The sequence below is a fragment of the Balaenoptera ricei genome, chromosome 3 (assembly GCF_028023285.1).
Source record: "Balaenoptera ricei isolate mBalRic1 chromosome 3, mBalRic1.hap2, whole genome shotgun sequence".
In the NCBI taxonomy this organism is placed as follows: domain Eukaryota; kingdom Metazoa; phylum Chordata; class Mammalia; order Artiodactyla; family Balaenopteridae; genus Balaenoptera; species Balaenoptera ricei.
This window is the reverse complement of record NC_082641.1, coordinates 8,284,835-8,547,668: the sequence shown is the minus strand read 5'-3', so window position 1 is coordinate 8,547,668 and position 262,834 is coordinate 8,284,835. Positions and strand designations below refer to the sequence as shown.

The 262,834-nt window shown below is 45.1% G+C and overlaps 5 protein-coding genes and 2 pseudogenes across 15 annotated transcripts; 4 read left to right on the top strand and 3 right to left on the bottom strand.

Annotated features, from left to right (window-relative positions):
- Positions 1-42,039: 42,039 nt before the first annotated feature.
- Positions 42,040-67,084, bottom strand: ROPN1L (rhophilin associated tail protein 1 like). Of its 5 annotated transcripts, none has more exons than XM_059916106.1 (6): positions 66,955-67,084; positions 66,471-66,645; positions 62,666-62,789; positions 61,306-61,467; positions 50,790-50,965; positions 42,040-45,268 (listed from the first exon to the last, which is right to left on the bottom strand). In XM_059916106.1, the coding sequence occupies exons 2-6, from the start codon at positions 66,599-66,601 to the stop codon at positions 45,067-45,069; spliced, it is 795 nt and encodes a 264-aa protein (XP_059772089.1). In that variant the 5' UTR covers positions 66,602-66,645; positions 66,955-67,084; the 3' UTR covers positions 42,040-45,066. The 5 variants fall into 5 exon arrangements, with proteins under 5 accessions (XP_059772089.1, XP_059772091.1, XP_059772090.1 ...); XM_059916108.1 differs by having other exon boundaries at positions 42,040-45,172; XM_059916107.1 differs by having other exon boundaries at positions 66,471-66,625.
- A 4,650-nt stretch (positions 67,085-71,734) lies between these two features.
- On the bottom strand, positions 71,735-149,477 carry MARCHF6 (membrane associated ring-CH-type finger 6). Its single transcript, XM_059916105.1, has 26 exons — positions 149,236-149,477; positions 129,930-130,026; positions 129,057-129,130; positions 125,913-126,056; positions 121,542-121,614; positions 117,397-117,565; positions 115,711-115,900; positions 114,038-114,099; positions 113,388-113,420; positions 110,368-110,419; positions 106,095-106,153; positions 104,733-104,813; positions 104,203-104,271; positions 104,049-104,123; positions 102,591-102,725; positions 100,485-100,604; positions 99,660-99,760; positions 97,081-97,218; positions 95,574-95,778; positions 93,589-93,658; positions 88,375-88,556; positions 86,599-86,733; positions 81,454-81,543; positions 79,435-79,567; positions 78,317-78,452; positions 71,735-75,537 (listed from the first exon to the last, which is right to left on the bottom strand). The coding sequence occupies exons 1-26, from the start codon at positions 149,252-149,254 to the stop codon at positions 75,447-75,449; spliced, it is 2,733 nt and encodes a 910-aa protein (XP_059772088.1). The 5' UTR covers positions 149,255-149,477; the 3' UTR covers positions 71,735-75,446.
- Positions 138,511-138,908, top strand: LOC132363504 (small ribosomal subunit protein uS8-like; annotated as a pseudogene).
- A 120-nt stretch (positions 149,478-149,597) lies between the features above and the next one.
- LOC132362117 (large ribosomal subunit protein uL24-like) lies at positions 149,598-194,537 on the top strand (annotated as a pseudogene).
- Positions 190,448-213,010, top strand: CMBL (carboxymethylenebutenolidase homolog). 2 transcript variants are annotated; one of them, XM_059916101.1, is made up of 7 exons: positions 190,488-190,539; positions 193,291-193,327; positions 202,263-202,496; positions 204,532-204,639; positions 208,254-208,396; positions 211,127-211,218; positions 212,398-213,010. In XM_059916101.1, the coding sequence occupies exons 3-7, from the start codon at positions 202,282-202,284 to the stop codon at positions 212,575-212,577; spliced, it is 738 nt and encodes a 245-aa protein (XP_059772084.1). In that variant the 5' UTR covers positions 190,488-190,539; positions 193,291-193,327; positions 202,263-202,281; the 3' UTR covers positions 212,578-213,010. The 2 variants fall into 2 exon arrangements, with proteins under 2 accessions (XP_059772085.1, XP_059772084.1); XM_059916102.1 differs by lacking the exon at positions 193,291-193,327 and having other exon boundaries at positions 190,448-190,539.
- A 4,525-nt stretch (positions 213,011-217,535) lies between these two features.
- On the bottom strand, positions 217,536-234,561 carry CCT5 (chaperonin containing TCP1 subunit 5). The gene is made up of 11 exons (XM_059916098.1): positions 234,386-234,561; positions 231,619-231,679; positions 230,971-231,135; positions 229,627-229,825; positions 227,676-227,868; positions 227,444-227,593; positions 224,523-224,642; positions 223,723-223,908; positions 222,846-222,983; positions 222,246-222,426; positions 217,536-221,204 (listed from the first exon to the last, which is right to left on the bottom strand). The coding sequence occupies exons 1-11, from the start codon at positions 234,488-234,490 to the stop codon at positions 221,077-221,079; spliced, it is 1,626 nt and encodes a 541-aa protein (XP_059772081.1). The 5' UTR covers positions 234,491-234,561; the 3' UTR covers positions 217,536-221,076.
- An 86-nt stretch (positions 234,562-234,647) lies between these two features.
- ATPSCKMT (ATP synthase c subunit lysine N-methyltransferase) lies at positions 234,648-250,939 on the top strand. Of its 6 annotated transcripts, none has more exons than XR_009502209.1 (7): positions 234,649-234,933; positions 240,455-240,744; positions 242,290-242,427; positions 243,987-244,037; positions 249,104-249,323; positions 250,101-250,264; positions 250,585-250,749. XR_009502209.1 is itself a non-coding variant. In XM_059916100.1 (5 exons), exons 1-5 carry the CDS (start codon positions 234,921-234,923, stop codon positions 250,558-250,560), a joined length of 549 nt encoding a protein of 182 aa, XP_059772083.1. In that variant the 5' UTR covers positions 234,648-234,920; the 3' UTR covers positions 250,561-250,749. The 6 variants fall into 6 exon arrangements, 2 of the variants coding, with proteins under 2 accessions (XP_059772083.1, XP_059772082.1); XR_009502210.1 differs by having other exon boundaries at positions 250,504-250,749; XR_009502211.1 differs by lacking the exon at positions 250,585-250,749 and adding an exon at positions 250,493-250,573.
- The last annotated feature ends 11,895 nt before the right edge of the window (positions 250,940-262,834 follow it).

Sequence of the window (262,834 nt, the reverse complement as noted above, 5' to 3'; positions counted from 1 at the left end):
AATGTATATAAAAAGATGTTCAACCTGACTAGTTATAAGAAAAACGCAAACTAAAAGGAACTGTTTTTCGTAAGTTTGACAAGAATGGCAGTGACCATATCAAGCCTTGGCGGCCAACGGAGGGCTTCACACAGCACGGAACTGCCCCACCAAAGCCACCGCCTCCAGTGTCCCCACAGAACCATCCCCTGGGACAGACCCTGCCTTTCGGGGCCACCAGAGTCTGGGACCCCAAGGCTGATGCTGTGGAAGCCAAGGCCAGAGCCTCAAGGTATCGAAGCTGGGTGATCATCTAGAACAACCCCTGCCCCGGCTCTGTCCGCTGAGGCCACTGCCACCATGAGGGCAGCCCAGGCTCCCACCAAAGCAGAGCGAGGTCCCAGCAGGGCGCCCTCTGCCTCCCAGGAGGGATGTCTTGCTGCCCTGTGCTCTGAAGGCTCGGCCAGTCCCCTGCTCCAGTGACAGAGAAATTAAGGACCAGCCTCTTGTATGAGGCTGTCTTCCCTGGGGCGTGTTCCTTCCCGGGAGCCCCCCAACCACCCTTCCACCCTCCCACAGGGGTGGGTGCCAGGCGAGTCTGACTCCCCTCCCCTGCCCCAGCCCTGGGCACTTTATACTCTTCTGCAAATGGACTTGTCTGCTTTGTAAGAGGAAGAAAAAAGTTTTATTTTAAATGAACAGAAAAGAGATTCTTATTTACCCAAAATATGCACCAGTTTCCTCTTTCTACCCCTACTGTGGACGTAGCCACCGAGTAGAAATACCATCGTTGTCTAACCAGTTCATTCTGTCTTGAATTATTCATCGATTTTAAGATGAGCTAGGGAAGAAAATTAAGATGAGTTTGGGAAATAAAATCTGGACTTCCTTTTCTTCTTCTCTTTCTGTCACCTGGGGTTGCGTCCTGGCTGACTTTCCCTGACGCAGGCCGTGCTGAGCTGGGCAATCTGCTTTCCGCACCTTCGCAGCTGTGCTAACCCCTGCGCCCTGCTTACACCGGCTTTTCCTCTTAATCCCCAAGTTTAGGATGGAAAACACTGGCTCTTCTGATTTCATTAGGCTGTAAAACCAGACAGACTGATTTCACATCATGTCACCTCTGTTTTTGCAAATCACCTAGACAGTCTCTTGAAGGTGCCTGTAAAATGAATGCTGTTCAACATGTTTGTAAGGACCCACAAGGAAGAGCTTGGGATTGGGTCTGGTCCATCAAGTTCCATATATGGGAACAGAAAGACAGGAATGGCCCTGAGGAACACTGTGATGTAGCCAACATAGCCCTTGGAACTCCTCTATTTCATTCACGCAATAATCACGTGAGATGTAGTGTGTGCCTGGCCTTTTGCCACCCGTTGGAGATGCAGAAAGGATGAAATATGGTCTTTATATTAGTGAACGCTTTTGGCTGAATGTAAAAGAAACCTGAGGGAAGGCTTATGTCCTCCAGGGAAGGCATAGGGCCTCCGAGGTGTCTGGGACTAAGCTGACTCTCTCCAGGGTTTATCTCAGCCTCTGACTTCACTTTCTCCTACCCCAAGGCAGGCTCTTCCTCCAGCAAGGATGCTGGGTGCTCACCACCAGAGGGTGACTGCATCTGCTGCTCCCTCCCAAGTTCAGGAATCTCAGGGAAGGGTTCTGATTGGCCCAGCTGGGGTCGGGTGCCCAACTCCAACCAATCAGTGGTGGTCATGTGGGTGGGGTCTGTAAGATCATGGCACCTTGTGGTTTATAGTGGAGAGAAAGCACACATCCCAGGAGAAGGTTAGATCCTACCCTCAGCAGACCAAGAGCAATGCCCACCACAGCCCTGCTCCAGGAACCTCTCAGCCTACCTGGGGAGAGAGTTGGATGCAAAGTGAGGAGTGCCATGACAGCCACGTGCACAAGGCCCTCTGTTAATGGGAAGCATGAGCGCTTCTCTCTCCCAAGTGGCTACCCAGGAGGTTTCATCCAAGATTTGACTGCCCAACTGAGTAGTAAAGAGGGATGAAGAGCTGGTCCTCCAAGAAGAGCCTGGGGAAGTGGGGGTACTAGCTTGTAGGAAGATTTGGTGTGTGTGAGAGGGGCGGGATGGGGGCTACTGAAGACCGTTTTATCCTGGTCAAGCACCCATCCCTTCTCCAGAATATTCAGGACATGAACACCTCCAAGCCTGCGGAGCTAACCCTCTACTATGCAGGGGAAAAACCAGGTGAAATTCAAATAAGTCTATAGCTTAGTTAATAGTCTTGTACCAAGGTTGATCTCCTTGGGGTTGAGCACTGCACCATAGTATGTAAACTAACAACATTACATGAAATAGTGAAGGGTATTATTTTTTGCAAATTTCGCTGTCTAAAATTATTTTGAAATAAAATGTTAAAAATATCCATGGGAATGTAGATTTCTTGGCACAAATAATGAAAGAAATCAGAAAATATGTTACCTGTGTGCATCCAGGTCCTTCACCTCATAGTCCCATGCAGAGGGACCCAACCAATTATTGATACCAACTCAGGTGTCTACAGCATAATTCAGCATTTATTGTGCATCTATTGTATATTGAAGGACTCTGATGGCTTTCTTGAGGAACTGCTAAATAAGCATTATCCTTGCAGACAACCAAAAAATCAGGTACTCTTTCTGAGCCTCAGTTTCCCCTTCTTACAAACGGGAATGAAGCCTTTTTTTTTTTTAATAAATTTATTTATTTTTTATTTATTTGTTTTTGGCTGCATTGGGTCTTCATTTCTGTGCATGGGCGAGCAGGGGCTACTCTTCATTGTGGTGCGTGGGCTTCTCATTTCGGTGGCTTCTCTTGTTGCAGAGCACGGGCTCTAGGCGCGCGAGCTTCAGTAGTTGTGGCACACGGGCTCCAGAGCGCAGACTCAGTAGTTGTGGCGCACGGGCTTAGTTGCTCCACAACATGTGGGATCTTCCCAGACCAGGGCTCGAACCCATGTCCCCTGCATTGGCAGGCGGATTCTTAACCACTGTGCCACCAGGGAAGTCCCTGAAGCTATTTTTTAAACTAATGAACTAAGCTGCCAATGGGAGATCGTTGTTAAGTAGGTCTATTGACTCAAGTGTCAGCTCTGCTACTATTGATGTATGCCATTTTGCCCATGTTTTTCACTTCTGTGACTCTGTTTTCTTATCTGAAAAATGAGGCCGTCACCAATAATCTATATTTCACCAAGAAAGATAAACCTTAGCAGAGTGTTTGATTCTGCCCTGAAATTCAAGTCGGTGAGCCTTTCCTTTGTTTTTAGAGGGGGCATTCTGTACCTCTTTAGGTTTACTTGTCTAACTGTTGCCTCCCCCCTCCCACTCCCCACTGAAATACAAGCTTAATGGAAACAGAGAGTCTGTCTGTCTTGTTTGTTGCTGTAGCACCTGTGCCCACAACAGTGCCTGGCACTCAGTAAGTACATGTTGACTGACTGAATGAGTATCTCTCGGCCATTAAGCCCTTGTATTGGTCTGATTCCTTATAGCTCTGGAGTGTTGTGTCAGAATTTATAAACTCCTGCGTTGGAGGAATGCATTGTGGAGATTTTTTTTTTATTAATATATATATATATATATATTTTTAAACATCTTTATTGAAGTATAATTGCCTTACAATGGTGTGTTAGCTTCTGCTTTATAACAAAGTGAATCAGTTATACATATACAATATGTTCCCATATCTCTTCCCTCTTGCATCTCCCTTATTAATATATTTTTAATACTCAAATCCTATTAGTAGTGCAGTGGCTAAGAGGTAAAAAAAAAAAAAAGTTGCTTTCAGTGTGTGTGTCAAACACAACCAGCTATAAAGCAGGAGCTATAGCTGTCCAAGACCAAACAAGGGTGTGAAAATTGGAAGAAGCGAAAGTATCTTCAGACAGATACCCCATTACAGAGTGAATGACTAAGTAGCCCAATATACTAACAATGGGAGGTTAACTGCTTTTTTTTTTTAACCAATTTACAATTAAAATCCTTTATCCTGGGCAGTTATACACGAATGCCTTGTTAAGCAGTATAAGACCTCAGTAGAAATTGACCAATACACTGCTAGAACAGAATAAAGGGGCTTGAAATAGATCCATGGAGAAAGGATGTATTGTTCAGTGAATGGCATTGGGACAATTAGGTAAGTGTTGGGAAAAGATCCTGATATGACACCATATTATGGTTTGAATTGTGTTTCCTAAAAACATACGTTGAAGTCCTAACCCCTGGAACTTGTGAGTGCGATCTTATTTGGAATAGGGTCTTTGCAGATGGAATCAAGTTAAGATGAGATCACTAGGGTGAGCTCTAATCCAATAGGACCAATGTCCTTGTAAGAAGAGAAGAGACACAGACAGAAACACACAGGAAGATGGAGGCAAAGATTGGAGTGATGCGTCTACAAGCCAAGGGAGGCCAAGGATTGCCCACAACACTGGAAGCTGGGAGAGCGGTGTGGAATAGATTCTCCCCCAGAGCCTTCAGGAAAAGCACAGCCCTGCCGACCGACCCCTTGAGTCACCCTCCTAGCAACCAGAACTGTGAAAGAATAAATTTGTTATTGTTTTGAGCCAACCAGTTTGTGGTAATTTATTACAGCAGCCCTAGGAAATTAACATCATATACAATAAAATATTCCAAAAGGTCAAATAGTTAAGTGTTTAAAAATAAAGCATGAGAAGAAATGATGGAGGGTGAATAGTGCAGGGAGAAGAAAGCCTTTCTCATCCCACCACTAAGGTCTAAAATTATGAAAGAAATGATTGACCAACTGACTACCTAAAAATTATATATTTCCGTGCAGTTCGCCAAAAAAAAGTTAAAAGAAAACTATTTCTTTTCAACATGTGACAGAAAGCTAATATGCACAATGCATCAGGGCTCCTATAAAGAAAAAATATAAATGACCCAACATACACATACATAATTAAATAACTAAGCAAAGTACAGAAGAAATCCAAATGGCAATGAAATGCGTAGAGAGTTGACCTGCTTCACTGATAATCAAACAAATTAAAATTAGGATAAAAACATATAATTTTTCCCAAATCATACTGGCAGAAATGAATCAGATTGATAACCTCTGGCACTGACGGTAGCAGCTCCTAAATCTCCCAGCCAGAGGGATTTAGGGATGCTGGCTGTGCAGTAAAGCAGAGGTCCCCAACATCTTTGGAACCGGGTTCCGGTTTCGTGGAAGATGATCTTTCCACGGACGCGGGGAGGAGAGGGTGTTCAGGTGGTAACGCGAGCCATGAGAGCGATGGGCAGCGGCAGACGGACGCGGGGAGGAGAGGGTGTTCAGGTGGTAGTGCGAGCCATGAGAGCGATGGGCAGCGGCAGACGGACGCGGGGAGGAGAGGGTGTTCAGGTGGTAACGCGAGCCATGAGAGCGATGGGCAGCGGCAGACGGACGCGGGGAGGAGAGGGTGTTCAGGTGGTAACGCGAGCCATGAGAGCGATGGGCAGCGGCAGACGGACGCGGGGAGGAGAGGGTGTTCAGGTGGTAACGCGAGCCATGAGAGCGATGGGCAGCGGCAGATGCAGCTTCACTTGCTCGCCCGCCGCTCACTTCCTGATGTGCAGCCCTGTTCCTAACAGGCTGCGGACTGGTAACGGTCCACGGCCCCGGGGTTGGGGACCCCTGCAGTAAAGGAGTGACTCAGCAGACCCGGCTTGCTCAAACCCCGCACGTGGTTCTTGATCGGCTCCTGGGAGATGACCTCTGAGCCCTTAGAATATCCTTCCCAATAACAGTGCCTTTGTATGTCTGAGGCCCTGGGCCCTGCCAAATGATTTATGCTAACGGCGTGACTTACGGTGAACACCTGTTATTTTATGCCTGGGGCTGCGGGCTATGCTGTATCAGTTCAACCTCTGGTGGGCTGGGGTTTGAGGAGCTGGGTCAGTCATGGAGCACAGCATGCCTACGTGACCGACCCCAATAAAAACCCAAGACCCCAAGGCTCAGGTGAGCTTCTCTGGTTGACAATGCTTGGTGAGTGTTGTCACACTGCATTGCTGGGGGAATTAAGCACTGTGCATGTAACTCCAAGGGAGAGGATGGCTGGAGGCACGTCCCTGCTCTCTCCTGGATTCTGTCCTACGTGCCTTTTCCCTTTGCTGATTTTAATCTGTGTTTTCACTGTAATAAACCACAAGCATAAATATAATAGCTTTTCTTAGTCCTGTGAGCCCTTCTAGTGAATATTGGACCTAAGGGTGGACTTGGGGACTACCCCCAACACAGTGGTCCCTTTGGAAGAAGTGGGAAACAGTCTGCACAGCACTTTACATAGGAATTATCCATATGAAAGAATGGAGGGGGAAGGGCTGAGCGGGGCTTGTTAGCAGCATGCAGGGGTCACAGCCTTCCATCGCACTCCTGTCTAGAGCCCTCCCGGGTGGAAGACAAGCATGGACCATGCCTGGCATGGCAATGAGCCCCTGGGCATCAGGCACGGGACCCACCACCGTGAGCTCTAGCCCCAGCCCAGGGTGAGGCAGGGGCTGATTTGGTAAAGAAAGCAGCAGTGCCAGGAGTGAAGTTTTCTTGGTTACTAAAGGCCTGAACAGGTGAAAGATGTGCTCCTGCCATACCTCCTGATTCAAATGCATGCGCCATGTAGCATGCGATGGCGTTTGGACATTCTACCCAAAACACAGCCCAAAAGCCTTTGGGAGCCACTTGGAAGTTATTTTCCTCTCATTATGGACTGAATTGTGTGCCCCCAAAATTCATGTGTGGAAGCCCTAAAACCAATGGGACTGCATTTGAAGATGGGGCCTTTAAGGAAGTAATTAAGATTAAATGAGGTCATAAAGATGGGGCCCTAATCCAACATGACTGGAATATTTTTAAGAAGAGGAAGAGACACCAGGGATACACATGCACAGAGGAAAGGCCACTTGAGGCCACAGAGAGAAGGTGGCCATCTGCAAGTGAAGGAGAGAGTCCTTTGGAGAAACCAACCCTGCCGACACCTTGACCTTGGACTTCCAACCTCCAGACTGTGCGAAATAAATTCATGTTGTTTAAACTCCCCAGTCCGTGGTATTCTGTTCTGGCAGCCCGAGCAAACTAAAATGCCTCCTGAAATGGATAGAAAGACAGTTCCCAGCTCTCACTTGGCCCCGTAGCCTCGTTCTTTGTTCTTCTCCTGCTCCCTGAGGGTCTAGGGAACTGGCTCTGCAGCAACGCTGCCCATAGGACGTGAGAAGCCAGCTGCATCCAGACATGGGGCCTCCTGTTGCACAGGCTTCTCGACAGGGAGTGAGGTCGTGGGAAGAGCTCTTTGCACGCAGCCTCTGCTCCCATCTGAGGGTAGATGAGGCTGAGGCTGGGGGACAGTCACAGCCAGAACGGGGGTGTCACCCCCAGTGAGCAGTCAGGGAGAGCTGATTCCCCTGCAACCTCAGCCCAGCCTGGGCCCCTCTGACCTGCCCACTCACCTCAGAGACAAGTGTGTCCACTGACGCCCCACATTCTGGGGACTCTGGACCCCAAACCCACCTACGAGCTCTGGAGCTGCGTTTCTGCTGCAGCTGAGTCCAGCTGGGCACTTGGGCTAGGAGCAAACCTGCTCCGGCTGGGGTGGGGAGAAGATGGGGGCCCAGGGTCCAGCACCTTGGAGCATCCCTTTGCTGGGATGCAGGCTCAGGGCGCATGCAGGAGGGTCCTTGATTTCTCCTCCTCTGACCCAGCCTCTGCCCCCACCTGCCCTGAGGACCAGAGTGTAATCTTTGCGGTGACACTCTTTCCAGGTCAACTGGGGAGGCAGCCCTCTCAAGATAGGAGTACCCGCTGGGGTGTTTCCACGGGCACAGCAGGGAGCAGAAGAAGGTTCTCTAACAAGTTAGCTCCGACCTTATGATTTTTATTATTATATAATTGCGTATGTTATTGAAGTTATCTTTTTATCCCACGTTCATTTCATGCCCAGTACGTGTCGGGCACCGTGCAAGGGGTAAATGATTGCGTTTTGTTGATGAAATCAAAACAAGTCATGGGGTCTATTAAAAACAACTATGCTAAAATACGGCATGAAGTACCTTACGTCATTAAGATGATGTAGACAGATTGTTTGGTACAAGCCTGTGTTGGACCAGGGCCAGGAGGGGCCAGTCTGAGTGGAAGCATCTCACTGGGCAAGGCTTCTTCCCGACCGCCACCACTAACCGTGGATGAAGCATTTCCACTCCAACTTAACACACCCTGCTTTTGTGTTCAGAGCAAATGTCCCGGTGCCCCCAGGGCGGTGTGATGTGCAACCCTCTGCTGCTTTCTGTTTACAGATTCTGAGAAACAAAGATGTAATTGCCTCTTGCAGTTTGGTCTAATGACTTGTCTGACTCCCGTGGAGGGACTCAACTCTCCTGTCCCCTGGAAGGGCAGGGGGTGGCCATGTGGGCGGGAGACAGGGCCTTCTGCAGCTGCGTTTGTATCACAAGCTTTTTCTTAGAGGCAGTGTGGATTTCAGGTGATGGGTACGGAGTAGGGCTGGGGGTTCCTGGGTCTCTAATCTTTCAAAGCCTGTAATAACTGTTTATTGGCAACCATGCTCATCATTATCTTTCCTTCTAGGAGTCACTGCTGAGTCTTTCCCTAAGGGGCAGAAGGGAGGCCCCCTCCTCCCAATTCTCCATCCGGTTCCTCTGATGATGAAAAGTCAGGTTTCCCAACAGGGCGACAGGGACCCTCTGTCCTCCTGCCCCAGCAGCTGTAGTTTCAAATGCCTTACGGAGAGGGAGGTCTAACCTCACACCTCCAGGGCCCTCTTAGAGCGGCTTCCTGGCAGTTTCTAGCCAGCATCTCACACTGCCTTCCACCAGCTTGTCCATCTGACTATATTTAAGGATCCCTTAAAGCATTTAGAACAAAGTTAATAGTAAGGAAATTAAAATGTGTTCATTACCATGTGCCAACCACTGTATCAGGCATTTTTATGTACAGCAACTCATTCGGGCAAGGTACTTGGCCTGTCTGTGCCGCAGTTTCCTTGTCTGTACCAATAGACCTCACTGTACTAGTACTTAATCAGAGGACTGTTGTAAAGAAGGGCTGAGGTTACACACGTAAGATGCTCCGAACAAGGCCTGGGACAGGAAGCACTCAATAAACATGAGTAGTTATTTCATTCACCTCCTCCTCCTCATTGAGGTAGTTATTTAGCCCATTTTACAGATGAGAAGATGGAGGCTCAGGGAAATGAAGTAGCCCTCACAAGCAGCTCCTGCGGGTGGAGTGGTCCTGCCACAATTCAAACTAGGCCAGGCTCCTCCTCCACATCACGCCACCCCTCCTGCCGGGCCGCACAAAGCATTTCTAAAGTCTAGAAAATCATTATTACATCCCTGGTGTGTGTTTTCATCATCTACATTCAAATTCTTCTACACAGACCCCGGGCTTTCAAATGGTTTTGATTGCAACACCTGGTAAGAAATGTTTTACATCACGACCTGGAACGGATATGTATAGAAGTTTCCTGAAACGATGCTTTCTTGTACTATGTTCTATGCACCCTAGTGTTTTTCTATTTGGTTCTATTTTGTTCCATTTTTAAGGGCTGGTTTCAACTTGGCCTTGCGTGGCAGTTTGAAGTCCACCAGCAAGGCAAGCGAGAGAGTGAGTTTACTCGGGGCAGCCCTGCCCAGGTGTGGTCCTGAGCACTCTGGGTTACCTGGGCCCCGGGTCCCTCGCACCGGCTTCTCCCTGGAACACCGGAGGCGCAGGGTCCTGGAGCTCCCAGTGGGCACTGGTGGCAGAGTTACTGTGAAGCACATGGAGATCATCTCCGGGCCCACAGGTGCCTGCCGGTCTGGGCTGTCCAGAGTCACTCAGGCCGTGTCCAGCACATGCTTCTTTAGGGTTTGATCCACTCAGAGCCCCCTTTACAAGGGAGATGCTCCTTTGCTCTTTGCATCTTGGTGTCCGAGAGGCTAATATTACACAGTAGGGAGACTCGAACGCTGACTAGAGAGCAGCCGGTGCTTCAAAAAATGGAGAGAAGAACGAGGGGAAGAAGTGGAAGGAAAATTCCATCTGGGAGCACCTGCCCTCAGGAGCCACCCTGAGTTGCCAGTGCGGCTGTGGTCCTCCCCTGCCCTCCCCTCTTCCTCACAGCCCATGGCCACGTGACACTTCCCGGCTTCCTTTGCTCCTCGGTGTGGCCTGTGCCCGCAGGATGGGCAGGGACGTGGTGGGCAACACGCCCAGGCCTGGCCCAGTGTAACAGCCCCCATGTGCCCAGGCCCTTCCCTCCGCGGCTGGAAGCAGGCGAGCGTGGGGAACCTTGGAACCGAAGTGGAAACGGAAGGACCTGGGGTCCCCAAATCCTGCTCAGGCGGACACCACCTGTTCATCAGGGTCATTCATTCTGAACTTCACATAAGTGAGAAATAGACTTACATGACGTAAAGCCACTAGCAGACAGCGGTCACTCTGATATGCAAATGTTCTCTGAATTTCTAAACTATCCAAGTTCAAGGCACTGGAGCAAGAGATTCTTTTTTTTTTTTTTTTAATTTTATTTACTTATTTATTTATGGCTGTGTTGGGTCTTCGTTTCTGTGCGAGGGCTTTCTCTAGTTGCGGCAAGTAGGGGCCACTCTTCATCGCGGTGCACGGGCCACTCACTATCGCGGCCTCTCTTGCTGCGGAGCACAGGCTCCAGACGCGCAGGCTCAGTAACTGTGGCTCACGGGCCCAGTTGCTGCGCGGCATGTGGGATCTTCCCAGACCAGGGCTCGAACCCGTGTCCCCTGCATTGGCAGGCAGATTCTCAACCACTGCGCCACCAGGGAAGCCCAAGAGATTCTTAAATGTAGCAGATATAGGGAATTCCCTTGGGGCTTTCACTGTGGCCCGGGTTCAACCCCTGGTCAGGGAACTGAAAGATTCTGCAAGCCGTGTGGCTTGGCCAAAAAAAAAAAAAAAAAAAAAAAAGCACATTTAATTGAGCAAAAAAGTTACTTCAAAGCAGGGAATATTCTGTGTACAGTGTTGAATGGTGTCTCCCCAAATTCAGGCCTGCTCGGAACCTTGAATGGGACCTTATTTGGAAACAGGGTCTTTGCAGATGGGATCCAGTTAGTTGATGCCATCCTGGGTGAGGGTGCTGTCCTTATGAAAAGAGGGAAAATTTGGACACAGAGACACACACACAGAGGAGAAGGCCTTGTGAAAACAAAAGCCGAGATTGGAGTGACGTGGCTTAAATCAAGGAGCACCGAGGATGGCTGGCTGTCGCCAGGATTCGCAGAGGGAAGGGAGGATCCTTCCCAAGAGACGGCAGAGGGAATGTGTCTCTGTCAGTTTGGGACTTCTCACCTCCAGGACTGTGTAAGAAAAAAAGTCTGCTGTTTTGAGACCCCCAGATTGTGGCACTTTGTTACGGCAGCCACAGGAAACTCACAGACTCTGTAATCACCGCGTTGCGTGACTTTAAGAAATTGCGCTATTTTTAGCCCAGTTCTGGGCCATGCGCTCTGAGGAAGAGAGCATCCCAAGCCTGTGCTTCCAGCTGGAGGCTGTGAGCTCGGACCCCAGGGAAGAGACCCCTCCTCCTCTCAACCTTCCAGAGAAATCCCCCTGGGGTCGGGCTGCTGGGGGACTTCAGGGCAGACAAGTTCTCTGCTAAGGGAAAACACGGCTACCAGCCAAGGCCTAATCGCCCTTGAAGATGGCCATCCTCCGAGGGGTCTGTGCCGAGGGGTGAGAGGGAGAAGGCGGTCTGGTAGATGAGCACCCTGAAAGGCCAGACACTCTCGTCAGCTATTCCTAGAGCCTGACCTGCTGGGTGGGTGCCCATTCATCAGCCCAGGCCACGTGTATCGAGGCTTGCTGACCAGAATCAGCTCGTTTTCCATTATCATCCGAGTCATGTCTTACGTTCACTTCGAGCATTCAGAAATGTAACAAATTACGCATTACATGACTTCCTGAATCAAATTAAAAGGCAAAACATATTGTAAGCACAATAGCTAATCAGGCTACCTCGAGGATGCTCTGACGAGCATTCTTTACCAAACAGGCATCTTCCCAAAAGGGACTGATCACTCCATGTACTAGTTTGCTAGGGCTGCAGTAACGAAGTACTATAGACCGAGTGGCTGAAACAACAGAAATTTAGTGTCTCACAGTTCTTGAGGCTAGAAGGCCAAGATCAAGGTGTCTGCGGTGTTGATTCCTCCTGAGAAGCTGTTCGAGGCCTCTCTTCTGGCTTCGGGGGGTTTACTGGCGATCTTTGGCGTTCCTTGGCTTGTGGATGCATCCCCCCAAACTTCTCATGGCCTGTGTACCTGTGTCCAGGTTTCCACTTTGTATAAGGACACCAGCCGTAGTGCATTAAGGCCCACTCTATCCAGTGTGAACTCAGATTCACTAATTACATCTGCAGTGACCCTATTGATTACTTGACACTCTGAGGTGCTGGGGGTTAGGATTTCAACATAGGAATTCGGCAGCAGGGTGGAGGGAACACAATGCAACCCAAGACACCCCATACGAATTAGTTTTGTTAAAACCTGTACCTTAACATATTGGCTTTGCATCAAGGGGGTGTAATATAGGTAACGGTAAAATGGGGGTTATAAAAGTATACTTGGTACCATTTTGGAAAACTGTTTTGAAAGTTTTTAAAAGGCTAAATACAGACTCACTCTGTGATTCCCAAACCCACTCCAAGATCATGCTGAACAGAAATGCGTGCGTGTGTTCACCAAACACAGGTGCCGGGGTTTAGACAGCAGCACTATCGCTAATTGCCAAGACTTGACAACGTCCCCAGTGCCCACCAGGGGGGGTGGGTGACTAAATGGTGGTGGCCTCAATCCATGGAATTCTCAGCAGTAAAAAGCAATTGCCTCACACAGCAATACAGAGAGACCTGATGAACTTAATGTCAGCAGGAAAACTCAGACACCAAAGAGAACATACAGTTTCATTCCATTTACATACAGTTCAAAGCCAGGCAAAGGTGTCAGGGTCAGGAGAGTGGTTACCCTTGGTGGGAGAACCAGGGGCCCGTGGGATTGGGGGAGCTATTTCTGTTTCTGACGACGTTCTGTTTCTCCGTCTCGGTGCTTGTTGCAAGGGTGTGGTCAGCTTGTGAAATTCATTGAGCTGAATTCACAAGATACGTACTTTTTTAAAGACATACATTTTTTGTAAAAATATTATGCTCCACGGAAAGTTTAATTAAGAAAAATGTACCCCATCTCTATTAACTACTAGCACAATTATTTAGGGACAAACATCTCTGAGCTCTGGTTTCTTTTCACTTGTAAAATGAAATTATCAGAGTTACTCTCACTCTGATAGAATCCATGTGAGAACTAGTGTAAGTATAGTTCCTGGCTCATAGTAATTGCTCAATAAATAACAGCATTTTTTTTTAACCTGGCAAATGAATCTTTGATGATGGACGAATAGCTGTCACCTTTGTGCGGTTATAACCGGGGTGGGGCATGAGGGGGCTCTGGGGGGCAGGTGACGGATGTAGCTGAGCAGTGATTTCACAGGCATGCCCTCACTTTGTAATAATTCTTCCACCTGTGCACTTGTGTGTGTTTTTCGTGCAGATATTATACTTTAATTTTTTTTTAAAGTTTGCCAAAAATGGAAATAAATGTACCCATTTCGTGGATGGTAGGGATTAGATGAGAGAGGACGTATAAAGCATTTAGCACGCTGCTCCCACAATCTGAGCACTCAGAATATATCTGCTGTTTCAGTTGTACAATCCCTTATCTAACAATGTACTTTGGGGTTTTTGGCATTCACTTTGGGGGGCCTCAGGTAGATGGGGCATATCCTGAATCTCATTTATCACCCTCAGCGGTATGGGATCATGCCTGATGATAAACAGGTGGCACTATTCACACCACGGGGGATACAGAAAAGCTAAACGTAACCCCACACTGGTTCAGATCAGTTTTGCCTCCAAATATGGGTTGTGTCTCCAAACTCACCAAAAACGTCTGTTTTAGGGCTTTTTGGATTTCAGAATTGTGGATAAGTGATTAGACACCTGTGTCATCACCATCATGTGTTTTTTTCTGCTGCTGGAAATCAGATCGTTTGTGTTCCAGGCTTGCCCTTTTCAGGATTAAGCCATGTTTCCCACTCGACAGAGACTGGAAAACTGGAAGGGAAATAGGAAGCACCTCCCAGCACTCAACTAAACAGATGCTGTGGTTTCCACCAGACCGCAGGCCACCCCCGCGCCTGCGACTTCAGTGGGCAGACCTGACACAGCTGCTATGCCAGGGCCCCCGGAGCCTGCCCAGGCACCAGCCGCTCATCCAGGCACCATTCTTCCCTCTTCCCTTGTTTGTGTGTCTGGGGCTTGGGCAGCCTGGCGGGGAGGGTTTGTGGGTAAGGCAGGTGGAGGAGATTTAGCAGCTAGAAATACAGGACGCCCTGTTAAATGGGAATTTCAGACCAACAATGAATAACTTTTGTGTGTGCCCCATACAGTATTTGAGATATACTTATACTAAGCATAATATCATTTATCTAGAATTCAAATTTGACTGGATGTCCTGTACTCTATCTAGCAACCTTCCAGTGGGTGTGTCTTCAAGACGGGGGCATCAGTTAAAAAAATCAACCTTCACCGATCTGCTTAGACAAAGAGGGGAGAACGCCGGCCTGGAGAAGGATGCAGGACCGTCTCCTGACCTGCGGGGCTGGACTGACAGGCAGAAGCCGGCATCACGGAGGCATCGTTCTCGTTCTCTCTCCCGCTCTCCCGCTCTCCCTCTCTCTGTCGCACACATACTCTGAGCGCAGATTCACCTCCATTTCCTGTCCACCTGTGACTTGTTTCCAAGCCCCGCCTCCATCTCCGGAGTCACCTGCCATCCCAGTTTCCTGGGCATCCTGGGAAGGACACACTCTGCTGGTCCCCTCCCCCCACTACTGCTTACTCAGCGGGAACCCCGCAGGCCCTGTCCTGCACCTCACTTCCTCCGCCAGCAAGACGTCCTGGAGTTCCTCTGAGCTGGTCCATTTGGAGCAGCCTCCTTCTCTTGAACGCTTAGGGGGAAAGCGTTGGGCAGGAGGGGGTGGAAGAGCCTAGAGCTTGCTCGAACCCTAATCAAGGAAAGTTCTAATATTTTCCTTCTATACCATGACTGTTGCCCAGCCCCTAGGGAGTGTGCACCCTTTCTGAAGGCCACTGCCTGAGAGCACGAGCTGTTGGTCACCCAGGGCATGGCTGGGGCCCTCCCACGTGGTCAGTCGACATCCCCGTGCATCTCTGCTAGGATTTCACGGGCCTGTGGAGTCTCAGAGATCCGTCGTGATTGAATAAATCCTGATTGAATGGCTACAAGAGCAGATGTAAACAAACAAATATAAGCACCTTGCCCTGGGTCTAAAGTAGGGTTCTCAGCACTATGGACCTTTTGGACTGGATAATTCTTCGTGGTGGGGCTGTCCTGTGCCTTATAGCATCCCTGCCTCCACCCACCAGACGCCAGCACAGCCTCTCCTTCCAGTGAGACAACCAAAAATGTCCCCAGACAAACCCAAATCACCCGGGTTGAGTACCACTGCCCTCAAAGTTTCCAGACTCATCTCACTCAGTAGCTCTATAACATAGTAAGGAAAGCATTCACTGTGGACCCGCAAAGGTTTTTCTTGGAAACAGTGGTTATAACACCAGAAATTAAACTCTTAAAAAAAAAAAAAAAAGATGCTATAGGTTGAAGCAGTCTTCTGAATTAAGACACTCCCATCCTCAAAGTTCATTCCCATGATTAATGTGTTTGCTGCTGGGAATCAATCAAGCCCTCGTTTCTCTCTCAGAAAAATGGTTTCAGCAAACCTTGTTTCCTGCCAGGACACCTGTTTCCGGTGCTTTGAAGCCAGAACGAGTCTAAAGCAGTGTCGGGGACCGAACGAAGCAGATATTCGTAAGCACCTGCTATCCGCTCAGTCCCTCCTCCCCAAAGCCACGCGGCTGGCATTATTCATAAGGACACTGACTCTCGCTGGGTCGATGTGACATACTCAGGACCACTCAACTCATCATCATCCGAGCTGAGAATCCCACCGGGATTCCAGAGCCCACGCGCCCCCGTCTGCCCTCCTTCATTCTGCAATTAGGGACAATAAAATGCGGATGCCCCAGAAGAGAGAAAACTATTGACTTACTTTCACTCTGGTGTAAATAAATGATGATGTGAGAGCCTCTCCTTCTGGGGGGTTTCATGAGGTCAGGCTAGAGCACAGGGTAGGGGTTCCTGGACCCCTGAAGGCTGAAGGGAAGCACAGACAGAGGAAACGGGGGAGTTTGAGTGCATGTGTATCTCATTATGCTGCCAAGGGTTGGCCCTTTATCGGCTATTAGCCAGGTCCCGTTTAGAGGGAGCTGGGACAATTCAGGAGCAGCATCCCATAGACACTTCTGCGCTGCTCAGGTGCCTTTCCTGGCCTCATGTGGCTCAGCAGAATCACCTGAATAAAATCGATGGCATCGTGGTTGGAACCTAAGGACTTTCCAATCCAGTGGTTCTCAAGCAACACTGTGCATCAGAGTCACCTGGGAGCTGGGACAGTTCCTGATGACCAGGCCACTCCCACCAATTAAATCAGGACCCCAGGATTTTCAGCAATGCCTTTGTGCAGCCAGCTCCCCCCTCTGTGATGAAGCACAGTGCCCCACGTTCTCATGTGCATTCAGATGGTCCAGGGATCTGGGGAAAATGCAAGTTCTGAGTCAGGAGGTTGGGGTGTGCCTGAGATTCTGCATATTGGGCAAGTTCCAGGGCTTGGAGCAAAGTGTGGTCCTTGGATGGTTATCCCCTGGGAGCCGGTTAGACCTTCAGAATCTCAGGCCCCGCCCAGGACCTACGAATCAGAATCTGCATTTTAACCAGGCCCAGGTGAGTCAAGTACATGTTCAAGTTTGAGACTGTTTGCTCCAACCTAAAGCCTTTATTTGCTGATGGGAAATGAGGTCCAGAGAGGACAGGGGCAGGACACAGGATGCCACAGCTACTTAATACAGAAAGTCCTAGGAACTTGTGCTGGGCTGCCATCCAAATGTCTTCTTTCCATCATTTGATGACCTCAGTAAAGACCATTTATTTTTCTTCATTTATTATGATTTCAGGCAACGTATAAAATGTCCCTCTCCTCTTACATTTAATTCAGGTACAAAACCAAACAAAACCCAACAATGGAGAAAGAAGAGAGCAGAAGTAGGGATTAGTAAAATACAAAAATAGGACAGAAACAAGGTGCATTTTTCACTGGCTCTTTGATGAAAAAGATCTAATAACTGGGCGCCTGCAGGTGTGGCGACTCAAGAAACACAGCGGAGGGGAAGCTCGGTGGGAAATTTTGGATCATTCCTGCTGGAAGAATAACCAGGAATTTAGCCCATGCCCGGGGATAAAACTTCCTTTGCCTCTCTCAGGATGGGCTACTTTCAGCCTCGTGGTGAGACCATAAAATAAGAGAAAGGCATTAACCAAAAGGAAATGCAATTTCCTCTACTTCTAAGCCACAGACTGCTGCAGGACAAAGCTGATAAGTCAGAAGAGGTAGCCCTGAGGTGAGTGGTCAGAGGAATGTGACCTCTGTCTACATGTCTTCTTAAAGGAAAGCCTTCACCTTCCCAGTCTGGAGTTGATTTTTGGAAACAGCCAAAAGTCAATCAGAACCAGGTGATTGAGGTGGTGACCAAACTCAGCTCCATTTTAGGAGGTAAATCCACACTGTGGCCACAACGTGACATTCCTGGCTTCTTCGTGCGCATTGTCACATGGTTCTAAGACAGCACCTTACGACAGTCCCAACACGGGTTTAAGCAAGGACAGCAGCACGGGGGAAAGCTTGGAGCTGCTCAAAAGTGCTTCTGTCAGACCTACTGAATGGGAGAAAATACTTGTGAATGAAATGACCCATAAGTGGTTAAAATCCAAAATATATAAATAGTTCTTACAATTCAACATAAAAAAAAAAACCCAACCTGATTAAAGGATGGGCAGAAGAACTAAATAGATATTCTTCCAAAGAATACATACAGATGGCCAACAGGCACATGAAAAGATGTTCAGCATTGCTAATCATCAGGGGAATGCAAATCAAAACCACAATGGGACATTATCTCACACCTGTCAGAATGGCCATCATCAAAAAGACCATAGATAACAAATGCTGGTGAGGATGTAGAGAAAGGAAACACTCCTACACTGTTGGTGGGAAAGTAACTGGTGCAGCCACTGTGGAAAACAGTATGGAGGGTGCTCAGAAAACTAAAAACAGAACTACCATATGATCCAGCAATTTCACTCCCAGGTATTTATCTGAAGAAAATAAAAACACTAATTTGAAAAGATATATGCACCCCAATAGTCACAGCAGCATTATTTACAATTTCCAAGATATGGAAGCAACCTATGTGTTCATCAATAGATGAATGGATAAAGAAGATGTGGTATATAGATATGCAATGGAATATTACTCCGCCATGAAAAAAGGAAATTTCACCATTTGCAACAACATGGATGGACTTGGGGGGGGTATTATGCTTAGTGACATAAAACAGACAGAGAAAGACAAACACTGTATGATATCACTTACATGTGGAATCTACAAAATACAACAAACTAATGAATATAACAAAAAGAAGCAGACTCACATATATAGAAAACAAACTAGTGGTTACCACTGGGAGAGGGCAAGACAGGGGTAGGGGATTAAGAGGTAAAAACTATTATGTATCAAATAAATAAGCTATAAGGATATATTGTATTATATTGTATGCTGTATATATTGCACAGCACTGGGAATATAGCCAATATTTTATAATAACTATAAATGGAGTATAACTTTTAAAAATTGTGAATCACTATGTTGTACACCTGAAACATATAATATTGTAAATCAACTATACCTCTATAAAATAAAATAATAAAATCAAATAATAAAATCAAAAGCTTCATGCAAAAAAATAGTGGTTCTGTCATAAAGCAGGTTCCTAGTCATCAAGTTCCCTTTGTCTAATACCTGCCTTCACCCCATTTCCAACAGTGGTCACCCATTTTCAGACACAGGACAGGAAGGGTGTTGTGAGTGTCAAGGACGAAAGAGGGTCACCACCTGGGGGCCTGGCCATGGCAGATGGCAGGTGGCAGAGGGCCAGGCCAACAGGAAGCAGGGGGCCACCTGAAGCTGGAGCAGGCAAGGACAGGCTCTCACCCAGAGCCTCTGGAGAGAGATCGGCCCTCGGACACTTTATTTCAGATTTCTGGCCTCCAGAACAGTGAGAGAACATGTATCTGTCGTCATGAGCCACCCAGTTTGTGGTACTTGGTGCAGCAGCCGTGGGAAATGAACACAGCCTCCCTGGGGCTGGTAAAGCCCTCCCTCCTCTCCGCCACCGTCTCTTCCGAGCCAAAGCTCACCTTCATGCTGTTGGGAAGAGGCTCTGGGGTGTCCTGACTTGTGGCTGGACAGGGCTTCCCCCCGAGGCTCTACTCCTCCTTCCCCGCTGGCTCTCCCAAGTTCTCCGTCTGTCCAGGAGCGGGTCTGAGTGGCCCAGGGAGCTCAGACGGGTGCGGGCAGAGAAGGTCAGTCCATCCACATGGCTGCAGCACCTCAGCTCTGCCTGTCGGAGATGAACCACCAGCCGGCCGACTTGGTGGTTTCCATGGCAGCCGGCTCACAGCTTCATCCAATTCTCATCCTGTCCCGAAGAGTCTACGCTCTGGGTCCTCACGGCTCTAAGCGGCGTGTGGGAGCCAGAGGATCACCGTCACCTGGGAGCTCGTTGGAGGAGCAGGATCTCGGGCCCTGCGCCAGGCCTCCTGGATCAGAATCTGCATTCTAACGTGATCCCCAGGGGATTCCCGGGCCCATTACAGTGAGAGAAGCACGGGTCTAAACACCTCTGGGATGGGCCCTTGTCACCAACACAAAAGCTCGCCCCATTCAAGTTGCTGCCTTTTCCTTCCTAGCAGGACAGTGTGGCCACCTGGCTCCCTAGGGAAGGGGAGTGGTTTGGAAGCAAAGCAGCGGGCACTTGGTTTATTTATCTTCCTGAGACTTAATCTATTTTGAATTTCAAATAACATCCTACAGCTTGGCTTGGGTTGTTATTCTTATAGAGAAGTGGGGCAGGTGCTCTTGTGTTTAACCAAGCTGAAAGACGTTTCTCCTGACAGCCCACATCCAGGCTCTCAGAGCAGCAGCCCCATGGCCACCTGCCCGGTAATCCCTAAAACCAATCCGATTCAGGCCCTGCCTGCCGAGAACATCTGTCGTCTGTCCGCCAGCACCTTCTCCCTTTCCTTCAGCAAAGGTCTCCTCCTGTGGGAGAGGGCGGCCAATCATGGCAGGCTCACTTCCCTCCCTTCACGTGTCACATGACCCAAGTTACATGGTAATCACATGACTCACATCTCCCTCCGTAAAGTACTCTGTGCCTCTGGCCACAAGGATTGGTCCAATGTTGGTCATGTGATTGAAACTAGACCAGAGTTCTTCCCAGGGGCTTTTCATACTGAAGCTGGGAAACAGTCTCTCTCTGTTCTTGAGGGATTTCTAAACTGGAATGATGTCACTGAGTATGACTGCACCAGGATACTCCCTTACAGCTGCCTGCCACGTGAAGGTACAGTCATCCCTCAGTATCCGCAGGGGACTGGTTCCAGGACTCACCGCAGATACCGACATCAGGGGATGCTCAAGTCCTTCGTATAAAATGATGTAGTATTTGCATGTAACCTACACACATCCTCCTTTATACTTTAAATCCCCTCTAGATTACTTATAACACTTAATACAATGTACATGCTATGAATTGATAAATAGTTGCCAGTGCACAGCAAATTCGAGTTTTGTTTTTTGGAACTTTCTGGAATTTTTAAAAAATATTTCTGGGGAATTCCCTGGCGGTCCAGTGGTTAGGACTCGGTGCTTTCACTGCCGGGGGCCCGGGTTCAATCCCTGGTCGGAGAACTGAGATCCCGCTAGCTGCACAGCTTTGGCCAAAACCAAATTAATTAATTAATTAAAAAATAATAAAAAAATGATTTTGATCCAAGGCTGGTTGAATCCGTGGACGCAGAACCCACGTATACAGAGGGCTGACTGTACCTGTCGCATGGCACCCAACCACATGGATACACCTGCCTCGTGGTGCCCTGCCCTACAGAGGTTCCCTGCCACATGGAGAATGCCCATCTGCAGCGGAAGGAATTGCGCCAGGCACAGAGAAGCCTAGATCAGAGTCGAACCGAAGAGGGATTCCTGGCTCCACGCCGAAGCCCCCTTCTAGTCCTGAGGACATTAGAGCCACTTCCCCCGAGTCCTTCTACCACGTCCCTTTTCCCACCTAAACTAGTTTGAATGTGGTTTCTGTCCTTTGCAACTGAAAAGTCCTACCTAGCGCCTTCGCATCCTGAAAGCTTTCCGTGGCTGCCACGCCAGGGGACAGGGTCGCACACCTCACGTTGGCATGGAGAGACCCTCCCAGTCTAATCCGGGTCCGTCACTCACTCCCATAGATACTCAGCCCCTGCACTCGGACCTCTTCAAAGGTGTGGGCACCTGCAGGGAAATTCCAGGCCCTTTGCTTCCTCCCAATATTTCCGTGTCTGCGCCTGGACAACAGCAGCATCGCATTGCACTGCAATAATCTGCATCTGCGTTTCCCCTCGTTAGGCTGTGAGCATCCTAGAGGTACACTCGGCCTTGCAGCCCTGGGATAAGTGGATTCCAGAATCATAGAACATGCTTAGCCAATACTGTGGACAGACATCCAAACCCCACTCCACTCCATGTGGCTTTTGAACTCTGTGTCAGTGAATGTTCATAAACTGAGTTAGTTCCCCCTTATCCGAGGTTTCACTTTTCATAGTTTCAGTTACCTGTGGTCAACCACAGCCCAGAAACATTAAATGGAAAATTCCAGAAATAATTCTTAAGTTTTAAACTGTGAGCCAATCTGAGTAGCATGTTGAAATCTCGAGCCATCCCACTCTGTCCTGCCCGGAACATGAAGTGCCCCTTTGTCCACTGTGTCCCGCCTGTCAGTCACTTAGTAGCCGTCTCAGTTATCAGATCAACTGTCGTGGTATCGCAGTGCTTGTGTTCAAAGTAGCCCTTATTTTACTTCATAATGGCCCCAGAGTACAAGGGTAGAGATGCTGCCATTTGGATCTGCCAAAGAGACGCCATAAGCTGCTTCCTTTAAGTGAAAAGGTGAAAGTTCTTGACTTAATTAGGAAAGAAAAAATATCATATGCTGAGGTTGCTGAGATCTATGATAAGAGCCTATCTTCCATCTGTGAAATTGTGAAGGAAAAAAAAAATTCCTGCTAGTTTTGCTGTGGAATCTCAAGCTACAAAAGTTACAGCCACAGTGCATCATAAATGCTTAGTTAATATGGAAAAAGCATTAAATCTGTATGATAAGGTATTTTGAGAGAGAGGGAGAGAAAGAAAAACCATATTCACATAACTTTCACTATAGCATATTATTTTAATTGTTCTATTTTATTATTAGTTGTTATTGTTAATCTCTTATTGTGCCTAATTTACAAATTAAACTCTATCATAGATACATATGTATAGGAAAAAACTTAGTACCTATAGGATTTGGGATTGTCCACAGTTTCAGGCATCCACTGGCGGTCTTGGACCTTACCCCGGTGGATAAGGGGGGACAACCATACAGTCAGAAAGGCCACAAACTCCCTCTGTGCTGCAGACTCCGCACCTGTAAAAAGGGGGAAATCATGGCTCCTACATCATGGGCCTGTCAGGAGCTCCTATATCCTGGTGCCCATGAAGCATTTAGGATGGTGTCTGGCCTCCAGGAAGCATCTCAGAGGATTAAATTGTATTATTTACATCTTCTCCCCATCCACTTCCTCTTCCTTTCTCTCACCTTCTCCTCGTCTTCTCCTGTCATTTCTTCACCCCCTGTTCCCTGTCTCTCAGCAGAGGGGTTACTGGGTACCACTGGCACCCGCCCCTGACATGGGAAATGCTTGGGGCTGGCTGTCCAGCAGCTGAGATCTGCTGAGATGTCCCCTAAATAGAAAAAGGGACCCCTGACTCCATTCTGTTTGCTTCATTCCATCCCCCCTCACCACCCCCAATTTAGAGCCTACTTCCGGCCAGGTGACCCAGGCCGCCGAAGTCCTCATCCTCCAGACATAATCCTCGGTTTATCTCCTGGGCTCAGCAGGCCTAAGACCTGCGGCAGCCACGATGTCCAAAGCCATCGGCGCTGGCTCCAGGATGTTCTCCCGGCCCCAGAGGAAGATCCCTTGAAAAGTGAAAAGATGCATTTTCTTCTGCACAATAACTTTCCTCTCCGATGATTGTATCCCCCAAGCCAGAGTCACTTAGTAAATTTAACATTTGAGTAGTCAGTGCCGACCATCTGGATTTACTCTCTGAGAGGCCAAGGCAGATCATTAAATTGTCATCTGAGTGGACAGCCCTGGACCCCAGAATCAGGGCATCAGGCAAGGAGGGGGCCTTCCCTGGTGGACCCCCGAAGTCAGCAACAGACAGCACATCTAGAATGTTGCTTCTTCACAGCTGGATCATTCAGCTGAATCCCGCCACACTGAGCACTCAAAACCACACTCTGTGCTGTCACTCGTGGATGAAAGAGCTGCCATCAGGAGGGACATAGCAGCAGAGATGCAGAGGACCTCTGGGTCGCATGTTTCTGTTATTTTTGCCTGTCTGTATCCCTGTCTGCAACCCAATTTCCTTGGGGAGGCCCCCTGTCCCTGTGTGGGTCCAAGGGTTGAGTGGGACCCAGGCCTGGGCACTCAGAAGGCCCATCTCCCCGCTGCTGTGATCAGCCTGGATGGGCAGGTCCCCTGAGCTTGCCAAAATCTCCAGCCAAGTCAAGAGATGGAGAAAGGAAGGTTCTAGGTGACTTTTTCTGAATGATCTGATCCAGCCGCTTCTGAAGCTGACACCTGCTGGTTGTTTCAAGTACAGGAACCAATAAATTCTTGTTTTTGCACAACGGGTTAGGCTGGAATTTCCTAACAAGGAGACCCTAACTACATCCCTTCCCCTCTTCATTCCTTCCTATTCCCCCAGGATCCCAGCCTGCCTGCATGTCTGTGTTAGCCTCCTAGGGCTGCTGTAGCAAATTACCACAGACCGGTGGCTTAAAACAGCAGGAATCTATTCTCTCACAGTTCTGGAAGCCAGAAGTGCAAAATCCAAGTGTCGGCAGGGCCACACTCCCTCTGAAGGCTCCAGGGAGAATCCTTCCTGCCTCTTCCTGGTGGCTCCAGGCGTTCCTTGGCTTGTGGCCGCATCACTCCAATCTCTGTGTCTGTCTTCACATCACCTTCTCCCCTGTGTGTGTCTCTGTGTTCTCTCCTCTTCTTATAGGAACATGATTTCAAATCCAGATCCTTCACTAATTATATCTGCAAAGACCCTATTTCCAAATAATGTCACATTCACAGCTTCCAGGTGAGCCTGAATTCTGAGGGGAAACAATTCAAACCACTACAATGCGCCATTCCTTCCTGTGCCCCCAGGAACCTGGTCCCACCGTCCCCAGCCTTTGTCTTCATGCCCCGAGGGCCCCGGCAGTCAAGTCGGTAAGGTCCAGGGTCACTGTGCCTCAAAAATCTGATCTTCTATTCCAAGGGCTCCTATAAACTACTTTAAAATTCCCAGAATTTATGGGAAAGAAGTGTACATAATACACTTTGGATGTGACACCTGCTGCTTTTTTGTTTCCCCTTTGAAGCGGGTCTTTAATACAGCAGAAAGAGTAACTGTTTATAGTAAAGAAAAGAAGCATTTGAAAAGGTCTGCCTTTTAGGGGTTTTGTTTTGTTTTGATTTTTAATTGTGGTAAAATACACATAAATTTTACCATTTTAACCAGTTTAACCAGTTTATGCAGTAGCATTAAGTCTATTCACACTGCTTTACAGCCATCACCACTATCCAAAACCGAAATTTTTTTTCAGCATCCCAAACCGAAATTCTATACCCATTAAACAATAACTTCCCATCCCCCAACCCCACCCAACCCCTGGCAACCACATTCTACCTTCTGTTTCTAAGAACTCCTCTAGGGGGCCTTATGTAAGTGGAACCATATCTCATTTGCCCTTTTGTGACTGGCTTATTTCACTTAGTATAATGTCCTCAAGGTTCATCCATGTTGTACCCTGTGTCAAAATGTCCTTTTTTAAGGCTGACATTCCATCGTATGGCGAGACCACATTTTGTTTAACCATTCATCCACTGATGGACACTTGGGTTGCTTCCACCTGCTGGCTGTTGTGAATAACGCTGCAGAGAACGTGGGTGTATAAAGATCTCTTTGAGATCCTGCTTTCTGTACTTCTGGGTATATACCCAGATGTGGGACTGCTGGATCATACAGTAATTCTATGTTTGCTTTTTTGAGAAACAACAAAACTATTTTCCACAGTGGTTGCACCATTTTACATTCCCACCAATAGTGCCCAAGGGTTCCAATTTCTCTACACCCTCGTCATCACTTATTTTCTGCTTTTTTCACAGTGGCCATCTTCACAGGTGTGAGGGGCACCCACTTCTTCTGTGTGCCTCGAGCTCCGGGGATGCCAGCATGGTGAGTCCTGCACCCCAAGCTCCAGGTCCACATAGGGCAGGCTGGACTGAGAACAAACTGGTCTCTGGGTGCCCTGAGGAGCTGGCAGTGACCTCTCACCAGGATCCAGGGAAGGCGGCATTTCACAGAACCCACAGGGAACTGAGTGTTTGGACATGCGGAGACATGAGAGGATGGTCCCCCTGGGCAGGGGCTTAAGTAACAGACAACCCCAGGAAGTCAGGGCTGCCCAATCGTGGAGCCAGGAGACCAGCGCCTGGGAGGAGGACATGATGATGGGGGCGGGGAACCACAGCCGCTCTTCACTGGCCGCTGCTGGGTGGCAGGTTCTGCGGAGCGCCCTTTATCTAGTCAGTCCTCACAACAACCCTGTAGCAGGTATTCCTATTTCTCTGTTTTGTAGACATAGGAACAGCATTCAGAGAATTAAACCGTGAATTCTCGCCAAGAGCCTGGATTCACATCCAGCTCTAACCTTCTAAAACCTGTGCTCTTGACTACCATGCCAGGCTGACCTCCGTGGGCAGGGAATTCTAGAACTTTTTTTTTAATATCTTACTAAAGGAAAGGTGACGCATCAGTTTCGAATCTTACAAAAGGAAAAAAAAAAAAACCCTACACATAGCAAATGTGCAATTTACAGAATTACTGGCAAAAGCAATCAAGGAGACCTTGAAAGACAAAGCTTCGACTGACTTCAGGGGTAACGGGAAGCTCACTGGAAGAGCTCTTAAGCCTTCTTCGGTGCAGAAGGGCCGACAGTTGTAAGCAGTGCTTGTTTCCACGGGAGGCTGTCGAGCACAGGAGGAGTCCGGATGCCGCGTGGCCCTGGCGGGTCCCCGGCCAGAACCACAGCAGGCTGGACAGTCCAGCCACCCATGCCCCTGCGCTTCCGGTGAAGCCCAGATTTCTGGAGGAAAAGGAGGCCCCATCTCCCCCAGGCAGAGCCCAAGAACTGCTGAATGAGCAGACAGAACATTTTTGGCAACCAAGTCTTTCCGGAACTGTGCAAACGTTGAGCAAAATGTCAGTTTTGTGTCAGTTTACGAGGATGAATAACACAACTTTCATCACTGGCGTTTTGTTCGCCTCCCCCAGCGCCCTCCGACCCGCGCTCCCGGGGGGCCTCGGGGACCCCCCTCCGTGCTCTGACTCTCTGCTTCTGCATCTCTAAAGACCGAGGGGGCGCTGGATTTCACTGAAGCCCACCCAGCTGGCTCTGAGGGGGTGAGGTCTACTCTGAGGGCTCAGAACGGAGGGACGGTTCCTTTCGTCTCGGAAGGAGGGACCAGAAGCGTGATGAAGAGGCGTGGCTCCAAATACACTTCCTCGTCCGCGGAGCAGGGACGCTGCCAGACGGCGCTTTCGGGCCAGGGGCTGCATTTCCCAGCAACCCTTGCGGAGGGGTGGGGCCTGTGGAATGCGAGCGGAAGTGACGTAGTCCCCCCTCAGGGAGGAAGTGGGTATCCCTGCTCTTCCATCCCTACCCTCGCTTCCCTAGAGGACTCTAAGGCCCAGGACAGGGGACAGCAAACTTTTTCTGTAAAGATAGCACATATTTTTGGCTGCCGGAACCATACCATTTCTGTCACAGCCACTGCAGGAAAGCCGCCAGAGGACGATGTGAATGAGTGGCTGTGACTGTGTGTCAATAAAACTTTATTCATAACAGCAGATGGTGGACAGGATTTGGTCCTCCTGCCCCAGAGAGCAGGGGTTGGTACTCGGCCCTCAACTCACCCACGTTCACTGTGTTCACCTGGAGACTCAGAGCGTCTGAATTGCTCACGGGTGAAGGATGTGGGCGTCACAGGGAGGATGAAACATCATTCATTTGTTCCTGTATCAAATCTCAGGGGCTGACTTCCGTGCTGGAGACATCTGACACACCCTCTCAGAGATGGCCAATAAGACAGTACTTGGGAAGTAAACAAAGCAAGCGTGAAGCCTGGCAGCTGATGCACAGGGAACAGGCAGGACAGTGATGCGGACAGTGCCTGGGGGGCGGGGGGGTCCAAGGTAGATGGGGTCGGGGTGGGCCTCTCTGGGAGAGACATTTGAGCTGAAGCCCAAAGGGTCGGAGAGGTCTGGGTGCAGACAGGGAGCATCCCTGGGGGGAGAGTGACGGCAGAGGCTGAGGCATGCTTCCTGGAGAAGGGCCAGCCCAGCAGGAAAGAGGCCTGAAGGGTGGGCAGGAGCCAGAGCGGGTCAGGCCTGACCGCGGGTTTAGGGAGGCCTTTAAACCATCACCAGGCCACTGCGTGGAGAAAGGCTTATACCAGTGGTTCTCAACTTGAGTGCGAATCAGAATCCCTGGAGGGCATGTAAACACAGAGCGCTGGCCTCACCCCCAGAGCCTCTGATTCAGCAGGTCTGGGGCAGCCCAGGAATCTACCTTTTGAGAGTATTTCCAGGTGATGCCGACGCTGCGGGTCCAGGGACCACTCTCTGAGGATCACTGGACTTCAGGAAAGCTCGCGGTCACCAGCGAGGCCTTCCCCACCACCAATCTAGACTGTACCCCCACCACTCCATCACATCACCTGTCACGTTTCATTCACAGCACACATCACTCTCCGAATGCGCTGTGTCTCCGGTTCACTTGTTTCCCTCCTCACCTTCCTTCACTTCCTTCACGTAAACCCCTGAGAGCAGAGAGCTCATCTGTCCTGTTAACAGCAGTGTTTCCAACGGTAAGAAAGTGCACCGCATACCGCAGGCGCTCAGTGGGTATTTCTTGACAAGAAATGAACTGAAGGAGGGTGAGAGCATAAGCTGATTGGTAGGGGGTATTTCTCACGTACCTGCATCCTGTGAGCAGAGGCACGGACTGCTTTTTCGTTGCAGGCCATCTGTCAAGGATGTTTGTACAGCCAACGGCCTTGGAGGAGGGGGAGGGGGAGAGGAGGAGGGGGGAGGGGAGGGGGAGGAGGGGGGGAGGGGGAGGGGAGGAGGGGGAGGGGGGAGGGGGAGGAGGTGTCTCCCTGCAGAGGGAAGGGTGGCTTGGTTATTGTCCAGTAAAATAACGTCACCCCTGGGGCACAGGCTGGGTGTGTTTCTTTACTGCCGATTATAAAACATGCACGTTCCCTGAGCACAGGGCCCCCAGCTGTGGTGCAGACCCACCGCATGGCAGCACCCCCCTGAGCCCTCCGTGTCGCCCCTGTGGGACCCACAAAGAACCAGTGCCAACACTAAGCTTGTACTAACTGTGTCTTATATTTTCAGGATTCTGATGCTTTGACATCTGGGGCCTTGCTGACCCCGGAGGGACTGTGCCCTCCCAGGCAGAACCAGTTCCTACATGTGGTGACTGTCCTGTGAGTGTGGTTTTCAAATACAAACCAAGCAATCCAGAATCCACACCCTGACCGCCTCTTTTATGGGGCCCTCGTGCACCAGGCCACTGTCCCCTGCCCTAATCACCCAGGGCCAGGTACCAGACCACTAGGGTCACCCCTACACCCAGAGCCCATGGAAGTTATTCAACCCAGCGAATCCCAAGCTGCTACCCTGCCTCACTCGTTCCTTCCTGTGGAGCAAAGCCTTCTGCCCATGTTCCCCTCACTCCCTCTGCCCCGATCAACCCTGGTGCCTCCCCATGTGGCCCCCAAGGTGTGGTGTGTGCCCCCTCCTCTTGGGAACTGTGAGTAACAAACTGTCTTTTCAGTGGCCGTGGTTTCCCAATCTGTGGGCCTTGCTCTGTCTCAGATATTCTATTAATACACTATATTTTACAATCTTGTGCTCCTTGCTATGCTATGAGTAATAAAGCCCTCTGTCCCCGACCCAGGAATCTTGTGTCATCTGGCATCTGTCATCTGGCAGCCTCCATGAAACTGACAGGCTGCCTTGTGAGCCTGGAAGTAGGCAAAATCTCAGGCCCTTCACAGTCCTGACAAGACCCAGGCCTGCATTTCGTGCGATGGGTTTCCTAAGAGCTGTGGTGTTGGAAGGAAGAACTAGAAGATCTGGAGGCAAAGGAAACGGCTTCTCCAGCTCCTCCAGAAGGTGGAGGGAGGTTTGAGGCCAGAGGGGATTTGCCAGTCCCAGCTATGAAGTTCCAGAGCAAGTCCTCTGAGGCTCTAATCCCCCAGGGGGCTTGTGACAATGCAGCTCTGGTCCCAGAGGTCTGGGCAAGGGCGTGAGATTCTGCAAGCTCCCAGGGATGCCAATGCTGGGAGCACACTTGGAGGCAGGGCCGTATGGACACACCCAACACGAAGACCGCGTTTACAGGTGCGCCTGGAGGATTCAGCGCGGAGGACTTTCTCAGGCCCACCGCCTGCACCACCGTCCCACGTTGAGTCCTGCTGTCCCCCAGCCCACCCCGGCACACACAGCCTCAATTCCAACGTGTGGATTAATTCAGCAACCACAGTGGGGCGCTGGAGGCTGCGGCTCCCTGAGGATCTTAGGAACTTTCTGGAACAGAAGAGGGGGTTCTCAGCATGGCCCTGACCTCCATCCTCTCCTAACATCCCCAGGAGGATTCGCCTCAGGCAACCTCCAACCTCTCAGAAATCCGGCTGCTGTGTCACCCTGCACATAGATGGGGTCCAAGAAATGTTTTTTGAATTAATGAAAACAAACCTATCAATCTGTGTTTGTGTAGCTCCTGGGAACAATTGAAAGAAAAGAAAACTTCCGGCAGAAATAACCACATTTGTTTATGGCCTATTTATTCATCGATCTGCTCTTCAGGAAGCTAGAAATTTCCTATTTTTAGCACCTCCCAGGCACAAGCGTGGATTTTTCTTTTTCCCTAGAGCTCTCTTAAAAAGTTGACAGCTCTCAGCTTGTCAACTGCAGAGTCATGTCCTGCATTCAACAGGGGGAAACAGTGGGGCAGCAGCTCAGGATGAGGTCCACCCAGCCCCCAGGAAATAGTCACAAGGCATCTGAAAATTGTAAACCACTGTAGAATTTAAAGAAGCTTTCATTCAATAAAAAAAAAAAAATTTTAAACATTCACAAGGCAAGAAAGGCGGACAGAAGTGGCCGGGAAGTGTCACAGGGCTGTCCCCAAAGCAGCCTTCCAGCAAAAAGTGCCAGCTTCTCCGGCCTTTGTGGACTCTCTGCTCTCTGAAGCTTCCAGGGAGTCAAGTATGAAGGGCCCTCCTCTGCCCCGCCCGTTCTCTTTCCACTTCCAGAGAGAAGGTGTTAATTCTGGAGCCTCCTCCCTGCATTTGCATCTCGGCCAAGCACACTGGACCAAATGGCTGTTTATAAGCCACTCACTGAAAAATTTGGGGCGTGTGAGCCGCGATGAACCCTCATTCTTTTTCTAATACTTTTTTAATTCCTTTTTTTTTTAAAAAAAAACTTTTCTCCTGTTTATTTTCTTCTATTCATTTATTTTTTTGGCCACGCCGTGCAGCATGCGGGATCTTAGTTCCCCGACCAATGCCCCCTGCATTGGGAGCGTGGAGTCTTAACCACTGGACCACCAGGGAAGTCCCTGAACCCCCATTCTAAGCCTGTAAAAATATTTGAAAGAGGATAGTCATTGCAACGGGCGTGCTGGGCTCCAGAGTTGTCTAACGCTGACCACGCCAAGGACTTGGGCAAGTCTTTGAACTCTGTGGGTCTCCGTTTCTCTGTGATGACGTGGGAATAACAATTATAGCTCCCTCACCCCCACGCAGTTATACTCCTGGAACTTGGAAGAGCTACTGCACAGTCCAAGTGACTAATGCATAGCTTAATCATTCGTGATATCTTTCTAAAATACCCAAACCGGTTACCATAATTACAGCAGCCGCCTCAAAAATGGGACCAGTGGGATAATCATAATAATAACAGTAATAGTACAGCGCTGGAACATAGGAGATTTCCAAGGCATTAATCTTCTTAATGCCTCTGCGAGGACGGCAGGCGGCTAATATATGAAAACATCGTCATTGTATCATCACACATCTTTCCAATGCACTGCGTATTCTTTCCAAAATTGACAGTCATTTTACCATCTTTCCTCACTCCTGCGAGAAGGGGAAAAACTATTCTTATTTTCTCCAACTAATACTTTTTTTAGACATGAGAATCCAGCAATATTGGGGTAAGGAACTGTAGTGAATTGAATAATGTCCCCTCCCAAAATGCATGTCCAGCCAGAACCTCTGAATGTGACCTTATTTGGAAATAGGGTCTGTGCAGAGATGGTTAGTTAAGATGAGGTCATCCTTGAGTAGAGTGACCAATGACTGCTGTCCTAATGAGAACAGAAGGAGACACACTAATACACACAGAGGAGAAGGCCATGTGCAGAGGGAGGCAGAGGCTGTGATGCAGCCGCAAAGCCAGTGAACCCTAAGGACTGCCCGCAGCCACCAGACCCTGGAAGAGACAAAGAAAGATTCCTCCCTAGAGTCTTGGGAGCACAGCCCTGCAAATACCTTGATTAGAACTTCCTGCCTCCAGAACTGTGAGAAAACACATTTTGTTTGTATTTGTACATTTGCTTGTATTTGTTTTAAGCCCTCCAGACTGTGGTACTGTGTTACGTCAGCCCTAGGAAACTAACAAGGAAGGGGGACCAGGACCTGGGAGCCAGAAAGCCCAGAAGGGAGCTCATGGAGGCTTCGAGAATGCTCTGGGGCTGCCACTCAGGCACCTGGAGGAGGCTCAGGGCCCCTCTGGTCCCCGCTGATCCATCTAGGAAACAAATGCTATGGGGACCAAGAAAATGCAGCCACAAAGCCAGCTTGATGCCAATCCTCTCTGCCGGCCCATCCCGACCGGCCAGCCCTTCCTCTCGCACACACACCTCTGCTTGTACCAGTGGGAGGAGGAGCTTCATCTGACCAATCAGCGAAAGGCCCGTGTGTTCTCCAGCGCTCACTTCGGACCACCGCCTCCTTCAGCTGTGCCTTCTTCCCACAGGAGATGATCGAGACGATTAGGCATGTGTCCCTTCCGCCCATTCTTCTGCATGTATGCTCTCCCTTTCCTCTCATTCCAACAAGACTGATCAAAAGAACTGTTCACCATTGTTTTCAGATCCTGTGAGTGCCTTGATTGCCAGTCCGAGCCCTTCCTGCCGTGCCGTGATCAGGTCTCCACACCGGTCCTCATTGGCTGTACATCCTCCTCCGCCTTATCTAGGGACTCTTCGCTTTCTTCAGCTATAAAGTGTGAAAGACGGTAATGGGTCCTTCCTCACTGCTGCCTTGAAGGCAGCAAGTTCCTGGAACAGGGAACAGGGCACGGAAAGCCCTTTGCACAGTGCCTGGTGCTGCCAGCACTCGGGAAATGCTTCACATCGTTAAGATTCAGTAGGTCAAGATCAATTGCACAGGCCAGTGGGGGGCAAAACAGGGCCTGAGCTAAGAATCGTTGTTACATTTATAAACAGCTGAAAGCAAATTAGAGAAGAAGAATATTTCGTGACATGTGAAAATTACATGAAATTCAACAGTGTCCGTAGGTGAAGTCTTATTGGAACACGGCCATGCTGATTTGTCTCTGCATGTCTGTGGCAGCCTTCACTCGTCAGCAGCAGACTTGAGTAGTTGTGACAGAGACTGCGTGACTGGCAGGGCTTAAAATATTTACTAGCTGATGCTTTACAGAAGAAGTTTGCTGGTCCCTGGCGTGGACTCTGGAGCCAAATTATCTAACTTTAAATCCTAGTTCCACTGTTTCCTAGCTGTGTGATTTGGGGCAAGTTATTTCTCCTCTCTCTGCTCTCATTTCCACATCTCTAAGATGGGCAACAAGTTCTTATTTCAAAATATTATTGTGAGGATTAGATGAATTATCACTCTAAGGTCTTAGAACAGTGCCTGGCACAGAGAGGTGCTATAGAAGGGTTAAGTTACTTTCAGGTCTCCATTTTAATCCTCCCTCTCCCTAAATCCTATACCATCCTACACCAGAGTAAAATGAATAAAAATTCCCAAGCCTTCGTTTTACTTGACACAGGGGGGTTCTTTAAACTCATCGTTTTCTTCCCTTTTCTTCATTTCCTTCACTTTTCATTATTGCTCCATATGCAGACAGATCCAGGAAACCTTAGCTCAGACTTCTCAATACCAGCTGGGTTCTAATTTGTTACATTGGAGGAAAAAAATCAGTATTCCCCAGCAGATGCACAGGAATGTTTTGTTAGGCACACCTGCCACTTCCTTACTCTTCAGTAATAAAGGACATTCTTGCAAGCTCTACAAATCTTGACTTTATTAGCAACACAGAATGATGAGGCATGGATTTCCCGTGTGGACAGGATGTTTTCCCTCTTTCACTGTCAGTGGTTGGGTGACACGTGGAGGAGTCTGGAACAGCTGGAACAGAGGAGGTGGGCATTGATGGTCATCCCCCATCTTCCATGTAATCGGGTTGTGGCTGGACCCACGGCCGCTCCATTGGAAGCTCCATTTCCCAACCTCCTGTGCAGGTCCGCATGGTCATGTGACCAAGTGCGCCCCACTGGGATGCAGATGGAGGTGACAGCACACTTCTGAGTCTGCTCCTCCACGCTCTCCACCATCCCGAGAACTGCACGCACGCAGATGAGGATGGTTCCCTAAGTGATGATGAAGCAACGAGATGGACAGAAGCCAGGTCCCTGAGTGATCACGTGGGGCAGAGCAGCCCTACCACCTTGGACGCCTCATGGAAGGACTTATTTGAGAGAGAATAAATGTCTGTGTTCTTTAAGTCACTTTGTCACAGCAGCTTAGCTTTTACCCTAACACAAAGGCCCTGCAGCCCACTACCTTCAGGCTACAGAGACAGAGGAGGAAACTGAGTGATTGGATGATCCCCCCACCTTCTCCAGCCCCACACTTAGCTGCAGAACCAGGTCTGGAACCAATCTCTTAATCTGCAGCCCTGTGCTCTGTCCACTTAACACGGGCATTATGTTTGCTCTTCGGAGACAGGACCATGTCACCTCAGGCCTCGGAATGAAGCCACCCAGTTGTTGGCACATGGTGCCCACGTGCTGCTGGGGAACGGTGCGTCAGTCTGGGTCCAATCAAGAGAGAGAAACGACAGGGTCAGTCAGTGTAAGAATCTACAAACTACAGGTAAAGTGCAATATAAGAATCAGGCACTATGACAGGGGTGGGTATGAGGAACTGGCTGGAAAGAAGTAAAGAGAACTCTAAAGAATATATGAATAGCAAGTGTAAGGAGCGTTCATGACCCCCAGGACTGGGATGGGGCCCTCAAGGAAAAGCGTTCCCCTTCCCACCGCCAGGGCTGAGATCCAGGTCTCGTCGGCTGTGGCTGATGGAATGGCAGAAAAGTGACTGTGGTTCTGTGCTGGAAGAACCTGCCAGACACAAGCCCTCTGGGGAATCGGGGAAAGCTGTTCATGGGAGACATCTCCCTGCTCTGAAACCACCCGAGGGGCTTTGGGGGAAGCTGCTGGCCACGCAGAGGCTGATGAGAGGCAACTGCCATGGACATTTAGAGCACATTTATGAATAAGCAATGATTATCTGTTGCTCATCTTTTTTCTATTTTCTTTAGAGACTTTTAGTTTAGTTTTGTTTTTTTTTTTTAATTTACCTATCTATCTTTCGCTGCGCTGGGTCCCCATTGCTGCACGCGGGCTCCCTCTAGTGGCGTCGAGCGGGGGCACTCCCCGTTGCGGTGCGCGGGCCCCTCATTGCGGTGCACGGGCCCCTCATTGCGGTGGCCCGCCGCCATGGAGCACACGCTCTACGTGCACAGGCCTCAGTAGTTGTGGCACACGGGCTCAGCAGTTGTGGCTCGTGGGCTCTAGAGTGTAGGCTCATTAGTTGTGGTGCACGGGCCCAGTTGCTCCACGGCACGTGGGATCTTCCCGGACCAGGGTCCGAACCCGTGTCCCCTGCATTGGCAGGCGGACTCCCAACCACTGGGCCACCAGGGAAGCCCTCAATTTTTTTTTTTTAACGAATGTGTGATTCATCTAAAAATACAGCTTAAAAATATACATCCAGTTTTAATATGGGATCATTTTAAAAACCCACAAAATCAAGGCTCAGCAGCGTTCATTCATTTACAATTCGGGAGGAACTTTGGTCAGAAACCGCGTTCGTTTTCTATTGCGCATCACCCATGGTCGCAAAGTTAGTGGCTTCAAACGGTCCACGTTCATTATTGTGCTGGTTTCAAGGGTTGGGAGTCCCAGCACAGGCTGGCTGAGTCTCTGCTCACCTGGCAGAGACACCTCGTCGAGGTGTGGGCTGAGGCCGCTGTCTCGTCTGATGCGCGGGGCTCATTTTGGGGCTCACTTCCAAACCGTCAGGGTCATTGACAGAATTCAGTTCCTTGCGGTCATGGGGCTGAGGTCCCCAGTTCTTTACTGGCTGTCAGCAGGAGGTTGCTCTCAACTCCCAGAGACCACCCTCAGGTCCTGAACACCAGGCCCTCTCGTAATGACAACTAACATCTGAAAGCCAGCAGGGGAATCTCTCTCTAGTCAGCTACCTCTGAGTCTTATATAATGTAACAGAACCAAGGGAATAACTATCCGATTGTATTCACAGGTCTACCCACACTCAAGGACATGAGACTATACAGAGATTATAGATTATACGGCGAGTACATACGGGGGTGGGTGTGGGAATCTTGGAAGCTGTCTCAGAATTCTGCCTGCCATGGAGACTCATAGAAAGTCTGAGAAAATCAGAAAATTATCTAGAGCAAAACTAGCTTCTCTGCATTCTAGAAATCTCTCTGATCTTCTAAATGAGCCAAGATTCTCTCACTACTCTTCAACTTCCCCTATCCTCAACCCCTCCCCACCTCTGGAATCCTTAAAGGGCTTTCTTCAGCAGAAAAAAAGGGATCTACTGACCGCTTTCTTCAGGGGTCAGTAGAAAACCAAATCCAGATCTCGCTTTGGACCATCCCAGAGCTCTGCTCCATTTCTGACACCCCCTCTGGACACAGCTGGCAAGAAAAGAGGTCATGGGGCGTATTAGCTTCCCAAGGCTGTTGTATCAAATAACCATACCCTGGGGGGCTCAAAACAACAATAATTTATTCTCTCACAGTTCTGGAAGCTGGAGGTCTAAAATCAAAGTGCTGGCAGGACCGTGCTCCCACTAAAGCCTCTGGGGGAGTTCCTTCCTCACCTCTCCCAGCTCCTGGTGGCCCCAGGCATTCTTGGCTTGTGGCTGCATCACTCCAGTCTCTGCCTCCACCTTCACAGGTCTTTCCTGTGTCTCAAATCTCCCTCTGTCTTTCTCTTATAAAAACCCCAGTCATTGGATTTAGGGCCCACCCTAAACCAGGGATGATCTCATCTCAAGATTCTTAGCTACATGTGCAAAGGCCCTTTTGCCAAACAAGGCCACATTCACACCTTCCAGGGTTAAGACATGGACATATCTTTTTGGAGGGCCACTATTCAACCAATTGCATGGGGAAACTGATTTAGAAGTCCGGTTATGTCAATTGCAAGTACCAGATATTCCCCCTGGTCTTGCTGGAGCGTGGCAGGTGCCTTGATTGGTGAGTTTAATGGAATTAAGAGCCTAGCCGAGGTGGTGTGCCCCTGGAGAGGCATAGGGCCAGGATCCTAACCGCTTGGGACGCTGCCGCTCTGCCTGTCCTCTGCACCCCAGCCCGCAGTGCAGAGAGGCTCCTCCACACTGGGGCCCCAGCAGAGGGAAGGCAGGAAAGCACCAGCGTCCTCTGCAGCCTCACATGAGATGTCCAGCCTCTCTCCTCCTCAGCCGTCACACCCATAGGATGAGGTTAATAACGGTAACACCCACTTTATGGGCGTGTTGTTATGAAGAGTAAATGAGTCAGTGTAGGTAGAGTAGGCAGAATTCTAATCGGCTCCAAAATTCGCACTATGCTGGTGAACCTGCCCTGCAGAGCCCCCTCTCCTGGAGGGCCCGGCGTGTACCAGGTTAAACTAGCTGAAACTGCCATTCGGGGATGAAAAATGGAGCCTATCATCTGTAACTTGCAGGTTTCAATGCAATATAAGTATCATGTAACTGTTAGCTACTATTACCACCTACAGCTCTAGACCCACCTGCTGATGACTCTGCAACCACAGGAAAGGAAAGGGACCTCTCCTGCCCAGCTCCAGGATGAAAAGCTCATGGGAGGCTCTGATTGGCTGAGCTTGGGTCATGTGCCAACTCCTTCCACGAATCACCGTGGCCTTGGTGGGGTGTTATGATTGGTCTAGCATAGGTCACAGGCATGCCCCTATTGGCTGCATCCCAAGCCCCAAAACATCAATTCTTGTTAATGATTGGTGGATGGATGGATTGAATATATAATAAACACACAGGATAAAAACCAAACAGTAGGTAAAGTTACACCATGGAAAGTAGGCCACTTCTTCTCAGAAGTTTCTACCAATGCCTTTTGTGTGTGTTAACATTCCAAAATTAATTCATGCATATCTATAAGCAAGCATATGAATGCATAGAGATATAGATACAAATCTCTCACATCTGTTTTTCACACGAATGATTGTGTGCTGGATGTTTTCCACTTCTTTGACCTTGAGAATTCCTCTCCTCACTTTGCCCTTTTCCGGAGCCAGAGACACTGATTTCTGTGGCCTGGGGCCTTCCTTGCCCCTGCTTCTGGTTGTGCTTGGCCAACTTAAGGCCCTGGCAGAAGATCAGAGGGTGGGAGGCAAATAGAGAAGGGGATATTTATTCCCCCAGCTGCCACCCTGTGGGGTCCCAAGGCATGGCTACCCCTCTACTAAATCCACAGCTCCTGCCATCTCTCTGTGCCCCAGAGGCAAGCTGCCCCTCTACCACATAAAGCCGCCACCATGGCTGGCCCAGGGCCCTGCACCCTCCCCTGTGGGTTCCCCTAAACCCTCCCCGCACTGGTAAACAGTCTTCTGTGAAGCCTTCCTCTCCAACCCTCTTTGTGTATCCCTATCAGATGGCGTGCTCTACACACTTTTCCAATAGAAAATCAAGAAACGAATTCTCCCCCCCTTACTGTCCCCTCCCCAAGAGCCACATTCCCCTTCACCTTTTGTTTAGAGTAGGGGCTCCCCAGACTCTGAAGTCAGACTGCCAGGGTTTAGTCACAGCTCTGCCACTTTCTACCTGAGTCACTCTGGGCAAGGTACTGTCCTCACCTGTGAAACACGGGCAATGGTAAGTACCCACTTCCTGCAGTTGGTGTGAGAATTCACTGAGCTGTGAAAAAAACCGTTAGCACAGGGTCCAGCACTTATTAGGTGCTGGTTAAATGCTTTCTCATCTAAGCCAGGTTTTACCCCAACCCAAATGTCCCTGAGGCCCCACTGGACAGCCTTTGCCAGGGTTCTTCATGTCCTGTCTGGCCATCCTGGTCACGTTGATTCAAACTCGGGCTGGGTTTGGGATGGTAACTGAGTGGAACGTGTGCCCAGAGGGGAGACATTCTCCATCCCGGGTCAGTGCCTCCATCTCCACGCAGGAAAGTGAGGGACCCCTGCCCCATCTCAATGGGCTTACATACCAGCCGTCCACGAGGCTTCTGGAAGGACCCAGACATGCTGGGGAAAACTTTTCAGTTTACTTTTCCTGTTGAGTCTTCTGACCTCATGGAAAGCCAGCACCAGGGAAATGGGGCAGATATTAGAAATGCTGGTTGATGTGGGAAAAGTCGAGAGAGACAGAAGTGTGAGGTTAGGTGGGTGGGCCTGAGAGAGGGGGGCAGGGGGAGGACCTGGGATGACCCTGGCCTCTTAGTTCTAGGGTTCAGTCCCCTAGAAAAGGGGTTAATTATATTTTTGCAGCCCACCTCATGGGCTTCATAACCAAGGAGAATGAATTCTGCAAAGTGACATAATGGAGTTGGGATTTTCCTTAGGGAGTGTCTGAACAGCTTTCATTCCAGACGCTGAGGCACAGAGCCTCAGGTAACCAGGGTTTCAAGGACCTTTGAAAACGTTTAAGTCTTGAAAAAAGTTAGAGGCTGCAAATTATGGAAATAGAAAAATCAAACTCAACAAATGATTAATTTATATATTCACTCTTCATTAATTGTTAAATTGAGTATACATCAAATTCTCGCTACATTTGAAAACCATTTGTAAAGCTAGATTTTCTCACGTTACAAGAATTCACAAGTATGTCAGTGACTGCCAGGAAATAAACAGCTAATCGTAAGTTAAATGAGTGATTTGTAGTTAAATCTTTTTTTTTGGCCACGCTGCACAGCTTGCAGAATCTCAGTTCTGAGACCAGGGATTGAACCCAGGCCATGGCAGTGAAAGCCCAGAGTCCTAACCACTAGGCCACCAGGGAGCTCCTGAAGCTAAATCATTTTAAGAACAAAATCACTGGTCCTGCCCAACGGCCTGGGAACTCCATCCTGCCAGGTGACCGCCTATTTCCAGAATCTTCTCTACTTCCACCTTTTCTCTTTCTTATACATCATGAATACCACCCGAAAGAAAATCAAACCAAACCAAACCCAGTTTCTTTAAAGGTGAAAAATACAGAAGCCGGCAAATAGGTTGAAAACCAAGTAGTTCGCCAGTTGCACTACAGGGACATGCGTTTCAATGGGACAGACAGTTTGGAAGTCCTAAGGCCAGAGTCACCTTTGGCTGATTTGAATCTGAGGCTTTTCCAATCCTGTTTTCCCCCAAGCCACTCCCTTGAAATCAAGGGAGAGCAGGTTTTTTGCAAACCCACAGCTCACAAATGCCAGGGATTGTTGTTTTTTTCTGAATGCTGCGGCTCCATCATTGTCAAAGTCTCTTTTCTAAGTGACTTTAATTGGAAACATCTTCTCTGTCTCTCGAGGGGCTGAATCCAGACGGGGCCATCTGCCTCCTTATCCCTCAGCCCCTCACAGTCTGTGCCCTCCTGGACCGCAGCCCAGGCTCCTTCTCTGTCTAGAGCTCCTTAGTTCAAAAATTCCAGTGGCTTGAAGAGTTTATTTTATCCAACACGTAACGTTACTTGCAACAAAGCTTGTAGTTATTAATTAAACCATCTGAGTGAGCCCTCCAAAGACAATCTGATTGAAAGCTAAACTTCCTACAGCTATTTTAAAAAAGAAATAACTGCAGGGCATGAAGGAGAACAACGATGATTCAGCTGTGTCATAGTTAAGAGTCCACATCAGCCCGAGGACAGGAAATGAGCTGAGGCGGGCTGTCTGGACGCCAGGAAGCTGGGCGCCGAGGAGCAGACCATCCCGAGTGGAAGCCCAGCAGCACGTGGCTGGATTAGGTGCTGGAACATGATACTTGAGGCTCTCGGCAAAAATGGGACAGAAAAGTGGCTTCCCCTTATGCTTTGTTAATTGCAAAGTTAGTTCACCCTCCACCTTGATGGGGCCCAGCCTTTCTGGGCACTTGGGACCCCAGCGGCAGCAGGCAACCGAGGGGCCCAGCCTCTGAGGGGCTGGAGCCGAGCTGAGAGTGACCCAGAGTAAGACCCTACAGCCTGATGGTGGAGGGACAGGGGCACAGCACCATCGTCCGGTTGTGGGATCGGCTTCAGTATCCTTTGCTGGGACATCCTATGGACCATCATTAGAGGGATATCCACCTTCAACTCTGCTGATCCAGAGTCAACTCTAAAGAACATTCTGGAAACCCAGCTTGGGTCTGGCTATTGAGATGTGCCTTTATCCTCAGAAACAGAACTTGCATTTTGGTCTCAAAACTCCCCTCCCGGCACCCCCTTTCCCCCTCCCCCTGCCCCCAGCAGATGACCTATGTGTTCAGGTGGCGTCAACGAGACAAAGGCAAGTTCATATTTCTGGGTCAAGTTCTTTTTGTTTGAACTTTAGGGCCCTGACAGAGCCTTAACTCTGACCAAAACGATTTCGGGGACTGAAAATTTTTTGAGGGAACGCCATTTCCAGTTCCACGACAAAGTCATTCTTAAGAAAGATCTGCTTTTTAAGACCAGGGACAAACCCCAGAGCCTGTTTGCCAGCAGGATGGTTTACGTGCACCCACGCTGCAGCAGGAGTCAGTACTTCATTCCGTGTGCCCCCTGCACAGATGCACGCAGAGCCTCCTGCACCATCCATATCCCCACCAAGGTCCGTTTGTTCCACTGACACATCCTTATCACCCAGAGGCTATAGCTTACCTTAGAGTCAGTCTTGGTGGTGTACAGTCTATGGGTTTGGACGTGTAGCCATCATTATAGTATCATACAGAGGCTTCTCACTGCCCTAAAAATCCTCTGTGTGCCACCGATTCATCGCCGCCCCCCTCCTCCCCGCCCCGCCGGCAGCCACTGATGTTTTTTTAGTGTCTCCATAGTTTGCCTTTTCCAGAATGTCCCACATACAGCATGTAGCCTTTGCAGATAGGCTTCTTTCACTTAGTGATATGCACTTAATGTTCCTTCATGTCTTTTCATGGCTTAATAGTTCATTTCTTTTTAGAGCTGAATAATATTCCATCGTCTGGATGTACCATAGTTTATTTATCCGTTTACCCACTTCATTCTCTTTCATTACTGACACACATGATTTTTTTTTAACATCTTTATTGGAGTATAATTGCTTTACAGTGTTGTGTTAACACATGATTTTTTGTAAAGTGAAACAGTATCCCCTGATTTATGTTTTTTGAGTTCAGATGTCCCCATTAGCAAGTTTATTTATGGCAATATTCATCTATTCTCAATCTTATAAAATTCCACCCAAATGTATCTTCTTGACCTAAGCCAGTTTGGCTGGTCAGCAATCTGATGAGGCTCTCTTGGTGAAGGGGGGTGGCCTCCAGCGACAAGAGGAGGTGCTGGCTCTATGTCCCCCCGTAGCCCCCCCCCACTAGACAGTTACAGTGCAAGCAAGTCTCACCCCAAATTCTGCCCAATGGACAGACACTTGTTAGCAAACAGGCCCCAAAGTAGTCATGGGCGCTGCCCCTGTAGGCTTGGGAGGGGCCCACTCTCGGTCCTCAGGCCCCTAGAAGGGCACCTTGTTTAAGCAGCTCTGAGGCCAACTTGGTGACATTCTGATGGCTCAGCACCTGCCTTCCCGCTGGGCCAGGCGGCAGGGTCCTCCGGGAAGCAGCAGGCCTGGCTCCTGGGGAGCGACCGCACGGGAGGGGCCCTCTCCTCTCTGACGTGGGGTCTGTTTAGAGACTCACGGTCCACTCCAGAGAGCACATTTTTAGAGGGAAATGGAGAAAATGGTGTAACCATTGGCAAGTGGCAAGGAATCTTCTGTATTGCTGGAGGACAGTCATAGGGATGGATCCCTGAAGAGCAGGGCAAGCGCAAGTTCATTCAACTTGACTTTGGACACGAACCCGAAAGTCCATTACAGCTTGTCGCTAGTACGACACTTTGTCCTGGGCTTCACCTCGAACATTCCCTACCCAAGACCCGGATCAGTTCTGCTTCAAGGAGCCCCAGCTCCTTTCCGTGGATAGAGGGGTTTAAGGACCACAGCTGGCTGTTGGGTGTACTCCCCGATGACTGGATGCATCGCTGCTTCTAGGCCTTTCCAGTGCACAGGGATGATGATTTCATGCAGATGCTCCAGTTCTAACTCAGGACCGCAGGATTTGACTTAACCTTATCTTTCTTTCTTCAGTCCTCCATTCCTGGACAAAAATCCAGGTTCTTACTGACACCGAAATACTCACTTATCCCATTACTACCAACACTGATCACTGAAAACAATTTGGGATTTTTAACTGTTTTGTAACTTTTGTTTGTTACTGTATATTCCACTAGGAATGTTCAAGTGACTTGTTGTAAAGTCACTTGGAATAGTTCCTGTGGTTACACCACCGACTTGATACACAGTCAAGTTCATTGGTTTCATTTTACTTTCAATTTTCAGGGATTTTTTAAAATGTAATTTTGTTTTATAATTATGTAAAGTACTTACAGGAGTCCAAAATCAACAAAAAGGGACTTTCAGAGAAGACCAGCTTCAAGCCTCCTCCATCTGTTCCCTCCCGGCCTCCCTCCTATACGTAAACATTTTTTATTTTTTGGTTCAGCTTTCAGAGATTCTCTCTTTTTACCTACCTACCTGTCTATTTATATTGGTATTTAGGAAGGCTTGTATTTCTGCTGTAATGATTACCGTAGGTATCTCTAGATAATATCCTTAGTCTTTTCTTTTCAGGCTATGTGTGTTGGTTCTCTACAATGATCAGTATTGAAATTGGCTAGAAAACTCTTCTTCCCTCTCCATCCCCCAGATATCTGATATGAATGTTGGTTTACTTCTGGTTAATAATTATATGACAATCAATCAGCTGATTCTTTTCACATAGACCCCCCAGTCTCCGATATTCGATAGATGATGATATGTCCCTATGTTGTCAGCACGCACAGCCATTATACATGATAGCACATCCTTTATCACCATCATTTAGTCTCAGTTCTATGGAGAAATATACATTCCGTATACACTGGTCCTTACGTTGACCTCTCCAATCTCTTTGTCTGAAACTCTCTAGCAGCTTCCTCAGGAAGGGTTCATTGGAACAATATTCCCTGAGGATGCTACTTTGCGGCCTTTATACCTCAACGTTCCTTGTCAGTTCCACGCCCAACTTGGACGGCAGTCTAGCAGTTTGTTCACCCGGGTACCCTGCCGACCTCCAATGGGTCCAGTGACACTCCAGGCAGCTCAGTCCCTGCAAACCCTGCAGGCAGGTCACTCTCCAGAGCTGTCCCCACCCCAGTTTGGCTGGGGAGCCTCTCCCAAGTCCTCCATCCGTTCGTGGTGCCCTCTGAGGAGCGGCTATGAATCCATCGTATTAAGTTGTCCCTTTTCTGTCCCCTGATAGCAGGCCAACATCTCTTCTCTTTGTCACATGCAAATGTCCTGTGCTCTCTTGCCTCACGTGTGCCTCCTGAGGTGGCTGATTGTCTGGCTTAAAAAAACACAGAACCCTCTGCGCCTTTGTCGGGTCTGTGTCAGGTGCACGGGATGTCCAAGCACCGTTTGTGTGTCTTCCTTTGCACACCGCTTCCTTTGCATGCCCCTTCCTGCTGCAGTACTTCCCCTGCACACATCTGGTCACTCCACACGACTTACCACTGCACTCATACAAAACCTAAGGTGTCTTTCCACTTAACCCCGTGCATGGAGGCTTTATGATTAGAAGGAGAAAAATACTTAAATTCTTTGGGGAAATCAAACTTTGAGAAGGTTTAAAGCAACTCAAAAATTGCAAAAGCTCTTAAAATGCCAACTCTGAAAAGTTTCTTGTAATTTTACGAATAGTCTCTCTATATCGTCTGTTCACTGCAAGGGTGACTGTAAGTCCAGGAAAAAGATCATCTCACATACAGTAGCTTAGTGTCCAGATGAAAAATATGCTTCACACCTTTCAGTGCAAAAAATGACACACTTCTTTAGATAACAACTGCATCTCCTAACTTTGGGTTTTCACAAGTCTTTGAACACCGATGAAATTTGCTAGCATGGTAACAAATCTGCAGAGAGCCAACAAGCCAAACCATTCCCAAGTTCTCAGAAAAACAATCTGAGATGTATTCATTGACACTGTCATTTTGAAGACTTTATATCAAGAAAGCAAATAAAGGATCTCAATGCTTCTCTCTGTCCAGTGGACCAAGTGCTGGTCCAAGTTGATGGTCCAGTTTGCTTCCCAGCCATGGATGCTCTTCCAGCCGGTGAGTCCTCCAGGCCCTCCTGTTACAGAGAAGACCCAGCTTCAGCGGAAGACTCTCCTCCCAGGGAGCCTTAGGTGTGGCCGCCAGGGAGCAGAGGGCATCTGCCTTCCGGATGCTGAGGAGTTTTGAAAGAAGAAGAGATACAGCTGATTTTAAACTGCCCATTCCCCTCCCTACTCTGCAGCATCCAAACATTGTTTTCCTCAGATCATTTCACTGCTATGAATGTTGTGCATTTAAGGTTCTTAGGAGAACACGGTGAAGAATCATCATTAAATAGGGCCCCATGATGCACTGGTCACATTCCATTACAAGAAAAACTCACACTAGATATGCATGTGGTTAATGACAAGTTGTATTTGATGCCAAGGTTTTAAAAAGCACTATTTTGACATTAAAATGTGTTCTTCTCTGTATTAATGGCCTATGTCTTCTGAGTTTTCTTTTCGAGGTTTTCTAAATTTTCCTCTTTAGGACGAAGAAAATCTGAAAGTCCTATCATGCCATTCTTTCTAGAGACTCTAAATTGGAAACAGATAAAGACACTTAGTAGTAATTTCTTACTGCACACAATACAATTTTTATGGAATACAGTATAATTTATAAGTTTTACCTTAAAAAATTGATCATTCATGGTCTCAAATCAGTAATTCTTACCTCTAAAAATAAAGCATTCTATTCTCTTTTACAAAAAACGCACATATCTTTCTAGGTGAAAAACTCAGTACTATGTTTGCAGTTTTTTCTTTATTGACAACTCAAATTTTAGTCACTTGTATTACAAAAGTATCTTTCTATTTTAAGCGTTGGTCCAGTAAAACTCAAAGGACTGTCTTAAGTCTATGAAACTTTGGCACTGATAACAGTGTATCTTTTGACTTTTTATCTATAGATAAAAGATGGTGAACATTAGTAAATTTCTACTAGCAACTTAGTAGATGTAAAAACACTGAACTGTAACAATGTTGATTTCCGACCTCAGTGGGAAAATGAGAACTGTCTTGAGAGCTCATATTTTAAAGTAAAAGGAACGCAAGTTAGTGGTTCCAAAACATATTTTACCGTAAAAAGGAACCACCTCTTACGGGCCCAGGGGAACCACACCTGTGGGAGAGCCTCCCACTGTGGCCGCTTGGCGACGGGGAGGATGGGGAGTGGACCATCTCCCTGAGCACCTGCCCTCCTGGGGGCGGGTGCCCCCCCCCATCCCCCCCACCCCCGCTGCCGGGAGCCGAACCTCTGCTCCGCAGCAGGGGAATCCGGTTACTGTCTTTGTATTTCAAACACCAGGTTATAAACCCCGACCTCCCAGCCGGCAGTTAAATGCCCTTCTTTTTACCTTCAGCCCCTCCCTGTGGAGGTCGAGCCTACCTCCCGGTCCCTGGGAGTGTGAGCTGTACCCCGCCCACACTTCAGCTCCTCTGTCCCCATCACTCCTCGGAAATCACCGGTGCCAGGGGCACAGTGACCTCTGTGGCCAGCGTAAGGGACAGCTTTGGGGTCTGCCGCTCTGGACAAGGCCCCTCACTGCCCGACCCCCCCCCCCCCAAGCCTTTCCTGGCATCACTTCCCCCGCTTCACTCTTCCTGCTTCAGGTCCCCCTTACTCACTGCCCCCACCTCCAAAAGGCTGGACTCCCGCTGCCCCACCCTTGGTGCTCTCCTCACACTGGGACGCCCGGCGTCCCCCTGGGAGGACCCCAGCCCGGGTCTGAGCTCCCTGACACGCCCTGCGGCCCCCCGCCCCGACCCCGCCACGGGCCCATCAGCTCACAAGTCCTGCCGCCCCCGGGTCCTTCCTGGGAGAGACACAAGCGTCCACTCGGGCGGGAGCCACTTGGGCAGTCCTGGAAGGCTCTCTCCCCTCACTCCTCACCTCCAGTCAGCCACCAAATCCAAGCAGCACTAAAAAGCCTCTCCCTTCTTTGTCAGCTCTTTTCCGGACCTTCGCAGAAGCCTCCTAGCTAGTCTCCTTACATCTGCTGCTCAAGGGGTCTTCTAACCAAAATTCACCACCACGCTCCCTAAGACCTTCTATGGCTCCCTGGTGCCACCAGACATAACCCGAACTCCTTAGAGCGCCCCGTGTCCCTCCATCACCACCCGTGGGGTGCATCCACCCATGCCCCCCCAGCACCGCTCCGCGTGCAGACGCCACCCGAGGCTGCTGAACCCGCCGCACGGCTGTGCTCCACGCACCGCACGGAAGACGGCTTCACGGAGGGGCCGGCGGCGGAAGGTGCTGCCTTATGGGCAGAGCCCCTCAGCGGAGGCCTCGCCGAGCTGAGGACCCTCGGCAGCCGTGCAGATGGGCGGGGCGTCTGAGACCAGGGCAAAGGCCTGGAGTCGGGCGAGGTTTGTCTTCTCCAGACCCAGGGCGGCGCGTGGCTGAAGTGCCGCGGGCGGGAGCGACGCACAGGCAGCGCTCAGCAGGCAAACGCGGGGCGGGGCGGGCAGGGATCAGCCCCTGCGGGCGGGCGAGAGGCCGGGAAGGCGTGGCGGGGACGTGACTCGAGTCATCATTCCCGAGGACGGTGGCCGCCGTCTGGGGAACGGCCGAGCTGGGGAGGTGCAGGCGGGAGGGCCGGTGGGGCCAGAACCAGGGGCAGCAGCGGGTCCCGGGGGGAGGGGTCGGGGGAAGGGGCTTCCGTCGAGGGTCACCCACGTCTTGTCCTGACCTAGTGTGGGGACGGTGACGCGGTCCACGAGCGGGGGAGCGGAACTGCGGAGGGGAAGGTCCGGGGGGACGTGGAGTTCTCTTGGGACGTGTTAATAAGCCTGACGTGTGCAGCGGACCCGCCTACACGGCCGAGGAGAGGGCGAGCGGGCGCTGTGACATCCGAGTGTGGAGGTCAGAGGCCAGACAGAGGCCGCGTGCCAGGAGGGGCTGGGGTCCCCGCGGGAAGGGGACAGGAGAGGGGAAGGGAGGGCCGGGCTCGGAGGCTGGCCAGAGGGAGGGGGACAGGAGCGCTCTGGTCAGTGTGTGAGTGGGAGCCGCTCTGGGGCCTGATGGGGAAGGAAGCAGGAGCAGGGGACGGTCCCCACCAGGTCAGGCGTCAGGCGGCTTTAGCAGGACGCCAGGCCCCCTCCTCGGGCTTGTCATCGGTGAGCGGGCGGCACGGGGTGGGGGTGCGGGCTCAGGAAAGAGGAGGCTCAGGGAGGGGCGACCGCTGGCGGCGGGCAGAGTCCCCTGGGACGGGCGAGGAGAGGGCCAGGGAGTCGTGGTGTCTCGGGAGACGGGGAGGCCCAGGAGGACGAAGGAACGCGGCCGCCAGATGGAGGTCCGAGAGGCCAGAGTGCGGGGCCGGCCGAGGGTGCGTGGAGAGGAGGAGAGAGACCGAGGCGCCGCAGCTTCGAGGAGGAGGGGAGAGGTTGCCAAGTCGGTGGATGACGGACAAGAGGGAAGAAAAATGGGAGGACGGGGTCTGGAGGCCCAGTCCGGTGGCGGGGTCCTCAAGGGGCTGCGCTTCTGAAGGGGGGAGGGGAGGAAGGGGTTTGGAGGCAGGGACAGGGAGGGCCGAGAGGTCGGCTCCGGGGCGCCCCAGACGTGGGCGGTTGGGGACGGAGGAGGGGACCGAGCCTGGGAGGTGGTGACGGGCCTGCCGGGCGTGGGCTCTCAGGGGCCAGGCGGCGGGGCTGTCACCGTCACCGTCACCAGCTCCCAGGCCTGGCTCTCTCGTGACCTGACCCCCTGACTACATCCCGGCACAGAGGCGGCACCGGAGGCCTGGCAGCCTGGGGGCTGCTCTCATCACGCGCCTCCTCCTCCCGCTCGGCTTGCCCGGAGCAGCACCGTCGCCCCCTCAGAGGGGCGGCCCTCCCCCCGCGTCCCCCCCCTCAGAGGGGCGGCCCTCCCCCCGCGTCCCCCCCCTCAGAGGGGCGGCCCTCCCCCCGCGTCCTCCCCCTCAGAGGGGCGGCCCTCCCCCCGCGTCCCCCCCCTCAGAGGGGCGGCCCTCCCCCCGCGTCCTCCCCCTCAGAGGGGCGGCCCTCCCCCCGCGTCCCCCCCCTCAGAGGGGCGGCCCTCCCCCCGCGTCCTCCCCCTCAGAGGGGCGGCCCTCCCCCCGCGTCCTCCCCCCCCAGAGGGGCGGCCCTCCCCCCGCGTCCCCCCCTCAGAGGGGCGGCCCTCCCCCCGCGTCCCCCCCCTCAGAGGGGCGGCCCTCCCCCCGCGTCCCCCCCCTCAGAGGGGCGGCCCTCCCCCCGCGTCCCCCCCCTCAGAGGGGCGGCCCTCCCCCCGCGTCCCCCCCCTCAGAGGGGCGGCCCTCCCCCCGCGTCCCCCCCCTCAGAGGGGCGGCCCTCCCCCCGCGTCCCCCCCCTCAGAGGGGCGGCCCTCCCCCCGCGTCCTCCCCCTCAGAGGGGCGGCCCTCCCCCCGCGTCCTCCCCCCCCAGAGGGGCGGCCCTCCCCCCGCGTCCCCCCCCCTCAGAGGGGCGGCCCTCCCCCCGCGTCCTCCCCCTCAGAGGGGCGGCCCTCCCCCCGCGTCCCCCCCCTCAGAGGGGCGGCCCTCCCCCCGCGTCCTCCCCCCTCAGAGGGGCGGCCCTCCCCCCGCGTCCTCCCCCCTCAGAGGGGCGGCCCTCCCCCCGCGTCCCCCCCCTCAGAGGGGCGGCCCTCCCCCCGCGTCCTCCCCCCTCAGAGGGGCGGCCCTCCCCCCGCGTCCCCCCCCTCAGAGGGGCGGCCCTCCCCCCGCGTCCCCCCCCTCAGAGGGGCGGCCCTCCCCCCGCGTCCCCCCCCTCAGAGGGGCGGCCCTCCCCCCGCGTCCTCCCCCTCAGAGGGGCGGCCCTCCCCCCGCGTCCTCCCCCCCCAGAGGGGCGGCCCTCCCCCCGCGTCCCCCCCCTCAGAGGGGCGGCCCTCCCCCCGCGTCCTCCCCCTCAGAGGGGCGGCCCTCCCCCCGCGTCCCCCCCCCTCAGAGGGGCGGCCCTCCCCCCGCGTCCTCCCCCTCAGAGGGGCGGCCCTCCCCCCGCGTCCTCCCCCTCAGAGGGGCGGCCCTCCCCCCGCGTCCTCCCCCTCAGAGGGGCGGCCCTCCCCCCGCGTCCCCCCCCCTCAGAGGGGCGGCCCTCCCCCCGCGTCCTCCCCCTCAGAGGGGCGGCCCTCCCCCCGCGTCCCCCCCCTCAGAGGGGCGGCCCTCCCCCCGCGTCCCCCCCCCTCAGAGGGGCGGCCCTCCCCCCGCGTCCCCCCCCCTCAGAGGGGCGGCCCTCCCCCCGCGTCCCCCCCCCACACACACACACAGGCAGCACAGCACGGGGCGGGGGAGGGCACGGGGTCGCTCCTCACTCACGCCCTCCACCTGCAGGGACCCATTCGGTGTTTCACTGTAGAGAAATGAATTCTTACTTTTGAACATGCCCCGGTTTTAAACCATGTGACACCCCGTGTTTAAGAATCAAGATGCGTTTTGGATACGTGTTTCTTAAGGACGGGATAAGCTGTCTCCCTCTGAAGTCTGCAGAGACCGGCACAGGGTCCCGAGGCCCGGGTATCCTCGGCTTCACTAAGTGACACCTCGGGGCACAGCGTGTGCCGCCTTCCCTTCTACAAAAGGCCGGATTCGCGGGTGCCACGTTATATGAGAGCAGAGAAGAATGGGAAGAAGGAAGTCGTCCCGCCACCGAGACACCTGCGTTCCTGGGCCCGCGAGCACTTACACGCTGTCCCTCAGAGAGGAGAGGTAGGACTCCGTGTCCGATGCAGGTATATCCGAGTCGAGTCCCGACAGGTAACGGTAGACGTAGGAGAAAGTCTCAAAGGGGATGCGCGCAGGCCCCCCCTCGGGGTCAGCGGTCAGGATCTCACACAGGTGCTTCATCGCAGTGTTCAATGACTAGAAACAGCACAAACCAGGTGAAGAAACGGTTACTACCGGGATTCACTAAACTGAAAGGAAAGACAGCAGCAGAATAAACACCTGAGTACATTTTACGGACGCTCTCTCAAAAGTACGTTCTTGGTCTGAATTAAGAACTAGGGGAATTTATAATTGCCTTAAGAAAGAAAGAGAAAAGGGTTGATTGGGATATATTGTAATTGGCCTGAAAAAAATTTGATGCCCAGATTTTATTTTATGTATTTATTTTTTAAATAGAGTTATTTATTTTATTTATTTATTTTTGGCTGCATTGGGTCTTCGTTGCTGAGCACAGGCTTTCTCTAGTTGCGGCGAGCGGGGGCTACTCTTCATTGCAGTGCGCGGGCTTCTCATTGCGGTGGCTTCTCTCATTGCAGAGCATGGGCTCTTGGCACGTAGGCTCAGTAGTTGTGGCTCATGGGCTCTAGAGCGCAGGCTCAGTACTTGCAGTGCACGGGCTTAGTTGCTGTGCACGGGCTTAGTTGCTGTGCGGCATGTGGGATCTTCCCAGACCAAGGATTGAACCCATGTCTCCTGCATTGGCAGGCGGATTCTCAACCACTGCGCCACCAGGGAAGCCCCCAGATTTTATTTTATGTTAAATGCGAATGACTCTTACAGCAGAAATTAACACAACACTGTAAATCAACTATACCTTAATAGAAAAAAATCTAATGGGAAAAAAATTAAAAGAATTTTTAAATTTTTTTAAAAAATGCGAATGACTTGGGACGTCCCTGGTGGCGCTAACTTCGAGCGGCTGCCCCTGTCGGGAGGACAGAGCTCAGACAGCAAGCCTAGGAGACAGACTAGCACCCTCCAGAGAAGCTCCCGTGGGAGTGAATCTGGGCTGCACTCACAAGGAGAAAGAGCAAGAAAAAACCAGTGGGATGGCTACAGAGGACAGTCCCCAGGGGAAAGGTGCAGGTTTAGGGAAAGTCGCACGCAGACCTGCTTGACCAGAACAGTGACTGTGGGGGAAGTACACGCAAATGGCTGGAGCCAGCTCTGTGTAAATTTTAAACAACACATTCATTCTCTCTCAGTTGCTGCGGGTCAGGAGCCTTGGCACTGCTTCGCCAGGCCCTCTGTGAGGCTCCAATCAGGTAGCAGCCAGGGTTTGGTTCTCATGCAGAGGTTCGACTGGTGAGGGATCCACTTGCGGCCGCCCTTAGGGAAGGGCAGATCTCACTCTCTGGGGCTGTAGGACTGGAAGGGGGCTGGCCTCTTGCCGTCTGTTGGCCGGAGACCCCCCTGAGCTCTGAAAGGCTGCCTGCAGTTCCCGACACGGGGGTCTCCCTGAGGTCCTCTTACAACACAGCAGCTTGCTTCTTCGAGCGCCAGGAGCTGGACCAGGTTCTCATGGTCAATATCAGAGAAAAATCACGTGTGCTTCCGGCAGCGGGAGGGGAAAGGCAGGGGGACCGAAATGAGGTTCTCGCACAGAAGTTGCGAATGGCTGGCACCCTTCATGTTCCAGGGACCCTCTGAGAGCCTGACTTGGCATCTCATTTACTCGTCACGGTAACCTCGTGAGATGAGGCCAAGGGGGCCCAGAAAGGCTGAGTAACTTGTCCCAGGTAAGCCAGCTGGGACGGGACGCAGGCAGCTGACCTCCTGGGCTCGGCTGTGACCACCACATTCCACCACCGCCAACAGTCACTGGGCTGGCTCTGGGAGCGAGTGACAGGGCTTACACGTGCCTGGATTCCAGGTGTTCAGCTGGACCATAGGAGCACATCTCCCCCATTGCCATCAGCTGGCACTCGGGGCATCTGCAAAGCTACCAGCCATGCCCCACCCTGACCGATGGCCCTGCTGAGACAGAATGCACCGGGGTGGGGGTGGGGCAATGGTGCAGTCCTGACATTAGCCCAGCTCTGCGGGCAGAACGATGCTCTAGTTAGAAAAATGATGGCATTCATTTCTCCAAGGACCACTGCCCACGCCGGGCCCCCAAAAGGCTGTCCCGAGGGAGGACTTGGTGAAAACAAAATTGTGTATTTTACTGGCTCCTTGCTTGAAACGTCTCAGGGACGCGTTGCTACATTAGATGCTGCTGTTTTAGCCCACACGGCGGGGGGGCAGTCGTCACGAGGGTGGGACCGCGGGGCCTGGGGCGGTGGGGGGAGGCAGCTGGCGAGGAGCCTGCACAGGAGCGCTGGGTGACTGACGTTCCAGCGCTTCCGAGGAAGAGCTATTTAAGGAAAAAACACATCAAAGTGTTCTGCCATCACTTCCCTCTGCAAAGGCGAGATGACATTACCAGTGTTGACGTTTCTGACAAAAAGATTTGCAGCAATTTTTACACCCAAAAGGATTCATGAGGCACCTTGCCTGGTTTGGAGACTCTGTTTCCTACAACAGATTTCTCACTTCCAAGGGTGGCGGGTTGTCAGGCTACTTGCTCACCAGCCACAAGGACGGACCCCTCCCTGGCCAGCGCCCCCTTCTCCAACCGCCTGCCCATTATTCTCTGGTTGGAAATTCGTCCAGGAGGAGGTGGCTACAGTGTCCGCAGCCCAGCGTGCACGCCTGAGCTGGATCTCAAATCCAAGTGGAGACGCGTGAGAAACACGGGCGCTGCGGCCTCCTGAACATCTCCAGCACCAGTTCTGTGGGTTTTTCCAGTTTCAGAATTACAGCTGCTCTCGTGACGACACCATGAGCCACCTCACAGCTCCCACCACGTCCCTTTTAGCTGCAGGAAAATTGACAATATCCTGACTGACCCTTTGAATAGAGTCAGGACCGTGGGGGTCTCTCTCCCGCCCTGTGGCCTGAGCTCAGGGTCGCACAGCGGCACTGACTCCAAACCTCAGTTTTTAAAAGCCTGCGACACAGAATTAAAATGAAAAAGAAGTAACAGCTGACACTGCAGAAATACAGAGGATCATGAGAGATTACCACAAGCAACTCTATGCCAATAAAATGGACAACCTGGAAGAAATGGACAAATTCTTAGAAAAGCACAACCTTCCAAGACTGAACCAGGAAGAAATAGAAAATATAAACAGACTAATCACAAGCATTGAAATTGAAACTGTGATTAAAAATCTTCCAACAAACAAAAGCCCAGGGCCAGATGGCCTCACAGGTGAATTCTATCAAACATTTAGAGAAGAGCTAACACCTATCCTTCTCAAAATCTTCCAAAATACAGCAGAGGGAGAGACACTCCCAAACTCATTCTACGAGGCCACCATCACGCTGATACCAAAACCAGACAAAGATGTTACAAAAAATGAAAACTATAGGCCAATATCACTGATGAACACAGATGCAAAAATCCTCAACAAAATACTAGCAAACAGAATCCAGCAGCACATTAAAAGGATCATACACCATGATCAAGTGGCGTTTACCCCAGGAATGCAAGGATTCTTCAGTATATGCAAATCAATCAATGTGATACACCATATTAACAAATTGAAGGATAAAAACCATATGATCATCTCAATAGATGCAGAAAAAGCTTTCAACAAAATTCAACACCCATTTATGATAAAAACTCTCCAGAAAGGAGGCATAGAGGGAACTTACCTCAACATAATAAAGGCCTTTTATAACAAACCCACAGCCAACATCATTCTCAATGGTGAAAAACTGAAACCATTTCCACTAAGATCGGGAACAAGACAAGGTTTCCCACTCTCACCACTATTATTCAACATAGTTTTGGAAGTTTTAGCCACAGCAATCAGAGATGAAAAAGAAATAAAAGGAATCCAAATCAGAAAAGAAGAAGTAAAGCTGTCACTCTTTGCAGATGACTTGATACTATACGTAGAGAACCCTAAAGGTGCCACCAGAAAACTACTAGAGCCAATCAATGAATTTGGTAAAGTAGCAGGATACAAAATTAATGCACAGAAATCTCCTGCATTCCTATATACTAATGATGAAAAATCTGAAAGAGAAATTAAGGAAACACTCCCATTTACCACTGCAACAAAAAGAATAAAATACCTAGGAATAAACCTACCTAGGGAGACAAAAGACCTGTATGCAGAAAACTATAAGACACTGATGAAAGAAATTAAAGACAATACAAACAGATGGAGAGATATACCATATTCTTGGATTGGAAGAATCCACATTGTGAAAATGACTCTACTACCCAAAGCAATCTACAGATTCAGTGCAATCCCTATCAAACTACCAATGGCATTTTTCACAGAACTAGAACAAAAAATTTCACAATTTGTATGGAAACACAAAAGGCCCCAAATAGCCAAAGCAATCTTGAGAATGAGAAACAGAGCTGGAGGAATCAGGCTCCCTGACTTCAGACTATGCTACAAAGCTACAGTAATCAAGACAGTATGGTACTGGCACAAAAACAGAAATATAGATCAATGGAGCAGGATAGAAAGCCCAGAGATAAACCCACACACATATGGTCACCTTACCTTTGATAAAGGAGGCAAGAATATACAATGGAGAAAAGACAGCCTCTTCAATAAGTGGTGCTGGGAAAACTGGACAGCTACATGTAAAAGAATGAAATTAGAACACTCCCTAACACCATACACAAAAATAAACTCAAAATGGATTAAAGACCTAAATGTAAGGCCAGACACTATAAAGCTCTTAGAGGAAAACATAGGCAGAACACTCTATGACATAAATCACAGCAAGATCCTTTTTGACCCACCTCCTAGAGAAATGGAAATAAAAAGAAAAATAAACAAATGGGACCTAAGGAAACTTAAAAGCTTTTGCACAGCAAAGGAAACCATAAACAAGAGGAAAAGACAACCCTCAGAATGGGAGAAAATATTTGCAAATGAAGCAAGTGACAAAGGATTAATCTCTAAAATATACAAGCAGTTCATGAGCTCAATATCAAAAAAACAAACAACCCAATCCAAAAATGGGCAGAAGACCTAAATAGACATTTCTCTAAAGAAGATACACAGATTGCCAACAAACACATGAAAGGACGCTCAACATCACTAATCATTAGAGAAATGCAAATCAAAACTACAATGAGGTATCACCTTACACCGGTCAGAATGGCCACATCATCAAAAAATCTACAAACAATAAATGCTGGAGAGAGTGTGGAGAAAAGGGAACCCTCTTGCACTGTTGGTGGGAATGTAAATTGATACAGCCACTATGGAAAACAGTATGGAGGTTCCTTAAAAAACTAAAAATAGAACTGCCATATGACCCAGCAATCCCACTACTGGGCATATACCCTGAGAAAACCATAATTCAAAAAGAGTCATGTACCAAAATGTTCATTGCAGCCCTATTTACAATAGCCAGGACATGGAAGCAACATGAGTGTCCATCGACAGATGAATGGATAAAGAAGATGTGGCACATATATACAATGGAATATTACTCGGCCACAAAAAGAAACGAAATTGAATTATTTGTAGTGAGGTGGATGGATCAAGAGTCTGTCATACAGAGTGAAGTAAGTCAGAAAGAGAAAAACAAATACCATATGCTAACACATATATATATGGAATCTGAAAAAAAAAAGGTTCTGAAGAACCTAGGGGCAGGACAGGAATAAAGACGCAGACGTAGAGAATGGACTTGAGGACACGGGGAGTGCGAAGGGTAAGCTGGGACGAAATGAGAGAGTGGCATGGACATTTATACACTACCAAATGTAAAATAGATAGCTAGTGGGAAGCAGCTGCATAGCACAGGGAGATCAGCTCGGTGCTTTGAGACCACCTTGAGGGGTGGGATAGGGAGGGTGGGAGGGAGACGCAAGAGGGAGGGGACATGGGGATATATATATATATGTATAGCTGATTCACTTTGTTATACAGCAGAAACTAACACACCATTGTAAAGCAATTATACTCCAATGAAGATGTAAAAAAAACCAAAGAATAAAACGCCTGTGACCCTTTTCGTTTCCTTATCCTCGCAGCTTTCCTAATTCACAACGTGGTCCTGGGGCTTATGGCCGGTGCGGGAGGGAGACACACATTCTCCAGTTGGCCGGACATGGTGCTGGAGTGAAGCCAGTCCATCAGGATGAAGGGACGGAGGGGCTACCAGGCCCAGCATCCGCCGACCCCAACCCCCGTCCCCACAGAGGAGACGCTCAGCCTGGGGGGCAGTGAGCCCGGGGGGCCCACGATCAGCTGCCTCGTCAGCAGAGGCAGTTACTAAACGTGCCTGCGGCTGGACGCCTGCACTCTCGTCAGGGCCACATCTCTGCACTGGCCGCAGGGGTGGGCATCTCAGAATGGGCTCGAGAGGCCCAGCGGGAACCTGAACGGGGGGGCCCCAGGGAGAGCGGCCGGGAGCGAGCCAGGTGCTGCCTGCAGCGCACAGGGCATCTCGACGGGTCACAGACACCAGACCCAACGGGCGGAGTGGACGCCGTGCTGTGGACGGGGCAGCAGGAGTCGGTCCGGCACGTGCAGGCAGAGCGACCGGACTCCAGCTGGGCGCGGGTGCCGGTCTGAGATCCCCAGAGCCGGAGCTGTTGGGAGGCTGACACAAAGATTTTTGGGGTGCGGATCACGTGAGGATATAAAACGGTATCAGTGGGAAGGCCTAGGAGTCGTTACTCTGACGTGGTGTCCCAGCCTGAGGGCGGCGCACTCCCCGGGCGACAGGGGCGTCCTCAGGGGCCCCTCCGTCCCCCGCGGCTACCGGTAGCGGCATCTCCGGAGCCCGTGGTCTGAGTCCGAATCCTGCCCGACCACCTCCACCTGCGGCGCCGAGCCTCTCCCCACAGCTCGCCACCCTGCGATTCGGAGAACAGGACTCTCCTCCAAGGGCCGCTGGGAGGACTAAAGAGAAAACAGACAAAGGGCTCCGCATTCCCGCACGTGGTGAGAACCCTGGCAACGCTGGCCGTTCGTAAGCAGTACGTTCTGATGGGAAATTACACGACACGCGCGTATGTCTGCAGCTGTACACACGGAGGGACGCTCTCGTGAATGATGAAGTGCAAAGGCTTTTCAAACCCGAACCAGAGGCAGGTGGGTAGTCTGTCGTTACGGGCTTTGTCAGTCGTGTGTGGGTGCAAGGGGGACTCGGGCCACAACGTTTTTACATTACAAAACAGATCTCCATACTTAAAAAGCAGACGAAAAATGTTGATCCACCTCTTTACCGCTTAGGATCACTGATGGGGCTGCAGAAACCTAAGGTGAAGGTCACAACACAGACTTGTTTTCGCTTCGCCGGGCAAGCACTAGCACCCTGGGAGAGGCGCCCACAGACACGGCCAGCCCCCGACGCTCCCCCACCCCGTTTGCGGCTTCGATGTGAGACCCAGAGCAGCGCTCGGGGCTTCGAGGATGTACCAGACGTCCCTCCACGGGCAGGGGGTGTCGGGATGCTCAGCGCTCAGGGCGAGGCCCCCACGAAGCCACACCGACAAACGTCCGTGGAAGGAACGAAGGGCGAACGACGCGTGTGGCTCAGACATCTGGGGTTCCAGTCTTTGCAGAGAACTCGGTTCATCTGAGTAGACTGGCTCTGAAGACCAACGGAAGAGCCACAAGCCGTGAGACGCCGTGGAGTGGACGGGGCAGCAGGAGTCGCGACGACACGTCCAGGCACAGCGACCAGAGTCCAATTTCACAGCAATCCTATGTGCGACGAGGTGGACAGCCGTGATCCAGAAGAAACCCCTCCTCCTCATCTCGCTTCACTTCTTCATCTGCTCCTTTTTGAAGGTTTTCTTTTTTAAGCATAAAGATAAATGCTAAGATGCCAAACTACATGAAGAAGCGTCTCCCAGAAGTCACAGCACTGTGCTCCGGGGGCATCTCCAAGCTACCCCGCCAAGGCGGGCACTCGGTGCATCAACAAAGCAAGGGTCGCCTTGGGCCTGGCTCCTCCTGGCCCCCGTGGACCCAGAGCACGGCTGTTAGCCCTGCACTTGGGGTGGGGGGGCGGTGGGCAGGCCAGGGCAGAGCTGGCACCTCAGGCTGTGAACTTTGCCTGGATATGAAAGTATGAAAGGTTCCCCGCTTTCCACAGTGAGAAGGGGGCCACTGGCACCAGGAGAGAGTCAAAGGTCAACAGCAAAGACTCCCGGCAGAGGTGGCTTACTCAGGGGACAGGGCAGGGCCCCACGCTGGCTGACGGGGATAAGTGACACGTCATAGGAAAAATTGAGAAGCGCGAGTGCTGTTTCCCTGTCCCTTCCCCAGTAGTCACTTCAGAAAGGAAGCTCCATCCTTAACAAATGTCTCCATCTAGTGTCACACCCCACACACGGTAAGAGGTCTTATCTTGCAAAACAGGCTTGGTTTGGTTTGAAATCTAGTGGCTGATCCTCCTGATTAGGGAGGTAGAAATTACAAAGATGGATCCCCAAATATGAAATAGTCTAATTTCTCATCATTATAAAAATCTAAATTTCACAACTAAGTTTAGAGGAGCAAACCATAAAATCAAATATTAGTTATTAATTTTATATTATTAAAATCTTGCTTCCAGAGTTCCAGATGAAGCAACATAAAATTTCCTCCAATAGGGCTTCCCTGGTGGCACAGTGGTTGAGAATTCGCCTGTCAGTGCAGGGGACACGGGTTCAAGCCCTGGTCCGGGAAGATCCCACATGCCGCAGAGCAACTAAGCCCGTGCGTCACAACTACTGAGCCCGTGTGCCACAACTACTGAGCCCGTGAGCCATAACTACTGAGTCTGCGTGCCACAACTACTGAAGCCTGTGCACCTAGAGCCCATGCTCCGCAACAAGAGAAGCCACCGCCATGAGAAGCCTGCGCACCACAATGAAGAGTAGCCCCCGATCACTGCAACTAGAGAAAGCCCGCGTGCATCAACGAAGACCCAACAGAGCCAAAAATAAATAAATTTATTTTTAAAAAAATTTCCTCCAATAAAACCCCGCTGGGATTCTCCCCGGTGGCCTCTGAGCCTAGAGGAGGGAACTTGGTCTGAGATGTCCAGCCCAAGGCTGACCGCTCTCTCTATGGCTGACCAGAAACACCGCCTGTGGGCAGGTACACAGCAAAAGGGAGCAACCAGCCTAACACCCGACTTTACTGGGGTTTCAGAGGTTCTCGCTGGGACCATTAACAGAACCAGTAAATTGCACTATATTCACACAAGCAGAGGAGATGAATGAACCACAGCCTCTGTAATGATACAGATGAATAAAGAGAAATCTACTTGGGAATGAAAAAAAAGTTCCAGAAGATTAGTAACAACGTAAAGTTAAAACCAACTAAAATTAAATGATGTATTTCTTGGGGTCCATATGGGATCAATGGGAAGCGTGAGATCAGGGGAGCTGATGCTTCAGGTGTGGGCGGCAGGAGGACGGGTTGGAGGTTAGTTGCAGGTGGTTAGTTGTGTTAGTGGTCATGCGAGGTAGTGTTACACAAAGTAATTCTTAAAAGTTAAAACAGAATTGAGGAGGCTGATGTGTGGACCCGAGATGAGGGCACCCCATGAAGTGAGGACTAAGAGTTAGCCAGTTATGTGCTCTGGGGTCCAAAGACTGAAGGGAGACGGTAGCAAACTTTGCTCGTCTCTGCAGTAAAGGGAGCTAGCTCTCTTTTCTCAACCCCTTTCTTCACAAACTTAGAGTGGTGACTTTCCCTGCACTTGACCCCTGTGTCTCACAGGGTGACTCAAATACTAGGGCTAAAGAGAGATTCTAGACTTCCACTCCCTCCCTACCACACCCGCCTCCCTTAGTTCACAAACTAGAGGAACGTCTGTGTCTTCATTCCTTTTTCTTCTTCGTCTTCTTTTTTTTTTTTTTTTTTTTTTTTTTGCCGAGCCACCTGGCTTGTGGGGATGATCATAGTTCCCCAGCCAGGGATCAAACCCATGCACCCTGCAGTGGAAGTGTGGAGTCTTAACCACCGGACCACCAGGGAATTCCCTGTGTCTTCACTCCTAAGTTGTATGAGTTATACTTTTTAACATCAGCAAGGTATCTACAGTATTAGTTACTAATAACAGATTTTAACTAAAATAGAAAATAATTGTATGCCTCTTTGCACAGATGAGGGAAACAGATATTATCACTTACCAAGTGACATGTAGTTTAGTAAAAGTCACTGATGCATTCTCTTCTAAAAACTAAACACCTTTTAACAGTATCTATATGGTTTGTCTACTGTTAACATCTTTTAAATTGAGGCATTCATAAGTACTTAACTTCTGTAAACTAAAGTAACTATAAGCCTAAAATACAATAAACATCTGAACAAAATTGCCTTTCTAAGACAAGATTACTAAAGTAATGAAAGTGTTCCTTCAGTTACTGAAACACCTAAATTATTTTTAAGCCAGGCCTATGATCACACAGAATTATTAATATGCTATTTATAGGTACGTACCCCACCAAGCATGCTGCATCCAAGCGCTAAAAATTTTATCCCCTCGATTTTGTTTTCGCAAGGATCCAACTGCAAGAGAGCTCTGAATTTTTCTACTGGCAGGCACAGATTTTTCCATTTCTGCTCAAGATCTGCTAATTCCACATATTCCTTGTGGCTACACTGTTTAGAAAACACAGCATGACACAATCTACGTAAGTTTAAAAGCCCCAAGAAGTAATATAACGCTGTTGAAGACTTAAACAGAGCACCCATCCCCTTTCAAAGATGAACTCTGAATTCACTGCACCATTAGCCCTGGGGAGGGGAGGGGGGGATGTGTGTGTCTGGGGACAGGGGGTGCACAGGCAGAGAAGGGGGCTGGGAACTAGAGACTGGCAACAAGTTACTTCTCAAGAGAAAAAAGGACTGGAAAACAAACATGGCATAATGTTATGACTTAATAAAATGGGCACACAGACATGGGGTGCATGATTCTCTACTGTCTGCCTGAAATACTTCACAATACAAATAAAACTTCAATAAATCAAATAAAATCCAACCCTGAAACATGCTAACAGTTAAATGGGGTAAATCTCAACACTGAAAATAAATTTATTCCTTCTACTTTTAGACAACTTTATGAAAATTGGTAACTCCTGTGATCTGCTAGCAATATTCTGCGTGAAAGAGGTTTGAGCAACTTTAGCGTGTCTTTTCCCAAACTACCCCTTGCCGTGGTTATTCGTTTTCCCTTAAACTAGACATGGGAAAATCTAGAAAAACTAAAATGGGAAAATCTCGTCTCCAGAAGTCACCGCACGCCGAACAGGAACACAGGACTTCGAGATGTAATAATGGGGACGAGTCGCTTTAAAACTCAGGGTTATACCACTGATGTTGTTTTTAGCAACACAGCCAATCATTCAGATAAAATACACTTTCTATGAACTTTCCAAGTGAGATGGTGGGTCTCAAGGGCTCTCAGGAGGGCTGGAAGCCAGACGCCCGAGGGCAATCTGTCTTTCAGATGAAGAAGGTGGCGGATTATCACGTTAGCATCGTTTTTATAAACACATATTTCAAGAAGGATCTTGCAACTCCCATGTCTAAAATTTCGTATTTTCAGATCTTTTTTTTTAGTCTAGCAGCCTCTTGCATCTTAATTCGGTATTTAAAAGAAATTATATTTCTATATAATCATGAATAGCTATCTTGGGTTCTTTAAACCAGAGAAAGGCCCTGAATCCAAGATTCCTTCTCGGAATAAACCTTGAAGGTTTACTGCAGGGAGGCAGGGCTTGCATGGACGATGGACGTGGAGCTTTCTGCGGCGCTTTATTTATCTCACGTTCAGCTGACTGATAGCAAACTCTTATACCTGCTTGTGCAAAACTTTAAGGAGTCCTTGAGTCAGGCCTGTGTCTGTCTTCTGAGTGGCCATGGGCATTTCGATTCTGTCTTTTACAGGAAGTGGATCTCCTCTTGACAAAGCTGAAAAATACCTAATAACGACGACAGACATCTCTGAAGGCTCATCAGCACACAACCAGCCCCTGAATTCATGCCCTTCTGTCAATGAACCCAGAGGGCGACAGTGATGAGGGAGGACAGAGCTGGGTCCCCTGGCCCAGCTCGTGTCCCGGCCCCTCCACTCAGCTCTCCGACTTCACCTCCACCCGTGCCTCAGTTTCTCTGTCTGCACAGCGTGGACAATGGCAGCCCCGGTCTCAGGCCCCCCCCCCCAACGGCGCTCCTGGGGCTCCCGTAACAGGTGCTACACTTATTCAGCGAACGCCATCAGAGTCCTGAGACTGCCGGAGGAGGTGGAGGTCAGGGCCCCGCATGACCCGAGTGCAAGGTCATGGTCCGTCATGCCACTTTGACAGTTGGGGGGCTTGGCCCTGCTTTTTGAGGGGCTTGATTTCAAGCATCTCTGCGCCTATTCAGCTCTAAGGCGCCCGGAGCAGGGAAATCACTGTTTGGCTAAGTCAGGTGCCAACCTCCCCCTACCCTTCACTTTTCCTGTCTGTTTTTTTTTTGTTTGTTTTGTTTTTTAGTATTTTCTCCCTTAATTGTTCCTTTCTGGGACACTGCTTAAATTGGGAATAAGCTGGGGCACAGAGACAGTTTGGGGCAACAAGTCGGGAGGGGGTGTACACCTGGGCTCTGGCTGGAGTGGGGCAGGGTGCCAGGCAAGGTCCTTCTGCGAAACTCACTCCCCTTGGGCACGTGTCAGCCGGGGCCGGCGGCTGAAGCCACATCATTTGCTGCCCCCATGACTTTACCTCCATCAAAGAAATGACATATCCAGGAAAACAAAACACTAAATCATCCAAGGCCACAGGTAATAATTTAAAAGATATGAGTAATGATGGTTACCAAAGGGGAAATGGGGGGGGAGATAAACTAGGAGCTTGGGATGAACATACACACTACTCTATGTAAAACAGATAACCAACAAAGACCTACTGTAGAGCACAGGGAACTCTGCTCAATATTCTGTAATAACCTATATGGGTAAAGAATCTGAAAAAGAATGCATACATGTATATGTAGAACTGAATCACTTTGCTGTACAGCAGAAACTAACACAACACTGTAAATCAGTTCTACTCCAATAAAATTTTTTAAAAAGATATGAGTAAATAGAAACATCTCTGATGTAACAAAATGTAGATAAATAGGTATTTGTTAAGCTAACAGAAATTTTATATCTCATCCCCTTCTCTCTCCACACCTCAAATTCGACTTTGTTTTCATGCTTTTAGGACAAGTCCAGTCATATTTCATGAATTTAATAGTCTGAGAGAAAGCTACAAGGCAGGCAGTTAGACAAACGTGGGCCTGAAGACCTAAAGGGCCAGGCGGCGGGGGGTGCTTCACTTTGCCATGTTGTTCCTAATCAGGGTTTTCAACGATTTCGCGGACTTTACTCCTCGTCACCCGTCAAGCCAATCACCAGGCTCGGCCCAGCCTCTAGAGCAGCGCCCCCTCCCCAGGAAGGCACTGGCAGCATCTGGAGGCACTCCTGTTGCCACAAGCTGGGGCGGATGGTGCTTGCGGCACCTGGTGGGTGCGGGCCAGCAGGCCGCTAAGGAGCCTCTAATCCACAGGACAGCCCCACAGCCCCCAAAGAGCTGTCGCTCCAAAGCAGCAATAGAGCCGAGGCGGAGGAAGCCTGCCTGAGTGGCCAGGCCAACTTGTGTCACATGCCCTCGAGTATAAGGCGCACGTGAGCCCAAGCCTTCAGGACTCAATGACATAATCATGTACAGCCAATTAGCCGCCGCGTCGTGGCAGAGGCTGGGGGTGAGGCTCGTCTGAGAAGAACCCTCCACTGAATGCTTGCTGGAACCTTCCACAGCAGTCACTTCCAGATGCACCCTGGCTTTCCGCTGTGCTTTCCGCTGCTTTTCCCTTCCTGTCGTGGCCCTCGTGTTATATGCCGTTTCCTCTTCTGCCTTGTCTTAACACCAATCGCTACGAAATCTTTCAAAGCCCAATTCACCCTCTTCTGAACGACATCTCTCCCTAACAGATTCTGTTCTGAGAGAGTTGGGACACATGGCTAATGCTTGCTTTTTCTCCTAAACTCCGAAACTGCTCTTAAGAGAAATTAGCTGCATGGAACATTCAGAAATTTCTTGATTAAGCCTTTTAAATTAAAGTGAAGCTTAAAATAGTTGTCTCTAAAGTGTTACCAAATATAATGTTCCAAGAAAAAAAAAAAGATTAAATCTTGGAATGTTTGATAGAGAACAAATAAACTCTTATGAATCAGTTATATCTCTTATTTAGGCTTGAATAATGGTTAATAATAGAGGCCACAATTTTGGGCAAGAACCTTGAGAGAGTCTTTCCGAAGCAATAGACAGAAGCATTTGTCAGAAGGCAAAGTGCTGGATTAACCAGTAGCCTCTTGTGGTAGGTGCAATAAGGGCCCCAAAGATATCCTGGTCCTAATCCTGGAAGCTGTGGGTCTTCTTTTACACGGTTAACAGGGAGTTTGCAGATGTGAGTGAGGATTTTGAGATGGGAAAATCATCCTGGATTATCTGGATGGTTCCTAAATGCAATCACAAGTGTCCCTAGAAGAGGGAGGCAGAGGTAGATGTGAGGATGCCACAGTACTGGAGATGGAGGTATGCCATGAGCCAAACAATGCAAGGAATGCAGCTCTAGAAGCTGGAAAAGGCAAGGGGAGGGATCAGACTCTCCCTAGAGCCTCCAGAGAGAGCAAAGTCCCACCAGTATCTTGACTGTAGCCTGGGGAAACTGATTTTGGACTTTTGGCTTCCAGAACTGTAAGAGAATAAACGTTTCTTGTTTTAAGCCAACATGTTTGGTTGTTATCTGTTAACAGCAGTCATAGGAAACGAATTCACTTTGATCATACAGTTTAGGGAAGGTCAGCAAAATTTGACACACTAGTTACTAAAAAAAATTAAGTTAAATTTATACTGATTCTTGGGACCACAAAATTGAGTTTCCGAGTCTGAATCTGTTTACTGAAAAAGGACAAAGAGCTTTCCTATGAAATCAACAGGGTTTATTTTAATGGTTCTAAGGTCTGTTGAGTTGTGACTTTTAAAGTATTAATGTCTGTTCCTGGAAATGGTTAGAATGTTTGCTGCAAGAAACTGCAAAGGCTCATGTGTTGTGAACTAAGCTGGGCAGAGTTTAACCTTATAGCAGCCTTGGGATGGTTACCCCAACATGAACCGGTCCTTCTGGTTCCAATAAACTCAACAGGTACCTAATCCTGGAGGATTCTCTGAAGACAAGGAACATAATCATAAGATTCCTCCTTGTAAAAAATCATTTCACAAATAAAGAAACTGTGATAGTTTGACTTTATAACACAATGCAGAAACTTTTACCCAGGGTAACTGCTTTATAAATTTTAGTCTACCTGCATAAATACCACTCTCCAACAATGGAGCTGTCATTGCTTTGTAGATAAATGAGCATTTTGCCGTAATTTCTGGTCTCGTGGTCAATAAACCATGATGTTTCCTAGATAGATACTTCGGTGTAGATACCACCAATGCTAAAGTGAAAGTCTTGCCGGTACCCTGAGTGTCCCGAGCGTTGGACCACTGGTCCAGGAAGGAGGGTTCACTAGGCACGACTGGGCACGGGGACGGGCCGGCTCTCCCAGGCGCTGGCCCTGGGGCGCTTACCCCGCGGACCACTGCAGCACGTCGGCGGGCTGGGTGCGGATCGCAGCCTTGGTGAACTGCTTCAGGATGTCCGGCAGTTCCGGGGGAATGTGGATCTGCTGCGCGCAGAACATGGTGTCGGGAAGCGGCATCGCTCTCCGCAGACCAGGACCAAGCTGGGAAGAATCAAGGTGTGCTGCGGCGCGAGAAAGGGCGGGTTGGTCAGCCTGGGGCGCGGGGGAGACGCGGCGGCCACGGGGCTCAGGGGCCGGGGTCCCGGGTCCCGAGTTTGGAGCCTGGCCGGGGACAGGGGTCTGGGGCGGGACCGAGGTCCGGGATCCCGAACCAGGTCGGGGTTCCGGGTTTAAACGGGGCCAGGCCGGGCCGCCCGCCTTTCCCCGGGTTTGGGGTGGGGCCGGGGCCAGGGCCCGGCCGGAAGCTTAGGTTTGGGGTTGGCCCGAGAGGCCGGCTTCGTGAGGCGCGGATGGCCGACGAGGGCTCTCACCCGCTCCTCCTCGGGCTCCTCGGAAAATGAGGACCGACCGCCAGTTCTAGCAACGGCCGCGACCCCGGCAACTGGCGCGCAAGCCGCCGCTACTGCTTCGCGGCGGTATCCAGGCAACCAAGACACGCGCGGGCCCCGCCCCTCTGGCGTCGCGCACGCGCACAGGCCCCGAGCCGAAGCCGGCCTCTGGACGGTGCTGGAGGAGGGGGCCGAACGCGCCTGGGCAGTGTGGCTTCGGCGCCCCCTTTGCATTTAACAGATAGCTCACAGCTGCACGAGCGGAACATTTCCGTTAGGAAAGGGCCTTTTGATCGACTGCCAAATGTGAGCGGCGAATTCACAAAGGACCCCCCCCCCTTTCCTTTGCACGGCCTCCGTGAAGCTCTGGAACGAGATGCCTCGTGTCCTCCAAGGTAGGAAGCCGTTAAAGTCCTGGAGGCTGGTCTGCGCGCAGCACGGGCCTCCCTGAAGGCATCTGGGCCCTGCCTTCCCAGACTGCTTCCTTCATCCTGCACACGCCCCTGTCCGTCTGTCCTAGGCGTGTCTGACCTCGACGCCTTCGCACGCGCTGCTCCCGTGGCCCAATCGGCACCACTTAGTGAACTCATTCTTCAGTTGGCAGTTCAAAAGCCACTTAAGAGTTTAGACAGTGGGCAGTTTCCAGCTAAAAGAAGATTCTGTTTAACTTGTTTTCCAAAGTAAGATAGGACGGTTGAGCCAATCTAATTGGGTCTAGGAGAAAATAAGCTACCTTTTCCGATACAATAGTTTTGGGTCCAAGGGTAGGAGAAACTGTTCCATTATGGTGGATGCTGACCAGGGCCGCGTACGTGTGAATCCTACCTGGTTTAGGGGTCTCCTGGCTGGTTGCTGCAGCTGCCCTTCACACCCACACTGAATGAAACAGGCCCTGAGACCCACCTCCCCTTGCTCACCTCTAGACACGAAGGTGAAGTACTAGAATGAGCTGTCTCCAGGAGGGGCCAGTGACAAGCCCTCCTTCCTTCCCCAGAGGTATCAAGCCCCAAACACAACTTCTCTAGTGGGCAACTTGCCTACCAAATGAAGACACACACGTTTCCAAATTAACAGCATTAGCAAAACTGAAAATGGGCACTATTTAATGTTGATGACGATATGGGAAAACGAGGAATCTCATACACTGATGAGAGGAGTGTTAATTATTACATTTGGGGGCAATTTGGCACTTTAAATATGTTTGATGATTTAGCAGTCTTACTTCTAGGAATTTATCCTACAGAAATACTAGTAAAGTAATATGGACAAAAATGTTTACTATAGCATGTAATAAAATGGGTAAACCAATTGCCTTTCAGAAAACTTTCATCATAATCTTATCCACACAATGGAATACAATACAGCTAAAAGTTTTAAATGGGATAGCTACTTATGTACTGACATAAAAAGATGCTCAGAAATATAAAGTCAAAGAAGCCCCCTGCAGAGCAGCCCAGGGCACGTACCACCCGTGTTGATAAGAGCATCAGTGAACGAATGCTTATGCAGAGCACGGTCTGGACGCAAACACCAAGCTGACAGTGCTCACCTCTGGAGGATGGCTTTCAGGTTTTATTTTAACCATATATACATTATTTTGATTCTGATTCATTCATTTACTTACCCAACAATATCTATAGAATGCCCAATATGTCCCAGGACTGTTTTGGAATACAGTAGTAATCCCCAAATCGTTTTTTTTTTTTTTTTTTTCAATCTCTGGAGCTTACATTCAAGTGAAGGAAAAACATGCAAATATAAACAAGATAGGTAAACTGTACAGTACGTTAATATGAAAGAGAAAAATATAGCAGGAGACAGGAATGCCCAAGTAGCTACAATTTCAGATAAGCCTCCCTAAGAAAGACATTTTAGTATAGAAACGAGGAGGTTGGGGAGAGCTTGGAGGAAGAATATTAAGGCATGGCAAACAGCATATGCAAAAGCCCTGAGGTTTGACCTGTTGTGGAAAAGGGGAGGCTGCCTGGAGCACAATAAACACAGGGGGTGATGGGGCAGAGGGTGTGAACTTGTGAAAAGTTCTGTTCTGATTGCTTCTATCTTCTAAGTGAAATAGGAATAAAAATCATCAGCCAAAAGTCAGGAAGGTGGAGAAGGTGGCACTTTGAGGAAGAGAAGGTGTGAAACGGTCAGTTAAAGACAATGTATGAACATATTACTTTTTAAAATTGAGGTGTAATTAACATTCAGTAAATTGCACAAATTTAAACTGTACAGTTTGGTAAACCCTGACACTTCAAACCAGAGCTCCATAAGATAGTGAACACATCCGTCACACACATGCGTCCTCCCCGCCCCGTCTCTTCACATGCCTGTGAAATCCCCCCACGTCCCTCCTTGCCAACCCCTACCCGCACTGATATGCTTTCTAGATTGCTGTAGGTTACTTTGCGTTTTCTAGAATTCTATATAAATGAAAAGCACACAGTACACTTTCAGTTTACTTCCACTCAGCATCACTTTGAGATTTGTCCAAGCTGTATATACGGATAGTGAATTGCTTTCTGTTGCTGAGCAGTATCTCATTATATGGATAATCATTTATCCATTCATCAGTTGACGGGCACGAGGATTGTTTCCAGCTTTGGGTTAGTACAAATAAAGCTACTATGAACAAGCACGTGTTTAAGTCTTCATACGGACTTACACGTTTTCTTTCGGTAAAGAACTAGGAGTGGTAAGTAAACAGATTTTAACCTTTTAAGAACTGCCCAGCTGTTTCCCAAAGTAGTTGTACCATTTTACATTCCCTCCAGCGGGGTATGCGAGTTCCAGTTCCTCCACATCCTCACCACCACGTGCTATGGTATTTTTAGTTTTAGCCATTCTAATGGGTATGAACGGGTATGTCATTGTGGTTTTAATTTGCATTTTACTTATGGCTAATTCTGTTGACCATCTTCTCATGTAATTTGCCATATATATATATATATATATATATATATATATATATATATATCCTCTTCAGTGAAGTATGTTAAATATTTTGCCCATTTTTAAAATGGGCAAATAGGTTTTCTCATTACTGAGTTTAGAGACTTTTTAATTCCGAATGCATTTTCTTTATCAGAAATGTTTTGTAAATATTTTCTGCAACTCCATGGCTTGTCTTTTTTGCTCTCTAAACACTGTATTTCAAAGAGCAGACGGTCTCAATTTTGATAAAGCCCAATTCATCAAAATTTTCTTCTATGGATTGTGCTTTTGGGGTTATAACCCAAGGTTGAGTATTTTCCCCTTTTTCTTCTTCTAGAAGTTACATAGTTTGCGGTTTTAACATTCAGGACTGTAATCCATGAGTTAGTTTTTACAACTGTTGAGATATGGATCAGTTTTTAATCTTGTATCTGGAGGTCCAATTACTCCAGCACTATTTGACTTTTGCACCTTTGTCAAAAAGCAGCCATCTATATATGTGTAGGTCTATTTCTGGACTCTCTATTCTGCTCCATCACACCTTTGGATTTGGGCAGCTAGCAGAAGGGACTGCTCCATTTAAGCAAAGAAAGGAGTGAATGAGTGGGGTTCTCGGGTATGAAGCTTCTCGTCCTAGAGAAAAGTTACTGAACAAACATGGAGGAGCAGAAAGACCCGGCACTGTTATATATGTAAAGGAAGAAATTTCAAAAAGATGATTTGACAACGTAAAGTGGGTTACTGCTGTTGACATACGGACAGCTGTAGTGCCGTGTGGGACTGAGCAGAAGCAGACTGCAAGAGGGTGAAAGAGGAACCGTGGTGTGGGTGTGTGGGAGGGGCGCCTGGATACACAGAACAGGACTTGAGCACCACCAGGTCATCACAGACTCGCCCACAGTGGGTCCTTTCTCTGTGGTCCTTGTGGCATTTTACTCATACCTACAGTGGAAGCTTTTGCTCATTTTTCTGTTCTTTTCCATTCCACCTGGGCTCCCTGAAGGCAAACCCCATACCTCATTCTACTACAGTACCAAGTACAGTGCTGGAAACAAAAGAGACACCAAAAAAAAAATGAGGGTGGGGCTGGGGGGAAATCACCTCCTCAGACCCTCATTTCACTCGTGATGTTGGCTCTGTTCCCAACAAGAGTGGCTGCAAACTGCACGGTGGGAGGAGGGAATTCATGGCCACTTTCTGAGATTCACCGTACAATTTCCTTTGCTATAAAGTTCAACTTCACAGGTTACACATGCCCTATGGATCAAATAGCATTTCACCTACCACCACTGCATTTGAAATAAATAAAAATGCACTTGATTTTTAAAAAATCACAGAAAAAGCTTTGAACCTATAAACAAAAATTAGAAACAAAAGGATCTCTTCACAAAGGGCACTTTAAAAACCTCAAGCAATCCTTTCCTTCTTCTCTGATACATATGATCAGTATGTGAAGTGGACTTTTACTCTATCCAAATCTCCATCTAAAAGACAACCTGGTGAAATTTTATGCTCAGATCTTGCAGTGGAGGCGCAGAGCTGGGTGGCATACTGCCTGTGGCACAAGAAGGGCTTCGCTCTTCCCAGTGAGGATGGGCTGTAACCACAATGGAGGGAGAGAGGGGGAAGGTGCGTCTTCTGCAACTATACTTTCAAGTTCCTACTTAGAATGGAGGGGCTATAATCATATGCAACTTGAGTATTTTCTTCCATAATTATTATACTTTTAACAATCTGGATTATCTGCCTATGCCAACTAATAATGCACATTTCATAATTCTGAAGCAATCTTGCAACAAAGCAAAAATAAACAAACCAAAAAAACTAGGCTACAACTAACGTTTTTATTCAATTTTTCTCTCAACTCAGAAGGCAACAAACAACCACATAAAAAAGGGAGCTCTTTAGAATATATACACATAAAGTTGGTCTGGGGATCTAAGGTGTTTAATAGAAAACTAACATCCCAACTAAGTAAATGTTCTATTTATTGAGCTTCTACAACAGTCATTTCTAGGCCTTATGGTCATTACATTTTCATTTAAGGTACTATATTAATTTCATGACTACAAAATGAAGCACTCATACAAAATAGATGGGAATGAAAACAGATGCATCCTGTCTTATCTTTATGTTGTATTAAATGCCAAAGATATTGCTGGGGATTACCTGAAAGAAGCCCTTACTCGTGATGGCTGTTTTATTGATTTAAAAAATGACACAGGGCAGTAAATGGACTGAAAGGAAAACATCTGATTGAGGGGCACGTTAATTAAGTAGATACAAGGAAGTTAGAGCATCTCCACAAGTGAGGCTTCCAGTAATACCTTTGTGGTAGGACATTTGTTTTCTTCTTGATGGCAACTGATAGGTAACATTCTAAAGGAGTATTTTAAACATAATCATTTAATTTTACAATATAAAAAACTTATCACAGTAAGTAGAGAGCTTAAAATACTCAATCCTGAAAATGAAGAGTAAGCAGCTCACTTGCAACGTTTAAAAAAGTGCCAGTGTTCTTATACTGGTGCAACATTCTTCAGAGTGAGTGAGTGGGTGAGTTGAGTGTGTGTGTGTGTGTGTGTGTGTGTGTGTGTGTGTTTCCAAACGCAATACAATGTAGAAATGTCCAGTGCTTCACTGTTTTGTCTTAAAAGTCATCAATTCAACCTAAATTCAAGAATTACACTTTAATAGTAGCATCTTGCCAATACAGAAAGGACATATCATCTAAGATAAATCATTTGAGAAAAAGTTCTTCTCTATTACTTGAATAAGGGAAAGAAAAAACACAAGACAAGAATCCACAGTAATAACAGTTATATTAAATGTTGAAATAAAAATTACTTTTCATTTACATCTGGAATTGAGATGTCCAATCTCCACTGTTTCTCCAGAGAACTAACAGGAAAAAAAATCACCTAAAAACATGGAGCTTCTTTAAGGCTAGCTATACACAAACTTCACATTGGCATTTTTCTTCAGTTTTCATCTCAACTATTAGTACTTAATAGTTTAAAAATCAAACAGAATTTGCTAATAATGAACAAGTGCATACTTCATACTATGACCATTTGATAACTGGTCATGTAAAACTAACCCCAAATGTTGATTTGTCTTCAATTTATAAATAGTAAAAATAAAGCAAAAAGGTCTTCTTTCCTAATTACCTTCCTTGAAGACAGTCTTAGCCCAATGTAAAATGAAGCAAAACTACACTATTATTTTTTTTTAATTCTACATGAAGAAGGGCAGCAATACTAGCACTTGCTGAACTAGACGTTTTAAATATTTATAAGACTGTTGGTTAATAATAAAATCTTGATGCTACCCAAGTAAATAGTATGCCAGCAAATGCTTTCCTTATGAAAGTATTCACCTTATTGAAAAAAACAGGACAAAGCACAACTGAAAAACCAGGGGAAATCCTTAAGTAAGACAAGATAAAGTTATCTGCCAGTGAAATGGAGGGCAACTTTTTGGCCATTCATATATATATATGTGTGTATATATATATATACACATATATATATACACACACACACACACATATGTATATTATATGTTGTTTTTTGTTTTGTTTTACAAAATATCTGATAAGGTTCACTTAAAATTTTGTAGAGTAACAATTTTTAATCTTTTGTGATATCTGCCTAGATCTCTTTCTGGTGACAGATAAATGTGTTCCAGTAATTTTATATCAAGATCTACAAATCTCTGAAAAATTAAAAAAGAAACTTAAATTAACACGATCAAGTTATATGCCCAATTTCATAATATTTTTCTCCCAAAGAGAACAATTGATATAGACATACACCATGACAGGTGGCATTATGTTTAAAATGCTAATTTTTACAGTAGGACTAAATTTCTAAGTAAAGGTAGGGCTAGCAAAGACCTTATTTCAAATATGAGAAAGGGCTACTACAAAGTGCCAAAAACTGTAACACTGAATCCTATGTCGAGCTTTTTTTTTTTTGATACTGATGTTTTAAAGTACTTACTTACCACTTCAGGAAAAATTGTTGAAATATAAAACAACCAGAACGTGTTGCTTTTGATTTTGGTAACTTATGTTTGGCTGACTCTCATATTTTAAAAATCCTCAGATTTAAGCCTATGGGTTTTAATACTATATGGAAATTCTTTTATGGTTTCTTAAGATCTATGCTGTCCATTTTCTCTGAGAACTAAGTTATCATTCAAAAACAAACACTACCTTTACAATATTCCATCACCATTAAACACTGGGATCACGTGCCCAACCATTCTATTTCTCTAAACTTCTAACTTGAAGCTTTGGTTATAAAAGAAAACCAAGTTTCTAAGTGTTCTGCTTTCTGAGATTTTACAGCATGTTTCCAATGAAATACATTCTGTACTCCTATGTTAAAAGGCCAGCTCAGCCAGCTTCCTTCTGGTGAAATAAAATCAAGTTGGTTTTATTTATAGTTTTATTCTGTAAACAAAAAGCTTTGGAAACTCTGGAGAAATGCACTGCCCCTAATCCTCACCCAATGATGCACTAACCAGCAGGACCAGGGGTTCTAACCCGTCTTCTCTAATGCTGTCAATCTAAGACCACAAACCCCACCTACATTTGACAAACATTTCAGTATGTCCTTATTCCAGGAAGATGCAGTATCACTGGTGATGTTATTCTCTAAGATTTATGATCTTGCATGACTTTTGGCCACTGCTGACGAAAAGACAGCTGTGTGTGGGAAAAGGGGGCTGGAGGAAAAATCTTCTTTTGGACTTTTTCTTTTCTCTAAGTATAGACATGCCCCTAACAAGCACAAAAACCCAACTCCCAATGCTGATCACTAGGAATATTAAATTATCAAAATTAAAAATAATTTCCTCACCTAGCACAAGATACTATACAATATTACAAACACAGACACATGAAAAAAAATCAAGCAGTAGAAAATGTACAACAGCTTTGGTGTTATACAAAATAACTTCCAAAAACGATTGACAGTGAAGCACAAGTTCATGTTTTCTTACAACAGACACTCCACTGTTGATTTCTACTTGTTTCCTTTTACGTTCTTGGTAAGGTCTGAACAGCCAAGACAGAATGTACAGTTCACTTCATAAGAACTGCTAGGAACACCAGGACATTGCATTCCAAAAGACGTCATTAAAAAGTCTTGCCTCTGCACTATGGCTCTGTGGCACATTTCTTGTCAGGATCACAGCAGGTCCAAAATAAAGTGACAACTAGATTTAATAAATTAATATACATTTTGTTTGAAGATGTACAATGCACATTCTGTTTAATCCAAGGTTTCAGGGTATCCAGGAGCTTCTATTTACACATACACAGACCTCAGACAGCAATGGTGTCAGAAGATGCAGGGAGGGCAGCAGAGCCTCGCACTGCTGCTTGCTGAATGCTGAAAACCCAAGTCAAACACCCTTAACTTAAAAACAACGCTGAGAGATCACTGGGGAAAATCTCCAAAGAGAGAAGTCCACAAAAAAAGGACACGTAAAGGCAGGGGAAGGTCAAGGTAGTTGAGACAACCACTTTATTCTTGGGACGACTGTGGAGGCGGTGGCGATGTGCCTTGTTTGCCAGATTTCCGTTCATAGTTCACGAGGCGTTGGCCCACAAGGTACCTAGGTTGTTAAAAACAGGGTGGTTACTCTCTATGTGATCTTACTTACTAAAACATTCTTCCTTAGAGCAGCCAGTGATACATTTTTAAAAATGTAAATCAGATCACTTCACTCCCACTTAAAACCCTTCAATAGTTAGGTAGGTAGAACGGGAGTCTAGAATGAATACCGGCAAACAGCACAAAAGCAGGCATCTCATAGCAAAGGTATGGGTTTATGGGAAGACATGAGAGCAGCACAGGTCAGAAGGCCTCAGATGCTGTGCAGTGGAGTACAGGCTCTGGTCCACAGGTGAGCGGCCCTCATAAACTGACTCTTGGAGGCCAGAGGTAGGTAAGGTAGAGTAAACTTATTCAGGGGATTTATCTGTTATGGATCATATTCTACAAATCAGGTAAGTGGACAGATGTGAAGAAATGGACTGGAAATATGATAAACAGAAAGCTGGGTAGGGAGGAGAGTAAAACCTGAAAAGCTCTAGTTCTAAAGAAAAGGAGAAATCAAAGGACAAAGATTTCAAGGAGGTCAAAGGGAGATGGCACAGAAATGACTGTATGCAAGTGACTGACAGAAGGTAGGAGGTTATGGTCCAAGAAAGAGTATTAAGTGTTCCTAAGCTATGAGAGGTGATGGTAAAGGGAGCAGGACTGCAGAAACGGAGACAGAAGTGCCTGTGGATGGGACGACAGGGCGGGGGGTCCTCCACCAGAACACGGCGCCCCCGTGACGCCAGCAGGAGCTGGGGGAGCAGCAGTGCTGGGCCGCGCTGACCGTGGCGGAAGGGCCCGGAGGCTGACCCGGGGGAACAGTGGGCGACAACGCTGCCGGCAACAAGCTGCGGGGGGCGGGGGCGGTGTGGGTGACGGTCTCACGCGGGCACGGGGACCCACCCACTTGGGGCGGCAGTGCAGACCACGACGTGCCCAGCAGGACCTCACACATCTGGGGGGGGGGGCCAGCATGTGACAGGGCTGCCAGGGAGCTGGGGTCTGAGGCCCAGCCTGCTCTTCAGTAAAACGAGAACAACAGTCCTGTGATTGCTGTAAGAAACAGAAAGCAGGCAAAGCCTCGGTAACAAAGGCCTGGCACGTGTGGAGGGCTCCGGGTGGCGACTTTTATTTTTCACCGTGATTTCCTCCGCCCTAACTTCCATCTCTCACTTTTCTGGCGACATACAGGTCTCATGAGGTACTCTGGCAGTTTACGCCAAGTAGCTTAACATTTCACTTCTTAAAACATTCCACTAACCCTACTGCTTCTTCATCACGAGCTCTCAGTTTCATCCCTTGTCTTTCTGTCTTCCTGATTCTCTTCCTGAAGTTAATCATTCCTTATCCCACTGTCCCCCAACCAACCGGTGTTTTTTCAACTTGTGAGGATTCTGTAAACGCTGTGAACAATGACAACTGAGCAACATCTGACATGATAGTACACATGGCACTACCTGACACACACGTAATCACAAACCACATCAAGATATCAAACACAGAGAGAAAAGCAAGGTAAACTTGCCCCAGACCGAAAAGTAACTCAGGGGCAGAAAAACGAGACTCTGAACCCATAGCCAGTTCTAGTACCCCAGCAGCCTCTCGTGCCCCCAGCGCACACACACACACGCACACTCGGCACCTCCTTGGGATCAAGCCCCATGGCAGATATGCTGTGGACGTATAACGGTGAACAAGACATGCCCTCTGTCGAGCCCGAGTTCAAGGGTTTTCTGCACGAAGCAACAGTGGGGAAAGACAATAGCGTGCACTGGGCTGCAGGCAGCTCCCAAGGGTGTGTGTCTTTTGCGCTGTTGCCGGACTGACTGCGCCGCCAAAACAAGCGAAGTGAGGGAAACTGACTTTCATCGCTGAAAGCCCCTCCCCATTCTTTCGTGGTTGACAGAACTTAATACTCTGCCTGCCTAAGCATTCTAGTGTTTATTACCATCAGTAAGTGCTTTGGAGAAGCCCTGACTGAACACTCTGTAAATTTCATTCTTAGAAATATTACTCTTAAAGAGCCCTCAGAGTAAACGAGGTGACTGTATAATCTGTCGCCCAAAGCCGGCACTCATGAGTAAAAGGGGGCACTGTTAGTAATGACACGCAGGCAGCCTGTGTAAACTGGGACTCTCCCGGGCAAACCAGGATGGGTAGTTACAAACTTACTTCCTCTGTGAGGCGCCATTAAAGCAGAAGAGGACTCAGCCTTCCATTAGGACATGGAGGGTCAAATGGCTGCTACCCCAGAAGGTGTTTTCCTTGGCTGTTCTCAATTTCTCAGAGGTCAGGTCGCAGAGTTTCCTCAAAACAGAGGGCGCCACAACGCTTCTGCAGTAACCTCACAGCTCCTCTCAGCAATGGTCAGAGTAACCCAATGGCCCTTGGCTGCAAGAAGGGCTTAGGCAGGCACTGCTAATTCCTAAAGCAGGCTTCTTATTTTTATCTAAAACTATTTAATATATTGTCAGACCAAAACATTTGAAAACAGACTGAAAATTATGTCAAATGGACATTAAAAACTCTTCCTCCCCAAACCGGTTTCTCCCAGTCTTTTTCATCTCCATAAATGACAACTCCATATTTCCAGTTGCTTGACCCAAGCAAGTCCTGATAACCCCCTTTTTCACATTCTACATCCAATCTGTTAGCAAATCCTGTCAATTCTACCTCAAAATACATCCAGAATCTGAGCACTTTTCCCTCCTGTGATTTATCACATTAGACACAGTAATTAAGAAATGAAACATCTTAACAAAAAGCAGCTAGACAAATGAAGCTAGACTTACTTGTCATTTTTAATATGTTCATAAAGGCGCTTAAACTGGCGGACCTGGAAGGACAAGATTCCCATCAACACCACGACCATCAGTAAAAATGGATAAATCCGCCGGTGGACCAAATTTTGCATTTCCGCAGTAACACCTGGAAAACCAAAAAAGAAAAACTCTAAGTGTATAAAGGATGACAGTGAAGTGAAAGTATGTCCTTTTCCTAAGAAGAGGGGAGGGGCGCTTAACGGAAACTCATCCTGTACGAATGGAGTGAGGCGAGGAGTGCCGTCAAGCTGGAGCCAGTCCCAGCTAGAGGAGGAGCCTTGCGAGCTACCCCAGGAGCTGGACTGTGTTCTCAAGGCACACAGGAACCAACAAAAGGATGTTCACCACAAAGGTGAGAACAGCGAGATTTATTCTTCCGAAAGGTCACTGTGGCCGCAGTGTGGAGAATGAATTAGCGGTGGAGAGTTCAAAACAAGGAAACCAGACAAGAGGCTGCTGAGGTTGAGGTTAAGGTGAGAGCTGAGGTTCATCTCAACGTGAGCTGCGGGCAAGGGCTCCAAAGATGAGAGAATGGGTTCCAGAGGTCAGATAAGAGGGACCTGGAACCCAGCTGAGTATGAAAAGCAGAGAGCCTCAGGTGACACGGATGACCTTCAAGGTTTCTGACTTATACAACTTGTTGGATGATAATGCTAGTAACTGACAGAAGGAATTCAACAGAAGCAAAAGATTTGGAGGGGAAAACTCTGTGCTTATAATTCTGAACATATTGCTGGCTTTAAGGTCGTGTGAGAATTCTTCAGTACACAGCTGATAATGTCTAGATGTTAAAGTGTCACAAATTAGCATCTCCTCTTTGGTTTTTCTTTTACGCTAAAGGACATTTTTTAAATGTCAATACTTTCTCACCTGCCTAGGGAAAAATACTGTACCAAAGCGTTTTATGATCCTCATCTTGCCCTAACTAGTGAAATCTAAGAAAAACAGTCTTTTAAAATCATTGTTTTAGCTGCATTTATATTTACAATAAAGCATTTGGAGCCAGGCAACCTCTGATACCGTAAGTGACAAGAATGTAGTGATGTGAATAAAGGTGCTCTCTCAAGCTCTCAGCCAGCATTACCCACCAAGTAAAGGAACGACGCCGGACGCGATGACATAAGGTACACACAGGGAAAGCAAGAGCACAGAGATCACTGGTGCTGCCAGTTTCCGAATGATATACTGAAGGTCAATGTTCCGGATGCCATTTGCGTAAACCTGAAACATAGGGGTAAAAAATGAGAATAAGGATACAAGACAAATTTCTCCAGGTTAATAGAGCAATCTCTGCTGAATTCAAGCACAGGGAGCTGGATCTACCAGCCCAAAAGGTTCAAACTTGTTATTTTTTCAGAAGTCAAGGCAAATTCTGGAACACAAACATAAGTATGGTGTTCCTTACACTTTGCAGTTAACTCTGCTAAGAGATAAAATAATAAGATGCTAATCTAGAATAATAATTACACTGGCCTTGTGCTATACGATACCAGATGGCATCCAATAATATTAGTTGAAGACTACATAACTTGAAGTAACTTCATACATAAACTGTGTAAGAGTGACCTGTGTTACTACTCAAGATTGCATTCATTTTATCTGAATATAAGAATACATTATAAACAGGAAGCATGTTTCTAAAAAGCCTGTATAAATCAAATTTCAACAAATCGAAAGGTATTTTATGGAACAATTTAGTATGAAAGAATTCTACAGTGAATTTTTTTTTTTTAATTCAAGAATTTCTAAAATATTTCATCTCATCTAGAAAGTTCTACGGGATAGTACTGCAGAGGAAAGAATGGATGGAAGTGGGGAAATCTTGGGAATAATGGAAAATAAAGATGGTATACAGAAGGAGACAAAACAGCAGAGCGTTGTTTGTGTTTTCCCCCCAGCACTTCAACCTCTCCTGGCCCCCAGTCACACAGTGTGGTGCAACTCCAATCCCCGGGTCCCTCGGAAGTGGGCCAGAGCATTTCAATGTGAATGACAAACAGGCTTACTGCTCCACAGGTCCCCTTCTGACCCCCCAAAATCCTTTTAACCCAAATGCATTTAAATTAATGCAGCAAGGCATCCCGGTGTTTCTCAATCATTTTACTTAAACTTAGACAAGTGTATGAGAAAGAATGCATCAGAGAGCAAACTATCATAGAGATCAACAGTGTTTCACAGCCCCCAGCTGTCACTACATGCTGACTCTCCACAAGGGTCGGAGTCTCACCTGGACGCTCCAGGCCGGACTGGTCTGTTCTCCTACCGTGGGTGCACATGCTGCCTCGCAGCCCGCAGTTGAGAGATGCGTGCAAACGCACCCCAATGCCCTGGCTCTCCCCACCCTCACACATCTCCAGGTACAGAAACTTCTGGATGAGCTTCTTGTGCATACTGGGCTGAGAACTACTGTCTTTATTTCCTGTACATCAAAAGGAGGTATACCTTCAGTGCTACAAAACTGTAACACCTTATTAATTTGATGCTGCCCTAAGGACAAGAGGGCTGTCCGTAAGTCCATTCTCTAGGTAACTAAAACTTAAAAGTACCAAAATCTACTATGTTGGTTACTTTGGAAGAAATCTTCCTAAAATGAATTATCCTACTTCCTAGCCTTATTATCAAAGTACAGAAGCACCATCTATCTGTTTCAAGGTTATCACCTCAATGACCAAATTTTGTGATAGCTCCATAACACAAAACTGTCTTAGGTGTACGTAGCTAAAAATATTCCCAAAGAGCTCTGCTTTTTTAAATCTATTTTTTCCTGCCATTTTCTTTATTTATTGCCTTGAACAATAAACTCTTTTCCTTACTACAGGCTTACAAAACCAACTACCAAGCCTTCATCAGAACTCCTCTAAAAAAAAGCACATATGCTAAATTTTGCCTTTACTTTAGTCAGGGTTCTAGGTACTTTAAGCTACTGGTTAACTTTCAGATAAGGGAAGTTTTAAGAGTAGCTGATGAAAATTCATGATGATAAGAGTAAACTGCCTTTCTCCTTAAAAAAAAAAAAAAAAGTTACATATGCTCATTAAAGAAAATGTATAAAACTTAGGAAAGTGGGAAGGTGGAAAATAAGAGTCCCATAAGCCGAACTTGCTTACCTGCTCAATTACAGTTTTCAGCCACCACTGAGGACCCATCAATGTTATAGCTGCAATGATTTTGGCATGCAGGACTCCAAGTGCCCAGTCCTAGGGTAATAAAAATCATTTAACAGATTTTTGTTTGTTTTTAGCAATAAACCCAGCACAGAGGCTATACAATTTTCTTGCATTATTAACTTCAAAACAAAAGTTCTGTTGGATTAGTAACAATTTTACAGAAGAGTAAATACGCTGGAAAATCCAGGGAATTTTTCCCCCAACAGCTCAAGTTCAATGTTTCTATCAAAACTCATTCTTGTGTCTTTCCAAAAAAAAAAAATCTACATTATTTTCCCAAGAGAACTAAGAAAAGTGTTTAATGGAGATCTCAACAAGCAAATAAATAAAATAGTGCCCTGATTTTATTTCATCCAACCGTCCTTGGGCCGTTACTGGTTTGGGCTCCTGAAGGCTCAGAGCGCTTCTAGCCGGGTGCATTCGCAGTTCTGCTGAGCTGTTACTAGGACCTCCCCAGTCACACCAAGCTCCTCACTGTGCCTCTGGCCTGCCCACCCCGCTACCCACCAGGCGGCCGCTACCCACCAGGCGGCCGAAGGGATCACCACTCCCACTGCCCAAGTGATCTCTTAAAGTGCAAGTCAGATCATTTAAGGAGACCTCCCTGCTTACAACCCTGAACACGGCACACAACGTCCTTCATAACCTGTTCTGTTTATCTTAAAAAATATATATACATGTATGTTTTAAAAGTATCAAGGGACATTTAAATCTATTCTTACATTAAACTGAAACCTTTCCAGAGAAGGCCGGAGTCCTCTGTGACCACCAGCCCAAATCCTGATCCCTTCCCAGCAATAACCACTGCTAACATTTGGTATGTACCTTCCACGTTTGTTTCCTTATGCACTGATCTATGTCTATACATGTATGTCCCATAGGAAATATGTAGTATCAGTTTTATATGGATTTTGCTCATACTGTTCTGTTCCGATTTTCTGGTTTGGTTGGTTGGTCTTCCAAAACATCTTCAAATAGGGTGGGAGGTTGATGCATGCACTGAATTCTTGCATAACCTCAAACATCACTCTTCATCCTGACAGACGAATGGCTGAATGACATTTTTTCTAGGTATAAGAAGGTTGGGTTTTGTCCCTTTTATCTCAATGGTCTCTAAATGTCCTTCTACCTTATGGTTTCAGTGCTACAAAGTCCACTGCCAGTATGCTTTTTTTTGAAGCTTGTGATTTAATTCAGAAATTTTACCAAGATGTGCCCAAATATGTGTTTTTCTCATCAGTTTCCTTTTCACCAAACCTGATGAGGTCCTTCAACCTACAGATCAGTTCTTTCTTCAATTCAGTTAAAAACGTCTCCTATTTTTGTTTCAATGTTGTCTCCGACTACTTTTGTTTCAGTGTTGCCTCATGTTTTCCAAGACTCCTCCTTTCCCCTCAATTTCCTATTCTTCAGTTTTGCTCTGTGCATCAGTCTTCCGGGCCTCCAATCTGACTAGCCACATCTTTTAATTCATTTACTGAATTTGTCTGAAATCCACGCTATGTAACATCCCGACGATTTCACTCTGTTTTATGGCTGCGGTTGTGCGTGCATGCCCACATACCCCTGCGTTTTTATTCTTCTATTTGGATGCTCACGGCTCTGCAAGCCGTTCTCCGTCACCGGGCATGTGTTCTGATGGTTCTGCCTGGCCTTCCTTTCTGTGGCTGCTGGGCCCCCTTACATAAAACATGTGTTATTTTTCTCTGTTGGCTCAATGTGGTTTGAGGCTCAGATTGAGAATATCCTAAAGGGCTGCAAAAGGATCTTTTAGCCTGTTAGACCTCTGTTTATAGCAAGCCAACAATTCCCAAATAACATGGAGAAAGCCTCCTTGCTTTTTCTCTATCCTTCCAGGCTCACAAGCAGGGAAGATTCAACCCACCAACTCAGCTTTCTCTTGGCCTTTGGGAGTCCAGAAGGCACCAAGTGAGGTTAATGTTCGCCTGAGGAGGTCCACAGATCACTGAGGTTCCAGCTCGTTCAAGATCCACTGCTTTCCAGTCCTTTCCCACAAAAAAAGACATACCACACTAGCTCCTCTGCTAGAATTAAAGAAGAGCCCAGCCTCCCAGAGGTCTGTAGTCACTTGACGCAGGAAAGGCAAGCAGCTTAGAGTCAGGGATGGACAAAAAGCAAGTTGTTCTCTCAAACTTTGGGATTTTATCCAGAATACTAAGGATACCATGCTGCACACTCTGTTTGCAACTTGTGTTTTTCCCCTACTCAAAAACACGTCTGAGAGCTATCTATATCAAAACATATAGCAAAACAAAAATACAAACAAGCAAAGAAACACACAGCTCTACTTCCTTCTTTTTAATTGCTGCACTGGATTCAAAAGCAAAGATATCACATTTTATTTAGTCATGCTCTATTGATGGACATCTGGGTTGCCTCTAACTTTTCTGACACGGTAAAAAATTATATAATAGCAGAACAACCCTGTTCATGTCTCCTGCACACATGTAAATGTTTCTTTGCAGGATATTCTGAAAAGTGAAAGCTGATGGGTCATAACATATAAGCACTCTTAAAACTGAATAATTTCAAATAATTCTCCAAGGTCACAATGTTGGGCACCGTCAAGACCACCAGGAACACAACACACATCAACACTCAATGCAGTGAGGGAGAACAAACAGCATGGGGAAGTTGGAGCCCTCAGTACAAGTGTTAGAAAAGGCTTATTACAGTTTCCTGGCTTGTGTGAGGTGATTTGGGGAGGATTTAAGGAAGCAGGGCTTTGCTCTATTCCAGATGCTATTTAGAAAGTACAGGTAATCTATATTTGGGTATCTTAATAAATCTTATCCAGAAGAAGGGACAGGCTGAGGCTAATCAAACTGTAGTTGGAAACAAAGGAGCAGCCAATCATGTCAGCCAGGGTACTGGCATGTTTGGGCATTTTTGTGGTTTGGTCAATACTCATGCTTTGCCTGCGTTCAGACATGATTATGGAGGGGTCTTGAGTTTGTCTTGATCCATCATGGTCACAGAGTGGCCTTGTGTGATGCTGATGTTCCGTCAATTGTTCACATTCAGCAGGAGGCCTAGCTCCTGGACCTCAGGGGCTGTTTTGCTCTTTTTCAGTGCCGCGTACTGCACAACCTCAGGAGGCATATACTATCTGTTTGCCACATCTGCAGTGATCACTTGGGTTACGGTAGCATCTGCCTGACCCCTCCCCTATCAAGTTGTGTTTCCCTTTGAGGTAGCAAATAATCTGTAAGGTGACAATTTGTCACCATGCAAACAACCACTTCTGCATTGTAGTGGCATCAAAACATGACTGCAAATCCGTCTCCCATGGAGTGGTAGGGGTCTACATCTCCTTCCCTTAAATCCAGGCCAACCTGTGACTTGCTCATACCCAGCAGAACGTAGTGAAGAGCAACGCTGCAGGACTTCTGAGAAGAGGTCATAAAAAGTGATGCAGCGTCTGCCTTGTTTCTAAGAAGCCCAAGTGCCTTGAGGCTACCAAGCTGTAAAAAAGCTCAAGTACATCCAGGGGCTCCAGCCAATAGCCCAGATAAGGTGCAACCAATAACCAGCACCAACCCTCACACATGACTGATGACGTCTCCAAATGATGCCAGCTAATAAGGCTGTCAAATCACACTCAGCCACTGAGCCTTCCCAGATGAGACCCCAGATAACACGAAACAAACACAAGCCAATATACCCTGTCTTAATGTCTGATCCACAGACTCTGTGGACAAAATAAATGGTGGTTTTATGCCAGTAAGCTGGAGCTGCAAGGTAACTTGCTATCGCAGCACAGTAGCTAAAGACCCATCAACTTTCACCGGATGGGTTCAGAATCCACTGACAATCCTTAGAATCAATTATTTTGTTAATTATTGCAAAACAGTAACTTTCCTAATTAATTCTGTTAATTCTTCTACCTTTATTGCTGGCATTATTCTGTGAAAAATTAGCCTTACTTCAATCACTGATGCTATTAGACTACACTGCAATGCAGCTCCTACAGAAAGGCATCATATATGCTTAACGATTTCCCTTTCTCGCTCCCGTTCACTCTGATTCTAATCTATGAGCACACCGGATGAGAGGAGGTCCCCTATATCGTATGCTCTGTCTCACTTCAAGGTCTGCCCACTCACTCCCTCCTGGAGTACACTTCTTCCTTTCTCACCCACTCCTCTGCACTCTATTATGCTGTCCTAGACATTATCTCCTACAGAAGACCGTACCTGAAGCCCCCTAAGCTGGGTAAATACCTCTCCCACATGATGCTGCACTCCTCGTGCTTGCCCCAATCACAGCACAGTCTACCATCTTTCCCACCAGCCTTTAAGGTCCCCGAGAAGTTCCTGCATTAGCCTCATTTCCATCTCAGTTATACAGTACAGGGTTTGGATGTACATTAAAGCATTCAAGTAAATATTTGCTGTTAGATGAAGTTTATGGCGGTTCTTCATCTGGAAAGTAGAGGATAATTTTCACTTCTGAAAAATTCATCATAATCTACTAAAAGGAGATTTTTAAAACAAGGCTGAAAAGCCTTTGAACGACTGAAGTCAATACCTAGCTCTTTCCCCTAATACCTCTTAAAAACTTGAGGTCTATGACGTTAACTTCAGGATCTAAGTATGACAGAAAAGTTAAATTTCTTTTTCCGTGAGCATTTTAAGGCCTTTGGTGTGACCTGCATAGATTCCCTCAGAATGCTCTTTTTAATAAGCCTGTGACTTTGTAGGAAAAAATGCTGTAATTTTTCAAAAGGGTAAGTTATTGCTTCAAGTCTCAAAGCCAAAAGGAGCAAGATATCTCACCCTAACTAAAAGTGAAAAGTTAAACACGTTAGTTTGTATCTTTAAATACTGGTGAAGCCTACAGTGACATTTTAAACCTATAAAGCAAGGTATTTTAAGGGTGTTGCATGACCTGCATATTTCAGAAGCTAAAATGCATTATCTAATCGATTTTATAAGAGTTCCTACAATAGAAAAAATTAAGGAGTCTTCCTAAACAAACTGCTTAAAATCACTTTAAACAATTAAGAATTTTTCTGATTCCAAATACATAAAGAAATATCATGAGCAAAAGACACACACTCACCTGCCATGGGTAAAAAAGAGGAGTCTGATCCAAAGGAACCCTCAGGGGGGCAACAATAACCAGCTCAAACAGAAGCCCCAGAAGAAGCGGGACGACTCCAGCCAGCAGCACCGCAACTATCACGGTCTTCATTATCTATCAGGGAATGAAAAGCCTTGTCAGTAGAGACTCTATGACTTTTAAGCCAAGCTCTTTACCTCATGTGGAAATTTACTCTTCTTCTTTGACCTGATGCCTAACAGAACGAATACATACCTTAAACAACTTATATCTTATGTTACATGTTTAAATGAAATTTGAATGTGTAACTATAAAAACTCAAGCTATAACAAAAACATGAGATTACTATGCATTGTTGCTACAAAATTATAGAAATTCGTTTTATTACATATATTAATCAGGTGGCTTTGCTGTCTTTCTCAGTCTCAGTCTCAGGAGTAGGCTTTTGTTTGTCCATGAAAAGCTACTGGTTGTCCCAGGCCCCTGACTCGGTGGTGGTCCACCCACGGGCTGACCTGTGACCCCTGAGGTGGACTGGTATAGCTGAAGGGCTCTGCATAACCCCAGTTAAGGTAATTAACCAAGCTGATCAAATTAGCTCCCCTGAGAACAGCTCAGTCCAACAGAACTTACTACGATGACAGAAATGCCCTGTATCTGTGTTGTGCAATATGGTAGCCATTAGCCACAGGGCTACTATATTAACACAGCTCTAGAATTTGGACAAAGTGGCAAAATGAAAATAAAGTAGACACAAAGAGAAGAGATAACATGCAAGAGCCACTACGAAATCCTGACAAAGAAATCAGTTTTTAAAGTGGCCTTGATGTCCCTTTTTCTTAAGGTAGCCTCAGTGAGTACATCCATTTCAACAGCAAGAGATTAAAATGGTGTGCATTAAGACGCAGTACCTACTTCTTTACGTGGCAATATGATATGGAAGAATATCAAATGAAAAGTGGTACTAGTTAGTTTCTGTATTTTAAATATAGGTAAGTGTCTCATCTTATGGATCACACAGCAATCAAATCCCTCCATTCTTAATATACAATGCATCTCCTATGTTTTTCTTTCAACACTAATATTAAACAGCTATTAAACTTTCAGTGAAATCAAGATATAAATTCAGATACAAAACCAGAGTTGACTATACAAATGAAAAGGCATAAAGCAGTGACCTAAACATATTTACCAGTCATAGCCAACATTATGATCAATCAGTAAATTACCACACCTGGACAATCATCTTACAGTGACATTTTTTCCCCACCTTTGTGACAATTAAGTTCTTTATTGAGAGTAATAATTCCCATTACTTACTATACTTTCACACTAGCCAGGACATTCTTGAATAACAATAGACTATAATTAAAGGAATCCCATTTATATGAAAAACACTGACTTAATCCTGAAGTCAAGAGTTTATGTATTAAAAAATTTTTTTTCAATCAGATTTTAGAAAAAATAGCATTATAGGAAATTTCTACTTAAACAAATTGATTCTAAATTCTACAGAATATCTTATTACTCAAGGGTCTTACTGGATCATTTAATAGCATGATTTTCTTTTAACCCTCAAATACATCTGACTATGTTTCTCAGAATGAACCAGAAAACTACTGTCTTAAATGAATGCTCTTTTCTAATTCAAAAAAATCAACTCTCTTGACCCTATCAACACAGTGAAGAAACAAAAGTGAAAAGATTAAAAGAAATTACTGGAAAAATATTCACTACTCCTGTCAGACAAGATCAGTCTTTATTAGAAAAACCTACCATAAGGGACCACTCCTTAACCTTCTGGAAGATCACTCTGCGTCCCTGTGGCATCCATGCCACCAGCACTGTCACCGCCCTGATGGTTAGCCAGCAAACATAGAGACCACAAGCAGCTGTGTAGAGCTCATGGATTTTGGCAGTCCCCGTCCAAAATGACATTAACCAACGGCCAGCAAATACTGAAAATAGAAAAGCTGATATATGAGACATGTAGTCATGTAAAGAGAACTCTAATCTTTTTTTTTTTTAAATTTTATTTATTTATTTATTTTTGGCTGTGTTGGGTCTTCGTTTCTGTGCGAGGGCTTCCTCCAGCTGCGGCGAGCGGGGGCCACTCTTCATCAAGGTGCGCGGGCCTCTCACTATCGCGGCCTCTCTTGTTGCGGAGCACAGGCTCCAGACGCGCAGGCTCAGCAGTTGTGGCTCACAGGCCTAGTTGCTCTGTGGCATGTGGGATCTTCCCAGACCAGGGCTCGAACCCGTGTCCACTGCATTAGCAGGCAGATTCTCAACCACTGCGCCACCAGGGAAGCCCGAGAACTCTAATCTTGATGTCAATGTCATACTACTAGTATTTTCAAAAACTTCAGTCATTTTAAGTGATTATTAAAAAGACATCACATTTTGATATATCAGTGTCTTTGTAAAAAGCAAACAAACAAAATAAAAACAAAACTCCCCAAATTCAAAAGAATGTAATTATTTGACTAAGATACAACCAGACCACAGTAAGTCACTGGGGATGAGCTCTCCTGTGACATGCATTCTGACTTGCCAGGCCAATTACTTGTTCTTTGGGGACTGAAATGACTTGAGGGGGGTGTTATTTTTATTGTCTGTATCATCAAATGAAATCATTATGCACATAACAGGGCAAAAATGGAAAATTTACTTTCTATTATTTGTGCTGTCAATACTTTTAACATTTAGGAACATTACAAATAATTTAGAGTAACTTTCTTTCAATTGGGTCATTCATTAAGATAGAAAACTAAGTTTATTTTAATCAGAAGTGGGCACATTAACAAAGAATACCACACTAATTTTCTTAGGAAAAAAATTAAGATCTAAATATAATAAAACTTAGGAAACATGTGAAAGTTGTCTAAGGGACTGCCTCACACAAAGAGTTATTACAAATAAACTCCACAATGTACCCACAAAAATCTAACTATCAGGCAAGATCATTTATATAGTAACTTTCTTTACATGGTTACTTATCTTAATAAGGCTGGAGAAAAGAGGAAGACCCCATTTCCGGTGTCTTTTTCTCCTTAATACAGTACTTATCTGTTATCTTTGAATGTCTAAAAGGAGCTAGTGGCTGTGCTGAACATGTTCCATACATTTTCTCATTAATCCTCCCAACAACCCTGCAAGCAGCAATGGCCTCCACTCTGAAGACTAAGAAACCGAGGCTCAGCAACAGAACCTTGCCCAACCAAGGTCACACAAGGGTGGAGGCTGAATGTGAACTCATGTCTACATGACAGAGCTCATGCTCTTGACCACTGACCCACACTGCCTCCAGTCAAACTAAACCACCTCAACAGTCACGTTTACAAGCCACAATGCTGATAACATTACAGACTTCTTTGCAATCTCAAACAGCTCGGATATGAAGATAACTCATTTTCTGAAGACAAATACATGTAAGTATTTATCTACATGAAATAAACACACGTGCATGTTAAAGATATCAAAATATCACTGATAATTCGGTAAAAATGTCTAGCATTCTATATATACATATTTCTACTCCAAGGTTTTTTGTTGTTCTTTTTTGGTTGGTTTTTTTTTTTTTTTTTTTTTTTTAGTTAATTTATCTATTTAATTTTGGCTGTGTTGGGTCTTCGTTTCTGTGCGAGAGCTTTCTCTAGCTGCGGCAAGCGGGGGCCACTCTTCATCGCAGTGCGCGGGCCCCTCATTGTCGCAGCCTCTCTTGTTGCGGAGCACAAGCTCCAGACGCGCAGGCTCAGTAGTTGTGGCTCACGGGCCTAGTTGCTCCGCGGCATGTGGGATCTTCGCAGCCCAGGGCTCAAACCCATGTTCCCTGCATTGGCAGGCGGATTCCCAACCACTGCGCCACCAGGGAAGCCCTTTTGGTTGGTTTTAAAAAATTTAGGGCTTCCCTGGTGGTGCAGTGGTTGGGAATCTGCCTGCCAATGCAGGGGACATGGGTTCGAGCCCTGGTCCGGGAAGATCCCACATGCCGTGGAGCAACTAAGCCCGTGCACCACAACTACTGGAGCCCGTGCTCTGCAACAAGAGAGGCCACTGCAATTAGAAGCCTGCGCATCGCAACGAAGAGAAGCTCCCCCTCGCCACAACCAGAGAAAAGCCTGTGCGCAGCAATGAAGACGCAACGCAGCCAAAAATAAAATAGAAAAAAAGAAAATTTAAAGGCTGCTTTTCATTCCATACTTCACATACTTCTAAAGTGTTTTTGAGAGGTCAGGGTTAGTTTCTAGTTTGCAGTAACTTAATGTTAGCTAAAATGCAGCTACAAGAAAGTAACCTATGGGGAAAACAGCATCCTCACCACCTTAAATGTGTACTATGACAAAAGCATTTCTATGATTAAACATAACTGCATTCCTTCCTTCCACTAGATGCTGGGACTGGATTAACAGGGAAATACTTACTTAACGATCTTTAATGAAATTAAAGTACTTGTATTGCCAAATTCAAGCACTAAAACTAAGTTTCCTTCTTTTGTTAACTTTTTAATATTTCTGATAAAAACATGAAAATGGAACATAAAAACCACAAATGTAAAGCTGTCCAAAGTTCAAAAGCTAAGTTTCTCAACAATATGTTTACTACACTGCACCCAATGGTTAACTAGACTTTGTAATTTTAACAGCTGAGGTCTGAGTAGTGAACTTAAGAGCAAAGTTCTAACGGTCAAAAATCATTGTGCATTTATTGTTTCTAGATTTTTTGATGATGGCCATTCTGACCGGTGTGAGATGATATCTCATTGTAGTTTTGATTTGCATTTCTCTAATGATTAATGATGTTGAGCATTCTTTCATGTGTCTGTTGGCCATCTGTATATCTTCTTTGGAGAAATGTCTATTTAGGTCTTCTGCCCATTTTTGGATTGGGTTGTTCGTTTTTTTGTTATTGAGCTGCATGAGCTGCTTGTAAATCTTGGAGATTAATCCTTTGTCAGTTGCTTCATTTGCAAATATTTTCTCCCATTCTGATGGTTGTCTTTTGGTCTTGTTTATGGTTTCCTTTGCTGTGCAAAAGCTTTTAAGTTTCATTAGGTCCCATTTGTTTATTTGTGTTCTTATTTCCATTTCTCTGGGAGCTGGGTCAAAAAGAATCTTGCTGTGATGTATGTCATAGAATGTTCTGCCTATGTTTTCCTCTAAGAGTTTGATAGTGTCTGGTCTTACACTTAGGTCTTTAATCCATTTTGAGTGTGGAGGAAAGGGAACTCTCTTGCACTGTTGGTGGGAATGTAAATTGATACAGCCACTATGGAGAACAGTATGGAGGTTCTTTAAAAAACTACAAATAGAACTACCATACGATCCAGCAATCCCACTACTGGGCATATACCCTGAGAAAACCATAGGTCAAAAAGACTCTTGTACCAAAATGTTCATTGCAGCTCTATTTACAATAGCCAGGACATGGAAGCAACCTAAATGTCCATCGACAGATGAATGGATAAAGAAGATGTGGCACATATATACAATGGAATATTACTCAGCCATAAAAAGAAATGAAATGGAGGTATTTGTAATGAGGTGGATGGAGTTAGAGTCTGTCATACAGAGTGAAGTAAGTCAGAAAGAGAAAAACAAATACAGTATGCTAACACATATATACGGAATCTAAGGGAAAAAAAAGCCATGAAGAACCTCGTGGCAAGACGGGAATAAAGACACAGACCTACTAGAGAATGGACTTGAGGATATGGGGAGGGGGTGGGGTGAGATGTGACAGGGTGAGAGAGTGTCATGGACATATATACACTACCAAATGTAAAATAGGTAGCTAGTGGGAAGCAGCCGCATAGCACAGGGAGATCAGCTCGGTGCTTTGTGACCACCTAGAGGGGTGGGATGGGGAGGGTGGGAGGGAGGGAGATGCAAGAGGGAAGAGATATGGGAACATATTGTATATGTATAACTGATTCACTTTGTTATAAAGCAGAAGCTAACACACCATTGTAAGGCAATTATACTTCAATAAAGATGTTTAAAAAAAAAAAAAAAAAAATCATTGTGCAGAAACAGTGAAAAACAAAACAAAACAACTTTATTTTTACCAGTTTAAGGTGAATCACAACTCTTACAAATTAGAAAATATTCTTTTTTTTTTAAGAAACCTCACTTGAAATTAAATTAACTAGTTGCTCTTCCCCAGCCTTAGCCCTCATGGGAAAACTCAAGTATTTAATACAAATTTGATTTATAAAGTTATACTGAGTTAGTGCTATAATCAAGACACTAACTCAATAACATGTACAGGCTTGATAAGACCTGAAAATTATCTTCCACTTAATGATTATTTAAGTGACTAACGTATCAGTATGATTCAGAATTTTCTGGCTTGCTAGAAACACTAAGGAGGCCGGGGGGCAGCAAGCTGTTTCTGACACTTTGTCACTGGCTTTGGACTCCACCCCCAATTACCCCTGACCTCTGCAGAAGATGACAAACTACTATATTCATCGACAGCTTCTTACTTGTTAGATGAAGAAACTCTGCTTAGCTGAAATTTAGTGATTAGTATTTATGATCACCAGGTGATAAAGGGAAGCAGCCTGGCTTCATAAAGGTCTCTAGCAACAGCATGCAGTGGACTGGAAAGATAATTACACAATGAAGGCAAACATAATTAACATCAAAACACTGGCTTGAAATAAATGACTTAAGCCACACAGATGACTTTTTGAGAACCCATACTGCAATAAGAAAATGTCCATATAAAATGAGTGACCACAAGTACTTTACTTCCAAAAATGAATCATAAATTATATATTGACTCTGTCCCCCTCTGCTCCAATACAAATGAGTCCAATGAAATGTAGAGCCCTATATAGGACAGTATCCCATATTCAATAAAAATGAGGGGATAACTTCTTCAAGTTTATATGTGATGAAAGATCACATGTCAGCAAGACATACCCTTTTAAAACAAAGCATCTTTTCATGATGTCATTAGCGGAGAGCTAGGATAACCTCATACCTGGTAGAGTAAGGCAGATGAGGCTGGCGATCAGTAAGGTTATACACATGAAGACAATCAAAAAAAATATCTGCAAGGCAAAACACAGCAGTGCATAAACAGGATTCATCTGTGCTCAATGCATTTTATGACATCCCTCAAAGAATCAACACAATTCTCCCAGTAAAAACCATCTGCCTATATTTGTTATTTCCAGGATTCCTTCCATTTCACATAAAAAGGAAATTTTCATTTTAGGTAATATTAACTATAATTTTGGCTGAAAGGAAACTGTGCCCACTTTCATATAATCAGATACATCAGCAAGTACCAATATATTTTGAATCAGAGAGCACAAAAATAAAACATGATCAGCTTAAATTTTCCCTCACTATTAATTAAAACTAACAATATTTGCTTATTTTTATCAAATTCTCAAAAACAACTTCTCATGAAAGGAAAGCTTATTTCCTAACAGTGCTATCCAATTAGAACTTTCTGTGATAATGGACATGTCTACTCCTGCACTGCCCGACACAGGAGCCACTGGCACGAGTGGCCACTAAGCACTTGACATGGGGTCACCGTGAATGAGTAAAGGAATTTTAAATTCTATTTACTTTGTGTGTGTCGTCTACAAGAAATGTACCTTCTTTTCTTTTTTCAGTTTCATTGAGGTATAAATGACAAATAAAATTGTAACATATTTAAAGTGTTCAATGTGATTTGATACATGTATACACCCTGAAGGGATTCCCACCATCAAGGTAATTAACACATCCATCACCCCACATATTTACAAACTATTTATTTTTAATTAAGTTTAAAAGGAAACAGCCGTTGTAGCTATAGCTGGTGGCTCCTATACTGAGAAGTGCAGATAAAAAGGAAACACGCTGAGACAAGAGGGAAGCGGCTACCCTGGACAGAAGGACAGAGTGCTGCTTGCCTCGACCTGACTAAGCCCAAAGGGCAGCACTCCAGCAGGAAGACTGGAAAGCACTGACGACAGCACTCCAAGAGGGGGCTGGAGCCTTGGTCAGCTTTCGCCGCCTGAGAAACCCCTTAGTGATTCTCTCTCTAATGTAGGCCAGAAGTACCTTCTGCTTAGAAAATACCTTTTGTCAGTCCGAAAGCCTCAAGTCCCACAGCTCCACCCCCATCTCTGAGAGCTCCCTCCCCAGCTCTTGCAGCTCGCCTGCACCTCCCACCCCCCACTCCACACATTCACCTCCCTGCAGTTCCATACCTACCATGGCTAACCTGCCTCTTGTCCTGACACAGGCCTGGAATGCCCTTGCCACTTCCCATTTTTTAATCTGCCTGACCCCAAACTTTAAAGACTTAAAGCTATCAACTCCTCCACGAAGCTTCCTGAACAACTTTCAAAAAAGTGTTTTGCGGAGCAAGAAGTGAGCAATCATATGACATGCTACTAATATAGCAAGTGAGGTGAGGACTAACACCTGACCATTGAATTTAACCCCATGAAGGTCACTAGTGACCCCTGACAGGAACAGTTTTGTGGAGTTTGGGGGTAAATCTTGCTGAGCCAGGTACTTCCTTAACCAGTCTGGTCTTCAGTTTTATCAGATGTAAACAAGAGATTACTACTCATACCTTGCAGCACTGGGATTAATACTACAAGGATTAGAGAGAGGAAAACACTAAAATGCCCACGAAACTTCCTGACACACAGGTGAAATGAATCAGGAATGGCAACTCCTATTTGATCTAGGGTCTTCTATCTTGTTCCTTTCCAACAGCAGGGACCAAGAGCACATGGACTCCCGACTCCACGGCTTACATCTAAAATTCGATCAGCTTATCCGACATTTACATATATTATGTGTTGCAGAATGAAGGCCTGAAATGTGGGTTCTTGTCAGGAGACTGCAAGATGCATCTACACAGAGGATCATATACTAACAGCGCCGATAACAGCAGCAAAACTCCTCAACAGAAGTTGGAAAGCTCGACCCCTGCTAAGTCGGGGCAGCACCTACCCTGAGCGGGAACTGCGGGGGCCGGCGGTAAGGCTGGAAGCCAACAGGCCCGCCCTGCTGCAGGATGGCTTGGTGGGCCGCATGCAGGCCCTCCCCCACCACGGGGAGGGCGTTGTTATTTCGAGCGTGCTGGTTATTGTTAGCTTGTTGGTTTGCACTGTTCTCATTTTCTTCCTGGTCTCCCAACAAATAGGAATGAAGATCCCTGTGTAAAAATTGCATCAGTGAAAATGCTCACCTCAGATCAGAATAAAACAGCAGACGCGAGACTTACTTTCTTGATAATTATTACTTAGGGGAGAAAATGTACGAGTAGAATCTATGCACAGCACTACTATTATCTCAATCAGCTCTAAATGTTGCTGCGTGCTTTAAATTAGACCTTCCTAAACTTAATTAACATACAGAATACCCATTCAATCTATTTTATGTTTTCTTCAGCCAGTATCTGAGAAGAAATCAGTAACTGAAAAAAAAAAAAGTGTGCAATGTCCAAGATACTCTATGTGAAGAATTTTAGGGAAAAAACTATCAACTTCGTTGCTTCTCTGTAGATGACTACTGTGTCTGCTGTGACATGCAGCTCAACTAAAACATCAAGCCACAAATCAGTTAAGGCACAAATGAGATGGGGGAAGGAGGGGGCTCACGGTAGGGCATTGAGCGGTTAGAGGATAAACGTTCAAATACAACCAAATGCATATAGGCATCCCTTGGAGATACTGTGGGTCTAGTTCCAGACCACTGCAATAAAGCGAGTATTGCAGTAAAGCAATCAAGTTTTGTGGTTTCTGAGTGCATACAAGAGTTATGTTTACACTACACTGTCATCTATTAAGTGTGCAGTGGCATTATGTCTTTAAAAACAATGTATATGCCTTAATTTAAAAATACTTTATTGCTAAAAAATGCTAACAATTATCTGACAATGCAGGGTTGCCACAAACCTTCAATTTGTAAAAAATACAGTATCTGTGAAGCACAATAAAAGAAAGTATGCCTATATTTCACATTAAGGTATCTACAGGATGCCACATATTTTCTGAAAAAATGTTTAAACTACCAAGATTAAACTTCTAAATAAGTATATAGTATATGAAGCTTGAAAAAACATAAATGCATCATGCTGACTAAATGACTGAGAAACCAAATCTGAGAAGAGCTCACTTATCAGGCTAGGACTTCTAAAATAAGGGTAACTTGGTTTGTTTTTAATGCACTGAAAAGTATTTTATTTTTACCTGTGTAATGAAATGAAAGAAGCTGGGCCAGCAGCAACCCTCTGTGAGAGGGTAAAAACATGTACACATTTCTCCATAAAAGGATACACAATGATTAGAAAAATAAGAAAAATTTAAAACTTTAATAAGCTTTAAACAATACACCTGCAGATAACACTAAATTGTCTCTTATTAAAACTAACTTTTCCTGAGTGGGGCATACTTTTTCAGAAAGGTTATTAAACTGACACAAATGACACACGTACGATTCACCTGCCTGTACTTACAGCAAGTATCCAGCAGTAACAGTCCACGCTCGCACCAGTCCCTTCAGCCACTGCCGCGTGTGTCCCTGTTCAAGTAACGCTGGTAAGACAACTTGAAGCAGAAGCAGCTCAAGGGACAGTTCACTCACTGGAGCATCACTGAGAGTTACGAAAAGCCATAATTTACAATGTGAATTCGATTTTCCCTTATAACTGTATCATATTAGACATTTAATGGAATGACAGCAAAACTCCTTGAAGAGTCAAATGAACTCACTGTCTTTATCACCTCATATCCATTCTTCCCTGAAGAACAAGGAACATCCCTCAAACATCACCAAAACTGTTCCCGACAAGGGTTGCCAATGACCTTCATGTTGTTAAAGTGACGGTCAGGTCTTGGTCCTCACCTCATGTGTTGTATTAGTAGCGTATTACACAACTGGTCGCTCATTGCTCCTCAAAACACTTTCTCCATGAACACCTTTCCAACACCTTTCCAAGGTCGCTGAATGTGACCTCCTGTAGCTTCGAATAGCACCTTTCTGTAAATTTCTATATACTGCTCAGACATATTCTCTAATTCCTAACTTATACATCCAAAGTACCAACTCAACGTTTCACAGTACACACATCTTAAATCGATCATGTTCAATATCAAATTCCCACTCTTCCCCTTAAATCCTGCTGTTCCACAATCTTCCTCATCCTAGTAAATGGCAACATCATCCTTCCAGGTGCTCAGGACAGATACTAGATCCTTGACTGCCTTTCTTCACCCCACATTCAAACAAGTCAGAGAATCCTACTGACTGTACCCTAATACCCTGAATCTAACCACTTCTCATGACCTCCACTGCCACTTCCTCCATCTCAGCCACCCTCGCCTCCCACGGGGATCACGGCATTACCCCTAGGTGCCCTCCTGCTCCGGCCCTGGCCATCCCAACCCTGGCTCTTGTCACAGTCTCCAGAGCGATCCCTGTGAAACCTCTGTCAGACCACTCCTCTGCTCAACCTTTCCAAGAACCCCCCAAATCACTCAAGTTAAAGCCAAAGTGCTTACTTACAATGGCTTACAAGGCTCTCTAGGACCTGGCTTTCCATGACCTCTCTGACCTCACAGCCAACTACTTTCCTCCTTCATTTACTGCAGCCAAACTGGTCTCCCTGCCGCTCCTCAATGGACCTCAGGCCACTGCATGTGCCCGCCTCCCCTGCAAGGACACTCTGCCTTCAGGGATTTACACGGCTCACTCCCTCATCCCCTCCTCCTTCAGGGCCTTCCTCACCTGTCACCTCCTCAGGTCCTCACTAGTCACTTCCCTGCTTCGTTTTTTTCCCATAGCACTTATGACTCTTTGACATATTATGTATTTTATCTATTTTATTGGCTGTCTCCCCAACTGAAATATAAGCTCCACAAGGGCACAGATTTTTCTTGATTCTGTTTTGTTCACTGTTAATCCCTTGTACACAGAAAAGAACCTGTTATATAATGGGCCCTCAATTTTGCCAAATGGAAGAACAGACTAAACACTGCTACAAAAACTTAGCTAAAATTCTAGGTATAAAGAACTACCAAAAAATGGGTCTACTCCAACAATATATAAAGCCAGAAACTGTGCTTCCTGGTTCTCACTGTGACAACGCAAATACATAAGGAGGGAGAACCGACTTTCTCTAGGTAGGGAAAAACTCAGAGAATAAAACCTCGATTTGGATTTTGACGAAAGACAGCAGAAGCATGCCAGGCAAACATGGGGAAGAAGGTCATTCCAAACAGAGAGGGAAAGACCAGGAGCAGCTAGGCATTTATGGGGAGACTCAATGGAGGCTGAGCGTGGCTGGAGAGGAGAATTCAAGTCAGATAATGCTGGACAAGATGCTCGAAAGGCAGTGTGAGATGCCGAGCCTTGGATGTCATTGTAAATGACCCAGATATTATCGTGTACATTATGGAGGAAGAGACAGGTGTGTTAAGGATGGATTCTAAATGGGAAAAAAACAGGAAGGCCTAAACTAAGGTATTAAGTGGTAAATCACGTTGAATTAGATAAGAGACTGTACAGAATTAGAACTGACAAGATTTAAAGACTAATTACAAGTAAATTTGAGGAAGAAATCCAATTTGCCTGGCATATTTAGGTGACGGAAGGGATGAGGCAAATCACTGAAAAAGGGATTATAGGAGGAATGGTGGAGACTAGGTTTCCAGGTTACTTAAGTCTTTAAATCAAAAAAAGATTTTCCATTTATAAGCCATATAGCCTATTTTAATCTATAATTAGATGTATATCTATGGCTACATTACTTATGATGTGCTTTTCATACAAAGATGATGCTACTAGGTATCTCTCATTAGGAATGTTAAACATTTCAATGCTAAACAAAGGCACACTTCAGTTGCAGAAAAGTCAGTCCTTCTTTGGAACATGGAACTGCTAAACTAACATTTATGTGATTTAGAACATGGCAAAATTTAGTTATCAGATGATTTCTAATGTCTATAAGAAATGAATGTTTTAAATAAATGTACTCTGAATATCAAATCCCTACCAGAGCTAAATTAGTAAAGCTTCTGAATTGCAACAACTTACCTATACAGCATGACATTGTACGGAAGAAAATTAGGCAGCAGACTCTTAATTATCCGTATAGGCAGCCAAAGCATCAGGAGTACAATGGAGCCGAAGACAATCTGCAGCAAGAAAAAGGGCAGGCGCCACTGCAATCACTGTCAGCCTGAGAGACAGGCAGACTTCTGAACGCGCTCATCCAACACACAATCCAAGGCTACATGAGCCCAGGCCGCTGAGTGCTCTCGTTCAGCACACTATACTTGGCTCACTCTATGCGGAGACTGCATTCCTGGGACAGCGGCTCCTCTCTTTAGGACACGAAGGCTCAGACAGGAGCCACAAAGGATAATCACTGCATGGTATGTGAAAAGAGAGCTAGAAACTCATAACGAAGGATCAAAATTGCCTGCATCTTAATAAACCACCTGGAACAGTAAGACATGACCCATACTAATGGCTACAAAAGTTTCCAAAGGACACACATCATTGCTTTTAGAATTTTATCTTGGAAAAACTTAGACTAGGTAATTTCTTCTTCCAGGCTTCTGTTAAGAGTTTAATTTAGAAGCTATTAACAAGTCTCCACTGCTTCAATGCAAATTAAATGTAATTCAGAGACCCATAATTTGGCAATCAATTATACTACTAAAGAACCAAAAGGCATTTTTGTCTACTAACATTTTATTTTTATCAAAGTAACCAATAAAACAGCTATTTGATAACCAACTTCCACAGGCTTAGATAAACTTAATTCAATCCACTCTACCAGTCCTCCCGACCAAAAAAAAAAAAATCTAAAGGGTAGCCCATTTTACTTCAAAAACAATAAAAAAGTATGCTTACCACTGACAAAATAAATCTTCGGAGATGCCTATAAATAGGCAAGTGAATCATTTCTTGTACTGGATTAAAATCTGGATCATTCAAATTCCTTAAAAACCATAAGACACCAGGTCGAAGTACCTGCAAATATATTTTAAATGCTATAAATACTTACCAATGTCTTCAAGCTCTGTATATGAGCTAAAACATTAATAGAGAAATAAGCTCTTAAAATTATTTTGGCATCTTACAAAATGGGCCCTAGAAAATTCATATAGTTTTCCTGGGAAAAGAAGTTCCTAAATCAGAATCTTTATTAAAACTATCCTGTGTTTGATGTCCTTTGATGCTTTTAATCATTCAGTGGAAAAATTTAAGTACAATTTGTCAAGAAATCTAGATCTCCAAGATGAAAAATAAGTTTTGTTTGTTTGTTTGTTTGGTTTTTTGGCCTCGCCACGTGGCAAGAGGGATCTTAGTTCCCTCATCAGGGATCGAACCTATGCCTCCTGCAGTGGCAGCACAGAGTCTTAACCACTGGACCGCCAGGGAAGTCTCGAAAAATAAGTATTTTTATAAAAATGATCACTATATTGTATAATCTGGAAAGGATTAGGTTACAATTTATAAGTGTACTAAACAGAAGATGTGATTTCAGTCTCACACTTCCCGAAAAGAGTTATATTAATTAAAAAACCTTCAGTTTCTCAGTATCTTCATTTTACCATCTACATCTTTTCCCCTTGCTCAGTAGGAATCATCAATCCTAGAGGCTATGGGTAATGGGCAATGAATGGGTCTGGGGATTAGTTCTGGGTGGCTCACACTCCCTGAGCCACCCTGTATAAAGCATCTCATCTGCCCAAATTCTATTTCTTCACCTTCCAAACAAAGGGGTTCTTATGTGACCTTTAAGGTTCAATCTAACTCTAAAATACTAGGATTCTGTATCAACAAAAAACCACCACACTGATAAAATGAAAACATTCAGTATAAAATACTTAATCACTGAACAATACAATTTAGAGGTCAGGTATAATTACAATTTAAAAAACACATTATTAATGTAGTCTCAATCACTAATTTCAAAACAAGGATATAAGCTTTGTTTGCAAACAGAATTTACTGAACTTATACTATATGATTCAGGAGAATATTTTGGCCCCCAGGCTCACCCCCAACTCCTCAAATCTCTCAAAGAGCAAAGTAACCAAGAACTGCATTAAGCCTTTGTGCTTCTGTATTCCATTCACACTGGATTAGTCGTCAGCCTGCTCCTTTAGGCCCTGCACATCTCCATCACCACTCTCAATGGAGTAAGCCGCCTTGTTCCATGGCTGTATCCCTTCCCAGGATGCAAAAATCAAGGACAGTGGAGATTGTGTCTCTGTTTCTCACTGTCACCCCAGCATACAGCACAGTGTTTGGCATAGAGCGAGCATGCAGTACTATTTGGGGAAAGAATGCACAGAGGAAAGTACACTTATCAGAATTACTCAAGTTTTATACTTCATTTTGCACCAGATGACTAAGCATGAGATGTATACTAGTCAAATACTGACCCTGTTTTCACTGCCCCCAAATCAGTAAGGACTGTATTCTGAAAACAGGATTAGTAAAAGTACCCATCTGGTGAGTGAACCGGAATCATAAAGGACCCTCACTATAATTCTATACTTTAGGTGTCTGCTTCAAGACCATTTTACATATTTGATCCTGCAAAACCATACCCTTTGGGTATTTCCAGCATTAAATGTCCCTGAATGAAGTCCAAGACAGGCTCACATCACATAAAGTTCCAAGAATATGTATTTGAGGATGGTGAAAATATATACCAAGTAAAACAAGTGTTTTTATTTAATTTTTATCCCTCAGTCTATTCATCTTTCAAACTCAAAACTAATTAGACAGAAGTAATAAAACTTGTCAATTTTTGAGACAAATTACTAAAAAACATTTTAAAGCAATTGAGCCGAACTAGGCTATTAGCTGTTCCCTCTTAGAATAAAATGACAGAGAAAATGATTTAGCTAGGAAATCATCATAGCCTTTAAGGCATGACTTGTGCTTAAGGCAAAAGGTCCTTTTCATAAATGTACAGTGTTGCAACTTCCCTGTAGAACTTACCTCTCTCAGTAACAGAATGAAGGAGGCAAAGTAGAACACATATACCATTCCCACCAGCCAATGCAGAAACATGGTAGTACCTGGAGCCGACTGAAAGCTCAGTTCTCGATCTTTCAGAGTAGCATCAAACATTTCCTAAATCAAAACAGTACACGTGAGAGACTGCTTACATCTGCTGAATTAAAATCTTCATATTCTAGGAAGTGAATGAATCACTATGCACGTAGGTTCTGATGTTTCTAGAATTACAGTTCTCTTAAAGCCATTTCATGGTATCACAGAAATACAAATGATATAGGTTGGATACCATTTCAAAGATGTATATGACACTTCAGAAATTTTACAGAGGAAATACTGATAAACCAGTTGGTGAATAAGAACTTTACCAATATTGCTATTGTGAAAGAACCATTTTTGGTTAACATAATACTTTCCTTTCTTGGTTACAGGTCTGAATTCATGACAAGTTTTAATAGAAAGGTATGGGAGAAAATGTTATCTCAGAACCAAAGGCAGCTTTTCTACATTCAAATTTTTTTGAAAAGTAAAAAACTGGACTCCCCTGGTGGCACAGTGGTTAAGAATCCACCTGCCAATGCAGGGGACACAGGTTCGATCCCTGGTCCGGGAAGATCCCACATGCCACGGAGTAACTAAACCCGTGCGCCGCAACTACGGACAGAGCCTGCGCTCTGCAACTACTGAGCCCGCGTGCCACAACTACTGAAGCCCACGGGCCTAGAGCCCGTGCTGCGCAACAAGAGAAGCCACCACAATGAGAAACCCGTGCACCACAACCAAGAGTAGCATCACTCTCTGCAACGAGAGAAAAGCCCACACGCAGCAATGAAGACCCAATGCAGCCAAAAATAAATAAATAAAATAAATAAATTAAAAAAGGAAAGAAAAAACTGATGATCACTGACAGTCATTAAAGATTTTAATCAAGACTGAACACCATAGTTAAAACAAATGGTTAGGTTGAATTAATTACTACAAAGGCAGTCTTCTTTTCAGATTACTCTTTTTCGGTTTTTTTTGCACCGCATGGTGCTGCCTGCGGGAGTTCCCCGACCAAGGACTGAACTCAGGCCACAACAGTGAAAGCACCCAGTCCTAACCAGTAGACCACCAGGACCTCCCTCAAATTACTCTTTTTATACACAACGTCTTGGCATCTTCATAAAACTCAAAAGAGTTAAACGAGGAAGAGAACTCTCCACTGGTTATCAGGAAGGTTCCAGTCAAAATACTCTAACATCAGAAATGTGCACAGAGCCTCACAAAAATCAGGTACTCAGGAAAAATTTGCAACATTAAGACTCTACAATGATACATTCTCAGAAAAAACAAACTATTATCAAATATTGACTTTACATTAAAGGAACCCACCCTAAAGACCACTTTTTGAAAAGCCTTTAAATTATTAGACTGTATGACAATGAATAATAAACTCACCAGGGAACAGATATCCAGCCACCAGCCGCAAATGAGAGGGAACACTCCAATTTCTACCACCACTAACAAAGAGACCTTAAGTAAAAACAAAGGTCATCAATATCACCCAAATGGGGAGAAATCGTTTCCAGTCTTAAGTTATAACAGGAATTACCTTCACAACAATATAGCAGACTCCCAGCAAGCGACGAGACCTATGAAATTTAACAAGAGTTGCCAAGCCCTACAGCATGTAGTCAAGGAAAACCTGAACATTTAAAGAAAGATATAGAAAAACAACAAGGTCCTACTGTATATAGCACAGAGAAACATATTCAATATCCTATGATAAACCATAATGGAAAAGAATATTAAAAAAAAGAATGTATATATATGTATAACTGAATCACTCTGCTGTACAGCAGAAATGAACACAACATTGTAAATCAACTATACTTCAATAAAAAATTTTTTTTAATTAAAAAAAGATACAGTGAAACAGGTAACTATTTAGGTAACAGTTAATATTATTTGACAGACAGAATTTATTTATTCCATATTTTTTCAGCTCTCATCCTCACTACAAATACCTACAACTTCTACTAAAAGGACAAGTGGAGAGAAATAGTTTTGTCATTAATAAGAACAACCTTTGGGTAAGCATAATAACATTACTGAACACTAAGTTGGTTCATTAAAGGATACATGACAAATTATCAGTGTTATTGCTAGAAGTATATACCCAACTATGGTCGTGATTAGGCCTTCAAAATGGGATGCTTGGACCTAGAAATAAGAAAATAAATAAACAAAATGTAATTTCACCACATGGTCTACACCCCAGTTTATTAAACAATCCAAGTAGACTAAATGTGAACTATCTCAGGAATTCGTAACTAAAAAACAACTATAAAATCCCCTCTGGATGACACCTCTGCAAACCAGATTCTCCCATGGACTGCTATTTATTACAAAAAGATGAGGAAAAATTAAAGAATAACACTTTACTCAAGCAGACAAAATAATAAGAGTAGAGTGAATTAAATTTTACAAAAATAAGAAAAAAGTTGTAATCGTCTGCACTCCAGTCCATTCTGAAGTGGACCTGCTAAAGGCTGAGCGCTGAGAACAGCAGCACAGTGTCCAAGCCGTCCTCTGGCCAGGTACATCTTAGCCACCCTATCTCCTAACCACAATGTTTCAGGTTCCCTTGCTCGCCAAATCTGTTTCATTATCAACTTACAAAGAGTTAAGAGTTTGGATAGTGACATATACTGCCCAAGATACCATCACCTTTTGGTTCCTGAATTTCAGGTAGCAAGTGGTGATAGTTTACAAAGTCAAAATTTATCAAAGCATTTATCTGAACTGCCCAAGTTCTTGCATTCAACTAGTGAGAATTTGGAGAGCTGTATTCAATATCAGAACATGTCTCTTTGCCATTTCAGAAACTTCAGAATGTGATCTCTCAGGATTCACATATACAAATTGCCCAGAATATTCCAGCTATGTCAGCTTTTCTTAAAAGACTAAATCTTTCTGGGGACCCCCCAAAATAGTAGTAGTTGTCCATCCAAATATTTATCTAATTTTGAAAAACAGCAATAAAATGTCAAAATTAAAGCAAATTTCTTTAGAAAATACCACAGTCCATCATTCCAACACAGATCAACATTTTAAAAAATTGATTAATATATCATTACCTTTCTGAATTCACTATGGGGCAACTAGGGAAAAGGGAGAGAAAGGAGCACACAGGCTAACGGAGCAGGTCAAAAATCAGCCTGTAAGAAAACTTTCCCACAGTATGTCTCTGGCCTGCCCAACGGGAAGGAAGACAGTGCATCATGGGGCTCAGAGAACATCTTCCACAGCTGGCAACATGTCCTACTACGTCTTAGGCCACTTCTGGCTTAGAAGAGGTGAACGAGATGGTGTTGGAAAACTATTCCTTCGTATAAGGCAGACTGAGAAATGAAGTAACTCTTTACAATATTATTACTTAGTCAACATATATCAAATTTGGGGTAATTAATAAAATTAAGTTTGCAAAAGTATCATACTCACGTGTTCTTCAAATCCCAAACCAACAAGGGAGAAGTGGCCAATGTGGTAAGGGCAAAATGCTAAAAGGGGGGGAAAACTCAATGAAAACTTCAAAATCAAAACAACGAACAGTCCTACTACCAACCCCACTAAAAGGAACAAAGGCTTCTTGGAGAAATGGAAGATCCCAGAACCAAAAATGTACTGTCTGTGACATTCTCTACAACCAGAGAACAAAAAAGTTACCAAGCTCCTAATACACTCATGGTGAAAGGACACAAGAACTATTGTGAAAACAGACTCACAGGCCTGTGAGAAGAGAAGACGATATGAGCATCCAAAAAAAAAACAAAACCAAAACTGATGAAAACACACTGAATACATACAGTGAAGATGATATGAGCATCCAAAAAACAAAAAAAACCAAAACTGATGAAAACACACTGAATACATACAAATTCATGAGTTCATAATACTCAAAAAAGGGAAAGCCAGAAACGAAAACCACAAAAGGAAAAAAGCAACATAATAGAAAACACTTATCGCTAAGGGAAGTATTTATAACATCAACTCCTTATCCTGAAAACTAATAATTAAAGGAAAAGAACTGCACATCTGTCCTGCTTCTTCCAAACAAACAAATTCAGGTTAACTAAATAGTTCTAGCTGATAAGATCAAGCTCTTCTTTACAGAAAAGCCAGCCAATAAATGCATAAAAATGACAGAATTTGAAAATCACCATTCTGTAATGCCTAATAAAAATAAATTAATTCAGGCAAGTATCAATGGATAATAAAAGTATTTGGTAAAATGTTGATGGAACACTAGGTATTTGCATAATACTAAAATACCACCTCCCACAGATTACTTTCTGATGTTTAAAGGAAAAATGAAACCTAACAATAGAGGCTTCAAGATACTATCACCTGAACCACAGACAAAGGTGGATAACCAGACATCATGTACCTCCTGATATGTCATAGTAATAGGCATAGCATGACCAGTGAAAATTTTGTCCCAGAACTACTGAACCTGAATCTAATCAGGCCTCAGATTTAACTTCCAGTTTAAAGGAAATACGGAGACAAAGGAACAAGGTAGCAGAATCAACAGGAAGTCATCGGAAGATAGTAGAAAGTGAGACATGTAGAAGACAGCTGACCTAGTGTCATCAACAAATCAATGGCAAAATAGGGTGGGGGTAGATGAGGGGAGCAAATAAAAAATATTCTAGATCAGAAAAACTTAAGATTTAACAACCAAAAGTAACAGTAAACTACCGGGTGTAAGACAGGCTCACGGATGTACTGTACAACAAGGGGAATACAGTCAATATTTTGTAATAACTGTAAATGGAAAGTAACCTTTAAAAATTGTAAAACAATAAAAAAATTTTTTTAATTACTGTAGGTTTAAAAAAATTTCAATATCTGGGTAAGGTAAACCTCCCTCAATATACTTCTTTCAAAATCTCCTTGACTATTCTCAGCTATGTCTTAAAAATAGATGAACTTTAGCGCAATTTAATGAATTTTTTTTTGTCCAAAACTGAAAAAAAAGGTAACAGATAGACCTTATTTGAATTCTCATTCAAATAAAGCAACTATAAAATGATATTTAAGGAGACAATCTAAAATTTTTAATATGATCTATTATTAGGTAATATTAAATTCTGGTAATTTTGTAAAGTGTGATGATATTCTGGTTAAATAAGAAAATAGCCTTAAGACAGGAATAAAGATGCAGATGTAGAGAATGGACTTGAGGACACGGGGAGGGGGAAGGGTAAGCTGGAACGAAGTGAGAGAGTGGCATGGACATAAATACACTACCAAATGTAAAATAGATAGCTAGTGGGAAGCAGCTGCATAGCACAGGGAGATCAGCTCGGTGCTTTGTGTCCACCTAGAGGGGTGGGATAGGGAGGGTGGGAGGGAGACGCAAGAGGGAGGGGATATGGGGATATATGTATATGTATAGCTGATTCACTTTGTTATACAGCAGAAACTAACACAGCAATGTAAACCAATTATACTCCAATAAAGATGTTTTAAAAAAAAAGAAAATAGCCTTAAAATTTTCATATTAAGAATTTTGATAGTCTCTTTTCCTCAAGTCTTTCTTGCCATGTTAATATAACTGTAATTCATTCTCAGTAATAAAATTTAATTATCTTTTTTTTTTATGGCAAAAATAATTGAACAGTATAGATTATTAGGAAAGGGGAGAGAGAGACTCAATCATAAAGACAAAAGTCAGAGTGAATCTATAGGGATCTGGCTGCCAAACCTTTTTGACCAAGTATTAGTAAGTAGAAATTTTAACAGGTATTCCCAATACACTTAAATTTCTTTATAAATTACACACATATACTATTTTATTAATATATTATGTGTATTATAAAGCACAAGAAAATTTTAAAGCGTGCGAAATAACTATATGCAGAATTTTTCCTATTTTATTCTCACACCCAACTCTGAGGACGACTCAAGCAGGCCCCTGGGAAAGGCAAACCTTCAAATTTCAACTCTATTTATATATATAAATATTAACCTAAAGCACCAATTTTAACAATCAATTTCTACCCCATTACGCAGAAACTACTAGATAGGTACCCTGAAATTAAGATCAGTTTCTTAGGACTGTTCCCTTCTACTGAGACAGCGGCACTGCAAGGTTTTATTTCTGCAAAGTATATAATACATGACCACAAAGGTCCAAAAATGCCAGTAGGAACTGCAGTAAAGCAACCCAAGTCAGAAAGAAACAAGAGTGTTGCTTAATCCCAATGACTATGCTCATCGAAAAGGAAAAGCATATTCCTAAATAGAGGACAACTTCTTGTTTCATTTCAAAAGATCTTAAGTATAATGTGTATACTAAGACAAAAAAATTTTTTTTCACAGTATAAGCTTAGGAAGTTGGATTAGAAAAACATTTACTTAGTTGAGATTTGCTTTATATAAACAAGAGTTCTTATTTCTATAATTCATGCTTTAAAGGTGACTTGTTCCTTTAAACATTAATTTAGCACTAAGCTTTTCTTGCAAGAACAAAGACTAAAGTCTATATAGATTTTTTCCTCTCAAAGAAAATTTGGTCAAGATCAAAAGAGTTTCACACTCTCTATATATCAATTAATTTACATAATGAGAAATAAATGCAGAATAATCTGCAGACACATTTTCACCCCCATATGCAAGGGAAAACAACAAAGAATGGGCTTCCTGTTAATTTGCACGATCTTAAATATCTACTAAAAATTAAGAATGAATGGAACTTTTAAAAGATACTATGTTTCAACAAGATACAGATAAATTTCTTTTGCTCTTTTACAGATAATATTCAGAAAACAATTTTTTTGTCTCATCCTTGATCTACTTATTCAGTGTCTTTTTTGACCATATGGCTTCCTATTGAAGACAACTGTTTCCTGATGAAAACACCGCTTTCTAGTCCCTAACACAGAGCAAATAACTTGGAATTTAGTGGAAGAAACTTGGAAAATATTCCTCCTTCTTAGGAGTAACTCATATGCACTAAGGAAGGAATTTCTCAAAGATATTCCCTATACAGAGATCTGCAGCCTGAGGTCTCCCTATGAGACACCAATAGTACAGTCTAACAATAACCCAATTCTATCAGACTCCACCTTGAGGAACTGAATTCTAAAACCTTGGTTTACTCAACTGTTTCCCTTACCTTTCCCCAAAGCAGAAAAACCTGTCAGCTATATCTCAACCCTGCCTTCCTTACTCTCATGACTCCCAATGGGAGGGACTCTTAGTGCTGTCACAGAATCCGCATAGCTACAGTTGTTAAAAGTGTTTGGAAGTAAACTTTGCTGGAATCTGGTTCTGAAGGGAATTACACTTTCCTCAAGCCTCCTATATCCATCTCTGAGACAGATCCCGAGCCAAGGTCTCTGGTAAGGCCTTGGTCAGGATTTTAACAGATGAAAACAAGATCTTCTGCCATAGGGAAGAACACACAGATAATCAGCACAAAATTAATTCCAGATGTGGAATATTATATATCCTCAAGTCAGTCTAAAACTGGCTTCTACAAAGAGAGACAGAAGTGCCCAACAGAAGCAAAGTTGGTAAATAACTGTAGTCAATGTTGCTTAGGAAAGAAAGTAACTGTATACCTGGGGTCTTCCTATACCAGATGACTGTCTAAAACTGTTTCATATATTCGTAAGTTTAAAAACAAAACAAAACTTGTAACAAGACTCCTAGAAAATTAAACTTCTACCATAATACCATAAATAAAAGCATAAACGCCACTTACCAAAAACAAGAATGAACAGTGTGTTTAAAGACACCACCCAGAAGACATGTTCCTAAAGGAAAAGAGCATTAATAAAACATATTCATATCCTTTTTGATTTATGTTTAATCCATTTATTTAGTTAGAAGACTGAAATTTTTACTATAATTTTGAGATTTTGTTCAGAAATTATGTGTAACTTTTCATTTTTCATTAGATAGCTCATAAAACTAAACCTAATGAAACTTAAAGTTCATAATGTCTACATGAAAAAAAAAATCAAAGAAATCAATCCATAAACATTTCCTCTTCAGAAATTAATAATCTACCACAAACTACACAGATTCTCATAAATAATCGCCAGGTTTCATTTAAGTCATATGACACTAAAAAATTCTAAATAAAGAAAAATTTGAAAACCACATTATTTCTGAACAACGTATCAATGTAAACTGCACAGCACTTCTTTCAGTGTCCAGTGTGTTCTCCTGCCTTCTTTAAGGTCACTTGATCTTCTCTGGTCCCTTCTGTCCCCACGGCTTTCTTTGTTCAAGTCTCAGAATATGCGCTCTCACCTGGCCACTGACACACTCCACGCTTATGTACTACCGCGTCCAAGATGAGGCTCACCCATTCCTCCACGTGTGCTCAGTCACGCACCACGCTGACGATCGGGACACCCAAGCCTGTTTGCCCAGGCCCACTACCTCCCCCCACCATCAAGTTAAATGATCCTTCCAAGGGGGCCATGGAGAGATTTTCACGAATCTTAACATGGTAAGATTTTCTTTTTAGAAAGATGATTCTAATCAGTTCCCAACTTGCCACAAATCCAAGTGGCAAGAAGATGATAAGTTTAAGAGAGGACTACTACTGTACATTCCTACTTAGCATGTGGGCTCATATCACTTAATGTTTCAGCTTCTCTGCCTTCAGGGCTCCCAAACTGTCCTTATCCTCAACATCTTTTGTGCCTCAACCTCTAGTTATCTTCTATAAAAACTCCCTGCTGGGCTTCCCTGGTGGCACAGTGGTTGAGAGTCTGCCTGCTAATGCGGGGGACACGGGTTCGAGCCCTGGTCTGGGAGGATCCCACATGCCGCGGAGCGGCTGGGCCCGTGAGCCACAACAGCTGAGCCTGCGCGTCTGGAGCCTGTGCTCCGCAACGGGAGAGGCTGCGAGAGTGAGAGGCCCGCGCACCGCGACGAAGAGTGGCCCCCGCTTGCCGCAACTAGAGAAGGCCCTCGCACAGAAACGAAGACCCAACACAGCCATAAATAAATAAATAAATAAATAAATAAATAAATAAAAATTTAAAAAAAAAAAAAAAAAAAAAAACTCCCTGCTGACAACTCCCCTCTGCTAAGAAGGCCTGACTAAGCCCTCTTCTATGCCTCTCGTGTCCTATACACACCGTTTGTCAGAGTCTTTACCTAAAGTTCCTTGTTTACATGTTCATTTCTCTCTACTAAACTATAAAGAGTCTTTGAGAACAGGTACCCTATTTCATTCATTTCTGAATCATCCAATAACTATCACAGCTGGCACATGGTACATATTAAATAATTTTCAACAAATGCATGAAGTCGTCCTGTGGTTTTTTTCTAAAAATTAGAATGGACTTGAGTTAACACCACTGCCTCAACGACTTCTATCACTCATCTATGAGGGACTGATAAAGTAAAGGACAGAAATGAGTATATAGCCACATAATACCTTCCATACTGACCATACTCAAGCCTTGAATAGGAGCTCACTAATATCACCTTCTTACTAATCTGTGAATTATCATCAGATACATTCCTCAAAATCCTCACACTGCTAACCTCAACTTCCTATTCTGGCCTTGAAGAGAAAGCCAACACTGTGGACCCCAGAGGAGACAGATGGAAATTATCTGACTCTTCAATGACATTGCTGGGCCCCTGGATCAAGCACACCTGAAGCCCATCCTTCCTCTGGACTTCCTCCTGTGTTACTGGTTTGGTCAGCTGGGGTTTGGCTACCTGTCACCAGTTCAGGCATTAAATACTGCAAGGTGGGACTTTTTTTTTTTTAATCATTTTTTAAAAAATTTTATTATTTATTTTTGGCTGCATTGGGTCTTCGTTGCTGTGCGAGGGCTTTCTCTAGTTGTGGCGAGTGGGGGCTACTCTTCGTTGCGGTGTGTAGGCTTCTCTTGTTGCAGAGCATGGGCTCTAGGCGTGCAGGCTTCAGTAGTTGTGGCACACGGGCTCAGTAGTTGTGGCTCATGGACTCTAGAGTGCAGGCTCAGTAGTTGTGGCACACGGGCTTAGCTGCTCCACGGCATGTGAGATCTTCCCGGACCAGGAATTGAACCTGTGTCCCCTGCAATGGCAGGTGGATTCTTAACCACGGTGCCACCAGGGAAGTCCCACAAGGTGGGACTTCAAAAGAAGGCCAAGTATTCTTAACTACCATCAACTTTGAATTTCATTTTCTAAAAATCAAATATGTTTAATAATTTCCTTTGTAAATAATATTACTTTTATGCTTTGCCAGTTATTTTCAATGCACAAAACAGACTTTCTTCAACATATCAAGTCATCAAAAATCACAGGGCATTTTGACCTTTAATATAAAAAGTCAGAACATATTGTAAATCTGCAATCACTGAATCACTAAGACAAATAATTAAGTCGCAATTCTGTTATTAAAAAACATTAGCTTGGACTTCCCTGGTGGCGCAGTGGTTAAGAATCTGCCTGCCAATGCAGGGGACACAGGTTTGAGCCCTGGTCCGGGAAGATCCCACATGCCGCAGAGCGACTAAGCCCGTGCACCACAACTACTGAGCCTGCGCTCTAGAGCCCGCGTGCCACAACTACTGAAGCCCTCATGCCTACACCCCATGCTCTGCAACCAGAGAAGCCACCGCAGTGAGCAGCCCACACACCGCAACGAAGAGCAGCCCCTGCTCGTTGCAACTAGAGAAAGCCCACGCACAGCAATGAAGATCCAACGCAGCCAAAAATAAATAAATAAATAAATATATTTAAAAAAAAATTAGCTTTACTTACTAGAAAAACGAGTGATCCATCAAGTCCTAGCATCTAAAATAAATAATATGCATTAATTCAAGATGCAACAGGATTTTTTATTCTATTTATGAAAAAAGGTCATTTTCCTTTCAATATTTTTAAACATAATATTTACCCACTACTTTCCAATACAGCCTATCATTTTCAGAGAAGGAAAAACTTCTGTTCATGGGAGTTTTGTATTTTGGATCTTCTTTTAATCCAAATCATATGATTATAAAGTTACAATTTTCCATCTTGGGTTCCAACTCATTAGATATGGAGCCAGTCAAGATTTCATGATACAACAGTATTACTCTGTCAACTGAAGCATCCGAATAATACTTAAATTTAAATTGTTACTTCATTTTCAAAAGTCCACAATTTCAAGTTAAAGATTTTGTAAGTGGAGCAAGGTTTGTATTAAAGGCCAGAAGATAGAAAAAGGTATCAACAGACCTTTATCATAATATTTTTAATATTTTCATCACAAATAATACATTACTTAATTTTCCCTAGAAATTAAAGTTCTGGTAATTGTTTTCACTAAATGTAACTGGAAAATTAGTGTATACATCTAAATATGGCCAACTTTAAGATATGTTAGGATTAAAACACTAGGATACTTGATAGAAAGAAGTCTTACTCACTCTTTCCCATGTAAGCTCTTCTGCAGCTCGGTCCCACTCTAAAGCATTCCAGTTCATGTCATCTGGAAATATAATTGTAGTTTAAAGATTACTGATAGAACTTGAATTATTAATAATAAATATACTCTTTTAATTTGGTGTTTTATAACTGTTGTTGAGAAGGTAAACCACACTTAAAAGTTTTCCAAACTGAGTATCTGATTAGGCAATTTTTTAAAAACATAAATAAATACAACATACAAAATAAGATGATTCTAGATTGTGGTAAGTGCTAGAAAGGAAATAAGCAGGGTTACGTGAAACAGAGGAATTCCACAGCTCTGAATCAAGAATGAATACGGTGGATTTGAGAAAAGTGAAGAAGCCAGGGGACCAGAATTCTCTGGGTGAGGAGGAGGGTGGCAGAAGATGCAGTATGACAGACAGACAGGGGTCAGATCATACAAGAGGAATGTGAAGCCAAATTTTATTTTGTTCTTTAACACAATGGGGAAATCACTGACAGATCTGAAGGGCAGAGAGCTGTACAAACACTAATACAGTGGAGCAAGAATGGAAGAAGGAAGACCAGGCAGGACCTACTGCATTAGACAAACAGAAGGAAACAAGGGCCAGCACTAGGGTACAGGAGCCGCGTTCTCAGAGCCTTTGAACATATACCCACCTCTCCCTGCAAAGGCCCCTTGCTCCCATTACACAACTGGCTTCTCCTCATCCTTCACGTCTCAGCTCGAGTATCACTGAATCTGAGCTACCTGGGGAACCTTATTTAAAGTAGGTCTCTCCTCAGTAGCACCCTCAGAGCAACGTGCACATTTACCACAATGTGTCATAACAAACTTGTTCACTTGGATATTTCCGCTTCGTCACTAGACCAGAAACTCCATGAAGGCAGGGACCTGGTGTTTGAGTGCCTGGCACACAAGAAACACTCAGGTATCAGCAGTGATAAGTGGACCCAGAGACAGCGCAGCGCTTGACAGGAAAACTCTGGGGCCAGAGGAAAGAAAAGAAGGTGGTGACCTACTGACAGCTGACTGGCAGGCTGGTCTCAGAAGTTCTTTACCCCTCTGGAGTTATACCGCCAGAAAATGAGAAACTGGTTTCTTTGGGTGCTATCTGGCCTGCAGAGTACACTTCAACAATTCTTCTTTGATAATAAAAGTTGCACTGACTCAATAAAAATGGCAAAGGAATAAGATAAAACTGTATCAAGTTCCATTTTAAAAAAACAGGATCTATTCTAACTTACAAATAATGTCTTCCTATCCATCCTATAAAAAGTCCTGTGTAAAGCAGAATTTTATTTTACTTTTATCTCATCTAATCTTATTTTATTTTATGGCCACACCGCGTGGCACTGTGGGACCTCAGTTCCCCAAACAGGGATTGAACCCGTGCCCCCTGCAGTGGAAGCTCGGAGTCTTAACCACTGGACAGCCAGGGAAGTCCCTAAAGTACAACTGTAAAACACAAAATGTGCCCTGCTTCATAGAAAAAAAAAGTATGCATATGTATATCCATAAATGCAAGTCTGCCAAAATAAAGTAAAAACAGGTTAGAAATAGAACTTCAAACCCATTAAATTTTGAAAACCCCAGTCCTCCCCAAGGTGAGCTGGGAGTGGACTCATGGTCACGGAGGAAGGGTGAGCACAGGCCGGCGGCCATTACCCTGCGCCCCATTGTTGGCATCAGCTGCATCTTCCCCGCCCGCGTCATCTTCCTCCTCATTCTCCTCCTCCTCCTCTTCCGCCTGGTCATCCTGGGCTGCAGGGTTTTCCCCCACCACTGCGTTCTCAGCTGGTGGGTTAGCAGGCTGGTCGGGGGCAACATTTTCAGCACCATTTCCTCCTGCTGGAGCCTAAAATGACAGAGGAGACCAGAAACTTGGCTAACTTGTCTCAGTTTTGCTCTATTTTCAAATAGCACCCTCCCTTCTAAAATAAACAAAACTAGAAAACAGACACAAACTCCATTAAAATTCCAAAAAAAACCCACCTCTCAAGGGCATTTCTTCTAAATGTATCTGAATTTGGATCAACTTGGTATATAAGAACATAAACTCATTTAACAGTGTATATATTCATTCAATATAATTTAGAGATTAACATTTCACAAAGCATTACAGAAAACAGGTTAACAAATCTGGCTATCTTGAATACATCATTCCATAATCCTTCTTTATAAGGCATCTCTTATCTTTACTGACCACTTCAGGGATGAAAATATATTTATGTATCTGTTTACACACATACTGATATATAACTTAATTCTTAGTTATCAGTTCACACTTGAGGAAAGGTTTCTCATTTCTGCTGAGGAGGGTAAGCCTGTCCTTATGAACTTTATCAGTTTCCACAAGCATGCTTCTCTGGCTCTTCCTGAATTCTGCTACCCACCAAATGCAAAGACCTAGTTGTAGTTAATTAAAACACTGAACTCCTATGGAGTTAATGAAGATTCTAAAAGAACTGTATTAAAATGCTTCAAAATATGAGGTACGATGATGAAAGTATTAACACTAGGTTAAAAACAGCGCCCTTGCTGAATAGTCCCATTTTTCATACGTGTGGTTTTCAAAGGAGAAGTTGTACTCTTAATTCTGTAGAAAAAAGGGTATGGCAGAATTTGATGAAATCAGTCTTCACACTAAAAAAAGCCAAAGGGCCTTAAATGAAAAATTAAGTCGTTAAGTATCGTTAAGTATTACTTTGAGTTAATTTTATAGTCAATTTTTTCATAATAAAATTTTACAAAGGGCAAATTGTTTTTGTATTGTAAGTAGCCAGTTTTTTTTTTTTACATTTTCAGCCCTATAATTTCTCAGTAAACAAGATACTAAAAATCATTTATCATATCTTCCTCTTCTTAATGCCTCTAGCAGACGCTCTTGTATCTAAGCATGTCATCTCATAAATAAAAAGTAAAAGTGTACAAGACTGTTATCAACAGTACTCCAATTTTTCTACTTTTGGTAATGTTTCTACTAAAAGCAACAAAGGTGAGGCATTTTACACATGAAGAAACTAATGAACAAAGAGGGTAAGGGGGCTTCCTTAATGTTATGCAGCACGTCAGAAGCCCATGCGGGAGGTCTGTATATTAACCACCAGGCCGGCGGGAACCTGTTAACCCAGGCCAAGGGAATGAAAGCGCATGAAGTATACCCCCAGTGTTGTTCCCGGGTAACAACAGCACTCTCCTGATTTCTCACATCTCCTTCCATCTTCCCCCAAACGTTGTCACTGTCCTGCTTTGCAACGAGGGACACGGGAGTCAAGGGTTTGGGTCTTAGAGGGTGACAATAATTCTTATGTCCTACCCAAATACAATGAATTTGGGGACAGAGGGCGTTACCTCATTTTGGTGGTGCCCAGCAGCGTTGAAGGGCGGAGCGGCGTGCTCCAGCCAGATCGGGGCGCCCCCGTGGACTATCTGCTCTCGCAGCCACACCAGGCTGATGAACGCACACAAGGTGCACGTCACCACAAAACAACCCTGCAAACAATCCGCCAACAAATTGTCCCTATTAGAAAAAAAAAAAGTACACAGAATTACTCCAAACAACACTTAAAATTAAGAAACCAAAGGTAACGACATTCACTTTACATAGAAATCTCAAAAAGAACAAGAAAAGTCAGTCATAACTTTCTGGTGAAAAATCAGTCTCTCAAAAAAATTATTTCTGAGGATGGTGGCAATTTATCTATCTTACAAGCTGGCCAAATATGTTTATTTATATATTTGTATTACTATGTGTTCATATTTTAGAAAGCAAAGAATAACATCAGAACTACATAAATCGGCTATCCAGCCTCTCTTTGAACATAGCTGAGAAAAAGGAAGGCAGCAAGCAAAAAACCGAAAGTAGCCAAATACTTGACAAAGGTCAAATATTAAATATATGTAATTTCCTAACGATACATGACTCTGTCCAACCCTTACTAAGAATATCCTTATCCTTATTTTATACACAAGTTTAACCAACTTAGCTGATACTTAAAAACCCATGAAAATGAACAGAATCAGCAAATCAGCAAGGCGGAGAAGGGCCTCTAGAAAGGCCTAAAGACAACATAAAGGAAGGCTGAGAGATACACAGTACACAATGCGTGAGGCAAAGAAGCCTGTGGTACACTTTACAAATGCCTCATTTAGAACGCAGATTAAATTTTGACGCCAACTGCAAATATACCAAAAGTATATTAGTTTCTCAACAAATCCAGACAGATCAAGTATGGTTCACGTGAAAATACACAGAGTATAATAATACTGAACACCTCTTTGTTCTTTTCCTCTCTGAAGGAGCATATCCTTCCCTGGTCTATGTCTGAGTTCAGAGTAATTCAAAGGTAACTCAAGAATCTTGGTAGCCTTTGGAAAATTCACTACCATAATGGACGTTTTTCCCTCCATGGAGAACTTAAGGAAGGGTCAATTTGGGAGACCTCGGCCTGGTAGCTCCAAACTGAACTAATGTGGCCCTCAGATGTTATCTGGAATATACCTTAATCAAAAGAGGAATACTGATCACCCCCTTGCTAAGGACCCCTCCAGACCATTAAAATTTTGATAGGTTGGGACTAAAATACCCCCTTTTCTACTCCTTCCTTGTCATCAGCAATAAGAACAGCAACTGCTCATTGCAGATTTTATTGTAGATTTTTAAATGGTGACAAACTCTTTGCAGAACCCTTTTCTTTTCCCTCGCACCTTGAACCTGGGCTGATTTGTGAACTGTCTGAACCGGAAGCCAATGTCCTGAGTTCTGAAGCCTAGAAGAGAGCTTTCGGGCTTCCACTCTCACCCCCTTAGAATGCTGCCCTGAGACCACCGTGTAAAGAAGCCCCACTAGCCTTCTGAAGAGGCCATATGGAAGAACCAAGGTACCCCATCTGAGACCACCCCACCCCAGTGACACACATGCGTAACGGAGGCAAGCCCAACAGATAAACGGGTCAGCTGAGCCCAGCCCAAACTGCTAACCCCCAGAATTATGAGCAAATAAAATGTTTGTTGTTTTAAGCCACTAAGTTTTAGGGACAGCATGTTTTGCAGCAATAGTTAACTGATAGGCTGCGCCTAGAGAAGCTGAGGAACTGAGCTACAGAATATGTAGCAGCTGCTAAGATATTAAGAAATTTTAAGTAAAATTTCAGAAAATGGATTCTACAGAGAAAAATGAAACATTACTCAGAAAAAATAAGTGATTTACTTATAAGTGCTTTCAGAAAAACTGGCTCAATTCTTCAAATTCTAAAAGGCAGCATGAGATTACAAAAGCAAACCACGCTTACAATTTCTTTCCACTATCCCCACCAAGCTTTCAGCATTCTTCCCATGTCAATGAGGAAGCTCATGAAGGCAACTCAGGTGTGGCCCACTAACCAATCAGGTCACAGAGAAAAGGAGAGCCTGCCAACAGAAGGCAAGCAACAGCTCTGAGTTTGGGTGATAATTTTGCTATGTATTAACACAGTGCTCAAAATTCACATACAGTTTTTACATGTGTTTGTGAATTTAATCTTTGAACAGCCCACCCAAATCCCTGAGGCATGATCTTCCTCATTTTACAGATGAGGAAACAGGGGCTCAGAACTGTCCAATGATTTGCCCAAGGTCACCAAAAAGTTGCAGATGCAGCAACGTTTTAATTCCAATGTCAGGGTTCCTTCTGTTACAACCAGCTACCTCTTTGCATCACCTAAGTGATCACACTTGCCAAACAACCAGATGTTTAATGGTTCCGCCAACAAGAAGTAAAGGTGGTAGGCAAGTAAAATACTGCCTTATTTGAGACTAAAATACTAAATTTTCACTGACATGGCTTCCATAAACACCTGTTTTTCACAAAGCCAAAGCCTACCAATTTAAGCTTTGGTAAACATTAACATATTTAGCCACATAAAACAGAAACCATTAAAGAAGTAACACACCCCCACTTTACTGAACAGCACAGATGGGACCTCAAGTCACCTCTTCTAAACAACTGAGATATGACTGGCCGCTACACTGTTCTCTCAAAAATTACAATGATAAATACAACTCTAGCCTCACGCTAAATGGAACAAGACTGCCCTGTTTGAGACGGTTCTTTTATTAGTTCATAGATATTAAAATATAACTTCCATCACGCTTAGCAGTCACCCCTTGCTTTTTTCTGACCTCCCTCGCTACTTCTAATATGGGCCTTTATTTTGTATACGATTCCTAAATGAAAGCCGGAGGTGAGCTACATCATATACGTGGAGACATATGAATGACACTTCAGCCAAGATTGATTTTTCTTGTCTCTATACTAAGACTGTGTTCTGGATGGCTGATATAAAAATCTGATGTCCAGAAATAGTAACGCTGTCCTATTTGTTTCACTGAATCACTTCACAGAAGGTCAATATTTTCATACAAAGGGTTACCTTATTATACTATTTCTAAATTCTCAAGTGCGTCAAATTACTGCTTCTCCTTTTTATGAGGGCCACAGCTATTAGTGCCCTATTTTCAAGATCCTTGTCTACTTATAAACATTACTTCGAAGGCTGTTGTAATGTAAAGAAAGTTCAAGTTCAAAACCTTTTATCTTATCTATTCCCTATACTGCCAAAGAAACACATAAATTAAATAACTTGCCTGTTCTATCCAAAAAAGGTAAAACTAGCAAGTAGGAAAACCAAGTTGCAAACACATCTAATATTTCTAAGTATTTTCAGCCACGATTCAAAACAATGATGCAGACACAAGCAACTTAAAAGACCTCCTCGATTTCTTTTCTATCAGAAATGTAACATGCTCTCCTGCTCTCTTCTATTGCCATTTGGCTTATTTTTATAATATATTCCGCATGCTTCTGTTCTAAAAGACAGTCTTATATTGTTCTTTGCCTTTACTGACATAGGGATCAGAAACCTAAGGTCAACTGGGTACAAAAGAAGATTTTAGCAAACAGAGGTGCAATCTTTTGCAAACTTAATATTCTAATGATCTTGATACAGTTAATGATTTACAGCATTTCTAACATAAATAATTTTGAAAACACATATATGTCTTTCCCAAGAAACTGCAATTACAAAGCTTTATGTCAAATTAAAATACAGTAAAACCACCACAGTGAACAAGTTTTTACAGTCCACCTCCTAACAATCACAAAAAACATTTAAAAAAGAAATTTGACTTCAAATGTCTGTGTTGTTAAAAACACATGTTTAAATGAACCCCCAGCATATCACTATATGGAACAGTACATTTCTTGCACTACACGACAGCTTATTTAACTAGCTGTCCCACCGTTACCAAACAGTCCTTTAAGATGGGTATGTTTTAAAACATTTATATATGTCAGCTATTTCCACTGTAGCTGTAACGTTAGAATAGGTAACATAAGGTATTATTTGTCCTTGGAATAGGAGGACTTTTCAAATTACAACAAACACAAGTATGCAGAAGAAAAAATGAGCACCATTCACAACGTGCAGCCTTCTACCACCACGAGGTTCAATACTTACGTGGACAGCATGTCTAGTGGCAGTGTCAGTAGGGAGCTCACAGAGCCAGTAAACAAGCACTTGTAGATGCGGCCTACCAAGAAAGGGCATGATGGCATATAGTCACAACTCTCATCATAACTCATACAGTCGCTCAACTAAACAGAGGTAACGTGGAACACTGCGAATGCCACTGAAATAAACATTTAGTCTTTGCAAGGTTGAGCCTCATAATACTAAAGTTAAGAAAAAAAATGTCAAGCATTAAAAATAGTGACAGTAAAGAATAAATGTTACACAATAATGTTTAAAGTTTTGATTCTCTCTAGATTTACTTGTTTTTATTAAATGAGCTTAGATGTTTGAAGGCGGGGAGGGAACCAATCTCCAGAAAAGATCTCCAAAATGATAATACAGAGTATTTTCTTGAACCTAGAATTCTAAAATTCATTGAGTCTGCTCATGAAAATAAAGTTTTGGGGGTACACATTTTTGACATTAAGAGGACTTTTCAGTAGAGTACATGCTTCAATGCTATGAATAGCAAACTAACAACCAGTTTTTGACAAACAGATCCAAGGGTCCTCAAAAGGACAAAATCTTAAATCTGGCCATGAAGGGAAAAGATGAAGTAAGGGCAAATACACAGCCATCCCCTTACCCTCTTAGTCAGAAAAGGCAGAAACAGATTTGGAAATGAGGCCCAAAAGCTGAGGTTTCCTTTCAAACCAGTACTTGTGTATTAGTTTAAGCATTTCCTATAGCCTTGTACCAAAAATTTAGTGACTTCAATGGCTGTTTTCAAATGCCAAGTCAAAATGGAAAGACAGGAAAAGATTTTCTGTAACAGAAATTACTTACATATATGTATAAAACATTCAAAGCAAGTATGCTTGTAACAAGTAAAAGTGACAAACAGCCAATTGTCTGTAGATAAGAAAACGGACTCATTAATTAAAGGCCTCCTTACTAGCATGCTTAAAAATAAGGTAGCTCAACACATTCCTACAGGAAAAGACAGCCATGGGTACATTGCTAACTTAAAGGAAGAAGTTACAGAATGTGTAATGGGTGACATAATTTAGATTTTAATTGTGTGTGAGTGTGTGTAAACAAGTCAGAACAGAAATCAAGCTTGTTACCTGTTACTTAAATCCTCAAAGTCCTTACTTAATTTTTGACTACTTGATCTACTGATTTCAGAGAAGTGTTAGTCTTCCACTACAACTATGAATGTTTTACATATTTCTAAGTCCTGTTTGCTGGTGCATAGAAATTCTTAAGTTTTCTTAGTGGACTATGCCTTTTATTAATATGAAATAAAATGCTGTTCCTCATTTAAAGTGTTTCATCTTGAATAATATCTGGCTGGTGAATACTGTTCCTGCGTTTTGTCAGCCTTTGTTAACAAATCCCTCTAGCATTAACCTGGGCTGTTTCGTACTTATCTCTTGTAGTGGAACACTTTCATACATACACAATTATGAGGCTCTATCTAAACCCTATGATCACAGATATTGCAATCTTATCTTTTCTTCTCTTTTACTCCCCTTCCTCAGCCCTCCCTTCTTGTCTTTCCTGTCTTTTGTCAGACTTTACAAATTTTACTGTTTCCTATTCCCGCTCCCTAGGATGAAAACTCATCATCTTATTTCTATTCTCCTAACAGTTACTTAAATTTAAGTTTTGTTACTTTTTTATTAAGATAAAATTTATATAAATATTAAGTGTGTCTGGGTGAGTTTTTATATTAGTATATATCCAAGTAACTGCCACCCAGATAAGATTCTCAACATTTCTAGCTCCCCAGAAGGCTCCTTCAAGCCCCTTTTCAGTCAATATCTCCAGCAAAAGGTAACCACTATTCTGATCTCTATCACCATAGATCAATTTGGCCTATTTTAAAATTTCACCTAAATGCAATCCTACAGTCCATACTCTTTTGTGCCTGGCTTCCTTTTCTCAAAGAAGTGACGTTGATCCATGTTATTCTATGTCGCGCCAGCCAGCTCCTTTTTCACCACTATGTAGTATTCCATTATAGGGATAAGCCACACTGTAACCATTCTACTGTTGATAGTTGTTTGGTTGGTTCCAGTTTTAGACTACTATTATCAAAGCTGCAGTGACGACACTCTTACACACATGTCTTTTAGTGGACACAAGGCTCTTATACCTGTTAGCAACATTCCCAGAGACAGAACCACTGGATCATAAGGTATTTATAATATTTACCACTGACAGATAACATCAAACAGCTTTCCAAAGTGGCTATACTTTATATACTCTTACTATCAATGCATGCGTTTTGCAGATGCTCCACATCCTAAGAAGGATTTGGCACTGTCTTGTCTTTTAATTTCAGCCATTCTTCTGAGTACGTAGCAGCATCTTCTTGTGCATTTCCCTGATGACTAATGATACTGAGCACCTTTTCACATGTTTATTGGCTATTTAATCTTCTTTCCAGAAACACCTGTTCAAATCTGCTGTTCACTTTTTAATTGGCTTGTCTTCCTTTTTCTTACTGATTTATATAGTTCTTTATATATCCTGGATACAAGTCCTTTGCTGGATATGTGTATTACAAATACTGTCTCCCACTCTGTAGCTTGCCTTTCTCTCTCAAAGGTATCTGAGCATGAATTAAAGTTCTTAATTTTAATTAAGTCAAATTTCTCAGTATTTTCTTTTACGGTTGTTCTCCTATACTTTATTTTAGAAGTTTTTTGGTTTTAATGTTCACATTCAGGTTTATGACCGTCTAAAATTAAGTTGTGTCAGGTGGGAGGTAATGGTGTGGGTCATTAGCTCCACATGCCCGTCCAGCTGATGCTGTACCATTTATTGAAAAGACCATCTTTCCTCCCCTGAACAGCAGTGGCACCTTTGCTGTTAATCACCTTTGCTAGTTCTGGACTCTACTTGGTTACTCCTGTATTTTTAATGCATAATTACACTGTATTTTCCTGTTTTATCTAAAGCATCTAAAATTTCACCACAAATAAGACAGCCTAAAAAGCTCTCAATTCTATACTCCCCTCACAATTTCTCTCGTTAAGATCATCTAGAATTTTAGTTTCCAGTTGATACCTAAAAAATTATTAATTATTGTAGACTAACAACAATTATGACTTAGCTGTAAGAAGCACTTGTTTCTTTTTCTCTGGAGCTCACACCTTTCCCTGTCTTTGTTTCCTTGCTCGTTTTAGTAAAATATATTCTCAAACACTTTTTTCATAAATAATTTGAGGTAGTAAGCTTTCCACGTCCTTGCATCTATTGAAATGTCTGTATTTTGTCCTTCTATCTGAGAATAATAAGATTTTGGGTTCAAAAATTTTGCCACATGTTGACTATTCTGCTGTCTTCTAACATTCAATGTTGCTGATTTTAAGTCTGATGCCAGTCTGATTTTCATGATTTTGTAGGATAATCTGAAAGCATAACATCTATACACCACCCTATTCAGCACTGGAAAACTTCAGAATGTGTCTAGGATTGTCTTTTTCCTTTATCACAGTCAGCTCTCTCTCTTTCAATCTCTTACCCTCTGGAACTACTTACTAGACAGATACTGACACAATCGGATGTAGCCTCCATCTCTCAAATTTTTTCCCTCATACTTGCAACTTCTTGTCTCTGAGTTACATCCTGGAGAACTCGTTGCTCAATCTTCTAGCTCACTAATTCACTCTTCAAGTGAACAGTACCTATTCTGCTTTCATAAGATTTTCATTTTTATAACTGATCAAGTTTATTTTACTTTATTTTAAGGAGACATGAGGATATTATTATACTTATTTAAAAATCTCGTTTGCGGTTAACTCTAAAGAATCCTATCTATATACTCTGGCACCATATACTATCGACCCCTCTCCATGTCTTTAAGAACACAAAGAACCTAAAAAGAATCAACTAAGAGTTAGTATACCAATCTCCCAAAGAGCCTCCTATATTTGAAAGATATGCTTCCCAATTATTCAGCACCATTAGATATGTGTTTTTTAAAAGAGGTTTAAAAAAAAAAAATCTCAAAAGAACCCATCTTTTGTCATCCTTGAGAGCTCTAATAAACTTCAAGGAATAAAATATAATTTCCTTCTAATTATGGTTTGATTTTGCTTTTTCAATTCTTTCATGAACTTTCATTATTAGCCTCTGTATGCTGTGTTTTTCTTTCCCATATTCATTCAAGAAACTGACCTGTTAAAAAATGGTTTTTAATTCAGGTGAATAATGTTTCCTAAATGAAGTTTTCCTAATACATGACATTATAATATCAAATAATCAAATATCATTCGAACAAAACTATGATGCCATATTACTTTATAATATTAAATAGTTGTGCAATGTTTCAATAACTCCAGCCACAGAAGAATGAATACTCACATGCTGTAAGAGGAACAACTCCCAACCATGCAAAGGCCACAAGTGTATAATGAAACCAGTATCGTATTGCAGTGCCAATACTTGTAACCAGTCCAGCAAATATGTCTTGGATTGGAAGCCGCGAAGGCATATCTGGGGAATAAACTATAAGGGGGGAAAAGTTCACATAATTTCATGAAGATTCAAATAGGTTATTTTCTAGGCAGGTAGCACTATCTTAACTTTCAACATTTGCAATTGTACTTAAATATTTTTTCCTATAAGAAAAATGAACCAAATAATCACAATAAAATACTACATTTACCCAAAAGTCATTTATGAGAGCAAATCACATAAGAAATGTAGAAGCCAACGAAACAGGCCCCTGAGCAGGAAAAAAGATTCAAGAGAAGTACACATCCCTCACTCATAGCCAGGAACTTTATGTAAGGCTAATTTACACATATTTCAGCATTCAAACACGATAATTATCTGGTTTCTCAAATTATAAAAGATCACATAAAGCAAACAGGAGCAAAAGGTGAAGCTGACAGATGTCATCAAGAAAGAACCCTCCCCCCATGCCAGCCTCAGAAATAGCACTCAAAATGCACAACAATCTGCAGCAGACCCACTTGCTGTAAGAGCAAACAGGCCACTGACGTCTGTTAGCCACTCCCCACCCCATTTTAGCACAATAATCAACATTCCAAATGGTAAATTAAGGTCTTCCCACTTCTCTGCAAAGCGTGGTTCAATACTCAGAAAAAGAGGTTCTGCCACAGGTAATATTGTGATTTATAAAAAATACATATCTGGTCGTTCAGATGACCAAAATATATTTCTCATATACATTTGGTCTTCGTCCACAGTTCCTGGCTCACAGCTCCTGAAACCCTAGGAATTTTCTAAGCAACGTAAGCCATAAAGGTGTCTTTTGTTATGTTAATGAGATGACTTTTGAACCTGTCTGGGGCGGGGGTGGGGAGAAAGAGTATGGCACGGGTTTTCCAAGGGAGCCAACCAAGTAATTAGAGGGTTGGAACTTTCAGCTCCACCCTTCAGACCTCTGGGGAGGAGCGAGGGACTGAAGGTAGAACCAATCGCCAACAATCAATGATTTAATCAATCACGCCTATGTAATGAGGCCTTCATAAAAACCCGAAAGGCCTCAGGTTCGGAGAGCTTCCCAGCTGGTGAAAACAAGTAGATCTGGGGAAAATGGTGCAGTTTCCCTTCCCACATACCCTACTTTATGCATCTCTTCAATCTGGCTGTTCCTGAATTATATCCTTTTACAATAAACTGATGATCTAATAAGTAAAATGTTTCTCTGAGTTCTATGAGCCACTCTAGCAAATTAATCAAATCAAGGAAGGGGTCATTGGGAACCCCTGATTTTAAGTCAGTTGGTCAGAAAGTCAAAAGCAAAACTAACAGCCTGGGTTTGCGACTAGCATATGCAGGGGGTTGAGGGACCCCAGTCCTTTAAGGACTGAGCCCTCAACCTGTGGAATCGAATGTTATCTTGGAGTAGACAGTATCAGAATTGAGTTAAATTGTAGGACACCCAGCTGGTGTCCTGCAGAACTGCTTACTGGTGTAGGGAAAACCACCCCACACACGTGTTGGAATTGGTACCAGAACCTATGTACACACGTTTTAGAAAGATTTCCTTTGTAAATGGTTCCAGTGAAAACCACTGCTCTACCACAGGTTTCTCAGAAAGAACATACAGAAGGAACAAAGGCCTCTTTCTCCAGTAAGGCCAAAACAAAGAGCTATGATAAATAAAGTTTTAAAATCAGTGATCTGAAATTTATGAGAGCACTATTACAAAACTGTTCACAGCTATAGACACAAAGGAGTGAACAAGTAACAAACAGCAACTTTTTACAACACACCTACAAAGACCGGTACTTTAAGAGGATATTTGATACACAGGAGCAAGTCATTAAACCAGTAAACAGAGTTTTTGAAAAAGATAAACAGAGCACATGACCGTCAAATGAAAACTAAAAGGTACAAACACAAGCTTTTATTGGCCTCAGAATAAAGAAGCTCACATGAGTATTTCTTATCAATCAAACTTCATGATGATATTCAATTATTTAGTCTTGCAGTTTGCAATAAACCTTAAGCTGTACAGTTTTTATGCCCTACAGAAAATAAAGACTACAAAATAACAGAATTGACATTTTTTGAGCACAATGAATACAAAGCTTCAAAAGTGAAACTGTAATGATTTTAATTATATACACTCATCACATAAAGACAAAGTAAAACTAACACTAATTTATAGAATTTACACTCAGCAGCTCAAGATGCTTAAAACAAAAACTAAAGCATAAAAAAATCTTTGGGGGAAGGGGAGAGCAATATACTAGGATCCCAGAATGAAAATGTGCTTCAAATTCTTGATAACTTGCCAGTATAAACCTCTACTTATTTAAGATGAACAATATTAAATATCAATCAATAGGTAAAGGAGTTATAATTAGAATTTTAAAGATCTGCAAAATATTTACCATAAGCCTACAAAATACTGAGCTTAAAAAGTCTTATTTTAAAAAAGTGAATTAAGTATTTGTCTTTATTATTATTCCAACCAACATAATTTAAACTCAAAAGATATCCCAAATTTGAACAGGGATGGGATATTCGACAAATTCAAGGCATCAATAATTTTTCTGGGTAAATAATGGTATTATAGCTATATTTTTTTTAAAAAAACATTACTCTTTAGAGATACATGCTAAAATATGTACAGATGAAATCATAAATGATGGGATTTGCTTTAATAAGGATGGAGAGGTGCGAACAAGAGCAAAGGGAATGACATGTAAAGGCTATGAGTTGAAAATGGATGAAACTGAGTGATGGATACATACAGGCTCATTATAACTTTGTACACGTTTGAACTTGTCCAGAAGAAAAAATATCCCACAAATTAAATCACCTGTGTGTGGTGTGTTAAAAGCTGACGTGTGGTGTGTTAAAAGCTGACGTGTAGTTTTTAAAAATATTTTCCAAAATGTTATAGCAATACTTTCTATTACCATAAAAAACAAATTAAGCTGAACACAGTTGCTTTAAAACTGTTGAAACACCTCTATGTGGCCAGTTATAACCTAGAAATGCAGTGAAAACTTCAAAAGAACTTACTTGGTGTGAAAGCAAATCTGTGCTTGCATAATTCACAGTATTCTTTTCGACTGTGTTTCAGCCACTGAACTAAGCTGCAATTACAAATACATTCATAAGTATAGTGTTTATAACAAACAAACTTTTAAGGTTTCATTGAAAACTAATATTGCTTTACTAAAATTTTACAAATCACAGAACTTTTACAATTAACTTTTTATCACTGATGCCCTCTGAGTACAGAATTATAACAGATAAAGATAAAAACGACATGTATTTCCTCTATTAAAAAGCAGTTTCAATTAACTGAACAATTAACTAATCAAAGTAAATTGTAACCTCCTCAAAGAGAACTGAATATAGAAGAATCTCCAAGCATCAACATCAGTTCTAATATTGGTCTAATGATACTGCTACCTGGTGGCTAGATCTATCACTAATTGGCTGGCTGTGTGACCTAGAACAAGTTACTTAACCTTTCAATGCTTCAGTTCCCTCATCTGAATAATCATAAAATCATAATTATACTCCACCTTGCAGTTTTAAGGATTAAATGAGTTAAAATGTATACAAGCAAAGAGTTACTACCTTACACAAAGCATTTCCTAAATGTAAACTGTAATCATGCCAAGCAAAACTAGAACACCGTAACACTTCCCATGAACATTAGCTCTCCATGGTAGAAATAAACAAATGGGTACTCACGTGCATCTGAAAGACAATATACCAAAATGACACGGCATGGTAATAAGAAATATGGGTAATTTCCAAATTTTCACAATAAAAATTTTAAAGAAATAACTAGTTACAGAGAAAGTTCATTGAAACAGTCTCCCTTATTATACAGATGACAGTAAAGCTCAGACATAAAAATTTTCTAAAAGGATGACTCACCATTCTTGATGGATAAATTTAATACTGCCAGTACACACACAAGGATGATAAAGAGGTTTCTCAGGTGTTCCTTCTGACCGACACACTCTACATATATCTATTAATGAAAAAAAAATTGAATTATCTTTGGTTATAACTTTTAAAAAAATAATAGGCCACCAAAAACTAAAATATTGCATGTTAAAGCAAGACTCTATCACTAGGTAAAACATTAATCAACATCATGGAGAACTAAAAAGTGTGATCAGGATGATAATCTAGTATATCTGAAACTTAAAAATTTTCTTTTATGTAAAAAGGTCAATTGTTCCTTTGTATGAGAGCTCTGTAAATAAATCAAAATTGAAAATAACGGAAACCGTGGTTTTCTTTGAAACCGTACTTCCTCATAACCAACAGATTATAGATAGAAATATGCAAAATCACTTCACCATTCCTGTCCTAACAGTTTAAAGTCTAAAGTCCTAAGTCCGGTCCTAAGTTTAAACTTCACAAAAACACATCGAAACAGCAGAGCGGCCCTAGAGGGAGAGACAGACAGGAACAGACACACACACAATAGAGTGTGGAGGGGGCATCCCAAGACCACGAAGGCCAGAGAAAGGCGAGCCAGAGGCCACCTTAAGCAGAAACTACGGAAGCTCAGGGCTACGGGTCGGCCACCAAAGGGCAGCAGCTCTTCCTTCACTCCCTCCACCCCCGCCCCAAGTGATTCTCATGGCACTACTGTCAGTCTTGCCTGGGGTGGCGGGTGACATACAGATGGCCGAAAGCTATCCCTCAAGCTCGCTTGCTCGGTCCTTAACGCGGTCTTTCCGCAGGACCACCTACCGAAACCTGGTTGTGATTTTCATTTAGACCATCTTCTCGGTGATCCACCAAGACCAAATGCCAACCCCAAGTGGGCAATCTGAGGGGCAATGGGCAGTATGAACAACGGGCAAGGACTTAATGCAAGCTTCTGATCTACTCTCTTACAGGGAATTCCTTATTAATGAGGAATAATTGCAACCCAGAGCCCAGCACTAATGGATTTAATAATGAATCCCCAGCACCCGTCAGACTGGGATACGCACATGTTGAGAAGTGTGGCGCAGTTACGGCCCCTTAAGAGCAGCACAGACTTGTGAATGCTCAATCCTGGGTGGCTAAGCAATATTTGTCGAAGTTAGGGATATCAAGCACTGGGGGTAACCTAAGTGGTGAGCACACTAGTCTCCCCGATTATCAATAAGCCAGACAAATCGCTCCAGCAACACAGAAAGGCCGCGCACCACCACCCACGTAAGAGCTATCAAAGTGCCAATCCTGTCTGTGATGGAGTCACGTAGGGTTGTCCAGGTTGAGTCAAATTAAGCGCAGATCACACCACTGTGCCTTCAAGTTTCAGCTCTGGAACCAGACACTCCAGCTACCACCATCCGAAGGACTTCGGTTTCCCATAAGCTGCCAGCAATAAGCTACCGGCACATTACCGGAAATAAGGAGGGCAGTCGGCATTGTTCATGGTCAGAACAACATGGAATCAGAATCTCTTCAAACCTCCCATTTTCACCTTCATCCTTAGGTAATGAAAACATCCACGGCAAAAGCTTTCACTGTGGTCGGTCCTGCATCAATAAGACTGAGCTCTAGCGGTGCAGTACGAGCACCCCAGCCATCCCGTCCAATCGGCCTCCACAATCAACCTCCAACACAAACAAAATAGAACCACGCTCCCATTCCAGGATTTCCAGCAGCAGTGTGCAGGCAGCTCGCGCCTGCTTTGAGTACTTCAATTTCTTCAAGTGCACACTTCAGCCCACAGAAACTCGACTAGGAGCCAGGAGGGCGCCGAGAAGCAGGGGGTAGGGATGGAACGGAGGCTCCCCATCCACAAACCCGCGCGGCAGATCATACAGCATTTTAACTGCACCGAATTCAATACCCTGCCACTGAAGCTGGGGATTACCTCAGCTGCCGGTACCAGATTTGCCACACAATGAATCTGCCTTAAAGGATTTTAAGTGGACTCATTCCAATTACTGGACCTCGAAAGTGTCCAGTGTTGTTTTTCATCACTGCCTCCCCACCCTCGGGTCGTGAGTGGCAAATCTGCTACCTTCCTACGCTGGAGTAGCAGATTACCAGGCTTCTCTATGGAATCGAATCCGGATTTCCCATCACCCGAATTCCCAGTCACGGTGGTTGCCATGGTACGCAAAACGACTCCTTAATAGGGCCACAGAACGTGCAATCCTGGTCATCTAGAATCATCAGAGCAGAGCCGCTGATGCCCATGAGCATGGATTAGTTCTAGAATTACCACAGTTCTGTAGGTAGGAGCCAAACAAGCACTCAAAGTCATTCTCAACATCAGGGTATCGAAGCCAGAAGCGCTTAGACGCCCGTGAATTAACTTTAGTGACAGGCAAGGGCTACTGCAGGATCAACCACTCAGGGTGGGTTTGAGTGCGAGTGTGAGGAGACAGGTGCAGTCATAGGGCAAAGTGGTTCCACCTCATCCTGTCTCCCCGGCCAGCTCTCAGGCAGCTGCGGGAGTAGAAAGTAGGGCGCAGTAGCCACAGCGCGGCAAGGGGTGTCCCATAAGCAAGACACAGTGCAGAGGGAAGCAGCAAGAGACACCGCTGGGCTTACACGAACGAGGGTCACCACGAGGGTCGCCACGTCACCCTCCACCAACATGGTGGCTGGTCAGCCACCAGTTATACGGGGATGGGCTGGGGTGGGGCAGGGACAGCCTTTGTGGGCACACCTCGGCTAGCGGGACGCAGGGACAAACACCGGAAACAGTATCAACACGGGTGTGAACGGCTGATCGCCAGCCGGGCGCCTCCTAGACAGGGACCAGCCCCACAAGGTGACCTGTGTGGCGCAGGGAGCCGCGGCAAGGACGTCACAGCAGGAGACTGAGGGATGTGCCCACCCGCAGGAGGCACCATGTCTCCCCACACTCCCACAGCACGACTGCGAGGGGCGGGTGGGGTTGAGTGGGGTGGGACTGGAGAGACAGCACCTCCACTAGCAGGACAGAGAAACACGTGAATACGACCAGACACCGATCTTCAGTAGACTCCATCCTTCTGAAGGATGAACCAATAAACAGAAAACTAAGCAAACACAACAAATCTAAATCAAGGCCCGGAGCTCTGCTCGACAGTCTAAAGTACAGGACTGGACTCACATTGCCCTGCAAGGTCAAAACTATTTTTGCCGTAACACTAAGAGTGTTTTACTCTCATTGTCTTGCCATTGTACAGTGGAGTTTTCCAGAGGCTACATGAGACACCTGTTTGAATGCAACTGCCTCCCATTAAACCAGACATTTAAAAGGTACGTAAATATAAAACAAATCCACTCTTCTCACCAGTATTTTGGATTTAGAATATATAGTTATTTTCATTAAAAAAATTTTATATTAACACATAATGGGTGTGTTAAACGAATAAATATTTCTAAATTTTTTAATTCTCTTATACGGCAAATAAAAGCTCTTCTGAATCTTTTAGAAGAATTTACAGGGATCCTGAGACCAAAAAAGTTTGAGAACCACTGCTCTATCGTAGTGGTATGTTTAGGTATGCTGATAGATAGATAGACATAGATTTTGCTCATGGAACATGTGAAAAAAATCAGAGAATAACTATGGCTCTCTCAAAATACACATATGCATAAAATTATCATTATTGTATCAGGGACTTCACAAGCTCCACTGATTATATAAGAACAAGGAAAGGGAAGGGAACATTAGACTTCTGAATCACTTTGTTTTAGAACCATAGAAATCTTTTACATAATAATAAAAGTGGAAATCATATAATAATCCAAATGCAAAATAAACCAAAAACAAATCAAACAAATAAACCTGTGTATATCAAGCTTAATCACAGAAAATAATTACTTTAGACTTTAAAACATGATCATATATCCCCAAGTAGGCTATATCCAAAGACAGAAGGAACTATAAAGAAATCCTAAAGAGAATTCAATAATCATCATGTTAATAGTAATAACATTGATAGTTACTTTAAAACTTGGAGGATAAAGACAATAAGTATGATACTGGTACTGCGGTTATTTGTTTTAAAAAAATTATCTCTTAGAATACGTAAGTATTCATGGATGAAAAGATATCGTATCTGGGATTTCCTTTAAAACAATCCAGCAGAAGTGTGGGGAGGCAAGAGGGAAAGGGTTGAGATAAAAGAATTATCAACCATATGCTTGTATCTGTTGAACCTAGATGCTGGTTATACAGAAGTTTATTACATTAATCTATTTGTGAGTTTGAAATTTTGTATAATGAAACTTTAAAAAAAACAATCAAAGGTTAACATGCAATTTGTAAATATAATAGCTGAACTTTACTAACACTACCAAGTCCTATCTGTCTATCTATCTATTTATTTATTTATGACTGCGTTGGGTCTTCGTTGCTGCACGCAGTCTTTCTCTAGCTGCGGCGAGTGGGGGCTACTCTTCGTTGCGGTGCGCGGGCTTCTCACTGCGGTGGCTTCTCTTGCTGTGGAGCATGGGCTCTAGAGCGCAGGCTCAGTAGTTGTGACGCACGGGCTTAGTTGCTCGGCGGCATGTGGGATCTTCCCAGACCAGGGCTCGAACCTGTGTCCCCTGCACTGGCAGGTGGATTCTTAACCACTGCGCCACCAGGGAAGCCCACCAAGTCCAATTTTATCAGTGAAGTTCTTTAGCGGGAGGTCTTTGCATGTGGTTTATTTAACATACACACACAAATGTGAAAACTCATGTTAGCAATTTTCCTATTTCACTGACCATGTTTTTTAAAATGTGTTAAAACTTTCACTGGCTATTATCTTCATCAGGGAAAGAAGGCAAAATAAAATCTAAATAATCTGTCTCAACATTCCTAAAAGCCTAGTACTATGCAACCAACAACCCATTTCTAACTTAAAACCATTTCATCTAAATGACTGTAATACAGAATTTGGTCCAAGAAACAACATCACAAATCTCTTTTGCAGTACTGACTCTTGTTTTTCCCCACATGATGAAGTTGTGACTGAGTTTTGCTCAAGAGTACTTTATGAATAAATATTTCCCTAAATGGAAAGGCAAAGATTGTTGCTATAAATCAACCAGAATGGCGATAAGCCTCAGCTATAAAACTCTTCAAGGCAAACACTTAGCTGTTTAGCAGGCCCCGAGCCACACCTGATTCGCAGTGGCTTACCCACCCCTTATCAGGGAAATGGAGGCCAGGAAAAGCTACCTAAGAGATAGGCTGCAGCTGCCATTGCTCTATATCCTCAACTCAATTTCCTTAGCTAGTCCGTGTGCATGGAGTAGAAGCAATGAAAGGTTCTTCCCTGCCAATCTATATTCCAGGAGAAAAATCTGACACAAGGCACAGGTATATAAAGGTCATAGTTAAACATTCATTCTGGAAGAACACGTAAGAAACTATTAACAGTTGCTACTCTGGGGGGATCAGGGTTGGGGGAAATAAGTTCTTTCCTTATTTTATAAGTGTATGTTGCCTATGGTGCAGGTGTACCTCGGCATCCATGGACTGCTTCCAAGAGCCCCCTGTATCCCAAAACTCCAGGGCACTCAAGTCCCATAGTTGGCCCTCCGCATCTGCAGGTTCTGTCCACATCCACGGATTCAAGCAAATTCAGATGAAAATTCTGATCTGCAGTTGGTTGAATTTACAGATGTGACACCCACGAATGGGGCGGGGGCCAATACCATATAAGTACTGGAAAAAAATCTGCATATAAGTGGACCCAAGTGGCTCAAACCAGTGTTGTTCAAGTATCAACTGTATATATTCGTGTAGTATTTTGCTAATATCTTACTTAAAATTAATAGTTCCCTATATACTTATGTCCAAAAGCATGTACAAGAATGTTCATAGCAGCTCTATTCGTAATAATGCCTCCAAAATGGAAACTACCCAAATTGCCTAAATTTGGCAAATAAATTTGGATAAATTTTGGTATATTCATATAATTTAAGATAATACTTCATGGCAAAAAGAATAAACCAACCAAAACCACAAACCACAATTTGGATTTATCTCACAAAATGATGCTGAGTGATAAAGAACCCCAGACACAAAGAGTACCTACTCCTATACAATTCCACATGTAAAAAAATTCAAAAACATGTAAAACACATATCATCTAGAAAATAAGGATAAAGGTTCGCTCTAGAGAAAGGCAGCAATAAAGACTAGAAAACGAATGAAGATTCTAGATCAAGATGAAATAGTAGTTTTCTGCCTACTCCTCCTGCCAAGGACAGCTAAAAACCCAGGATATCATATACAAAACAAACATAAGAAAACTCGAAAAGGTGAAGAGAAGGCAGATCAGCAAAAGAAGCTGGGACGCCAAGGAACCACAAGGCAGTGAGTTCTCTGGATTTGTGTTCTGCCTCAAGTATCCTGGACTGGAGCCTGAGGTGGAGAAGCTGGCAAGCTAGAAACACCAATGAGAACAGACAAAAAAATTCCCCCCAAAGCTTGCTCTCTCTAGCCAAAGGACCAGGAAAGGGCAACTCAGCAAGACAGAAAACTTTATAGATAGTAACTGCTGCTGTACCCCAGCCAAACAGTACAAGAAAAAAATTCGACCCTACCACCACCTCTGACAGTCAAGAACAAGTGGGGAGTAGATTTAAGATTAGCAAACTCTATTTCTAATCCTAGCCCAACTATATTATCAAGCAAGTTAATGAGGAAATGAGGATTTAAAACCTAACCCGCAATTCCAAAAGACAACTTTTTGACTTTATCATACACACCCTGGTTATGTGATCAAGTTTTCTTGAATGTTTTATTTTTTCATAATTTAATGTCAATATCCTACATATATCTACCGCTCCAAATTTATAATTTTCTTCCTTTTGAACAGTAGATTTGCTCCCTCTAATGAAACACATTACTGAAATATAAGGGTAAAAATAACTAGTACAACAGCTAATTTTAAGAAGTAGTTTTATTACTAGTGAAGCTGGATATTTCCACATTTTGCCACGTTCTCTTTGTGAACTATCTATTCAAATTCTTCGTCCAGCTTACTAATTAGGGTCTTAACAATAAGAAGAGTCCAAAAAAATTCAGCAAAGGATTTGAACAGATACTTCAGCAAAGAAGGTCTACAAGTGAAAACAATGCTGACTCATTAAGGAATGCAAATTAAAAACACAGTTAAGATGCTAATGACTGTACAACAATGTGCTTATATTTAATGCCACTGAATTAGACACTTAAAGATGGTTAGAATAGTAAATTTTGTTATGTATTTTTTACATTAACAACAAAGTTTAAACCACAGTAAGATTACCACTACATACCTATTAAAATAAAAATAAAAACATATATACTCTTACCATACATCCAGCAATCCTATTCCTAGGTATTTAACCTAGTAAAATGAAAACTTGTGTTTGCACAAAAACCTATGTGAATTTCATTCATAATTCTCCCAGACTGGAAACAACCAACCCAAGCATTCCACAACTGGGGAATGGATAACTGTGGCACATCCCTACAACAGAATACTACTCAGCAATAAAAAGGAGCAAACTGCTGATACAGGCAACAATGTGACTACATCTCAAATGCATTATGTTAAGCTGTAAGAAGCCAGACTCAAACAGCTACATACTGTTTAATTCCACTTATGATGTTCTGGAAAAGACAAAACTATACACACAAAAACAGATCAGTGGTTGCCAGGGTCTGGGGGTGGAGCTGACCATAAAAAGACACGCAGTTATTTTGGGGAGTGAAAGAACTATATCTTGATTGTGGTGGCTACATGACTATCTGCATTTGTCAAAAACTCACAGACATTAAGTAACGAAAACTTTAAATACACTTTAATTTTAATAAAATCAAAAAGTTTTCTACAGTACTGGTGTCTAAACAGATGTAGGAAAAAAGAACAAATGAGAAAAGGTAACGACATGAAAAAAAATTAGTTCCCTCTCTAAAATGTGTTCTAATGAAGTTGTAGATTGAAATGTATCCCAATGAGCACATTTATTTCATCCGACCAAGTAGGAATTAATGTTGCTAGGGGCTGTGGAAATCATCAGCATTGGTCATCAAATATTTCTGGCACTCTGCTTTCTGGGTATGTGGCAGTACTGCACTTCCCTGTCACCTCTGAAATTATACCTGAACATGTGACTTGCTTTAGTCAATGAAATGTGAGTTATAGTGATGTGCATCACTTCTGCATAGAAGTCTTTGGGCACCAATGAACACAATCCATCACACTGCATTTTCTTGCCTCAACAACTGTGGAATCACGTGCTAAGCCACGGTCTCCAATCTAGATCTCCAAGTGACCAGCATTATTAGCAGGAGGATCTCTCCCCAGCCACACTGGACGTGATGTCAGTGAGAAACTTAACGCAACCCTCTGTTGCTCAGGTTTGGGGGAAGTTTGTGACTAAGACATAAATCAGTCCATCCTGTTTTATAAAGGATCTTAGCTGCTTCACAAAACTAAAACTAAAACAAGCAACAACCACCACCAACACAGAAAGTCAAAGAAAACTCTTTTCACCATCTTTCCGTGCTACGGCAATGGTGTGCATGAATGACCTGGCTGATGCTCTCAAGAGCATTAACAATGCTGAAAAGAGAGACAAATGCCAGGTTCTTGTCAGGCCATGCTCCAAAATCATCTGGTTTCTAACTGTAATGATGAAGCATGCTTACATTGGCAAATTTCAAATCACAGATGATCACAGAGCTGGGAAAATTATTGTGAACCTCACAGGCAAGTTAAACAAGCATGGAGTGATCAGGCCCAGATTTGAAGTGCAACTCAAAAATCTAGAAAAATGTCAAAATAACCTACTTCCATTCTGCTAGCTTGGTTTCACTGTACTCACAACCTCAGCTGGCATGAGGACCATGAAGAAACAAGACAAAAACACATAGGAGAGAAATCCTGGAATTTTTTTCCTAGGAGTATGTAACAATGTGCAAATAAAATGCCTCAATGGGGAAAAGGGGGGGGGAGGAGTCAAAGAAAAAATTATCTATTTTGTTTACTAGGATCAATCCCACCACCCAAAACCTCAAGAGAATAACAAGGCCAAGGCTACAAAAGGAGAGTGCAGTCTACAAAAGGTGCAGCCTGAGGCCCTTCACTAAAAATGAAATAATGTTCTGTGGTGGAGTAAGGCTCCACCAAGTTAACATGCAGTAAAATTACAAATCTTGCTCAGGCCAAAGTAAAATCAATGCACTCTGCTGGTTATGAATGCAAACTTACCTAGAACAATAAAACAAAGCTCTTCCTGGTTTTAAAGGGCAAATTTCTTCTGTTAAATCCTATGGCAACTTTTGTTGCTTTATTTGAATACTTAATATCTTCACAAAGCATACCTTTTAGAAGTTCCTAGCACAGAACCTAGCTCAGTAAAGTTTTTTTTGAACAAAACCTTCAAGTCCTTAGTGACTGAATATGGAGACAGCCCATGAGATGAAAGGGAGGGGGAACACCCAATAGTGTGCGAGGTTATCAAGTTGGTGCCAGCTGTGGAAGTCAACACCCATTCAAGGCTAGCCCATCCCATTAGTTTTTTTAGCCAACAATCCAAACATATTCTAAGTATCTACTATGAGAAAAAATGCAAAACAACTCTTAAAGTTTTGGGTACATCTTAACTCTTAAGCCATTCTCTACCCTGAAAGTTCTTTCACATAAGATTTCAAAATGTTTCCACTTTCCTTCTGGTGATAAACTAGTGATAATTTAATAAACAAAGGGTTTAATACACTTTTTTAGAACAGATTACATTTACAGAAAATATAAGGAGACAGGACAATGCTCCCCCGTACACAGTACCCAGTATCCCCTCTTATTAGCATCCTACATTAGGATGGTAGTTCTATTACACTTAATGAACCCATATTGACACATTATCATTACCTAACTCAACAGTTTATTCAGATTTCCTTGATCTTTACCTAACGTCATTTTCTATCCCAGAATCCACATTACATTTAATTGTCATGTCTCCTTAGGCGTCTCTTGGCTCTGGCAGTTTCTCACACTTCCCTTGTTTTTGATGACTTCGATTTTTTTTAAACTAATTAATTTATTTTTTGTGTGCATTGCATCTTCGTTGCTGCACGCAGGCTTTCTCTAGTTGCAGTGAGCACGGGTTACTCTTTGTTGCGGTGTGCAGGCTTCTCAGTGTGGTGGTTTATCTTTGTTGCAGAGCACGGGCTCTAGGCGCACAGGCTTCAGTAGTTGTGGCATGTGGGCTCAGTAGTTGTGGCTCACAGGCTCTAGAGCGCAGGCTCAGTAGTTGTGGCGCACAGGCTTAGTTGCTCCGCGGCATGTGGGATCCTTCCAGACCAGGGCTCGAACCCCTGTCCCCTGCATTGGCAGGCAGATTCTTAACAACTGCACCATCAGGGAAGTCCCCAGAATTGGTGTGATGTTTTTGCTCATGATTAGAGTGGGGCTGTGGGTTCTGGGGAGGAAAATCACATAGACAAAGTGCCATCTCATCACAGAATATGAACGGTACATTATCAACATGATTTTTATGACTGTTAATGTTGACCTTGATTCACCTGGTTGTAGTAACAAAGGATTTTTAATAGCTAATTATCAACAAAAATTTTATAATTAGTAGCTACGATTACAGTAAACAAATATTAAAAATACATTAAAAAACAGTATTCAAAATATCTGTGGATAACCTATATAGCTAAAACCAGAAGTGTGACTACATAAATTGTGGTACATTCACTACACGAATGTCTATAGCCCCTTAAAAATAGCAGTTGGGCTTCCCTGGTGGCGCAGTGGTTGAGAATCTGCCTGCAAATGCAGGGGACACGGGTTCGAGCCCTGGTCTGGGAAGATCCCACATGCCGCGGAGCAACTAAGCCCGTGAGCCACGGCTGCTGAGCTTGCGCGTCTGGAGCCTGCGCTCCGCGGCGGGAGAGGCCGCGACGGTGAGAGGCCCGCGCACCATGATGAAGAGTGGCCCCTGCTCTCCGCAACTGGAGAGGGCTCTCGCACGGAAATGAGGACCCAGCACAGCCAAAAATAAAAAAATTAAAAAAAATTAAAAAAAAATAGCAGTTATATGACAATATGGAAGTATGCATAATGTTAAGTAAGCAAAGCAGGAATGAAAAAATGAATACACACTGTTCTTACAACTAGGGAAAAAACCCAAAACAGCCTAAAAGAGAAAATACAAAAAAATGATAGCCATTATATTGGTTAGATGAGAACACGGGTGATTTTCTTCCCATTTTCCCGGTTTCTACTGTTTCATTGCTACTTCTACAATTACAAGAAAAAGAAATTTTTAACTGCTAAAATTCTGTGGAAAAACACTTCCTTTTTGACTGTGAAAGTATACCTATTTTTTTTAAATGTGGATTTGGTAATTAGGCCTTGAAAGCATACATTTAAATTCCAATTCTCCATATATCCCAAAGCTTAGTTATTTCTTATCTCTCCAGATTACTGATCATTACAAAACTAACATTCACCTATACTATTGCTCCTGGGAGCCTGAAAACTACATCTGCCTTGCTGACTAGGCTTGAGTTACATGCTGTCAATGAGAAGCTCTTCTGTGGGATCATAAGATGGAGGGAAGGAGTAAAGCCATTTCCTACTTCTGGCTCTAAAAACAGCAGTGGCAGCTAACTGCAGGTACTGTGGACTCCTGCAGTAGTTACAGAGTTCGTGGTAAGGATTTTGCCAGCAGTGGACAAATGCAAAATCAGCAGCACAGGCAATAACTCCCAAGTTTTAGCAGGAGTGTGCCAAGTATCAATGTATTGAATATTTCCTCTCAGCTCCAAATTTATCCTTCAGTACCACCTGTTCAGTGATAAGAAACTGGACTGTTTTAAACAGTTTTTAAAAATAAATTTGTCGGTAGAGGGTGCTGGAGGAACAACACAGGAGGACTGGAGCACTCCTTGCTCCCGCTGCACTGTCAGGTTTGCTTTAGTAACCAACTTCTCACAGCCCCACTGACATCAGCTCAACACACTCCAGGCCTTGCGCGCACAGTGGTACCCTAACTCTGTCTGCATGCCTCCCCGTCAACCTTGAGTCTCCTGCATGCACCCTGGAGGGTTGTTTCCTGCTCGCCCGGAAACTGTGCACGAGCTCTGGCTTGGACAACTCCATACTCCTCCAATGAGGTCTGAACCACAGCTGTGAGGAGGGGCCCTCACCCCTCCCCAGTCTGTCCCTACTTGGACATTTTCCCTCAGGCCCAGGGTACCTTTTACCGTAGTCCTTACATCTTTATAATTATTCTCTTATCATAGGTTAATAATTCTTTCAACTTTCTCTAGTTAAGTTACTGTGTTTTCTGCCTCCTCACTGGATCCAAAGTGCAAAGGAAAAAGAAGATTTAAAGAAGAACCAAGTGGAAATTTTAGAAGTGAAAAATACAGACAGTGTGGACTCACTCCTGGACTCAGGCTCAACAGCAGTGGTTGTCTCAAGAAAAAGCACTTGTATTATTCTTTGGAGTTACCAGCTGAACTGCTTCCCCACCTCCACCTCCCACGAAACACCATTTTTACTATAAACAAAACAAAACAAAACAACAACAACAAAATGACAATTATTCAGACAGATTTGGGTATTCGGCAGGCATTGTGTCACAAAAGAATGAAGGGAGCCTAAGAACCAAGGAAAACACTGACAATATTTGCTGCCAATGACAAAAATAAAACTTCCAAGCAAATATTAGGATTTTAGAAAACCTATATCCACCACAATAAGAACGACAGCTTCTCCAATACCTAAAGCCCTTCTGAGATAAGTGGTGACGTTAATGAATGTGACTTTTATGTTACAGAGGAAAATGTGTCAAGCTTTGGAAGATTTGCATAACTTGATTCAACAGCTACCAAATGATCAATACATGAGGTTACAAAGCCATGCATGAGTAAAAAACAATGGATTTTTAAAAAGTTTTACTGAGGAATAACGGACAGCCAATAAAATACGCTTACTTAGAGGATATCACTTGATAACGCTTGACACTGGTAAGACTGTCACCACAATCAAGATAATGAACATATCCATCACCACCAAAATTAACTCATGCTCCTTTGTAATCCAGCTTCATCTCATCCTTCTCTCACCCATCTTGTTCCCTCCCAACTAACTGTTCTCCGCAGCACGTATAACCATCTAGTCATGCCATATAATTTATTACATGTTTATTTTCTGTCCTCCCCTGCTCCTCTACCAAGCCAAAAACAAGAACATAGGCTCTATGAAAGAAGGGATTTTGTCTATTTTGTTACCAGCCTAGCCCAAGTACATAAAATAGTGCCTGGCTCGTAACAGGTGCTCAATAAACACTTGTCAAATAAGTGCATGTATGCTTGCCCATAAGCATGCCAAAGCAGTGAAAGTTGATCTGTGGCAAGAAGAATGAAGCAGGCATTACTGGAAGCAGAGGTGAAAGACCATGTGGTTCTAGAAAGACAGTAACTAGCTGTCTGGTTCTGACAACTTCCTATCCTTTTAACCCATTACTTCCAAATCTAAGTCACCTCAAGGTTTTACCATAATAGATACAGAACATGATCAATTATGATAAAGTTCAGCTTCATCCCTTCCCAATGAATATAATTCATAAAGCATAAAAAACAATTGTTTTGGCAGTCCATAAAAATAGGCTGATGAGATTTTATATTACATTCTGCTAGTGTGAGCAGTAATTTAGAAAAATGAAAAAGAAAAACGTCAGCTCTATATATCACTGGGCTGAACTGAGAGCACACTACTATGGCAAAACGTTTAATATCTTAATGAGAGTTTCATACATCAATACTTGCAACATTTATTCCAATGTTGCAGTGCTTTTACTTTTAAAATATGTATATCCTTGAGCAAAGAACAGATTTTTTTTTTTGAAACTGAAAAATATCAGTGCTTTGCAGGATCAGACTCCTAATCGATAAAATGAGGAAGATCTAAGATCTCCTCAAGCTCTGAAGTTCAAATATTTGATGATAGAGAGCAGTTTACCTAACAGAACTTCTTTCAAAATAGGAGTCAATCCTCTTACACCCTGCCCCTGCCCTACCAACTAAGTTTACCTAATATTCTAAATGCTTTGTTGTCATTTCAACAACTTTTCATTTCACCTTCACTAGGAGTAGATTCTGTCTCAAGAAACCACTTTCTTTGCTCAACCATAAAAAGCAACTCCTCATCTGTTAAAATTTTATCATGAGATTACAGAATTCAGTCACATCTTCAGGCTCCACTTCTAATTCTATTTTTCTTGCTATTTGCACCACACCTGCAGTTACTTCCTCCACTGAAGTCCTGAACCCCTCAAAATCATCCATGAGGGTTGGAATCAACTTCTTCCAAACCCCTATTAGTGTTGATATTTTTGCCTCTTCCCATGAATCACAAATGTTTTTTTAAATTTTATTTTTTTTTTATTGAAGTATAATTGATTTACAATGTTGTGTTAGAATCACAAATGTTTTTTTTTTTTAAGAAACTGATATTCTTTTTTAACTTTTTTATTTATTTATTTATTTATTTATTTTTGGCTGCGTTGGGTCTTCGTTTCTGTGTGAGGGCTTTCTCCAGTTGCGGCAAGTGGGGGCCACTCCTCATCGCGGTGTGCGGGCCTCTCACTATCGCGGCCTCTCTTGTTGCGGAGCACAGGCTCCGGACGCGCAGGCTCAGTAATTGTGGCTCACGGGCCTAGTTGATCCGCGGCATGCGGGATCTTCCCAGACCAGGGCTCGAACCCGTGTCCCCTGCATTGGCAGGCAGATTCTCAACCACTACGCCACCAGGGAAGCCCCCACAAATGTTCTTAATGGCATCTAGCATAGTGAATCCTTTCCAGAATGTTTTCAATTTACTTTGTCCAGATCCATCAGAGGAATCATTATCCATGGCAGCTATAGCCTTATGAAATGTATTTCCTAAATAATAAGACTTGAAAGTTGAAATTACTTCCTGATCCATGGGCTACAGAATGGGTGTTGCGTTTGCAGGCATGAAAACAACACTCATATTGTTGTACATCTCCATCAGAGCTCTTGGGTGACCAGGTACATTGTCAATAAGCGATATTTTGAAAGGAACCTTCTTTTTTTCTGAGCAGTAGGTCTCAACAGTGGGTTTAAGATATTCAGTAAACCATGTTGTAAACAGATGTGCTGTCATCTAGCCTTTGTTGTTCCATCTACAGAACAGAGGCAGAGTAGATTAAGCATAATTCTTAAGCGCCCTAGGATTTTTGGAATGGTAAATGAGCAATGGCTTCAGCTTCAAGTCACCAGCTACATTAGCCCCAGCAAGAATCAGCCTGTCCTTTGACGCTCTGAAGCCAGGCATTGACGTCTCCCCTCTAGCTATGAAAGTCCTAGGTGGCATCTGCTTCAAAGATAAGGTTGTTTCATCTACACTGAAAATCTGTTTTTCAGCGTGACCACCTTCAAGAATTATCTCAGCTGGATCTTCTGGATAACCTGCTGCAGCTTCTGTGTCAGTACTTGCTGCTTCACTTTGCACTCTGGTGTTATGGAGACAACTTCTTTCCTTAAACCTCATGAACCAAACTCTGCTAGCTTTAAACTTTTCTTCTGCAGCTTCCTCAACTTTCTCAGCCTTCACAGAATTGAAGAGAGCTAGAGCCTTGCTCTAGATTAGGCTTTGGCTTTAGGGACTGTCATGGCTGGTTTGATCTTCTCTCCAGACAACTAAAGCTTTCTCTACATAAGCAATATGGATGTTTCTTATCATCCATTTGTTCACTGCAGGAACACTTTTAACTTTCTTCAAGAACTCTTCCTTTACATTCACAACTTGGCTAACTGGTACAAGAGGCCTAGCTTTCAGCCTATCTCGGATTTCAACATGCTTTCCTCACTAATCTTAACCTATCTCTAACTTTTGATTTAAAGTGAGAGACATGCGACTCTTCCTTTCACTTGAATACTTAGAGTTCATTACAGAGTTATTAATGGCCTAATTTCAATATTGTTGGGCCTCAGGGAATAGGGAGGCCCCAAGGAGAAAAAAAGAAACGGGAACAGCAGTTGGTGGAGCAGTGAGAATACACACATTTACCTATTAAGTTCACTGTCTTTGTGGGCACAGTTCATGGTGTCCCAAAACAATTACAACAGTAAATCATAGATCACCATAGCAAATATAATAATAATGAAAAAATTTGAAATATTTGAAAGAATTACTAAGATGTGACACAGAGACATGAAGTGGGCAAATGCTTCAGGAAAAATGGCACCTATAGACTTAATGCAGGGTTGCCACAAACTCTCAATTTGTAAAAAAAATTAATATCTGCAAAGCTCAATAAAGTGAACACAATAAAACAAGGCATGGCTGTATTATAAGAATGGATTATAAAACTGTTGATTTTACAAAAATAAAACTTAATACACTGAACACTTTAGAGATCTTTAATACCTAGCAAACACATAATATGAAGGGTCAAAATCCATCTGGCAAACAACCCATTTTCTAATAGAATTCAGTCTTGTTTACTACAAATATGAAACATTCTGAGCATTATAACATCATATATGGTACCATGAGAAGGAAAGCAACATGCAACTTTTAAAAGAGATGGAAGAGCTTAACAATCTCTTTGCAGGTTGGCATTTCAGATTTCTGTTTGCTCAGATTAACATATTAAAAAATAGATAAGTGAAGAACATCAACAGTGTTTTTAACGAGTGATAAAATTTAAAGATTTAAAAAATTTTTATTTTCTTTATGTTTAGCCATATTTTCCAAGTCTCCTACCAAAAAAAAAAAAAAATGTTTCTTTTATAATCAAATAAAAACCCAATTGCATTTTTTTAATTTAAGAAATAACCTGTAATAACTCATTCAGCAAACAGAAGTTGTCTCCAAGCTTTTTGGTGTCTTCACTTTGTCATTTTTATCCTGAAATCTTCTGTAATCCTCCTTTTCCTTCCAGCATTTTTTCAAGTTAAATTTACACTAACTTTGAAAATTTCAGAAGACTTCCAATTTGGAATTATGCAAAATTAGGCATGAGCAGTATTAAGATTCACTTTCATTTCATGACTAACAGTGTCATAAAACACATGCAAGGTAAAGCTTTGTCAAATTATGTAGATAATTCATCTTATAAAGGGAGTGACAAAAATACAGTCATCTCAACACTGGACACTGGGTATCCACTTATAAATTTAACCACGGAGTCTGTCAGACCTGAGTTGGAATCTTGCCTCTGACATCTGTTACCTGTATGACCTTGGGCAAGTTACTTAATCATACTAACCCTCAGTTTCCTCATCTGTAGAAAGGGAATGGTGCCTACCTAAAAGTCTTAAGAGCGTTAAATGAGATGTGTATAAAATGTTTAGTGAAGTACATGCCATCCATCAAGTCCTCAGTAAATGTCAGTTATTTCAATAGAGAACAGTGTTCAAGTCAGTAGATAAATATCATTTGTACTTTACCCCGACTGAGGGGGGTGGGCAGTGCATTAGAAGCACTCGGAAAATATTTCTTTCATGAGTCCACCTTTGCGATTCTGCAATTCCTGAATCACCACTATCATACGGTAAGTGTATGCAAGTACTAAGTGCTTAAGCTCAAAGAATGGGAATTTAATAAAACATGCCAGTATATATCAATTGATAAATCAATAAACACATTCATTACTAGAGTGAGTCATTAAAATTTGAATCCAAAAGGATGTATGGATGTAGATGGAAATTTACACACTAAGACCACCTGTCAAAAGAAAGTAATTCCTAACCTCCTCAGCAGTTTCACTTTACTATTTTTTCCAAAGGAGTCTCCTGTGGTGATTACCTTTCACTCACGGCATATAATAAAAACAACTCAGGCATAATGAAAGGAAAACTGTGTAATCAGGATACCTAGGTTCAAATCTTTCTCTTACTAGGGTGTGAAACTTGGACAAACTATTAAAATAACTAACTTCCACACCTATAAAAGATAATAATACCTACCTACTCCATAGGGATCTTAGATCAAATGTGAAGGCATGTAACTATGCTTTGTAAACTGTCAAGTATAACATGCAAATATCATTACAGTTGAGGTTTTCCTATCGAAAGACTTCTTTAAAAAAAATGATAAATTGATCCCCTCCACGCATCACATATACAGACAACATCAAACTTTTCATCACCCATTACTGCACACCACGACAGTCCCTAACGATCTTCATTTAAAATCATCAAAATCGCAACCCGTAAGGTTGCAAGACGCTTATATCCCCACATAATAAACCCAAAGCATAAATGTATCTTCACCGATAACCGCAACAACAGGAAAGCGATTAGGAATTTCCTCTACACACTCACGAAATTATTCGATAAACTCTAAAAAGATAAAACTGCTTAAAAACAACCTAACTACCTTCTACGGATTAGCAAATGCGTTTCACTAGTCACAGATGTTCAGTCATGTCTTCACTTCTGTATTCAGTTCACAAGAGTCAGCTTGTTCCAGAACAGCCACATCCAAAACACACGCACTCACAAAGCAAAACACACACACAAAACTCTGCTTATTGGTGCCAGAGACTAAACACAAAATAAACTACACCGAAACAAAGAGCCTTCCTGATTCGAATAACCTCGGTGGCCCTGCCTCTGCCTCGCTTAGTAAACAAACTACTAGGGGCCACGCAAGCAGAGGGCAAGGTTTTTAAATACGAGGTCAGTTCACTCCACCAGGCCGTCACCTGGCGGGGTATTTTTCGCGAAGTTTCAGTCAACAAAGAAGTTTTATCGTTAAAGGGTCGGGCCCGGAGAGCGAGGGGCAAAGCGACATAAAGAAAGACAAAACCAAGTGGGGGAAGGGCGTGGAAAACGCCCCCAAACTTCGTGCAGCGACCACGGCGCCGTCACCCCCAACCCAGGACTGGTGGGACAGAGGGGGCGGGGAGCCACGCCGGCCGCGGCCGCCGCAGCCCGACGCCCCCGGCCCGGGCAGGGGTCCTGCCCTCCGCGCGCGCGCGCGGGAAACGGCGGGGGGCGCCGAGGGGTCACCTCCTGCTCCCTGCCGCCCCTCGAGCCCGCCGCTCGGCGGACAAACGGCCCCGGCGCCGGCCCAGCCGCGATCCCGCCCGCCGGGTCCCGCCGCCGTCACCGCGCGCCCCCGCCCCGAGCCGAGGCGCCCCCGCCGCTCCGCCCGGGCCTCGCCGCCCGCCTCGAGCGCCGCGGACCGGGCGCGGGCCCGGCCCGCACCCGGGCGCCAGAGCAAGGGCGCGGGCGCCGCCGACTTACCTTCCTCGGCGGTGTCCATCTTGTCTGGGGCGGGGGGGCGGCGGTGACGCAGCCGCCAAGCTCCCGCGGCGGAGGCCTGAGCCTTCCGGCCGGGGCGGGGGAAAGGGAAGGGGAGGAGGGAGGAGGGAGCGGAGCCGGGCCCGGGCAGGTGCGTTGCTCAGGTGCGAAAGAGGAAGCTAGAGGAAGGAGAGAAGGGGACAGGGAGAGGGAGAAAGGCTGACATAAAACGGGCGAGAGAGGGGAGGGGGAGGGGCGGGGAAAGCGGAGGGGAGAGGCCTGGGCGGGGCGCGGAGGCGGAAGGGGCGGGGCGCGTCAACGACAAGTGCCGTCACTTCCGGCGGCGGCCGCGGGGGCGTTGCGGCGCCCTTCGCGGATAGCGGGTGGTTACTCTCGTGGGCGGCGGACCACAGGGGGTTTGTCCCCAGGGCTGCGCGGGGCAATGGGGCTGAAACCTTAGAAGGAGCTGAGTTCTAATGACCCCGAGGGAGGCGACACAGAAGGCGCGGAGCTGAGGGAGGAGAGCAGCGGGAGCGAGCGCCTGACGGCGAGGTGGCGAGCCCAGCGCCGGCCCGGGCGCGGTGCAGACTAAGGCGGGTCTCAGAGCTGAAGAGTTACCTGGGCGCCTGTGAAAATACAAGTTCGGCGCCCCCCTCCCTCCCGCCCCGAGATTCTGGTGCCGCGTGTTTGGAGTCGGCCCAGGGATATGCATTTTTGTTCCGCACGCGGGCACTTCTGATGCACGTTTTGAGGAAGTACTGAAATGTCACTTAAATTAAAAAGGCAAGCTCTAACTCTACCACAATCCCTCCCAGGGAAACTTCATTTGCCTGGAAGGACTGCTTCAATAACCTGCTTAGGCTGGAGGCTGCAACACCCTCCTGTAAGGGAAATCGGTTCAGATACGGACAGGGCTTGATAACACTGCGTGTCGGACGCTTACCTGGCCGGAGCTAAATTGCTTCGGACTGAGCTCTGCTTCCATCAGTACAGCACCTTTCCTCACCGTAATCCCTGGCTTGTTGTCTCAAAGAAGAACTATGTAGAAAATAACAAGTTAGAAAGGTCACCACTTTTAGAATCACCTGAGTAGAACTAAAAGTGTCTCTAATCCGAAGGAAATCTATTTTAAAGAATATGCAAATGACTTGCATATAGATTAGATATATGATACATTCAGGAATGCTAGCAATCTCTTTTCCATCTGTGTGAGTGAAGGAGTTGGGAAGACGCCCTCCCCCAAGCCTCATCAATCAGAATGAGACTTAGAATAAAAATAACGAAGTGGGCCCTCTTCCCTTTTGTGGCCGTCGCTGAAGCGCCAGCGGCCGAAATGAAGTTCAATCCCTTTGTGACTTCTGACCGAAGCAAGAACCCGAAAAGGCATTTCAATGCGCCTTCCTACATTCGCAGGAAGATTATGTCTTCCCCTCTTTCTAAAGAGCTGAGACAGAAGTACAATGTCCGATCCATGCCCATCTGGAAGGACGATGAAGTTCAGGTTGTACGAGGGCACTACAAAGGGCAGCAAATGGCAAAATAGTCCAGGTTTACAGGAAGAAGTATGTCGTCTACATTGAACGAGCGCAGCGGGAGAAGGCTAATGGCACGACTGTCCATGTGGGCATTCACCCCAGCAAGGTGGTTATCACCAGACTAAAACTGGACAAAGACCACAAAAAGATCCTCGAACATAAAGCCAAATCTCGCCAAGTAGGAAAGGAAAAGGGCAAATATAAGGAAGAAACAATTGAGAAGATGCAGGAATGAAGTAATCTTGTATACAACTTTCATTAAAAACTGTTAAAATGAAAAAAAAAGAAAAAAAAATAATGAAGTGGAATCCTCTGTAGAGAGAGCAGCCCTTGAAGACTAATGTCACCGATTTGACCAGAGTCACTCATGTTACCCAAGGTAGGAGAGAATTCAAAGTCTTGACACGATAATGGAGGCCCGCTGATTTCAAGGGCTGACCTTGAGAACTGAGCATATTTAAGCTTTTTCTTAAATATGTTTAGACTATATTATCTCCCAAGAAATGGAATCTGAAGGAGGCTCATACCCCAGTCCCCACCCCTCCCGCCCAACCGGACAAGCACTCACATCCCCTGTAAGGCCTGTGGCACAGCACTCAACTCAGACCAGGGTCACAGTTCAGGACCACCAGACCCAGCCTCGGGTTGTACAGCAAAAGCGGGAAGGATTCTGAGAGGTAGACTTCGAGATTTACTGAAGGAAGTGCCAGTGGTCTTTCCGGGCAGGTATGTGAACCTCCAGGCGGTAGACCTGGGTTAGGATTGGAGGGATGTGGGTGTATGCGGTGCGGGTGGAGGGCTCCCTCCTTTTGTCTTTCTGTGTCTTCCTTTGTGATGCTCAAAGGAAGGTTACTTCTAGAGTTGAGAATTGCCCCAACCTTTTTTCATTCAGCCTTTGGAGGTTAAACCTAAGAGTAATCAACCAATATTTGTTGAGTCCCTAGTATGTGCCAGGCATTGGTCCTCACAACAAACCCTTTGAGATACATAAGGCAGTCAGACGTCTCTTGGTTACCAACTAAGCTAGTAGACAAAAGGGAGGAATGGACTGTCGACATGAACAAACTGTGACAAGGGTAGTGGTCCAGTGGGCCTCAGGAATTGCTGGAACCAGAGTCCCCTCTCTGCCCCCATCCCTCTGCTCTGCTTCTCTCTGCACATCAGCTTCTTGTTGTCACACCAGTTTCCTCCACATGGCTGGGGACAAGGCCCCTGATAGCTCTCAAGGTCATATCTTCAGCCTCACCATCAGACAGGCCAAGGGTGACGATCTCTGGTCTCAAGTCAACAATTCCTAGGGAAGGACAGTTCATTGGTCCAGCTAGGTGCCCATCCCTGAACCAAATGATGAAGGTCTGTAAGAACATAACGTGTACACCGCCATTGAACTACATTACTGAAGTGCAGAAAGAACATGTCCCACAAGAAAAGGGAGGACAAAACAATAGATATGTATTATAATTAGAATTCTCGTTGTTTTCAAACAAGGACACCAAGATTGTATAGAAATATTTTTATTCGCCGAACTTATCCAAGGAAACCAGTTAGAATTCATACAGAATTTCAACCTGAGAAAAAGTTATTTTGATCAAAAGAGACACTTAAAGGTATAGCATACACGTGGTTCCAGCCTCTGTGTGTGTGTGTGTGTGTGTGTGTGTGTGTGTGTGTGTGCGCGCGCGCGCACTGTGCCACGAGGATACTATAGCTTAGTAATTCTGGGTTTCCATATAGCAATCAAAGGAGCAACAGGGGATGTGTGGGAAGACAACAGTATAATTTTTTGAGCACCAACTCTAACAAACTAACAATAACAATAATTAACCTAACTCCCTATTATGTCCAATGAACGTTAATAGCAATCTTGCAAAGCAAATATTGTAGCCATTTCACAGATGAGGAATCTGAGACAGCTGATAAGTAACTTGCTTTTGGCCATATGTAGAAGAGGAACCAAAATTAAAGCACAGGTCTGTCTGACTCCAGACCTCTAATTTTTAAACCTCACCTGTTTACCATTTGCAGCCACCCTCTTTTTTTTTTTTTTTTAAATTCCTACCCTTATTCTCTTTTTTTTTTTTTTTAATTTATTTATTTATTTATTTATTTTTGGCTGTGTTGGGTCTTCGCTTCTATGCGAGGGCTTTCTCTAGTTGCGGCAAGTGGGGGCCACTCTTCATCGCGGTGCGCGGACCTTTCACTATCGTGGCCTCTCTTGTTGCGGAGCACAGGCTCCAGACGCGCGGGCTCAGTAGTTGTGGCTCACGGGCCTAGTTGCTCCGCGGCATGTGGGATCTTCCCAGACCAGGGCTCGAACCCGTGTCCCCTGCATTGGCAGGCAGACTCTCAACCACTGCGCCACCAGGGAAGCCTCAGCAGCCACACTCTTAACACTGCCACTAAACTCTCAACTTTTTACCATGAGCCCATGTTTAGATAGAAGCCCAAGAGTTTACAACAGTTGCACAGAAGTTGCACAGAATTGCTGCTTACCAAGTATACATATGATAATTAAGTAAAGTGCCTTACTATAAGCTTAACGTTAACGTCTATAAATTATTGAAGGCAGTTTATGGCATTATCTTAACATTAAACTCTTTCCTTCCTTACTATCTTCCTTTCCCTCTCATCTCATCTTCCCTTCCCTTCCATTTTTCTATTCCATTTCTCCTCCCTTCCTGCTATGAGACACAACAGTAATGTGGGCAAGAACATGGATGCTGAAGGGAGAGACATGCAGGTGGCAGAGAGAGAAGACTGGTGTGGTTGGACAATTGATTATGTTGAATAATGATGACCAGATTTCCCACTGTTGGAGAAAATACTAACATGGAAAAGGGGAAGGCTAGAAAAAACCCTGAGGTGTTGGATTGGAAATATAGGTATCATTAGGAACTCATTTTTTAAAATGTAAACAAATATAGAAATATATATAGTTGACCCTTGAAAAATGTGGGGATTAGAGGCACTGACCCACTGCTCAGTTGAAAAGCTGAGTATAACTTTATAGTCAGCCGTCATATCTGTGGTCCCACGTCCTTGGATTCAACCAACCTCAGAAGGTGTAGTACTGTAGTACGTATTTATTGAAAAAATATCTGAGTATAAGTGGACCCATGCAGTTCAAACCAGTGTTGTTCAAGGCTCAACTATATATGTATGTCTGTAGATATCATATATAATATATATCAGATATTAAATATATACGCTAGGAAATATATATTATTTAATATTATGTGTACGTTATATACATTTCCTAGTTCTGTCCTCTGAGAGGATAGACATGCAGTGATATCTCAGTAGCTATGAGCACACTGAGTATACAGATTTTGGTTTCTAATACCATGCTCCACTAAAAGGAACCAAGACTGTATGATCCATAATGATAGACACATGTCATCAGACATTTGTCCAAACCCATAGAATGTACAAGACCAAGAGTGAACTGTAATGCAAACTATGGACTTTGGGTGATCATGATGTGTCAATTCTATCAATTGTAGCAAATATACCATGGGGGATGTTAATAATGGGGGAGCCTATGTAGGGGTATATGGAAATCTCTGTACCTCCCTCTCACTTTTGCTGTGAAACTTAAACTGCTCTAAAACAAAATAAAGTTCAAAATTTTCAAAAAATATTTATATGGGAAAAAAAGAGGAACCAAGACTCTCTGAAGAAATGTCAGATTTTAGGGCTGGAGCAGGAAAACTACAAGATAAGCCTAGAACATCTTGTGCAGAAATTAAGGAAAGGCTCAAAAACTGATAGGGCCATGCTAAAAGGATAAAGAAACTGGCTCAAAGAGGCTCCCGTTGGCCATGCTGAGGACAATTTGAGCATGAAAATAAATATTACAGTAACAGATTATAACCTATTAAGTAAAATAGGAATTCATGAGCTCACCATGATATAAATCAGTAGGGAGAGAAAAAAGCTCTTCCTTTGCAGTATAATGCCAACCGATAAATGTAAAAGGAATGATAAAAACAGAAAATCACTTTGCAGTATAATTCCAACCAATAAATGTAAAAGGAATGATATAAACAGAAAATCACTTACCAACCTGACAGTGGTTCAGACTGGAGTTGTCAATGGAGGCTAAGAATGGGTGAAGTTTCAATGAGGAACAGGATTTTAGCATATTATTGGAACATTTTCCAACAGTTAAAAAGAAAAATAGTAGTTTTACAGTGAAGACATCAACATGAGTAGATAATCAAGGTCAACATCACCAGTGATGGGACAGATTGACATAACGAGAAAATTGAAGTTTGTCAGGAATGCATGCCTGAGTCTGGGCATGAGGAAACATCCAGTGGAATCAAGTTGAGTGTCAGCCTACGGAATATAAGGGCTGTATTCTCTTAAACTCTCAAGGACATGATAGACAGAATGACTGAGGAACTGTTCCAGATTGGAGGAGTCCAAAGAGACGTGACAACTAAATGCAATGTATGAAGGAATCCTAGACCTGAAAACTAAGACATTTGTGGGACAGTTGGCAAAATTAAAATTTGAATAGGTTCTTTGAATGGTAGTGTTGTATCGGTGTTGATTTCCTGACTTCTTGGGAGGTCCTTGTTTAGGGAAATGCACATTAGAGTATTTAGAGGTGATGTAGAATCAGGTCTGAAGCTTGTAGTGAAATGGTTCAGAAAAAGACTAAGTGTGTGTGTGTGTGTGTGAGAGTGAGAGAGAGAAGTTAAAAGTTGGTGAATCTGGGTGAAGGCAATATCAGAGTTTTTTTGGACTGTACTTGCAACTCTTCTGTGAGTCTGAAATTATTCTGAAATCATTTTTTAAAATTAAAATTGCTACGTGCTAATGGAACTATAAAGCAGTGGTTCTCAGATCTGGGAAGTCTCAGTCATTAGCACCTTTGACTATCTGATAAAATCTGTGGGCTTTTTTCCCAGAAAAACTGCATAAACACAAAATGTTGCATACAATTTCCAGGAGTTCATGGTTGCCTTCAAGTCCAGGCAGAAACCTCAGGTTAAAAGAGCTTCTCATTTAAAGTACTGAGAAAAATGATGATGTTTACTTCCCTTTCCAAGAATATAGCAGGCTAGGTTATTTAGAACAACAGTTGAAAATACTTGATAAAATATTAAAAACATATTTGTAAAACCACTGAAGAGTTGACAAAAATAGTAAAGCAACTAGCAGGCCAGAATCTAAGGACGGGATATAAATGGAACATGGCAGTTGCTTTTGCTCTGCTGATTACAGGCAAACTTTGAACCTGAATTTTGACGGCTTCCAGGGGCAAGAATAACAACTATCAAAGCCCAGAGCCTGCCCACGGTGAAACATCTATTAAGAGACCTTCTACCAGGATTCTCCCCCAGGGCCTCCAGAACTGCGATCTCAGGAGGAATAGTGAACCAAATGTGAACCAAAAGTAGACCCCTCTCTGAAACTTTAAGGAAAATTTGGTTTTGCTGAGCCTTATTAAATTATACCCAGGAACCAACCCTGGCATGGATTGCACCTCAAACTCATGACACGCCAGTAACCAAATAATCTCAAGCAATAAATTTAGTTCAAAATGATCCTGAACTACTGGGACCCCTAAGTACCTGTCAGATACAATATGGTAATCCCATATCTGGGATATATATATATATATGTATATAAACAAGAACTTACAGACAACAGATAACAGAAACCATCCTACAAAGACTTCATATATGGGATTACCAGACAAAGATTATAAAGAAATTATACTTACTAGGACCCTTTTTTAAAAAAAGTGATGAAACAATTTTAAAATATCAATTTTATGCCAGAATTACATCTTTGCTGCCATTTAAACATACAATGAAAAATTTTTATCAAGAAATGAAGGTAGGGCTTCCCTGGTGGCGCAGTGGTTGAGAGTCTGCCTGCCAATGCAGGGGACATGGGTTCGAGCTCTGGTCTGGGAAGATCCCACATGCCGCGGAGCGACTGGGCCCGTGAGCCACAGGTGCTGAGCCTGCGCGTCTGGAGCCTGTGCTCCGCAACAAGAGAGGCCGCGACAGTGAGAGGCCCGTGCACCGCAATGAAGAGTGGCCCCCGCTCGCCGCAACTGGAGAAAGCCCTCGCACAGAAACGAAGACCCAACACAGCCATAAATAAATAAATGAATAAAATTTAAATAAATAAATTTTAAAAAATTAAAAAAAAAATAAACCAACACTGCAGGCAGTGAAATATAAAAAAAAAAAAAAGAAATGAAGGTAATAATTTTTTAGGGTGTACACAAGCAAAATCTTTAGAGAATTCTGCATTAGCATGAATGAGGCTACATCTGTCCTTGCGCACTTGGAAGTCAGTGACTGTGGATCTTCAACGGCCGTGGCCCCCTTTCATTTACTGATGTTTCCCTTAGGCCAACACAGGCCTGGACATGTAGTAGTAAGTCAATAAATATTGGCTGAATAAACAAAGCAAAATTTTCCAGGAGATACTTTTTGTTGCTGAAATAGCAACATGTGTATGAATGCCTTTCTTAGCAAGAGACACATTCATAAGGTAGCTGAAATATCAATTGAGCAACAGTGATATATAAGGTTTGGTGTGTCTGTACTTCTACATCTGCACTTCTCAGTTATAATGAATTCAATTTCAATGCTTCAGGCAGATAGTCTCAACAAGGAGCTACATTGAATCAAATCAAATCATCAAAACAAAGTACCAAGTGTTTCTTATCCCTAACATATTCAGATACAATATTCAAACAAAAATTACTTGCAATTTAAGCCAAAATGTTACTGAGATGAAGGCCTTCAAGACCAGTTTTCTTCTGCACATTTTATTATGAACATTTTCAAATATACAGAAAAGTTGAAGGAATAGTACAATGAACACCTATATGCCCTCAACCTAGATTCAACATATTAAGATTTAGCCATATGTATTTTAACTATAGTTTTTTTTCTGTGTCATTTGAAAGTATGTGTCTGAACAACTTTCCCTCTAAGCATTTTAGCATGTATCTCCTACAGTTAGAATAATGTCCTTTAAACCCATTGCCACACCATAACAATATCTAGAATTTAAAGTTTCTATAATTGTCCCAAGAATGTCTTTTATAGTTTTGTTTTGAATTTTTTTTGAACAAGCGTTCAATTGACCTTCATGCATTGCCACTGGTTTAAGCCTACATAGTCTCCCTTAATCTAAAACAGTCCTTGTACGTTTCATTTTTCAATGACTATCCCTGTTGGAAAATCACAGGACAGTTGTTTTATACAATGTCCTTCATTCTAGATTTGTCTGATTGATTTGTCCTGGTGTCATTTAACTGTTCCTTTAACCCCTGTATTTCCTATAAACTGGAAGTTAGCCTAGAGGCTTGATATGACTCAAGTTAAACATTTTTTAGCAAGAATATTTCATAGATGATGTGTTTTTCATATGGTAGCAAATCAGGAGGCCAAAATGTCAGGTAGGACCATGATTACTGATGCCGAGTTTGATCACTTGGTTAAAGTGTTGGCTACTGAGTCTCACCATTCATTAATCACACATGGAGTAGAGACTTTCCTGGTGGTCCATTGGTTAAGACTCCATGCTTCCATTGCAGGGGGCCTGGGTTTGATCCCTGGTCAGGGAACTAAGATTCCTGTGGCATGGCCAAAAAAAAAACATTTTTTTAAGTAAAAAAAAAAAAAATCTGTGGAGTAAAACATGAAAGCCACAGTCCTTCATATTCTTTCATTTATATCTTTTTCACAAAGTGGGACAGCCAAAATTTTAAATTATTCTTAAATTTGAAAGTGCATGCTATCATTAAAAACATTCTTGTTGATATTCGTAATGACAAGTGTATTTTACAAAACCTTCTAAGCTCTTTATTAAAAACTTCTCCTGTAATTTTTGGACTTTCCTGGCAGTCCAGTGGTTAAGACTCCACACTTCCAATGCAGGGGTTGCAGGTTTGATCCCTGGTCGGGGAACTAAGATCCCACATGCCGTGTGGTATGGCCATTAAGAAAAAGAAAAGTCTCCTGTAATTTTTCCAATGAAATAAAACCTTGTTCTGTTTGTGTCAATCTCCTAATTCTTGGAAAGAAAGAAAGAGAGGAAAGAAAAAGAAAGGAAGGAAGGAAGGAAGGAAGGGGAAAGGAAGGAAGGAAGGAAGGAAGGAGGGAGGGAAGGAACGAAGAGGGAGGGAGAGAGGGAGGGAGGAAGGAAAGAAAGAAAAGAGAGGAAAGAAAAGAAAAAGAGAAGGAAAGAAGAGAAAGGAAGGAAGAAAGGAGGGAGGAAAGGAAAGAAGAGGGAGGGAGAGAGGGAGGAAGGAAGGAAGGAAAGAAAGGAGAAAGAGAAAGGCAAATCACGGCTGATGCCTGCTGTTTCTTCCCAAGTGACAGCGTCCTGACTGTCCATGTGATATAACTGGGCCTTGAGAGTTCCTTCTGAAGAGACCAAAGGAAGAAAAAGAGAAGTTGGGCTTAAGCCACACAAATTTAGATTGAGTTGCCACATCTGAACTTATTACTCAATGAAGCAGATAAAGAAGATGCTTTATTCGGTGCCATGTACACAAAGCTCACCCACATGTCCCTCAACTATGGTAAAGGAGCAGAATGTGAGGAGGGCCTCAGAGGACTTGGCATAACAGAGAGTTCTGTGCTCTCTGCTGTAACATCAAGCAAGTCAGTAAGTCCTGGGCAAACACAGCTGAATCCTGGGATGAAGCAACGTGTCAGCAGAGGAGCTGGTGCTGAGCAGAGACCAGAGCCCATTAGAGTCAGTGGTTGGCACAAGCTCTGAGATTGCAAATAAGGTCAGAAAGGAGGCATAATCTGACATTCCCTCATTCTGCCAACACAGAAGACACAGTGCAAACACACGCTCATACATTTCCTTTCCAATAGATTTCCCTTCCAAAGCCAAGTATGATTTATGAGTTGTAAAGAGTTGCAGGCAAGTTGGGAAATACTGGGCTTCTCTACCATAGGATTTCTGGGTGCCTTTAATCTATTAAAATGTGTTGAGCATCCACAAGAGGGAATATGGTCCCCAGTGTTGTTCGCATGTCCTTGGTCACTGAACTCTTTTCTCAGAGGCCATCTCACACAGCTGGAGTGCCTGGGCATGCACTCTGAAAAATGCTAAACTATACAAGCCCCAAGGACCCCAAGGATAAATGGACCAAGAGGTCCACCCTTGCGATTAGAAAAGTATCTACGTTGGCTGTGAAAACTTCCACATGCAGAGGATCCTTTAGCCCAGGAATTTCTTTAAGCTCTGTTGGCTATCCCAGCTATGTCAGATTGCTGCAGGCTGGCAATAAATGCCATCTCCAAGGGTGGATGGATGATGGGCTGTCCCACGTGAGCTCATTGGCTCAGCTCCAGAATGTCTTGGGAGCTCCGTGGCCATCAACAAGCATTTTCAGGAGTGAACTATGAACTTTTTAATGTTCTTGCCTTGGGAGATCAGTGTCATGGGCCAGATGGTGGCCCTCCAAAACACATCCACGCCCTAATCCCTGGAACCTGTGAATGTTACCTTATTTAGAAAAACAGTCCTTACAGATGTAATTAAGGATTTTGTGATGAGGTCATCTTGGATTATCCAGGTGGACCATAAATCCAATGACAGGTGTCCTTATAAGAGTGAGGCAGAGGGAGATTTGAGGCACACAGAGGAGAAGACCATGTGAAGATGAAAGCAAAGATTGGAGTGATGCAGTCACAGGTCAAGGAACGCCAGCAACCACCAGAAGTTGAAAGAAGCAAGGAATGTATTCTCCTCAGAGCCTCTGTAGGAAATGTTGCCCTGCTAACACCTTGATTTCAGACTTCTCGACTCCAGAACTGTGAGAGAGAAATTTCTGTTGTTTTAAGCCACCCGGTCTGTGGCAATTTGTTACAGCAGTCAAACTAATACTCACGCTTCCCCACCAATCTGAAACTCAATATTGACTTGCTGTCTCCAGAGGCTGTAGAGCCAGCAAGTGTCAACCCCCTCTGCCACACATGGTTACATGCAGCGTCCAGAGGCAGCTCCCAGGGCTCCAAGGGAGAATCTCTTTAACCAATGAGTCTGTTGAAATAAACATTTTCATCCGATATTTCGGATTCTAACCTGAAATTGTGTAGTTGCCCTTAAGCGAAGTTCTTCCTAGAAATTTTATCTTGTGGAACCCAGAGGAACCTTTAGGGATTATCTGGCACCTTCACTCCTGTACCTATGGAAACCATTAAGCTCTGAAGCTGAATTTCTTTTGTTACCTTCTTGTATGCCTTCATTATCTTTAAACAGTTACTGAGCACTTATTTTGTGGAATATGCTGTTAGACCCCAAAGATAAGCAGGTCAGGTATGTCTAAGACCTGATTCCTGTCTTCAAAGGTTACCACTGAATTAGGGATGACTATCTAGTTTTATTGCGAAAGAATCATTTTTACAACCTCACTTGGAGAACCCATGTAATGATTAGCATTCTGACTGTTTAGGTGTAACTCTGGAACCTAACTAGAATTTCTAGATTTCTTAGGTTGAAGTCTTCTTTTTGCACAAACTTTAAGCATATGAGTACACATACGTGTTATTTCTGTTTGTAAATCTCTCCATCCCCCCTTCTCCTGGCAACAAGATCTGCCTCTCTTTCAGAGAACGGATCCTCCCTCACTCCAAACACAGAATTTTAGGGGACCTGCCAGGCTTTCCACTGGCCTCTGCCTCTCTTGCTCCTCCATCCCTGGGAAGGGCATGCAGTCTAGGCTGGACCAAACATATACCCTCTTGGTGCCCACAAATGATGTGTTTCTACTACTGGCCCCTTCAATCCACTCACCACCCTTCTCTACCCTACTCTGAGGCCAGGTTTCCGACACTTCAGCTGACAGTTACATTAACACAATTTGACATCAATCCTAACAATATATTTAATTTCAGTTTTTGACCAATTATTCTGAAGCAAAATAATATCTAACGTTGAGCACTTGCCAAGTGCTGGGCACAGTCCAGTGAACTTGACGCACATTAACTCAATAATTCTCAGCAGTTTGATGAGGCCGGAGCTGAAGGGAGCACTCAGGTTCAGTGAGTTGCCCACATCCCACACCTCCGAAGGGGCCTCACTCCGCGTCTAGGGCCTGTGCCAGGAACACATCCCCAACTCACAAGGGACTCTGAGAGTCTCCATCAGAGGTGCCCCTGCACCCTGTATTTCTGAGATCAGATGGGTGTTTAATCTCACCCACCTCCCTCACTTTCCTCCCTGTGATGCTCCACGGCCCACCTCCCCTGGGGTGGTCCTCACAGCTGCCTCTCTACACCGCTCAGTGCCTCACTTCGTTGCTAATAGGACCATGAGGACTACTCTCTTGACTGTCTTAACTTCTGGGTATTCATTGAGAGACTGAATATACGAACGGACAACAGCCAGGCCATACATGACAATAGAACTCTGACCCACAATCTGCTGCGACCAGCCCAGGAAGCCAAACCACAACCACTGCAGCAAGCAACCCAGAACGGTCAGCACATCAATAACTGTCAGCTTCCCTAATTTTTAGCCCTGCTTCCAATTCAGGACCAATCAGAGAAAGCCAAATAAGCCACCCTCGCCAATCACACAGGACGACCCCGCCTCCCGCCCGCCTCCAGCTTCCCCAGGACAACAGCCTCGGATCAGTGCACACCTGCAGCCTTCCCTTTTTCTGTTAGCAGCTTTCCCACGCCTCCCCGGTCTTTGAGTCTCTGCCAAACTCAGGAGGGCTGCTGACTCTTTGAACAGCAAGCTCTGCGTAAACAGCCTTTGTTTTTCTCATGTGGGTGATCTTTGCTTATTTCCACCTCTCTTTAGTTTTAACTGGCCCTTACCTCTTTCTCTTGATGCCCTGACCACCTCTGCCCTTCAGATAACCTTCACCCCTCTCTCTCTCTCAGGCCTGTCCCCCAGTCTCGAACCTGCCCCATTTCTGCAAGAATGAACCAGTCTAACAAGCGCCAGGCTTTTCCTGCAGTGACTCATCAATTTCCTCATCGGGCCACACGATTTCCATGGCAGGTGAGACCTCAAGCACGGATTGACACCCACAGAGCCTCAGTTTAGCCCCAGACCTGAGGAAGCAGTTGCCATAGCGATAGATGCAGCGGGCGGGCGGGAGAGCGGCTCACCGCAGCCAGCCCACGCCGGGAGGGGCCAGGCCTTCCGCGGCGTCTGAGCTGCTCAATTCCCATTATCACCTCCTCCCCGCCCCCACCCCCGAACACAAAAGGGCTGGGAGTGGGGACTGTCCGTGTGGATCCTTCTTGGAGCCTTGGCTTAGCGCATCCCCTGGGTTGGCTGTTAAAGGTTGGCGTCCCTTGGTTGTGCCGCTTAGCCTGTGTTGCTTAGCAACGAAAGAACAAACAACGTAAATCGAGTCTCCCTCAAGTCTCAGTGAACGCCTCGTTTGCATGGACGCAATCTCAGTGCGCAGCGTCAACCTGGGGGTGGAGACGGTCTAACCCTTTTCAAGTGGAGGATTAACACATACAGCAAAAAGGGCACAGAGCTTGAGTGCACGTCTTGGAAACTTGTAACTAGCACTCAGATCAAGACATAGAATATTTTCAGGACCGCACAGAATTCCCTCCTGCGCTCCCGATAATCAAGACCCACTCCCCCGTACCTGGGTGTGACTGCCATCACCATCGATTTGTTCTGCCTGTTGTCTTCTTCTTCCCCTTCTCCTCCTTCTCTTCTTCTTCTTCTTCTATGTTTCAGGTGCACGGCATTTCAATTCGACATTTTATAACTTGTATACACTACGAGGTGGTCACCACTACGAGTCTAGTTACCATCCATCACCATACAGTTGACCCCTGTCACCCATTTCTCCCACCCCCAACCCACTTCCACTCTGGCTACCACTAATCTGATTCTGTATCTATGGGCTTGTTTTTGTTTCGTTTGTTTGGTTGTGTTTTTTTTTAAGATTCCACATATGAATGAAATCATACAGTATTTGTCTTTCTCCATCTGCCTTATTTCTTCTCCACCAGTCAGTGCCACCGAAACCCTGCATCCCTTGATCCTAAGCCTGAGAGTTAGGGCATCCCAGAGCAGGGAGGCTCAGACAGTCACTGCATCTCAGCCTCAGGCATTAGAATTCTGTTTCCCCCAGACAGTATTTCACTTCTTTCCAATTAATTTCCTCTTCTAATTTTAAAAACTGCTTATTCTGAAATAATTTTAGACTTACAGAAAAGTTGCAATAATAGTACAAATTCTCATACACATTACACCCACATTCCCCAAATGTTAACATTTGCTTTGCCATTCTCTCTATCCAGACATGGGTAATTTGTATATATTAATGTTTCTAAACTGTTTGAGAGTAGATTGTAAACGTGTTGCCTCTTTGCCCCTAAATACTTCACCATATATTTCTTTTTTTTGGAAAAAGGGACACTTTCTTACATAACCACAGAACATTCATCAAAATGAGAAGATTAACATTGGCACACCATTGTCATATAATGTACAGACCTTACGCACATTTTGCCAATCATTTACAAATGTTCTTTTTTTTAAGTTGCCGTTTTTTTAAATTATTTTTATTGTGGTAAAATATATATAACATTAAATTTGCGGCATTAAGTACATTCACAACGTTATGCAACCATCACCACTGTCTTAGCCTGTTTGGGATGCTACAATAAAAATACCATAGGCTGGTTGGGTGGCTAGAAACGGAAATTACTTCTCACAGATCTAGAGGCTGGAAGTCCATGATCAGGGAGCTGGCAGATTGGGTGTCTGGTGAGAACCTGCTTCCTGTTTCACAGACCGCCATCTTCTCACCGTGTCCTCACAGGACAGAAGAAGCAAGGGAGCTCTCTGGGGTCCCTTTTATAAGAACACTAATCCCTCTCATAACCTAATCACTTCTCAAAGGCCCCATCTCCCAATACCATCAAATTGGGGATTAGGCTTTAATATGTGACTCTGGGGGGACACAACAGTCTATAGCAACCACTATCCATTTCTAGTACTTGCTCATCATCCCAAACTGACACTCTGTACTTATTGAACAATAACTCCCCATCCGCCCTGCCACCCAGCCCCTGGTAACCACTATCTGTTCTGTCTCTATGAATTTGACCATTCTAAGTACTTCATAAAAGTGGAATCCCACAATATTTGTCTTTTTTTGACTGGATTATTTCACTAAGCATAATGTCCTCAAGGTTAATCCATGCCGTAGCATGACTAATGTCCTTTATAAGGAAAAAATGTTTCTTCCTGGGCAGGATCCAATCCAGAGTCCATATTGCATTCAGTTGTCATGCCTCTTTAGTCCCCTTTAATAAGGAACAATGCCTTAGTCTTTCTTTGTTGTTCATGATGTGGACATTTTTGTAGGGTGCAGGCCAGTTGTTTTGTAAAACGTCTCTCGATTTGACTTGTTTGATATTTCCTCACAATGAAATTCAGGTTATGCATTTTGGGCGTGTTGTGCCCTTGTGTTGCATCATATCAGAGCCACCTGTTGTCAATTTGTCCATTAGCGGTCACATTAACTTTGATCACTTGGTTAAGATGGTGGCCAGGTTTCTCCACTGTGAAGTTACTGTTTTCCCTTTTGTAGTATCCTGTGGGGAAAGAGCTTGAGACCATATACAAATCCTGCGTCTCATTAAACTTTCACCCACTGTTTTAGCATCCATTGATGATTCTCCCTGACACGATTATTACTATGGTGGCTCCAAATGGTACTTTCTAATTCCATTATCCCTTCTACATTCATTAGTCGATATTCTATCATAAGGAAGAGCTTTCCCTTCTCCCTATGTATTTATTTTTTTAATTTACATAATTATATCCATAAGCACTTGTGGATTCTTACTTTAGGCTATGATTATAATAGAATAAAGTAAGAATAGTTATAATTCAATAATATCATTATCTTAGATTTGTCCAGTGGGAGCCTGCTCAAGCTAAGTATCTTTTGTCCTTTTGATATGTTCCTATGATTCTTTGAGCACTTCCTCACTGTCTGGCAGAATAATATGTTTGGGGCACATCTTGTATCTTTCCTACCTGAACCGTGAAACTGGCCATTTCTCTGTGGAGCTCTGGTGCCTTTTAGTGGAGAATGACATTTGGAACGCCCAGATCTGGGCGCTGGGTGAGCGTCAAGACCATCTTAGTGGATAGAATGGGGCACACCAGCATTAGCTGTGTGGCACTTCAGCCTTTACACCAGTGCGTTCTCACACCAGTTCTGGTTCTCAGTTGACTGCTAAGCTACAGATATGAAAAATCATGTGTTTGTTCTGGGAGGTGGATTACAAGTGACTGATTTTCTTCTTCTTTGTTTTTTTTTTTTTTTTGGCATGTCACGTGGCTTGCAGGATCTTAGTTCACAGACCAGGGATCCAACCCGCGACCCCTGCATTGGGAGCACAGAGTCTTAACCACTGGGCCGCCAGGGAAGTCCCTTCATTTTAAAGATGTATGTATTCATGTCCCCTTGCTACTGTAACAAACTACCACAAATTTAGTGGCTTAAAACGACACACATTTATGATCTTATAGTTGTGGAGGTCAGAAGTCTGAATGGGTTTCACTGGCCTGCAATCAAGGTGTCTGCAGGCCTAGGTTCCTTCTGGAGGCTCTAGGGGAAACTCTTGTTTCTTTGCCTTTTCCACCTTCTAGAAGCCATTTGCATTCCAGGCTAGCGTCCCCTTCCTCTATCCTGAAAGCCAGCAATTGCATCGCTCTGACCTGTGCTTCTGTCCTCACATGTCCTGTGACCCTGACTCTCCTGCTTCCCTATTCTGAGGGCCTCTGTGGTTGCACTGTTCCCCACTGGATGATGCAGGATAATCACCTTCTCAAGATCCTTAACTTAATCACACCTGCAAAGTCTCTTAGTTTTTTTTTTCTTTTTTTTTGGGGGGGTGGGTGGGCTTTAACATATGTACAGGTTGTGGGCGGACATCTTTGGAGGCCCATTATTCTATTCAGTGTATTTTATCTATTATTAAATAATGAACACAAATTACTGTGGTAATAAAAACGTTGTAAGAAAGAAGGGCCAAAGGGACAGCTGCCCTCTTGCTCACCCCTGCCACTCTTGATGGCATCTGCCTCCAGCTCCTGAAGCATCCCTCCACTTTGGCCAGAGGGCAGCAGAGACAGGAACTGGTGACAGGGTGGCCCAAGCCGGCCCCAAAGGCAAAGCTCCAGGGTCACCGCCCAGGTGAATGGCTCCGGACTCGGTAGGGGCTCTCCTTCCAACCCCCAGCTCCCCGGGCGAGACGTCCCCTCTTTTCAGGTCTCTGAGATTCCTCAGGCTGGCGTGCATTTTAGAGGCAAACTCAGGACACTGTGGGGCGCCTGGGACTCGGTTTCCATTTGAGTGGCTGGATTGCAATCACGCGATGGTGGAGTTTAGCTTGTCTCCGTGCATTTCCTGCAGGAAGCGTCCGCACGGCCGTCTTCCTTCGCAACCCCTCGGCTTGCTAGCCCGGGCCCAGCCTGCCCTGCGAACTGTGCCCACCCGGCCCGGCAGGGGTCCCACGTGATCCCGGACCCCCGCGCCCCGCCCCGCCTCCGCTCTAGCTCCTGGCCGCTTCTCTTCTGCTTTCTCCGCGGCCCCCAATCCCTACTTCTCTGGACACTCCTGTCTGCTTTCCTCCGTAACACAAATATTGCCCTTTTACGAACCTCCCGCCCCCTGCAGTCCCTTAGATTCTGAGCCAGGTCTCGCTGGGAGAGTCAGGATGGATTCCGCCGACTCGGCGCCCCTTTCCCTGCGGGCCCTCCGCTCCCTGCTCGAGCCCCCGGCGGCCCTTGCGGGACCTCGCGCCCACCCAAGGACACCGCCCCTCTCGGGCCCGGCGGCGACCCCGGAGGGACAGGATCCAGGGGTGCCGCCGCAACCCGCGCCCCTTGAGAAGCCCTTTCTGGGCTGGGGGTGCGGTTTTGGTTGGTTTCGGGGTCTCCTGGGACGGCTGGGATTGCGCCTGGAGTCGAACACCTTTGTTAGTGTCGCGTGCCACCCTTTGCCTCGGACCTCAGCCCCTGGGGCGGGGCAGGGGTGGAGGGCCCCCCGGGGCCCCGCCTGGCAGCACGTGCGCGCCTGCAGGCCGGTCTCGCGGGCAGCGCGCCCCTTGGGGGTGCAGCTAGAGACTCCTCACCCACCCTCTGCCGCCCCTACCCCCATCCCACAGCATCCGAGCGGGAAGAGGGGAAAGGGGAGAGGGAGCCTTGCTGAAAAGGTGGCAGGGGCCAAGAGCAGGAGGCTGTTTCCCAGGCGATCTTCTTGCACTTAGGACAGAAATGGCATACCATATCCATCCCTCTAAGGACTAGCATACCCATACTCAGTGCTCAAAGGACAATTATTTTTAACCTCTTTATTGAGATATAACTCACATTACCATGCCATTCATCCAAAGTGTACGCTTCCACGGTTTACACGTTCACAGGGTTGTGCCATCACCACCACAATCAGTTTTACAGCATTTTCCTTGCTGTAAAAAGAAAACTATTCCCATGAGCAGTGGCTCCCCATTCCTCCTCTCCCCCCAGCCCCTGGCAACCTCTAATCCAATTTCTGTGCCTATAGATTTGACTATTCTGGACCTTTCATGTAAAGGAAATCATTATACTATGTAATCTTTTGTGGCTGCCTTCTGTCACGTAGCATAATGTTATCAAGGTCCATCTATGTTGTAGCATGGAAGAGTACTTCCTTCCTTTTTATCACCAAGTAATATTCCACTGTGTAGATACAGAGCATTTTATTTCTCCATTCATTAGTTGATAGACATTTGGATCGTTTCCACTTTTTGGCTATTATGAATAATGCTGCTGTGAACATTTATGTATACATTTTTGTGTGGACATATGCTTTCAGTTCTCTTGGCTATATTCCTGGGAGTGGAATGGCGGGGCTATATGGTGACTCTGACATTTCAAGGAACCGTCAAAGACCTAATTTTAGCGATTTGGGAAAGAGGGAGGTGGGGCTAGGTCAAAAAGCAACCAAAGAGGCCTGCAGCAGCACAGGATAACTACCTCCCAGCTGATGACAGAGAGCCTTCTGTACGGAAAGCCTACCCTGTGGAGACCTACGAGAGGAATTCTCACTATGCCGAGCGGAGTAAGACCAGCTCAGAGAGGGCTCGGTCCAGTGAGGACTTCCTCCTCCCGGTGATGGAGACGGAGACAGACATCCCAACTCCCAGCGGTCACCCTTTCACGCGGAGAGGGCAGAAATCCAGGGGAACGCCCAGCGGTGGCTGTTTGGGGTGGTGAGGGTGTGGGGAGAGGGCGGCTTTACAGCTGAGCTAACATCTGCGTCCATCTCCAAGAGGCTTTGCAGCAGAGACGGGGAGCAGCGTGGGTTAAAGCCCAGCCATGTGAGCGCGCTTGATGCACTTGGCCATGATAAAAGGAGGACAGGAGTGGGGCAGACAGGCCCAGGAGGGCAAACTGAAGCCTGACTTCGATTTCACGCTAGGGAGTTTGGACTTGAACCTTTAGGCCCTGGGAGCCACCCAGGACTTGGGGCTGGGAAGGGTGGTCAGCCCATGACCTGGAGCCAAGCTTTTGGAGGAGGGGAGGGAAGGAGGCCTGAAGCTGGGGGTCTGGGTGGAGGCTGCCATAGGAGAGAGATCAGGAAAATGTCGGGGCCAGGACCGGACGTGAGGGTGGGGAAAGGGAGGAGGAGGTATATGGGAACCCTCACAGGACTGCGGGAAGGTGGGAGGTGGTCAGGGAGAGGGAGAGCCGCCGCAGTCATAAAGGTTTAGTCCTTTCTTCCAGGGAGAAAGAATGGCTACACCTGGACCGCGCCCAGGGCATATACAGTTGCTAAACGCTTTTCCTGTGTGTTTCTTCCCACTGAGCTCCAATAAGGAAACAGCTTCAGATGAAAACGCAGCTTCTTTGGGTTCGGGAGAAAGCCTTCACTATCCGTCCCCATGGAGTGGGGTGGAGCTGCCCATTACATGCCCCCTGCCCTGGCACACACAACGCACCAACCCCCCAGCCCAGCCCCGCTTCTGCAAACCCCTCCGGGCTCCTCCTAGATGGCTATTTAAGGGCCACCTTAGGGGCATCAGAAGTGTGAAAAGGAAATACTTGTCTCCAGAAGCCATTCTTTTTCTTCCTTCTTTCCTTGTTTCTCTGTTTCTGTGCCTCTTCTCTCTACTCCCCTGTTCTTCTGTAAGAACTCAGAACTCCAGCTGCCCAGTGTCTCTGCAGGGCCCGTTCCCAGGGGGGTGTGGCTTCTCCGCCAGCACTAAGGCTCAGGTACAGGCTGAGGGTTGCAGAAAGAGCCCCTGGCTCAAGGGATCAGAGGAAAAAAGCATTCCCTAAGGATGCATGCGGGCAGAAAATCTGGGCTGGGGGCAACAGAGGAGCAAGCCAAAGCACTTCCAGGGTGCTGAAGTTCCTGGTAAGATTCACAGCACGCTTCATTACTTACCCTTGGGGGTCAAGTCTGAGGTCAGGGAGGACTGCTAGTGCAAAGGCTTTGAAGTGGAAGAAAGCATGATGAACTTGGTGAGGGTGAATAACGGGGGCAGGTGTGGAAGCAGTTCCCAACTTTGATATTCTTGCATGCCACTTTCTTCCCAGGGAATTTTTGGAATCAGCCCAGATCGCAGAGGTGGTCAGATGTCGGTGTAGCCCTGGTCCTCATCCAACTGTTGCTCCTTATTGCCAGAGTGTGACAGGTTTGGCAGCCTGCAGTGACAAGAGGGCCAAGTCTGAGCTGCAGGCACAAGGGTTACCCTGGCCTTCTCTGTGCCTCCTGCTGCAGGGACCTACCAGCATTACAGCCCCGGTCACATGCATGTTCAGCTTTGCCCGCATCCTCTTGGCAATTGGATCTTTTCATAATTCTACAACATTGTGAAATGTTTAGACATCAGGAAACCTAAGGGACTTGACATACAATTAGATAATAATAGTACATTTAAAAATAGCTGATGGATTCGCATTACTTTTCTCTTAGTTGATGGTTAAAATCCCCATAAAAACTGCAGGGTCAGATTTCTCTGACTCATCTATAAGTGGTTTCTGATAGTTTTAAGTAAGGATTAACTGCATCAAAGCTGGAATGAATACAAGCTTCTGATCCAAAATAGACCTCTAGTCTAATTTCATCCAGGTTACAGTCTCAGAGCCAAGAGCTAATTTAATTAATGTTTATATGAGCTTTAAACGTTATTAACAATAGTGTGGTGCATTGTGACAGTCATGGCCCCCACAAATGGTGTCCTGTGTCCTCATTCCCTTGCAGTGTGACTTTGCTGCTCTTTCCTAAATCAAGAGGTGAGACCTGTCTCTCCACCCCTTGACTCTGGGCTGGCCTCCTGACTTGCTTTGGCCGATAGAATGCAGCAGAAGTGACACTGTGCAACCTCGGAGACTAGGTCTTCAGAGGTATTGAAGATTTCATTTTCAACGTCTTGGAGCAGCCAGAGACCATGTGGAGAGAGAAGCCCCACCAGCAGCCCAAACAAGGTCCCAGGATATGAATGAGGCTACCTTTGACTCCAGCCTCAGTATCTCCACCAGCGGTCTGACCTGGAGAGACCAGCAGAAACTTGAGAAACAATACCTTGTTGTTTTAAGCCACTAAAGTTTAGGGACATTTGTTACGCACAAGAGATAACAAATATAACTCGTATCCTAAATGGTGGCAGAATGGAGTCCTTTCCTATAAAAATAGACCTCATTCCTAAAAACAAATGAGACATTTCCTCACTTTCTGGAAGGGTACGGTAGAGTTTTCACCTTGAAAGAAAGAAAGAACGAAAGAAAGAAAGAAAGAAAAAAAGAAAGAAAGAAAGAAAGAAAAAGAAAGAAAGCAGGGTTGTTCAGGAAAGTCTGTGCGTTTAGGTTTGAAAGCCAAAATATAATAATGTTTATCCATTTTTTTAAAAATTAAGTTTTATTATTCAGACTAAGAGCTCGTTAGGGAGAAAGAAAAAGAAATTGATAAATGGGTTCCATGATTGCCTCTCATTTGTCCTGGTCAGTGCTTTGTTGGCTTCCAACTCGAAGGAGTTGGAACCTGCCCTCCTAGCACCTGACGCTGAATTAGCAAAATTGTGCTCTCCCTTTCTGCCCTTTTTCCTTGCTGATACCTCCTTCATAGCAACTCTCACCGCAATAGATACACTGTATCTCTCCCCCTGACATCATGACCTTTCTCACTTGCAGGCATTTGAATTAAAATGCATCTTCCAATACCAGGTTCATGTGCCAGATGCACAAATGCTGAGATGCAGAGGCTTGCAGCACAGAAAGTGTTTATTCACAAGACAGCCACGCGAGGAGATGGGAGAAAAAGTCTCAAATCTGCCTCCCCAGAGGCGAAGGGCTTGAGATTTTTATGGGATAAATGATCAGAGTGGCCTGAGGTGTGGGGAAAGAGGATCAAGGCCAAGAAAAAGGTGAAGTAATAGGTGTTCTATGAAGGTGTATCTGAGTTACATGCTTCTATGGGATGCATGTTCAGAAAATAGCAGTGTTATCCTGATCGAATTTGGAGAACTGTCCAATTTCTGAAAAACAACTTAAGCAACCATTACCGTAGCGACCCCATAGGTCAGAGGTGTCGTCAACTTGTGATATATTGTCTAAGCTACATGAAGCTTGGGGGGAATGTGGTTTGCAAGAACAATTAAAGTGATCTAAGTCGGTGAAGACAGGTTACAGAATATTACTCATTAAGCAAGTTACAGTATAAGGGATATAAGTGAAGACTCCTGCCCTCAGTTTCAGGATTTCAGGAAGGACCTCTTTGCTCTTTCACTGAAAAAGAAACACATGATGACAATACTCCTTTCATGGGGTTCTCTTGAAGTTAAGGAATTTTATAACAGGATTTATTCCCTTTTTCACCAGAATACTGGGCAACAAATACCTAGAGAAAAAGATCCAGGTACGGAATTACTGTTCATCCTTTTTTATATTTGTCTCTTTACATATTTTAAATTATTTTAAATGTACATGCTGTAAAATACACATTTGATTTTGGTACACATCTCTGTGCATTTTAACATACGTGTAGATATGCGTATCCACTACAATCAGGATAAAGAACAATTCCAACACCCCAGAAAATTCTTTTGCATGCTCTTTTGTTGTCAACCCCTCTCCCAATCCCCAGCCCCTGGCAACCACTGGCCTGTTCTCCCTTCCTACAGTTTTGCCTTTCCAGAATGTTGTAATAATGGAATCATGTACTATGTAACTTTTTGAAACTGGCTTCTTTCACTCACCCATTCATGTTTTTGAGTGTGCAATATTGTAATTTATATATATTTGGTCACCCAGATGACCAAATATAAATTTCTCATGTATATATTTGGGCTTCTTCCATAGTTCCTGGCTTACAGCTCCCAAAATCCTTAGAATTTCCTGAGTCGTAAGAGCAAGGGGGGAAAAAAAGAGCAAGGGAATAATAATTGGTTTCTTATCCTCAGTTCCTGAAATTCTTCAGAGAAGGTGACTTTTGAGTCCCACCCAAGATTGGGGCCTTGATACCAGGAGAATCAATTAAGGGATTAGAAGGTTGGAACTTTCATCACCACCACCCCCCAACCTCCAGGGAGGGGAGAAGGGGCTGGAGGGTCAACCATTAGCCAACAGCCAATGGTTTAATCAATCATGCCTATGAAATGAAGCCTCTATAAACACCCAAAAGGACAGGATTCAGAGAGCTTTTGGGTTGGTGAACACGTGGAGGTTGGGGAGAGGGCCTGGAGCATGGAAGCGCCATGCCTTTCCCCATGCCTTGCCCTATGTATCTCTCCATCTGACTGTTGATTCCTAACAAGCCAGTAATCTTGTGAGTAAATGGGTTTTCCTGAGTTTTGTGAGCTGCTCTAGCAAATTAATGGAACCCAAGGAGGGGGTCATGGGAACCCCTGATTTATAGCCAGTTGTTCAGAAGTACAGGATGCAACCTGGACTTGGGGTTGGCATCGTGAATTGGAGGGGGTCGTTGGAACATCCAATTTGTAGCCAGTTGGTCAGAAGCACAGGCTTCCACTGGTGTCTGAAGTGGAGAGTGGTCTTGTGAGATTGAGCCCTTTACCTGTGGAATCTGGTTCCATCTCCAGGTAGATTTAGTTGAATTCTTGGACACCCTACTGGCACCCAAGAATTGCTTGTTGATATGGGGAAGCATCCATACACAGACGCGCACCACACACGCATTGGAATTGGGTCCAGGAACCCTTTGCAAGGTGTATAAATAATTTGTTCCTTTTTCTATGTGAGTAGTATTCCATTGTATAAACGTACCATTGTTTGTTTATCTGTTCACTCATTGAAAGATATTTGGGGGACTTCCCTGGTGGTCCAGTGGTTAAGAATTCACCTTCCAATGCAGACGACGCGGGTTTGACCCCTGGTCAGGGAGCTAAGATCCCACGTGCCGTGGGGCAACTAAGCCCACGTGCCGCAACTACTGAGCCTGTGCGCCACAACTAGAGAGAAGCCCGCACACCGCAACGAAAGATCCCACGTGCTGCAACTAAGACCCAACACAGACAAAAAATAAAAATAAAAATAAAAATAGGGCTTCCCTGGTGGCGCAGTGGTTGAGAGTCTGCCTGCCGATGCAGGGGACACGGGTTCGAGCCCTGGCCTGGGAAGGTCCCACATGCCGCAGAGCAACTGGGCCCATGGGCCACAATTACTGAGCCTGTGCACCTGGAGCCTGTGCTTCGCAACAAGAGAGGCCACGATAATGAGGGGCCCGCACACCGCGATGAAGAGCGGTCCCTGCTTGCCACAACTAGAGAAAGCTCTCGCACAGAAACGAAGACCCAACACAGCCATAAATAAATAAATAAATAAATAAACCCAAAAGTTTAAAAAAATAATAAATAAAATAAAAATAAATAAAATAAAGTAAAAAGATATTTGGGTTGTTACCAGTTTTGGGCAATTATGAGTAGAGCTGCTATAAATGACTCTTTATTTCAATTCATTAACTGTAATGCTATTTATTTCAAAACTACTTTATCAGCAGAAATATTAAACTGTAGTTTATGACATTTTAATTTTATTTAAAGTGTTTATTCTAGTAATTTGGGGGGTAAATTAACATTTCTCTTGTATTCACTTTTATTACATAAATATAGATTATTAAATAACTACCATGACTTACTATGTCCCCACAAATCATGACCACTCAAGGCAAAGATCAAGTCCATATAATGGATACAAATAAAGTAAAATGGTGGTTTGGAGCAGGGCAGTTTTACACATGATCTGAAGATGGAGAGATAGAAGTTAAAATTTTTAAAAATTTAATGCACTTTGGTTGGACCTTAGAAAGTATTCAATATATTGGCAGCCAGAAATGGATTAAGGGAAGGCATGGATTTGTGGATAAGTTTTTGGCATCCTTGAGGGTAGTTTTGGGTACAGAAAGAACTGTGTGGATGTTTATTTTAGCTTTACATTTTTTTTTTAATAACTATTTATTTATTTATTTAGTTTTGGCTGTGTTGGGTCTTCGTTTCTGTGCAAGGGCTTTCTCTAGTTGCGGTGAGCGGGGGCCACTCTTCGTCGCGGTGCGCGGGCCTCTCGTTGCGGAGCACAGGCTCCAGACGCGCAGGCTCAGTAGTTGTGGCTCACGGGCCTAAGTTGCTCCGCGGCATGTGGGATCCTCCCAGACCAGGGCTCGAACCCGTGTGCCCTGCTTTGGCAGGCAGACTCTCAACCACTGCGCCACCAGGGAAGCCCCCAGCTTTACATTTTAATTTCCCATATATGAAAGTTACAAATCCTAAATCCTTATTCTCTTATTAGTTATTAAAGTTTAGGTTACAGATCTCATTTTTCTTATTATACATCTAGTAAACCTGAGGCATCAATTGAAAGAGGTTTTTGGATTTACTAAGTTAATGAACCATCTTCAACTCTTTTAAACTGCATTTATACATGTAATGTAACTGATTTCCCTTTAAAGTACTTTTGTTGCCCGAATTAACAACAAAAAAGATTCCTGAATACTAAATAATTATAGGAAATCTAATAAATTAATTTACAAAAGAAGCAAAGCTTAAGTTCTCTTAATCCCTTCAATATGGTGAATCAACCTAGTAAGACTCCATCCTTGAATCACAAATCTAAATTAACTATTTAGTTACACATTTTAAATTGGTGATAAATGGCTGACCTTCTAATTGGTCAAATTCTATTAAATATTCCAAGAACATAAAATACCAAATATGCACAAATCCTACCTAACAAATTTCATGTTAATACTATGGCTTTGACTTTCATAAAGTTTTGATATTTAATTCTAAATCTTCCCCTACTAAAATGTGTTTATCCGGAGGAAAGGATGGTTACCATTCCAGTTGACTGAGGCTACTCAGGCTGGGGACTTCAGACAAACGTGAGTCCTGATGCTGCAGACATTTAGAATGGAATAGAAATCTCTGCCTGACAGTCATGCACAGCCCTTTCTACAACTGTTTTGTGATAATTCAATACAATTGACCCTTGAACATCATGGGGGTTGGGGGTGCCAGCCCTACTCCCACCCCACCCTGCTGTCAAAAGTCTGCAAATTGATAAATGACTCAACCAAGGGCAGGAAGCTGAAACAGTTTGGGTAGGATCAGGACTCAAGCCCTAGTTCTTTTTTTTTTTTTTTTTTTTTAAAGATTTATTTATTTAATTGATTGATTGGTTGCTATGTTGGGTCTTCGTTTCTGTGCTAAGGCTTTCTCTAGTTGCGGCAAGCGGGGGCTACTCTTCATTGCGGTGCGCGGGCCTCTCAGTATCGCGGCCTCTCTTGTTGCGGAGCACAGGCTCCAGACGCGCAGGCTCAGTAGTTGTGGCTCACGGGCCCAGTTGCTCCGCGGCATGTGGGATCTCCCCAGACCAGGGCTCGAACCCATGTCCCCTGCATTCGCAGGCAGACTCTCAACCACTGCGCCACCAGGGAAGCCCCCCTAGTTCTTTTGATACATACTGTGATCTCTAATCAAACACAAACTTCCCCATACTTCATTGTACCACGTGGAACAAGATTTTTAGTAAAGGAGCCAAGTGATCAAACTTAACATGACTCACAGTGGGACACCTAATGTTATGTTCCTCCTGATGTCCTAGAACATGAAGTTCTTCAAACAACCTATGAAGACTCTTGCCAAAAATGTTTAACCTGAACCACATCAACCCTTTAAACTTACCTTCCAGTTCACAGGAAATACAGGGGAGGGTAGTTAAATGGACACTGTATTAGTTAGCTATTGCTGAGTAACTAATTACCCCAGACCTAAGCTACTTAAACAACAATGAACAGTATCTCACACAGTGGTCCAAGAGAAGGCAAGGAGAAAGCCCCAATGCCTCATATGAACTAGTCTCAGAAGGCACAAGCGGTCACTTCTGCCATATTCCATTTATTAAAAGTGAGTCAATAAGGACAGCCCACACTCAAGGGGAAGTTCCATCTTTTGAATCTGGAGAATCAAAGAATTTGTGAACATATTTTAAAATCACCACAGGGGTTATTTTAGTTTAAAAAAGATAAAGAAACCAGAAGAAATGTGTGAATCCTGATTGGATCCTGGATTTTTAAAAAAGTCATAAAAGTCATTTTGAGGACAATCATGCTTAGTGAAACAAGTCAGACAGAAAAATATAAATACTGCATACTCTCACTTATATGTGGAATCTAAAAAGATAAAACAAACTAGTGAATATAACAAAAAAGAAACAGACTCGCAGATATAGAGAACAAACTAGTGGTTACCAGTTGGGAGAGAGAAGGGGAAGGGGCAAGATTAGAGGAAGGGGATTAAGAGGTAACAACTACTATGTATAAAATAAATAAGCTACAAGGATACACTGTACAGCACAGGGAATATAACCAGTATTTTATAATAAGTATAAATGGAGTATAATCTTTAAAAATTGTCAGTCACTATGTTGTACACCTGAAACTTAAGTAATATTGTAAATCAACTTTACCTCAATTAAGAAAAAGTAAGACACAATGATATGTTGTCTACAAAAGACTCACTTTAGATATAAAAACACAAAGATGGTTGAAAGTAATGGGAAGGAATATATGCACCTTGCTCATGTAAGCTTAAAAAACTGGTGTTATTATATTAATATTACTCAAGTAGACTTCAAGACAAAGAGTTTTGTCTGAGATAAAGAGAACTATTTTATTATGATCAAAAGATTGTCAATAGAAAAACATAAAAATCCTAAGTGTGTGTGCGTCTAATAAAAAGAGCTTCAAATACACAAAGTAAACACTGACAGTATTGAAAGGAGAAATAAACAAATCCACAGTGAGATTGAGACAAACATCCCTCTCTCTGTATGTTTATCTGCTAAAAAAAGAAGTAAACAAAAATTGGTAAATGTATAGAAGATTTGAATAGCATTATTGACCAGTTTGATCTAACAAACATTTATAGATTGCAAAAAGAAAAGGAAAAAAGCCATAAAAGTCATTTTGAGAACAACTGGAAAACTTGAATATGAAACAAATATTAGATGAATTAAGGAATTATTAATAATTTTCATAGATATGACAGTGGCATTGTGGTGATGTGGAAGAAGATTTTTATTCTTAGAGAAGCACACAGAAGTATTTAGCAATGAAATGTCATGAAGTCTGCAACCTGTTTTTAAACAGATCAGAAAAAAAAAGAGAGATAAAGCAAATGAGACAAAGTATTAACACTTGAATCTCAGTAGAGAGTACAAATTATTCATTGTACTGATTTTTGACTTTTTCATACTTTCAAAATTTTTCAAAATAAAAATAGGTAAATATATTAGGATAGTTTGGTGTCAAATTAGGGGTGAGTTTCTCAAATTCAAGACTGAGGAATTAAGTTGTCATCCTTGGTTTGCCAGAAGGAAAAGGAGACCCTCTGCTTTTAGTAAATGCTCTTCTTTTGTCTAATATTCCTGGCAAGTAGGTACCACATTAGCTTCAAGGAACTCTTTTCCTGTAAGAGACACAGGAAGAAATCCCTGGTGTATATGTGGGGCTCCGTCTGCAAAACCAGGCAACAAAACCACTTTGAAGACATTATAGACACACAGGAGAAGCAGAGCCAAGCAGAAATTGATGTCAAGGAGAAAAGCCGGTGTACTTTACAAAAAGCAGAAGTTCCAGGGCCTTCTGTGAAAGTCTGAGAAGGAAGAGTGGAGGTGGGGAAGGAGAGCCACCTCAAACTTCCAGCCCAGGATTTCAAAGAAAACCACCAAGAAGCCTCTGTTAGACACTGAGAGACTCTGGAAGAAAAGGAGGGGAGAATAGTGTTTGAGGTCAACAAACGAAGGTCTCAGGTTTATGCCTCTGTAGGCAGATAGGATGGGCGTCCACGGAAGAAGAGAACGAGACATACTTTCTAACACAGCGGTCCCCAACCCCTGGGCTACGGACGGGTACCAGTCTGCACAGCAGGAGGTGAGCGACGGGCGAGTGAGCAAAGCTTCATCTGTGTTTACAGCCGCTCCCCATTGCTCGCATTACCGCCTGAGCTCCGCCTCCTGTCAGATCAGTGGTGGCATTAGATTCTCAAAGGAGCGTGAACGCTACTGTGAACTGTGCATGTGAGGGATCTAGGCTGTGCACTCCTTATGAGAATCTAATGCCTGATGATCTGAGGTGGAGCTGAGGCGGTGATGCTAGTGCGGGGGAGCGGCTGCAAATACAGATTATCATTAGCAGAGAGGTTTCACTGCACAGAGACCGTAATAAATCAGTTGCTTGCAGACTCATATCAAAACCCTATCAGTGAGTGGCAAGTGAAAACAACCTCAGGGCTCCCACTGATTCTGAATTATGGTGAGTTGTATAATTATTTCATTATATATTAAAATGTAGTAATAATAGAAATAAGGTGCACAATAAATGTAATGCGCTTGAATCATCCCGAAACCATCCCCCCCTCCCCAGTCCGTGGAAAAATTGTCTTCCACGAAATCAGTCCCTGGTGCCAAAAAGGTTGAGGAGGCCAGTTTAGGCCTAAGCCATTTTGTGATCTAAGCCTGTCTACAATGCCTGCCTTTGACCAGGCCAGGGAAATAACTTAATCATATCAGAGACAATAAATCAGTTATAAAGACTCCCAGTTCTGTTTGAAGGTAGGGATTAGCCTGAAGCTCACTCTTGAGCCATCTTGCGGGATCCAAACCCCCTTGAGCACTCAACCACCAGACTAACTGGAACCTAGGGAATGATGATGCTGACCTCTGCTGACCCTCGAGACTTCAATCAACTAGAACCTGGACTCTGTCAACCTTTTCCCCAATTCTAGGCTGAATTCTCCTCTGCCCAAGCTCCCTTGTGAATATGCATATAACCTTAGCTTAAAACTTCCCCAATTTTGCTCTTGGGGAGACACTGCATTGGGAAATATCCCCAGTGTTTTCCATACTTGATGCAAGTAATAAATCCTACGTTTCTCTGTTCTTTGGCTTGGTTGTGTTTTGTGACTTGGCATTCTCCAAGAGGCGAACCAAGTTTTCGGGTAACATCTTCAAAAGAAGCCTACATCCCCTACTTTAGAATACTCAAAGGGAATCCTACATATAGGATTTGAGGTTAATAGTAAAATAAGTTAATAAAACATTATTTCAACATCCCATAATGATTTAATAACTCTTATTGACACCAAAACATTTTATCCATTTAATAACATGTGGTATTATTTTTAGCAACTAGATACTGATCTAAAAATCACATTTTATTGAAGTACATTAGAAGCAAGTAGATAAAGTCAGAATGTGGGACCTTCTACAGCAGCGGTCCCCAACTTTTTTGGCACCAGGGACTGGTTTCGTGGAAGACAATTTTTCCATGGATGGGGGGGAGGGGAATTCAGGCAGTAATACAAGCGATGGGGGGATGGTTCAGGCTGTAATGTGAGCAATGGGGAGCGATGGGGAACGGCAGATGAAGCTTCGCTTGCTCACCCCGCCGCTCACCTCCTGCTGTGTGGCCTGGTTCCTAACAGGCCATGGACCAGTGCCAGTCTGCGGCCCAGGGGTTGGGGACCCCTGTTCTACAGGATAACAACCCAATGGGGAGACTATTCTAGATAAAAGAATGTTAAGAAAAAAGAAAATCTCAAAACTTGGAAATAAAAAAGTGATAGTTTAGTGTCCTGTTTTTTCAATGTCACGCTGGGGCATTGCCTAACATGCTAGGGGCGTGCACCTTCATTTCAGGCTATTTAAGATTAATGAAGGTATTTCACAGTTCTGTGAGTAAAGATGATAACATGTATAAAACAGAGAGAGTGATGCAGATGATTCTTATCTGATAGCAACTGGGATTAATTTTGTCTGGTAAAGATGCAAATGATTTCTACTTGGTAGCAAAGATCATCAAAAAGATTTTGAGTTTAATTTTTATTTTCTTGGAGGTTGTTAACCAGTTTTGCAAAGAAAATCTAAATTAGCAATCATTTTCTGATGCCTCAGTTTCTCAAAGTTTCTTTTAACCAACTTAATTATCTTGCTGCTTCCCTTATTACTGAGTTAATTAAATATTAATACCTAGTTCCTTTATGTTTATAGGTGACTTAGGTTTTGCCTTTTTAAAAATTCTACGTTGAAAAGAGACTTGAAAAACATAACACCAAATGCAATAGGGGGACCTTGTTTAGATCCTGTTCTCTAACAAACCAGTTTAAAGACATTTTTAGGGAGATGGAGGACATTTACAAGATGGTCTAAGTATTAGATGATATTAAGGAATACGTGATAATTTTGTTAGGTGTAAAGATGGCATTGTGGTACGAAGGAAAAGATTATATCTATCTATATATATATATTTAAGTGTATGAGTTATCTAGTGCTGTGTAACAAATTACCCCAAATTATGCTATTTTAAAATGTAGGTTTTATTATTATTTACGTATGGCAAGGCCAATAGATCAGAATATGAGTGCCACTGAAAATATAGTTTTCTATACTCCTACATCCCAAGAGAAGGGAGCACACCACACCACACCACAGGTGAGCTACATGGGGAAGCACCTGGGTCAGTCTGGAGGCAGAGGGACTGAGGGGAACATGTGGGCATGAGACTTTGTTGTGGTTTCTATGGGAAGGAACAGGCAAGGCAGGGAAAGCAGGCTTAGGATTGTCTAGTCTGAATAATTTCAGTGGGCTCTGGGGCACGGGGGCTATCTCTAGTTGTCTGGTCCCTGGCTATGCGGTCACTGGTGCAAGTAGATAGTGGCCCAGAGTGTGAGAGCCCGATGGAGGAGGTGGTTGGGGTGTGGGCTCTGGATTAGCTGGTTTGCTTATGAAAGGTATATTCTCTTTTTTAATTTTTAATGTTTTGTACAATTTTTAAAGGTTAATCTCCATTTACAGTTATTACAAAATACTGACTATATTCCCTATGTTGCACAATACATCCTTGTAGCCTGTTTTACACCCAATAGTTTGCATCTCCCACTCCTCCATTCCTATATTGCCCCTCCTCCCCTCCCTACTGGTAACCACTAGTTTGTTCTCTATATCTGTGAGTCTGCTTCCTTTTATTATATTCACTAGTTTGTTGTATTTTTTAGATCCTACGTATAAATAATATCATATAGTATTTGTCTTTCTCTGTCTGACTTATTTGATTTAGCACAATGCCCTCCAAATCCATCCATGTTGCTGCAAATGGCAAAATTTTATGGCTGAGTAGTATTCCATTGTATGTATACCACATCTTCTTTATCCATTTATCTGTTGATGGATACTTAGGTTGCTTCCATATCTTGGCAATTGTAAATAATGCTGCTATGAACACTGGAGTGCATGTATCTTTTTGAATTAGTGTTTTTGCTTTTTTTGGATGTATATCCAGGAGTGGAATTGCTGGGTCATATGGTAACTCTATTTTTAATTTTTTCAGAAACTCCATGCTGTTTTTCACAGTGTCTGCACCAATTTACATTCCCATCAACAGTGTACAAGTGTTCCCTTTTCTCCCCATCCTTGCTGATATTTGTTATTTGTGGTCTTTTTTTTTTTTTAATTTTTATTTATTTATTTATTTTTATATTTATGGCTGTGTTGGGTCTTCGTTTCTGTGCGAGGGCTTTCTCCAGTTGTGGCAAGTGGGGGCCACTCTTCATCGCGGTGCGCGGGCCTCTCACTATCACGGCCTCTCTTGTTGTGGAGCACAGGCTCCAGACGCGCAGGCTCAGTAATTGTGGCTCACGGGCCTAGTTGCTCTGCGGCATGTGGGATCTTCCCAGACCAGGGCTCGAACCCGTGTCCCCTGCATTGGCAGGCAGATTCTCAACCACTGAGCCACCAGGGAAGCCCCCTATTTGTGGTCTTTTTTTTTTTTTTTTTTTTTTTTTTTTTTAAAGATTTATTTATTTAATTGATTGATTGGTTGCTATGTTGGGTTTTCGTTTCTGTGCTAGGGCTTTCTCTAGTTGTGGCGAGCGGGGGGCCACTCTTCATCGCGGTGCGCGGGCCTCTCACTATCGCGGCCTCTCTTGCTGCGGGGCACAGGCTCCAGACGCGCAGGCTCAGCAATTGTGGCTCACGGGCCCAGTCGCTCCGCGGCATGTGGGATCCTCCCAGACCAGGGCTCGAACCCGTGTCCTCCGCATCCGCAGGCAGACTCTCAACCACTGCGCCACCAGGGAAGCCCTATTTGTGGTCTTTTTGATGATAGCTGTTCTGACAGGTGTCAGGTGATATCTCATTGTGGTTTTGATTTGCATTTCCCTGATGATTAGCAGTGTTGAGCATCTTTTCATGTGTGCCTGTGAAAGTCATGTTCTATCCCTGGGAATTGGCTAGCCCTGGGAGGGACAGTCTTTCCAGGCCCCATAGATCAAAACATCAGAAACGCATGGTTAATACACATAGCGAGTTTAAAAAATTTAGTATTTCATACAGTTTCCGAGAGTCAGGAATCTGGGAGTGGCTTTGCCAGGTGGCTCTGGCTCAGGGTCTCTCAGGAGGTTAACATCCAGTTGCTGGCCAGACCGCGGTCATCTGAAACTTGACTGGGGCCAGAGGTTCTGCGTCCAAGATGGCCCAGGCATCTTGTTTTCTCTCTGTTGGAAGAGACTTCCTTGCTGACTTTGGCCAGCAGCCTCAGCTCCTCACCAAGTGGGCCTCTTCAGAGGGCGGCTGGCTTCTCCCAGAGCAAGTGATCTGACAGTGAGTGAGAGAGTTAAGCCACACTTATAAAAATAAATAAGTATCAAAAGTGACATACCATCACTTCTGCCGTATGCTATTGGTCAGACAGACTAACGATGGTCCATTGTGGGGGAAAGGGCTGCACAGAGTATGAATACCAGGAGGCGGGGTTCACTGTGGGCCAATTTGCAGACCACCACGGTCCACCGAAAGTTCATATCCTTCCCAGATGCAGAATACAGTCAACGCCTTCCAGAGTCCCCAGAAGTCTCATCCTATTATAGCATCTGCTCAATGTCCAGAACCTCATAATGTAAATCAGGTCCGGGTGTTATTATAGTTCCTTAAATCCAGTTTCTCCAGTACAGTTCTTCTTGACAAGTTATCTGCTCCACCCCACCCCCTCTGTATTAGTCAGCTCAGGCTGCTATACCAAAATACCACAGACTTGGGGGCTTAAACAACAGACATTGATTTCTCCCATTTCTGGAGCCTGGAAGTCCAAGATCAGTGTACCCACATGGTTGAGTTCTGGTGAGGACTCTCTTCCTGGCTTGGATCTGGCTGACGTTTTTTTTTTTTTTTTTTTTTTGGCTGACTTCTTACTGTATCCTCACATGGAAGAGAGACAGACAGAACTAGCTCTCTGGTCTCTTTACAAGGGTACGAATCCCATCATGAGGACCCCACCCCCATGGCCTCATCTAAACCTAATTACCTCCAAAATCTCCACCTCCAAATACCATCACATTGGGGGTTAGGGCTTCAACATGAACTTTAAGGGGACATGAATATTCAGTTCGTAAACCCTCTCCTACTGAACATACAAGGGGCCAGACAGAATAACCACTCTAGACACTCTTGCTCAAAAAGGGATAAGATGAGAGCATGAAGAAGTTGCTGGTCCATATAGATTCCAAGCCAAGCAAACGTCCTAAGTTCCTTAATTATGTCTCAAGTCTTGGGAACCATACTCCAAGGCTTTGGACCGCCCTCTGGGCTCTTGGTTTTTCCCTGTGAGTCATCCTTCCTTTTTCATGAGAGGAAAGGTATCATGCTGTAACAGGAAAGGTATCATGTGTTAGCAGCTGAGTAATATTCTCAGCCTGCTTCCTGCCAGTAGAACTTAGAGGGTCCAAAGACCTCTTTTTATTTTGTACTGGCTCTGTCCCTTTCAGTCCAAGTTGGTAATGATTCTGTACATATAATTCTCATAAAAACTTTATGGATTTCCTGCGAATCTCCATGGGACCTACTCCATTAGGCAAAGGCAATACCCCCAAATCTCTTTGAGATGAGACCTTCTCCACATAGATGGGGCTTCTGCAGACAGCTGAGGGGCAATGATCCGAAGCTTCTAGGAGCACTATTATTTTTTTTGGCCGCGCTGCTGGCATGCAGGATCTTAGTCCCCTGACCAGGGATCGAACCCAGGCCCCCTGCAGTGGAAGGGTGGAGTCCTAACCACTAGACCGCCAGGGAAGTCCTAGGGGCACTATCCTTTGATTGAGAGGGTCTGTGAGTGTCTTAGTCCATTGGCGCTGCTGTGACAAAACACCACAGACTGGGCAATTTATAAACAACAGAAATCTATTTCTCACAGTTCTGGAGGCTGGAATTCTGAGACCAGGGTGCCAGCATGGTTGGGTTCTGGTGAGGGCCCTCCTCCAGGTTGCCGACTTCTTGTGACCTCACATGTGTGGTGCACCTTTAATCTCACAAGCATTCGGGCCACAGCAGTGAGGCACACCTTTAATCTCCTTAGACGGCCTTTTGTCTGACAAAAGTACTATGGGGTATGGCTTTATATCTTTCTGAAATCTTTTAAAAATGATTTACAGGCACAGCCTAGGGTCTATCTCTGGACCACAGGTTTTCTGGCAGGGCCCTGAATGTGGACTTTTGCTTGGAAGCCATTCCTTGATTCTAGCATAATTTGTCCTCTGGCCCGGCTGAAAACCTTCCAGTCCCAGCTCCTTTCTGCTTAACGACCCTTCCGTTCATTTCTCTCTCTCCTCTGGCATCTTACTATAAGCAACTAGCAGAAAGCAGGCAGCACTGGCCACGCTTTGGCTCCAGATCTCCTCGACTAGATCACGAGTTCACTGGGTGCATTTTCCTCGGTCCACGTGACTGCAGGCAACAGCATCGCCAGGACCCCTTCCTCCAGTTTCGGACAGCATTTCCCTCACTTTCCTGCAAGCCCTGACCTGAATCTTTAACGACCTTGACTCTTTTATTCACAGCTTCTTCAAGGTGCTCCAGGCATTCACCAATGCTCTCAACAAAGCCCACCTGCCTGGTGCCAAAGCCACTCCCACATTTTGGGTTTCTGTCACAGTACCCCGCCTGCAAATGTATCCAAATGTGTTCTATCTGTACTACCAATTTAGCCCCAAATTTAGCAGCTTAAAGCAACAGAAATTATTATCTTGCACCGTTTCTGAGGGTCAGGAATCTGGGACTGGCTTAGCCGGCGGTTCTGACGCAGGGTCTCTCAGGAGGCTCCCATCTAGACGTGGTGGGGTTTGCGGTCATCTGACACTTGACTGGGGCTTGAGGATCTGTGTCCACGAGGCTTTCTTTGCCACATGGGCCTCTCCGTGGGGCTACTAGCAACATGGCAGCTGACTTCCCCCAGAGCAAGTGATAAGAGGGAGAGGGAGAGAGAGAAAGCAAGATGGGAGCAGCCACGTGTCTTTTGTAACTTAATTCCAGACAAGAGAGGCCATCACTACTTCTGTATTCTACTGGACCAACCCTGTACAATGTGGAAAGAGACTGTAGGAGGGTGTGAAATCCCAGAGGCTGGGAGCATTTTGGGTCATCTTGGAGGCTGACAACCACACAGTTATTTAGGGGCGAAATGTCATGTTGTCTATAACCTATATACTTCAGCCAAAAAAAAAAAAAAAAAAAAAAGAAATGAAGTAAACTGCAAAAATAGTCACAATAATTATATCTAAATCAGGGGTATGTGGGACTTTACTGAGCTTTTCTTTCTACTTTTCTGCATATTTGTACAGTTTCATAGTAAAAAGTGGGAAAAAAAGCTAATTTAGGCTTTCTGTCTGGGGGTGACAAGATGGCTTAATGGCTCAAGAATCGTCTAGAAACCAGCTTTCTTTTCTACCCAGCCTTCCGACCTGCCTTCAGCAGCAATGCCTGCCTTGCACACAGGACTCAGTGCTTTCCCAGCTGGCTACCTGCAGCTGCATTCAAGGGGTGGGGCTGGGAACAGATGAACTACAATACACTCTCCCCCAGGTATTGCTGGGAGATGTTCTCAAACACACCAGCACTTCTTCTGATTTTGTTCCAAAATTTCTTTAGAGGAGCAGTTCCATGGAATACTTTTCCTGACCTTGCCTTCAAGGTCAGTGTTCATCACGGGCCTTTAGCAGAGTCTGCAGTCTTGTTTAACTTTGCCTGGTTTGTTAATTCAGCTTGGGTTCACTCAGTTCCTGGAATTTAGTTCCTTATTTCATAATAATAAATAAAATAACTTTGGAGGGATAACCAGCTGTGACTGCTGAGTCACAGCTCTTTATTAAGGAACTCTGTGAAATCCCAATGTTCACTTATGCTAAGAGTTTCTGTAAGAATAGAGCTTTAAAAAAATTTTTTTTAGAGTTAAATATTAACTTGTGATGAATTTTCCAGAGGAGTTTGGAACTAAAACTGGTGAAGGTGAAAAAAATGCCATTTGGGGTGTTGCAAGCAGTTTGTTCGTTTTAAGATAGAAGCAAGAATTTATGTTTAGGGCCCACCCTCAATTGGTTCTGGGTGATAACACTTTGGTGACTTCTTTGACTTATTCAGATATTTAAAAATTACCTACACATTATTTTGGAGAAATCCCAAGGCAGTGAAGCAATTCAGTTGCAGATGTTTCAAACTGGCACATGAAATGTTCTGTTTAATGGTAAACCAGTGTATCTCTAGCAGGATATCACCTTTGCCTTGCGGAGGACTGGAAGGGTGCCCAGCCATGGTGTGATGGTTTGTCGATGTGCCCACTGGGCTAAGCTGATCTGTGTTTCCCAGCATTCCCTTTTCTTGTATGTTTCTAGTTTGATGGAGCTATAAGATTTATTTTATCCTGAGAGTTGCACCTGCCTTCCTCCAGCCAGGCTTTCCTTGCTGAACCTATAACATAAAATCATGGAAGGTTGACAATGACATGGCCTATACAGATTATGTAGTTCAATTGGGTCCTAAAGTTGGTCCATTGTAAGAGTCATCTGGGGAGTTTTTTTGAAATATGCTTTCCCCAGTGCCACCCTGTAAGATTCTGGTTCAGTAGGTCTGAGCCCAGGACATCTGAATTTTACAAGTTCCCTAGATGGTTTTGATGGTCAGCCAAGTGGGTTTGCTAGTCACTGTGATTCTCAAAGTGTGGTCCTTGGACCAGGAGCGCCAGCATCATCACCCAGAATCTTGTTGGACCCACAGATTCCTGAGGTCCCACCTGGACCTCCTGAATCAGAGGCTCTGTTTGTGGCCCAGCACTCTGTGATTTAATAAACCCTCCAGGGGATTCTGATGCGTGCTAAAGTTTGAGAACCAAATCTAGTCTAATCTCTCATTTCATAGTTAAGGAAAACGAGTCTAAGGAGAAGGGACACATCTTTGGTTTAATGCAACGAGATGGACACAGGAGGCATTCTCTCCTTGCACTCAGGTGTTTTGAGCAGAGAACACTCACAGCCTGTCTTGAGAAACCTCAGGTTACTACACTTGTGAAAGCAAGGTTTTCATCAACTAGAAGATGTTACATGCTCCAGTGACCCAGTTTGTAGTACAAAATGCCAAAGGAATCTTTTTTTTTTTTTTTAGGAGTGTAGATTAGGGAAAATCAAGAGTTGTAGCACTTAAGCAAGCTTCATGAAGAAGAATTCTGAAAGCTGGAAAGGATTTGCATAAATGGAAAGCGAGAGGGCGGCCCTCTCCCCAAAGTGGGAAAACCACAGGGAGGAAGAGGAAGGACAACGAAGATTCCAGCCAGGTTCAGGGGGAAGGTGAAAGTTAAGACAAAGAGAAGACTGTGGGAGGGATCTGGGAGATAGTTTTAGGAAAATAGGTGGGAAAACAGTAGATAGAAATTGTTTTTGAATGTTGTAGCAGAGGTGTACTTTATAATATAGCGCTGTCTCGTAATATTGGAATCCACTGCACAACTTTGCCAATTGAGACTGATTTGGAGGCAACTTTTTAAAGAATTACTTTTAAGTACGTGCATAAGTTTAACACTGAGTTGGCAAATTTTGGCAAGGCATAGAGTTGCGAATATGAAATCCCTCATGTTAATAAGTGTTAATTAATGTCAGGAATGATGCTTGGAGAGCTAAATTTAGCAAACAGAGAAAAATGATGTGTAATCAGTCACATCTAGTCTTTCCATGTAACTGGTACTTCCAAGATGCTGGAAGATGCTTAGAAACAGTCTAATAGAAACAATTTTGTGTTTCGATGGAAACCTATGCTTGCCTAGAGGTCACCCTCCAGGCTATCTGATTCTTGTCTTCCAATGTCTGGTAGCTGCTTTACAATTCTGTAAGTTGTAGGTAGATGATAGACAAGCAAATTGACCTCCTTCCCCATCCTGTGGAAAAAAAGCCAGTTTGCCTCTGTCTGCATTTTCCTTTCACCATTCCTTTACTCCATATGTGTGCACTTTTTAGAAACTTTCTTTTGAACTAGTTTTAACATCTGCCTGGTTTTCTCATTAATTGATGAGTACTGTAAAGTTTTCAACACAGGTCATTTTTATATCTACGTGAGCATCATGATTTTACCTTTTTCTGAAAATTGCCCTTTAACAATCAGATTAAGTCTCACAAACCTTACCCCTCGAGGCTTTTTATATTATTGATTTGCCATCCCTCTGCAGAAAAGATCTCTTAAGAAAAAGTCACCCTCAATCAGAATTCATACCTTTTCCAACTGGAAGCGTCTTAATTAGTAAGGCTCTATCTCACGGGTCAGGAGATCTTTGGTGAAATTCTTGTGGCGTCAAGAAGCTGCTGCTACTTTTCCCTCTGTCACTTATTTTCCTAATCAACATTTCTTCTGGTTTTCTTTCTTAACCCTCCTCTGTAGCCAATTGAATTGGTTATCACAATCTTAGGTGACCAGACAAAATATGGAGTGGCGGAGGAGGGAGGGAGGTCAAGTATGAGTATGTAGTCATCTACCGTTTAAAATAGCCTAATTTTGATTTACAGTAAAGAAGTCACAGGTCTCAGGAGCCAGGAGCACATGTAAATTTCATAGGCGGCCTGTCTTCCTCCTCCCGGTCTCCCTCCCCCCCAGTCCTCGTCTCCCTCCCCTCTCCTCCCCTCTCCTCCCCTCTCCCTTTCCCCCTCCTACCCTCTTCCTCCCGACCTCCCCTCCCTGCCCCTCCCTCCGGCTCCAGCCTTCCCCGGAGGCTGGGAATCCAGGACAGCCACTGGTCCGTCGGGATCCCACCGCCCTCCGTCACCGCGTCCACTTCCGTCCCCGAAGGAGGCGCCTCCCCCTCGGCTTGCCCCTGACCGTCTCCCCTGTGTCCCGCGGGGCTGCGGCGTTGCCCGCTCCGGTCCGGCCTCCTCCGCGCGTAAGGACAGCGTCCTTCAGGCAGCTGGACGAGGTACGTGCGCTTCGCGAGCCCGGGAACGCGCTGCAGGTCCGCTCTGCTCTAACCTGCGCGTGCGTTTGCTTGAGGCAAAGTAGGTCTTTGCCGTGTGCACAGGTAATGAACCTATTAAAGTCCATTTCAACACCTGCTTTTATCAAAGCAGTACATTGTCACTGCAGAAAAGCAACCCCGCCTTCCTACTTTGGCATATTTTCCTGTATTGTTTAGCCATACATTTTGAATAGATAGTGGAAATCATACTGTATATAAACTTGTCTTCCTTTTTTTCCATTTAACACTATGTCATGATCCTTTCCTCCGTGCCATTAAAAACTCTTTGTAACCGTTTTCCTACAGCTGAACAGTTTGGTCGTATAGTTCTTACTACTGATACGAAAGGATGGGGGAAAAATGAGTGTATCTGCATCCAGCTCATTCTCCCCATTTTGCAGCATTTATTAAGGACGGGTGTTAAGAGAGGAGGGTCCCGTCTAGGCGTGTAGTGTCCTGGATGCTGGGTCCGTGTTGCCAGGAGAGACTGTACCGTTCCCACTCGGCCATGTGGGTCAGGAGGTGAAGCGGTGGCCTCTCCCAGGCCTTGCTGACACTGGGCACTGTGATTTAGGGCTACTTGCTGATGGAAATGCCACCTGTTGTTTTCAAAGCCCATTTAAAGTAAGGTGGTCAGAAGTGAGCCCTGTGGGTATCTGGGGGAATGCCATCCAGGCCTCACAACTGTCCAAGAAAAGGCCAGAGGCAGCTGCCTGATTGGCAGTTCACAGGCCAATCTAGCTTCATCCCACCTAGTTTTCTAATTAATGCTGTCAAGACCGTGTACCCTTTGGAAAACACAACCATGATTACTGAAAAATAAAAATAATTGAAGGAGTTGATGTTCACACAACCATCTAAGGATAAGGAGGGGCCCTGCCTTCCCTGCTGCAAGATTGAAGATCAATTGCCATGCAAGTTACCGTGTTTACCCAGTAAAGGAAACCCCCAGCCTTCCCCTGCAGGCACCTTCGAGGTCCTGTATTATTATTTCTTAGTGTTGTTTTCGATGCCCTTTCAGGTGTTCCCATTTCTAAATATCTGAGGCTGCCAGCATTTTATTCCTAGACTTCTTTGCTTGTTGCATTCCCATCAACACCAATCCCCTTCACTTATCAAAATCTGCTTCCCTATTTCTTTTGGAGATCTTCATTGCTTTGGGAGGTGTGACTTCTGAGTTATTTAAATCCTTGGGGGTATGAAAGCAGGAAACCAGACTAGCTCAACCATACTTTACCACCCATTTCTCGCCTTCTGCCCTCCAGTGAGAAAAGGGGAATGTTCAATTACACAGTTAAAAGATAATTTTCAGCGAAAGGCAAAATCATGACTAATACAGATAGAAAAATGAGCATGTGTTAAAGATTCTATTTTATTCATTAAAGAGGGGACCAGGCAGATCTTATGACTGGTTCAGAAAAAGAAGTCAAGAAGCACAAATTTGTTTGGAGTAGAAGAATGCCTCTGGATGGTACATCTTAGGAAAGGGGGGAGGGCACAGCAGCCCCTTGGAATTTGCAGATCAGACATGCACCAGTGATCCCCATAGGTCTTGACTTACAATTTTGTGGAGGCATTTGCTGCGTGAAGGAGAACAGGAGGGTGTCAAAGAAAAAATTATTCATTCGTGACACTTGTTAAAAAAACCGTAAGGCAGACCTTATTCAGGACCATCGTGATAGGGATAGGGACCACTCCAGGGGGATCTTGCAGTAGGAGAGAGACACTGGGCTCAACTCTGAATATAAGGAAAAGTGGGAGTTTCCAGCCAAGGGGCAGAGTAGAGGGTCCATGGATGGAAATAAAGGGATTCCAGCTAAGCTGACCTAACAGGATTCTTGCAGAAGACAAGCCAGGGTGATCGGACATCACCTGGGGGATGATGGAGGATGAGGAAGCGAATCAGGTAGGAGGCTGGGGGGTTCTGCTAAACCGACTTAGCAGGATTCTTACTAAAACTGGACAAAGCCCAAAAGTCAGGGCCTAGTTGAGAAGAGAGTTCAGAGGATCCTGACTAGAGTTCGGTCAAGGAGAGAATCTTTGTCAAGGGACCAGAAAAGTCAGTCTGTAGGGGATGGGTCTCACAGTCATTCACAATTATGTGGGATCTTGCATGGGTGTTATGGGGGAATCATGTACTTTAGTGCTGCATCCTGGGTGGCATTGACAAAGAATGTGCCCATCAGGGTCTCCTCTGCTGGAGCATGTCCTGGCCATCCCTCGTGTCATAAAGAGAACCCTGACTTCTGGAGGCGTTACTGGTGGAAACCACAGATCTGATCTCAGGGTGGCTGGAGCGTGTTGCCAAGTCCACCTGACGTGATACAGAAAAGCCCTTCTTGGTACATTTTATGAGGACCCCACCATACATGTCAGACCCACAGTCCCATCCCCTTACAGGAGGAAATCTTATCCCTCACTGTGACCTTATAATGTCATAGAAGAAACTCTGTGTTTCAATGCAAAAGTACCCATACACTATAGCCCACCCTTCCGGGCTGTCTGATTCTAGCCCTGTTCATTGTATTTGAGCTGTTTTGCAGCTCTGTGAAAGTTGGGGGTAACTGATAGGTTTGTAAATTCTGTCCTGTCTGGTGGAGAATTAATTGGCTTCCTCCCATACTGTGGAAAAATTGGTTTTGTCTCCATTTACAATTCATCTCAACATCCCTCTACTCCATATAAATTAGTGCTCTTTTCTTTTTTCCTTAGAACCAGTTGTAACATCTGCCTTATTTCCTCCTGTCATGTGAGTAAAATACAATCCTTAATGTGAATTCATTTTGGTAACTGTATAGGAGTCATAGTTTTACTTCTTTTTCTGAAAATTGTGTTTTAACAAATGTGTCATTTGGGAGGGAAAAGAGCCCAAATCTTGAAATATATACACAGAAAGTTTACGTATAGTACAATCAGTAGAGTGTCAAGGGTATGTTTCCCAAGGCTCTTGCCCACAGAGAGACTGTCTGCCCTGCCCACTGCGGCCTTGGCCCGGGACACACTGGCTGGGCTTGGCTGCTGTGCCCCGTGAAGTGTCTGGCAGGAGTCCAGCCTTCCTGTGTGGCACATCCAGGCCTCCCCAGCCAGCACCCCTTTCTGAGGGAGAAAAGCCTTTCAGGATCAGTTCAGAGAGTGGCTGTCTTGGCTGTAAACATTCCTTTTGGAAAGTGGATAGCAATCGAAGGTAAGTAAAAAGATTCGGATTCAAGGCTGCTTATTTTCTGTGGTCTCGCATCCTCATAGGACAGCCCAGGTAAGAAATCAGCCTGAGGAATAGGTTCTCAACAAGTAATATGCAGTTGGACCTAAAGTTTACTGCTATTGATACTGGATTGTTCTGACTTCTCTTATAATAGTTCTATAATGTAGTTTATGGAAACAAAACTATGAAAAATACTGTCAAATTTTTCTTTGATCAAATGACTAGCTCTTAATTTCTCTTTCCTTACAATTTAGTTATTTCTAGTTATGAACATTTAGAACATTCTGGAAAGTACAGGATATAATGTAATAGCCACCTATAGTCACATGATGCAGACTTATTTTAAAAAAAGATATTAACATTTTGTCCTGGGCTTTCCTGGTGGCGCAGTGGTTAAGAATCCGCCTGCCAATGCAGGGGACACGGGTTCGAGCCCTGATCCGGGAAGATCCCACATGCCGCGGAGCAACTAAGCCTGTGCGCCACAACTACTGAGCCTGTGCTCTAGAGTCCGTGAGCCACAACTGCTGAGCCTGCGTGCCACAACTACTGAGCCCACGTGCCACAACTAATGAAGCCCACGCGCCTAGAGCCCCTGCTCCGCAACAAGAGAAGCCACCACAATGAGAAGCCCATGCACCACAACGAAGAGCAGCCCCTGCTCACCGCAACTAGAGAAAGCTGGCGCGCAGCAACAAAGACCCAACACAGCCAAAAATAAATAAAATAAATAAATAAATAAATTTTAAAATATGTATTATTTGGGGGTTTTAGTATTTACTTAGCATCAAAAAACCATTGTCTCTCTCTTTTTTTAACATCTTTATTGGAGTATAATTGCTTTACATTGTTGTGTTAGTTTCTGCTGTATAACAAAGTGAATCAGCTATACATATACATATATCCCCGTATCTCCTCCCTCTTGCGTCTCCCTCCCACCCTCCCTATCCCACCCCTCTAGGTGGAGACAAAGCACCGAGCAGATCTCCCTGTGCTATGCGGCTGCTTCCCACTAGCTATCTATTTTACATTTGGTAGTGTATATATGTCCATGCCACTCTCTCACTTTGTCCCAGCTTACCCTTCCCCCGCCCCGTGTCCTCAAGTCCGTTCTTTACATCTGCGTCTTTATTCCTGTCCTGCCCCTAGGTTCATCAGAACCACTATTTAAGATTCCATATATATATATGTGTTAGCATACGGTATTTGTTTTTCTCTTTCTGACTTACTTCACTCTGTATGACAGACTCTAGGTCCATTCACCTCACTACAAATAACTCAATCTCATTTCTTTCATTGTCTCTTTATATAGCATTATGTTTTTGAGATTTACCATATTGATAAATATATATGGAATTTGCTCATTGAACTGCTATGTAATGTTCTTTTTAGGAATGTATTAGCTGTAACAAATTACCGCAAACTGGGTGACTTAAGACAATAGAAATTTATTCTCTCACTGTCTGGAGGCCAGAAATCCGAAATGAAGGTGTTGGCAGGGCCATGCTCTTCCTGAAACCTGCAGAGGAGAGTTTTTCCTTGTCTCTCTCCTGGCTTCTGGTGGTTGCTGGCAATCCTTGGCATTCCTTGGCTTGTAGATGCATCCCCTCCAAACTCTGCCTGTGTCTTCCATGGCTATCTCTCCATGTGTGTCTGTGTCTGTATCCAAATTTCTCTCTCTTCTTCTAAGGACACCAGCCATTAATTAGATTAGCACCTACCTTCATCAGGATGGCCTTGTCTTAACCTGATTCCTCTGCAAAGTCCCTATTTCCAAATAAGGCCACATTCACAGGTTCTGTGGGTTAGGACTTGAACAGTATCTTTTTTGGGGGACACAGCTCAACCCACGACAATGAATAAATGGCAACGTATCTCATTCTCCTGATGGTCGTAATATTGCTTGCAATTGTTGCCACATTTTGGTGGCAAGAACAGCCTTGCATACCCACTGCATGTGTCTGTGTGTACACACACACACAAACACACACACACACGAGTGTGAAATTCTCTAGGGAATACACCAGTGGGGGGATTTCTGGGTTGCAGGGTGTGTTCATCATTGCCTTTGCTGAACTGCTTCCCAGAGTGTGTATCAGTTTACACTCCCTTCCGTTTCCGTACTTGGGCACCATCTCTTGTTGTTAATAGACTTATTGCCAATCTGCAAGAGGTAAAATGGTATCTTGTTGTTGTTCTTGTTATAATTTCCTTAAATACCAGTGAGGTTGAGTATCTTTTCATATGTTTACGGTGTATCCTTTTGTGTATCCTTTTGTGAATTGCCTCATATCTTTGGAGCATTTTCTATTGGGGCTGTCTTTTTTTGTTAATTTCTAAGAATTCTTCATATATTTTATCTGGATACTACGGCCTCTGCTTTGAAGATAATTTCTTCTTTTAGTCTGTATCTTGTTTTCTCAATTTCTTTACGGAGACTTTTATCTTACAGTGTTTAAAATTTAATAAAAGTTTGAAAGCTTTTTGTTGTGGGAAATCTCAAGCATGTATGAAAGTCCAGAGGGGCTTCCCTGGTGGCACAGTGGTTGAGAATCCACCTGCCAACGCAGGGGACACGGGTTCAATCCCTGGTCCGGGAAGATCCCACATGCCGCAGAGCAGCTAAGCCCGTGCGCCACAACTACTGAGCCTGCGCTCTAGAGCCCGCGAGCCACAACTACTGAGCCTGAATGCTGCAACTACTGAAGCCCGTGCGCCTAGAGCCCATACTCCACAGGAAGAGAAGCCACCACAGTAAGAAACCATGCACCGTAACGAAGAGTAGCCCCCGCTCGCCGGAACTGGAGAAAGCCCACGTGCAGCAATGAAGACCCAACACAGCCAAAAATAAATAAATAAATTTAAAAAAAAAAGGAAAAGAAAGTCGAGAGACTAGTACAATGGACACTCCTGAACCACCCAATTCCAGCACTGTCAGTACTTAGACACTCTCCCACAATCTCCACAGCCTACTGGGAAAGTCCCAGTACATACATCAGCATGTAGCTATAAAAGATAAGGACTTGTTAAAAAAAACCATCACTGTTATAACATTATTCCTCCTTCCCTGTCCCCCCCCATTAAAATGATTCTCAATATCCAGTCAGTTCAATTTTCCCCAATTTTCTTATAAGTGTTTTTTACAGTTGGCTACTGCTATGGACTGAATTGTGTCCCCTAAATTTACACGTTGAAGATGGTATTGGGAGGTGGGGCCTTTGGGAGGCAATTAGGTTTAGATGAGGTCCTGAGGGTGGGGCCCCCATAATGGGACTCATGCCTTTAAAGGAGGCTGACAGGATCGCTCTGTGTGATAGGCAGTGACTCACAGGGGTTTGTTTTCTCACCTGGGTTGCTTGGTGTCCATCCCACCTCCCGAGGAGCCACAGAGCCCTCCTGCCCCTGTCATGACCCGGCAGAGCCCCGTCTCTTTGCCGGCCTCTCCCTGCCTGCGCCCTGCAGCTGGACCTGGCTGGGGGACACGGCCTCGCTGACCCTGCCTATGTCCCGGACCCTCATTTTCCACTTCTCTTCTCCCCTCCAACCTCCTCCTTCTTCTACCCTGATCTGTTGACTCTGCTTCTTAGTTCTCTGAGCAAACAGATGCAAGTGGGAACATCTGCAACCTCCCTCCTGGCATCACCCACCCACCTGGGTCTGTGTCCTCACCCTCTGCCTTCCCTCCCAGGGCTGTGGGAGGACCTGCCCAGTGCCTCCTCTGCTGTGCTGGCCTCACCCCTCTCTCCAGAGACCAGTGGTTCCCTCTCCGTGGTACATTCTCATCCACAAGCCAATATGCTGACACTTCTTCCGTGAAGAAAAAGAAAAAAAGAAGACTTGTTTCCACATCTTCCCTCCATCTTTTGCTCACTCTCTTTTTTAGGGCTGGCAACAGTCTAGAGAGAGCTTTCTGTATTTCCTGTCTCCCCGTCTCTCTTCTGTCTCAGCCCCCGGCAGTCCCGCCCTCCCCGCTCCTGCAAACCTGTTCTGGACGCCCTCAGCCTGACTTCCACCGTGCAGAGCGTGGTGGGCAACCCTGTCTGCACCCTCGGGTCTTCCTGCAGAATGTTGCACGGTCTACACTCTCCCTTTCTTTCTTTTTCATAAAAATTAATTATTTTTGGTGCATACACGTTTTTTCTTTTCTTTTTTTTCAAGTATAGTGGATTTACAGTATTGTGTTAGTTTCAGGTGTACAGCAAAGTGATTCCATTATGCTTACACTCTCCCGTTCTTGAAGCCCTTCCTTGGCTTGGCTCCTGGACACCACACCTGGGGTTTCCTCCTCTCTCACTGGCCCATCCTTCTCAGACACAGTCACTAGTCCCTTTTTACCTCCCCAAAGGAAGTCTTAAGTACTGAAGGACCCCAGGGCTCCACCTTCTGCATTCTTCTTTATTGTTATTCCCTGAATGATGTGATTCACTCTCAAGGTTGTAAATACTGTGTTCAGCTGATTCTCATTATTCACAGAAGTTATGTTCGGTAAAGTTGCTGTGAACGCTGAACTAACTGCTGGTGGACCACAGGGAAATGCGGTCAGTTCCTGCGAGCTTCTGGTCATGTTTCCATCAACTCATCAATACTTAACCTTGTTTTGTTTGTGTTTCTGTATGAAGAAACACAATGTATATTTACTATATATTGTTGATTCATTAACATTGACTCATGGCCAACAGCAGTGTGACTCACACCTGAACAAAGCTTGTCTAACACGTATTTTCTCCATAAGGCACATCACAGCCTTCTTGCACTTAGATCACTAGATGGCACTTTAGCGCTGCCCATGAAATCACCAACAAAAAGCACAAAATTACCAAAGGTGTGGCACTAAATAGACCATGAGAAGGACACTTGTTTACAGCATGAGAGCTGAAACAGGAAGACAGAGCACAGCCTTGTTCGACCTTGACTGGGAACGTGCATCTCAGTGACTCAGATTTTTTGTGGCTCTACACAGATTTGTGGATGATGCAAAAGCCCGGCAAGAATTGATTTTGGAGTTACGAATAAATTTAGCAAGTAGGCAAATTCATGAATACAGAATCTGCAAATAGTGAGGTTCGACTGTGTACGCTGATCACTCCCAAATGCATATCCTCAGCTTGGACCCCTGCCCTGAACTTGTGTGTTGTCATCCAGCTGGCCGCTGGACATGAATATGAATGTCTCATAGACATTTCAAACTGCTTATGCCACAGCCTGAAGTCCTGGTCTCCTCAAACCTGCTCTTTCGGCACTCTCCCCTTTTCATTTAGACATTCCATCCTTTTCCAGTTGTTGCTCAAGCAAAAGACCTAGTCACCACTGACTCCTTTTTGTTAAATATCCCATGCATGCCATCTGTCAGCAGAACCAATTGGCTGCACCTGAAAAATCTATCTAGACCCTGACCTTTCTCGCTCTTTTCACCATTACCATTCTCATGGCAAGAATTTGGCTTTTTCAGTGTGAGATGGAAGCCGCTGGAGGATTCTGGGAAAAGCAGGGTTCCCCACCACTCTCTCTCCCTGATACTTCTGTTCCAACTACACTGTTCCTTGTTGTTCCTCAAAAACCGGAAGAAAGTGAACACTTGTGATCACCTAGATTCAACAGTTGTTTGCAATTTGCCATAATTGCTTTATGTTTATGTATGTCTGTGCATGTGTGTTTTATAATGATTTGAGGGTAAATTGCAGATGTTGATACTTCATCCCTTACTTGAGCACACATATTTTAAAAATAAGAACATTCTCCTACATAACTTCTATTACCACACTGTAGAAAATTAATATTAATTCGTAATATCAACTATCATCCATAGTCACTTCCTCACTTGTTCCCCAAGTGTCTCTTATAGCAGTTCTTAACTTGGAACCAGGATGTAGTCAAGATTCACACGGTGCATTTGCTTTCATTTCTCTTTAATCTCTTTTAATCTCGAGCTGTCTCATCACCTTTTTTTTTCTTTTATATTGATTTTTGAAATTAGGAATTTTTTTAAAAATTAATTAATTAATTAATTTATGGCTGTGTTGGGTCTTCGTTTCTGTGCGTGTGCTTCCTCTAGTTGCGGCAAGCGGGGGCTACTCTTCATCGTGGTGCACGGGCTTCTCATCGTCGTGGCTTCTCTTGTTGCGGAGCACAGGCTCTACATGCGCAGGCTCAGTAGTTGTGGCTCACGGACTTAGTTGCTCCGCAGCATGTGGGATCTTCCCAGACCAGGGCTCAAACCCGTGTCCTCTGCATTGGCAGGCGGATTCTTAACCGCTGCGCCACCAGGGAAGCCCAGGAATTTTTTCCTCTCTTTCATTCTGCATATTTGTCAGTTTTTTCTGTTTCTAAATTTATTAGCATAAAGTTGTTTATACTAATTTTTTTGTGATTTTTTTTTAAAGGGAAAAATCTGTACTTACATCACCTTTTTCATTCCACATATTGTTATGCTGTTGTTGTTGTTGTTATGTCTTTATCATTCTTTCCTTTTTATTGATCGGGTTTGCTGGAGATATACCTATTTTATAACTTCAAAAATCAGATTTTAATCATTTTCTGTTTCTCCATTGTTTATTTTCATCTCATTATTTTCTCCTTTTGGGTTTATTCTAATTTTTCCCCTCACTTGAATTGAATGCTTAACTTATTTCCATTCTTCCCTTTTGTCTAACACATGCAGTTGAAGAGGATCAAAGGATGCCATCTCAAATATGGCACTTTGGCATATTGATTATTTTGAGCTGAAGGCAATTAGGAAAAAGCAGATGCAAAAAGAGTTTTTCTCCCTCCCCCTTTCTGCCTAAAATTAGGGCATAAATTCCCTCTCCCCCATGAGGGGAGCAACTCTTATCACCAGATTCCCCATATATTTCCCAGTCATGTCTCCACAATTTATCACCCTTTGTTAAAATGCTGTATAAACCATGTGTCTAACTGCTTCTTAGGTTTTCACTTCTTTTCTGCAAAACCCCTGTGTGCTAAAAATTAAAAATATTAATAACGTGTATGCTTTTTCTCCTGTTAATCTGACTTTTGTTGGTTGAATTCACAGGCCCTCAGTTGCTGAACCTAAGAGGGTAGGGGAAAGTGTTTTTCTCTCTGACTGCAATCTAGGGTGTCAATATTTCTCTAAGTACCAGTGTATTTTTTCAACTTTTTGCTACAGAGTGTTTTCATTGTAATTCGGTTCTAAACCTTTTGAATGTTTATTATAATTTCTTCATTGTGCTAATATAGCACGTTTTATATAAAATTTTTGCTGACTTGTGTTGTGGGTTAATATGTGGGCAGTTTGGTAGCTGTTCACATCTGCTTGAAAAGACTGTATATTCTCTAATTGCTAATGAAGAGATCTCTATCTTTGGGTTCAGCCTTCCTAGTTTTTCCTTTCCAAGGAAACCTCTTTGAATTAAAAACAAAAATTTAATTAGAGAATCTGTTTCAAACAGTGAATTTAATATATTTATGTTTGTTTGGATTTATTTCAGCCCACATTATTTTTTGCTTTATGGTTGATAGGTTTACTGTTCTTTTTCTTCTCCTTTCCTGCTGTTTGTTTGGTCAAGTGTGTTTGGGTCTCTTCCTCATTTCTACCCCATTCCCACCATCAGTCTTCCTGATGAGTGTTTATTTGGAGCACTTCCTCCTGTGAAGCTATTTGTAGTAAGCATCTCTTCAGTGGGAAGCATTTTTCGGCCTGGATTGTGAAAGTCTTGCATTTGTTTCTGCCAGGTGCCCAGGGATTTCACTGCCCAGGGTCCACTGTTCCGTCAGTTTCTCAGCCTAGGTATTCCTACTTCAAAAGGATGGTGCAAATTTGGGGGATTGGTATTTTTGTTGTTGTCGCTGAAGACTTTACATTCATTTATTTTCCAGTTTTATTTTATTATTTTATTTTTTATGGTTTCTTTTTTCCTTTCCTGGGCTTCCTTACCATATTCCTAGACCTGGTTGGCAGAGTTTTTCTTTTTCCTTTTTTCTTGTGTTGTTTGTTTTTAATTTTCTCCACTAAATATGAACCTTGGAGGGCTCAGACCTTGTGTGGGAAAGTCTCAGTTACAAATCCCTGTCTCAAGGGGTCCCAAGGCCTCACTGGACACAGAGTCCTAAGCACTGGTTAGGTGAGAGCCTGTCTCTGGGTCTGGCCCTGTCCCCAGCATCCTGGCTCCCTCACATCTGCTCCTGCCACCCTGACCCTGACCTCCAGTTTCCTCTCTCACCCGGGGATGGGGGTTGCTTCCTTTTCCCTCTGAGCTCCACCATTTTAATTTTTATTTGTTGGTTGCATTCATTCTGGTATTTCTACTGTTTGTAAAGGGAATGGATTCTTATTAGCTTAATCTTATTACCCAGAACCAGAAGTTATCATTGATTTCTTGCATGAATACACTATAAGTATAGTTAAAATTAATTTTTTCCTGTACTCCTGATTTTAGTTTGCTCATTGTTTATAATCTTTGGATGTGCACCACTCAGAGTATAATTCACGTGTCTCTCTCTGTAGCCCGACATAAACATCTCCAATGGCTAACGAAGCTCGTCCTTGTCCATGTGACATTGGCCATAGAATAGAGTACGGAGGGTTGGGGCATGAAGTTCAAGTTGAGCACATCAAGGCTTATCTCACCAAATCCCCCGTTGACGCTGGCAAAGCTGTGATCGTCATTCAAGATATATTCGGCTGGCAATTGCCCAATACCAGGTATATGGCGGACATGATTGCAGGAAATGGATACACGTACGTATAAAATTCTTCTTTTTTTTGTTTTTTGCTTAAATTCATGTAAATTTCTGTATTTTGTTCCCTTCAAAGGAAATGAAACCAAAAAACCCTGAGTATATTCTGATGTACATTATCTGTTTTCTTATCTCACTGGGGTGCAGGTAAGTGGAGAGTGTCATATACGACAGTCAGTGGCCAGTGGAAGCCAACTGCTCCCAACCCAATGTCTGGGCTTCAGGTCCTCCTAGGATGCTAGCCCTGTAGACGTGTTGGACATTGAGAGAGTTATTTCCCGATGTGAGGCCCTGCGCAGACACTGGTACAGGACGCCTGGGGCAGAACTCGCCAGCTCTGAAATGGATCCATTACTTGGCCCTTGAAGCATCTCTGCCTGGGGTCAGCTTTCACACACAGGGCACACATGGTTACGTGGCCTGATCTGAATTAGACTGGCTTCCAGAACTGGCAGAGTGAGACCTCACTCAGTTCCCAAAGGCTATTTCTTTGTCACATTGTGTGACCATGGCCACCTCTGGTGAATGCTGTCACCTGTTTGCTTCTCACCGCTGTGGTGTTGGTAGCAGCTTCAGTAAAGCAGGGAGGAGAGAGAGGAGGGACCATTCCTTCCACTCCGGCTTCACTAAGCGTAACACTCAGCGAGCCCCGAGTGTGGTGCACCCCAGTTCCCTTTGTTTTCTTAAAAAGAGGAGCTGAAAACCAAAGGGTGCACCTATCTCATTTTCCTACAAAGAGAAACCCATTTAAAGGAAGCACACCCACTGCCGTGTGATGCAATTTCCTGTTGACTGGAAAGAGGAAGTCCACTTGAGTTTTCCCTTTTTCATGCCCTCACGTTTCTTCTTGTAGATGAGGCAACTTAACTTTCCAGGGGCAATACCAGTAATAAAACAATAGCCAGCCCTGATTGCTTTCTGGCTCCGCCAGACCCGGCACTAGGGCGTTCCCGGGGTTATTGCCCTTCATCCTTCCAACAACCCCGACAAGGCGCGGCTGTCACTGTTCCCATTTTGATGGTCAGGAAACCGGGGCATGAAGGCAGAGGTCTCAGTTGCCCCAGGTCACCCGCTGCAGCGAGGAGACTGGATGGGACGGTGGCTTCTGTTGTCTTGAGTGGGTCCATTAGCTGGAGACAGAACATAAAAATGAGTAAAGATGCCTGTGACTTACAAAGCCTCTCACCCTTATCTAAGTATTTTGCCTTCAGAATAATCCTCTGAGGGTGCACGGCTCTGTTAGATCATCAAGAAAAAGAGGCTAAAAGTGATTAAGTGACTTGGTAAGGTTTCAGGGCAGGACGGGGCAATACTGGGCCCTGAACTTAGATTCTTCTGACCCAGATTTCAGTGTTCTTCCCCCCACCCCTGCAGGAGAGGCTGTGTTCCTCCGTCCATGGCCGTGACCTTTACTTCAGGAACCGGCTCTCTGGCCGGGACCGCGTTGCCCCACCCCGGGGTTGATGCGGAAGGAAGGTTGACACGGACCCCGCAAGCTGCCTTGTCTGCTCCGCGGCGCCTTTTAGAGCCTGCGTGAGACCAAACCCTCCGGGCAGGACACTGTGCCCTGTTGGCATCCTGGGCGGAGGCTGGGAAATCGCTTGGTCATGGTGACTGGGCCGCTCACCAGGTGTGCCCTCTGGCCTGAGGCTAATGCGAAAGGCCAGCTGAGAGGTGCGACTCCTCAGGGGCAGGAGGGGAGCCTGTGTCCACCCGCCCAGGCCCTCGCCGCCCGGGAATCCTTGTCCTGGGCGTCACAGCTAGCGGGGAGTGTGCACGACCCAGGCCTCGGCATTTCAGATGCGCTGGGCTCTCGGCCGGCTGCCAGAGGCCCTGCACCTTCGGTTGTGAAATCCGAGATGCTCTGGCCTGGAGCCAGTTGGCCTCTTTGCTGCGATCACAGCTGGCCCTGTGACCACTACCTTTCTTCTCCTGTGGTCCAGAACCGCCAACGTGACAAGTTCTTAATGAACATAAGCAAATATGGAGTCCCAACAGCTCCGAAACTAAGAAGGATGAATGTCCCTATTTTACAGAACCATTGTTCCAGACTTCTTTGTAGGGCAGGAGCCGTGGCACCCCTCAGGGGACTGGTCCACCTTCCCGGAGTGGTTGAAGACAAGAGATGCCAGAAGGATCGATAAGTAAGTTCCGAGGACGTTACCAGCCAGCGTGGCTGTCTTGGTGGCGCCCCAGGGCCCCGGGAGCAAGAGGCAGGAGGGAGAGGAGGGTCCGGCTTCCTCGGTCACCCACCTGCCTGCCCTCCCGCCGTGTATGACCACAGAGGCCACGGCTCGCAGAGTGCTTCCTGAGGCGTAAAGGAAACCGATTTCGTTTAGCACAGTCTTTGCAGCGGAGGGTTGGTTAGAAACCAGCAAGTACCCTGCTGGCCAGTAAGTTCACTTGCTTTCCTCTCTGGGAAATGCTTCGTGGCACCGATGCTGAGAGAGCTTCCTTGAAGTACCTGGGGGTCCCATTTTCCTTGACAGTTGGGCTATAGGGGTCCATAGATCAACACTCCCTCCTTCCCCTCTGGTTGCAGAACCAGTTGAAACAACAGGCAGAGAAGAGAGACTAGAGAACACGTCAGCCCCACTTCCACTCCGCTGATTGGAAACTGAGGCCCCAAGTGCCAGCCCCTCCCCCCAAAACCCACCCTCCCACCCCCCCGCCTCGGGGAAACCGGGTCTTTAGACCAGACCCACCAGACCAGGACTGCGGTCTTGCCAGGGTCCAGGGAACTGTGGGAAGAAAAGGGCGGATCCTCCAGGATTGCAGCCTTTTATTAAAGTGGCTCCACCCAGGCCAGAAGCAAGCACCGGAGGGCTCAGTGCCGCTCAGATCCCCTCTGCTTTGTCTGGAGGAACAAGGATGGAGCGGGGAAAGAGGCAGGGATGTTCTCCAGTGCCAAGCTCCTCCTGAACAAGTAAACCTGAGCCCAGGGCAAAGGGGTCCCCCAGCCCTAGCCCCCGACTCACCTTGACCAGGCACCCTCCCGGACGCTGTCCTCTCCCATCGTCGGACGTCCTCGCGTCACGCACGTGAGCCTCGTGTTTGATAAGCTGTCCCCCGAGCCCAGGTTGGGGCCGTCGCTGCTAACACGGCCCTCTGCCTGTGGCCCCTTGGTCCCCGGAACTCTCTGCTCCTCCAGAGCTGACGCCAGGGCTGCTCGCCCCTCCTGCTCCTGAGCTGGCGGTCCCCGGGCGGGCTTCTGTCCACGGCCCGCAGGGGCCTCTGCCGCCGAGCGCGGCTCCCGGCTCCTCGGCCTCACCTGCGTCCGCGTGCGCCCCGGGGCCGACTCCCCCGCGCTCTGGCCACCCTCTCTCTGCGGGCCTGTGCGGAGCGACAGTGCGCCGCGGCGCAGGCCGGGCTCTCCCTCGGGGCTCTGCACAGTCCCGCAGACCCGGGAGACGCCGCAGGCTGCCCTGGGGGCTCCCAGCTGGCCGGGCAGTCAGCAGGTAGGAACCTCGGGGCCTTGCCGGCGGCGGGAGACCAGGGCAGCGGCCCTCTTTGGAGTGGCCTCTAGGGTGCGAAGCGCCTTGTCTTAAGTCCCACCCTGGGGAGTCTCACGGCAGGGGTGTGGAGGCCCGGCTCCTTCACCCCCAGTCGGGGGCCGCCCCAGCTCCAAGTTCCCCGGTTGAGGCTTTTGTGGAGACCGCACCACAGCCCAGCTTCTCTCTCTGCCCTGCTTCCTCCCTTCCCTTCCCCAGGGTGGGCTCTGAGATTACTGGGGACCCAACTTCACGCACCTTGATCCATTTCCAGGCCTCCCTCCCAGGGACTCAGACTGCAAGCCCTGGAAAAACAAAATGAAGCAAGAAGTTAACGAGTAAAATACAAGTAGAAACACAAAGAGAACCAGAGAGCCTGTGATGTGAATATGAAATTCAGCTTTGCATGGAGGGGAATAGTTAGGACATTTTGAGGAAAAGCCTTGTGGGGCTGCCTTCTACTTGTGAGCGCAAATCAGGGTGATCCTTTCTGGCGGGCATTAGAGCAGCCCAGAGGTACCTCTCCACAGGGGATAAGGAGACCCACACATTTTAAATCAAAATGAGACATAAAATGGAGACACTAACTTGGAAATTAGGCTGAAGTCCTTGTGTCTAGTCAAGTGTCTTTTGTTTGAAAGAAAACCCATCTTGAATGCTTACTGCTTAAGCAGTCATGGAACTTATTGGCTTATAGTACTGAAAAGAGGTAATTTCTGGCTTCAAGCAGAGGTTGGTCTATAGCTCAGAAGGTATCCCCAGGATTCGACCTCCCAACATCCCGCAGCACCCTTGTCTGATGCTGGCTCCATTGTCAGGCAGAACGCTGCCTCTGGGTGGCAAGATGGCTGCAGCAGCTCCAGCCTCCCATTGGCTCCTTTCCCAGCAACCCAGCAAAATTCTCGTTTTGTCCTGATGGTTATGACTGGGTCACAAGTCCATCCTTGAACCAATCGTTGTGGCTAGAGATTGCTATGCTGTGATTGGCCAGGCCAGAGCCACATACTCCCCTCCTGGAACTGAGCCCCCCAAAGTATATGGACCGAGCATGGGGAAGGGAGGTTCATCCAAAGCTAAGTTCTGGTGTTCCCAGGAAAGTGGGGAATATACTCAGCAACAAAAGCCAAGATAGGTTCACTCGAGTCAGTTAAAGAACGTTTATAGAAATGCCCTCTTCCTTCTTGTCCCCTCCAATTATGGCAGTTATTCTTAAGATCAAAGCATTCGAGAAAAACTGAAAAACCAGAATGACAAAAACTATTCCTTACTCCATTTTATTTTGCAGAATTACTTAATTACAGCTCTTCTAACACTATGAAAATAACTACTTGCACACAGAATGGTGTGATACATATGTTTAAATGTGTTCAAAGATATCTTACGATTAAAAGAAAAAGAACGTGCAATAGAATTGCTTTCTCCTTTTTTTTTTTTTTTCTTAATTGCAAACAGACAGAGTTTCTTCCTTATCAGATCCAGCAGAACTTTCTGGGCCGGCCTTGCAGCACTACCTCCATTTTGGCATCGTGCTTCTAGTTGCAGAAGCTGTATGAGTTCCAGACAACCAATTTGCAAATGAACCATTTGCAAGGCCAGAGCCACTGTTCCCCGTCTCCTCGGGCTTGCCTCTTCCTGGTGGCTTTCCAAATACTGTTGTGCTCTTTGGGCATGGGAGGAAACAGGCGATGCAGAGTTAGGGTGTCGGGCAGGGGGATGGAATGTGCTGAGTCAGACAGAGCTGAGGAGCTGCCTCCTGGTTGAGGCTGGTCCCTGTTGAGAGAGAGGAGATGGAGGAGCTCCCTGGGGCCGGATCTTGGGATGAAGCCCTAGAGCCGTGCTGTGGCCTTGGGCCTTGATCTATCCTGAGGCTGTGGAAGGCTGTTGCTCAAGATGGTCTAACTTGTACCGCCCTGTCAGGTGGTTGGAAGAGGCTGGGCTTGGCAGGGAGACTTGCCGGGGAGAGATGTCACTTGTTACTCGTCCCCCGGGCAGGAGGTGGTGAGGACGGAGATCTGAAAGTAGGAATCTCAGAACCTCAAGGAACAGCTGCTGAGAAAGCCCTGTTACCACTGGTGCTTGCTGCCCAGTGCACTTTCAAGGGGCCACAAAATACCTCGTTTTTTTTTTTTTTTTGGCTGTGCCACGAAGCTTGCTGGATCTTAGTTCCCCCACCAGGGATTGAACCCGGGCTCCGGCAGTGAAAGTGCGGAGTCCTAACCACTGGACTACCAGGGAATTCCCCTTGAATAACTTTTCTTTCATTCTAGAGAAGTTGACGCGGTCTTGAAGTATCTGAAACAACGTTGTCATGCCAAGAAAATTGGCGTCGTGGGATTCTGCTGGGGTGGAGTTGCTGTCCATCACGTGATGATGAAATACCCAGAATTCAGGGCAGGGGTGTCCATCTACGGTAAATCTGCCTTGTGCATTTTTACACAATGAAAACTGGAGGAGGGGTTGAGTGACAAAGGCCACGAGCCTCTTCCCAAACTGAGGGTCCTGGTGTAACACAAACCCCAGTGGAGCAGAGCCGGCCTATCTTAAGGAATTGGTTTTTAAAATCTGAAGGTAGAGGCGGAAGTATGTAATATCTAACCAGAGGGAACCCGGGTCCTGACGGTGTGCCTTTGGGAGAATCCCCTAATCCGAGGTCTCAATTTCTTTACCTAGGATGAAGGGGATAGCTTTCTATCTGTGATAATGGTTAATATCAAGCAATATTTTTATGAGCAACGGCTATGAAAAGATTTTTCCAAGATATGACTAATTCTCAACTACTCATGCATGCGTGCAGTCCTGCACACACACACACACACACACACACATACACACACACACACACACACTATGTATATACACATGCACATATGTGTATATATATGAAAAGAGGGAAAGGGAAAACCCACTCTAAAATGTAAATAGCAACATAAATATTTCACCCAAACAAACCAAATGTATCACACCAGTGACATAAGAACATTATATCTGTGTATAGAAATGGTTACTAAGTGAGGATATGGAAGCATCCGACCTCGGCTTTCTTTCGTGATAGTATATCCAACAGTTATACTAATGATTCTTATTTGGCTTAATGGTTCCTCACTGTGGTATTTTCGCTTACTTTTAGCATTAAAAAAGCCTTTACCTGTTTACTCACTCAAAGGCAGTAGCAAGCTGCCAGTTGCCGCTGTGCACAACGGGGCTGGCAGCCCTCGCGGCGCCTTTGTGTGAATTAGCACAAGGCGCTCCGGAGTGGACTGCTCGCCGGCGCCCCCTCGTGGCCGCCGCTGCGCAGTGCGCGACTGCAGAGCCGGGCGGGACTTGGAGCCCAGGGGCCTCAAAGCGCTGTGCAGCCACCCAACGTGGCCTTCACAGAATAGGGCGGAAAGCGTGGCCCTCTCTCCCGTGGCTCCCTGCATGCTAGAGAGGAGTTACAGCTAAGGGGAGGCTCTCCGGGCTACTTGGCTTTGCTATGCTGCCAACAGGAAGTGGAAAACAATTTTTTCCCCTCCGTACTGACTGGGATTCTCTGTGACCACCCTGGAGTCCGGCTCCGCTGTGAGTCTTCCTTCTGAGGAGGTCCCGACCTTGGGCTCTCTGCTTGGCCCACTGGGTCAGTTTAGCGAGAACTCCCCACCCTTGATATGTGATCAAAGTCCTCATGTCCCCCCCCTCGATGCCTTGTCACTCTGGCCTGCCTTCAGCAAAGGCTTTGTCAAATATTGTCTGGCCAGAATCCCCGTACCCCGATGATTCCTTAGTAATTTTCCATCCACCGGCCCCCATCCTGCTCCTTGGCAGTAAATCCCACTTGTCCTCGCATTTGGGGTTGAGTCTGGTGTCCCTCCCTCACTGCAAACCCTCATTGCCGTGGTCTCCTCGAATAAAATCTTGCTTACCGTCATTTTTTTTTTTTTTAACATCTTTATTGGAGTATAATTGCTTTACAATGGTGTGTTAGTTTCTGCTTTATAACAAAGTGAATCAGCTATACACATACATATATCTCCATATCTTCTCCCTCTTGCATCTCCCTCCCTTCCTTACCATCTTTGACAAGTGTCAGAATAATCTTTTCTTTTTTTTTAATAAATTTATTTATTTTATTTATTTATTTTTGGCTGCATTGGGTCTTCGTTGCTGAGCGCAGGCTTCCTCTAGTTGCGGCGAGTGGGGGCTACTCTTCGTTGTGGTGCGCGGGCTTCTCATTGCGGTGGCTTCTCTTGCTGCGGAGCACGGGCTCTAGGCGCGCGGGCTTCAGTAGTTGTGGCGCGTGGGCTCAGTAGTTGTGGCATGTGGGCTCAGTAGTTGTGGCTCGCACGCTCTAGAGTGCAGGCTCAGTAGTTGTGGTGCACGGGCTTAGCTGCTCCGCAGCATGTGGGATCTTCCCGGACCAGGGCTTGAACCCGTGTCCCCTGCATTGGCAGGCGGATTATTAACCACTGCCCCACCAGGGAAGCCCAGAATAATCTTTTCTTTAGAACTCCTCTCATCTCAGAATGACAATGGAGTTTGAAACTTTTACTTATTTTCCTATAGGAGCGGGCACACTCAAAGTTGTCTGAATCCCCAAAGTCCAACATGCTTTTGACTAAATGATCTCTAAAATTCTGAAGGCACTTTAGAAGGATGAAAGCTAATTATTATGAATGACCTGCTGGGACCCGCTGCCGTGCCCAGGGACTTCACACACGTGGTCTCCTCTGAGCACAAATACCCCATCAAACACTGACATCAGAACCTTGGGGCTTGAGTAAACCGTGAGAAACTTCCAGAACAGCGGTGGTCAGATGGTCCAGATTAGAAAGTTATCACCTCTTGGTAAATGAAGGCGCGTCCCAAGAGGGAGCATTTTTCAGGCTGCTCCGTATCTTTACCTGCCAAGCAGCCGGCCAGGTCTACAGCCATCATTTAATGGCCTGATTCCTGGTGAGTGAGGTGGAGAGAAGGGAGCTCAGGCTCAGTAACTTTCTCTTTGAGCCAGTTTTATAGACCAGGACACTTTTGTGCAATTGCTAAAAAGAAGACACAGAAAACCCCCAAAGCACATGTTTTTCTTTGAAAAATCTAACTCACGTCGTTTTCTGTGGCACATGTACGGGGGTCATACCCTGTGTCCCTGTCCCGCCCCATTCTCCAGGCATCATCAAAGACTCTGAAGACGTGTACAGTTTAAAGAACCCCACGTTGTTCATTTTTGCTGAAAACGATGCTGTGATTCCTCTTGAGCAGGTAAGTTGGCGTCTTGACTCTTCTCGTCTCTGTGTTTAATAGCACGACTTGACATTTTGGGGAAAACATCCGAAGGATTCATTTGTTGCTCCAAATATGTTTCAACATTAAAATTTTAAAGGTGTGTTTTATCGGGGACTTTGAGGGGTACTGTTACCCTCTAAGTGCTCCTGCCATGGCTGGATGGCTGGTTACTTCCCTGCCCGTGCCCCCTCCGCGTGGAACCCATGAGTTATCATAAGATCTCTGTCCTTAAAGACACAGCTCTGTTTGTTTGTTTTTTTAATTAAAACATTTTTTTATCGAAGTATAGTTGATTTACCATGTGGTGTTAGTTTCAGGTGTACGGCACAGTGATTCGGTTATACATAAAATATATATATATATATACATATATACGTATATGTACATATCTCTTCTTTTTCAGATTCTTTTCCCTTATAGGTTATTACAAAATATGGAGTATAGTTCCCTGTGCTATACAGTAGGTCCTTGTTGGTTATCTATTTTATATATAGTAGTGAAGACACAGCTATGTTAAATCCAGTATGTTGATAAGGAAAAAGCAGACGGAAACTGTGGTTCAAAAGCAGTTGTTTAGAAATTACTGTTGTTATTCATAACTGATACATTTTATTGATATAAGTTTTAAACAACTTATATTTGAATCTATTGAATTACATATTGAATACATTGAATATGGTATATGCAAATAGATTGACGTATATATTGAATAATATATAAATATATTAATACAATTTCAAATAATTGATGATGTATCTTTTTAAAAAATATTTATTTTATTTTTACTTATTTGGTTGCACCGGGTCTTAGTTGCGGCACGTGGGCTCCTTAGTTGCAGCACGCATGTGGGATCTAGTTCCCTGACCAGGGATTGAACCCGGGCCCCCTGCATTGGGAGCGCGGAGTCTTAACCACTGCACCACCAGGGAAGTCCCCTAATGTATCATTTTTATATCGCTCTGAATTCTCTCCTTTGCCAGAGGTGAGGACTGTGCCGGTTGTAAAATTACAAGTGAAAAATTCATGATAGCTATGCAACTTAATTTAAAGCACAGATGTTAAAGCTCTTTGATGAGCATTCAGGGAAGATTTGGAGAATGGAAAATATTGCTAGAGGGTTAAAGTCCTATCATCATGAAATCTTTTGCCAACCAGGTCTCTTTGCTGACTCAGAAGTTGAAAGAAAACTGCAAAGTGGAATATCAAATTAAAACGTTTTCTGGGCAAACGCATGGGTTCGTGCATCGCAAGAGAGAAGATTGTTCGCCTGAAGACAAGCCCTATATTGATGAGGCGAGAAGGAGCTTGCTCGAGTGGCTGCACAAGTACGTGTAGCCAAGGCCAAGGGCAAACTTTCTCAAAATAGCTCGCATCCAGAAATTTGCTTTGAAATGCTTAGATCATTTGATTTCATGTTCACTTTACAGAAGATGAATCAAGGAATCCTGAAATTCATCTGAAACACAAATTCAGTAGGAAAAGTTAATGTATAAAATACTTTAACCTTTAACATGTGCATAAATAAAAATTTTAACAACAGGTCAGGACCTGAAGAATTTGGATGGTAGAGTAATGTCCTAACTATGAGTAAAAACCTAGAGCTATCCAGGGACCAACTCACAGCTCGGGTATGGCCTTCCCGGCCTTGAATTGAGCACATCCTCTAAAACGAATAATTTGGCAAAACCGTGAAGAGCATGAAATGTAAACTCAGGTAAAGCCCACCTTAATTGGACTTTTTTAAAAAAATTAATTATTTATTTATTTATTTATTGGCTGCATTGGGTCTTTGTTGCTGCGCGTGGGCTTTCTCTAGTTGCGGCGAGCGGGAGCTACTCTTTGTTGCGGTGCGCAGGCTTCTCGTTGCGGTGGCTTCTCTTGTTGTGGAGCACGGGCTCTAGGCGCACGGGCTTCAGTAGTTGTAGCACGCGGGCTTAGCAGTTGTGGCTCGCGGGCTCTAGAGTGCAGGCTCAGTAGTTGTGGCGCACGGGCTTAGTTGCTCTGCAGCATGTGGGATCTTCCCGGACCAGGGCTTGAACCTGTGTCCCCTGCATTGGCAGGCGGATTCTTAACCACTGCTCCACCAGGGAAGCCCAATTGGACTTTTATCTCTGTCTTAATACAGATGAATTTGTCATGTTCACATATTGCACTATGAGAAATTTTGAGATTAAAATAGGGTTTTAATGACTGACCTAATCATATCAAGCTAAAGACTTAATTTTTGAGTTTTTGAATTTGTGGCTTTTTCTAAAAGCTAATAAAAAACGATGGCTGAGAGTTGCCATCCAGCTGTCTCCTAGGCAGTGGTGTTTCAGACACATTTTCCGCTCCCTGGGGCTGGGGTGGCATCACAAATCTCTCCTGTGTTCAACCAGAAGGGTGGTGTCAAGGGTAAAGTTTCAGTTTTTACATTTAAATTAATTAAAATCAAATCAAATCAAAGCCCCAGCTCCTCGGCAGCCCTCACAAGTCAAGCCCTCAGTAACCAAGGGTGGCGGGTGGGAACCGCATGGGGCGTGCTTGTCTGCACTGGTCAAGCCACTTCACCTGCTGTAGCTGCATCCTGCTGATGCTCAGCTAACCCCGTCATCCCCCACGTGACAGCCCAGCGGTCGTCCTTCTCAGTCCCGGCCCAGAGGATCTCTCTACCTGGCCAAGTGCTCACGACTAGAGCGGGTAGCCGTCCCTCCCGCTGGCCCCCAGGCCCTGCAGACGCTGAAGGGCTGCCTTTCTCCCCACCGGGCCGGCCCTGCAGGAGGCTCCTCACCCGGTGGGGCTGCGGGGAGGGGGCCGGCTTGGGTCCTGGCTGGAGGGTGGGCTTTCAGCCCAACGTGCATGGCTGACTGGGGGCCGTTTCTTGTCAGGGCTGGGGCTCCGGGAGGGACATCGGGGACATTTCTCGTCTGGAAGCCGGGGAGCAAGGAGATCCCGGCAGCCTCAGGGAGCCGCCCCTCATCTTCCGTGGTCGCTGGGCCTGCAGAGGCCCCGGGAAGGGGTGCGGGCTGATGGTCGTTTTTCCTGTGAGAGCCCACGAGGGACAAGATGCCGCCCTGGAGAGGGAGGGCGCAGGGGGCCAGGGCGCAGGGATGCGGGCCTGACAGTGGGGAGAGGAGGGCCCCAGAGCACCTGGAGGCGAGCTGGGAGGACACGGTGAATGGTCCAGAGCGGAAATACTGCAAGACAAGTGCGGCTGTGGGGAACAGAGTTTGGTTTGGGCCCAGCCTGGAAGATCAGTTAGTTAGGTTTTCTTGGGCCGCAAGTAACTGAAACCCCGACGAACAGGAGCTAAGGGAATAAGGTCGAAGTCTCTCCCGAACACCCTTCAGTGGATCAGGAGCGGCTCAGGGCCTCACTGTGTGAGGACGTGGTAGGTGCCCGCCATCCCGGGCCCTCTCCTCTGGGTCTTGGCCTCACAACGCACCAGCCACGCAGGAAGGGAGGGAAGGGCGCTCTTCCCGTTCCTCTCGATCTCTGTTGGGGAGGGACCTCTCCCAGAACCCCCCAACCGGCTTCCCTGCGCGTGCCGCGAAGGAGGCCGAGTGAGCCTCAGCCGAGGGGCTCCGTGGCCGGGACTCATCGGCCCCCGACTCAGCCCGGTGCCGGCCCAGTGAAGGAGGGGCGTGCAGGCCTGGCGGGTGGGCACTAGAGGAGCCCCACGTGGACCTAGAGATTCGGGAGCCCACTGCCAGGTGGCCTTGCCGGCGTGGGCGGAGGGGCTGTGGAGCAAGAGCGGGACAAGGAGAGAGCCTGGGAGGCGGGAAGCGGGGAAGGGGCCCAGCGCCCAGGCCCCAGCAAGTCGAGCCAGCCGTGCGGCTTTGGGCAGCTCACCCCAGTGCTCTGACCCTCGGTCTTCCTCAGTGTGAAGTCTACCAGATGGAGAAATGACATCAGTTTGCAGTTGGGCGAAAGCAGCCCGGTCTCATGCGGTCGTGTCATCAGGTAAGGGTGGGGAGCGAACTGCAGTCGTTTCTGAATGTCCGTCTCAACTTTAGCAGGGAGCTAGGGAGGGCAGGGGTGAGGAGCTGGGGGGGCGAGAGGACAACGAGAAAAAAGAATGTTCAGGAAAGTCGGGAAGAGTTCCAAAAAGGAGGGAAAAATTTAAAAAAATTAAAAATAAAAGAAGGGAGAAGTCCACGGTGTGTGTGGAACAAGAGAAGTCATCCCTGGGAGTCAGCAGGGGCCAGAGCTCCCTGTGAAGGAAGGGCCGGGCCAGAGGCCGGGCAGCGGTGGGCGAGGAGAGGAGAGGAGGTGAGAGGGCGCAGGGAACCAGGCTGGCTGCGGAGAGAATGAGAGGCACGAGGGAGGAGCCCAGGCCTCAGGGCCCAGAGGGGCTTGGCTTGTTCTGCGTTTTAAGGGGAGCTACTTGGTGGCAGGTGCGAGGGGGTTGAAGGTGCAGTGGAGAGGTTCTGTCAGGCAGGGGGACCTCAGCTCTCACGGTGAACCTGTCCCAGGGCCCTGACTCACTCCTGCTCCAAGCCCACGGCTGCTGGAGGGGGCTCCCATCACTGTCACTGCAGGCGGCCAGGCTGGAGCGGCCGCCCTGGAATAATGCACCTGGCTGTGCTGAGAGGAGAGCACCCTGGAGGGCCCTGCACGGCTAGTCAACGCTCTGGCCTGGAAACGATGCTTCTCTCCCCTCACGGGCCTGAGCTGCTCACACGGCCCTGCTGGTCACAGAACCTGGAAGCGCGATCCTGTCGGGTGCCCAGAAAGGGCCACGTGTTGGCGAGGCTCACTCATGGCTACCCGAGATGGGGAACTGAGGAAGCAAGCTTGAGAGGAGATGGAATCTAGGGTAACGCCACACACACACACGACAGGAGTGTATGAGTTTCCTACTGCTGCTGTGACAGATGATCACAAACTTTGTGGCTTAAAGACAAACGTATTATTCCACAGTTCTGTAGATGGGAAGCCAGGTCGGCTCAGCTGTTTTTTCTGCTCTGGGTCTCACAAGGCCAAAGTCCAGCTGCTGGCTCGTTAGTCTCCCTTCAGGAGGTCTGGGAAGGATCCACTTCCAGATACAGCTGACCCTTGAACAACAGGCCTGGACTGCGTGCGTCCACTTGCAGGTGGATATCTTCCAACAGTAAACACTGCAGCGCTACACGATTCACGGCTGGTTGAATCCTCGGATGTGGAACCGAGTGTGTGGAGGGCCAAAGGGCCGGCTGTAAGTCACTCAGGGTCTTCACCTGCGCAGGTGGGCGGCGCCCCTAACCCGTATTGTTCAAGGACCAAGTGTGCACCCCAGTTTTTGCCACAGCTGTCCCTTGCAGTTCGGGACCGAGGCCCCGTTTCCTTCCTCGGCCCCTTCAGGCCTGTCTTCAGGGACTGCACACGGTCCCTGCATCTCAGGGCCAGCAGGGGGGTGTCCAGTCCTTCTCACCTGCACCTCCCTTCTGTGACCATGAAGGGCTCCTGTGATGACATGGGGCTCACCTGCATCACCTCCCTCTCTTAAGGTCAGCTGACTAGTACTTCATGCCGTCTGCAAAGTCCCTTCACAGCAGCACCTAGATCAGCATCTGATTGGATGAGTGCATAACCAGACTGAACCCTGGTTTGGAATCCTGCCTGCCACAGGGAGGGGGATGGATGGGCTGCCAAGGTGGCCACAGGTGGGAGCACAGAAGCTGGAAGTCCACACTATCAGCTTCAACCATCCTTGAAACGGGTCAAGATCATACGATAGGTCTTGGTAAGTGCAGATTTTCAGCACTGTATAAACTTGAGTTTATTTCAATGAGTGAATGGTGCAAACTATGCAGCGTCTCTTGGCAATGACCGGCATTATCATGAGGATTTAAGGTGCTAATGTAGTAATTCTCAAACGTTTTCATCTCAAGATCCCTGTATGCGCTGAAAAACTTACTGAGGGCTTCCCTGGTGGCACAGTGGTTGAGAATCTGCCTGCCAATGCAGGGGACACGGGTTCGAGCCCTGGTCTGGGAAGATCCCACATGCCGCGGAGCAGCTGGGCCCGTGAGCCACAACTACTGAGCCTGCGCGTCTGGAGCCTGTGCTCTGCAACAAGAGAGGCTGTGATAGTGAGAGGCCCGCGCACCACAATGAAGAGTGGCCCCCGCGTGCCGCAACTAGAGAAAGCCCTCGCACAGAAACAAAGACCCAACACAGCCATAAATAAAAATAAATAAATAAATAAATAATAATTAAAGGTACTAATAATTAAAAAAAACTTACTGAGGACCCTCCCCCTCCTCCCAAGAGCTTGTTTTTGTCAGTTACACCTGTTGGCATTTAGTGTGTTAGAAAATAAAACTAAAAAATTAAGGCAAATATTTATTTTAAAATAATAATGAACACACAACGTTAATGTACACTTTTTGTATTTTCCAAAACAAAAAAAGAAGAGTGGCATTGTTTTCCACTACTGCAAATCTCCTCAATGTCTCTCTTAACAGAGGACAGTGGGTTCTCACATCTGCTTCTAACAGCACATTCAATTCAGTGCAATGTAGAGTCTGGGCACATCAATATGTTCAGTAGTTGGAAAACAGTGCATATTCTGTTTTAGTCTCTTCCGAAACAGAACAAGTGGTAGTTTCAATCAACTTTTCATTCTGTTAACGTTGGTCCACCTACCCAAGAACGAGACCATAATATACTGAAGGTTGGAAAATACTAGCTTACTGAGCCACACACAAATACCACCAGTCGTTGCTGGTGGGGGGTGGGGGGGGGGGAGGGAGAGAAAGAGGGAGACCCCAGAGACCCTCCCGGAGCCGCTGAGGACACAGAGAGCAGGGGGCTGCCGCCTACACGCGCTCTCACCAGACACTGCCCCGTCGGCACCTTGATCTTGGACTGCCAGCCTCCAGAGCTGTGTTGTCTAAGGCACCCAGACTATGGTACTTTTGTTGTAGGAGTTCCACTGAAGCGACAGGGCCACAGTTCATTTCTGAGCAGCCATCCGTCACGCACACGTGTGAGTAACCGACTGTCAGTCACGTTTAAGTAAAGACGGTGCCCACGGGGAGGGGCCAGTCCAGCTGAGGCGGCCGCCATGCCTGGTACGTGAGGTGCTTCACACACTTGCTGTGTCGAGAACACCGAGACGCCGTGTACTCAGGGGCCGAAGTCTAATGACTCCGTGGCCGGCACTGCTTCGAGGTCACCCGTCAGTGCGAGCGGCTTCCTAGGCGGGTGGTGGTGAGGGATACAGCTTCCAGCACCACCACCTGATCCCTGCTCACATGAGTTTTACCCGTCACTGCTTTTGCACCATCAGTGCAACTGTCAACACGGTGAAAAAGGCAAATCAGCTCTTAGTGAGAAACTACTGTTGACCTCACGGCCCCTTGAAAACCGCTGTTATCACCTACGTAAGATGTTACAGCAGCACTCGACCCAGCACGTTGAAGGTGCCCTCGCTGCTGCCACTGCGTTCCCCCCTCCCTGGCCTTCAACGCTCCCCAAGGAGCCACCTGTCTTTGGTGCCCTCTTTCCTGGCGCTTCAGATGACCCCCGTCTGCCCAGCTACCCCCAAGAAGCACCTGAAATGCAGAAACACTTCTCCACGCCTAGTAGTAGTTCAATTATTTGTTACTTCGTTACTCCCATTCCCCCCCCTTCAGTGGGGCTGTTTCACCAGGAACAGAGAAAGAAAGGATTGAAGACATTTGGTCACATACAACCCACTAGCCTCTCAGCCCCTGCAGAAGCATTTGTATTTTTGAGTGGTTGTTGATAATTAAAGACCAGGCCACCTAACAAACATGGAATAGGGAACTCCCTGGTGGCCCAGTGCTAGGACTTGGTGCCTTCACTGCTGGCGCCTGGGCTCGATCCCTGGCCGGGAACTAAGATAGCGGTGCAGCCAAAAAAAAAAAAAAAGCAAACGAAAAAACAAACAAACAAAAACACTGAATAAAGCCGCAAGTGCAGCAATTGGGAACCAACAGGACAATGTTGGGCCCTGCGTGGGAATCCGGCTTCAGGGTCAAGTGCCTTCACTGCTCCTGATACACACGGGGTCGGCTACAATACAAGGGATATAAACTCGACAAGCCATTTGGAACTGGAAGATAAAAGGTAACATGGTACCCCGAAGAGGCGCTTTTACCGGAAAACATCAAAAGCTTGTGAAACAACATGTCTACGAGTTTGTTCATAAGCCACATAGTTTCTCTCGACCGAAACCAGCAGAAACATCTGTGAGGTCCACTTTTCGGAGGAGTGGTTTAGTAGCTCTTTTCATTCAACCACAAACCCCTTCATGTAAGACTGGTCCAAAGTAAGTTGCTGTATGTTCTTTATAGGCTAGAATCCACCCTTGTAAATCAACTCATCTGAACTACTAGGTCAAGATATTTATCTAAGTGGGTCTAAGTCTGACTTGATCCCAAACTTGACGCATTCTGACGCTGCACCCAGAAAGTAGTAGTGTAAGTGATAATAGTGCCACTTCACAATCCATTTCATGATGAAATATGTACCAGGTTGTATGTTCGTTAGGATGAATGATATTGGCTCTTACTACTACGTTTCCTAGCGAAACCACCAATGCATTAACGTAGAGAAAACACAACAACCCAATAGTTAGGACTGGTCAGCACCCAGGTCCCCATGAGAAGGAACCCTGAATCGTTTCCTGATCCTATGGAACCTGACTGGTCCAAATCCTCTCCCCCTGGTGGCACAAGAGTGAACTTTATTATCATGATTCTCTAAGAAACATCCTTTTAGAGAACCAAACACAAGCCAATGGGGGCAAAACAGCACAGGGGAGAGGGGAACTCTTGAGTTAGATTGCCAGGGTTTGACTAGGCTCTACCACGTACTGGCCAGAAGAGGCTGGCAGATGATCAAAACTCACCTGTAAGATGTGAACAACAAGAAACCTGTCTCCTTTCCAAGGCGGTGAGAACAGATAAAGTTCTCAGAACACAGCTTGGCCTATGGTAAGGGCTATGTCACTGTTAGCCAGTATTATTTCAGTAAGCAGAATTAATTCAATACCAATCTACTCATACATGGTCATTGCAAGGTATTCCCTCCCACTTAACCCATTTTTCCACATTTCACTCTAACCTCCACTCGTTCTGTTCCTCTGATAAGAAAACCCCAACAGGGTTCTGAATCGCCCGTCTAAGCACCTGCAGGCGGTACAGGAGACTGTGCGCACTCTGGCCTTCTCTGTACACATGCTGGCCTGTGCTTAGGGTGGAGCCAGGGCAGGATAACGCCAAGGGGACTACGTGAAGGTTATGCTGTTGACGCGGTCTCAGTAGCACGATAATAACGCCCTAGCACACGTCGGTGTAACCTAAAAGCACGTTAAGACATCCCACAATCGTTTGGTGGATACTCTCCTCTGATGGGTCTCTACAGTCAAAGATCCACCCATTTACACAGATGCAGCATTTAAATAATAGGACCAAGCCCATAATTCCGCAATGTTAAAATAAACCTTGAGAACAAACTGAACATCTAAAGCTGTTAAATACAGGTCCTACAGCTTATTACAAAAAAAAGAAAAAAAAAGAAAAAAAAATCAACTCAAACCCCTTCAATTAAGGCATTTGATGGATGTTACAGTGAACGTTTCTTAATGTGAAGAGCAGAACATAAAGGCTGTTTAAAGAGTTCCCTTTAATAACAAATACAAAACCCTGTGAGATCACATCTCTACAGTTTCATGTCTCTGAACAAGTGAAACTATTGCTACCAAACAGCTACTGTTGTTATAGCACCTACAGTGTCTAATAAAGGACATAGTAATAAATAACTGTAGATGCATCACAAGACACACATTTATTTAATCATGGTAGTGGATCTTACTTCTACATTTTATTCTAAATTCTTTTTTTATTCTTCAGATTCTCCAGGCTTACGGATGTCATCAATCTTCAAAATCATTCTAACCATCTGTGTTGCAAGAGAGATCTGTTGCTTTTTGCCAATCAAGGTTTCTATGACGTGTTGTTGCTTCATATCTGAAAAACACAGATAAATTACTATAAAAGAGCATACATATTTATTACTAATACTTTGCTCCGATTTATGGAATCAGAGTAAAACTTAAGAAACACAAATTTGGAAGCCACTAGTCCCGGTTATACTTTCAGAAGAACGTAATTCCACTGCTTGCCAGGACATTCTGGAATGCGAGCCTGGTTACCGGAGAGCCGTGGGGACAGAGCCGCCTCAACCGCAGGCTGAGTTTCTCAGTGACCTGCCGAAGGGGGGATCGCTCAGCGACACCTCAGCCCACTACGCACCCAGTGCCGCCACTTACTGATAGTAAGCCCGACGCGACCGTGCCTGAAACGTAAAGTGACTCCAGTGAAGACCTGGGCGTTCAAGTGAAAGGAACTGAAACGTGTGTCTGACAAGGGGCTGCGGCTGTTACTCAAGTCCCTGGGCTGTTGACCTAAACCCCGGAAGACACCTCCAGTGCTAAGTAAAAACAGCACAGAACACAACGCCAACTGCTGGAGACTCTGTGGTCGGCACTGACGCAGCACCCCCGAGACGGCCCCATCAGCACAGCAGTCACTGGGAACCGCCAGGGCCACCGTCCCAGCACGCTAAAGCCGCGCTACCTTCTCAGCAGATCAACTACGCGAGTGCTACAGAAGTTACAGTACATCCCATTTACAAAACACCGGGGAATTGATGGGACACGACCACAGAATCAGCTGTAAACCGAAAGTCAATTTCAGAGCTGTCCTATAGGTCATACAGAACCCACGCCGACAGACATTTGTGTAAAAAAGGTAAGATGGAAATTATTTTCTAAAACGGAAGTCACCTTTGGAATAAACACCGCACTGCAGCTTTTTGTTATTAAAATTAGCTGTAGGTTGCCAAGACCAGCAGTCCAACAATTCCCAAGGTAATTAAGTCAAATATTCTAAAATTCAGGACGTGATACCTGAAGTGTGTTCAAGTATTTAAAAAGACAGGACAACACGCAGCACGCGATGCTTCAAGTCAAGTGGCACCGCAGCCCCGGAGCGGTGATAGCGCCTCACCGTTTGTCCCCCTGTGCATGCAGTCAATCCCGAGGGCAGGGTTCATCTCCTTCACTTGTTTGGCTCGGACTTCGGTCATAGTCTGGATGGGATTCATGCCGCTGTTTTCGGCGAGGGCCATGGGGATGACCTCCAGGGCGTCGGCGAAGGCTCGCATGGCGTACTGCTCCAAGGTCGGGCACTGGAAAGGCACAGGGTTACGGTCAGCGTACTTGGCCAATGCCCCCCCAACAGCTATTTGGAAACATAATTAAATCGCGTACTTTGAAAAGCTAACTCATAAAGAATTCTAAGGACAGGTCGTCCTAGAAAACGTCACTACATGATAAGGATGGAGAAGCTCCATGTGTGAGAAGTCGGAACAAGTCAGCCCTTCCTGCTGTGCCTGCAGGTACGACGTCTAATTAATTCTGAATTTCAAGTAACATTAAGAGTGCAAAGTTTTGCTGTTGAGGCTGCAAGGTCTGAAAAAGGCTGAGACACGCTGTTCGTGGTAACCCGCACTCGAGTACACGGGCACGAGAGTCGACGCAGATCGGACGCCTGGGGTCTAGCGCCCCCGCCGCCCACGCTGCACAGTCTGTGACGGGTCTCACTCACCTTGTCGGCCTCCTGGCTGACGGCCAGAGCACAGGCTACTTCGGCAGCGCCTCCGCCGTACACCACGCGGTTGTCACGGATGAGGTTCCGGATGACACACAGAGCATCGTGAAGGGATCGTTTGGCTTCCTCGATGATCTGGGGAAAACAATTTTGCCTAAGTTAATGTGATCACAATCTAATCACTTTAGAGCCGAATACCGTGCACCTGGGGTTTAATCTAAGTGCTTGCCGGGTACTGGAAATATTCCTACCTCGTCCCCAGTAAAATCCTTGGTTAAAAAGACTGGTGCCAGAAGGTTCTTTGCCAGATGGTTTGTATCTATTCTACTTTCCTTCCCTATAATGTAGTTTAAAAAAACCAAAATACACGGCAGCCAGGGACTCGTTCCAGGACCTATGCCCAAGTGAAGGGGGTCAGACAAAAACGACAAAGAAATACCCTTACGATGAGTCTTACTCATCTCGATGCACTAAAAACCCATTCCTGGTGAACGGAGAGCATGCCAATGGTTACTGCTCAGGTTCCCCATTTGTACCTATGAGACGGAGGAAAGGCAAGTGTGCCTCGTAGACCCAACGGTGGAACACGGTCTTCAGTATCTTACGTTGTGACATGTCCTTTTTTTCCCCGGCCGCACCGCATGGCTTGCAGGATCTTAGTTCCCTGACCAGGGACTGAAGCCAGGCCCTGGCAGTGAACGCGCTGAGTCCTAACCACTGGACCGCCAGGGAATGCCTGACGTGTCCTTGCTTCTCTAAGAAAGATGCTGTCATCTTTCTTAAGGTAACCGTGTCTCAGTTAAATACATTATGGGAAAAGCCAAATCACGTTCCAAATTCTGAAAAAACGGAGGACCAACAACTGCGTTCTCACCATCTTATTTCCTCCTCTGATGAAAATGGTGACGGCTCTGGAGTTCTTGCACTGCTCGATGACCAGCATCTTGTCTTTGGTGGTCCCGAATGAAATCTCCTTCACAAGACCCGCAAAGCCCAGCTTCTCGGCCGTGAGCTCTGAGAACCTCGGGACGATGCGGCCGCCCGTGGCGATGGCGATCAGCTGACCGGCGGGCCGGGAGGAAGGAAGACCAGGTTGGTGAGCGGGGACTCTCAAAATCGGACCACGGAGGAGCCAGGCTTGACCCATGAGCACCGTGTTCAGTAGAACCTCTGCCCCAGCCTGGCCCAGGTTTCTAAGTCCGCCCCGAAAGCCTGGCTCACTGAACAAGCTTCCGAAGAGCTGGGCGACCTGGTCAGGCTGCAGGGCGGCCCGGCGCCATGACCCCGTGCACAGCCCTCAGCTCTCCACCCGTCCCTGCCACGAGCAGCCACGAGGCCACGTGTGCCGGGCTACGGACCACGCCTGCAATGGCTCTCACTACCGATGTGGCTGACACCGAAGTGGGCAGCCCGTCCTCCTGCCTCAGAGCGCCTACGAGACAGCCAGGGAGAGAGGGGAAAGCGTTTCCAAATGCCGTGAAACATCAGAAACACGTATAAAAATGATGACAAAGACTCTAGCGGTCTCCTCTCTCCCAGCTCAGCCTCCTCTTATCTGTGGAGCCCCGGCACGGTGTGCTGACCGCAGGCGAGCGATGTCACTGCAGCCGCACGTACAGAAACGCACCGTAAGCTCAACCCGTGTTCACAATCTCTTCACAGCGAGCCTCCTACCTCGATTTCAGGGCCTCCGACCCAACGAACCGCAGGCAGGTTATTCTGAAGGAGTAAATGATTTGCTTCGTCGTCAAAGCCCCACTGGCAAATGGCTAGGTTAGCGCCAGTTTCTTTAATCTGGGGAAAGAAATGCCGCAATCATGTGAATAAAAAGTAAGGGGCTTCCCTGGTGGTGCAGTGGTTGAGAGTCCGCCTGCCAATGCAGGGGACACGGGTTCGAGCCCTGGTCTAGGAAGATCCCACATGCCGCGGAGCAACTGGGCCCGTGAGCCACAACTACTGAGCCTGCGTGTCTGGAGCCTGTGCTCCGCAACAAGAGAGGCCGCGATAGTGAGAGGCCCGCGCACCGCGATGAAGAGTGGTCCCCGCTCGCCGCAGCTAGAGAAAGCCCTCGCACAGAAACGACCCAACACAGCCAAAAATAAATAAATAAATAAAATTAAAAAAAAAAAAAAAGTACATATATAACTTCAATTTAAAAAAATAAAAATAAAAAGTAAGTACTCCTTGAGCTCTTCTGTTTGAAAGAAGGTGAGAAACATCGCTAGGTGTGTAGGTGTGTGCATTAAAATAATGCACAGAAAAGAGAAGAAAAGAAATATCCAAATGTCTACCTTCTGTCAGCTCTAATCTCTAAATACTGAACACGTATCAACGGGAATCACCTCATTTTTAAACAAAGCCTTAAACGTTAGCAATTCACGTGAACAACACTGTTACCAGGGAAGCAACATGAGGCACGTCAACAAGGCCAAAACCCCGCCCCCGGGAAACCAAGGTCCACAGCTCTGTGTTGCCACAAACACCTATGAAGCAGTTTATTCGTGTGTATGTTTAACAAAAATTGAATCTTGCAATATAATTTTCTGTAGCTTGCTTTTCGCACTTGAGTGGGCTATCCTCCGTGGAACAAGATACAGGCTAATTTACAGGCCGACAGAAGTGACCCTGATTCTAGTAAGACCTTCCCCCGCCCCCAATCCCACAAACAGCTAAGTGGCTCGTCCCGGGACGGCGGCAGTGATCGGTACTGTCAATCCCTCCCTGGGCAGTGAGGACTATACCGTGTCCCACAGCTGCCATTTCACTCCTGTCTCCACCCACCTGGCTCTCCACCTCCTCCCCCCCTTCCCCGACCCTCTGGAACCTTCCAGTGGCCCTCTGGAATTCAGCCCATCGCCAAACTCCTTCTTGGCAATGTTTCCTTTCCATTCTTGCTGGAACGCACGCTGGCTGTCCCCTGAAAAACCAACGTGCCCATGCCTCCTCCTCAAGTGGCTATCTTCCCTCCCACATGCTCCAAACAGGAGGGGCCCTTGCCTCTCCTGGCCACCCACGGCGCCCGTCTTCGGGTCACGCTCTCGCCCCCGACAGCGCTGGCACCCAGCCCCATCACCACTCCTGTTATCACTCCTGGCAACCTGCACACCTATCAACCCCTTGGCATCTCGGTTCCTGTCCTCTTCTCCTGCAGGGCACCTCGGCCAGCACTCCCATGGCTACCCTAGGTAGAGCCCAGATAACAAGCTCTCATTTACAACCCCCTGCCAGCATACCCAACCCCTCAGCCTGCTGTTCCCAGCCTCAGGGCCTTTGTACATGCTGCCCACTCCCACCTCGCCGCAGCCTGGAATGCTCCTCACCCAGACATGCTGCTCTCACTTCTCTGAGGTCTCTGCCCACATGCCACGCCCTTAGAGGCCCTCTGACCAGTGTCTGTACCAGTCCCCCGACCCGCTTTCCCCTTATTCTGCACCCCAAGAGCAAGCGCTCTGCTTTGTTTACTGCCGTATATCCAGTGCCACAACAGTGTCTGGCATATACTAAGCAGAGAAATATACCATGAAAGCGTAAATGAACTTAACTATTCCCCCCTCCCCTCAAAAACACTGAAACAGCTTCTAGTTTGTTTGCTATGATAACGTTTCGATAGAGGCCCATGTTCATGCATCCCTGAGTGCTGGTGTTTTAAACTCCCAAGGACAGAGTCCCCAAGAGAGGAACCGTTCCGTCGGAGAGCAGGCACGTGTAAAACGTTAACAGCCAGAGAGGAAGTTAAGTATTCATAAAATAATACTCTTGACTCGTTTAAGCAATGAACTGGGATGACCATGACTGCATTCTGGTTTGATTTCGGTTACTCACTAACTCTTGTCTAACAGTTATACTTGGAAGTCTCAAACATGTGGTAAGCCACACTACAACTGTTCAAACCAGGCACACACTAGCTCAGGTGTGTCCAGAACAAGCACGTAAAATCACAAGGGCAGCTCCACGTACCCAGGCCGAGTCGTTCATGCGCCCCAGACATGTTACCCTTTTAAGACTTGCCCCCTTACGCCGTTCTGTGCCATTTGATTTTTTTCTCACTGTGAATGTTTATCCATTTGATAATTTAAAAGTAAAGGAGGGGCTTCCCTGGTGGCGCAGTGGTTAAGAATCCGCCTGCCAAGGCATGGGACACGGGTTCAAGCCCTAGTCCGGGAAGATCCCACACGTCGCGGAGCAACTAAGCTCGTGCGCCACAACTGCTGAGCCTGCACTCTACAGCCTGCGTGCTACAACTACTGAAGCCCATGCACCTAGAGCCCATGCTCTGCAACAAGAGAAGCCACCGCAATGAGAAGCCTGCGCACCGCGACGAAGAGTAGCCCCCGCTCGCCGCAACTAGAGAAAGCCCACACGCACAGCAACGAAGACCCAACGCAGCCAAAGATAAATAAGTTTATATATACAAAAAATAAGATTTAAAAAAAAAAATAAAGGAAAGAAGCCTATACTTTAATACCTTATTTGTAGCCACATAAAGTATCAAGATTAATACAGATTAGCATCACATGTATTTACTACTACCTGGAGCTAACTAACTGCATCCTTTCAAAGTTTTAAATTTCACCAAGAGCCATGGTAAGACTTACCTGCCGAATCATCTCCTCAAACTTCTCCTTTTCATATTTCTGAAGGGCTTTAAAATCGTCTACAGACGTCACATCCAGCTTATGCTTCGTCTTTGGTTTCGGCGGTTCAAATGGACACGTGAGGATGGCAATCTTAGCATCTTCCACTTGCTGCAGTGAGAGACAGAAACGTGTGAACCACCCAGGGGGCTAAGGAGGGAAAAGGCTGAGGCTGCAGGAGGCGCTGACTCACTTTGGGCATCTGCGGGTGACTGAAATCCTTGTCCACGATCACGCCCTTGATCAGCTTGGTGTCCTCCAGCCTCCCGCCCACTTTGCCTTCTACTTTGATGAGCTCGAAGTCAACGTCTCTGCGCTGCATGTCGGCCACAGTGAGGACGGCGTTCACGGCAATCTCGGCCATTTGTCGGTGACAGCTGTTAACCCTGAAACACGTGGAACAAACCTTTCACGTTCACTGAACACTGACTGCAGCCAGAGCACAACACGTGATGTGGTAACTCATATGACACAACATACTGCGACCCACAGATACTGTACGAAAAGAATGCCGCCACGACCTTCACTTTCAACCGTCTGGAGCAGGGATTCTTAACCTGGGATGCAGGGACCCCAAAGGGAATCATAAACTGGGATGGGAAAAAAATTCCATCTTTATTTTCACTAACAATAACTGAAATTTACTATTTCCTTCCATTATGAATATACATAAGAGACCACTGAAGTACGGTAAGAACCAAAAATTTACCAAGACTGCCACTTTTTAATACTATTAACATTCTGAAGTCCAAAACAGAATGGGAAAGCTATGAAACCACCAAGGAGAAGCCAATCTCATCCACAGGAGGTGCAGCACTTAATGAGAAAGGCCTGACCATAACAGTTACAGAGGGGGGACGTTATCTTTTCTGAGAGTTTTGAAACATCTGAAAAGACTGCTCAGTAATTTTAATTCGATTCTGGAGAAACCACAAGGGAACTCTAGTACGTGAAATACAGTGCCTGAAATCTTAGGTCACCTAGAACAGATAACCATGAAACTAAAAATACCGTGTAACCTAAGTAACTGATATACAACGTTTTGCTTTATGTTGAGGATATCTGGCCCTCGTTAATCCATTTGAACATTTTCTATAGACCTACACATACTGGGGTTTTATAAAGACTTGCAAATAAAGCAGGGTCAACTTAGAAAGCAGTAATAACACACGATTTGTGCACTTCAAGAAAGGGTAATGCCTCCTTTCCAGGAGAAAAACAATGCTGTACTTGTGACAGAGGCCGCCCTGGGTAGTCACCCTTGCCCCGGAGCTGTCTCAGCTCAGACCTGCAACGAGGGGACAGCTGGCATCACCGAAGACGTCTCTGCTTTAACACAGTGCTGCAGTGGACGCCTTTCCCCCAAGGCAGAAGGCAGCAGACGCGTCTGTAGTGCTTCCCCGGACCTCTAAGTTGAGACCATGTCTTCCTTCTTGGCACAAATTAAAAAATTTCTCAAATTGATATGGATAAGAAAAACAGCGTAATAAGGCACCTTACACTGGATTTTTATGCGACATTTTTACAAGAGCCCACGAGTCTCTACCGTTGTTCAAAGTAAATGTGTCCTGGGGCTGACGCTGCTTTGAGTCTCTGGGGCAACGACTGTGTCTTGAGTCCCCAAGACTTGGCAGCAGGCCTGGCAAACAGTCAGTACTATGTAAATGTTACAAACGTAAGTCACTTTCAGCTTAAGTCAAACTTCAAGACTGCCCCTTTATACTAAATCAAAATTCTGGATCATTAACTTGCTTGTTGAATGAATAAAAGCAGAACCTCCCCACTAAAAGGCTTCCTAGCAAAGAAATGGTAGAAAGAAGTGTTATGAAAAATTAATACATCCCACTAGCAGGACCTTTTGCTAACCCATCTTATCCTGCCAAATTAAAGAACTCTATAGTTTCCAAATACTGTCAAGAGGCCTTAATAACCAAATCTGGAAATTCAGCTTCCAACTAAAACACAAAATGCCCGTCTACATTTGCAGTAAAGACAGAGTAAACCAAAATAACAACACAAACCGAAAGCAGCTCATTAAATCAACAGGAAACCAGCAAGGATAATTCTCAGGTGCCTTTCTGAACAAGCACACAAACTCCGCCCACTCTGTGAACGCGCCCGGCAACGCTGTACTGAACACGCACACTTTGGAGCCCAGCGTGGTCTTCGCGGTCTGGATCAGGGGCTCGGTGTCCTTCATGTCGACGAGGACACTGTCGCTGATCCTGTCCAGGTACTCGATAGCGATGCGGGCGGCCTGCTCGTAGCCATCGGCGATCCTGATGGGGTGAATGCCGCGGTCCAGCAGCTGCTCGGCCTCTTCCAACAGGGCACCAGCCAGGACTGCGGATGAGACAGCACACACCTGGCTCAGGAAATCGCTAAAACTCAAAACAAATTAGATGCTGCTGCTGGAAATATGAAGGTTCCAGAATTAAGCTGGAAGCGTCTTAGAGGCTGAGGCCATCTAATCTAATTCTGCTTCGGTTCTAACAAAGTCCTAACAGGTATCTCTTACAGATGAATGTTCAATTCTTGGTGATATACAGAATGTAAAGAACATAAATCGCAAACATTTTTATAAAGGGGAAAAAACTTCTTATGTGTCCTGGACCAGGGATTTCTGTTCAGGGACATTTATGTTGGTGATAAAAGGATTACAGAATTTGTTTATTATCCTCCCCCAACCTTCCCTTCCCCTCTCATTTCAGCATCACAAAGATGAGGAGTTTGTTTTAATGCTGCTGCATTCCAAGCACATCCAGAACAGTGCTCGGTACCCAATGAATATTTGAAATATTTGCAGAATAAATTAATTCAAATTTCAAATACAGAAAAAGTAACATTAAAGATATTCATCTTATCAATCCTCCCAAACTTTTAAAAAATTCAAACCTTCAGAAAAAATTTCAAGAAAGTTAAATGAACACTAGTTTACTCATTAATAACATTCGGTCGCATTTGTTTTCTCTACAGATGTGTGCCTTTTCTTTTCAACTATGTGAAAAAAAGTTGCAGAAATCAGACATGTCACCCCTAAATACTTCAACACAGCTCCTAAGGAAAAGGTCATTCTCCTGCAGCACTGTAACACTACTGTCACACTCAGGAACCTTAATATCGATAAGATACTACTCTAATACATGACTCACAAATGACCCCGTATGTCCCAAACATTCTTCACAGCTAGGGAAAAAAAAAAATCAGGCATCCAAACAAGTTTTACACATTACAGCTGGTTGTCATTTCTCTTTAGCTCCTTTAATCTAGAATAATTGCTTAACTCTACTCCCCACCCCCTTCTTGTTCTTTTATGACAGTGACAGTTTTGAAGAGTCTGGGCCACTTGTCTTGTATCGTGTCCATTTGGATTTGTCCGACTGTCTCCTCATGATTTAATTCAGAATAAACATTCTCAGCAGGCGTGTTAGGCCTGTAATATTAAATAACACCTCTTAAGTGAGAAAGGATATTTTGCCTTTTCTTACCAACCACTCCTGTGGTTCCATCTCCAATTTCATCATCCTGTGATTTGGACAGTTCGACCATCAGCTTGGCGATCTGATGATCGACATCCATCATGCTTAAGATGGTGGCACCGTCATTAGTTACGGTCACGTCGCCATCCTTATCCACCATCATCTTATCGAGCCCTAAAAGACACCAATGTTTAAAATGGCTTTGACCTCTTGACCCAGTTCCTATCTAGGAATTTATTATAAATAAATAATTCAACATACATAAAGGAATATCTCCATGAAGACCTTTTTAGATTGGCTAATCTAAAGCAAAACATTGGAAGCAATTTAAAATGGCTAAAACTAAAGAAATGGCAAAAAAAATTAGGGAGCATCACCAAATGTAACAGTCATCACAAAACATAATGTCACAAAAGACAACAGCTATGATTTAGAAAATGCTAATGGTAATTATGTTAAGTGGATAAAACATCTAATCTAAAATCGTATGTGCATTATGACTGTAACTGTGTTTAAGGTCTGGAATACACCAAACACGTTTGGCCATATTAGGGGGGAGGATGCCTCCCTTCATTTCCTAACTTTCGGCAAAGATAACGTATTGACTATTTATGATTTATGACTTTTGTTAAAAAACAGAGAATGTTAGTCTCTTACCATTTGGTCCAAGTGATGTTCTCATTGTATTTGCTACAGCCTTTGCTGCCATTATATGAGACTAAATGAAACAAAAAAAGCCATATTCAAGTTACATATAATTTTAAGAGTTAAGAACATACAGCTGATGGTTATAAAAATCACTTATGACATATTTTCCGTTCTCTAGAAGTAGCAGCAGACAGGTCCATATCTAACTGTGACCACTTCCCAACTGCTAGTGTTAGAAGACAATTCGTATGTAGAAGAACAGAACTAAGTCCTCTGTGCTCTCTCTTTAATCCTCAACACATCTATGAGGCAGGTTCTACGGGCCCATTTTACAGCCCAGGGCATAGACAGTCTGGCCCGACAGGCCTTGCAAGACCACTGTGCAATGCTAACGTCACGTGAAGAGCCTGGCCGGCCACACACGGCACCCTGAACTGTCACACCATGGTGGTTGCACGCTCCTCTCTCAGGTGGTCCAGCCCGTACACAGCCCACAAGGCGGCCAATGCTGAAAACAACAGAAGCCTGCACGCATCCTCTCCTCCTTCCACGCATGACTACACTCATTCGTCTGGTTCCGTCTTCCTATTCCTGCCGTCACCAACCTAACCCTGACCCGTCGCACCTTACAGACTTCCTGGTCTCTTACCTCACCGATGCTTCGCGTTCATCCTCCATCCAGCTAAGCCATCCACTTCTCTCAAACACGTTACTTTCCAGTCCCCAGCCCTTCAATGACCCCCCAGTACCTCCACCCTCACGTCCGAAAGCTCCAGCTGTTCTTCAAGGCCCTCCACAGTCTGAGACCTGCGCCCTTCCAGCGAGGACAACCTGCGCCTGCGCCCCAGCAGGCCCTCTGATCCCTGAAGACCCTCCGCCCACCAAAATCCTGACCAAGTCTCCAAGCAGTTCAAACGCACGTGTGCTGTGAAGCCTACCCTTGTCACCCCATCTAACAGGTAAGAAGACACACAAAGTCCACCAGGTTTGTGAAAATACCGGTAATCCTCAAAATACACCTGGACTGATAGGTCTGCACAATGGGATTTTTATACAATAATAACCACAGGGAGGTGGTAGATATATTCTTAACCAGGGGTGCTACTGCCCCCCAGGAGATATCTGGCAATGCCTGGAGACACCTCTGGTTGCCACAGTCAGGGAGGGGACCCCAGTGGGAAGAAGCCAGGGATGCTGCTAAACATCCTGGACGGGACAGACCCCACAACGGACAAGGATTCAGCCCCGAACATCAGCAGCGCCGAGGCTGAGAAGTGGGCTTTAGACCGCTGGCTGCGGAGTCAGACAGAGGTGGGCTTGAACCGTGGTCCTGTCCTTTACTAGCTCTGGGACCTCAAGCAATCCCTTCACTGCTCTGGGGTCAAGTTCCCTATTCCATAAAATAGGACCTGTCTCAGAGTGCGAGGACTACATCAGATGTGGCAGGTGCAAAATAACCTGGACCTTCTGTTGTACTGGTATTTTGGGTGCAGGTACTGGCTACTACTTTCTCTGAAGTGAAAAATGGAATTGAATACGTAACACAAGTGGTGCAAGCATCTACCACGGATCAAAGGCTGGGTGGCCACTCCTTACGTTACCCCGTTTAACTCTGGTCCTCAGCTCGACGGGGGTGTATTGCCCCCACTGGGTTGTGTAACTTGTCCTAAGTCAAACAAACAGCCCGGAGTAGAACTGTACTGCTTCTTAATTTAAGTAAAACCCCAAGAAACGAAGCAAACAGGGACGTCTCAGACCTGGTGACAACAGTCCATACAGAGCAACATCATGGATTCCATCCCAGATGCTACCTCCCCAAGTTTACTTCTACTTAAATTGTGATTCTGTTCAAATCCCCTTCCATGGCTCCCCTCCCATCCCTCAGGATAACATCTCGATTGCGGGGCATTCAAGAACTTCCACGTTTTGGGAGCCACTGTAACTTAAAGTAGACTGTGCTGTTAAAACCAAAGTGCTGTCTTCTACAACATGCCCTGCGTTCTCCTGCCCCGGTCCTTGCGTTCGCTGTTTCCTCTTCCTAGAAGCTAGCTCTCTCCCGTTCAAAACATAACTCCATCCCTGATCAAAAGCTAATCAATCCTCTCTCCAACGCCTGAAGGACACCCTCCAACTTTTACCTGCCACCCCTGCCATAACTGGTGATTCTGGTCGCACACAATCTTGTATTATGGTTACTGGTGACAACTTTTCACTCCTGCAGTAGTATTTTCTTCCTTAAAGGAGTACGTTTTTAAAATTTTACGACCCCACGTCCAGGAATACGCCATGCATAAAGGGACTCAAAAATGAAATGCGCTGTCAATGACTAAGCCTTTAGGAAGCAACAAAGAAAATGAACCTCATTTCCTTTGGGGCTGTTGTAGGGACACCGCCTGAGGGTTAAGAATCAGAGTCCTAACCGGCCAGGTGACCTGAGAACACCTCCGCTGCATCTTACTGCTGAAAACGCTGTTCGGAAGGACTGCAGGCTGGAGAAACCAGCGGGGACGCGCCTTCAACGCCTGTGACTTCAGGCCGCCCCACCCGACTCTGAAGGGCGCCTGCGGGCCACTTTAACCCCCAAATGGGACTAAGGGCTTATACGCTGGCTTTTCCCGGGCCCGAGGCGTGGGGTGCAGGGCTGGAGACCAGAGGGGCTCCCTCGAACCTTCCCCGGGAGCACGTGGCAGAATCACTGTGAAGTGGCGCAGGCGCAGAGCCACTGGCTTCGGCCGCGTCCCCTCATCCCACCGCCAGTGCGTCCCCGTCCCGTTACCTTGAGGGCCTCAAGTCCCATAAGACGAGACTTGCGGTCCTGATCCTTGATGATGAGGAAAGGGCGGCCATATTCATCGAAGGCGAGGGTCCCCACGGACGCCATGATGCAGCCACAGCAGTTACTCTCCCGCAACCGGCGGAAGCTACCGCGGAAGCAAGAACACACTCTGCTCTCGCGGGCGGGCGCAAAAGCTCGCGCATGCGCAGTACAGGACGCCTGAGACTTATTTCTCACTAGAGACTAGCTTAACGCCGGACAGTACCTTCTGGAATCAGCGGCCTTCGGAAACTTCTATCATCCAGGAAGCTGTGGGGGGAAGTTGGAAGACACGGACGGGAACTTGAGAACCCACAAGCCAGGAGTAGATAGAAGTTCAACATTTATTAAAGCTATAAAATCGACTATTTCTTTATAGTCGTTCCCAACCAGGAGCTCATTTACTTAGAGCATTATTTTCTCCCTCCTTCCCACCCCGGCTCCGAGAAGATGGTAGAGCCCACTTCCTTTTTTCAAAACTACCGGAGATCTCGCGATGGAGGGAGGAGGTGAGTGCGGCCGGGCGCGGGCGCGGCGTGGGCCTCCTGGGCCTGGTGGTCAGTCAGCCGGGATGTCAGCGATGCCGCAGGTCCGTGTCGGCGCGGCGGGACGGGGAGCCGCGGGGCCGCTGCTCGGGCTCGAGGTCTGGGGTTCCGTGCTCAGTGCTTGTGCCTGCGGCGCGTGCCTGTGCTGGTCCTGGTATCTGGCCACCAGGAACTGTTCTCAGCGCTTCAGGGCGAATAACTCACTTAATCGGGAACGATCTTCTGAGATGTGGGCACTGGAGTCACACTGTCCGGGTGGGGATCACAGCTCTGCCACTTACTAGCTGTGTCTTTGGGGAAGTGACTTGTCTGCAAAAATGGCAATAATAACAGTAGCATCTCTGTTTACGGCGGCTTTACGGATTCAGGGAGAACAGTGCCCGGTCCCTAGCAAGCTCTGTTTGTTTGTATTATGTGTTTGTTAAAGAGATTTGTTTGTATTTGTGTTTGTTAAGGAGATCACCGTTTTGCACGAATACTTCAGTAACTTGCCCAGAGTTACCCAGCTAGTAAGAAGCAAAATGGCCTGGCCTTGCTCTAAGAGTCCCACTCTGAAGCCCTGCGTTGTGCTGCCTCTGAAAGATCTTTTCCTGGCAACCCTATCTAAGTAATGCCAGGTCCTCTGAATCCCCTCTGCTGCTTTTTCTTCGGAGTGCTGATCACGACGTAATACTTTCTAGGCTTAGACTTATTTGTTATGGGTTTCCGGTCTCCCTGCACTCCAGCTTTGTAGAATTGGGACTAACCCTGCTGTATTATTCCTAGCCTTTATCGGCTGCTCAGATGTTGAAATGAATGCGTGGGTTATAACATTTAAGCGTGGCCTGAAAGTTAAGAACTGGCTTCGTCACCGGATGGTTGGTGGTGATCATTTAACCTCTCCTGATGCTTGGCCCACTTCAGTGATGCTCCGAGGACATTTTGGCTTTTGGTCTCAATTCACTTTGGCTTGGCCAAGTCAGTGTTTCCTGTGATGAATCCTGCAATCCATTTGGCTCATTAGATTGTCCTGAAGTATAGGAAATGTCTAATGATGTCCCCTATGCAGTTTATTTCCTGTCAAAACATGGAAAAAAAGTTTTTTTCTAATGTCAGTACATTCTGTATTTCAAAAAGACACAATGACGTTAGACCAGTACAAGAAAGGCTTCTTAAGGGACAAAATAATATACGTTAAAGGGACATAAAATATATGCTGTAGTTTTTCAGCTAGTATGTATGTGCAAGTACACAGTGAACAGCCCTAAAATATTGTGACGTTCAAATATAAACCCCACTTTAAACAAACGGCAGGTCCCAATCCCTAAAAGGCCTGTCCTTTCTTCCTGGCCTTTTTCCTTTGGCTTGAACTTGGATAAGAACCCTGTACCTTTTTGTGCCTCTGTCACTGCCTCTAGCATTGGCTGACCCAAATCTGTCACTGAAAATTAAGATTTTCAACCATTATCAGAAGTCAGTAACTAGGCAAGCCTGGAGACAACAGAAGTTCACTTTTTTGGGTCATTTACTTTCAACAACTGGCTCCCTCCAAGTGCTCGAAAGTAGCCAGTGGTCCCCAGAGCTCTCATATAAAGGAATGCTGCCATGTTCAAAAGAGCACATGTGACAGAAATCTTGTGTCATTTATATGACAGTAAGCAGACTGAATCTAACATGTTCCATCCAGAGGATTAGGCATTTGTAGAAGCAGTCTTGATTTCAGTTTTGAATCTTTAAGGATTGCTTTTCACTGATAAAAATCAATACATTTTTTACTGAACGGACATAGCAATATTTTGGATATATATATTGGATTTACATAGCAGCTTCTTCAAAAGCTCATGCAAATTTTTGTGACGTTGAAAGACTTTTGCAGGTCTAAAAACTTGACACAGAAGATCGAGTGATTTCATCAAGGGATACACTGCTGCCAGTGTTGACTTTCTTAAAAACACAAATACTGTAGTGCTTTTGCTCAAAAAGTTTCATCCCAGTGCATAAGAATAAAGTACGTGTTTAACCTGGCGTTCAAGGGCTCCCCTCTCCTTCCTGTTTTATCTCCCACCCTGTGCTCACCAAACTGCTCTCCCGCCTTCCATGCCTCGGTTCCAAGGCGTCCGTCCTTCTTTTGAGAATGTCCCTTTTCTAATGCAGGCATCCTCTGCTTTTTGAAAATGAACTTCACACCACTTTGCTTTTGTGAAAAACCTACATTAGCCCCAGTTTTCCCAAACCGAAAGGAGTGCAGAGAAGGTTTTTGCTTTCATGACAAAAGGGGAAAAGGGAACGCAGCGTGCTGAGTTGGTTTTGCAGGGAGCCGCCCCGGAGGCGGTGTGCGCCCCGCCAGGCTCCTACCCCAGGAACCACGCTCAGCGTCCAGCCGCCGCAGCCCTGAACTGTGTCTGGGGGCATCCGTGCTTCACTAGATTTATTTTGCTTTAAGCCGTTTGGCTTACGAAAGATTTCATGGAAACGCTCTGCTTTTGGACAGCGGGGGAAACCTGTACCCTCACGCCCCGCTCAGATTCTGTTTCTGCCGACACCTCCCCGGTTCCATCACTGGGATCAGCCTTTCCTCCACCTCCTCTCGTATTCCCATGGCGTTTGGTACACGTTAGAGCATCTCTCACAACCTGCCTTGTAACTGTCTCCACTGGGCCCCCACCACTCACTCAGGCTAATGGGGGCCCTGAAGACCAGGAGGTCTTCATCGTCTCTTTTGCTGATTAAGTTGAAGGGCCCGTGTGTACACAGGTGAAACAGAGTTTGGGTCATCTGACTCGTGTTGGTCTAATCAACTCCCTACTGGCTTACGCTGACTAGAGAAACAGTCCATCAACAGACAAATGGATAAACAAAATGTGGGCTATCCATACAGTGGAATATTACATATTTGGCCATAGAAGGAATAAAGTGCAGATACATGGTACAGCATGGATGAATCTTGAGAACTTTATGCTAAGTGAAAAGTCACAAAAACCACATACTGTATGATTTCATTCATGAAAGTCTGCTTTCTTTAGAGACAGAAGGCAGATTTGTGACTGCTTAAGGCCAGAGGGTGAGGGGGAGGATGGGGGGTGATGGCTAAAGCATAAGGGGTTCCTTCCGGAAGTAATGAAAAAGTTCTGAATTTAACTATGGTGATGGTTGCACATATCTGAATCTACTAAGAACCTTTGAATTGTACACATCAAATGGGCAAATTGTATGATATATGAATTACATCTCAATAAAGCTGTCAAAAATTATTGAGCCCCCCCCCCCCGCCCCCCATGATAGTATTGAGAATAATAATAATAGTGGCCAGTAGTCATCACTTTCTCTCTCGGGCTGCGCTAAGGGCTTTATATGCATTGTTGATTTAACTGACCCAATAACTCTGTAAGGCTAGTATTATCTTAGAATCTTACAGGCAAGGAAACAGCCTTAGCAACAGCTTAACTAGTGCCACACAACCTGTTCAGTTCTGAGGCTCCAGAGTTGTGTGGCTGGAATCTTCCTAACCACTGTCCTCTACAAGTGCAATGCCTGCAGGAGGATTTTACACAAGGCATGACAGATGTGCCTTGACTTTAAAAAAAAAAAAAATCAAATGCACTTCTATTAGCATGTAAGTTCATACAATGCTGAAAAGTATAAATGAGAATGTATTTAAAACTCTTGCTTTCTATCAAACACAATCACTTTCCTAAACTTTACTTTTACTTTACCTCCATCGCCTGCATCAGCAATAGACTTTTGTTGTTGTGTCTGAACTGGTTTTCCTCCCCGACACTAGTTGTAAAACTCACTTTAGGGGACCTCGGGCATCAACAACAAAGCTGCACCGAGCGGGAGATGCTGAGGTGGGTCAGCGCCCCCCCCAGGCGGTGACTCACAGCCGTGGGCCAGCTTCTGGCGTGTCCTGTGTTCACATTTGGACCTCACCACAGTTGTGACAGATTAGCACATCTCATGGGTATGGTAGGCGGAAATAGGTCTGTGTTTGAATCCCCGGACCCTGTGAGGACGCTACCTGGGGAGCGAGTTGGCAGATGTGGGTAAGTTAAGGACCTTGACATGGGGGCATTATCCTGGCTTGTCTGGGTGGGCCAGTGTGCTCACAAGGAGAGGTTCCTTTCCTATAAAGGAAAGGGGGGCAGAGCTGTCAGAGGAGGTGTCGCGATGGAAGCAGAGGTTGAGCGATGTGGGACCAGTGGCCGAGGAATGCGGGTGGCCATCCTACCCTAGAGCTTCCAGAAGGAACACAGCACAGCCAGCCTATTTCAGACATCTGACCTCCAGAACTGTACGTTAATAAATGCGTGTTGTTTTAACCCACCAACTTTGTGGTAATTTCTTAACAGCAGCAGCAGGAGACTAACCCAGTGGGCCTTTTGTACGGCTTACTGACGCCAAAACTATGAACACTAATGTCTTCGAATGATAAGACTCTGTTGTCGCCCCTCCTCTCACTCTCCTTTCTCCTACAGATTCCTGTGGTTTTGGTCTTAGCGCCCCAGTGAGATCGAGAGCTGGTTCAGGGCAGCAATGGTCGTGTTCCCTGTGGGGTTCAAGTGCTGGGCGCTGTTCTGAGTGCTCTTCCTGTGTCCCCTTGTTTCATCCTCACAAGGATCCCATGATCCTCACCTTACAGAGGAGGAGACTGGGGTTCGGAGAGGTGAGGGGTCACAGCTCTCAGTGAGGGGCGGAGCCAGGGTCCTGACCTTGGCAGCCTCTGCCGCCGTGCCCTTTGCTCTGTGCTCTGCTCATCATTAATCCATTTAGAAATTAATTTCAAGTCAGTTTCAACTTAAAAAACTTGAGCTCCTATTAGGAATACCTTTTAAGGGATAAAACTCAACAGGAGGTTATGTAAGTTACCATTTGTTTCCTCTGTAATCGGTGACTAGAGTTTGCTTTATTCTGTACTTGTGATAGCATTGAAATGCTTATTTTATTTTTTGTTCTTTGTGGATCTGCTTTAAAAATCTCCTTATTACCATATTCAGTAAAACCTGAATTTTGTCTCCTCTGTTACTTCAGAATTTGTACAACTGGATTATTGATGCCTGACCAATTTTGATGTAGAATACTTTCATCCTATTTGAAATAGGGTAATAATCAGACATTTTCATGCTTATTTCTTTATGGGGCTTTGTTCTGAACCATAAAAATATGGAGTACATAGTTAATATTTGAATTAATGGATACTGATTCATAAAATACCAAATAGATTGGAACACATTGTTTTCTAAGGTTGATGCCTAGAAAAAAAATCAATATGTTGGAAAGAAAAGGTTTTAGTCTTCCATGAGTATTGAATAATTTTCTGTAAAACACTTTAGTTGCTGGACTCTAGAACTCATTGTGGACTTCTACATTTGTAATTTAAATTGCATTGAGCAAAATTATCCTTTAAAAAGCATGAGTTTATTTGTCAATAATAACTGTAAAAAAAAAACACTACCTTGGATTTCCGATTTGGTGCTACATATATCTTTTCTGCTTGCTCTCAATCCAGGGACACCCCCAGAAACACTTAAAGAAGAAAGGCAGTCAGGATGTGTTCCATCTACAAGTCTTGAGGGCAACAGTTTGAAGAAAAGCAATTGGGGGTTCTTATTTACTGGCATTGTTGGGGGGACGCTGGTGGCCGTGTACGCTGTGGCCACACCGTTTATAACACCAGCCCTCCGAAGAATCTGTTTGCCTTTTGTACCTGCAACTGCAAAGCAGATTGAAAATGTTGTGAAAATGTTGCGATGCAGGAGAGGACCCCTGGTAGACATCGGTAGTGGCGACGGGCGTATCGTGAGTTATGGGAAGATGTTTTAAGATTTATTTTTTTTAGGTTTTAAGGTTTAAAATTTCTGTTTCACAGTTCTTGCGAGGCTTATGCAAAGACTTGCTAAATTGACAGCTTAATAAAGTAGTCATTTAATTTTGTGTTTGTTTGGCTGAACTTCTAAGCCCTCCAGCGGGATTTTGGAATTTATTTTTCTCAGATTTAATTTTTCTTAAAGGTGAAAGTACACTGTAGATCTGCCAGGTAAAAAGGAACAATTAATTTGTAATTATGAAATTGTCCGTTAAAAAACTTAGGCAGTAGAGGTAGCATAACCAGAAGAAACATGTTAAGTCATGTAGTTTGTTTTACATTTTTTGCATCACAAATGCTTCTACATTCACCTGTATTTATACAAGTATCATAATTCCTGTGTGGTAATATTGAGTTAAATAGGGAAGAGCCAATGTGTTGAGCCCCACTTCTCCAAAAATCAGACTTTCAGTGACTTCAGCTCACTGTGACCCCAGCTGGGAACCTATAAATAAAGACTCAAAGCCACTGGCTGGCCAGCGGTGTCCCTCGCTGGGCAAGGTGGCGCCATCTTTAGGCCCCCACCCAGATGATGAGCAGAAAGTGAGGATAGCAGAAGTATAGGCTCGTGTTCTGGAAACATTTAGTGTGGAAACCAGCAGGGTACAGCACCGTTCACTGCCCCTGCAGACGTGGACCCTGCAGTTCCATGGTAGTGACCTGGAATAATCAGCAAGAGTGACTTGTTTTGAAGAAATCAGGAGATGTATATATTCACTAGGAGGACATTTAAAAATCCAGATATGAACGCTTTACATCTCTGGATGGTCTCTTTCTGGTTTCTAAGAAAATGGCAGAGGGGCGACACTGTAGTTACTTGGGAAATTGCCGTAGATGGGACAGTTCCTTCAGGGCCGCTCCCTTGAACAGTGGTGGCAAAACAGGGTGAGCAGAGACCCCAGCCCAGCCCACCGTCCCTCTCACCTTTGGAGGCCGGGGGCATTTGGCACTTGACTTTATTCTGACTCGTTCCATTTTGCCTTTACCTGTTGTCGATTTTGAGCGAACCATCTTTAAATACCAAGGAAATGTGTAATTAATGGCAGGTTCCTCACTGACCGGTTGTTCTCGTTGCGTGTTACAGCCAGTTCACAAGGCGGGCTCTGGGCTCGCTCAGTTCGCCTGCTGCTGTCCGTCAGTGATGGAGGAGAAGGCAGGTTTTCACAAACTTTTTGTCAGCCCTTCCTGGGGTGGGCCAGTCCAGAATGAATTAGGCAGCTGTCCAAAGCAAGCCTGTCTGTTCTGATGCTCAAGGTGAAATCTTTGACAGAAAAATAAGAAAACTGAGTTTAAATGGACGGGCATTACGTTGTCCACAAAGCTATTGTAACTTCAGAGCTCCACCTTTAAATGGTGTCTTGAACAAACACCTTTTGATTGGATGTTTTATGATTATAGACAATAAATAGGAAGTTTTCATATGATTTGACCATGTGAGTTGATGTTTTTCTTATTTTGAATATGGCCTCTCTCCACAGGTAATAGCAGCTGCAAAGGAAGGATTCACAGCTGTGGGTTATGAATTAAACCCCTGGCTCGTCTGGTACTCCAGATACTGCGCTCGGCGGGAAGGGGTGCAAGCATCGGCCAAGTTTTACATCTCAGACTTGTGGAAGGTAAGTAAGGCAGAGGATGGTGCTAGGAAACTCCACCCCCAAACTTTATAGTTCATGATTAGTATGACTGAAAACTGAAGATGTATTAAAAGAAGAAGAAATATAAGTGTATATTTCAGCATAATGAAATGTGAACAGCTTTTAAATTGATACATTTTACAAATCACCCCTACTTTGGAGTAGAAACTTCGGGTTTATAACTTATAGGTCATGTGAATACTAACATTTTATTTACTCAATTAAGAAAGTTCTCATTTCTATTTATTATGCAGTGATAAGATTTTGATCTCTTTTGGAAGTCTTATACATCGTAATATAGGCATTAACTTGTTAATGTCATTCTTGGTAAATAGGGGTGTGTGTGTGTGTTTGTGTATGTGTGTGAGTGTGTTTATGTGTGTGTATATGCGTATGTATGTGTGTGTGAATGTGTGTATGTGTGTTTATGTGTGTGTATGTGTTTATGTATGTGAGTGTGAGTGTGTGTGAATGTGTATGTGTGTGTGTTTGTGTGTTAGTGTGTATATGTGTGTTTGTATATGTGTGTGTTTGTGTGTATATGTGTGTATGTGTGTGAGACTGTGTGAGTGTATGTGTGAGTGTGTGTGTGTGTGTGAGTGTGTGTATATGTGTGTATGTGTGTGAGACTGTGTGTGTGAGTGTATGTGTGAGTGTGTGTGTGTGTGTGTGAGTGTGTGTATGTGTGTGAGTGTGTGTGTATGTGTATACATACCTAGAGAGAGACAGAGATGGTGCAGGAGAAAAGAAGGGATCCACCAACCATGCTGTCATGGTTCCTTCATGTCTTCATAAAGCACAAGATATTTCCAAGTTTACTTGTTCTCTAAAAAGTGCCCTGTAAGTTTGCTTTAGGAATGCTCCATAAAATGCTTTTTCTTAAATAAGAATTTCCTGTTGTAATATTGTCATCAGTAGCTTATAAAAATTCACTCGAGTTTTGCTTGCATTCTTTTTATTCTGTATATACGTAAATGATCTCTCCATAGAGTAAATAAAACTTTTATTGGGCACTAAGAATTTTGACTGGCGAAGCACTTTTCCCCCCAGTTTTCCAGCTAAAGACCATTTCATTGCATTTTTTACTTAGTATTTTAGAGAAGAGGAGGGGGACTAGAATTCTAAGGGTGGCGCAACAGGAAACACAGGCGGTTCTGAAACCCCTTGAGCTCTTGCTAAGCTCGTTTGGTAGAGAGTGGAGTAGAAAGTGGGCCAGGGGTGCGGACGGCCCGGGCTACCTGGATGAGCACCTGTGGTCACTGGATGAGTCACTGCCTTCCTGACAGTTGAACCCGGGCGGCCCTGCATGGAGTGGCTCTGAAGGTGAGATGAGATAACTTACGGGAAACTTTTGGAAAACTGTAACAGATGAACTAACACGGGTGAAAGTGTGAACGTGGGAAATCTTAAAAAGGACCGCTCTTTGCGAAAAACCCACTGTTGGGTGAAATGGGAAATTGCTACTCATTTTGAAATAAAACTTAAGCTAACGTTTGGCTTTCAAAAATTAATCTGTGTATTGTTTTCTCCCTCCCCTTTAGGTCACTTTTTCGCAGTACTCAAATGTTGTTATCTTTGGTGTGCCCCAGATGGTGAGTACGCACTCTCCTGCCCCCTGCGTGTTTGGTTCTAGGTTATGAGGGGGCTTCCAGCCCGAACAGACCACCTCTCTCTGGCCTGCTCCCCCATGTGCAAAATGACAGCCTCCCGAGATTCTGAGGGAACATCAGATTTTAGATCATTGGTTTAACAAAGTACTTCAGGGCCCTAGAAGATTAATCATAAAAGATCCAGTCTTGTAGTTTAAAACTTTTGCTTCAGATAAAGGTCTCAGTGATCTACCTAAGCCCTAAAAATTCCAGTCTGAAAACTGCTTTATGAGCTCCTGGTGTCTAATATGGGTGGACATTTTCACGTTCACTCACTTATATTCTGCTGAAATCACTTGGGAAAGTTAAGGGAATGTTCCCTTTGAGTTGATCATTCCTTGGATTTTGCAGTGAGATGATTTTCAGGGTGGATGAGCATTGACTAGTTTCAGTTGACCTCAGTTGACTGATTTGTATTAAACTCTGACTCTGTACTTTCACAAGTGAAAATGCTGCAGCATCAGACTGAAAATGATCCTGAATTTAGCCTTTGGAAAGGTGACCAGAATGGGATGCTTTCATTGCAATTGTTGGTTTACAGACCATAGAAAGAAATCCCCCTTCACTTTTCAAAATATATAATTGTAGCCATAATAATCTTGGTAAAATTGGATGCTTGCTGAAATGCCACTGTATGACTGATATGGTTTTTAATTTAAAAAAAAAAGAAATTTACTTTTTTCGTTGTTATGCCTTCTTATTCGTATCCTAATTTTTGTTTAAGATGTCTCAATGCTGGAGAAGTTTTGTCTTACTATTAGGACTTTCAGTGCAATGCCATTTTCTTTAAAAAGTCTATTTAGAAGTGCTTTTGTTAGATATCCTTGAAAGTGGCAGGAGTATATATGTTCGTAATTCTTAGCAAGCCTAAAATTAAGATGAAACCTTCGCATCTACACTTCTGTTATAGAAATGAAAAGAGGTAGAAAGGCATGATCCCTGGTTATTAAAAAAAAGAAAAAAAACTATTTAGGATCATAGAACTGCTATGGAATTTGATGGTTATTTCCTACTTATTGTGAAGTTTGGGCATTCTTTTAGAATAATTAGCATTTTGGGGCAAATAACTTTAATTTGAAATCTGTACTTTCTAAAAACAGAAAGTTGGTATTTATTCCTCGCTATCTCGAGAGGCCCCGTGGCGGCCGCAGCAGCTGTGTCCCACTAGGGGGCAGCAGTGGCCTTTGCTGGCCTCCAGCTCCTTGCGCTTTTCACCACGTTTGCAGTCAGTTTTGGGAACTGTTCACTCAAGGGAAATAAGAGTCTGTTATTTTGATGAATACTGTTAGGATTATCGTCCATTCTTCTGTACACGGAGAAATCTTAAATAAGGAACTTGCAGCATTTCACTGTTCCCAGAAAAAGGGAGCAGGTGAAATACACGAAGCACCCACGTTCCCTGGGATAAGAGGGATTCAGCCAACTTGGAGTCTTCCATGCAGGGGGATCGATCGGGGTGCAGGGCCCAGGTGGCTTCTGTGGGTCTGGGCGCCCCGGTTTCCGGGTGGAGGGCCCTGCTTTCCCCCTTGTCCAGCTTTGCCTACGTGGAGGCAGTGAGGGGAGGGGAGTGCTCCTGGGGGACTCAGGGGGCCGGTCGGCCCTCGGCGGGTCGTGTGAGCGCTGGAAAGTTCTTCAGCCCATCTGGGCCCCATCATGCCATCTTCTGTCAATAGAATGCATTTCCCTGGCCAGTTTCCTGGCAGTGGCTCGGTGGCTGGACAAAGCCAGCATGGCAGGAAAGGTTTCCACTGGCGACTGAAGCACACGTAGGCCGTGAGAAGCCTGGGGACGCTTTGGGAGCTTCAGAGGGAGGGGCCCTGGTGTTACTCCTCCTCACTGTGCTCCTGGTGCCGGGCTGGTGCTTCCTAGCAGCGCTGTGCAGGGGTAGCTCAGATGGGAGCGGCCCTGACCTTGCATCCGGGGTGTGTGTCCGGCGTAACAGGAGTGAGGGTGCCGGTGGACCTGGCAGGCCACTGCTAGGATGGTAAACAGCCGCACTTAACACAAGCTCATGCCCTGAGAGTGTCTTTTCGGAACGTGGGGCAGATCGGTTGTGTCCTTGTTGAAAACCCTTCTGTGACTTCTTGCTGCTTGAAAGCAGTGAGGGTTCGGCCCGGCCCACCACGTGGCCCGAGTGGCCCTGCTTCCGCCAGCCCTCCGCACACCAGCTCCATCCTTCTCTTGGCCCTTAAACCGCACTGTGTGGGGCTGTGTCCTTCGCTCTGACTTCAGTGCCCCCAGCTCTGGGCCTGGCTAGGGAGCGTCTGCTCAGCGCTCGCAGGTCGGATGTCTTTTCCTTCGAGGAGCCGTCGCTGATCGCCCTGTGAGACAAGCCCCAACGCCCCCGACTTCCAGAGCCCTTTGCTCTCTCTGAGGACACGTGGCCGCACGTTTCCGTGCGCGATGGCTTTGGTGCTGTCGGCCATGGGCGCCGCGCACTGAGCTCAGGAGCAGGGCGGGCCTGTCGTCCTCGCTGCCAGACCTCCAGCTCAGCAGCACCCGGCCCCGTGATGGCCCCGGAAACGTGTGTCAAACGAGTGGATGAATATCGTGTGAACATACCCATTAAGTACACTTTTCCAGTGGGCTGTTAAGTTTCGTAACTTCAAAGAATGACTCCTTTATTTTAGTTACGAATCCTGTTATGACTTGATGAATGAAAATACTGTCATCATGTTCTGATCAAGAAACATGATTCACAACCGAATCATTTATCATTCATTCATTCATTCATTCAACAAGTGTTTATTCAGGGCCCACTAAGCACCAGACCCTGTTCTGCTCACTTGGAACACTTTAGTGGATGAAAAAGAAAAACATCCCCGCCCCAAGGTGTTTATATGCTAGTGGGGAGAGCAGATATTCAGTGAGATGTCTGTGCACTGACGGAATATGTCGTGCGATAAAAGGGGGTCAGTGCCGTGGGGCTAACTGAAGCGAGAGAGGGACGGGGCAGAGACTGTCCTGAAAAGGGGACCCGTGGAGGCGAGAGGGGAGCCGTGTGGCCGGCTGGTCGGGAAGAGCGGTCCAGGCAGAGGAACAGCCACTGCGAAGGCAAAGGCGCTGAGGGGTGTGTGCCTGCAGGTCCCAGGAGCAGCAGGGAGGTGGGTGCGAGGAAGGGAGGAGGGGAGCGAGGGGAGCGGGGGGAGCGGGGGGGAGGGGGGAGGTGAGGTCCGAGAGGAGATGGGGGCTGGGCGGGAAGGACACAGGCTGCCATGGAGAGCAGACGGGGAGGAGCCGGGGCGCGGGGTCTGAGCTCTGGCAGGCCTCCGGGCCGTCGAAGGAGCAGCTGGGGAGAGGTGGTCCAATTCTGGATGCGTCGTGAGGAGAGAACCGACAGGGTGAGCAGGCAGATCCAGTCGGGGGCCTGAGGGAAGGAGGAGCCCAGGGCGCCCCGAGGTGTGTGGCCTGAGCTGCTGGAGTTTGCTGAGCCGGAAAGGTGCAGGCAGAGTGCGCAGGGGTGGGAGGGGAGGTCAGGAATTCCACGTGGCACGTGCAGTCTGGGACGCGTGTGGGTACATCAGGTGGGCGGCAGTGGACGCCAGGAGTCTGGGGTGCGGGAGGGAGGCCTCGTGGGGCATTAGTGCCAGGAGTTGAAGCCGACGAGTGGCTGAGGTCACCTGGGGAGGGGCCGGAGCCGTGTAAGGCCTGAGCCCTGGCCCCCAGCAAAGGACTCGAGAGGAGGAGGAGGGGGGGGGAGGAGGGGGAGGAGGAAAGCGAGTGTGCGCGTGGGTTACTCCAGAAGCCGAGAGAAGCCCGTTCCAGGGAGGAGTGACCAAGCGGCTCGGAGCTGCGGGTGCACTTGGCTAATGTGTCTTACGCCTTTGAGCTGGTTTCAACTTACGTTTAAAGTTTTGAAGATGTAATTAGAATACGATAAGTTCGTGTCACTTTGAAACGTGTAATTGTATGAATAATTTTGAATTTCATTAGGCGGACAGGGCACATCACGGCTTCTCTTTGTGTATGATATCAAGACCCAGGTTTGTTGCATATTTTTGTGTAATTTAGTCAGTTAATTTCTTATGATTGAAATAGTGCCTTTCATTTGTAGGTTTATCTTGACTTAGCATATGACAGTCATTTTGAAATAAAAGATCTGTAAAAGAGAAAAGAAGAATGGTAATGTGAATAAATTTATAGTTGTCCTTTCTGTGAACAAAATTACCATAAGAAACGTCTGATATTTTGGAAAAACACATATTGTCCTATTCTTTGCTTATTTAATTTTTTCCTTCAAGGAACAAAACTTTTCCTTTTTTTTTATTTTTTAAAAAAGCAAAAGCAGTCTTTTACTAGCTGTTAAAAGAGTGGAAATATTCCATCCTTAATGGAATTTATTCTTTGTTATCTTGGTATTGATTCTGATGAAGAATCAGAATTCTGGCTCACTGCAGCCATAGGTCATGTAGAGGAGTTTTTCCAAACCTTTCTTTAAAGATACATAGGTGAGGAATAAAATCTTCCTACAAGCCCTATTGATTTGTTCATCTTGATTTAATTGATTACTTTTAAAGGGAGTAGGTTTTGCTCAGATCTTGGTTTCTAAATATCATTTCTCACTCAGAGGAACCAGGAATGTTTGAGAAATGGCTGATCCCAGGGCTGAGGAAGGGAAGATAGAAAAGCCTGGAACATTTTGTTGAGCCCGAATAGCAGGAGGTGCTCAGAATGTTTGATGGGGCACATCCACAGGAGAGGGAAGCCAGCTTGAGGGGGCTCCCAGTGGCCAAGCTGGAACAATTTGTGTGCTAGAATAAACAAGGACGATGGTGGGTTGTAATCCATTGAATGAAGTGAGAATCCAGGAGTTCACACTTACAGTGATGGAGAGACAGAGGGGAAAGCTATTCCTCGACGTTCTGACTGTCGATCTGGGAGGAAGGATGGAATTAGCAAATTGCCACTTTCAATCCTTACAGTAAAGCTTGACTCAGGCAGAATCATCAGGAATGCTGCGTGGAGTGGGGGCAGCTGGATGAGTAACAGGACATTTGCCTCTTCTCAAGGCGTCTCCCCGCACTTGCTTACCCATTGTAAAGGAGCAGTAGTAACCACACTGTGCAGACACCAGAAAACTCCTTGACCGAGTGGTACGTCACCCTCAAAGCAGGAGGACCCCGTGGGCTCGGGACCGTGGAGCCCTGCGAAGTTCACAGCCCCGCTCGTGGGGCGTTGCCAAGGACACAAGCGCCAAGTCATCATGAGCGCGTGTCAGAGGGACGCCCGGTAAGTAACGGGCCTGTGTTCTTAAAGGAGGTTATTGTCGTGAGAGACTAAAGGAGGCTGAGGAGCTGTTACAGCTCCATGCAGCGTGGGAGGCCGGCTGTGGGACAATGTGAAGGACATTACTGGGACGTTTGACGAAATTGGGATGCTATTGGAATTATTATTACTGGAATACAATGTTAAATTTCCTGAATTTGATAACTGTGCTGGGGCTCTTTCTTAGAAAACACCGAAGTACCAAGGAGTAAAGGGCCATGTTGTATGCGACCTGTTCTCAAGTGGTTTAGAAAAAATGTTCAGAGAGAGGGGAAGAGAGCAGTAAGACAAACTGTTAAAAATTGGTGAACCTGGGTAAAGGAATACAGGAGTTCTTTGCTCTATTCTTGCAACTTTTCTATAAATTTGAAATTATTCCAAAATAACAAATTAAAGGAATAAAGTAGAAAAGATGTTTTTAGGAGGTGAAGTTGGTAATATAATTTTAGGACCTGAAGATAAAACTGTAAGCAGCTGTTAATTTGCTGACGTAATTACAATGTCAGTACTCTTAGCAAGCAGTAAAACTCCTCCTTCACAGATAGATCAGTAATAAAATTATGCAAAAGTGATAAATAAGAGGATTTTATTTTTTATAAGTTATGTTGACTATCAAGAAATTAATTATCAGTGTATTATGGATACATTTTTAAAAACTATGAAATATTTCATCATATTTCAAGTTGGTAGAATGTGTATATTTTTTCATGGTCTAATTATACCATTTTTTGTTGATTTTAGGTGCTGTTGATTTTAAGATGTACCATTGCTGTTGGGAAAGAAAAAAAAATGTTGCCAATTATAATTCTAAGACAATGTCAATTGTAAGATGTATCCTGATTTCAGACATGTTAAAAACGTGGAAAAAGATACGTAATTCAGACAGGGTAGATTGAAATGTTTAGGTAGGTAAATAATTTAAGGCTGCTTCTCACATTAATTACTGCCACATCATGATTTTAGTCAGGAAAGTGGAACTCTGTGGTACACATCTGCTATAAATGGCAAATTTTATAATTGATACTAGAATATTCTTATAACTGTTGTTCATGTGACTTCTGTATTTTAATGGATTATTTGAAGATGTATTTATGCCCAGGAGTGATCTTTTTACAATCAGTAATTTTGCACAGGTTTTTTTCAGGGATGCAGATACAAAAGGACATTGAGAAATCATTTCCTCCGACTACCCGCTCACTGAAATGGTGGCTGTCGTTCTCCACAGATGCTGCAGTTGGAGAAGAAGCTTGAGCTTGAACTTGAGGACGAGGCTAGAGTCATTGCTTGCCGGTTCCCCTTCCCACACTGGACCCCGGCCCAGGTCACGGGGGAGGGGATAGACACCGTGTGGGCCTACGATGCCAGTTCTTTCAGGAGGAGTAAGAAAAGGCCCTGAAGATCCGTGCATTTCCAGTTGGTCATTCAAATATAAACTTTATCCAGAGAGTTTTCTGAAGTGTTGGGGGTCTTTGATTTTATAGAGACTTAAGACTGTGTCTTCAGCAAAGAGTATATTTTTCCTTGTTATGGAATGAGAAATTATGATTGCTTTCCTTAACTTTTGGAGAAAATAAACAGAAGTTGAGAACAGCAAGTAGATTTCAAGCCCCTTTCATGGTGGGTTCAAAACAAATGTGCTTACTGCTTTTCATGCACTCAGGTGTGTGAAGATATGGATGAGCTGTGGTCATGTTGATGGGTGGGAGAGATGTCAGCAACTCTTCACATTATAAAGAGCATGCTTTAATGCCACAGATGAGAAGAAGCAATTTAAAAAGAGGGAACGCGTTTGTAAATGTTCGCAATTTCCTGTAACTTTATTCACACTTGAGATTTATCTCTTTTTTTTCTGTACTTAGGGCAAAATTAATTTTCTAAAGGATTTAGAGAGGTATTTATATATATATTTTCTAAATTTAAGTTATTTATTTATTTTTGGCTGTGTTGGGTCTTCGTTGCTGCACACAGGCTTTTCTCTATTTGCGGCGAGTGGGGGCTACTCTTCGTTGTGATGCGTGGGCTTCTCATTGCAGTGACTTTTCTTGTTGTGGAGCATGGGCTCTAGGCGCGCGGGCTTCAGTAGTTGCAGCAGGCAGGCTCAGTAGTTGTGACTCACGGGCTCTAGAGCGCAGGCTCAGTAGTTGTGGCGCACGGGCTTAGTTGCCCCGCGGCATGTGGGATCTTCCCGGACCAGGGATCGAACCTGTGTCCCCTGCATTGGCAGGCGGATTCTTAACCACTGTGCCACCAGAGAAGCCTGGTATTTATATTTTATAACACTTATTAGGAATAATTTGTTCCAAAGTTAGTGGATTACTGTATTTTGTTGAATCTAAGCTGTGTATGTGTGTGTAAATGTGTGTCTATAAATACACATTTTAACATGTCTGAAATTGTGATGTACCTTCCAGTTGATGGTGTCTTTTCACTGTAACTGGCATTGCTGTACTTCATGATGTAGTTGTATGTCAGCCACCGTAGATAGAATCTCAGATATGATAAACTGTGGTATTCAGAGAAGACACAAAGTGTAGTGGAGTAGTTGGTGTGGATTTAGTAGTAAAATAAACAATCCTGAGCTTTGGTGTAAGCCAGACCTGGGTTCAGATCCTGCTTCCTCATCAGCAGGGACCTTGGACAAGAGGCTTTCCCTTGGTTTCCTGAGCTTCCCTGTCGTTGGGATGATGATACACTGAATAGGGGGCTGGGGACCGATCTGTAAAACTCGTGGCACAAAGTCCGTGGCCTCTAAGTGGTGTTTATTATCTTAGACACTAAAGAAAAGCTTGTTCACAGAAGTTGCAGATTATTTCTGCTAGTCACTTCTTTATTTTATGAAAGCAGCCATTTATTTAATATTTCTCACTTATGAGAAGAGACTTGACTGATTTAGATAAAGACAAGTTAAGGAAAACCTCTGAATGTGAGTAGACAAGCTTCACATATCTGAAAAATTAATATTGAATGATGGTTGAATAATCCTTGTGTATCACAGAAAATAATTAAACTCCCAGTTATATACCTGAAACCTAAATACCAAACCTTTTTAAGACAGATTTGATATAAAGTGAGATGGTTTGCATCTTTAACTAAACTGATAAAAATATGATCAATTCGATAATCTTCATTTTAGTGAGAAGCAACTGTGGACTCATTGATTCTTCAGCAAATGGTTATCGAGTGTCTTCTGTGTAATAAGCTTTTCCAATTCAATGGGGAATGACATGCAAGTTCCTGAATCTTATGGGATTTGTGTTCTAGAAGAGAGACAAACAGGTGAGTGAATGTTACTGTGTGTGAATTCTCTGGAAGAGGTAAACAGTGGGTGGTGTAGAGAGAAACTGTGTGTCTGGGGTGCGGGGCTGGGATGTTGGGGACATTTGTCAGGTTTTTAGCTGTTACCATCCATCCGTTTCCCAATAGTCCCTGATTTCCTTATGAAGAACAAATTCTTTCCCACTGTGTGTAGTTTTGGTGTCTGCCCCTTGCTGCCACCTTCCATTCCAGCCAGACCTGTAACTTGGCTGGGTGCATCTGGAGAGGGACCTCTCATAGCTCCCTGCCAGGAGGGTGAGGTGGGCAGAGGCCGGGTTTCGTGGAACCTTGGAGGTATTCCATAATTTCCTAGACATATTCCTGCCGGACTTGTAGAGGCATCAGGCTATCTGTGGAGTCATGTACGACTTGGCTGTTTTGGGGGTTCCTCCTTTAGCTTCCTGAGAATTAGATGATGCTTGGTCCTGCAACCTTAGAGAAAAACGGACCGTTTCATAGAAGTTCTGTGATTCATGGCATCTGCAGGGTCTTTAATTGATTTTTAGTTCCTAGGTTAAGGACATTGATCAAATTTGCAAATAACACGAGGCAGGGAATGAGAGCTACTATATTTGATGTCAAAAATAGGATTCAAAAAATGTCTATACAGATTGAAATCAGAGGCAAGTGCTAACTTGATAAAATTTAAAGTTAAAAAACACAGTAGAAATACAGCTTAGGGGCCATGTAGCATAACAGGAGCCTTTGTGAACAGGCCTGGAGGTTCCATGAGCACTCAGGTGCTCAAAGGCTTGAGCACATTCCCATCTGAACGCATCTTTCTCTGGAAGCATGGCCCCAGGATCGCAATGCTTGTGTTCCCCAGCTGTGCCAGGTGGGCACCTCATCAGACCCTCAGCCAACTCTGGCATTCAGACTCCTCGAAATGCTTAGCTCCACCAACTGCACATGAAACCAAGTTTAGAAGATGTAGGAAATGAGACTCTTCCACATACATTGTTCACCGTTGCTGGGAGATGGCATACACCAGGACAGGTGATAGCCAGAATAGAAAAAATGCAAGATTCCTGATATTTAAACCACGCAGCTGGATACTACCCCACTGCCAAAGTACTTTCCCTGATGGCCAAAATTATTAAAGACCTGCTGTGAAGAATTCAGTGTCCTCAAGTCCAGGTGTCTTCTAAGCTTGTGCTAGTATGTGTATTTCCTAGCTTAGAACTGTGGGAGGTAAATGCTTGGTGTTTAAGCCCCCCAGTTAGAGCAGCCCGGGCTAAGACAAGCTGGTACTTAGAAGAGCCACGCTCGGCACTGCCCAGACTTGTCCGGGCCCTAGCCAGCATTCCCTTAGCTCTGACGAGGAAAGGAAGTTAAAGGGAGCCAAGCTTCAAGAGGACTCTCCCATGTGCCGGCTGCGAAGGGCAGGAAACCATCCCGCTGACCTGATGGTCAGGACTGAATAGGCTCCAGAAGTTCTGCTGGGCCGTTGGAGAGTGTGGTTGGACCATGCTCACAAAGGAGGCCTCCCCGGGAGGGGTCTCCTCTCCAGGTCTCCCCTCCAGGCTCACGTGGGGGAAGCTTTTGGCAGTTTGTCCCTAAACTAACATGGGTGATATAAAAAACTAGAATTAGAAAAGGGAACAGAAGAAACCGCATTGATAAGCAGAGTGACTCTAGATGGTAAAGGGTCTTGAAAAGACATCCTAAGAGGCACCGAGTGGTGTGAGGTTTACCCTGGGTGAGAGACGGTTCGGAGGAAAGATCTTCCAGGTTTTGAAGGGCTGCCACGCGGCAGCAGAAAGGAAAGTGGTAACACGGCTGTGTGCCTGGGTTTCCGTGCACTGGAACTGTCCCGTTCTCATCCTCAGGGAGGTGGCACCGTCTTTACTTATTTTTCCTTTTTTAACCAAGGTGGGGGGGTGTGTGTCATTAACTTGCTCAGTGACGACCTGACCCGGAGGCGCAGGGTCTTACTACACTTGGCTGCTTCCCTGCAATTCGACCTGTTCTGTGGCTCTGGGATGTGAACTGGGGTCCTTGGGTGGGTGCCAGAGGGACATGACGTTCACCCTCAGGATGAAGTACAGTCCTAATAAGGTCATTTAAAGTCAAAATGTGTTGCCTCTGGACCTGGTGAGTCCCTCGTCACTGGAGATGCTGGAGCAGAGGCTGGACAGCCACTTGGTGGGGATGTTGCCGAAGGGATCCTTCCACAAGCAGGCTGAGTCCTAAGACTTGAAATGATGATGAGTTTCCCCATCTTAGCGGGGCCGCCAACCTCCGGGGGTCTGGGACGCATCACAGCAGCCTTCAGCTGTGAAGGCGAGTCACACAACTGCAGAACTCAGCATCCCCAAACACGAGGAGGCTGTGATTTGCTAACAAGGTAGTTAGTTGAAGTACTGGGGTGCAGATGAGTGAAGAGAAACATATCAGGGCTCCAGCTGAGAAATGTGTAGGGCCAGAGAAGGAAATTGGACTCTATAACCCCGCCAAGGGCTCTGCTGGAGAGAACACAGTTGTGTTTCCTGGGTCCTGATTAAAGCAGAGGACTGTTTTTGAAGACTCTTGTCACTAACGGTGCGTCATCCCCTTCTGGCACTGCCTCACCCATAACCTTGTCCCTGGAGCAGCCTTCTGAGGACCAGAAGTCCCCGACCCTTCTCCAGTTTGTTGGCCCAGGTTTGGACATCTGGTGCGGCTGGTGGATAGACGCGAGCTGAACTACGGGATTCCGTGTTGAGAATTTTAACTGGGGAACAGAAGGATTGGGAAAAACTTAGTGGAACTTAAGGTTATGAAGTTGAGGCCAGAGGAACTTGGAGGGTGTGAGAGACGAGAGCCAGGTTTCTCTCTGGGTCAAGCGCGCCGTGCAGGGGCCAGGCCATGGTGCTGGGGGCAGGGAGGGTGGGACCCCCTGCCAGGTGCCTGCCCCCACCCACCAGGCGGCAGGAGGAGCTGGCACTGTCCCTGGAACGCCTCAGCTGCCTCCTCATCGGAGGAGTGTCCTCTTCCTTGAAGAGCTCCATTTAGGAACTAGGGTTATTTTGGACGAATGAAAATACTACTCGTCATAGCAGGTATTAAACAGGAGGAGCTCATTTTCCCCAAAGATGGTGCAGGCTATATACTTACGTGGAAAAAAATGGATATTTGTATAAATGGAAGAAAATCTCCATTGAAATAACACAATAAAGTTTTTCGCTCAGATAGAAAACTAGTCGTCCAGGATCCCCTCGGGCAGGGCTCCTTCTCCCTTCGGAGTGAAGCGTTCCTGTAATAAGGACGTGTTGCGGTTGTATTGGAATTGGTGCACTCGTGACCCAGTGGACTGATGCAAATGGAACACGAGCGACAAAAACCATATGCCTTTTCCAGGTGAGGGAGATTAGGTGTCTTACTCTTTCTCATTTAATATTATGGTGTGAACGTCATCCGGAAGGATGGATAAAACAGTAGCTCATTGATCACTAGGTTTAATTCAAAGATTCGAGGGAGGAATCGAGTGAGTTTTCTTCTCCGTAATATTGTAGGATGAACAACTGGGCAGCTGTGTCAGAAGAATTTCACAGAACTCCATCTGTATCCCAAACTCGGTGGATACATTCGTGTGGCGAGGTCTTGTACGGTTGGCTATAAATTCAGCTTTGCGGTATTGTCCGTGGGGAACGTGACAGCTGAAGGAGGGGCGGCGTGTCACAAGACATTAGGCGAATGCCCGTACCGCATAGCTAGTAGTCAGCAAAATCCTAAGGCAAGTTCATGAAGCTGCTGCTGTTGCAGTGATCTTCCCTTTACCTCCCCCTGCACTGACCTTGTCCCAGGCTCTTACCCTTTACCCCTTTACCTTTTTGTTTTTTGCACATTTTTTCACACTTTAACATTAAAAAAAATTTTTTATTGAAGTATAGTTGATTTACAATGTTGTTTTAGTTTCAGGTGTACAGCAAAGTGATTCAGTTCTACATATATATATTTTTCAGATTCTTTTCCTTTATAGGTTACTACAAAATATTGAGTATAGTTCCCTGTGCTATACAGTAGGTCCTTCTTGTTTATTTTATATACAGTAGTGTGTATCTGTTATTCCCAAACTCCTAATTTATCCCTCCACCCATCTCGTAGCCCCTTTTTCACATCTCTGCTTTTAAGCGTTACATTTTCAAAGGCACTTGCATTTCGTTAAGGAGTGTGTTAATATGAATTTGAGTTTTAGTAAGACCGAAAGAGATGAATTTGTAATGGAGAAGTGTCAGATTCCTTGCTTCCACCTGCCCTTACCCCAGTCTAAACTACTCAACTGGTACATCTGTGACAGCTTGGAAATGCAAACTGTGGTTGCCAGAAGTTTCTCTTGACCTGAAAATGTTAATTATGAATGGAAATTCGTAGTCCAGAAACTATGACAGTAAGGATAGTGCTCATGTAATGACTATCTACCATGTGATCAGCCTTTTACATGCTTTATTTTTAATTCTCATGTTAGCTCTGCAGTGTAGACATGGTATTTCTTAGTGGGGTAAACGGAGGCATTTAGAGAGATTCATTTGCTAAGGCCCAGGCACTAATAGGCAAGTAGTGGAGCTGGTATTCAAACCCAGGCCCTCTGATATTAAAACTGTGCCATTTCCCCCATTTCACTGCCTGGGCAGGACGCAGGGGACGTTATGTTGCTCGGGAATCAGTCCCATCTACCCAGTTAGCTTAGGTATCAGCAACACTTGAGAAACTCTGAAGCCTGGGTTCCCTGACTTTCTATCACATGGTAGCGGGCACAGGGTGGTCCTCGAGTAATAATACCTTCTAAGCAGAACTGAATTCTCACCACCCCACCTACAGTTGGGTTAGTGCAGACATACCACCTATGCTGGAAAATAAACGACTGGTGAAAAGTACACATCTGTATTAGTTTGCTCAGGTTGCCATAACAAAATGTCACAAAATGGGTGGTTTCAACAACAGAAGTTTATGTGTCACAGTCTGGAGGCTGGACGTCTAAGATCAAGGTGCCAGTAGGGTTGGTCTCTCTCCTTGGCTTGCAGATGGCCGCCTTCTCACTGTGTCCTCACGTGGCCTTTCCCCTGCGCACCTGCATCCCTGGTGTCTCTTCCTCTTCCTTTAAGGGCGCCAGTCCTGCCAGATTAGGGCCCCACCCTAATAGCCTCATGTTAACTTAATCACCTCTTTAAAGGCCCTGTCTCTGAGGTCCTGGAAGTTAGGGCTTCAACACATGAATTTTGGGAGGACACAAATCAGTGCATAAGAACATCTGACCAAGTTAATTACGGCATCGTTTTGGTAAGTAAATAATTGGACCTAGCCTAAATGTGCATTGTTTGGAGACTAGTTAGTACTTTTTGGTCTGTGTGTCTGGAGCAGCTGTGAAAAAAAACTACAGCAGAGTGACACGTACCAATGCACGTGTGATTTCCAGAGAGAGGTTCCTGTGCTGTGACATGTGTTCTTCAACAATGCACATTAAATGTTACCTGCCTTATGGAAAAGTTGGGTTAATGGGAGACTATTCAAAATGGGTGCAACCTTGAAATCAGAGCATTAACAGAAAGAATCACTGGTACCTGGGGAGATTACCTGGACTGTCCAGATGGATAGCTCAGTGGCACTGGAGACTGCCCCAGGGGATAATAATTTATACAAATAGCGTGGGAATGCTGGTTTGGGGGAACAGCACAGCAACGGTGAGTCTCCTAGAGCTTCCACTTGCTGCAAGCCCGGGACTGTGCAAGCCCTTGGGCGATGCAGACCCTCCTTTTACAATTTCTTAAAGTACAACGGAAAGGGCCCCAGGTTGAGAACCACTTCCCTTCCAGGCGAAGCTTCCAATTCTGCTCTCATCATTCAAAGCTAAGCTCCCCTTGCAGGAAAATCACACATGAACCAATATGACTTCCAGGTTGTTCTCTCCTCTCTGCACCAGTGGTCTGCGAGCTAATTGGTGTTGTAACAATAGGTGTTGCTGCAGCGTGGGGTGTTGTCAGATGTAACGAACAAGGGGCACAACAGTGATGTTTGCATCTATTTATGTCATCACGGGGCATTCACATGCTCACACATGTGTTCTGTTTCTAACACACACACACACATCCCGCCCGAAGTCATCTATGAACACAGGAGAAACTGGTAATAGCTTTTGTGTCTCAGGAGGGTGGGTGGCGTTTGGGACTTGAGGTAATAGGAAGACATCTTTCATTAAATATTTTAAAAATTGTTTTTTGCATTTTTACCATACATATGACTTTTCAGTGAAAAGTTAATTTTTACAAGTTCAGATAGAAGGTTAGCTCCAATTCACATATGAGATGCCACTTTTTAAAGCACATCAGAGGGACTTCCCTGGTGGCTCAGTGGTTAAGAATCTGCCTGCCAATGCAGGGGACATGGATTCGAGCCCTGGTCCAGGAAGATCCCACATGCCGCGGAGCAACTAAGCCCGTGCGCCACAACTACTGAGCCTGCGTTCTAGAGCCTGTGAGCCACAACTACTGAGCCCACATGCTGCAACCACTGAAGCCTGTGCGCAGCAATGAAGACTCAATGCAGCCAAAAATAATAATAATAACATGACAAAGGATTAATCTCCAAAATTTACAAGCAGCTCATGCAGCTCAATGTTAAAAAAAAAACCCAATCCAAAAATGGGCAGAAGACCTAAATAGGCATTTCTCCAAAGAAGATATACAGATTGCCAACAGACACATGAAAGAATGCTCAACATCATTAATCATTAGAGAAATGCAAATCAAAACTACAATGAGATATCATCTCATACCGGTTAGAATGGCCATCATCAAAAAATCTACAAACAATAACTGCTGGAGAGGGTGTGGAGAAAAGGGAACCCTCTTGCACTGTTGGTGGGAATGTAAATTGATACAGCCACTATGGAGAACAGTATGGATGCTTCTTAAAAAACTAAAAGTAGAACTACCATATGACCCAGCAATCCCACTACTGGGCATATACCCTGAGAAAACTGTAATTCAAAAAGAGTCATGTACCACAATGTTCATTGAAGCTCTATTTACAATAGCCAGGAAATGGAAGCAACCTAAGTGTCCATCAACAGATGAATGGATAAAGAAGATGTGGCACATATATACAATGGAATATTACTCAGCCATAAAAAGGAACGAAGCTGAGTTATTTGTAGTGAGGTGGATGGACCTAGAGACTGTCATACAGAGTGAAGTAAGTCAGAAAGAGAAAAACAAATACCGTATGCTAACACATATATATGGAATCTAAAAAAAAAAAACAAAAACGTCATGAAGAACCTAAGGGCAAGACGGGAATAAAGATGCATACCTACTAGAGAATCGACTTGAGGACACAGGGAGGGGTAAGGATAAGCTGTGACAAAGTGAGAGATTGGCATGGGCATACATACACTACCAAACGTAAAATAGGCAGCTAGTGGGAAGCAGCTGCATAGCACAGGGAGATCAGCTCAGTGCTTTGTGACCACCTAGAGGGGTGGGATAGGGAGGGTGGGAGGGAGGGAGATGCAAGAGGGAAGAGATATGGGGACATGTATATGTACAACTGATTCACTTTGTTATAAAGCAGAAACTAACACACCATTGTAAAGCAATTATACTCCAATAAAGATGTTAAAAAAAATAATAAAATAAAGCACACCAGAGAGAGACCTGCTCAGCAATGCTGTGGGGCTGAAAGCTGGGCTGTTGTGACCATGTACGTTGGTAAATGAGTGGAAAATTGGAGAGCTGGGTATTTCAGGGCACATCTACCGGCAGTCAGAGCCATGCCTTGTGAAGATGGAGATCTGAATTTCAGTGGTTGTGTTGGTTACATGTTGTTTGTGATTTCTCTTTCATCGTGTTGGTTACATATTGTTTGTGATTTCTTTTTCATCTTTTTTTTTTTTTTTTTTTTTGGCCTTGCCGTGCAGCGTGTGGGATCTTAGTTCCCTGACCAGGGATCGAACCTGTGCCCCCTGCTTTGGGAGTGTAAAGTCTTAACCACTGGACCACCAGGGAAGTCCCTTCTTTTCCTCTTCAGGTCTTTCCCTCTTTCTCCCCTGATATATGTGTTTATCATCAAATGAAACAGAGAAACACGTGATTTGTGTGATTGAGGTCAGCAGTCCCCAAAGTTAGAGACTGGAAGACAGGAGGCGGGTGGGGCGAGGTGGTGGAGACAGTGGGTGAGGAGGTGAGCGGGCAGCCCTGAGCAGAGCATCCTTTCCCTGGGCCAGACCTTCCCCTCCGCCCCCCTCCTTCCCAGCCACTGTAGGTCACGTCCAGCCCCTCCCCCTCGCCTTCGCCCTCGGTGTCCTTTCCCTCCTCCTCCTCTGGGAGATTGCCACTAACATTTAGAACGGGTCACGCCCAACACCAAATTTTGACAGCAAGTTAAAAGCCAAAATGCGTTCTCTTTTGCTTTTTGTACTGCCTAAAAAAGGACATCCTGCGTGGATTAGCAAGTGACGTGCACGAACAGTGCTGAATGGAACCTTTAGGTTATTGATTCTAAATAACCATAACTCCTGTCTGAAATGTTTCCTTTGAGGCTAGGGAGCCCTGAGTGAATGCTTCCCGGGACTGGCCGTTCGCTCTCAGCCCTTCAGGCAGCCCGTTTACCTCGGGCACCCCTCTTGGAAATGCCTTCTGTAACCGTGACTGAAACCAGGGTCCCTGGCACTTCCCACCCACTGGTCTAATTTTACCCCCTGGGGATCACCCTGAGGGAACCTAATTCTTCTTCCATGGGCTAGAATTTCAAAGGTTTGAGGGACTGTCTCCTGTCCCCAGTGAATCTTCTATTCTCCAAGTTCTTCATATACACTAACCTCCGTAGGCTGGTAACTCTCCTCTTAACAGAAGCTAGAGTTTGTATGATCTTTCTAAAGTGTGGCTCCTGGACCCAGACGTGGCCCCAGATGTGGCCTGACCAGCCCAGAGGAGAATGGATGACCCCCTTCCTCATCTTCAAATTAGACGACACATGACACTCTCAATCACATGGAATTTTTTTTTAAAATTATTATTTATTTATTTATTCATTCTTGGCTGTGTTGGGTCTTCGTTTCTGTGCGAGGGCTTTCTCCAGTTGTGGCAAGAGGGGCCACTCTTCATCGCGGTGCGCGGGCCTCTCACTGTCGTGGCCTCTCTTGCTGCGGAGCACAGGCTCCAGACGCGCAGGCTCAGTAGCTGTGGCTCACGGGCCTAGTTGCTCCGTGGCATGTGGGATCCTCCCAGACCAGGGCTCGAACCCGTGTCCCCTGCATTAGCAGGCAGATTCTCAACCACTGCGCCACCAGGGAAGCCCCACATGGAATTTTTAGTTATGCTTCTAAGTCATCATCTGTCCCATATAATAATCTTATATAAACCACATTCGTGGAGTTTTTTTTTTTTTTTAACCCAAGTGGGTTTTAGTTTTTTGAAGCAAATAAAGAACCTTAAATATATTCCTTTTGAAATTTTATTGTGTTTGGCTTACCCGACTGCCAGGGGTTTTGAGGGGACTGCTGGATCCTAATTTCATCATCCAGTCATCTGGTTGCCCCTGTGCCACCCACAGCTGTAAAAACCATATGCCATCAGTCTTCTCATCCACGTTGTGTGAAGGAAGCAGCCACAGAATGAGGCAGAACCCTGAGACCTCCCCACCTGTAACCTGTACCTTTGCTCTTCTGGCCGCACTCCTGGGAGGCTGTTGTTCACTGAGCTTATACTCTACTCAGTGACGCTCTCTTACAGCTCGTGTCCCTCTGTCTTGACTACAAGGATGTGTAGGCGAGTGTGTAGCCAGAGTGTCAGCTCCACGTGGGATTCATCCCTGTGTCCCAGCTCGGAGGACAGTGCCTGCATGTCTTAGGCGGTTGGTCCATAGTATTTGTTGAATAAATGGGCGAATGAAGGGTGTCAGGGGAGAGTTGTTCACGTGTCTTACTGAAGTCCAGCTACACTGTTTTCCTTTATCCCACACCCAGTGGTGTTGGCTTCCTAGTTAAAAAAGAAAACTTGCTACCCTGCCATGATTCATTCCTAGCCATTCATACTGTCTTCTGTAGTCCCTACATATTTTTTATGACTCATTATTTTTTAATTTGCTTTCTCACATTTTTCTTAAAAAACAAAACAAAACAGGTTTATTGAAGTCTAATTGATACACAAAAAAACCCCCCAACAAAATCCTGGATGTATTTAATG

Coding starts and splice junctions, on each gene's coding strand:
- MARCHF6 (XM_059916105.1), bottom strand. Junction 100,605..102,590: donor TCATTCTGTTACTGAGAGAG/GTAAGTTCTACA, acceptor ATATATTTGCAG/GTACTTCGACCTGGTGTCTT. Junction 78,453..79,434: donor CGGCGTCGTTCCTTTACTTG/GTGGGTAATGCT, acceptor TTGGTTTTCCAG/GTGTTACTGCGGAAATGCAA.
- CCT5 (XM_059916098.1), bottom strand. CDS start 234,490: ATGGCGTCCGTGGGGACCCTCGCCTTCGATGAATATGGCCGCCCTTTC. Junction 223,909..224,522: donor TCGGAGGCCCTGAAATCGAG/GTAGGAGGCTCG, acceptor CCCGCCGGTCAG/CTGATCGCCATCGCCACGGG. Junction 222,984..223,722: donor TCAGAGGAGGAAATAAGATG/GTGAGAACGCAG, acceptor TGTTTTCCCCAG/ATCATCGAGGAAGCCAAACG.
- CMBL (XM_059916102.1), top strand. CDS start 202,282: ATGGCTAACGAAGCTCGTCCTTGTCCATGTGACATTGGCCATAGAATA. Junction 204,640..208,253: donor GATGCCAGAAGGATCGATAA/GTAAGTTCCGAG, acceptor CTTTCATTCTAG/AGAAGTTGACGCGGTCTTGA. Junction 208,397..211,126: donor GGCAGGGGTGTCCATCTACG/GTAAATCTGCCT, acceptor CCCATTCTCCAG/GCATCATCAAAGACTCTGAA.
- ATPSCKMT (XM_059916099.1), top strand. Junction 242,428..243,986: donor ACATCTCAGACTTGTGGAAG/GTAAGTAAGGCA, acceptor CCTCCCCTTTAG/GTCACTTTTTCGCAGTACTC. Junction 244,038..250,584: donor TCTTTGGTGTGCCCCAGATG/GTGAGTACGCAC, acceptor CGTTCTCCACAG/ATGCTGCAGTTGGAGAAGAA.
- ROPN1L (XM_059916106.1), bottom strand. CDS start 66,601: ATGCCGCTTCCCGACACCATGTTCTGCGCGCAGCAGATCCACATTCCC. Junction 62,790..66,470: donor GTGCTGCAGTGGTCCGCGGG/GTAAGCGCCCCA, acceptor CGTCGTTATTAG/GTATTTTTCAGCTTTGTCAA. Junction 45,269..50,789: donor TCCTCTCTGAGGGACAGCGT/GTAAGTGCTCGC, acceptor AAAACTCCTCAG/CATCCGGAAGGCAGATGCCC.